The 229,183-nt window shown below is 43.0% G+C and overlaps 6 protein-coding genes, 1 long non-coding RNA gene and 1 other non-coding gene across 34 annotated transcripts; 6 read left to right on the top strand and 2 right to left on the bottom strand.

The window, feature by feature from the left end:
• The first annotated feature begins 3,394 nt into the window (after window positions 1–3,394).
• On the top strand, window positions 3,395–35,866 carry EHD3 (EH domain containing 3). 2 transcript variants are annotated; one of them, XM_069580333.1, is made up of 7 exons: window positions 3,395–4,658; window positions 17,243–17,419; window positions 21,260–21,357; window positions 29,193–29,605; window positions 30,304–30,468; window positions 33,667–34,219; window positions 35,487–35,866. In XM_069580333.1, exons 1-6 carry the CDS (start codon window positions 4,432–4,434, stop codon window positions 34,192–34,194), a joined length of 1,608 nt encoding a protein of 535 aa, XP_069436434.1. In that variant the 5' UTR covers window positions 3,395–4,431; the 3' UTR covers window positions 34,195–34,219; window positions 35,487–35,866. The 2 variants fall into 2 exon arrangements, with proteins under 2 accessions (XP_069436434.1, XP_069436433.1); XM_069580332.1 differs by having other exon boundaries at window positions 33,667–35,866.
• Window positions 35,867–87,978: 52,112 nt separating this feature from the next.
• SNRPG (small nuclear ribonucleoprotein polypeptide G) lies at window positions 87,979–96,084 on the top strand. The gene is made up of 4 exons (XM_069582938.2): window positions 87,979–88,119; window positions 90,855–90,877; window positions 91,562–91,686; window positions 95,293–96,084. The coding sequence occupies exons 1-4, from the start codon at window positions 88,088–88,090 to the stop codon at window positions 95,341–95,343; spliced, it is 231 nt and encodes a 76-aa protein (XP_069439039.1). The 5' UTR covers window positions 87,979–88,087; the 3' UTR covers window positions 95,344–96,084.
• Window positions 96,002–110,050, bottom strand: PCYOX1 (prenylcysteine oxidase 1). The gene is made up of 6 exons (XM_069582918.1): window positions 109,746–110,050; window positions 108,426–108,632; window positions 107,222–107,396; window positions 100,342–100,553; window positions 99,839–99,991; window positions 96,002–99,406 (listed from the first exon to the last, which is right to left on the bottom strand). The coding sequence occupies exons 1-6, from the start codon at window positions 109,864–109,866 to the stop codon at window positions 98,748–98,750; spliced, it is 1,527 nt and encodes a 508-aa protein (XP_069439019.1). The 5' UTR covers window positions 109,867–110,050; the 3' UTR covers window positions 96,002–98,747.
• An 18,740-nt stretch (window positions 110,051–128,790) lies between these two features.
• On the top strand, window positions 128,791–132,402 carry LOC138436779 (glutaredoxin-related protein 5, mitochondrial-like). The gene has a single exon (XM_069582937.1). It carries the CDS (start codon window positions 129,434–129,436, stop codon window positions 129,764–129,766), a length of 333 nt encoding a protein of 110 aa, XP_069439038.1. The 5' UTR covers window positions 128,791–129,433; the 3' UTR covers window positions 129,767–132,402.
• Window positions 132,403–141,461: 9,059 nt separating this feature from the next.
• On the bottom strand, window positions 141,462–146,297 carry LOC138436784 (uncharacterized). Its single transcript, XR_011255601.1, has 3 exons — window positions 145,940–146,297; window positions 145,708–145,827; window positions 141,462–144,082 (listed from the first exon to the last, which is right to left on the bottom strand). It is a non-coding gene; the product is annotated as an uncharacterized lncRNA (long non-coding RNA).
• On the top strand, window positions 146,069–146,139 carry TRNAG-CCC (transfer RNA glycine (anticodon CCC)). The gene has a single exon. It is a non-coding gene; the product is annotated as a tRNA-Gly (tRNA).
• Window positions 146,298–146,336: 39 nt separating the features above from the next.
• On the top strand, window positions 146,337–184,757 carry TIA1 (TIA1 cytotoxic granule associated RNA binding protein). 18 transcript variants are annotated; one of them, XR_011255574.1, is made up of 14 exons: window positions 146,354–146,702; window positions 157,185–157,281; window positions 159,917–160,015; window positions 161,990–162,044; window positions 162,215–162,247; window positions 163,506–163,593; window positions 166,750–166,825; window positions 173,008–173,116; window positions 173,498–173,593; window positions 173,693–173,777; window positions 174,159–174,282; window positions 175,103–175,248; window positions 181,317–181,459; window positions 181,564–184,757. XR_011255574.1 is itself a non-coding variant. In XM_069582924.1 (14 exons), the coding sequence occupies exons 6-14, from the start codon at window positions 162,972–162,974 to the stop codon at window positions 176,300–176,302; spliced, it is 858 nt and encodes a 285-aa protein (XP_069439025.1). In that variant the 5' UTR covers window positions 146,401–146,702; window positions 157,185–157,281; window positions 159,917–160,015; window positions 161,990–162,044; window positions 162,215–162,247; window positions 162,862–162,971; the 3' UTR covers window positions 176,303–178,792. The 18 variants fall into 18 exon arrangements, 8 of the variants coding, with proteins under 8 accessions (XP_069439021.1, XP_069439023.1, XP_069439022.1 ...); XR_011255577.1 differs by having other exon boundaries at window positions 173,008–173,248; window positions 181,564–183,631; XR_011255582.1 differs by lacking the exons at window positions 181,317–181,459; window positions 181,564–184,757 and adding exons at window positions 165,973–166,038; window positions 176,176–178,792 and having other exon boundaries at window positions 173,008–173,248.
• On the top strand, window positions 181,394–223,410 carry C3H2orf42 (chromosome 3 C2orf42 homolog). 9 transcript variants are annotated; one of them, XM_069582907.1, is made up of 11 exons: window positions 187,556–187,614; window positions 193,294–193,601; window positions 199,385–199,658; window positions 200,082–200,916; window positions 201,628–201,738; window positions 206,839–206,943; window positions 208,259–208,363; window positions 211,631–211,738; window positions 213,575–213,675; window positions 215,008–215,170; window positions 222,731–223,410. In XM_069582907.1, exons 4-11 carry the CDS (start codon window positions 200,094–200,096, stop codon window positions 222,937–222,939), a joined length of 1,725 nt encoding a protein of 574 aa, XP_069439008.1. In that variant the 5' UTR covers window positions 187,556–187,614; window positions 193,294–193,601; window positions 199,385–199,658; window positions 200,082–200,093; the 3' UTR covers window positions 222,940–223,410. The 9 variants fall into 9 exon arrangements, with proteins under 9 accessions (XP_069439015.1, XP_069439006.1, XP_069439007.1 ...); XM_069582909.1 differs by having other exon boundaries at window positions 187,568–187,614; window positions 193,294–193,383; XM_069582908.1 differs by having other exon boundaries at window positions 187,583–187,671.
• Window positions 223,411–229,183: the final 5,773 nt, after the last annotated feature.

The raw sequence follows: 229,183 nt of genomic DNA on the forward strand, positions 1-229,183 counted from the left end.
CACGTCCATCAAGTCAGTGATGTCATCCAACCATCTTATCCTCTGTCGTCCCCTTCTCCTCCTGCCTTCAATCTTTCCCAGCATCGAAGTCTTTTCAAGTAAGTCAGTTCTTCATGTCAGGTGGCCAAAGTATTGGAGGTCCAGTTAAAGCATCAGTCCCTTCAGTGAATATTCAGGACTGATTTCAATTGACTGGTTGGATCTCCTTGCAATCCAAGAGACTCTCAAGAGTCTTCTCCAACACCACCAATCAAAAGCATCAGTTCTTCTGAGCTCAGCTTTCTTTATGGTCCAACTGTCACATCCATACATGACTACTGGAAAAACCATAGCTTTGACTAGAGGGACCTTTGTCGGCAAAGTAATGTCTCTGCTTTTTAATGCTGTCTAGGTTGGTCTTAGCTTTTCTTCCAAGAAGCAAGTGTCTTTTAATTTCATGGCTGCAATCACCATGTGCAGTGATTTTGGTGTCTTATTGAAGGAATTCTTCTTGACTTTATAAATGCATTCTCTACTGCAACTTCTGTATATATCAGGTTTCCATTTGCCGGCTATTTTACTGGGTCCGTCTTCTCTTGGTCTATCTCTATGCTAAAACCTCAGCACCTTAACCACTGCAACTTGATAATGACACCTACTAGGGCAAGTTCCCTCCTCTAACTGTTGCTATTGCTGTTGTTGCTGTGTTCCTCCTTTTTCTCCCCTCCTCCTCCTTCTACCCTCACACTTGCCTCTCTTCATTCTTCTTCTGGAATACCTTAGTTATTCTTGGACTATTTACTGTCTTATATACATTTTAGAATCATCTTGTTAATTTCCATGGAAAACCCTGTTCAAATTTTAATTTAAATTCTATCAATTATTGAATCTAGCAATTATACTGTAAAGAATTCACATCTTTCTTACACGAAATCTTTTCATAATTGAACATAGTACATCTCTCCCATTTATTTAGAATTTCTTTCATGTCTTCCCATTGATTTTTATCATTTTTCATTTAACAGTCTTGCACATATTTTGTCAGATTTATCTATAGGGTATTTTTTTCATAGCTTTTTAAAAAAGCTCTCCTTTGTAGCTCTTTATTGCTAGTATATAGACATGCTGCATAATTACTTGGTTCTTTTTTAAAAAGATATATTTCCCAACTCTTCGGGCTTCCCAGGTAGTGCTAGTGGTAAAGAGCCCGCCAATGCAAGAGACATAAGAGATGCAGGTTCAATCCCTGGGTCAGGAAGATCACTTGGAGGTGGGCACAGCAATCCACTCCAATATTCTTGCCTGGAAAATCCTATGGATATAGGAGCCTGGCGGGCTAAAGTCCGTAGCATCCCAAAGACCTTCATCAACTCTTTACCACCAAGAGCTGGAGTAACATGTATCAATGTGTACTGAGTAAATTAGGTATTCAGGCTGATGTTGAGTTTTACACAATATCATGGCTGTACTAGTTACTAAAATATTGAAATATTTTCAATAAAGGACCCCCCTGACTTCCCTCCTGGCACCCTGGCCATCCTGGCCTCTCTCCATGGACAGACCCAGACCTCCCCATCACCCAAACACTACTAATGTGGTTTAACATCTTATATTTATAGGACAGTCTTGTAGTCTCTTTTTATAAAAGGAATTTTGGAGTCTTCTGCTAATTTTTTCTATTGGATTTTTTTCTTATTACGACAGGCATTAATTGTATATTTTGAATGCTCTTTGTGGGTTTTATTATTGTAATATACTTTCACTCTTTTTTGTATCTCTACCCAAAATGGGCGGGGGGCCTTAGGCCCTGCTTCACTGGAAAGATAGACGAGTGTTCTGATTGCTCCATTCCTATGCCATCTGAGTTGTTAAGAATTTTGAAAGTTGCCTTGTACGCTCACATGCCAGTGCTAAAGTAACACCAAGGGTGAAATATTCATCTGCGTGGTTTCTCAATCAAGGTGCACAGAGCTCAGAAAGAGGAGATCAGCTCTGGCGACCTGAACTGTAACCAAGGAGATGCAAGCCAGCACCCACCTCTGAGGATCCCCACCCGAATCCCTGCACCTCGCCTCGCTCCTCCCCTTGGAGTTCCCACAGGCACCTTGAGCACATTTCAGACTTTAAATGCCAAGCCTGCTCTCTTCCTGACTCCAAACTGGTGGAACAGTGTCTCCAACCACCTTGCCCCCAACAGTAGGAAACTCAGAATTATCCTAGACTCTGACTTACCCATAGTACTGCTTACCAAGATCTGTCAATTCTATGCCATTAAAAAAAAAATCCTAAATATAATCTTTTCTTCATCCCAATTACTCCAACTCCTGAATTTTTGAATAGTTTCCGAATTAGTCTTTTGGCCTCCAGCCTCTCTTGTTTCTCCAGTCCCTCCCCTGCACCACTACCCACATTAACAGTCCCACCTGGCCCATGAGCCTACTCTGTTTCCTCATCTGTGAAGAGGAGTATGTGGAAGCCATCTGCCCTGGCAGCAGGGAGTGTTTTATCACTGGTGCAAATATAAATCAGATCGACTTTGAGTTGGTTTTATTATTGTGTTTAAATTCCCTGCAGACAATGCACCCTTTTTTGCCTACACCTGCCTGGCCAGCTGTTCTCATCCACTTCTCCTTGGCATGAAACTGGAGACGTGATCTGCCCTATAGAGCTGCTGTGTGCTATGCTTAGTCATTTAGTCATGTCAGCTCCTTTGTCCATGGGGATTCTCCAGGCAAAAATACTGGAGTGGGTCGCCATGCCCTCCTCCAGGGGATCTTCCCAACGCAGGGATCGAACCCAGGTCTCCTGCATTGCAGGTGGATTCTTTACCGTCTGAGCCACCAGGGAAGCTATGAAGGTTAAATGAAACAATACCTGAAGGGAACTTAGCCCAGGCCCCTTCACATGGTGAGCATTTGGTCCATGTTAACCATGATTAATAATAACGTTATTATTGATTCCTTATTCCTTCTGTGATTCCTGTTTCTGTAAAACCTTTTCTGCCTGACCTCAGTCACTCCCTCCCATCCTCCTGAATTCCATACTCTTGGTAGCAAACTGTTGACTCTGCCTTCACCCACCAAGTTCTTCCATGTTCCCCTACCTTTGCAAGTGCCCTTTACTCAGCCTGGAATGTCCCCCTTCTTCTCTATGGGTTCATCATTTAAGATCCAGCTCATAGTCAGGCTTTCTGTGACACCTTTCTCAAATTATCCAGACAAAAAGGATGTGGATGCCTCCTCCCACTATGCACCCAGGCCTTCTGTTCCTATCTCCTCTTAAAACCCGGCCTGGCTGGAGTTCCTGGAAGAGAGAGACTCTATGTGCTTATTTTGGTGATCAAATTTGTAACCACAGTCACCAAAATCGTGCTGTAATACTGGCTTAATATTTGTGGACGTTTTGCTTATTTTGTTCGATTTTATTGGAAGGAATGAACAAATGAATGAATGAGAATAGTTTAACTTCACCTAGACCAAGCAAAAAGTTTGGGTGGTGATAGTGTTGGTCATTTGGGGCGGGCTAATATTGGACTCTTCCTTCCATGCGCCAAGAAAAATATTACCTAACAATAGAGAACCTGTCATCCTAAGGAACTGAACCCAGTAAAGGGAAGCCTATATTTAAGAGCAGGGAGAGTGTGAAGCAGGTCAACTCTGTCTTCGCAGCTGTCCCTGAGAGGGCGCTGTTCCCAAATTAAACCTCCAGAGGCCGGGAATGAAATACCAGAGCGTTCCCACAGAACTCAGCATCCCTCCCTTCCCATGCAGCGAGCGGTCGCGGGTCTCCAGTGGGGCCACTGCCCACAAACATGGCGGCGCCCTGCTCAGCTTCTCCCCGCCGGGGCCGCAGGGCAGCGCCAGCCTTGCCAGTACTCGGGGACTTCCTCCGCTAGCCGGCTTCCTGCACGGCTGGCATTTAAACCCGCGCCTGGGGCTGCGGGCTGCGGCTGCAGCTGCAGATGCTGAGCTGTCCGCGGGCTGGGCAGCGCCGCCGCCTCCTCAGAGCCTCCGGGGCGGGCGGGAGCAGATTCGAAGCATCCCTTAACTGCACTCGAGCCAAAGTGGGAGAGAGCTGGGGGAGACCGGGGGACCCGGCATCTGACATTTTAATTGCAGGTTTGACTTTTTTCCCAAGATCGCAGCTCTCCCGCCCAACCCAGATATTTTTCCTCTCTCCGGCCTTGGTTGCTGGATGAAGCCGGGGCTGGGCTTGGTCCCAGGAGCAGGGGAAGAGCGCGTTCGCTGTCCCACGCCGTCGACCCGGGGACCCCCGAGCCCTGCGTCCTGGCCATGGTGCGGCTGAGCCCGGCGCTCCGGTGAGGCTGCGGCGCGGTTGGGAGCCCAGCGGGCCCTCCCTGTGGGACACCTTCCCCAAGGACCCGGGGTCGCAGACTCCAAGCCCTCCTGCTGGGACTGCGCACCGGGGGCGAGCAGGCGAGCGGTGGCCGCGATGTTCAGCTGGCTGCGCTCCGACGACCGCCGGAGGAAGGACCCCGAGGTCTTCCAGACCGTGAGCGATGGGCTCAAGAAACTGTACAGGACCAAGCTGCTGCCCCTGGAAGAGCACTATCGCTTCCACGAGTTTCACTCTCCTGCCCTGGAGGATGCCGATTTCGACAACAAGCCCATGGTGCTGCTGGTGGGCCAGTACTCCACCGGGAAGACCACCTTCATCAGGTGAGCCAGCCAGGGTACCCCAGCAGCCCACCCAGCTGCCCAGCGCTAGACCCTCTGCTCACTCCCGATGTCCCTCCTGGGGACAAGAGATAAGTCTTCACTTGAAATCTCTGAAGAAATCCCTGTATGGGGGTTGTCCAAAACTTACCCTATAATTTCATTGGATGGTCCCTTGCTCCATCCTACCTAGCACCTCTCCACTGCACTCAGCCCATGAAGTGTAAAGTTCAGAGCCATCCCTATGCTACCCATTTTATGGATGGTGAAACTGAAACCCACGAGGCACAAGTGAGATGTATCCTGGTCACAAGAATACCTTAGGCTGGTGGGGGTGTCTGACACCATCTCCTTGTAGGGACATGTGCTTGATGGTCAGGACCAATTCCCTTGCCTTATAAAAGCTTCAGTCACTCACATGGGGGCTTTACAGTTGCAGCTGAGGAGGTGGGCCAGGGAGCCCACTTGTCCTTCTTTCATCAATTTCCTTTTCCAATCAGAGCTCTTTACAAATATCTCTCTGTGACTGGAGACAGTGTCTAGAGGCAGAATGCTATTTTGTTTCCTGTTGATCTTCGCGGCTCAGTAATCATATTAAAGTCTTTTGGAGGTGGACAGAATATTGGCCACGGTCTCATCCAGCTCCTTGACTTGGCAGGCAAGATAACTGAGGCGTAGAGAGGTTAAATGAATTGTCCAAACCATATAACAGGATGGGAGGCTGACCTGGGATGCGGTCCTAGATGCATGGGAGGAGATGGTTGGCTCAATGCCTATAACTTTGAGGGTGAGTCATCCATCCCCTTGAATTACAGAATCCTCGGGCTGTAGGGATCCTCAGGAAGTCAGCTGGCCACCCGGCCTTCACGCTTATTGTCCACCAGAGCGATAAGGACCTTTCGTATCTTTAGAAGACAGGCTTCTCTCCAGCCCTCAGGCCACATAGCCTTCAAGGCCAGGCCATCTTCCTTGGTCTCATTCACACATTCACAGGCCTGAAAGCTGTTGAGGGTGCTCTGTGTTGAGTGGCCCTCTATGTTGAGAGTCAGGCTCATAGAAAGTGGTGATGGATTCAGTTCCCCTCTGCCCCTGCAGAGTCAATGGTGCTCATCTCCTATGGAAGGTTTCAAAGCAGGGACGCTCTTGTTTCCATTCATTGACCTGCAACATGCAAAGCACTGTGCTTTGTTTGGTGAGGAGAGCAGAAAAGTTCACAGTCTAGTTCCTGATTTTCTAGATTCAAATCTTCCCTAGTGCTAAGCTTTTAACACAAGCCTTCTGGGAGCAGGGCACACACCATATTAACATGACATGTCTGAACGGGACATCAGCTGAGTTTTTCCTTGTGGGGTGGACAGCCTTGGAGTCACTCAGCTTGAGAGGCTGAGTGATTTCTAAAGTTGGGTACCCAGGGGGATTGTTGGCTTTTGGAGGTCTTATATTGTTAGGACCCTTGCAAAGGGTCCTACCTGCAAGGACCCTTGCAAAGAATCTAATTCATTGCTTCTTAACTTTTCAAAAAGTCTGTGAACCCATCTTTACAAAAAAGTCCCTACATCCCAAATTTACATATAATTTTGGGAGTCCAAGCCTTGGACCTTAGGGCAAAAACCCCTGATCTAATCCATCTCCCTCTTTTGGTTAAATGCCCATTGCAGCCAAAGATACTTCAGAGCCTCCTGGTTCTGTGCTTTGTAACATGCATCTCCCACCTGGCCCCGTGGGAAGCACAGGCCATTTACAGATGGCTCCTGCCCATCACGTGGCCTTCCCCAGCCCTCTGGCCACACCTTGGTTATAATTCTTTGTAGGTTGTTTAGAACATCTCCTTCCTGTGGCACCAGCACTTACTGCCTAGCTCCCTGGGTCCTTGCTTGGGGGTCTCTGCTACAGGAGCTCCCAGTAGACATTTGCAGAATGGGAGGGGAGGTGGGGAGAAGCCAACATCCCCGAGGGCAAGATCCCAGAACAGCAGACGTGTTTAAGTGCCTCTTGTCTGAGACACTCTCCTGGCTTTGCCTGAGTCATGCTGGCTGTTAACTGGGTCTAAGAAGGTGGCAGAGCCGAATTGCTATAGATTACTCCTTATCTGAGGGAGACAGGAAGGCTGGGAGAGGCAGAGCCCTCCTCTTTCTTATCCGCTGAGTACAAGCGTTCACCCTCCCCACTCATGTCAGTAACTGAATTTAGCTTGTGCATCAAAAGCTGTCTCCCTTTGAGAGAGAGGATCCCAGCAGGGGAGGAGGGGTGGCAGCACAGGGAAGGCCTCCAAAACCAAATTACATATTTTCCTTTCTTCTCATTAAATCCACTGAACAGTAATTTTAAAAAAAAAAAAAATTGGAAAATGCAGACAAGAGTAAATTTGAGGAAGATGAAAAAATGCCCCATCATCATCCTACAACTCAGGGGAAACCATTTTAAATATTTTATATATAGTTCAGTTCAGTTCAGTTGCTCAGTCGTGTCCAACTCTTTGCAACCCCATGGACTGCAGCACGCCTGGCTTCCCTGTCCATCACCAACTCCTGGAGCTTACTCAAACTCATGTCCATTGCCCTGCCAATGCAGGAGACATAAGAGACTCGGGTTCGATCCCTGGGTAGGGAAGATCCCCTGGAGGAGGACATAGCAACCCACTCCACTATTCTTGACTGGGAAATCCCCATGGACAGAGGAGCCTGGTGGGCTACAGTCCCTGGGGTGGCAAAGAGTCAGATACAATTGAAGCAATTTAGCACATATATATGATGTATGTATATAATGTATGTATATGTGTATATAATACATATTATGTCTTTCCAGTATTTTCAGCTATTTTATAACACAGTTGAAATCATGCCATAATGTAATTTTGTATGTGGATTTATTTCACTTATAGCATGAACATTTCCCGAGTAAATTTTTAAATCTCTGTAAGCATTATTTTTAAGAGCTGCATGATATCTCACTGTATGTATATGCAGTTATTCAATTAACCAATCTACTTCTTTTGAACATTTGAAGTTGTTTCTAATTTTATTTTGTGCTATTATTGTAGGATCAATCTGACTGTCTCTGTGCGTAATACTTTTCCACATATTAGGCTGTTTTCTCAGAGATTCCCAGAAGTGAAATCACTAGGCCAAAGGTTGTAGAGAGTTTTGGTTTGTTTGTTTAATTTTTTCTGACTTCTTAATCTTGGTAGTAAGAGTCACATTTTTAAGTTGCTTTTCAAAAGAGCCAGTTGATACCACACCCCCTCCCCAAAGCAAAGAAGGTTCCACTTGGGGCAGCTAGGAGCACCTGGGTGCAGAATCCAGCCTGCCTTCACAGCTGCAGCCTCTCCCTTCCTCGCTTCTTGCCTTAAGTGCGGCCATTCACATCTTGTATTCCAGCCTGAACCTAAGAGGGGCCCTTCCCTTGGGAATAAAGACTTGCCTCTTCATCCCCTGGCCCTTGGCCTTCTGTCTCCTGTGTCCATCTCCTTTCAGTTACATTTCCTTGCCTCAGGGTCTATTTCTTGTCTCAGGAAGAACATGCAGAAAAGGACATTCTTCTAATAACTAATTAATGTGCTATGATCTCTGCCTGAAACAACTTCACTGGCCTAAGGCCCAGCAACCCAGGGTAATAAAATAAACAATAAATTGGCCGGGTGGCTGCTTCCTCCAACACAGGCTGCCTCTTCCTAGTACAGTAGCTCTGTGTCCTTCTGGCCTGGCAGCCTCTCCTCCTGCCTCTGCTGTTTTTCTCTCTTCATTCTTCCTCCCTCTGGCCTGCAATCTCAAGTCCCTCCTCCTTTGCACCGTTTGGCCCCCTGGTCACAGAGATGAATGGCTGGCTGCCCCAGGGGCTATAAGGTCCAGGATCCCAAGGCCTCAGAGAGGGCCTCACTGGCCTGTGGCCACGCTGTAGTAGAGGGCCTAGGACTTTGGGTGTGGGGCTTGGGGCTGCTGGAGCTGAGTGGCCTGGGTCTCCATAGGGAGAGCTCAGCTGGTCTTGAGCATCTCCCGGCCCTTCTATAGCATGACTGAGCCTCTACAGTATAAACGGGCACATGGTGGGGAGGGGGCCGGGTGCCTACTCAGCTGGTCCTTTTGACCTCCCCCTTTTTCAGGGGGCTCTTTGCATCCTCCTGTAAAGGTGACTCAGCATTTGCCTGTGGTTGTACCCTGTCTCACCACCTCTCTGGCTTCTCTGCTGCCTAGGCCTCACAGCAGCATCACCCCCAGAAAGGATGATTCTCTAATAAGCTGAAGGACTAGTGAAGGGGCCCCTTTCCATTCCAGTAGAGCCACTGTCCTCTGCCAGGCCATCCCGCTAGCCACAGCCCCGGCCGCTCCTCACTCCTGTCACCCACCTGAGGTCCATGGACATCCTTTTCCTGTCAGGGCTCTGATCTGCTAGTCCATAAGTGGGACTAGGTGGACATCTGCCTGCCTCTTACAAGGCCTGAGTGTTACTCAAGGGAGCAGAGGGCAGAGCATTGGTCTACCTCCTGATGTCTGGCTTAAGATCTGTCTTGAGAGTCTGGCACAAGCTGGAACCAAGATTGCTGGGAGAAATATCAATAACCTCAGATATGCAGATGACACCACCCTTATGGCAGAAAGTGAAGAGGAACTAAAGAGCTTCTTGATGAAAGTGATAGAGGAGAGTGAAAAAGTTGGTTTAAAACTCAACATTCAAAAAATGAAGATCATGGCATCCGGTCCCATCACTTCATGGCAAATAGATGGGGAAACAATGGAAATAGTGACAGGCTTTATTTTCTTGGGCTCCAAAATCACTGCAGGTGGTGACTGCAGGCATGAAATTAAAAGATGCTTGCTCCTTGGAAGAAAAGCTATGACCAACCTAGACAGCATATTAAAAAGCAGAGACATCACTTTGCCAACAAAGATCCATCTAGTCAAAGCTATGGTTTTTCCATGTATGGATGTGAGAGTTGGACTATAAAGAAAGCTGAGAGCTGAAGAATTGATGCCTTTTAACTATGGTGTTGGAGAAGACTCTTAAGAGTCCATTGGACTGCAAGGAGGTCAAACAAGTCAATCCTAAAGGAAACCAGTCCTGAATATTCATTGGAAGGACTGCTGCTGAAGCTGAAGCTCCAAACTTTGTGAAGAACTCACTCATTGGAAAAGACCCTGATACTGGGAAAGACTGAAGGCAGGAGGAGAAGGGGATGACAGAGGATGAGATGGTTGGATGGCATCACCAACTTGATGGACGTGAGTTCTAGTGAGCTCCGGGAGTTGGTGATGGACAGGGAAGCCTGGCATGCTGCAGTCCATGGGGTTGCAAAGAGTCGGACACGACTGAGTGACTGAACGGGACTGAACTGAGAGTCAGGTGTGGAGGTCATCAGGGAGAAACAGGACTGGGAGAAGGACCTCTGGGGAAGGGCTCATCCCACTCCCACTGACAGGAGAATGCAGCCATAGGAAGAACATGGGAAGCTCAGCAGAACCCAGGCTCCACCCATTCCAGCCAGGAGAACTTGTTAGGAAGGATCTAAGCTTTCTGAACCTCAGTGTCCTTATCAGTAACATGTGAATAATGGCAACTACCTCATAGGGTTATTTAGGCCAGCCTGTGTCAGGGGCGGTTAGGCAAGGCAAGGCTAGTAGAAGGTCTGGCTACTGGTCTGGCTACTGGTCTCCTTTGCACTTGGGTCACTTTGTCCCCTGGTAGAGGTTTCTGTGTGCCAGGGACAGTGGTGACCACTCCATAAAGCAAAGAGCTGACTCAGACCTCAACTCAGCCATTGAGTCACCCATCTCTTACCTCGCTTTGTGTCCTTGGGGTGATTTACAGTCTCCCTGAAACCCTGTGAGGCCAACCAGACAAGTAGTATTGTCTTGACCCCATTTTAAAGCTGAAGTACACGAGGTTTAGAGAGACCAAAGATAGAGACATATAATGCAAACAGGGCTCCTTGGTGGCTCAGATGATAAAGAATCTGCCTGTAATGCAGGAGACCTGGGTTTTATCCCTGGGTCAGGAAGATCCCCTGGAGAAGGGAATAGCAACCCACTCCGATAATCTTGCCTGGAGAATTCCATAGAAAGGGGAGCCTGGTGGACTACGGTCCATGGGGTCAAAAAGAGTTGGACACAACTGAGCAACTAACACTAACTAACCTAACCCAAATACCTGTACCACCGGCAGAAAGTGATGTGTGCCTTTAGTGTCAACCTCAAGATATGCAAATTAAGAGCTATGTGGATTTTCACAAAGGTGCGAGGACCCTGGGTTTGGAGTCCATCCAGGTAGAAATGCACTGGGTACTTACAGACACGTGTTTTCTCTAATTATTATCTGTGCCAATGTGAGCCCATGTCTGGTGTAGCCATTGCTTTTCCAAAACTCATGTGTGTCTTTGCAAAACCTTCACTCTGCCCCCCGAGCTAGTAAGAAACCCAGGATTAGCCCCACTTTATAAAAACTGGGGAAACTGAGGCAGTGGGCTCTGGAGGGACTTGTCCAAGGTCATATCTGCAGTGAAGCAGCCACCCATCAAGGCACATTCCCTAACTGAGCTGAGGCATCGGGTCCAGCCCAGCCACGGCCTCGGGCAACATTGCTGGCGGCCCCTGTCCCTCTGTCCCCCACCCTGGGTGCTGTCCCAACCGCAGGGAGGGTTGGCCCCACTGTTGCAGAAGCAGAGGCCCCAGAAGCAGACTAGGTTGATTCTTGGCTACACCTCACCCTGAGTGCTCAGGTGCCAGTAAAACAAGCCACATGCTTAGATTGCCAGGCAAGCAGGATGCTGAAAACTGAGGGAGATGATGTTAGGAAACAGTTTGCTTAGGAAAAATAGTCCTCATGGGGAAAACTGGAATTGCATTTGTCTTCCTTATATCCGTTTTATTTCTTTTACATTGGATGGCAAGTCAGGGAGACACCCAAACCTTCTCTGCTCTTTGGGCCTCTGAATATTTGTATTTGGCCCTGAATAGGGGCAGTCTCCATCTCCATTTGCTCACCTGCAAAACTGAAAGAACTCAGCCATCCTGCAGCACTTCCAGGACCGATTGAGTGGAATAATTCAGGGAAGGGGCACAGAAGAGCACCTGGCTCACAGTGGGTGCTCTGCCCACCAGCCCCTCCTTGTTCTCAGGCTTCCCCATCTCCGCTGCTCCCACTCAGGCCTGAATTAACTTTTCTTTTTTTACCCTGCCATCGGAATGTGTTTGCCTGGCAACAGAGGCGATCTGTATCTCTCCCCACAGAGAAAGCAGCTATGAGAGCCCTCAATAGGATTTCCTTTCTGGACACAGTGCTGGCCTTGTTAAGGGGGCCCTCGGGGCTGCAGGTCATACCCAGATGTCCCTGAGAATTTACCCAGCCCCGGGTTCTCTGCTTGGCTTGACTGTGTCCCTAGATTTGCTTTGGAACTCACTGAACTCTGTGTTTCTCCAGACCCATGTGTGGTCAGCAAATCCAAGGTCATGTGGTTTTAGCCGAAGGGCTCTTGCTGGGCCACTTGAGGCTCTGGAAACATCCCAGGAAGTGGCCCTGGCTATGCTGGGGAGCATCACCCTTTGTTCCTCCCCATGGAGCTTACCAGGCTCCTCTGTCCATGGGATTCTCTAGGCAAGAATACTGGAGTGGGTTCCCCTTTCCTTCTCCAGGGGATCTTCCTGAACTAGGAATCAAGCCTGGGTTCTCCTGCATTGCAGACAGATTATTTACCATCTGATCTTGCAACAAATAGTTTGATCTTTGGGATGGTGATCTAGGTGCTAGGTACTGGTTTATGCGCTTACGGTCTATAACTGATTTAACCCTCAGAACATCGGGTGAGATGGATTTACCTATGAGGCCCATTTGATGGTAAGGGTTATAGTGCTCACATCAGAGGAAACATGAGATGAAACGAGATAATTCATGGACAGTCTGGAACACGGTCTGGCACAAGTGCTTAATAAATCAGAACAATGACCTCCCATTATAGAGGAAAGTACCAAGGTTCACAGAACCGAGGTTCTGAAGGTTAGAGAAACCAGGTCTGCTGGCCCCAGGCCCTGAGGCTCCCTGCCTCTCCCCTGAGGCTCTGAAGGAGAAGATGTGCTTGAGAAAGAGGAAACCCTGTCCACGGGCCGATGGGGTGATACATTCTCATCACAACCCAGCTCTCAGAATGGGCCTCTGATGGGAGGAAATCCTGTCTTCACACCCAGCTGTTGGAGGGAGATGAGGGGCTTCACCGACCTAAAACTGCCGGTGTAGGTGGGTGACCCCCAGACAGCATCTCCTCCATGGCAGCTCACCTGCTAACTCCTTGGGGAGCGAGCCCCGTGGCAACTGAACTTCCCTGGAAGCACAGAGTAAACTAACAGCTCAGAACACAATGAGATGCCCATGAGCTGGAAGAAACTCCAGCCAGTTTCCCTGGCTGCCGCCTGCTGGGCAGAGGGTGGGCACGGGGCAGGGGGTGGGTGGTGGTGGCAGAGAGCATTTCCTTAGGGTAGAGACAGTTGAAGAGCAAAGGATTTGGTGTTAGACTGATAAGGGTTTGGGTTCCTGCTCCACTATTAGCTCTTTAAGGTGGAGTAAGCCCGATAACCTTTCAAAGCCTTGAGTTCTTCAATACAGCTGTCCCTCGTTCCTTGGTGTTCATGGAGCACTGGTTTCAGGACCCCACCTCCCTTGCAGATGCTCAAGCCCCTGCAAGTATAAAATGGCACAGCACAGCAGACCCTCTGGATCCATGGGGTCCACATTCAACAGTTGGTTGTGTTCTCAGATGTGGAAGGCTCAGATACAGAGACCCCAATTGAACCTACTAGGGCTGCTAGAAGGAGCTACCTTCTTGAAGTGATGAGGGTGATGTCTGCCATGGACATGCTATTGTCGGTGGGGCTATCTGCATAATGACAGTGTCCAGAGCAGGCTGTCAACCCCGGCTGCAATTTGAATTGACTAGGGAGTTCCTGAAAAAGACCAGTGGTCAGGGCCCCATCATGGACCAGCAGGTCAGAACCCCTGGGCTGGACCCAGCATTGTTAGCTGGAGCTCCACGGGCAGTGGCTGAGGCCTACTGGCCCAATAGTTCCCAGGCTCCCTTCCTGGCCAGCAGTCTCTGACTTGCCATCTCTTCTCCTAAGGGCTCTTTGACTTTTCCCTCTGGGCATGAACATGGCCCCTTAAGGTTTAGGGGGAGGGACTTGGCACACGCTGAGGGCTCACCCAAGGGTCTCTGTTTGTTGGGCAACCCACCCCTTAGCTTCTTGTCCGTCATGGCCCCTGGGACACTCCTCTGGCCAGTCCCAGCCCAGGGCAGCACTGGACTCCTCTGCCCGCAGTCCTGCTGCTGCTAAGTCACCTCAGTCGTGTCCGACTCTGTGCGACCCCATAGGCGGCAGCCCACCAGGCTCATCCGTCCCTGGAATTCTCCAGACAAGAACACTGGAGTGGGTTGCCATTTCCTTCTCCAATGCATGAAAGTGAAAAGTGAAAGTGAAGTCGCTCAGTCGTGTCCGACTCTTAGCAACCTCATGGACTGCAGCCTACCAGGCTCCTGCACCCATGGGATTTTCCAGGCAAGAGTACTGGAGTGGGGTGCCATTGCCTTCTCCGGCCCACAGTCCAGCCTTAAGCAATTTGGGCTCAAAGCTGTTCTGAGCTCCTGCCAAAGAGTCCGGTTTTCCTTCCAATTTGTTCTCTTCATTCTCTGGCTCACCATGGGCTCCAAAGGGGGCTGTGGAGAGGGGTGGTGGCCTCAGGGTCTCAATGCTCAGGCCTCAATTCAGTTCAGTTCAGTTCAGTCGCTCAGTCGTGTCTGACTCTTTGCGACCCCATGAATCGCAGCACGCCAGGCCTCCCTGTCCATCACCAACTCCCGGAGTTCACTCAGACTCACGTCCATCGAGTTGGTGATGCCATCCAGCCATCACATCCTCGGTCGTCCCCTTCTCCTCCTGCCCCCAATCCCTCCCAGCATCAGAGTTTTTCCAATGAGTCAACTCTTCGCATGAGGTGGCCAAAGTACTGGAGCTTCAGCTTTAGCATCATTCCTTCCAAGGAAATCCCAGGGTTGATCTCCTTCAGAATGGACTGGTTGGATCTCCTTGCAGTCCAAGGGACTCTCAAGAGTCTTCTCCAATACCACAGTTCAAACGCACCAATTCTTCGCCACTCAGCCTTCTTCATGGTCCAACTCTCACATCCATACATGACCACAGGAAAAACCATAGCCTTGACTAGACGGACCTTAGTCAGCAAAGTAATGTCTCTGCTTTTGAATATACTATCTAGGTTGGTCATAACTTTTCTTCCAAGGAGTAAGTGTCTTTTAATTTCATGGCTGCAGTCACCATCGGCAGTGATTTTGGAGCCCCAAAAAATAAAGTCTGACACTGTTTCTACTGTTTCCCCATCTATTTGCCATGAAGTGATGGGACTAGATGCCATGATCTTCATTTTCTGAATGTTGAGCTTTAACCCAACTTTTTCACTCTCTTCTTTCACTTTCATCAAGAGGCTTTTACGTTCCTCTTCACTTTCTGCCATAAGGGTGGTGTCATCTGCATATCTGAGGTTACTGATATTTCTCCCGGCAATCTTGATTCCAGTCCAGCATTTCTTCCAGTCCAGCATTTCTCATAATGTACTCTGCATAGAAGTTAAATAAGCAGGGTGACAATATACAGCCTTGACTTACTCCTTTTCCTATTTGGAACCAGTCTGTTGTTCCATGTCCAGTTCTAACTGTTGCTTCTTGACCTGCATACAGATTTCTCAAGAGGCAGGTCAGGTGGTCTGGTATTTCCATCTCTTTCAGGATTTTCCACATTTTATTGTGATCCACACAGTCAAAGGCTTTGGCATAGTCAATAAAGCAGAAATAGATGTTTTTCTGGAACTCTCTTGCTTTTTCCATGATCCAGCAGATGCTGGCAGTTTGATCTCTGGTTCCTCTGCCTTTTCTAAAACCAGCTTGAACATCAGGGAGTTCACGGTTCACGTATTGCTGAAGCCTGGCTTGGAGAATTTTGAGCATTACTTTACTAGCATGTGAGATGAATGCAATTGTGCGGTAGTTTGAGCATTCTTTTGCATTGCCTTTCTTTGGGATTGGAATAAAAACTAACATTTTCCAGTCCTGTGGCCACTGCTGAGTTTTCCAAATTTGCTGGCATATTGAGTGCAGCACTTTCACAGCATCATCTTTCAGGATTTGAAGTAGCTCAACTGGAATTCCATTACCACCACTAGCTTTGCTCGTAGTGATGCTTTCTAAGGCCCACTTGACTTCACATTCCAAGGTGTCTGGCTCTCGATTAGTGATCACATCATCATGATTATCTGGGTTGTGAAGATCTTTTTTGTACAGTTCTTCTGTGTATTCTTGCCACCTCTTCTTAATATCTTCTGCTTCTGTTAGGTCCATACCATTTCTGTCCTTTATTGAGCCCATCTTTGCAAGAAATGTCTTTGCAGTCAAAGATGGAGAAGCTCTATACAGTCAATAAAAACAAGACCAGAAGCTAACTGTGGCTCAGATCATGAACTCCTTATTACCAAATTCAGACTCAAATTGAAGAAAGTAGGGAAAACTGCTAGACCATTCAGGTATGACCTAAATCAAATCTGTTATGATTATACAGTGGAAGTGAGGAATAGATTTAAGGGCCTAGATCTGATAGATAGAGTGCCTGATGAACTATGGAATGAGGTTCGTGACATTGTACAGGAGACAGGGATTAAGACCATCCCCATGGAAAAGAAATGCAAAAAAGCAAAATGGCTATCTGGGGAGGCCTTACAAATAGCTGTGAAAAAAAGAGAGGTGAAAAGCAAAGGAGAAAAGGGAAGATATAAGCATCTGAATGCAGAGTTCCAAAGAATAGCAAGAAGAGATAAGAAAACCTTCTTCAGCGATCAGTGCAAAGAAATAGAGGAAAACAACAGAATGGAAAGACTAGAGATCTCTTCAAGAAAATTAGAGATACCAAGGGAACGTTTCATGCAAAGATGGGCTTGATAGAGGACAGAAATGCTCAGGCCTGAAAAAGAGCAAAGAAAAACACATATACCCTGGGGCCACAGCCTAGTGGCTGTGCTAGAGGGTGGGACTGAAAGTCTAGGGTGGGATGGGGATCCTCTTCCTAGTGTGCCCCTCACACGCTTTCTATCATGTATGAGCTATCTTTACATTAAATGACTGCCTAAACAGATCAATAACCACCTATGGCCAGCCAGCAGAGCCTCGGGGTGGTCTAATTCTAACCACATCTGTATACAGGTACTTTGGCAGACTCCCATTAGCTGTGAAGTCCACAATATTCTGTGTAGGAATCAGTTTTAAGCCATGCTTTGTTTCTGAGCCAAACCTTGCTTGTCCCACCCACCCCTCCACATCATGGAGGTGAAAAGAAAAGGACCAAGGACAGATTTGATATTTTAAGTTCAACTGAAATCCCACTTCCTCCCAAAGGTCTTCGGATTCCGCATCCATGAAAATCTCTCCCTTCTGTGAAATATCCTTGATTGCCCCTCCACCGTGACTCACCCCAGCATCTACCTTGCTGTGGGCAGGCGGTGCTGATCTGCCCACAGCATCCCTGCATAATGACTGTGCTCCCTTCCACCAGGTATCTCCTGGAACAGGATTTCCCGGGTATGAGGATTGGGCCTGAGCCGACTACTGACTCCTTCATTTCGGTGATGCAAGGCGAGGTGGAGGGCATCATCCCTGGGAACGCCCTGGTGGTGGATCCTAAGAAACCTTTCAGGAAACTGAACGCCTTTGGCAATGCCTTCTTGAACAGGTGGGTACAGAGGGAACTCACGCATCCTGGGTGCTCTCTTTTCTCCTTGGAGTATGAAAGGGCAAGACCCTGTATCTTTTCCAAACCTGGAATCTCTCTTGATTGTCCCTTTCTTAGTGGGAATGAAACCACCATTGATTAGGGATATGGAAGCTGCTAACACTGGCCTGATTTCTCCTAATCAAGTTGGGGGAGGGATCCAACTAGTTAAATCCCATCTCTAATCCACACCTCCCTCCAGGAAAAGCAGAGAGGGCTGCCCTCTGTAGTTCCCAGCTTTTGCCTATCCTTTTGCCTGGCTGGAAGGGCTTTTCAGCCAGCTAGGAGGAGGCAGAGGAAGGTTCCTCCTGTGTTGGACATTTTTTTTACTTGATGGCAGGGACCCTGGACTTAAGGTAGAAGCCCTGGCTTGGATCACTGTGCCTCCTACTAAACTCACTATGTGACCTTGGACAAGTCCCCTCCCCTGAGACAAGTCAGCCTGTAAACGCCAGGGTCACTGGGTCAATTTGAGTGGAAGAAGCTCTAGTGGCTGCTCTTCAAGCTGACCCGGGCCTTTCTGTTACTCTGCTTACCTAGAGTGCAGGCTAATTCCCTGATCAGGCTTAAAATGTAGGTCCGCACCACAATTTTGCGTGCATATTGCATTAAAAAAAAATTTTAAGCTACTTTCTATAATTGAAGGCATTTTGAGTAAAGGTAAAGACTATGGGCGTTGGGTTAAGAACCCATCCAATAGCACCATGCTCTTAGGTAGATTACCTAACTGGTCTGTGTCTGACTTTTCCCATCTGTAAAATAGGATGAGAGTAAATGTCCTCCTCCAAGGCAAGAGGACTTTGTGAGAAAGTTGGCATTTGACACAGATATTCAATGATGAGTGAAGTCACATGCAAAGGGTTAAAAAAAAAGGACATTTCAGGAAGAGAAAACTGAAAAAAAATATGTATATATATATATGTGTGTGTGTGTGTGTGTGTGTGTGTGTATAGGCAGAGAGGATTCAAAGAACGTGGCTCAATGCAGGAACACTGTAACTTCTCTGCTGGAGCCTCCACAGCTGAATGACAGATGTATACATGAACTGTTCTCTGGGGACCGGCCAGGCACGTCCCCTGGGAGGAAAAACAAGGAGCAGGGCAGGGCAGGGCAGGGAGTTGAGGAGGCCCTTCCGTGTACCACCAGCTTCACTGCAGCCACGTACAGGATGGCTATACCCCAGGTGCCTGCTTCCTGTCCTTGTACTGCCCAGGGGTCCTATTCTCCCCCCGACATCTCCCTTCCCCTTCTCTGGGGGGTGTCCCAAGCCTTTTCCAGGCACCTCAGCCTCCTCTTGCAGTGGATGACCTTGCTTCCCGTTCTAGAGAAGATGGAATCCCGTATCCCTGGGTTCCCTGCCGTTGGTTTGGTTCCAGTCTGTCCATAAGTGGAGCCTGTTAGCATCAGTGCCCCCCCCCCACCCCCGCCACGCAGCCCAGGGATCTGCACCCTCTTTTACCCTCAGGTCTGCCGCTTCCCCACCCCCGCCAAGAACCCCCACCCCCAGCCATCTTCCAGGGACGGCTCTGTCAGTTACTCCTCTTCCTGACAGCTCCGCCCTCCCTTGGCTCCTTTACCGCAGGGAGCTATCTTCTTGAGAACCCTGCAGCAGGCCCTACTACCCCCTCGCTTTCCTTCCACAGCGTCTGGGCTTCACCTCCGCACTCCTTCCTGCCCCCCACCCTGTGGAACACAGCTTCCTCGTCACAGCTGCCCATGTGAACATTGTCCGTGACCTCTCTGTGATAAGCCGTGAGCACGTTCGGTCCCCACCCCACCTCATCTCTCAACCACCATCCCCTCTCAGCTCCTTGGCCTCCTCCTGTCTCCCTGGCAGACCCTCTCCAGTCTCCCCCAGCCCCCTTTTGCTCTGGCCCCTGTGACCTGGTGTCCCCCTCGGCTTCTGCCCTGCTCACTCCATGCACCTGGCCTGGGTGATGCTCACCTAGAGCCCTGGCCCCAAACACCAGCCCCATCTACATGACCTCCTGGTCACCAAGTGACAGCAACCCTGCTCAAACTGCTTTCAGCAAAATGTGGAATTTATTGAGGAATGCTGGAGCGTGCCTTAGAACCTATGGACAAGAATCTGGCTGGGCCCAAGGCATAGAGGGAACCATGGGCTTTAATAGGACAGGGGCCGCGCCATGGACTGTCTAGCACAGTGCCAGAAACACAGCACGTGCTTCGTAAATATTTACCAAATGGATCTGGAGAAGCTGACAACCACCGTATCAGATTGTATCACTCTTTTGCTTAGAACGTTCCAATGGATTTTTACCACCCTCAGTATAAAATCCACATTTCTTAACATGGCTTTCAAGGCCCTTATAATCTGGCCCCTACCTCCCTGTCCGGCCACGTCTCTAGCTGCTCCAGCCATCTGGTTCTCATCTCAGTGATAGTGTCCCCTGGCCTGGTGCCTACACACACACGTACGTGCACACACACACACACACACGCTCCCCTCGCCCCTCTTATTTCCGTGTGGCATCTCCACCTGCTTCTGTTAGTTTCCTAGGACTGCCAGAACAAATTACCATGAACTAGGTGGCTTTAAAATAAATATTGACTCATAGTTCTGGAGGCTAGAAGTTCAAAATCAAGGTGTTGGCAGGGTCATGCCCCGTCTGAAGCCCAGAGGGGAGAATCTTTCCTTGCTTCTTCTAGCTTCTGGTTACTCCAGGCATTTTGTTTGTATCAGAATAATTCCAATCTCTGACTCCATCTTTACATGGCCATCTCCCTGTGCGTATCTGTATCTTCACTTAGCTACACACATACACACACACACACGCTCACACACACATACACCCTGGCTTCCTGCCTGCACCCCTGTCCTCCCAGCAAAGCTGGTCACCTTTTGAGGTCTTACTTCAGGTTCTGTCTCCCCTGTGTGGCTTCCTGGACTCTTTCCCATGCATCCCTGGCCTCCTCACCTGACCTGCATTTCTGCAGCCACCTCACTGGAGAGCAGAGGTTCCCTTCCCTGTCTGTTCCCAAGACAGTGGGACTGTGAACTGGAACTGCGATGGTCAGACACCTTGTCGGCTTCCACCAAAAATGGCATTTAAGAGAGAAGGCTTGAAGCAAGAAGGATCCAGCTTAGGTTTACCAGTTTATATTTGGAGACTTTGGTATGTAACGCTGGAAATGTTTCCTTGCTTAAGGCTTGAGAAGGAAATGGCAACCTACCCCAGTATTCTTGCTTGGGAAATCCCATGGAGAGAGGAACCTGGCGGACTACAGTCCATAGGGCCACACAGAGTCGGACATGACTGAAGCGACTTAGCGTGCATGCACGCTATGCTAATAGCAATATTTGGTATTTGGACAGCCTCTTAAAAGCCCACATAAGCATTCCTGCGTGGTGTGGCCCATTCTTCAAGTCCAGTTGTAGTGTCTCCTCCTCCAGGAAGCCTTCCTTCCACCTTGGATCTCCTGAGTCCTTCATTTGACCTCTTGGGGGTGCTGGTCCCATGGTACCTATGTCCTTCTGCACACCTCCACTATTCTACCAGACTGTGCTCCTGGTGGGGCAGGGTTCAAGCACTGGACATCCTGGTGTCCCTGCCAGCAGGGGCTCACAGACATAGTCCTACAGCTGCCTTAGGATGCCCCCGAGAGCTTCCTCCAAGTACAGATCCTGGGTCCACTATGGGGGTTGGTCTAACTTGGGCTGGGAGTCTGCATTGGAACCTCTGCCCAGGGCAGGAGAGGTTGGTATGGGGCCAAAAGGAGGGTGCCTGAGAGGCAAGGGCAGAATGGCGGCTCACCACGGGTCTCTTCCCACCTATGCAGGTTTGTGTGTGCCCAGCTGCCCAACCCCGTGCTGGAGAGCATCAGCGTCATTGACACACCAGGCATCCTCTCTGGAGAGAAGCAGAGGATCAGCAGAGGTAAGCGAGGCACCTGGTAGGCTTGGCCCTGGCTCTGTGTTATATTCTTTTCAGAATGTTTTCCGGCTTCTATACCAGGATAGAGATTCCTGGGGCCTTGCTGTCTCCTGATGAGTCAGCACCGCCTCGTGTGCTATGTGGGGTGGTCCTAGGCAGGGGCTAGTACCAGAGCTCAGGTCCATTGTCACTCAGGAGCAGCTGGCCTCAGGCTTCTCATCTGTGAAATGGACATATCAGTGTCTGCCTTACTCGCCTCATTGGGTTTCTTCCTGGGCCAAACCCTGGCTTGTTCTAAAGGTCCTGCTGTCCCTGTCCCGGGAGCTGGCAGCTCTGCAGGGAGGCAAGTGCGGGCAGAGGACTTCAGCCAATAGCATGAGGATGACAGTGTGCTTTGGGGTGTGAGAGCAGGGAGCTGGGTACTTGAAAATGCTCATTCCAGCAGATGTGGGTGACTGCTCATTGAGGGAGGTCCCTGGTATGGGGTATCAGGAGCCTGAACTCAAGAGCCAGACCACCAGCGTTCTGAGCCTGCCTCTAACACTTCCTGGCAGGGTGACCTGGAGGGTTTCTTTCCTTCAGCCGCCTCATCTGTAGAGTAGAGGACATAAGTCTATCTACCTTTCTAGGGTTGTTTGAGGATTAAAAGAAATAACACAAGTGAAAAACCTCCTGTCTGGCTCATAGCAAGTGCCCGGTAAAAATGAGTTCTTACCAGTCATCACCACCACCAGCATCATCGGGTTTCTCCTAGCTCTAAAATACTAGATGGATACTGCAAAAGTCTTAAAGCTACAGCTTAGGATCATGCTCCCCCAGCCTCACCAGCCACACCAGACTGTGTGCCCCAGACGGCCCCCTACCGTTTCTGTGCTGATGCTGTATTTCTGGTAAGAAAAGCTGATGAAGCCATGCCCACCCCAGTCCTGGAGCTGGGAGCTGGGCAGGACCCAAACTAGCACTCTGAAGGCAGCTTCTGGGAAGGGAAGGCTTTGCACAGGCAAGAGTTCTCTGGGCAACCTTCGGTGATGACCCACCTTCCTTCCACACATGCCTGGGGTGAGGTGCATGTATGGTGGTGCAGGGGAGAGGCGGACATAGAACCAATGGCCTGGCGGGGAGGGACATCTCACCCCCTCCCTCTGGTCTACCTGCCCTTTGGAAGCACTCTGTTCAGGGCCCCAGTGGGGTGCAGGGAGCAACTTGGACAGCTGCCTTGCTTCTATTTGTTTCCCTAATTATTCCCTTCCTCCTGACCAGTCCCTACCATCACCCCTTAAGTCTTCCTCTAGGCTCATCCTGAGTTTAGGCCTAAAGGGGATTTACACAAATAGCCTGTGTCTCCTCGAAGAAGAGAGAAGACGAAGTTCTCCCCCTGAACTCCCCAAGCATTGGGTTCCTACAAGTACAGCCTGACCGGGGGTCCAGAGAGGATTCTAGCCTTTGGGTTTCCAAGGGTACTGGACTGGGAGTTTACAGCATTGGGTTTTTGAACTGTGGGTCTCAGTAGGTCACATTTTCCCCTGAGTCTTAATGTCCCTGTGAGTAGCAAAGGGTAATGATACCCATCACTTGACCTCATGATGTCCACAGACAGTAATGGAAACTTGAACATCAGCTCTGGAATGGAACATCAGAACTGGAGCTCACAGTGAGCTCCCTTCTTTCGTCTTTATCTGACACCCAGGGCCTCCCTATCAATAGGGCAGCAGCAGGACAATCTAGCAATACAATGGCCTTCCTTGCAGTTGTGCAGTGCACTGCCTATACAACTGTACATGGCAGCCCTGCTTCTAGAGATGCCTGCCTTCCTCAGCTTCTGTTACATTCTGTTCTTTTCCTATTCCTCTTTCTCCTGACTTTATCTTTGGACTTCAATGGCTTCTCTACAGTAAACTGGGGGCTCAGTTTTCCTGCTTGCCCTTCCTATCCCCTTCCCACCCCATGCCAACTGCCACCAGGTCTCGCCCCACTTCTGGGAGAAGTGATAGCCCAGTGTGTGTCTCTGCAGACCTGTTTGATCTCTGCCCTCCTGAGCCTAGATTATAAATGCAGCTGCTGGCAAAGTAGCCTGGGATAAAAACAAGAGCTGAGAGCTGAGCTGCCAGTCCTGCATCATCAGCCTGGGGCAGGGCTAACCTCAGCACTCCACAGAGACCAGGAAAATAGAGGGTGGGTATTGGATACCCTCAGATATCAGGGGCACCCCAGATAAGGAAAGTTTCTAGTATGAAGACCTCCCCCCCTCATCCTTCACAATCAGCCATAGAATTAGGTAGTTCAGTGTTTACCTGTATACATATAACCCTCTATCTATATACATCACACCTCCCTCCACACACCCACCATGCACACACACAGGTGCATGCACAGAACCAAACACTCTTCTGTGGCCTTTCGCCTGGGCTCTCAGAACTCTGGGTTTGGCCACAGTACAGATTTGGTGCTTCTTGCCTTCCTGCAGCCCAGGGTCAGGATAGTCCATGGATAGCCCAGCAGGTGCACACCAGACTAAGGTGGTAAGTCAAGCCTGAAATCCAGCCATATTCCGCTCACTGAGCCTCATGCCAGGTTCAAGGCTGTGTCTCACCAGGGAAACAGGGCATCGTCATCACATTTACACTGAGCCTCTTCTGGGCCGAGGCCTGGTGTGCCACCTCTCCCAGAGACCCCTCCCAAGCCTCAGACTTCACAGGTGGAGCACTCAGGCGCCAGGCGAGAGCTGGGTCAAGTGTGGTCCTTGTTCAGGGTGTGGCCCCTCTGCCCAGATCTGAGGGTGTCTTGTGTGCCTTGTGGGAGAGCCGGAAGCAGGGACGTCCGGGAACCTGAGCCCGGGAAGTCCTGGCCCACACTTGTCTCTGGAGGCAGATGCTTTGGGGTGGGCGGGAGAGGGGCAGGGAGGCAGTTGCTGGAAGTGACAGGATGTGTCCAGCCCGGGACTCATTGCTGGGAAGAAGCGAGGATGCAGCGGAAGAGGAAGGCTCCGGAAGCCTGAGTGTCCTCACACTTGGGAACCACATTTCCTGTCCACCTCCCAGCTAGAAACCCCCACAGGCCCCACCTTAGAAAAGCAACCCCACAGTGCACTGCACACATCACTCCAGCAGACCCCATCCTGTGCAGGTGAGCTCAGCAGGGCTGGAGCAGGAAAACACTTGCCCAGGTCACACAGCTGGGATGGGAACTCTGGTCTCCTGCTTCCCTGTCGAGTAGCTTCTCAGCACATTAGCGTGGCCTGCCTGCCCACGAGGAGCTCAGAGAAGAGGAATGGGGCATGCTGTCACCTGGAGACCAGGGAGCACGCTCTCCTCTGCAACTTTCCCCTGGGGACCCCGGAGTGTCAGGGCCAATCCTCACAGTCTCCCATCCCTGGCCTGTTCCTGGCGCCCTCACTTAGGGGCCTCCAGGCCCCCGGACCACATTCTGTACATACACACCTGTAGGGTTGTCACATGCCAGGGTGGAGTAGCAGAGTCCCGAGTCCCTTCAAAAGGGTGCACAGACACCATGTGGCCACCTGGGAGGCCTGGGACAAGGCTGTTCGACTGCTTTTCAAGGTGACTTCTGGGAGGCATGTAGTGTGGCCTTTGTCATCTTAACTGGTCCCACACTTTGCAAACTGATACCTTCTAATTTCTCTTTCTCTAAGATGTCTTTAAATCTTGACAGATTCTGGAACAGGACCTTTTATGTACCCACCTCAAATAAGCTCAGCGCCTGGAGCTCCAGCCTTGCGGGGCTCTGAGCCGAGAAGGGAACACAGAGGGGAGTGAGGATCTGGGTCCTAGCCCCAAGTTTACCCCCAGCTGGCTGTGTGAGCTGGGGCGAGCCCCTTCGCCTCTCTGTTCCGTCTCCTTCCCTGTTAGATGTGTCTGCCTGTTTACCTCCTGGCACACGGAGAGTTATGGGAGTCAAATGAGACTGTGTGGCTGAAAATACCAAGAAACATGCTGCCTTGTCAGCACCCTTGCTCTGCCTCTCAGGCTGTGAAGGAAGCTGGCTGATGACTAAGGAGTTGCTGCACTTATTGTTGTTTGTCTCATTGATTTCCTCCTGCCTGGAATTACTTAGAAATGCTTTCCTTCCAGTACCCTGGAGCCTGGGGTGGGGGGCGGGCCTGCAGGCTACCCATGTTCTGCTCCAGGGGCCTGCTCACCCACTCTCCCAGAGAAGGCAGACTTGCTACCTGTAATTCCAGGACGGCCAGCTTCACTATCAGTCTTCCAGAGCTTGAATCTCCCACCACCCACCAGTCCACATTTCATGAACGCTTAGCTACTGCAAGGACTTGAGAGCTCTGTTGTGGGTCTCTGAGCCGTTCCCAGAACCAGCAAGGGAAAGGGGGCTCGTCACCCCAGATGTCGCAGCAGAGCCTCCAGACTGAGTCTGGGCCCTCCCCATGGCTCTCTTGTAACCATGGTTCTACCATTAATCCCCCACCAGTCAGTCATTTTTATCCCCATTTTACAGCCGAAAAACTGAGGTTCAGACTTGCCTAAATCCACACAGAAACTAAATGGGAGAGCAGCCCATTCCCCTTTCCTGAATAGGTCTACCCCGTGCTTTTCTGATGCTCCCATTCCTGGATCTGCATAATCTCAGTCTACAAAACCAATTAGATACCCAGCCTGGAGCCCGCGAGGCTCTATAGCCAGGATCAGGGAGGCTGAGCTTCAGAGAGAGCCCGCAGAGTCATTGCTTGACTCTCATTTCCTCACAGCCACACCTGGGGAGGAAGCTTTCTCAGCATCCCCCTGCTGGTAATTTGATAGCCAGCCCTGCCAGAGCAAGCAGAATTTGCAAAAGTGGAAGGATGAAGAGGAGGCCTCCGTGCATCTGAAATCCTAGAAAGGGTTCCCAGAAGCCATCTGCCTACCCTCAGGCAGGAGCAGCCTTCATATGGGCACCCAGAACATCTAAGACAGCAGCCCCCAGCCTTCCTTCCCCCAGATTAACAAGCAAAGAGACCAAGGACCAGAGAAGGAAGGCTTCTTGCCCCAAGACACACAGCAAGTTGATAGCTGAGCAGAAACTAGAGGTGGGCGTGTCCAGACCAGTGCTCCTCAGATGACCCCTTCAGAGCACACCCAAGTCATGGGCACTCAGGCTTGAAAGAAGCTCCGCACAGAGGGGCAGAGCCATAGGAGCAGCCAGGGTCACAGGCAGTCTCACCTGCGTCCTCGTTGTTGAATGGATCCTCACAGCCAGCCTCTGGCAGGGTGTGGTGGGTTCTGTAAGGTAAAGGAACTAGAGAAGGCAAGGTTCGGAAAAAGGAGGAGACCAGCACTTGATCGGAACAGACCACCTTTAATGAGGCGAGCAGGGGCAGCAGTCAGATTAGTGAGCTCCTGCGCTAAGTCAAGAAGAGAGTAGGTATATAAAGAAAACACAGATGCAGAGATACATCGTTTTGAGGGGTCTGTTTTTCCTCATGATTATTTTTGATTAGTTAGCTTTCAGCAACTGGTACGAGGAATTCCTGAGACTGGCCAGAGACTGGGATTAGCTGGGAACTGAACGTAATCAATCTTAATGTCCATTCCTTTCTTTGGGGGAGAAAGTTCTTTATTCTGTATAGAATGGTGGGGAGGATCTGGAGGGAGTTTTAACTCCAGGCTATTTTGAGCCATGTAGCTTTCCTTCAGGTTCCAATTCAGAGACCAGGAAACTGAGGCCCAGGGATGGCTTATTCACTGTCCCTGGGATGTAAAAGGCAGAACAGGTCTCACATTTCAGTTCTGAGCAGCACATGCTGATAGAGCACCTACTGTGTGCAGGGGACCATGCTGAGCACAGGGAAGCAGAGGAGGATGAGCAGGCCCTGCCCCGCCAGCTCCCAATGCAACGGGGGGACAATGCATCCTGATGTTTCCCTGGGTCAGCCAAGAGGCCGGCACCTGCCTGAAGGGCACCTGACCCAGCTGTAGGGACAGGCACGGCCCTGTTCTGGCAGCACTGACTGGGGTCGTCCCTTTCTTGCCCCTCCCCACACGGGGTCCGGTCAGGCTTCTGAGATTTGCCCCACTCCCTCCAGGTCTTTGCAGCAGAGCCTCCTTGTGCAAGGCTACCGTCATTGTGGACTGGCGAGGGCTCAGAGGCCAGGAGCCTCTTCCCTGTAGCTTCACTGGCCCCTTCAATCTCCCTAGCCCATGGAGGGGTGGCTAGAGAGCTGGGCTTAGAGCCAGAAGACCTGCGTTCTGGTCCTGAGCCCTGGGCAGGCTTAGCGGCTTGCTTTGAGCCATGTCATCAAGTGTCCAGGACTAGCTGCTCTGACTGCCCAGCTGATGGTGAGCAGTTGCCACCAGCGGCCACATGAGGTGTGCTGAGCAGTGAGGGCTGAAATCTGCCTCACAGGAGGGAGGGACATAGGGAAAAGGCAGCCTGCTCTTCACAGCTGCCCTCCCCATAGCCAGCACCACCATAGCCAAAACTTTTCTGGCTAGATTTGGGAGCAGGCCTCAGCAGAAGGGCAGAGGCCGCTGAGCCCCACTGCCCTCCCCAGCCACGGCGGAGGGCAAGCTTGCTGGTTCCAGGCACTGCAGCAGCAAAGTCGCAACCTATTTTCCAGGTTCTTGGGGCACTGGGGCCCGGAAGTCAGTTTGCCTTGATTTTCTGAGACCTCTGCCCCACTTCCTATCTATGGCTCTGAGGGGCTGCCTTCTGGAGGTGAGGTGAGAGCCGCCCCCTACCTGGCTGTGCTGAAGAAGATTAAATATAGCCAGAGCCAGCCCTTGGAAGGGATGGGGGAGGGAGTGAGTGCAAGCTGCAGGCCTCCCTGGAGCAGGCGGGCATGGACCTTGGGGCTCAGTGGAGCTGCGAGTCCAGCCTGGGCACAAGAAGGGGAGAGGGAGGCAGGGGGCTCAAAGGTGCAGGACCACTGCCTGCAGGACTGTGTGGGGTGCCCAGGGCCCCATAGCCAGGTCTAGTCCTAAATACCCCCTCCCCAACACACACACACATACACATACACCAGCAATTGACTCTCCCCTCATCTCTGAGTCTCTCCTCTGGAAAGTGGGACTGTGCCTGCCTCACAGGGTGGTGTGGGGGTGAATTGAGGTCGTGATGTGAACTGAATCGAAGTCTGAGGCTCTAACAGTCTCTCCAGGGGATTCTGCTGAACTCACGCTGAGGACCTTGTTACAGGCGAGCAGAGCTGCTTGCCTCTCACTCGGTTGCAAGGCAGTTGCCGAATGACTCTCCCTGGTCTCTAATCTTCCTCTGTGAGGCAGGGCGGGAACTGCTGGATTTTTCCTTTTGGCTCAGTCTCCCACTCAATGGTGGCAAAGAGCTCTGGGACCCCAAGGTCTCTGCATGTAAAACCCTGTGGTGTTGGGAGCCAGGGTCTTTGAGCCCACCCAGAACCTAAGGAAGGGCTCCTACCGCCCTGCCAGCGGTGTGGCAGTGGGGAGCGACAGAAGGCCCAACACTTCCACCTTTATCCCAGCACTGCTGCTCCTGGGCTGTGTGCCCTCGAGCAAGTCACTTCTTTACCTCTCTGAGCCTCACATCCCCATCTATTGCCCTTTGTATGGAAGAGGAGACTGAGAGGTGAAGCTGCTTCCTCTCTAGCTGCTAGGTGAGCTGAGCATCTCTGGTCCTTAAAAATCTATTAACTAGATACTATTCATATGCCCATTTATAGATGGAGAAACTGACTCAGAGACAGTCAGTAACTGGGCCAGAGTTTCAAGGCCAAATAGTGAAATGATGGAGGAGCCAGAGTTGAACCCAGATCTGACTCCCGAGACCATGTTATTTCCACTGCACCGCCGCCTCACCCCAAATCCCTACCCTTCACCCCAAAGGCCCCACCCCCTGACTCTGCTCTGCCACAGGGTACGACTTTGCTGCTGTCCTCGAGTGGTTCGCCGAGCGGGTGGACCGCATCATCCTGCTCTTTGACGCCCACAAGCTGGACATCTCCGATGAGTTCTCAGAAGTCATCAAAGCCCTCAAGAACCACGAGGACAAGATGCGAGTGGTGCTGAACAAGGCCGACCAGATCGAGACGCAGCAGCTGATGCGAGTGTACGGGGCCCTCATGTGGTCCCTGGGGAAGATCGTCAACACGCCCGAGGTGATCCGGGTCTACATCGGCTCCTTCTGGTCCCACCCGCTTCTCATCCCAGACAACCGGAAGCTCTTTGAGGCCGAGGAGCAGGACCTGTTCAGAGACATCCAGAGTCTGCCCCGAAACGCTGCCCTGCGCAAGCTGAATGACCTCATCAAGAGAGCCAGGCTGGCCAAGGTGAGGCTGCCTCTAGGAGAGGGACAGCATGGGCAGGGCCGGTGGTTTGGGGTTGAGGTCAGCTGCAAGGGGAGAGGGCTACTGCCTGCAGCCCTGAGCTACTGTCTGCCCATGTGAGGATGTCCGGTAGTCACTGCCTTGTGAGCATCAGCCATGCCACTCGGAGGGGGTGGGGCTGGGTAGTGTGGTGCTTACGATGACATGCCCTGGCATCAGATGGCCAGATTGGAGTCAACTCCATAGTTTACAGTGTGATCCCAACCTCAGCAAGGCCCTTAGTTGCTCTGTGCCTGCTCCCACATTTGTGCAATGAAAGGGTTAGAAGATAACATAGAATAAAGATGGCAAAGCCCTCATCACAGTGCCTGGCATCCTCACAAGTGCTTTGTTCGTGTCAGCTGTTGTTACTGTCTTCCTCATCAACATCATCACCAGAATTACCATCCCTATTAGTCTTGACCTTAACCTCCTCACAAACTCCCCTTCCCCCAAGATCTAGTGAAACAGCTCAGTGCTGTAAGCAATGGAAGAGAAAGAGGATGGAGACAAATTATTTCAGAAGTAGGAGCAGGAGGAAGAGTTTGTAGAAAAGATGGGGTGAGAGGTGCCCTGGAGGGAAGGCAAGAACTTGATCTTGATGGTAAAGGAAAGAACTAGAGGTCCTAATCTGAAGGCTTCTCCTTGCCCCTGTCATTCAGGTTCACGCCTACATCATCAGCTCTCTGAAGAAGGAGATGCCCTCCATGTTCGGAAAGGACAACAAGAAGAAGGAGCTGGTGAACAATCTGGCTGAGATTTATGCCCAGATTGAGCGGGAGCACCAGATCTCACCTGGGGACTTCCCCAACCTGAAGAGGATGCAGGTAACCAGGGTCTGGGGGCTCCAGGAAAGGGACGAGCTGGCTGAGCATCTCAAACTGGGAGTAGACCACCCTAGAATGTTCTGGGGAAACTCAGCCCAGAATCAACAGGCAGGCAGGTAGCCCTGGGTATGCCCTTCCTGCTGGGCTGACACTGGCCCAACAGGTGCCAGGCCTGGGCCCTGGGAGAAACATGGAGCCCTGGTGCTCGCAGTGGGCAGTGGTGTTAGAGGGGGCTCTGATACCTCCAGCTTATGACCTTCTCCTGTCCTGGTCACCACCGGTTTGGAATCCCCACCACATCATGTGAGACAGGACAAGTTGCCTGACAAACATGCTCTTGGCCCTTCATTGCTTAAGTTTACTGCTGAGATCTGCCTTGGCAGTGATTTGAATATACGCCACCGAGAAGCAGAAGTCTGCACAGGAGTTTGTCATCTTTGGGTTGCACCATGGGCGCCTCTCTTGGGCCAGGGTCAGCCACACATAGTTTCTTATGTCCCCAAAAATAACCCTCTGGGGGAGGCATTTCATCCCCCTTTCACAGGTGAGCAAACTGAGGTTTACAAATGTAATTAACCTGCCTGTGGTTTTAGTAATGTTTACATAGGCTGCAAATAGAAACCCCAGGAGCTGTCCAAGGTCTAAGCAAAAACCTACCACACCCTGCTAACTGGATCCTCTCTAACCTTCTGTCTCTTGTCTACACGTTGAGGGTACAAAACACCACTTTATATGGATATTGTGAGCAGAAATCAGGTTAATGTTTGTAAGGCAGTTAGCATGGCCTGGTACAGACTATGCTGTTTAAATGCAGCAGCAAGTTAGGTGAGATTTCACCAGTAGAGGAGGCAGGGAGATGACCACAAGGAACCTACCTCTACATGATTTTTGCAACTTTCCATGATTCTGTAATTATTTAAAAAGGAAATGTTTTCAAGAATTAGGGGATTAGGAAAAATAGCAGATGTAGTAGTAATATTGTTTTCGCTCTTGTTGCTCAGAGGGTTTTAGAACATTAGTGTAGTCCCAAACGTATGCGTTTTTGCTTTCCTATCTAGGAAAAGAAAAACAGAGACATCCAGAGTGTGCAATTGTTCATATATCCATTCATTCCTATAACTATCCACATCGAGCCAGTCACTTGTTTCAGAATTGTTTTCACATAATTTGGGCTTCAACTTTCAGTTTCTCTTTCTGTTAAGAATTTCATGCTGTTGCTGCTAAGTCACTTCAGTCGTGTCGGACTCTGTGTGACCCCATAGACGGCAGCCCACCAGGTTCCCCGTCCCTGGGATTCTCCAGACAAGAACACTGGAGTGGGTTGCCATTTCCTTCTCCAATGCATGAAAGTGAAAAGTGAAAGGGAAGTCGCTTAGTCGTATCCGACTCTTCGCCACCCCATGGACTGCAGCCCACCAGGCTCCTCCGTCCATGGGATTTTCCAGGCAAGAGTACTGGAGTGGGGTGCCATCGCCTTCTCTGAAGAATTTCATGATCTGTAAGCAAATTTTGGGGAAGATGACATTTGAAAGGGATCATATGACTTTTTAATGTGAGGAATTCTTTTGCAACACAGATGGTTTCACCTTCTCGCTTGTTTGCCCATCTGATGTCAGGTTCTATTAGGGATACTGGTTCAGCATGTAAATAACTGTACTGTGGGGACATATATGTGGGCTGATGGGAGTACTCATTTTGACCCCTGGAAGACACTGGGACCCCTAGTTGGGAGCCCACAAAACACACCTTGACATGGACAGGCTGGGAGAGGCAGGAACCAGAGAGGTTGTGCCCAAGGGCAGGAGAAAGGGCTTGTCTGCTCCACCCTCCACATCCCTCCCAGCCCCACCCTGGAATGGAGGTGAGGATGCCCAGGCTCACACTTGGTCTTGAAATATAGCCGTGGGTGTTTTCTAAATTCTTCTGTAGTGTGCTTGTCCTGAGACTGTCCCCTGTAAACTGGCCTCCTCCCAGTGTCCTGAGATTGCTGTGGCCAGAGCCAGGGTGGGAGCTGGAAACTCTCATCTTGTTGTTATAGCGGCCAAGGAGAATCTGGGGATATTTGAGACCTGGGACCTTTAAAAATGGCAAAGACATGCAAAGCAAAACACATTTCTTTTACCACGTAGTGTGGTGGTCATGGGAAGGCAAGGAAGGGAGCTTTTATAAAACCTGCCTACCTGCTCCTGTCTGCTGAGTCAGAACCCTCAGGGAAAAGCTGATCATTGAAAAATTTCTCCAGATAATCCCTCAGGCATCCTGATTAAGAACTACTGGCTTGGGAATGACCTTTGGCTTCTACTGTGATTTATTTCTCATTGCCTGTACCTCCCTTTTTCCTTCCTGAATGGTGATAAAATGTGATTCCCCACTCTCAGAAGGTCATGAGGAAGAGAATGAGCTCATGTAGTGGAGTGTGTTTTCAAGTGTAACCCTTATTGAAGTAGGGACCCACATGACTCAGTCTCAGAGGGATGGAGCATTCAAGAGCCACTCACTGTTCAATCAATAGCCAAAAGGAACTTAGAAATTTAATGACTGTTGTCCCTTGGTATGCACATGGCATTGGTTCCAGGAACCTCCACAAATACCAAAATCCATGGATGCTCAAGTTCATTATAATATAAAATGATGTAATATCCATAAAAGCAGAGCCCTCAGATATGGAGGCCTATTTGCTTCCTAGAGCACTAAAGGAATCCAAACAGATCAAGGTGAAGTGAAAGTGAAAGTCACTCAGTCATGTCCGACTGTTTGCAACCCCATGGACTATACAGTCCATGGAATTCTCCAGGCCAGAATACTGGAATTGGTAGCCTTTCCCTTCTCCAGGGGATCTTCCCAACCCAGGGATCGAACCCAGGTCTTCAATTGCAGGCAGATTTGTTACCAGCTGAGCCACCAGGGAAGCCCAAGAATACTGGAGTGGGTAGCCTATCCCTTCTCCAGCAGATCCTCCCAACCCATGAATCAAACTGGGGTCTCCTGCATTACAGGCAGATTCTTTTCCAACTGAGCTATCAGGAAAGCCCCAAACAGATCAAACCAGTTGTTAAATCTCTTTCTTCTCCAACCCCTGCCATTAGCCTCTCTCCTGAAAAATCCACCAAGAGTCAATGTATCTTTTGTCTCTTTCTCTCATATCTTTTCTGGGCCCACTGTCTTCTGTCCTCACCTTTTTTCTCTCTCTCTTCCCAGGACCAGCTACAAGCCCAGGACTTTAGCAAATTCCAGCCCCTGAAAAGCAAGCTGCTGGAGGTGGTGGATGACATGCTGGCTCATGACATTGCCCAGCTCATGGTGCTGGTGCGCCAGGAGGAGACCCAGCGGCCCGCCCAGATAGTGAAGGGCGGAGCATTCGAGGGCACCCTCCACGGCCCCTTCGGGCACGGCTACGGGGAGGGGGCCGGGGAGGGCATCGATGATGCCGAGTGGGTGGTGGCCAGGGACAAGCCCATGTATGATGAGATCTTCTACACCCTGTCACCGGTGGATGGCAAGATCACAGGTGCCAATGCCAAGAAGGAGATGGTGCGCTCCAAGCTGCCCAATAGCGTGCTGGGCAAGATCTGGAAGCTGGCCGACATCGACAAGGATGGCATGCTGGATGATGAGGAGTTTGCACTGGCCAACCACCTCATCAAGGTCAAGCTGGAGGGGCATGAGCTGCCCAACGAGCTGCCCGCCCACCTTGTACCCCCCTCCAAAAGGAAGGCCACCGAGTGATGGGAGGCGAGGAGGTCCAGAGCAGGCAGGTGTTAGAGGAGATGGGAGAGGCGATCTCTCTCTCACACACACACACATACACACACACACACGCACACACACACACACACACACACACAGATGTTGAGACCGGCACTGCAGATAGGAGGGAACAAGGATCGCCAGGTTTCCAGGATACATCTCCAAGTGCTCAGAATTGGCTGAAGCACAGAAGCACCCAGAGTCCCAGGAGTCACGCCTCAGTCTCCATCCCTCTTTCCCTCCCTGGTCCCACTGCCCGGAGACCCACCTTCTCCTGTGGAGGCCGTTCACTTGGCCACAGATGGCCCACCCACCTCCAGATTCCCCAGACCCAGAGCAGATGGAAAAGGTTTTTCACTTAATAGACAATCCACTTTTTTCTATGCTTTATCCCCACCTCTTTGACTTGCTAACATGAAATCTGCTCTGGGGCCAGGAGATGGGAGGGGAGGGGGCCTCTGTAGGGAGGGGAGTGAAGGGGGAAGCGTCCTCAGGGAACCAGGCCCCAGACTTGAAGAGATGTAGCCACAGCCATGAGCCCTCTTTCCCATGCTGAGGCTCTGACTGCCTCGGCAGACCTGGCTTAAAACTTGCTTGCGCTTCCTCTCAAAGAATCCCGGAACCAGAGGGAGAAGGGAAAAACTTGGCAGGAAAGAAAGTGAAGAAATTGTCCTGTCATCTGTTGCTCTCGTAGCCAGTCAATGGCGGTTTTATCCCACAGACTTTGTGAGATTCCTGTTTTTCCCACCTGGCCTCTGTGTGGGTGCTTGTACTTGACACATTTATCCATCCCTTTTGAGCGCCAGGAGCTGCATCCAGCGCTTCATATATCTTATTCCAAGTTGTCCTTAACCACTCTCCAAGGAAGTCTGTGTTAGCCCCTCCCATTTGAGCCTGAGACTCAGTAGAGTTCAGGTGACCCTCCCAGGTCACACAGCTCACATGTGATGGAGCTAGGGCCACAGACTCTGCCCTCTGCTGTGATGATATACAGGATCCCTGTGTTTCTGGCTAATGACAAACTGTGAAGAGTTAGCTGAGCACGCAGGCCCCTCACGGGCTCCCAGAGAAGGCTGGCAAGGGAGAAGGGCCCGCCAGCATTTGGTGGGCCGTCAGTCTGACCATCTGTCACAACACAGAAGCAAACCGTGCCTTCTGGCGATGCGCCCCATGTTCCCAACCTCACAGAAGCCCAGCAGCAGCAGCAGGAATGTGAGCTGGCCTGTTGGGTGCTGTTTGCCTCTGACTCTGCTCCGCCTCCCACCCCGCAGCCTGAATCATCCCAGCTCAAATGCAGCCTCCAACTCTTCTCAAGTGGGACCTCCTGCTGACTGTCGAGAAGGCCAGTTCGAGAGGTCTGAGGCCATGTTCTCTGCAGGACCCACGACTCTGCAGTGTCTGGCAAATCCCCACCATTCCTGATGCCCTACAGCCGCCCTTACAGTCTCTCCCTCGGCTTGCTTTGTGGCCACTGAAGCAGTCCCTTTGTACGCTATACTCCTACTGTGATGGAAAGCAAAAACAAGTATAAGTTATTTTGTATCTATGTTCAGACTATATAGAGAATATTCTCTGTATCTACTATGTGCTTACTACTGCAGTACACTTGTCATTAGTATTCATGTTAATATAGCACATTTATCCTTTGGTATCTGCTTGGCCATAGAGCATGATTCCGTGGGAGGCTGACGGAGAGGAGTTGGGTTCTTAACTCGGGCATCTCTGGCAGAGGATCGGGGCCACCCATAGCCAGCGTCCGCAGGTAGCGTCCCATTGGCCTGGTACTTCTCCAGGCCCACTGACTACCCAGGCTCTCCCAGTGGAACCACCCTGCCACTCTGGAGGGAAGATGGTCCCCAACTCTTGGGCTTCCTTATGCATCCACACATTTCTCTTTCTCATGAAATGAAGACCAAAGGAAAACCAAGGAACAGAGGTCCAGCCTCCTCTAATTCAGGTGCCAAGCCCAGCAGAGGACCATTTCTCAGCTCTATGCCTTTATTTCAACTGAAGAGGAATGGGAAGGACAGCAGAGTGAGGGGAGGTTTCTGTCTGTATTTTAGGTGGAGAGGGGTGTCTGTTGGTCCCCTCACCCCACCTTTGGAAACACACATGTGCCACTTTCCTGCCCTTCCTTTCCCTGAGTCTCTCCCCTCCCTTCTTCAAGGCTCCACCCCGGAGAGATCTGGCAGGCATGGGAATTCCATGTTGACACTTCTCCCATCTCCTGAGAAAGAGGAAATGGTGTTTGAGCCTTCCCCCCAGAGATGAGGGGACAGATGGGGAACACTTTCTCTGGGGCTGTCCCTCTGCCCCTGCTGCCTGGACCTATTGACCTCTCGCAGTCTCTGGGGGCTTGGGGAACTCTCCTGCCTCAGCCTGGAGAACATTTAAAGTGGAGGGCAGAGACTTGTCATGGCAGTCTCACCGGCAGGAAGCCCTAGAGGCCCCACCGGCCTGGCCTGCCATTCCCCACACTCAGTCTGGACCACAGAAATGCTCAGATGGGAAGAGCCACACCCTATACCCCGTCCCCAGAAAGCCTGTCCTGGCACCTGAGTGCTCAGTCTTGTACGGGGAACACTACTGCCATAGCAGGGCCTGGCCTCAGTCTGCAGAGTGGTGAGAGGTTGCCCTGCATCACCCCATTCCCATCAGTCTCCTCTGTTCCAGGAGCAGACATTTGTTTACGTGTTAGCTGATTAGCAGAGCCATGTTGGGGGAACAGACTTATTTTCCCTGTGAGATGCTAACTAGCCTCTGTACAGATTCAGTCTTACTCTCTAATTTGTCCATCCATCCATGCCTTTATCCATCCCTTTTTCTGTTCAGAAGACACTGAGAATCTCCTGCAGAAAAGACCCCAAGATGAGATTCAGACATCCATTGAGCCGTTCAAAAATACTGAATACATGCCATCTGTGTGTGGGGGCGGACAGTTCTAGGTGGATCAAATCAAATCAAGTTCCAGCTCTCAGAGAGCTCACAGCCTAGATGGGGAAGTGAGACACTTATACAAATATCGATAATACAATGAGGGACTATGACAGGTGCTGGGATGAGGGTGGGCAGTCAAAGTGGGGGCTAATGAGAGTCAAAAATGGCCTCCAGTAGTGGGGGAGGGTGGAAGGCGGTCAGAGAAAGCTGAGGGTGAGCGTGGAGCTCTTGAGCTGAACCCCAAACCTCCTGGGGTCTGCCTCTCGGGCCCATCGTCTCCCTTCTCTAATCCAAGGAAGACAGGGTTTTTCTACAAAAATAAACACATAGCATTCCCAGCCCACAAAATCATGACAGACTCAGAAAAATTGATGTATTTGAGGAAAAGCATGATGAGAATTTTGCCCCTGGGGACTGTGCTGGTTTTCCACGGGCCATTTCAAGTAAAAATTTTATCAGTATCTTTAAAGTTGAAATTTTCAGTGCTCGGAGGGACAAAAAAAACGATAATAGGGAACGTCAGCAATCCTAGTTGGACCATGAGGGAAACAGGAGGAAGTAAGGACACAGCTCTCCCCATCTCCCTGTGGAGGTAATCAGTGCTCCCCACACTGTGGTTCTTGGGCCCTCTAGGCACAGGAAGGACCGAACTTTCTACCCCTTTAAAGTTAGGCTTTGGCTGCCAGCTTATGATGGTTGGCAACATGACCCTTCTGGGTAGAAACAAGCATGCCGTTTGCCACATTCTGCTTCTCTTGCCTGGCCAGGAATGCATGTGGGAGCCTTGGTGAGCCCAGGTCCCTGGGTCTCTCTAAAATCCCTTACCAGTCTGCACTGGACAGGTGGCATGAGCAAGATACAAACTCTAGTCATTTAATTTTAAGCCACTGACAGTCATGGGCTATTTCTCATCCAGCATTACCTAAACTATCACAGCCAAAATGCCTGCTAAGTTCTTTCCATAGTTCAGTCCACTGAGTAAGTGTAAAGGTAAGTCTTCTAGGAGACTGAGATTCTGCTTTCTCAAGAACCAAGGTCACCTGAAGCTGAAGGCATAGGTGATTGGCACCAAGTCCTTTAGTGTCTGAGGCATTTGCTGTAATGTTCCAGCCCCAGTCCTTCAATGTCACTTTTTAGGCTGAAGAACTTTGCACTAATGGAGGCAAATACTCATAGGACCTGTCTTCTTTCTGTGATTAGATACACACTGAGGATTGACTGGGTGTTTGTCTGCCTTGAGTTAGACAGAGAATGCACAGGTTGGAAAGAGAAGAACTACAATTCCTAGACTCCCTTGCAACCAGGTTCACATCCTTAAAATCACATCCTTGTGATTTTAAGTCCTGCCAACCAGATATACTCAAGGGAGAGCTTGCTGAAGTGGATCATGCCAGAGGATGACCCAGGAGCTAAGACAGAAGCTTCCTGACTTTACAGCTTCCTTTTTGTGCCCAAGAAGCTAGAAGACTTGCTTGTGATGTCAGATGAAACAGTGGCCTGCAATAGTGACAGGAATATAAATGATCATATGCCACCTAACTGGGTGCCTGAGCACTGCTGAGATGTGCAGAGAGGACCAGGCTGCAGCAGGGGAGGCTTCCTGGAGGGGTGCGTGTGTGTGTCACTCAGCTTGAAAGGGTTAGAAATTTCGGTCCTTCCGTACCTAGCGTACCCAAGAACCGCAGTGTGTGTGTGCATGCGTGTGTGTGCGTGCATGTGTGTGTGTGTGTGTGCGTGTGTGTGTGAGTGTGTGAGTGTGTGTGGGAGGATACCCTGAAGTGGTTCTTGCTGGATAAATGAGCAAGAGAGGGGATGATAGGGCTTTCTAGAAAGAATTATGACTGGGGAATTTTCAAAGTAATAATCTCTTTCTAAGAATCTAGGGGGTATGAATGTATGCACTCAGAACACTAAAGACTATAAAATAAGGAAATGTTTAAAAAAAAAATAGCAGTTCTAGCTCCTCCCATAGAATTTCATGGGTAGAGTTCCCCCCTCTCCCCCGCCGCCAGGGAAGCGTACATGCATGTCAGCTTGTAGCACATTGTTACCCAAAGAAGACACAGGAAGTGCAGGGCCTGGGACCACCTGAAGTCCAGCATCAAAATTAACCATGTGGCCTCTCTGTGCCCCCATTCATCTTCCCCCTAAGTAGGAGTCATTGTAATTATTTGGAGATATCATGAGAACACAAAGAAAGTTCACCAGTAACATGCACACTGTATATGTAAGCTTTGTTGTTATGTGCTGGAAGAGGCCCAGTTCATGTCTCACGGAAGAGGCGAGACTCCTATGCACAAGGGGGAAGGAAAGCAACCAAGCCTGAAAAGGCACAGAGAGAAAGGAGAATGGACAAGAGGTGTGGAGGAGCTGGGAAGCACAAGGCTTGCAGTGCTTGAATACCTGAAAGGTGCCCTGGGCCTGGAGACTACCTGTAGGGACCCATAGGCCCTAGACCACTGTGGCCCCTGCCACTGGCATAAATGCAGAGCCCTGCATCCCTGCCTGGACTCCTGGCCACACAGTCTGGTGCTGACAGAGGGCTGTGAACAGTCATGGTGCACTCACTGGTGGGCTGAAGGGGCAGCATGACAGCCTGGCTCCAACACAGACCACCCATGGATGCCATAGGTCAGAGAGGTCAGAGCAGATCCTCCAGGGTATTGAACACACCACCCAAATGTCAAATGTTTATCTTCATTCACAAAGTCCCAGAATCACAGCACTGGGTAAGATGAAGTCTCCTTTCCTGCCAGCCAGTGTTTTTTTAAATGGCATCTCTTAATGTTGGTTTGAGACAAGGAGCTAAGAGAGTAAGAAATACCAGGTTAGAGTAGAGAGGAGATGACCCTCATTGTTTCCCAACCCCACTGTGGGATGGGCCCAGGATTTGGTTCACCTTCGAGAGAATCTCAGACACACTGGTGTAATGATGCTGCGGGTGAAATCTGACTTTAGTCCAGGGCTCCTTTTTCACAGCCCACTTCCTCTCTTCTCTTTCTCCTGCTCTCCTTCCCACTCCATCCAGGTTGCCAGAGGACCACTGCTTCCCATCTGGTCATTCTGCCCTCTCCAACACACACACACACACACACCCTTACTCCCAACAGCTGGGTCTGTTCCCTCTCTCAGGGCTGGGTCCATGGGGACCACTGGCTGATTGGAGGAACCGAGAGTCTGCACCTGTGACCATGGGGCCAGATGCTGTGGCTGTGACTCTGGTCACAGGCATGAATCCAGCAGCATGGCCCAGTGGGAGAGGGCCTGTCAGTCCAGCAAAGAAGAAGGCGGGAGATTCAGGGTTGGGTGGGTATTGGGACACAGATGCTCCTATGGAGGCTTCCCCTCTGGATCTCATCTGCTTCCTAAATGCCTCTACAGCTTTCTCAACAGCACACAGTAATTCCCCTCATTTCAAAAAGTTCTACCCCTCAGGAACAGGCCATGGCATGAAAATAGAGAACTGTAAAGAAGTCAGAGGGTGCTTCTTGCCCCAAGAAGAGTAACTGTCCAAGCCCCAGAGCAGATGTAGCTTGTCCTCTTGATCTCCTGGCACATCCAAGGGCCACAGGAAGTGAGGCCTGAGATAATAGCAGCCCTGACCTCTGCAGTGACATTTCCTGGAACTTCTTGAGATGAAGAGAAAACAAGCAAACTGACTCCAAGCTGCCGTGCTTGGTCAGACGTCACTCCCCAGCCCTGGGGATTGACTGAACATCTGGTTTGGAATCCAGGTCTCATGGTCTGTGTACAAGCAAGCCCGCTCCAGGCACCAAGGATTTCAATCAGGCTGCCTCAACTGGATAAGGACAAAAATCTGCAAGCCAGGCTTTTCTAAGACCAAGTTCAAACACTCCCCCAAGCAAGTGACTCTTCCACCTCCACAGCAGCCCCACCTGCATATCCCTAGGGCTTTGGCATCTCTGTCCTCAGCCGCCTCCTCACAGCATTGTCATTTGCATCCTTGTTGATTCTCACCATCCAGGCAATCAACTCCTCCCCAGGGCCTGGAAGGCTTAAGCTAAGCACAGGGCAGGGGTTGCCTTGCTATATCACCTGGATTGTCTCAAGTGCTTATGTCCCCAGCTGCAGGGCTGCCAGCTGCCAGCCCTTAACTTCAAGACATCTCCAGAAATTGTCCTTGGTGGCAGTGATCTGCCTCCCACGATGCCACCCCCTCTTCCCATGGACAGCCACACCAGTGAAGGTCAGTGAGGGGCTATAACAGCCTGGCCCCACCTGCAACAGTTCTGAAGGGCCCTCTCACTTTAGAACTCCACACGGGCTCAGCCCGCCCCTCGTGACCACATCGCAGCCCAACACCTTCCTCAGCCTCCTCCTGTATCTTTCCCTTCCCCTTTCCAAGAGCATCCTCCAATAAACCTGCTGCGTACTAAACTTGAGCTTCCCTGGTGGCTCAGTGGTAAAGAATCCGCCTGGCAATGCAGGAGATGGGTGTTTGATCCCCGCATCGGGAAGATCCCCTGGAGAAAGAAATGGCAACCCACTCCAGTATTCTTGCCTGGGAAATCTCATGAACAGAGAAGCCTGACAGGCTACAGTCCATGGGGTTGCAGAGTCAGACACAACTTAGCAACTAACCAATAACAACAATGCTAAACTCAATCCCAGGGATGGATACTTCCCAGGGAAGCCAGCCTGCCATAAAAGAAAGGGTCTGGCATAGAGAAGTTGCTCGATAAATACTGGTTGGCACAATTGAACAGTCAATGGTTCAGTGATAAATCCAATCAGAGATTGGTCTCATGGGGACTAGTGAGTTGACCAGGCAAATAGAAGAGTCAGCCTTCCCAGAAAATAAGTGCCATGTGGCACCAAACCTACTTGGCACACCACGGTGAATTACTGGGAGAAGCTAGCACCATGGAATGCAGGGAAAAAGGTGAAATGGTTCCAGAGTTACACCTCAGGCAGCTCAGCCAAAGGGTTGTTTATTAGTGATGAGGAGAAGGGCCATAGGACTCTCCTTAGTATAATGAAATCATTTTTTCCAAATCACTCTCAATCTGTAATTTCTTCTTTTCTTACTAAAAGCATGTCTCTCAGAGAGAGATGGGGATCCACAGATGATGGAGAGAGCATACTTTCCAAAAGGAAGCATTAGAGGGAAGGACACTTCCTTAGGAGCTGGTTGGTGAAGATGCTGTCCTTAAGCAGAAGTCTAGAACCACTGCATAGAAACTTTTCCACATTAGCTGTGAAAGCCCTAGTGATAAGGATGAGATTGCAATTTTTAACTGCAGACTTGTAGGGTATAATAGAAGATCAGTGGATGAAAAAGAACCGGGGCAACAAAAGAATATCTGATGGGGATCAGCATCTGCAGAGCTGGTTTCCACATCCCAGTGGCCACGGACAAGTAGCAGCTGCCTGGAACACCGATGGGAGGACCCAAGGTAACTTCTGTGACCAGTCTACTATGGCTTTGCGGTCACAGAAAGGGGGAACAGTAGGACATCCCTCCTAAACTGTCACCAGTGCCTCAGTGAAGAGGCATCAAATTTAGCACCAGGGCCACTTTATATATTATGTGTAGTTTTTTAAATAAATAACATTCCCAGGGGGCACTAGTGGTAAAGAACCTGCCTGCCAATGCAGGAGATGTGAGAGATGTAGCTTCAATCCCTGGGTCAGGAAGATTCCCCTGGAGGAGGGCATGGCTACACGCTCCAGTATTCTTGCCTGGAGAATCTCATGGACAGAGAAGCCTGGCAGGCTACAGTCGATAGGGCCGCACAGAGTCAGACATGACCAAAGCAACTTAACACATATGCATATGCTAGACATAGTTAATAGCTTAATGAATTATGTTGATCTTATTCCATAGTCTCAATCATTTTATCATCTTGGAAAAGTCTTGAGAAAAAAGGAACCTTTTCAGGTACTTTCAAGCAACAGGGTGACCTCCAGTGAATTGCTGTGTGAAGACCATGTTGGTCAGAGAGGACAGGCTGGATAAGCAGCACCCCTTGTAGGACATGCCTCCATAAGGCCAGTTCCTGACTGTGTCTGGCCTAGGCCACAGAAGCACAGGTCCTGGAGCTGAATGGGACCTTGGAAACCATCGTGTCCAGCCAGTCTCAGACAGGCATCTGCGGAGCTCTGGATCTTTACAACTATCCATCAACACCCGCATGTCTCGACCAATCCTTTCTGGATGTGCTATCTTTCACAGTCACAATATCATTTTCATAACACTTGCCCAATCGACATATACCCAGAACTGCATCTGTGGGATAATGTGGGAGCAAAATATGCTTGTGGAATATGTGGGAGCAAAATATGCTTGTCAGAACCCATAGAAGGTTCAACACTGAGAGCGAGCCCTAAGGTTAACTGTGGGCTTTGAGTGATATGATGCGTCTGTGTGTGTTCATCCACTGTCACAAGCATGCCACTCCAGTGGGGCTGTTGAGAGTTGGGGAGGTTGTGCGTGTGTGGGGCTGGGGGGTGTATGGAAACTCTCTATATCTTCTGCTCAGTTTTGCCATGAACCTAAAACTGCTCTAAAAATAAAGCCAATTAATGAAAAAGATTGCTGGGAGAAATATCAACAACCTCAGATATGCAGATGACACCACCCTTATGGCAGAAAGTGAAGAGGAACTCAAAAGCCTCTTGATGAAAGTGAAAGAGGAGAGTGAAAAAGTTGGCTTAAAGCTCAACATTCAGAAAACGAAGATCATGGCATCTGGTCCCATCACTTCATGGGAAATAGATGGGGAAACAGTGGAAACAGTGTCAGGCTTTATTTTGGGGGGGCTCCAAAATCACTGCAAATGGTGACTGTAACCATGAAATTAAAAGACGCTTACTCCTTGGAAGAAAAGTTATGACCAACCTAGATAGTATATTCAAAAGCAGAGACATTACTTTATTAACAAAGGTCCATCTAGTCAAGGCTGTGGTTTTTCCAGTGGTCATGTATGGATGTGAGAGTTGGACTGTGAAGAAAGCTGAGCCCCGAAGAATTGATGCTTTTGAACTGTGGTGTTGGAGAAGACTCTTGAGAGTCCCTTGGACTGCAAGGAGATCCAACCAGTCCATCCTAAAGGAGATCAGCCCTGGGTGTTCTTTGGAAGGACTGATGCTAAAGCTGAAACTCCAGTACTTTGGCCACCTCATGCGAAGAGTTGACTCATTGGAAAAGACTCTGATGCTGGAAGGGATTGGGGGCAGGAGGAGAAGGGGACGACAGAGGATGAGATGGCTGGATGGCATCACGGACTCAATGTACATGAGTTTGAGTGAACTCCAGGAGTTGGTGATGGACAGGGAGGCCTGGTGTGCTGCAGTTCATGGGGTCGCAAAGAGTCGGACACTACTGAGCCACTGAACTGAATGAAAAAGAAAGAAATCAGATCCCTCTCTGCCCACATGGTACTCTGTAGCTGAATGTCACAGTGAAGGAAGTGCTGCCTGGCATGAACTCTGGGGTCTGGGTTATCTGGTTCCCTTCCCATCTCACTGAGACAATAGTCAATGATTGCTAGGTGTTAAGAAGGGTTGAGTTTTGAGCTGAGGGATCCGGGCTCTAGAGAAGAAAGATTTAAATAGATGCTTATTTTATGTACACACTGCTATATTTTAAATGGATAACCATCAAAGAACTACTCTAAAGCACTTGGAACTCTGCTTAATGTTACATGGAATCCTGGACAGGAAGGGAGTTTAGGAGAAAATGAATACACGTATATGTATGGCTGAGTCCCTTTGCTGTGCACCTAAAACTATTATAACATTGTTAATCTGCTATACTCCAATACAAAAAAAGTATATAAAAAAAAAATAGGTGCTCATTTAATTAGCTGTCTGCAAAGCTGCAGCTTACCTTGGGAGCACTTGGTCCCCTGGTCTGCATACCTCCTTTCCAGCCCCTCCCATTTCAGTTCTACCATTCAGGGCCTGCCTTTCCAGCATGACCAAGTTTTGAAACCATCATGTCCCATCATTTCTCTCCGTGTTGGTCTCATTTGATCCAGGAATGGGGAAAAAAAAAAAAAAGACTCAAGATGACTTATTGTTGAGAGAAAAGGAGATAAGTCACAAGAAGGAAAAGAATTTTTTTTTTCCTTACAGCTCAGGAAATGCAACTCTCTAGATAAGTTTCTTAAAATGCACTCTTTCATTTTCTTCTAATACAAAAGCAAAATTTCCCTTGAAAACTAAATGTATCATTCATGTATCTCAAACCAGAGTCTTTTTTTTTTAATAAAAAAAAGCAGATTGAGGGGTGTGGGGAATATGATCGATTTCAACCCACGCCCTCTCTCTGTGAGCATTAATCAAACAAGGATGAAGAGTAAGGCAATCCTTCCAATGCTCTTCCCCTGACTTCCTCCCTCTGCTCGAAAAGATTTCATACAAAGTTATTTCAGTTATTGTAGGTTTTGGCCCTAATTCAACAATTTTTCCAAATGTTAGCAGTATTACTATGTCTACAGGGCTTCACCATTTGTGTGTGTAAGAGAAAGAGAGCAGCTGAGAATCTTTGTGTGTGTGTGTGTGTGTGTATGTGTGTGTTGATGTTTGTGTTTGTCCTGTTTCTCCAGTGATACAACAGTTTTGAAGGGTACCTGAGAACAACTTTGCAAAACAGAACCTTCCTATCCTGTTTAAGAAATTCCAGTTTTGGAAAGGCACCACTGAAAAGTGCTTCCAGCTGAGCCATTTGAAGATGCAGGACAGTGTGAACCTATTACAAACCAGTCAGCTCACGCAGCCACCAAGGCCATTACCAGCAACTCTGCAGCCCATCACCTGTGCAGGCTGTTCTTTGAGCCACATCCGTCAGATGTAAGGCTCTGCATCCTTTCCTCCCCATGCCACCTGCCAACACTCTCCCGTAGAAGGCAACACCGCAATATATCCATCCTGCTTTGTTACTGCCTTCCTCTCTTTTCAGCCCTGGTCACAAGTCCTCAACCATCTCTCCCTTTCCTCACTTGATGCACCCACAAATTCAGCACCTAATAACATAAGTCTGAGCTATTTGTTAAGGGTCTCAAGTGTCTTTATTTTGTCTGTCGAGCAGCTCTAAGCTATCGTGAGCAGGCTTGCATTTCCTATTCTTGTTGCTTTCTCCCAAACTGCCTGGACTATTCAGGGACAACAAGCTGGTATTTGGAGCTGGACAGAGTGGCAGAGGCCCAGTGAGTGGATCCCTTGAGGGCTGCCATCCGAGAAGCCTCCAGCCTTGCATGGACTCAGATGAGACTTGACTGTTACTTGCCCCAGGTTGATATCCATGAAGTGTCAGGACTGGGATTAGCCATGGGAAGGGTGGCTGTTCTTAGGTATATTCTTGTTTTCTTCCCCTCTCTAACTGGAGAATTTTCAAGAGAGATACAACTTTGTCTACTTTTTATATCCCCCCAAAAAAATGCTTTCTGAAGAAATGAAGGAATATTTTTCATGAAAGGAGCCAAGGGCTCAAACTCCTTAGGGAAACATTTAGAATATAGAAACCGGAGATTGTTTACACATAGCTCCACTACGGACCAGGAGAGTAGACAAATTATTCTCCAAAGTCCTTTCGGGACTTGTGACACTGGTCACTAAAACAGCTTAGTCAGGCTGCTGACCTTGTTCAGGTCTGAAATGTCTCGTGGCCCATCTGACCCATAGCTGTTGACATTGTACTGTCACGGTCTTGCTCCCTTCTACACCTTAATTGCAGTGGAAAGAATAAGAAGCCTCTGATGCGTGAAAAGCCTTTCATCAGATAGCAGCATTTTTTTTTTCTACATTAACAATGCTCTTAGGACTGGACAAGCTAGTCCTTGTCTGTCCCCACCAAGGTTCTGGCTGGTGACTAGGAATTTGATTCCCTGCTTGAGAGGAAGAAGGGCACAAGGTCAGGTGAGGAGAGCTCCTTCTCACCCCAATGTAAGGACAAGAATTCTTCTCCCAAGACAAGGACGGGATGTTTCCCTCAAATGCTTGAATTCTTGCCTAAGGCATATCCAGATTTACTTCCATGCCTTTGGGTAGAAATATCCCATTCCCACGTTGGACTTCAGATAACAGCTAACTCCAAATACACGCACACCAAGAGTAGCCAGCTCTTATGAAAATCTACTAAAGAGGATACCTCTCTCTCTGGAGCACAGACTCTCCGGTCCATGCCGTCCCTACTCAGTTGGCCGAATAGATCGTGTCACCTACCTAACTCTTTCAGGCATCTTGCAGATCAGCGAGAGCACAGGACCAAGACCTGAGCCTGGAGGGGCATCCCAGGCAGGCAGAGGGAGCAGGGGGTACAGTCGTTCCCTAGACCTGAGACAGGGCAGCAGCAGCTTCAGAACAGGAAGGAGAAGACAGGATCTCAGAACCCAGCGGCACTAAATGCAACGGAAAAGCTACCAAACACAAAGACTGGTGAAGTTGGATAGGGGAGGTTCAGGAGTCACCCAGAAGGGGGTGGGGACATAGGGAGATGTTGGGGAGGTTTAGCAATCTACAAACAAAGAAGAATGGAATAGGAGCTCAAAGGGAAGCAGAGGACTTCCCTGGTGGTACAATGGATAGGAATCTGCCTGCCAAAGCAGGGGACTGGGGTTCGAGCCACATGAGCAGGTCAACTAAGCCCAACTAAGCTACTAAAGCCCGTGTGCCCTAGAGCCTGTGCTCCGCAACAAGAGAAGCCGCTGCAATGAGAAGCCTGCACACTGCAATGAGGAATAGCCCCCACTTACAGCAACTAGAGAAAGCCCTCGCACAGCAAAGAAGACCCGGTGCAACCAAAAGTTAAAAAATAAAAGTTTAAATATATATATATATAAAGGAAGTTGAATTGTTTCACAAAGAGGATACATGTGCACAGGTTAGGAAGGAGTCAATGGTGGGGGGAAAATCTTTGGTGACCTACCATCCTGATTTGCCCTTAACTTGACAATTTCCTGGGATATGAGACTTTCAGCATTAAAACTAGCGAAGTCCCAAGCAAACCAGAAAGAGATGGTTATCCTACAAAATTCAGATGGGTCAGTATGGGGACGCAGAGAGAATTACAGGATCCTGGGAGAGGTAGAAAGACTGACCTGGAAAGGAAGGCTTTCTCTACATCAATGTTTATTCCACTGGGAAGTATCTCGGTACACAAAGAACACTTGGGTACATTCTCAATTTCTCGGTTAGCCTGGCTCAGGGCTGAAGGCTTAGTGTCTTCTGCTATTCCCCACTGAAGCTCTTGGTTAACTTGTTCCAGCTATCTTGAACCTTCTGGTCACTGACCTTTTAGCTTTCTGCCCTCCAACTCAAAGTCAAGCTTTCACTGTTAGTCTTCGGCCCCTGATGCATAAAGCTCCTTACAGCCAAGGTCCCAGGCCCGGCCTCTGCTTTGGATCACATTTTTACAACGTGCTGCCTGGGCAGCAAGATCTCAGACCTGTACCATGTGATAGGGGTGGACTTGCTAGAACTTCCACCAACCTTCTCTCACTCCCATCTGGCCACAGCCCTGCAGAGCCCACATTCTCACCTCCCCCAGCCTCCCCCAGCCTGGGTCCAATTCTTTTAACAGTGGTTTCACAGGAGCAGGATTTAGGCACACAATTCCTTATTAGTGCATCTTTTCTTAGAATTTAGGAAATTCTCCAAGGCTGACACATCTCTCCCCTTTATATTTGTCAGGAGTTAGACACAAACAGGGTATCCTGAAAAAAAAACAGAACTAAAATAGCTTCTGGCTCTGCTATTACTCGAGAGACTCTGGGTAAGGAATTTCAGTTTTCCAAGCCTCTATTTCTTCATCTGTAAAATGGGTCTACAATGCCTATAACTTAGAAGCCTAATTCACTTCAGTTCAGTTCAGTTGCTCAGTCATGTCTGACTCTTTGTGACCCCATGGACTGCAGCACGCCAGGCTTCCCTGTCCATCACCAACTCCCAGAGCTTACTCAAACTCATGTCCATTGAATCAGTGCTGCCATCCAACCATCTCTTCCTCTGTCATCCCCTTCTCCTCCTGCCTTCAATCTTTCCTAGCATCAGGGTCTTTTCCAATGAGTCAGTTCTTTGCATCAGGTGGCCAAAGTATTGGAGTTTCAGCTTCAGCATCAGACCTTCCAATGAACATCCAGGACTGATTTCCTTCAGGACTGACTGGTTTGATCTCCTTGCAATCCACGGGACTCTCAATTCACTCAGAAGGGATATACAAAAATAGTTTGCCAATTCTTGTTCCAGCTATTTACACTGTAAATAAGCTAGCAGCTCCAGAGGTAACAATGAGCTGGAAAGACATCTGGAAAGCCAGCAATAAATAACTGTTGAGTGAATGAATAAATGAATGGGTATGGGATTTTAATGTGCTCAGACCTGGGGAGAACCTAAAAATCGGTCAGTGCTAACCAAGTATGAAACTGGAGGGGGCAGTCCCAAGTTCACGGAGGTGGAATTTGAAGAGACATGAAGACAGACAAGCTGGCCAGACACCAGACCCAAACACAAGCCACAGAGGAGGCCTCGCAGCAGAGGGATCTGCCTTTGCTGTGAGAAGCCTCCTTAATTTGGGGCCCAGCACGGCTCAACTGCATGATCCACTATCCCAGCATCACGTACACAGAGACCGCTGGAGATAGAAGAGGTTTATCTCAAATGTATGCCAGTAGAGCACACAGGTGCACGACGACAGAGCGCCAGTCGATGGTGAACTGGTAAACACGCCACTTTCAATGGATGCCATTTAAAAATCGGCTAAAAACAAAACCTTCACCAGCCTGACAAATACCGATAAAGAAACCGGCTCAGAGAGAAGAAAAGCCTGCCTATTTGTGACAGCCCAACAGCCGGGACCTAGATCTTCCAGATGCAAGCATTACATCATCCAGACCACAGAGGGAGAAGAGAGTCTGTGGACAAGGCCAGTTCTAGCACAAAGCTTCTGCCTGTGACCCTCAGCTTGAGCTGAGCTTCAGACCACTTCCAGCACTGGCCTTGTCCTGGTGCAGATTCCCAGATTAAAGCGCAATCAGGAACATGCAAGGAGCCAACATGAGGCTGTGATGGCCACAGAAAATGACGCACAGAGAGACTAGCTGTCTTAGTCTGCTTGGGCTGCCAGAATAGACTATGTGGTCTAACCAACAGAAATGTATCTCCTCACAGTCCTGGAGGCTGCAAGCCTAAGGTCAAAGGCATGTTCATTTCCTCTGAGGCTCCTCTCTGCTTGTCTTCTCCATGTGTCTTCAAGTGGTCTTTCCTCAGTGTGTGCCTATGTCCTGATTGTCTCTTTTTATAAGGACATTGGTCATATTGGATTAGGGCCCATCCTAATGGTGTCATTTAATGGTAATTACCTCCTTGAAACCATATCTCCAACTACAGTCACACTCTGAGGTCCTGGATGTTAGGACTTCCTGTGAATTTAGGGGGTAGGGGACACAGTTCAACCCATGACACTGGCTTTGGTAGAAATCAATAATCCTTCAACATTTGAATGAGATCAGTCCTCTCTGGCATTGTGTATACTAGATGTAATCAAAAGAGCTTCCGGGAACCGAACAAGGGGGCTCGACGTGTAACACTCCAGCAAAGCTCTGATAATCAACCTCCCCACTTTCAGACACAATTTTTTCATTCTAGAATTATTGTTTTTAATTGAACCTACTGTGCCTGTGCCTGTGTATTTCAGGCACATTTGATGGGCAAAGTCAACCTGGCCTGGGCCCGCAGATAACTCAGTCTATTGAAAACAATTCTCTGGTTCCACCCTTTACTACTTATGTGACTCAGACCAGGTTACTTACCCTCAGTGAGGCTCATCTCATCTGGGAGATGAAGAAAATAACACCCATAATTAGAGACGATAATAAGGTATAGAGAGGGTCTATCGCAACATGTGAAATTCATGTGTCCTCAATCAACATAAGCCTTCTACTTCAAGTCCTACTACTTAGCCTTCCACACAAAATAATCCACACTGAGGAATTAAACTTTTCAAACTTGAAAAGTGACATATTTGTTTTTGCCTAAATTTGGTGCTTCCCATCCCAGGGCAAGACAAAACAGGACCATAACTTATTAGTGGAGACAATGAACATGTTATCAATAGAAAGGCACATTCTGAGATAATGAAGGTCCTGCTTCCCAGGGTCCAGCTCATCCCTCCCGCTTCCAACACGGAGTGGGTGGGGAGGTGGGGGCGGGGGGCATCAAGGAGGGACTGGCACCATCTTGGACCATAAATCACTTCCAAATGGTTCCTGGAAGGCACAGACCCCCAGAGCTCTACCTTCCATGCAGCTAAAGAATTTCCTGCCAAAACGGATAAGAATTTCCTGTTTTGCTTTTCATTATTACTTTAAATAATCATATTCAGAGTCTTGGAGGACTGCAAGCAGCAGGGGCTGGGAGGGCCTCATCAACATCTTTTCTAGATTAACTCTGGACGGTTGCAGCCACTTGAGAAATATCAAGCTGAGAAAAATGAACGAAACTGAATGACAGAGAAGGACAGCTGATGCATGGGGTCCCCTTTGTTTGGCTCTGGTCATTCTTTGTGCCTTTGACCACCACTCCTGATCAGGCAGGAGGGTCCACACTGATTCTCCCCTTTAAGTTCAGAGGGAGCCCCTACAAGCCCTCAAGTTTACCACCCTTCCTTACCAAAAAGGCCCAAGTGTCCTTAAAAGCATGAACCTCTGGGGAAGCTCCAGGCAACTCATAAACTTATCACACCTGCCCTGTAGGGTGTCTGCTCCTGCCCAGAAAATGCAGGCTGCACAGCCCCAGGTCTAGGGAGCTGAGACCTGTGCTAGGTTCCTTCCTGGGTAGTCTTGCTTGCATTCATCCCATTCCCCTTGCTGCGCCCACCCTACAATAAAGCCTCAGGCCTTAGGGCCTCATCATCTCCAGCCCCAAGGACAGGAGTGGCCTCTGTCCACCCCCACCATTCCCAATGCTATTCCTTTCCCTGCTTCTCTGGAACTGCTGGTACCGTCCACACAGCTCTCATACATTCACAAACCCGCTCAGAAATGTCAAGGCCAAGCAAACAAGGTGAACGCCCCTTCTCCTGGCACTCAAAGTCCTGCGAGATCTGGTCTCAGGTTTCTCTCTTATTATTCCTCCCTTCATGCACCTACACTTCAGCCAAGCTAGGCAGTTACCCATGAAGTTCACATTTCTTGTCCTTTCCTGCACCCCTGCTTCTGACCCCACCACCCCTTCTAGATCCAGCATGCTCCAACCCCTGCCTCTCAGAGTGCAGCCTCTTCCACAGGTCTCCCCATCAGGCCACTTCAGGCCAGTGCTCCCCTCCCCACTGCCCCACACAGCTCTCTGCATTGTTTTGTCATAATGTAAAGACCTTATGGCTGGTAGGACTGCTGCCAAGTATCCCCATTCTCCCTTTCTGGGCATTTGGTGGGCGACCTTGCGACTTGCTTTGGCCAACAAATGTAGATGAAAGTGACCCATGATCTTTTGGGTAAAATCTTGAAAAGCTGGTGGGTACCTGCTACATTTTCCTCCCCAGGAAACAAGTGTCAAGGAGAGGCTTGCATCAGCCCAAGACCTTGCTGACCTGCTGTGATCATACAGTGGGAGTGAGAAAGTCCCTTGCTTCTTAAGCCACTGAGATTGGGAGATTGTTTGTTATCACAGCAAAAACTAGTTTATCCTGACTGCAATTATATCAGGTCTAAGAGACCATCTAGTCCAAGGACTGCTTTATAAACAAGGAAACTAAGGCTTCAAGGAAGTGGAAGGACTTGCCCAAGGTCACATCATCAAGCAGTGACTCAAGTCTAGCGCCAACTTCCCCTAACATCCAGTCCAGTGCTGTTCCCACGACCCCAGCCTGCAGGATCCTAATAGCAGGAATCCGGGGATCTTGGCCCCTGCCCTCCTCTACTTAGCTGTGTGATCCTGAGTAAGTCGTCCTTCTCACAGACCTGTTTCCCCACTTCTAGAATGAGAATATAGGACAAAAGCCCCTTCTAGGAGTCTTGCTATGTACCCCTCTGTGTTCACAATGGTACCCTGCATCTGTGGAGGATCATCCAATCATGCCATGGGCTTATCCCCTCTCTCCTGGGGAGTAACCAGGCCTCCCGCAGGTGGGGCATAGGTCAGACTGTGTGCACCAGCTCATTCTTGAATTACCCTTCCCATAGTTCCTCATCCAGCTGCCCTCAGGTATGAGTTTATGCTTGACTCTCATCTATCAGGCCCTGCCTTTAGCTGGAAGTCATTCAGATAACACTCACTGTTGTTAATTAACCCCATTTAAGCTCTTGGCCTTTGACAATACAGTTGATGAAAGATATGAGCTTGTCTATTCATGTATATTTGCTCCTTTTGGTTTTTTCTCAGCACACCCCAGTTCTTGCGAATACTGTCAGCCTTTAAATAGGTCATCCGGTTTATAATGCTCTTAATTCCTTTTCTTTGTCTCTTGATCTGCTTGACATGAAAAGGACCAATTCTTTGGAAGGTAAGACAATTACGAACATTTGCAAACATGGCAGACCATCTCATACTCTTGGACGTGGTGTCAAAAGTTGCGGGAGCCTGGCAGCTATCAGCCACATACCTGACATTCTTATGGGATTGGTCAACCCAGGGCAGGAAGGGTCTCAGAGCAGGCTGACCTCTTCCTCATACTGGTGGCAGAGAGGGCAGGTCATGCCCTGGTGCAGTCCTTCCAGAGCAAACATTTTACCACAGAAGTTAAGTTGTTCACAAGGACACAGGCAGTCTTGGGCCTCCTCTTTCTGCCTTGGCCACCTCTGTGAGGTACATTAGGGCAAATGACCAACGAGCAGCCAGAGGCAGGGACCCTGCAGCCACCTGGAGTCTTCCAGTAAAACTTCCTTTCACCTAACCTCAGGCTAGTTAACAAACAAGACCCAAAATGGGAAGGAACCCAGAAAGTTTCATTTAACCTGCCCATGAGAAGCATACTTCAACTGCATCTGTATTTTAAATATTCTAGTAGCCACATTAGTAAAAAGCAACAGGTTAAATTAATTTTAATACATTTTTATTTACCCCAATATATCCAAAAATTATCATTTCAGTGTGTAGTCAATATAATTATTATTAATGATAAAGTTTACACATCAGTGGAGAAATAACTCCAGAAAGAATGAAGGGATGGAGCCAAAGCAAAAACAATACCCAGCTGTGGATGTGACTGGTGATAGAAGCAAGGTCCAATGCTGTAAAGAGCAATATTGCATAGGAACCTGGAATGTCAGGTCCATGAATCAAGGCAAATTGGAAGCGGTCAAACAAGAGATGCCAAGAGTGAAAGTTGACATTCTAGGAATCAGCGAACTAAAATGGACTGGAATGGGTGAATTTAACTCAGATGACCATTATATCTACTACTGTGGGCAGGAATCCCTCAGAAGAAATGGAGTAGCCATCATGGTCAACAAAAGTGTCTGAAATGCAGTACTTGGATGCAATCTCAAAAACGACAGAATGATCTCTGTTCGTTTCCAAGGCAAACCATTCAATATCACAGTAATCCAAGTCTATGCCCAACCAGTAACACTGAAGAAGCTGAAGTTGAGTGGTTTTATGAAGATGTACAAGACCTTTTAGAACTAACACCCAAAAAAGATATCCTTTTCATTATAGGGGACTGGAATGCAAAAGTAGGAAGTCAAGAAACACCTGGAGTAACAGGCAAATTTGGCCTTGGAATGCGAAATGAAGCAGGGCAAAGACAAACAGAGTTTTGCCAAGAAAATGCACTGGTCATAGAAAACACCCTCTTCCAACAACACAAGAGAAGACTCTACACATGGACATCACCAGATGGTCAATACCAAAATCAGATTGAGTATATTCTTTGCAGCCAAAGATGGAGAAGCTCTATACAGTCAACAAAAACAAGACCAGGAGCTGACTGTGGCTCATATCATGAACTCCTTATTACCAAATTCAGACTCAAATTGAAGAAAGCAGGGAAAACCACTAGACCATTCTGGTATGACCTCAATCAGATCCCTTATGATTATACAGTGGAAGTGAGAAATAGATTTAAGGGCCTAGATCTGATAGATAGAGTGCCTGCTGAACTATGGAATGAGGTTCGTGACATTGTACGGGAGACAGGGATCAAGACCATCCCCATGGAAAAGAAATGCAAAAAAGCAAAATGGCTGTCTAGGAAGGCCTTACAAATAGCCCTGAAAAGAAGAAAGGCGATAAACAAAGGAGAAAAGGAAAGATATAAGCATCTGAATGCAGAGTTCCAAAGAATAGCAAGAAGAGATAAGAAAGCCTTCTTCAGCAATCAATGCAAAGAAATAGAGGAAAACAACAGAATGGAAAAGACTAGAGATCTCTTCAAGAAAATTAGAGATACCAAGGAAACATTCCATGCAAAGATGGGCTCAATAAAGGACAGAAATGGTATGGACCAAACAGAAGCAGAAGATATTAAGAAGAGGTAGCAAGAATACACAGAAGAAATGTACAAAAAAGATCTTCATGACCCAGATAATCACGATGGTGTGATCACTCATCTAGAGCCAGACATCCTGGAATGTGAAGTCAAGTGGGCCTTAGAAAGCATCACTATGAACAAAGCTAGTGGAGGAGATGGAATTCCAGTGGAGCTGTTTCAAATCCTAAAAGATGATGCTGTGAAAGTGCTGCACTCAATATGCCAGCAAATTTGGAAAACTCAGCAGTGGCCACAGGACTGGAAAAGGTCAGTTTTCATTCCAATCCCAAAGAAAGGCAATGCCAAGGAATGCTCAAACTACCGCACAATTGCACTCATCTCACATGCTAGTAAAGTAATGCTCAAAATTCTCCAAGCCAGGCTTCAGCAATATATGAATCGTGAACTTCCAGATGTTCAAGCTGGTTTTAGAAAAGGCAGAGGAACCAGAGATCAAATGGCCAACATCTGCTGGATCATGGAAAAAGCAAGAGAGTTCCAGAAAAACATCTATTTCTGCTTTATTGACTATGCCAAAGCCTTCGACTGTGTGGATCACAATAAACTGTGGAAAATTCTGAAAGAGATGGGAATACCAGACCACCTGACCTGCCTCTTGAGAAATCTGTATGCAGGTCAGGAAGCAACAGTTAGAACTGGACATGGAACAACAGACTGGTTCCAAATAGGAAAAGGAGTACGTCAAGGCTGTATATTGTCACCCTGCTTATTTAACTTCTATGCAGAGTACATCATGAGAAACGCTGGACTGGAAGAAATGCTGGACTGGAATCAAGATTGCTGAGAGAAATATCAATAACCTCAGATATGCAGATGACACCACCCTTATGGCAGAAAGTGAAAAGGAACTCAAAAACCTCTTGATGAAAGTGAAAGAGGAGAGTGAAAAAGTTGGCTTAAAGCTCAACATTCAGAAAACGAAGATCATGGCATCTGATCCCATCACTTCATGGGAAATAGATGGGGAAACAGTGGAAACAGTGTCAGACTTTATTTTGGGAGGGCTCCAAAATCACTGCCGATGGTGACTGCAGCCATGAAATTAAAAGATGCTTACTCCTTGGAAGAAAAGTTATGACCAACCTAGATAGCAAATTCAAAAGCAGAGACATTACTTTGCCAACTAAAGTCCGTCTAATCAAGGCTATGGTTTTTCCTGTGGTCATGTACGGATGCGAGAGTCGGACTGTGAAGAAAGTTGAGCACCGAAGAATTGATGCTTTTGAACTGCGGTATTGGAGAAGACTCTTGAGAGTCCCTTGGACTACAAGGAGATTCAACCAGTCCATTCTGAAGGAGATCAGCCCTGGGGTTTCTCTGGAAGGAATGATGCTAAAGCTGAAGCTCCAGTACTTTGGCCACCTCATGCGAAGAGTTGACTCATTGGAAAAGACTCTGATGCTGGGAGGGATTGGAGGCAGGAAGAGAAGGGGACGACAGAGGATAAGATGGCTGGATGGCATCACTGACTCAATGGACGTGAGTCTGAGTGAACTCCGGGAGATGGTGATGGACAGGGAGGCCTGGCGTGCTGTAATTCATGGGGTCACAAAGAGTCGGACACGACTGAGCGACTGAACTGAACTTACATTCTTTGGAATAGTCTTCAAAATCCAAGTGTGTTTTACACTTACAGCCTACCCCGTTTGAAACCAGTCACAGTTCAACTGTTAGTAGCTGTTTGTGTCTAGTGGCCTCTGATTAAGAGTACAGATCTAGGTAAGCCTCTTATCACTAGAGATGAGGAGCCTGAGGCTCTGAGATGAGAAATGAATGACATCAACAGACAGATTAAAGCCCTGGTGTTTGCAACACCCATTTAGTGTGCTACTAAAATATCCCAAACTAGAATAAAACAAAAATACCCCTCAGTGGCAAATAAGGCGTTAGTTTATACAGACTCCAAACAAAATATTAAGGGTACATTGGCAGATTACAAGAAGTCATGTGACTTTCAAGTTCAAGCAAGCTAGGCATTGAGGGAATTTCTTCCTGCTCTCTGAGTGGCGTAGGTATCTGTGCTACAGTTAAAGCCAAGCAAAGGCAGCTGCCCCACAAAACAGACAGCTGCTCCTTCTAGGCAAAAGGAATCCTGGAGGGCTGCCACTCAGCCAGCTGGCTGAGCCTACACTAGCTGCCACTGAATCCATTCACCTGCAGCAAGATGTTAAACAAAATATTGGTGGTAGAGAGAAAAGAGCTTGTTCTGGAATCAAGTTGACCCAAATTCCAGTCTCTGACCACCTCTATGAGCTTCTGCATTTTTCTCTCTATAATGAGGAAAATGCTGATAATATTTTAAAAGGATGGCTGCTGGGGAAACTGAACAGCCTGGCCCCACTAGTCAGTCCTGGGCCCACAGTCAGGCCTCAGTACCCTTTAGCTTTCCTTCCCTGGTGGCCCAGAGGCTGGTTCCTTACAGCAAATCAATGCCATTCACCTAACTGCTTTTGGGAAAGGGGTTCTCTGGCATAAGGGCCCCTCTTGGTCAGGGTCATTTAGCCAGCTATGGATGTGAGAGTTGGACTGTGAAGAGGGCTGAGCGCTGAAGAATTGATGCTTTTGAACTGTGGTGTTGGAGAAGACTCTTGAGAGTCCCTTGGACTACAAGGAGATCCAATCAGTCCATTCTGAAGGAGATCAACCCTGGGATTTCTTTGGAAGGAATGATGCTAAAGCTGAAACTCCAGTACTTTGTCCACCTCATGCGAAGAGTTGACTCATTGGAAAAGACTCTGATGCTGGGAGGGATTGGGGGCAGGAGAAGGGGACGACAGAGGATGAGATGGCTGGATGGCATCACTGACTCAATGGACGTGATTCTGAGTGAACTCCAGGAGGTGGTGATGGACAGGGAGGCCTGGTGTGCTGCGATTCATGGGGTCACAAAGAGTCGGACACAACTGAGCGACTGAAATGAACTGAACTGAACTGAACTGAAAGTACTTCTAACTGGACCTATCTCTGTGTCTTAACAGATGTCTCTGGAGCATCTTTCTAGGTCCAACCATGACGTGCATGGAGTGTTGCCCTCCTAGAGTCACAGGTGGTCCTCCTGGCAATATTGTTACCTTGGGTTAGAGAGAAAATCAAGCTGGGATGTCACAGCCCTTTGTTATCCATGCCTTCTGGGGGCCAGTTTCAGAGGAAGCCAACCCCAGGAGGGAACCCCAGGACAAATGTTTGGGAGAGGAGCACCTCAGTGGGGGCGTCAGTTAGTGCCCAGGTTGGATATGGGAGTGCCTCTCTCTCTCCCCCTGCTGTATTTCTAATTCTAACATCAAGTAAAAATAGAATTTCCTGTTGATCTGATAAGAAATTCCTGTTTTCCCAAGGAGCAGGGCAGACTATATCGGGGGCATGGACAGCAAGGTTTACCAACTACTTCCGAGATGGATGACTACAGAAAGGAGCGGCCCAGTGGGCCCTGGTTCACATTTATTTATTTTTAAAATGTAAAGACAGCTCATACAAAGAAGAATCACAGGGTATGATTAATGAGTTCCTACATACATTGAAGACCTTGGCTGGCTTTGGAAAAGTTCTTTCTGCTGGTTCCCTGGAGCCTGGGTATTTTTAGTTGCCAGATGCAATTTGGTCCAGATTCTCAGGCTGAGATGCTGAACATCACACATGGAATGTGGAGTATCAGGGTGGCAACCTGCCCAGGGTATGTGGATACCAGGCCCCAGCCTTTGCCCTAAGCCCCTAGTCACCCCAACTTGCGCTCTGCTCCTGGGGGAGTCCAGAGCCTATGGCTCAGCTGTCGCCACTGCACTTCCTTCTGCATAAACAGTTCAAAGGGTTTGTCCCTAGTGGACATTTGAGGCTTTGGGGTCTCCTAGCATCCACTTCCCATTCCTTCTGTTAATGGCTCACCCATTTCCACTTGAAGAATCACCTCTTCTCCCCAGCTTGCAGCCTTGATGGAACTGTCAGTCAAGGATTCTTGCCCTCCCCTGCTCAAGTGGCCCATCAATCAGACCCTCTCCTGGGGTTTGGAACCTTGAGTAGAGTGATGCAAAGACAGAAGAATGTCCATTACCCATTGACCCCAGCAGTCAGCCTCTGACCCCTGGACCCTAGGACCCTGTCTGGCACCCGCCCTTTAGAACCTGACTGTTCATTCCTTCTGGGGTTCCCAGGTGGCACAGAGGTAAAAAGAGATGCAGGTTTGATCCCCAAGTCAGGAAGATCCCCTCAAGGAGGGCATGACAACGCACTCCAGTATTCTTGCCTGGGGAATTTCAGGATAGAGGAGCCTGGCGGACTACAGTCAATGGGGTCACAAAGAATCGGACACAACTGAGTGACTAAGCACAGCACACACACACTCATTCCTCCAATTCTGTGGGCTCCCCAGGTGCCTTCTGAAGACCCATTTTCTGATACTTATAAGTAAATCACTGCAACAAACACACCAGAGTACTGACGGTGAGTCAGAGTTGCCACCTTGCGTGTCTCCTAACAGAGAAGTACTAGTCATAGCACAGATGTGTGATCCTGGACTGATGTAAAAGCACGCCCACACCAGACAGCTCCTCAGCCATTTAACCGCTCCATGAGCAAGGCGAGCAGCCATCACAGCACCTTTTGAGAAATGAGGAGGCGGACTTTCAGGGACCCACCCAGAATCTACACAGCCCGGGGACGGAAGAGCCATCACGTAAATGCTTGTCTGTCTCCTGCCCCCAACCTAGGATGTTCTCTGCCAGACTGTACTCTTGCCCAGCCTCTTGAGATGAAGTGGAGCCATTTCGCCGGGTTGGGGGCTGTTTGCTCTTTAACCTCTTCTGCCTATTGATGCCAACGTCTTGGCTTACCAGTAACTAAAACTGGGAAACTAACCCCTGAGATATATTTCCCAAAGTCTGACGTGCATCCAAGCAGAGCACCCATAAAAACACATCAAAGTCATCTTTAAAACGTCATCGGGATCACGTGTGCATGTTCCTATTGACTCTTCACAACAGCCAAAACGTGGAACACTCCAAATGTCCATGAATGGATGAAAGTGAAAAGTGAAAATTGCTCAGTTGTGTTCGACTCTTTGCAACCCCATGAGCTATACAGTCCATGGAATTCTCCAGGCTAAAATACTGGAGTGGGTAGCCATTCCTTCTCCAGGGGATCTTCCAAACCCAGGGATCAAACCCAGGTCTCCCACATTGCAGGTGGATTCTTTATCAGCTGAGCCACAAGGAAAGCCCACACACTTTGGTATATCCATACAATGGAGCATTATTTTACCATTTAAAAAATAAAGTACTAATGTACTCTAGTGGATGAACCATGAAAATATACTAAATGAAAGAAACCAGGCACAAAAGGTTGCATGTTATATGATTCCACATATATGTAATACTCAGAACAGACAAACTCAGAGAGAGAGAAGATTGTTGCCAAGTGCTGGAGGAGAGGGAAGGATGGGAAGAAACTGCTTAACGAGCACAGGGTTTTAATTTAAATAATAGAAAATTTTGGAACTAGATAAAGGTGGTGGTTGCACAACATTATGAATGTTCTAAATGCCCTGATTACTCACTCTAAAATGGTTAGTTTACGTTTTGTGAGTTTTATCTCAATAAATCGTATAAATACTTCAGTAGATAAAATGACAATAAAACAGATTTGAGCAAAACAAGAATATTGGGAGCCATCCTTTCTTTTAATTCCTAAAAGATGTTTACTCCTTGGAAGGAAAGTTATGACCAACCTAGATAACATATTCAAAAACAGAGACATTAGTTTGCCGACTAAAGTCCATCTAGTCAAGGCTATGGTTTTTCCAGTGGTCATGTATGGATGTGAGAGTTGGACTGTGAAGAAAGCTGAGCACCAAAGAATTGATGCTTTTGAACTGTGGTATTGGAGAAGACTCTTGAGAGTCCCTTGGACTACAAGGAGATCCAACCAGTCCATTCTGAAGATCAGCCCTGGGATTTCTTTGGAAGGACTGATGCTAAAGCTGAAACTCCAGTACTTTGGCCACCTCATGCAAAGAGTTGACTCATTGGAAAAGACTCTGATGCTGGAAGGGATTGGGGGCAGGAAGAGAAGGGGACAACAGAGAATGAGATGGCTGGATGGCATCACTGACTCAATGGACGTGAGTTTGAGTAAACTCCGGGAGTTGGTGATGGACAGGGAGGCCTGGCGTGCTGCAATTCATGGGGTCACAAAGAGTCGGACACAACTGAGCGACTGAACTGAACTGAACTGAATCTCCCTGACTCCTTTCTCTTCCTCAGTCATTCCTCACACCATGTTTTCCTCACAACGTTTGCTCTCTCAACAACGCCCAGCAACACTCCAGTGACTTGAGATGAAGACTCAGCTGAGTGTTCAAAGTCTTCCAACCTCGACATCTGAACTTCCAGCATCCCCTCGACTTTAGCCAGACTGCTCTCCCCTCTGTCACTGGTCACTGACGTATCTGAGCTCTTCCTGAGCCCAGCTCCCCTAAGAGATGATGTCTATGAACCTTCATCCTCTATAAAAGTGGGTGCTGACTATGATCTGATGATGACAATGAAGATGATACAGTTAAACCGCTGCTGCTGCTACTAACAATAGCTTCTCATCTGCCCCAGCTCTCCTAGGCATTTTAGAGTGGGGTGAGGATTTGTTGCTGTTGTTTAATCACTTCTGTCTGCTCTTCATGACCCCACAGACTGCAGCCTGCCAGGCTCCTCTGTCCATGCAAATTCCCAGACAAGAATACTGGAGTGGGTTGCCATTTCCTTCTCCAGGGGATCTTCCAGGACCAGGAGTCGAACCCACATCCAGAAGGATTCTTTACTACTGAGCCACCAGGGAAGTCCAGGGTGAAGATGGTTCCCATCAAATTGAGATGCTTCTCCTGAGCTGCTTTTGTGTGGGGCGGGCTCTAGTGTTAAGTGTTGTGGTGACTATTTCTTGCCTTTTTTCCTTCTGCAGTAGATACAGTACAGCTTTCTCTCACTCTGCATTTCTACCACGATAACCTCTACTCCCTTTTGTTTTACATTTCCCCTTAACCTCTCCCCTGGTTGATACATAGAATTTGGTATTTGTATGACCTATTGAGCCTGGACAATGGGGCATTGAAGCCAAGATACCAGGACAATCACCATCTATCAAGAACCTTCCTATGTGGTGGTGCAGTGTGTTAACAGGCCAAGAGGCCCTAAGAAGAAGATAAAACAAGATCTCTGAGAACAAACATCTTGGATTTGTGGGCAAAGTGCCATGGATGGGCTGGCTTCCCCTCTCTGTTGTTGCGTGGAGGATGTAGCTGAATTAGATCAGGGGAGGGGCTGGATGCAGCCAGTCGTGGTGGTGGTGGTGGTGTGGTGGTGCGTAGTCATCATGTTCGACTGTTTGAGACCCCGTGGACTTGTACCCACCAGCCTTCTCTGTCCATGGGGTGTTTCATGCAAGAATACTGGAGTGGGTGGCCACTCCAGGGGATCTTCCTAACCTAGGGATCAAACCCACATTTCATGATCTCCTGCATTTGCAGGTAGATTCTTTACCACTGCACCACCTGGGAAGCCCAAAATGTTGGCATGGGGGCATCACTACTGGGAGTATGTAATCATTCGTTTGAGGTTTTAGCTGGTTGAACGGCTATATGTGTGTCTGTTTCCTCCCGATTGATAGCTTTTGTCAAATGTACACCTTTGCACAAGGCTGTGAGCTGCCTAGCCTGGGGTCAACAGGCATCTTGGAATCAAGGAGCACTAAGATTCTGAGAGCTGAATTTCAGGGACAACATGGCCATCAAAAGAAGAAAAGGTATTCCAGGAACACTTCATATTCTCTCTCTTGTGTAGTATTGATAATAATTATAGCTAGAAAGAGATCCACATTAGAGGTGAGGAAACAGACTCAGAATTTTAGCCAAGCCACATACCTAGTGCCTGTGGAAGGTGAACTGAATCCCAAGGTCTCTGCTCTCCCCTCCACTCTAATATCAGTTCCCCTCTTCTCTACTTATTCATTCCTTAGAGCTCTTCTGAAAATGATCTGGCCTAAGATTAGCTGCCTCACATGTAGGATCTCTTTTCGGGACTCCTACAGTAAACACAGTACAAGTGAATTGTGTTACTTACTTGAATATTTATTTTATAATCTTCTAATCTATTCTCACCTGAGTCTCCTGATGAGTTAGCAAGGAAGAGGGCAGGGCACAATCTTTAAAAGAATGACGCAGACAGGACAGGACAGAAACTGGTTAGAACCAACCAGCCTCAAGCTGGCAGAGATTTGACTTCCAGTAGATCTGGAACCTCAGTATATGCTCACTGTAATACATTAGCATCTAAATGGTACACCTACAGGCACCACGATTCTGAAGTAAAACGCCAAGCAGTGAGCCACGATGCAATTCCTAGAAATCCCTGCCCCTTCCCCAAAATAATCCTTCCGCTCATCAGCCCCTGAAACTACCCAGCCCATAGAAACTACCCAGCCAAGATTCCATGGCTGCTCTTTCTGAGACAGACCACACTCTCTGTCTGTGGACTGCATCTTGCCCTCAATAAACCTGCTCCCACTTTATTCCGGCTTTTTCTTGAATTCTTTCCCACAGGAAGTTAAGGACCCTCACTTGGCAGCCGATCCCAGGGACTCACCCAATGCCTCTCAAACCCTGTGTATTTCTACAACACTATATTTTGTATTTATTTCAAGCATGTGTATCTGTATCCTTGATAAAAGCACAGATTTCTTGAGAGAGGACAACTGCTCTGCTCCCTCCTGCCCAGCCCTGCCCAGAAAAATACTAAATAAGTGGAAAATGACCACTCTGCCCTGGGACTGGAAAATTTAAATGGTCCTTAAAGATTGTTCTCATCCAGGACCAGACCACTCTAGAAACTCCTCAGTGATCACATGAGCAAATGAAGAATGAAATATATTGTTTCAACTGACTTCACTACCTCTAGTCCCTTTTGCCCTTAGATGGCAATCTGTCATTTCTTCCAGGAGAAAAGAGGGTTATTCTTTACAGGGTTTTGCCTCTCGAAATTCCAGAGTTGGCAGTCACCACTACCGAAATTAGTTTAGGGGACATACTGACTCTGCTTTTAAAAGCAATGGAGGTTCACAACCCCTTATCCTAAACTCTCAGAACCAGGTGTGTTTTAGAATTCATAATTCTTCAGATTTCAGGAAGATGATGTGGTGCCTATACAGTATACCCTGTAATGACCCCAGCAGGCTCCAAAGCAGCACCTCATTAAAAGTGAAAGTGAATTGCTCAGTTGTGTCCGACTGTTTGGGATCCCACAGACTGTGGTCTGCCTGGCTCCTCTGTCCATGGAATTCTCCAGGCAAGGGTACTAGAATGGGTTGCCACTTCCTTCTCCAGGGGATCTTCTTACCCAGAGATCGAACCCGGGTCTTCTGCATTGCAGGAAGATTCTTTACCGGCTGAGCCACCAGGGAAGCCCAGAACCTCATTAGCATTTCTAAATAAAGCATCCCACATCAGGAGAGGTTTTGCTTCCAAATGAGTTTTGACACCAAACACACAATTTTCAGAGCTTTTCAATTTCAGAATCATATGCAGACCTCTCATAGATAATAATCATTCAGTGTTTATTACATGACAGACATCCTGCTAAATGCCTACTATTAGTTACTTCATATAATCCACCAACAGCACTAAGAGGTAGGTTCTCATTTTACTTCCATTTCACAGATGAGGAAACTGAAATGTAAAGAGGTTAGCGACATGCCCAAAAATCACACAGAGAGCCTGGGAGGAGAGCTCCATGAGTAGTTAAAGGCACCACCACCCATTCCCTCTTCTCTGTAGTCCCCTCTGGAGGTGAGTAGGATGATGGACCTAGCGGAAGCAAATGATTCCCATGGGTCCCAGGCTACTGGCCTGGGCAGATTTCACCCACAGGCCTGGAGAAGCAGAGCCTCAGATCTTGAAAGCAAAAGACAAGAGGAAATCAGCCACCTTCCTGAACTAACTAAACCCCAGCCTTGACCATGACTGAGACAAGCAAGACATGAGCATCACCTGGCCAGGAGGGTCCTCAGAGCACAGGTTAAGAGCAGGAGGTCTGAGTTCAGCTCGTGGGGGTCAAATCCCATAACTAGCTGGGGGATGCTGGGCAAACTTCCTTCCTTGTTAAGTTTCAGTTTCCTCTTTTGTTTGATAAGATTTCGTGATGCTTCTTCACAAGACTGTTTGGAAGATTAAATGAAACAATTCACGGAAACAGAATGCCTGACACTGAGTGGGTCCTCAACACTGGCTTTAAATACAACCTGAAATAGAAGAAAATAGGATCACAAACTGAGATAACCCAAGAGGAAAGGCATGGATTCTCTGATCGTTCAGTGCAAGTGCCCCATCTGAATCATTTTGCTGCTAAAAACACCCTCGTTTCACAGTCCTTCACCACTCAGCCACACTAGACTGAGGGTTTGAGATGGCAAGAGCAATGCCATGGGGGCCTCCAGAAGTCAAGCATATCCAGAACCGGCCAAGTAGACTTGGTGTGGCTGTTTTACATGGGCTCAGGTGAAAGGTCGGGGTTATGGTGGCCTGAGCTGAAGCACAGCAGCTCCAGCAAGGACCTTGACCTGCAGTCTCTGAGCAGGCTCAAAGACAAATGGATCGGTCACTACCCCTGTCAGCTCATTCTTCACAAACATCCTGGAAGTGGCCGTGATCGCCCATGGTTTTCCTCTGTACCCCTGAGACTATCTGAAATAATGCTCAGTCCTCACTGATAAACAGTTTGCCCTTCCCCCACCAAACACGGGCCATCAGAAATGGCCACCTGGGGCAGCAAAACCAGTCGGCCTTTCACCTAGCCCCTGAGGCTCCAAGATTTGTCTAAAAGGGAAAGTGTTAGTCACTCAGTCATGTCTGACTCTTCGCAACCCCAAGGACTGTAGCCCACCAGGCTCCTCTGTCCATGGAATTCTCCAGGCAAGATATGGGAGTGGGTAGCCCTTTCCTCCTCCAGGGGATCCTCCTGACTCAGCGATCGAACCTGAGTCTCCTCCACTGCAGGCAGATTGTTTACCACCTGAGCCACCAGGGAAACCCAAGATTTGCCTGAGGTGAAGCTAACAAAGCCACACTTCACAGGATCTTTCAGAGCCAACCCTGACATCACCTCAGGGCCGGCCATCTCGCGCATGGAGACTTCACGCCTGAGAAGCCTTCGGCTCACCCACAAACTCACAGCCAGGCACAGGCAGCAGGCAAAGTTCCAGGAAGGCGGGGCATTTGACCACACACCGCTGTGTCCCCAGGGAAGACGGCATTTGGCAAAGGAAACAGGTGCTTAACAAATGTGTGCTGAGTGAATAAAGAAAAGGACACGCACCTCTGGGACGGTGCAGCGTGCGGCTCAGCTTCCCCCCGGGGGTGACTCTGCCTGGTCCTCCCCATCCTGGCCTCAGCTCCTCCTGGCCGGCCTGGGAGCTCATCTGAGCACAAGGCCCCACACCTGAGGCTGGAGGAGTCTGCCCCCACTGGCTGCTCTGACAGTGCTGTCGGGTGGGGCCTGTCAAGCCCCTCTTTAAATCTCACAATGTCTCTCTCGTTCCACAGACACACCTGCCATTAGGAGCGTTCCAGACCAGAGCTCAGCTGCTCCAAAAAGCAATAATTAAATCAGCAGACTGTGACGTCTGCTTTGGGTTCCTTTCACACCTGTCTGTTAGCTGGATTACTGGCTAAAACAAAGTCTTGACTGGGCCCAGACTGGTGGGCATCCGATACAAATATCCAGAAAGCCTGGGGCCAGTGGGGAAGGAGGCTGTGGCCACGTGCGGGCCAGCTTCTAAGACCCACACAGCAACTCACTGACATTTCTGGGGGGCTGCCCTGTGGCCCAGGGGAGCTGCAGGCGGGGTTGGAATGAAGGAAGAGGATCGCAGTGGGTTATGGATATGGGCCGGGAATATCGCTCCCTTCTTGAGTATTTACTGAGTTCCCCTGAGCTGCAGGGCTGCACCGGCTTCTCTCTCTCTCGGTTTCTTCGTCAAGTGGCCCAGACTTCAGCAGTTTCTCAGGCTGACAAAAGCAGTGTGTGTGCCCGAGAGAGACATTCCGGAAAAACCTGTTGACTGGGCAGGGGCAGAAATGGGTGACAGCCCAGGTTAGAGGCTCTGCTGCTGAGTTCCCCTCCCTTCCTTGCACAGCTCAGTGACCCACCCTGGACAGTGTCCTGGGTTTGGGGCAACAGGCTCAGGGGAGCGAGTAGAAGAAGCCTCTGGGCTCCCAGGGGCTATGGAATTGGGGGTCAGCTTATCGTTTTCCTCTCTCAGGACCCCATGGCCTTCTGTAAATGACACTGTTGACTGAAAAAAGATGCACAGCTTGAGAGTGGGTGAGTTGTTTTATCTGGGGCAAAATGAGGACTGCAGCCCAGAAGGCAGCACTTCAGATAGCTCTGAGATGGCTCCAAAGAGGCAGTGGAGGAATATCAGTATATGAGATTTTGGTGACGGAGGAGTTCAGTGCAATCAAGCACTTACTTTACAAGAGCCTTTCTCCTAGTCACGAGGATCTGATGTCATCCTGAAGGGATTTAGTGGTTTTCTAGATATGAGATCATGCAAGGATCGGGATCATAACATTAGTTCCTGAAAATATGCACCTATCTAAAGACCTGTCCCACCAGGTTCCCTGGAGCAGAGAGTGCCTCACTCCACCATGAACTCCCTCACGGGGTGCTGAAGATCAACAGCTGCAGCAGCACGGGGTTCGGGGTTCGGGTTCCACATAGGCAGAAGGCGAAAGCGCTTGTTGTCCAGTCACTGGCAGCGCTCTTAGCAAGAGCCAATTTGTGGTTGACAGTGCCCCCTTGTGGTCATAAATTAGACCATACTTGGGAAGGAACTTCGTGACCGTTTTGTCCCGCGTTGCCAGGAAGGCTCCTTCCCAGCTCCGAAGATTTTAACAGATGGGACAGTCAATGTGCTATTATTGGACTAGGTCTTAATTGTCAAAAATCTCTCTGGACACCTGTCTTCTAGTTATGGTCCAGGAAAGTATTCCCTCTCATTGCATCTTCCCCTCTCTAGAGTTAGACAGTTACGATCATTGATCACATCAGTTCAGTTCAGTTGCTCAGTCATGTCCGACTCTGCGACCCCATGGACGGCAGCGCACCGGGCACATACCAAGCTGTATATTTGATCAACTGTGTCAAGTCTAATCATTATTTTCATTGCAGGCTCAGTCAGACACTTGGTAACACAAGAAACAATAATCTTGTAAAATAGGCAAAATACATATAATATCGCTAATAACATTCATGGAATTATAAGTAAATATTTCAACCATGAGCCTCCCATGCCAAAGCAGTTTTTAAAAGGTCGTCAAGACTAGGGAATGGATCACTTAAGGCAGAAATCTGATTTTTTCATATGGCTCATCAAATGTGTTACATTTTAAGTAAAAGTCGTTCAGTCGTGTCCTACTCTTTGCAACCCCATGGACTTTGGCCCGCCAGGCTCCTCTGTCCATAGAATTCTCCAGGCCAGAATACTGGAGTGGGTTGCCGTTACCTTCTCCAGGGGATCTTCCCAACCCAGGGATTGAACCATGTCTCCCACATTACAGGCGGATTCTTTACTGTCTGAGCCAAGATTCATCAGGTATGAAAACAGCATTTTGTTTGAATTATAGTACAAGTACCTCCCTGAGATGCTGAAATGTGTTAAGGAACTTGCAGTTTTGTAGCACCGCCTTTCCCATCATAGAGGTCTCAGAATTCGATAGGCTAATAGCCCAGTTACTACCATCTAAATGCCTCAGAGGTTAAAGCGTCTTCCTGGAATGCGGGAGACCTGGGTTCGATCCCTGGGTTGGAAAGATCCCCTGGAGAAGGAAATGGCAACCCACTCCAGTACTCTTGCCTGGAGAATCCCATGGATGGAGGAGCCTAGTAGGCTACAGTCCATGGGATCGCAAAGAGTCAGACAGGACTGAACAACTTCACTTTCACTTTCAAAGCTTATGAAAGTTGTTAAGGCTTTGATATGGCCAATTACATCTCCAGTTGCACTGAAGGAACAACAACAACAAAAAAAAAAAAAAAAACCTGCTAAATGGTCTTACTGGCAGAGTACAGGTGTCTTTTAACTCATCAAGCTCACATCAATGTTAAGATCGTCTCGAGTTACCTCTAACTTGTAACGTATACGACCTTGAGTACATGGGAATACCAGGCTACACCTTCCTATCCATCCAGTTAGAAACCAAGCCGTATACGAGTACCACAGATCCACTGAGTTCCTTACCGCTTGCTCTAAGGGTGACAGTAGGCATAGTTCATAAGGCACTCAGCCTGGGTCATTCTTGGTGCGATTTAATTGCTGCTAACACAGAGGAACTTTTAAACTTAAATGACCATAGGCCTGATGTTAACCATATAGATCCATCCCATAATTGTGGGAGTTTTCCTTTCAGTAAACGAGAGGTTGTAGGTTTTTTTGATTGAGACTCAGGTCGTTGCTCTGATTGAGTGTCCCTAAGAGAAAACTTAAATCTATGGCCAGAGTCAGAGCAGGTATTATTAACTGGCCAGGTGAGAGAATCCCTTCTAGTAATATCTTGAATAGATAGAACAGAACTAAATTCTCTTCTAAAATAAATTTCCTGGGGGGGTGGGTATTCAATCAGAGTCCTGGAGGGGAGAAATCCACCAAGGTAACCCAGAAGTACTAGACACAGGTAATTGGCCACAACCCAACAATTGGATTGAGTTTTAAACTAGCATGGAATCATGTCCATGATAGAAAATGTTTGACTGATACTCAGAGGTCCAAGAAATCAAGAAAGCATTATAAATGATCACACGAATCCGGTCCAGCATCTTAGGCAAGCTGTCACTCACGATGTCGTCTTCTCACCCTAGTGTAGTGCACTTTCCTCTGTTTGAGCATCATTTTAAGGTGAGATTGAGGTCAGCACTCCTCTCTATGGACCAGTCTGGTGTAGGGGCCTTTGGAAGTGGGAATTAATCCAAGAGTCACTTTCCCTTCAATTTCACTGTGCATGAGCTGGGGAAGAGTATCTGATTAAAAGGTCCTTCCATCCAGGTTGGAGACCGTTCCTTAAATCATGTCTTTTTCCTGCACAGAGGCAGATGGCAAATGCCCTTGTTGTTCATTCATTGGCAACGCTCTTGGCAAGTGCCAATTTGTAGTAGACAACACACAACCTGGAATTTCGGACACTCCCAGCTGGTTGTCCAGGAAAAAGGGAAAAAAAAAAAAAACCACAGATGGCCCACTGAGCTCTGCCCCATTCCAAGTCCCATAAACACAAATGATCAAAAATACTTGGGGCCCTGGAAAGGATGCCTTCTGCACCAGGGCCCAAGGGTGAGGCCACAGGCTCTGAGACAGGCAAGAGCAGCATGCAGAAGGGGAAGTAGAGGCATGGTCACCTCCCATGGGAGCCTGGGGGTCTCTCATCTGGGGGCCTCTGGGGAGGCAAGCTGGGAGCAGAAGCATCTCTGGAGCTCAGAAAGGCCTAGAAGAAAATGAGCGAGAAGGCCAGCTGATTCTCACTTAGAAAGAAGTCCAGCAAAGGTCTGTCATGGTTTTCCTTGTAGCTCAAAGTTGTAATGAAATAAAAAGCAGGAAGGCCTGTCATTATCATCAAGGGGGTTTTCTAAAGGGGAACTTCTACCTGGGACCATGGAAGGGGCTCCACTGAATGATCAGCTGCAGCTGCCACCTGGGCACATTGAGTTTTTGTGCCACAAGGCTGGAAAGCAAGGAGTGGACTCACTGCCCTGGCAGGGTTGACTGATATGGTCACAGGAGGCGCACAGGCAGCTGTGGCCCAGTGGGAGCCAGGACGGACAGGTAAGGGCACCAGGCCATTTCCTCAGGTGCCCCTTGGTACTCTGTGCCCCAACCTTGACAGTAAATGAAAAATGAAGTAGTCATGGTCTTTGAAGAGCACTGATGAGACTCAGACATCTCAGGGATAAGGATCTCTCTGGGTCACACCACCAGGGAAGCTGCTGAGACCAGCAGAAGGGCTGACTGAGGGCATGAGCAACTAGGAGGGAGATGTGGGCGTTAGACGTAGCCATGAGATCAGCTGGGGTTTGTCTCATTTCCTCATGGAAGTGTCCCCCAGGGAAAGAGACCACCAGAATTCCAGAGGATCTGCTTCCAGAACTTACAAGTGGGTCTGAGTGGTACAAACCTGGACCATTGAAGCTGCTGTGATGAGCAGCCCAGATGCCCCTTTAGGGCTAAAGAACTTATTCCCTCAGCTGCTACAAGCGCTACCAGCTGAGAACCCCCTTCAGCATCGCCTGGTGGTAGAGGGTTGCCTCACCCCAAATCACACCCTCTCCCTGGGACAACTTGCACCCAATTTGACTTGATTCCGGAGGATAAAAGCCTGTACCATCACCACCACTCAGGATGACTCTGAAGGTCTGAGCTCCCCACGGGGTTGGCGCCGTTGACAAGGGCTCTGTTACCACTGCACCTGCCCCCACTTTCCCCTCAGCCCAGTCCTAACCCTTCCTTCCGCAGATGTCCATCCCAAGAGCACCCCCTAATCAACCTTCCACTCTGCATGCTGGTCCCGCCTCCATCTGGTATACTGGCATACAGCCAAGCACCCCAGCACATGTCTGGTAAAATAAATACACCTCCTGAAGTTTGTTCACTCCGTATGCATTACTGACTGATACTAAAAACTTAAATAATATTATTAGAGCAAATTGAAATGATCCCCTCCTCCATATACACCAACCTCAGGGGGAAGCCCTGCAGTCACCTCCAGAAAGCCCTCGGGGGTTCTGAAAACCAATAGTTTAGGTCCTCGCTCAAGGCAGAAGGGAATCCCACAGGGACACTGGCCCAATGCCAGAATGTCCGCATCTGACCTGGCTTCTGTAACGGTGAGCTGAGGCGTCCGCTTGCTCCTCTCACTGCCTCACCCTCATCCATCTGAACTACCCGGCCTCCTCCCCAGGTGGTGTAAGAGAGCAAGTGAGATCTTCAAATATTGTATTTGGAAGGACATTTTAAACAGTAAAGGGCTACGCAAAAATAAGAGAGTATCATTTAGCAGATGGCCCATGAACTGTATTCACTCACAGCATGCATGGTTGATTCTGGACATTCATTCCCTGCTGCTGCTAAGTCGCTTCAGTCATGTCCAACTCTATGCGACCCCAGAGACGGCAGCCCACCAGGCTCCCCCATCCCTGGGATTCTCCAGGCAAGAACACTGAAGTAGGTTGCCATTTCCTTCTCCAATGCATGAAAGTGAAGTCGCTCAGTCGTGTCCAACTCTTAGCGGTCCCATGGACTGCAGCCCACCAGGCTCCTCCTTCCATGGGATTTTCCAGGCAAGAGCACTGGAGTGGGGTGCCATTGCCTTCTCCAATTCATCCCCAAGTGCTGGATTAAACAAGACATCAGTATGACCTGCCCCTAATACATCCACCATCTCAAATAAAATAACAAATGTGAGTGCGTTGAATATCATCCTAGTGTGTATAGGTTTGCTAAACTGTGGGTGGGTGGGGGGCTGCTACGAAGGGTGGACTGGAAGCAGAAGGGAAGACACTGAGTTCCACGCCTTCTCTGCTTACCAACACAGAAAGTCAAAGTGCCAGCCACTCGGTTGTGTCCGGCTCTTTGTGATCTCACGGACTGTAGACACCAGGCTCCACTGTCCATGGATTTCTCCAGGCAAGAATGCTGGCGTGGGTTGCCCTTCCCTTCTCCAGCAGATCTTCCCACCCCAGGGACTGAACCAGGGTCTTCTGCATTGCAGACAGATATTTTTTACCATCCGAGCCGCCAGGGAAGCTCCCTACTGACTTGATGGCTTTGGGCAAATCGCCTAAATTTGCCTCCGTGAAACGGGACTGGCGGCCCAGGCTTTATTGCCCTTGTGTGCTCAGTCGCGTCAGCCATGTCCAACTCTTCGCACAGCTTACAGCGGCCTGTGGACTGTGGCCCACCAGGCTCCTCTGTCCATGGGGATTCTCCAGGCAAGAATATTGCAGTGAGTTGCCATGTGATGGCCCAAGCTTCACCGTCCTTACAGAGTTTTAACTTTATTTTTCTTCTTTTGGAAAGTCAGTGAAAATATGTGTTTGGAAGCATTTGGGATAAATTGAGGCCAAAAGACAAAGTCCTTACCTCTTGTAAGCAGAGAAGTTAAACTGAACCCAAGGCCTTGACTCCCAAGTTCAACCTCTTTCCACACTGGGTCAGATCTTAGGACTAAAAATAACAATGCTGCTGCTGCTGCTGCTGCTGCTGCTGCTGCTGCTGCTAAGTCGCTTCAGTCGTGTCCGACTCCGTGCGACCCCATAGCCGGCAGCCCACCAGGCTCCCCCATCCCTGGGATTCTCCAGGCAAGAACACTGGAGTGGGTTGTCATTTCCTTCTCCAATGTATGAAAGTGAAAAGTGAAAGTGAAGTCGCTCGGTCGCGTCCAACTCTTAGCGACCCCATGGACTGCAGCCTACCAGGCTTCTCCATCCATGGGATTTTCCAGGCAAGAGTACTAGAGTGGGGTGCCATTGCCTTAGGAACGGCAATTACCACTGTGATCACCACCGACTTTAAAATAACCTCAGGCCACTTGGCACATCTGTGTTCATTAGATGGCCCCCTGGTGGCTCAGAGGTTAAAGCGTCTGCTTGCAATGTGGGAGACCTGGGTTCGATCCCTGGATCGGAAAGATCCCCTGGAGAAGGAAAAGGCAACCCACTCCAGTCACTCCACTCCACTGAGTGACTTCACTTTCTTTCTTTTCTTTCCTGAGTTGAGGGAGCACAGCCTAGTGAGAGTACCAAGGTCTCTATTTCAGGCCCCGCTCACCACCCACCTGTGCTGCCAGGTACCCTTAGGCAGGGCACAACATTGGCAGCCCCAGTGGTTATCACCCAAGTTTTGAGTTGTTTGGCACCAGAGTGGCTGTGTGCTCAACCTTTCTCTATTTTGAAGGCTGTCCCCTCGCAGAGCAGTGAAATCAGTGAGCCGAGAGAGACATGCCAACCTGACAGGCATGGTGTCACCCTTCATCCCTGCCTTTCCTAGGACAGCACAAGGCAAAGGAGGGTGGCCTGGAAGCAGAGGGAGGTGAGGAGGGGATGGAGAGCCCAGCAGGTGGTCGGGACTTCATCGTGGGAAGCTCTCAGCTTACAGATGCCAGCAGGGCATTGTCAAACTTCCCTTAGGGAGGGAACATAGGGGCACGGGAGTTTTGAATGCTCCCTGCATTTCGAAAGGGCGTCTCCATTCCTGTTGTGAACTTTCCCCCACAGCCGGGAGGTCTGGCCGCCCACAAGGCAGCCTAGAAGCCCATTACGCCACTGGGAAGAGGAGCCAAGACTCTGGGGTGAGACGGGAGGTGCCTGGTTTGCTTCCAAACTTCCCTGCATACAAGCCCAGTGGCCTCCCTTGCCCTTTCTCTCTCCACGTATCACACACCCCTTCATTCTGGGTGTGGACCAACAGCATCCTGCCTTGGCAGAGAGAACCCAAGCAAGACCTGTGACACACAGGTTTCCATCCACTGCCAGCCTCAGATGGAATAACTCAACAGCTGGCGAATGTCACGTAGTAATTTGTTGATGAAGGCAATCAGCAGGGATGCCACCCTGTGTGTTTCTAGGTCAGAATGAGTTTCTGGATCGGTGGGGGGGTTCGGGGGAGAGGTCAAGGTGTTACCTGAGAACACAGAGTTTCAAGTCAGCTTACCTGAATTCAAGTTCTGACTCAGCTACTCACCCATCCTACTCAAGAATTAAGTAAGCTAATCTCTTGAAGTCTATTTCCTTATCTAGAAAATGGGATTAATGCTCACGTCATAGAGTCCCTGTGAATTAAAAACAAAAGTATTTGTGACGTACAAAAGGCTGCACTGAGGGGGGATGGGGTGAAAGTGAAGAACATGATATTTGGGGTTAAAGAGCTCTGTGCTGGATCGCAGTTTCACTGTTCACTCAGGCTGGACCTTGGGCAGGCACTGAATTTTTTTTTTTTTCTGATGTAGACTTTATTTTTCAGAGCAGTCTTAGGTTCACAGCAGAGCTGAGCAGGAATTATGGAGACTTCATGTCCCCCATGTCCCTAAGTCCAGAGCCTTGCCATCATCACCACCCTTCCCAACGATGATACACTTGTTAGAAATGAGCCTACATTGTTACCCAAAGTCATTATCACTCAAAGTCTATAGTTTGCATCAAGTTTCACTCTTGGTGGTATGCCTTCAACCACTGTCTAATGACACATATGCCCCAGTGCCGTATCACACAGAACAGTTTCACTGCCCTCAAAATCTCTGCACTCTGACTCTTCATCTCTCCCTCCTTCCAGCCCTGGCGACCATTGGTCTTTTTACTGTCTCCATAGTTTTGCCTTTTTCAGAATGTCATGTAGTTGGATTCATATCCCATGAAATCTTTTCAGGTAGACTTCCTAGTAATATGCATTTAAGTTTCCTCCATATCTTTTCATGGCCTGATAGCTCACTTATATTTAGCACTGAATAGTAATCCATTGTCTGGATGTGTGTGTGTGTGTGTGTGTGTGTGTGCGTGCATGTGATCAGTTGTGTCTGACTCTTTGTGACCCCAAGGACTGTAGCCCGCCAGGCTCTTCTGTCCATGGAATTTTCCAGGCAAGAATACTAGAGTGGGTTGCCATTTCCTTCTCCAGGGGATCTTCCCAACCCAGGGATCAAAGTCACATCTCCTATGTCTGCTACGTTGGCAGGCAGATTCTTTACAACTGAGCCACCTGGGAAACCATGTCAAGATGCACCATACTTCATTTATCCACCCGTCTACTGAAGGACATCTTGATTGCTTCCAAGTTTGGGCAATTATGAATAAAGCTGCTATCAACCTCCATGTGCCGGTTTTTGTGTGGAAATATGTTCCCAATTCATCTGGGTAAATACCAAAAACCACAACTGTGGGTCATGTGGTTGCTATAACTTTTCTGAGCCTCATCTTCGTGACATTTGATTGAGCTACTGCACATGAAACAGTTTGCACAGCGCCCAGCACATAGGCAGGACTCAACCAGTGGGAGCTTTGTTTGTTACTCTGCTCAACTGTCAGTGAAAACACTAATGCCTGGATGTGAATCCAAGCACTGTCTGAGGGGGATGACATACGGGTGCGCCATTGTCATGGATCGTCTCTCTAGAGTCCAAGAGGGCACAGAGCAACACGAGATGCTGGAAGGCTACTGGACTGAGGACCACCCCCACTGAAGAGGGATGTGGCGGCCTCCTGCACTGTGGGAAGACAGGAGAGAAACCTTCTGTCCTACAGGAACGTCTGTCCAAGTTCAGCACATCGAGGTATTGGGGGATCACACAACCTTAGAGGTCGGCTGTCCTCCACTGTCTCCTTCCCAAGTTCACTCTTCAGACAGCTTCTCACCCGTTCCTCCACCTGGCTCATCCAAAGCGAAGCCCTGCCAGCAGCCAGAAGTGCAAATGTGATGAAAACAAGGACCTTTTTGTTTTCCCTTTTCACCTACTTCCTGTGTGCTCACTTCATTGTTCCCAGAATTTACCAGGTCAGAATTACCAGGAACTCTCACTCATGCAGGCTTTTTCTTTTGTTTTTGCTTCTCTTACCGCAGGGTCTTCCTGGAGTCTAGACTTAAGCCAACAGTGCTTCTTTAGAAGCCACGTCTTTGGTATTTCTGGGGAGAGGCTGAGTAAGGGGATGGGATTGAATGACGAAATGAGGCTCTGTGTGTGGCGTGTGGTTTTCAGAAAGCAACTATGCTGTAGAAAGGACTAAAGATGTTCTCCAAGCCTCCAGCCCTGGGCTATGTTATGTGGAAACAGCAATGGTGATTATGCTTTGTCTGGGCTTCCTTCTCTGAACTGCTATGGAATGATTAAGTAATCTGAGTCAGAACTGGATCCGAGCCTTCTAGGAGCTGGAAAGCTGGAGTTTTAGCCAATGATGCTTATATAAAGTAAGTCAGTGCAGGAGGCTGCCATATGAGAGCAAGCCTGCTGTGGATACCACTCTAGTGATATCACCTGAGCACATCCAATATGTCACCTTCAAAACAAGGATGTCAAATGCGACGACTTTTTGATCTCTTCTTAGACCCATTTTTTAAGACTTTTCCAAATGACCTTAGCACCAGCCAGTAGAAGTTATTGCTATGATGGACATGTTCACTAAAGCTACACGGTCCAGTAGTGGCAGCCGATAGCCCTGTGTGGCCACTGAACATTTGAAATGTTCCTCTTGTGGGCAAACAACATTTTTTATTGAATTTAATTTTAATTACTTTAAGTTTAAGTAGCCATAATGGGCTGGTGGCTACCATATTAGTCAACACAGGTCCAGCAACCTGTATTCTGTTTCTTTTAAACTACATATTCTGTCAATTCTACTTAAAAATGGTATCATAAATTTGTCCCCTTCTTCTCTGCCGGGAGCCAGCACGATGAGTCCTGCCCATGGCAAAGGTCATGAGATTAAGGGGTCCAATAGGCAAAGGCAGGTCGGGCCTTAAGGGAGCCTTGCTGAATTTTCTCGAACATCTACTCCCAAAACCAGAGTCTGCCTGCCTTATTGTACTGTGCTTTCCACTCTTCTGACATAACAGGGGGCTATCCCCAACCACCTTTCTGTGGAAAAAGTTAACTTAGAGCTCCAATTGACAGTCTCCTGAATATAAAAGGAGTGTTTCAGTTCAAATCCCTTTGATGGCTCTCTAACTTGCCCAACAGGTTTAACTACACTTGTGATTGTTTACGGCCCCCCAATGGCGAGAGGCACGAAGCTTAAAGCATCTTAAAGATACAGAGCCCTTTTCTAAAAAGCTAAAAATTATATTGGTGATGGGTTTCACTGTTGAGTCAATGACTGCTGCCAGGCCTCCATATTCTTTATCTTTTAGGCACCTGAAGGATATTAATCAATGTAATTGGGATATAGAAAAAGGAATATAGTAGTTTTTGATGTTAGCAACACTAGACTTTTGAGTTAATTAATTTTCTCTTTGTTATAAATCACTGTACTCCTCTTTCTTTGTTATAAATTGTTGTATCCTTGCTATGTAAGAATGTAACTTTATTTAGTGCTTTCTGAGAGTGGTACCAGACTTTGGGAAGAACAACACTCTTAAGGCAAATAAGTTTTCTGGTTGACAGACCCTTATCAGAAAAGGGCCGTAAAATGCTAATAGGCCTTCTGGCCAGAAGATGATGTAAATCACCTAAGACTTGTGTATACAGCTAGGTATGCAGAGAGAAAGCCTGGTCTTGATAAGAGTCAGGGCTGCTGACGCTGCATAACTTTGTATTATCCATTGATCTCTATGTACAACCAAAAGTATAAAAAGCTTTCCCAGACAATAAAGGATGGACCAGTCACTGGAAAGACTGGTTTCCCCCGTGTGGTCTTTTCTTCTTCTCTTCTTTTCTGGCTGAATTCCCATCTGGGGCGTGGAGGCTCACCATGTATACTTACTTGCCCTGGCTTCTAAGACCCACGCGAGAGGGAGCCCAAGGCAGGGCCTAGCACTTCTCCTTTCAGATTTCCACCCTATGCTGAACCGTCACCATCCCCTCCTCCCTGGTTTCTTTTTTTTCCTACTTTCACTCTCTATGATTCTTTTGGAACAGTGAAGGGTGAGCTTCTTAAAACATAAAATTTATCAAGATACCCCTCCACTCAAAACCATTCAACAACTTCCCCTTTGCAATAAAACTGAAAACCCCCCATGAGGTTTGGACACCCTGCTCCCCTTTGTGGCCCAATACTAGGCTCCAGGAAGCCACCTTTTCCAGCTCAGGTCCTTCGCACAAACTTTTCCTTTGTTCTGGAGTTGGGCTGTCCCATACAATGGCTGTAGCCACATGTGACTTTTTTTTTAACATTTCTTTACTTGACTGAGCCAGGTCTTAGCTGCAGTACACAGGAACTTAGTTGCAGCAGGTGAACACTTATTTGCAGCATGTGGGATCTAGTTCCCTGACCAGGGATTGAATCCAGGCTCCCTGCATTGGGAGCACAGAGTCTTAACCACTGGACCACTAGGGAAGTCCCTATATGTGACTTTTTTTATACATATACTTAAATAATTGAAATTAAATAAAATTGAAAATTCAGTTTCTCAGTCCCACAAGGCACATTCAAGGGCTCAGTAATCACATGCGATTCACTGGTACCATACTGGACAACACAGATACAGAATATTCCTCTCATCACAGAAGTTCTGGGACCTTCTTCCCTACACTGGAGCTTGGCTAATTCCTACCCACCTTTCAAGTCTCAGCTGAAATGCCACATTCTCAGAGAGGCCTTTTCTAATCCTCCGATCAAAATTAAGAGTCCCTGCTTTCTTTTGTATAGAGCCTGCAACTTTCCTTTTTACTTTCCTTACAACTTTCCTAACTTTCCTTACAACTGTTTCAAAGTTGTAGTGACCTGTGTGGTTGTTTAATGTATGTGTCTATTAAAATCTAGAATAATGTCTTATTGGTTTTCCAGTCAATCCTTGGGCCCTACCTCAGTACCTGAGTAGCAGCTCATTCACATTGTGTAGGTAAATGAAATAATGAATAAACGTATAGATGGATAGAGTGGCTGCATATTACTCATCTTTCAAAGCACCAGGGGGACTTCCCTGCTGGTCCAGTGGTTGAGACTTTGCCTTCCAATGGGCAGGGTGCAGATCTGATCCCTGGTCAGAGAGCTAAGATCCCATAAGCCTTGCGGCCAAAAAAACAAAACATAAAGCAGAAGCAATGTTGCAACAAATTCAGTAAAGACTTTAAAAATGGTCCACATCAAAAAAAAAAAAAAACAAAAACAAAAACAAAAAACAAAGCACTAGGTAAAGAGCCAGAGCTTAGGAACCACATGGTCCCGGAATGAAACACTGACTTTCATCCTTACTATAGCCTGTCAGCTAACCTTTCCAAGCCACCCTCTATCCACACATAGGAGGGAATGCCGTTGCCCATCTCGGAGCATTGACATGAGCACAGAGTGGGCTAGATGGAGGCCTTGGCCCAGAGTCAAGAGTTGTGTGGATATACATTCCTTCTTTTTTATCACTTCCCCTGGGTCCTTCCAGCCCTCTCTGGGGTCTTCTCCCCTCTCACACTGCATGTCTGGCGTTGATCTCTAAGTTTCTCATTCCTTGGTCCCATTCTCTCTAAGAGAACTTTGGCTCTCTTTAAGCTGCCACAACTCAAAGGATCAAACCAAAAGACTTCAACAAAGAGAGCCCACCTCACTCAGGCCCTTCTTCACTGCCCTCCCTGTCTCTGATTGTAAAAACCAGTCTGACTTTCAACACACCCCAGACTCATAAAGGCACACACCAGTCTGGGAAGGCTCTCAGAATAGCAGGTACACAAGCATGTGGCCTGGAGTGGGTCCACTCTAGTACTAGGTGTTCTTGGTCAATTTGTATCTATGAACCACCTACATCAGTAGCAACTAATTGTTTAAAACTCAGATTCCTGGGTCCCCACTCCTGACCCATTTAATCAAATCTCTTTTGAGGGGGGCCAGTTCATCCTAAAGGAGATCAGTCCTGGGTGTTCATTGGAAGGACTGATGTTGAAGCTGAAACTCCAATACTTTGGCCACCTGATGCAAAGAGCTGATTCATTTGAAAAGACCCTGATGCTGGGAAAGATTGAGGGCAGGAGGAGAAGGGCATGACAGGAGATAAGATGGTTGGATGGCATCACCGACTCAATGGACATGGGTTTGGGTGAACTCTGGGAGTTGGTGATGGACAGGGAGGCCTGGCGTGCTGCAGTTCATGGGGTCACAAAGAGTCGGACACGGCTGAGCGACTGAACTGAACTGAACTGGAAGCTGCATTTTCAATAGCCAGCTCAGGTGAGTCTATTGCTCTAGATTAAGTCTTCTTAATGTATAATATTATCCCATCAAGCTCTGGTAAGTTTCTTCTATAAGTCACTCACTGATCCTCCCTTTAATTTGTACACAATTTTATTTTTATATCAAAACATTATTATCAAATACCTACCAAGTGAGTTATTAAGTGAAGTATTATATATATATATATGTGCATGTGTGTGAGTATATATATACCCATGTAAGCTCAGTTGCTCAGTCATGTCCCACTCTTTGCAACCCCATGAACTGTAGTCCACCAGGCTCCTCTGTCCATGGGATTCTCCAGGCAAGAGTAGTGGAGTGAGTTGCCATTTCCTTCTCCAGGGGATCTTCCCAACCCAGGGATCAAAGCCACATCTCCTATGGCTCTTCCGTTAGCAAGAGAGTTCTTTACTGCTGAGCCACCTGGGAAACCCTATATATATATATAAATATATATATATATATATATATATATATATGTATGTATGTATATATATATGTATGTATGTATATATATATATATATATATACACACACACACATACACACACACACACGTGTATATATAGGGCTTCCCTGATAGCTTAGTTGGTAAAGAATCCACCTGCAAAGAAGGAGGCCCCAGTTCGATTCCTATGTTGGAAAGATCCACTGGAGAAGGGATAGGCTACCCACTCCAGTACTCTTGGGCTCCCCTTGTGATACAATATATACACAAAATCCCTCTAAAATTTGCTTTACAATATCATAATCAGGTTGGTTTTACATGTGACAGTATAAAGGGCAGCTGGAGGCAAAGGCATTTAGCCAGCTCTACACTGCACTCAGCTATCATCAGTCCTTCTTACTGGCTTTGCCTCCTTCAGTCAGAACTGCCCAGTCCTCAGATACCTGCTTTCTCCAAGTACAGAGTTTCTCCACTTACCACTTTCCCCAGGGCCCATGCTGGAAAAGCACAGCCGGCAGTCCCAGGTGGGGGTTTCTCTGATGCTCAGAAATAACAGTCAGGAGCATCCCCAGCCCCTATATTCTTGACTCTTCCCCGTCCTACACAAGAAATCATGGTGCATAGCAGCAGCCCAGAGCCATCTAAAGATCTCCCTGGAAGAGCTGTAGGTTCAGGAATGCTTCCTGCATGTTGTTCCCAGTTCTGCGTCAGGCTCCAGGCTGGGCTGTCACACAGGGGACCTTAGACTCTCACCACGGCACCAGCTTGCACACAGGCTTGACTCCTGGGTCATTCGTGCAGGTGAGAGAGCAGACGGTGGGAGCTGACTCAACTTAGCCTCCCACAGGGACCCCTCCCCACAATCCCTCACGGGACATCATTCCCTGGGCAGCTCCTCCTGTGCCTTTCTTCCTATTTTTCCTCCACCTTATCACATTTCTGTTAACTTGCACAGAAACAGCAAGATCCTGCTGGTTTGCAATTGCAGGACACATTTAATTTTTTTTTTTTACTTGTTGGATTTGGTTTTATTCCAATGTTATCCAAGTATCACTGCTTTGGTAATCATTGTTTTAAGAGTTCATTTTTCTGAGATTTTTTGAATATTCTTCTATGAAGATCATTTATGTATGGGCTCTCCAGGTGGCGCTAGTGGTAAAGAACCAGGCTGGCGGGCTGCAGTCCATAGAGTGGCAAAGAGACACAGCTGATGTGACTCAGCACGCACCCATGCATTTATGTATAGTGAAGTGCAGAGCTCTTGAGAGCACCGTCCCATCCTGTGAATTTGACAGATGTCTGATCCACAGCCCATTCAACAAACAACGTTTTCATTGCTCCAGAAAGATCCCTTGTGCCCTTTCCCAGCCAGTCCCCACCCTCCAGAGGAGAGTGCAGAGGAATGCACTAAGTTTTAAGATCTCCTTCCTGGTTTGTTCCTGTAGGTAAAAGTATTCCATACACTTTAATTCTGTACAATTTTTTTACTATGGAAAAAAATACAATGGCTGTTACTTGTCATTAGGTTTCTTTTTGGATTTCTTTTTTTGTATAACATAAAGTTATACTCAATTACTTTCTGCAACATATAAATAAATGACAAGTATTAATAAATAATAATTAATCAACAAAAAAGAAATAGGGGAAGGCCAGCTGGGGGAAAAGCAGAGAAGAAAAGCAGGAGGTGGAGCCAGTGAAGGACTCTCGGATACCGTCACTGTCCTGGCTGAAGCCCTTGGCAAAGGTTATTCTCCCTTCATCCCATTGAAGCAATGCGTCTTAGGCTGTTTTCCTTTTCCTTCCAAAGGAAACGGCCTCGAGAGAGGCTCTTGGGAAGCTCCTGCACATGTCTCTGGTGGCCTCTCTTCCCAGGGCTCACAGCCTGTCCCCCTGTTCTGCCACCCACAATACCTTGGGCTCACACCCACCTGAGCACCCACTATCCTCAGCAACGCTCAACCGCGGCTCCAATGCCCCCAGCTCATGCTGCAGCGCAAAAGTCCTAACTGGAGCCCTGGGTACAGCTGGATCAAGTTAATCACAAAACAAGACATACGTGGGAATAGCCAAGAGGTCCCACTGAACAGCCAAGAGGTCCCACTGAAAGCACAGGCAAGAAGCCGTTCATCCCAACAGTTGTGACTGAGCCCAAACTCCTCTCTAAATTCATGCTGGGAGTATGAAGACATCCTGTCCAACATGTCTGCAAAAACAACCCTTGTTATGCCCATCTCAACCCTGTTTATGATGGTAAAACCTCTTGGGAGCAAGCCAAATGTCAACATTGGGGGATTCATTAAATAAACCATGTTGCCATCCATATAATAGGAAACTACATACCCACTAAAAATAACATTGAGGAAGAATATTAATAGACATAGAAGCTGAATGAGTATACTGCTAAGATTTAAAGGAGTCTCACAAACAGTGTTAACAGTTGTTCTGAGTGTTAGGATTATACGGGTAATCATCACATTCTTCTGCTGATTTGTCAGTACTTTGTTCAAATCCTGAAGGATGATGCTGTGAAAGTGCTGCACTCAATAGGCCAGCAAATTTGGAAAACTCAGCAGTGGCCACAGGACTGGAAAAGGTCTGTTTTCATTCCAATCCCAAAGAAAGGGAATGCCAAAGAATGCTCAAACTACCTCACAGTTGCACTCATCTCACATGCTAGTAAAGTAATGCTCAAGATTCTCCAAGCCAGGCTTCAGCAATATATGAACCATGAACTTCCAGATGTTCAAGCTGGTTTTAGAAAAGGCATGGGAACCAGAGATCAAATTGCCAACATCCGCTGGATCATGGAAAAAGCAAGAGAGTTCTAGAAAAACATTTATTTCTGCTTTATTGACAATGCCAAAGCCTTTGACTGTGTGGATCACAATAAACTGTGGAAAATTCTGAGATGGGAATACCAGACCACCTCACCTGCCTCTTGAGAAACCTATATGCAGGTCAGGAAGCAACAGTTAGAACTGGACATAGAACAACAGACTGGTTCCAAATAGGAAAAGGAGTACGTCAAGACTGTATATTGTCACCCTGCTTATTTAACTTCTATGCAGAGTACATCATGAGAAACACTGGGCTGGAAGAAGCACAAGCTGGAATCAAGATTAGCAGGAGAAATATCAATAACCTCAGATATGCAGATGACACCACCCTTATGGCAGAAAGTGAAGAGGAACTCAAAAGTCTCTTGGTGAAAGTGAGAGTGAAAAAGTTGGCTTAAAGCTCAACATTCAGAAAACGAAGATCATGGCATCTGGTCCCATCACTTCATGGGAAATAGATGGGGAAACAGTGGAAACAGTGTCAGACTTTATTTTTTTGGGCTCCAAAATCACTGCAGATGGTGATTGCGGCCATGTAGAAATTAAAAGACGCTTACTCCTTGGAAGGAAAGTTATGACCAACCTAGACAGCGTATTCAAAAGCAGAGACATGACTTTTCCAACAAAGGTCTGTCTAGTCAAGGTTATGGTTTTTCCAGTGGTCATGTATGGATGTGAGAGTTGGACTGTGAAGAAAGCTGAGCGCCGAAGAATTGATGCTTTTGAACTGTGGTGTTGGAGAAGACTCTTGAGATTCCCTTGGAATGCAAGGAGATCCAACCAGTCCATTCTGAAGGAGATCAGTCCTGAGTGTTCTTTGGAAGGACTGATGCTAAAGCTGAAACTCCAGTACTTTGGCCACCTGATGCAAAGAGTTGACTCATTGGAAAAGACTCTGATGCTGGGAAGGATTGGGGGCAGGAGAAGGGGACGACAGAGGATGAGATGGCTGGATGGCATCACCAACTCGATGGACATGACTTTGGGTGAACTCCGGGAGATGGTGATGGACAGGGAGGCCTGGTGTGCTGCAGTTTATGGGGTCACAAAGAGTAGAACACCACTGAGCGACTGAACTGAACTGAACTGTGCAATGATTGTGCTGTGTGCTGTGCTTAGTTGTTCAATCATGTCCGACTCTTTGCAACTACATGGACTGTGTCCAGGCTCCTCTGTCCATGGGGATGCTCCAGGTAAGAATACTGGAGTGGGTTGCCATGTCCTCCTCCAGGGGATGTTCCCAACCCAGGGACTATGAATATTAATTTTATTTATTAAAGATACACAGCTTTATACTGTTAAATATGAAGGAACAAAGCATAGACAGGAAGTGTAGAAATGCTACAAGAGCAATTTTACTTAAACACTAACAGCGAGAAGTAGAAAAGACATACAGTTATGACCCCTCTAGAGAAAATGCAAGGACTAGGATTTTGAGTACCAAGAGAACACAAAATATATGATGAGTTTAAGTCTTTATTATTATTTGTATTTAAATAGAGTTATTTCTGAACATTAGAAATGAATCTTGTAGAACCATCCCCTACTGAAAACCACCAATGCTTTTTGATTTTGGCCTAAATCTTCTATAATCCCAATTGTATTTGATTCATAAATGTGGATGTATCTATCTCTAGTAACTAAACAAGGAACAAGTTGGAGACCAATTGTTACACTACACTCTCGTCTTGAAAATCAGTGCCTCAAATTAGAGTTCATTTGCCTGCTGTACTTCATGTTGTATATAGAGGGTCTGCTGCTGCTGCTAAGTCGCTTCAGTTGTGTCTGACTCTGTGTGACCCCATAGACGGTAGCCCACCAGGCTCCCCCGACCCTGGGATTCTCCAGGCAAGAACACTGGAGTGGGTTGCCATTTGCTTCTCCAATGCGTGAAAGTGAAAGTGAAGTCGCTCAGTCGTGTCCGACTCTTAGCAACCCCATGGACTGCTGCACACCAGGCCTCCCTATCCATCACCAACTCCCAGAGTTCACCCAAAGTCATGTCCATCGAGTTGGTGATGCCATCCAGCCATCTCATCCTCTGTCATCCCCTTCTCCTCCTGCCTTCAATCTTGCCCAGAATCAGGGTCTTTTCAAATGAGTCAGTTCTTCACATCAGGTAGCCAAATTATTGGAGTTTCAGCTTCACCATCAGTCCTTCCAATGAATATTCAGGATTCATATCCTTTGGGATGGACTGGTTGGAGCTCCTTGCAGTCCAAGGGACTCTCAAGAGTCTTCTCCAATACCACAGTTCAAAAGCATCAACTCTTCGGCGCTCAGCTTTCCTTATAGTCCAATCTCACATCCATACGTTACTACTGGAAAAACCATAGCTTTGACTAGAGGGACGTTTGTTGGGCTTCCCTTGCGGCCCAGCTGGTAAAGCACAACACAGGGAAGGACAATAATGGAGGTATTGGCTCACACTGGCCAAAGAAATATTAAGGGCCCACTCCTCTTAAAGCTTATTTTCATTTAGTACATATGAATAGGAGAAATGTTGCAATTCACAAACACAAGGGATTGACTAGCACCCTTCAGAAGCTAGAGGCGCTCGCCAATTTTACAGAAGAAAGATGCAGTGCTAAGTCTCTTCAGTCGTGTCGAACTCTTTGCGGTCGTATGGACTGTAGCCCGCCAGGCTCCTCTGTCCATGGGCTTCTCCAAGCAAGAACACTGGAGTGGGTTACCATGCCTTTCTCCAGGGGATCTTCCCGACCTAGGGATTGAACCGGCGTCTCTTTCGTCTCCTACAGGCGCAGGCAAATTCTTTACCACTAGCGCCACCTGGCGGAGAAGGCAATGGCAACCCACTCCAGTACTCTTGCCTGGAAAATCCCATGGAGGAGCCTGGTAGGCTGCAGTCCATGGGGTCGCGAAGAGTCGGACAGGACTGAGCGACTTCACTTTCATTGGAGAAGGAAATGGCAACACACTCCAGTGTTCTTGCCTGGAGAATCCCAGGGATGGAGGAGCCTGGTGGACTGCTGTATATGAGGTCGCACAGAGTCGGACACGACTGAAGCGACTTAGCAGCAGCAGAGGCAGCAGCGCCATCTGGAAAGCCCACAGAAGGGAATGAAGGGGGATTTATGAAGGTCCTCCGTCCTAGCCAATCACTAGCTACACAACCGGAAGCTTGGGACTGATCGACAAACGCAGGCTTTCCCTAAGTATCGCGAGGTAAAGCGGGAAAGTGACCGACCATCGATTGGTTAACGGGATCAGTGACGTCAGACGCAAAGCCCCGGGCCTGCCGCTGGAGCGTGAGGGCCACTCGAATTCCGTTTGGAGGCTTCTTTGATCTCTCACAGTAGACATCATGAGCAAAGCTCACCCTCCCGAGTTGAAGAAGTAAGTATGCGTGGGGCCCGCGCCCAAATGGCCGCTTCCTTGTGTGCCTCGAGTTCCTTAGTTCCCCAGGAGTGTGCCTGGCGTGCGTATTCTGGGCCGCGGACGCCGAGATCCAGGCCAGTGTGGCGCGCTTCGGGGCCTGAGACCCCCGCAAAAGTAATATTTCGGCCGGGTGGATACGGATACCAAAGCCAACAAGGCGCCACCATCTGCTGACTTCCCGTGCCCGAGCTCTGTCTCCCGGACCCTTTCCCTCGTTACTTGAAGGTCTCGAATGCCACACTTTGTTGAGCATCTTGAGTAGCAGCATGTGTTCGATAAGGTGGCTGGAGAGTGATTCTATAAAGGAACCAGGGAAATGGGTGTTTGATAGTATCTGAGGAATCAAAAGCCACCTTAATCTTAGACAGTATTTGTAGCTGTTTCTTTGAACTTTAACGTAGAAATTATATTCCTTTTTCTTGATTTCTTGTTCGTAGGTTAAATTTGTCGTGTGATATCTACTCTGTTAACAGAGCTGTGTGAGAATATTCATGTTTCTAATTAGAGAAGGTTTTAGGTTGTGTGTGGGGGAATGCGGTTGAACCCAGTAAAATCGACTCCAAGTAGGTTATTCCTACTGTAGATGACACCCAATTTAAGTTTTAGCGTCCTGAATCACTCTTGGCTGAACTTAGCAAGTTCCATGTTTCCTGAGTAACTTCTCTGTCGTCTTTGTACTATGTAATGCCAGAATTCTGCATTTATTAGTTGGCTAGCAGCAAGGGTGGAAAATTGATCCAGGAGTCAGTTTCTGAGGCAGCCCACCTGGTCTGCCTTGTGTACAGTTAATTTATGCTTGCCCCATAAAGTCAGACTTAAGGGAAAGTTCATATTTAATGATTTTGTATTTAAATGCACATTTGTATTGAAGCCATATTTTGTGCAAAATCTCCGTGTATATTTTAGTCTGTTAATTAAGACAATTATGAAGCCATTTGCCTGACATTAAGAAAAAGAAAGATTGCAGTTAGTGAGCTGGTGAAATCTTAAAATGTCTTCTGAATTCATCATGAACTGGTGAAATTATTTAACAAAGGACCATTCTCTACTTGAAGACTTCCTTTTGATTAAGACATTATTTGAGAATTTCAGAGGCTGAAACTGGTTTTAACACCTTTCTCTGCTTATCTAGATTTTATGAGTTGTGAAATCCTGTCAGGTTGACCTCCACAATGGTTGTTAGCATTTTTCTTCCTTTACATTTCTCACAGATACCATCTTTAATAAGTGTATACCCTTCTCCTAGTTTAGTATGACTCGGTGGTTCTTAACTGCAGGAATGGGAGTCTGGTTCTGCCAGAATCTAGTAGGTAGAGGCCAGGGTTGCTGCCAAATGTTCTACAGCGCACTGGACATCACTCAACAACAGAATTATCCGGCCCCAAGTGTCAGTATGCTGAGGTGGAGATACCCTGGCCCAACCAGATTCTTCCTAGTGCTCTTAAAAATGGATGACAGAGTAGTCTCTCTGTTTTTTTTCCTTCCAGTTTTCTTGAGATATAATTGACATACAGCACTGTGTAAGTTTAAGATGTATCGCATGATGATTTAACTTACACACGCCACAGCTGTCTTGCCCGCAGCTGATTCTGCTGCAGTAACTTAACTGCTGTCTACATAGCAGAGTGCAGACTTCTTAACCCAGCATTTAGGGCCCTCCATCTGAAATCCAGGCACCAGATTCTACACACATTAATAGTTGAATACTGTGTTCTCCAGCCAAACTGACCATTTGATTTTATCAGACTTTTTCACTGCTGTGTGACTTACAAAATTTCATTTAAACTTTCTGAGCTTCAGTTGCCCGTCTATTAAATGGTGGTAATTATTATTAATTTATATGTTATGTAATTTATGGGCTTGCCAGGTGGCGCTAGTGGTAAAGAACCTGCCTGCCAGTGCAGAAGACATAAGAGAGTTGAGTTCGATACCCGAGTTGGAAAGATCCCCTGGAGGAGAGCATAGCAACCCACTCCAGTATTCTTGTCTGATTTATCTTTGAATTCTCCCATGATATACATTAAAATTGAATGAAGAGTCACATTTTTTAGCCTGTAACTGGAAGAGGTAAAAACTGGTTTGACTACATGTATTCATATTATTCTATGCTGATGATATGGAATTTTATTGTTTAATTCAAATTATTTAACTTCAAAATACGTATTTTGCCAAAGTGAACTTCTGTGTTGAAGAATATCCTGAACACTTAAGATTGATGTTTAACACTAAATAAACAACACTACTTATTGTCTCAAATACAGAATAAAATACCTGTTGGATTGGGTATGGTTTGATTACCTTCTGGTTTCTTCACAACTTTGTTTGGTTTTGGAAATAACCAAAAATATAACCGAATCTTTGTTTTTCTGTTAAGCCTGTAAATCCTGTTGTTGAAAATTAGGTCAGTATTAAACAACAAGAATGTTACTGTAGTTCACGTCAATATAGAGACTCAATTTAATGTACATTAATATGTTCTAAACTCATTCCATTCTTTATTATCTTCCCCTTCACAAGTTACATTGCTCAGTTAGTATAAGTACTAGCTGAGGTAGCCCATCATTCTCATCCTTTACAGCAGTGCAGAGCTTTTAATTTTTTAAACTTCATTATTCCTGTTACATAAATTTAGCAGATTATATTGACAATATCTAAAATTAGTTATATAATCTTTACCCCTTTTGCTTTTTCAGATTTATGGACAAGAAGTTATCATGTAAGTCTTTTTGGTTTTTTATTTTCAGGGTGTTTTTTGAATATTAAATTAGTTTTTACATCTGCTTTGGTTGTATATTTTATTATTATTATTAATGTTTTGAGAAACTTTATAAAAATTCAAAGCACACAGATCTCTAATTCACATCCATTAAGCAAGCAGGTTTATCAGAATTCTAACTAGACAGCTTTATTTTCTTAATTTCTGATATTTAGTAAGTTTCACAATATTTCAGACTTTTATTTCATATAAGCCTTCTCACTTTGATAAAAATTACAGGATTTTATATTTTATATTTGAAAACCTAACGTTTTTTCCTTTAAACAAAGAACAGATAAGGAATAAAAATCTGACCTGCACAGAACTCGAAGTTTGTAGGGGTTAAGACCATGGCTTTAGAAACAAGCAGCCTTCAGTTTGAATTCCAGTGTTACCCTACAGTAACTGTGTAATCTTGAATCAGTTACTTAAAAATATAATAATTCAGTTGCTTCATAAAAAGTCAAGATGATTCTACTTTATAGGATTCTTGGAAGCTTAAATGTGGAGGTAAATGTAAAATGTTTAGCCCAGTGCTTGGCATATAGTAAAGATATATCAGGGTTTTCTCTCACTTTATTTTTAATGAAGTTTAGTTGATAGTTAATGGTCAGCTTTATTAAATTCCTTTTTCCTTTTACATAGTGAAATTAAATGGTGGCAGACATGTCCAAGGAATATTGCGGGGATTTGATCCCTTTATGAATCTTGTGATAGATGAATGTGTGGAGATGGCAACTAGTGGGCAACAGAACAATATTGGAATGGTGGTAAGTACAAATACAAGATCTCTCTTAGAGATTTAATTTTTCTTTTGGATTAAGCATTAGCATCCCTTCTATCCAGCCCTTGGATTAAACTGAAGTTAGGCAAATTATAGGCAAGATTAGATATTCCAACCCCCTTTTAGTTTAACTTATGGAGGTTATTCAACTGTGGTAATACCCCAGTTACCTGTAGGTTAGATCTGAATCTTACACAGAATCCACTGAGGTCCTTGGACTTGAAATAGCTGTTGGAATTATTTTTGTGCTTTATTCTATAATGAGGCCCATACTGTTCCTTCATCAGAGCCATAGTGAAGTCACTTAGTCATGTCCAACTCTGCGACCCCACGGACTGTAGCCTGCCAGTCTCCTCCATCCATGGGATTTTCCAGGCAGGATTACTGGAGTGGGTTGCCATTTCCTTCTCCAGGGAATCTTCCTGACCCAGGGATTGAACCTCTAGGTCTCCTGCACTGCAGGCAGATGCTTTACCATCTGAGCCACCAGGGAAGCCCCTTCATTAGAGCAGTAGTATAGAGGGTTTTCAAGTTCCCCAGGTGATTCTAATGTAAGCCGAAGATTAACTGTTGATCCAGAGCTTTTACAGTTAATTCTTCAATGAAGAGTTTTTGTTTTTGTTTTAAGCAAACAAATAAAAATTATGCTGAGTTCACCTCAAAGCAATTGAAACTATATCTAAGGGTGCTATTTGTGTTTGTGTATGCTGTTACAAGATCTTGTGTAATTTTAATGTGTGCTGAGGATTACTACTTATCAAACTTCAATGTTTATGCATTCCCAGAAGGTTAATTACCCTTTCCAAGGCTTGTGTTATTGCTTGTTTCAAGTATATTTCCATTATTGCATTTTGAAAAGCAAATCAGACAGGGTTTGAAAAACAACTTGGAGTCCCTAGATATGAGTCTCCCTGGCCTCTTGCACACATTTCATGTAGATGGACCTTCTTGTCAGGTACAGTCCCCTTGAGATTCTGTTGAAAATGAATACAAGTCTGGCAAATCATTAGCATTTTCTTATAAAAGAGAGTTTTAAAAATACCCCAAGATTTCCCTCTAGCCCTTCCTTTTACAGATTAGGAAATCTTCATTCTGATAGAGGGTAGATTAGGGTTTTGGTTCATATATCAAAAGATTCACAAAAAAAGAATTAAAAAGGGAATTGACATTTAAAGTTCTAATTTGAGGAAATAACTTTTGAGAATGTGTGGCACTTTTCAGAATTTTTATTAGTGAAAGTATTGGTGTTATTCTTATAATTTTCCCCCTTATTTTGATAGGGTTAATTTTCCTTACGTGGAAACTGGTCCAACTTACTGTGATAGACAGTCTGTTCTTCCATCTCTGATGCATGTTCTGTGACTAAAATGTAGGTGCTAATTCTTATGGCTGAGTTAACACTTTGAACATGAAATAAGGATAATATATCAATTTTCTTTAATTAAAAAACAGCCTAAAGAAAATGCAAGAATGGTTTTTCTAAGGGAAAGGAGGGAAACTAGTTACTATTTTTTCAATCCACTGGCTCAGACTCTGCTCCCAATGAGTGGGGCCCAGGCTAAATCCCTGGTCAGGGAGCTAGATCCCAAAAGTCACAACTAAGACCTGGTGCAACCAAATAAATTTAAAAAAAAATTTTTTTTTTAAGAAATTACTTAATACAGGATCTGTCAGGTGGATAATTACCTAATGATGTCTCAATTAGCCTCTACTGAAATATAACCAGAGTAGTCAGTAGCCTCACCTCTGTCTTATTTCCTTAAGATTCCACTCCAAGGTTCCCCTAAGAAAATACTAAAAATTGTGTAGTTTTTGTTGCTATGTGTTTCAGGAGTTCTTACTGGCTTTGTGCGTCTGTAGCTCCAATTTAGGTTTGTATTCTTTATTAGGCAGTTACGCCCCTTCATGAAAAGGCCTGGGCAACACTTTGCCAAAACTTAGTACTCAAGCCCAATCCAAGGAGCAGTATGGAATTCTGGACCATGGTTCCAGTTTGATCTGGAATATGGGGCATCCAACACAGTGGGAAAAGAGGAAGAGCCCTGAGAAGCAGAGGTGTTCACGACGAGCCTTAATTCCTGTGTCTTATGTGAGAAGGCAAAGAAGTATGTGATACATTTTAGAAAACGTTGAGGAAAGTGGCAGTTTTATTTTTATATTTTAATGATGCCAAAAAGAAAAGGCCCATAGATCTGAAAATCTTAATTATCTGAAATAACTTCTCTTCACCGCCCACCACTTCTGGGGAAAGTGTCACAAATGGACAGGTTCAGAAGGAACTAGGAAGAACGCTACTTGGTTTTTAAGTTTTGATTGGTGAGAAGTCATGCTCATCTTCTGTTGCAAATAAGCCAACAGTTTAAAACTCTTGAACACTAGGAGTCATGTTGTTCAGGTGTCTTCATTTCTTTTCCTAATTTGTTGAGTGAGAGTCTGTAGCTTCTTCCAGTCTCCATTGTCATTTTCAGTGCAGCTCTATAATTCTTTGCCACTTTCTCACCATAATCATTGCTGTTTGTCTCTGCCAGGCTCCCCAACACTTTCCCACCTGTCATGGTCCTTCCCAGCCTGTCACCTGCAGTAATCAGATGCAGGTCATCTGGTTACTTAATTGAGCCTTTCCTGAGCCTGCCACTGCTTTAGGCACTGAGTAGGTGCACCAAGCAAGTCCTTGCCCTCACAGAAATGACACTAGAGTGAGGAAGACAGTATATAACAGTGTGTGTAATAAATAAAGCAAGTAGAATGAGAGGAGAAAGGAACAAGGTATAGCTATTTTTATGCCAGCTGCCTCCCAGCATAGCTCCACTTTGAATCTGACTCAGCAAAAGTCACTCAGTTGTGTCTGACTCTTTGTGACCCCATGAACTATACAGTCCATGGAATTCTCCAGGCCAGAATACTGGAGTGGGTAGACATTCCCTTCTCCAGGGGATCTTCCCAACCCAGGGGTGGTCTCCCACATTGTAGGCGGATTTACCAGCTGAGCCACCAAGGACGTCCATGAATACTGGAGTGGGTAGCTTATCCATTCTCCTGCAGATCTTCCTGACCCAGGAATGGAAGGAAGCAGGGTCTTCTGCATTGCAGGTGGATTCTTTACCAGCTGAGCTACTAACAAAGCCCGGAATCTCACTCAGGATGCCTCCATCCTATCCTTTCACTTGTCTGGCTCTATTGAACTGATTTGTGGTTGCATTGCCTACAGTCCACAGGGCTCCTTATTTTCACAGTCCCATTCCAGTTTGACTTTTCTATCCCATTTTACCAGCCATTTCACCTATGCTTCATGAGTATCCTGACTTACCTTATTTCATAGAAGATCCCCAGGAGTAGAAAATGGCAACTCGCTTCAGTATTCTTGCCTGGAAAATCTAATGGACAGAGGAACCTGGTGGGTTATAATCCATAGGGTCGCAGAGAGTCGGTCACAACTGAGCATCTGAGCACTCACACACATTGACTAGGGGGAAAAAAAGCCTCACAAACTGACATTTAATAAAACCATTGATGAGTTGATGAAAATTCTTTAAATCATCATCGATACATCTATTGAACGAATTGTGTTCTTTTCAAATTCATTTTTTCTTAGGTAATACGAGGAAATAGTATCATCATGTTAGAAGCCTTGGAACGAGTATGAACAATGGCTGTGTTCACCAGAGAAATCAACGCTTCCATGTGTCCCCTCTCCACATATTATTACCAGAAAAATTGGGTTGTGTACATTTTCTTAACTTTTTTGTTAAATAAACTTTTGTAATAGCCAGAAATGCTTTCTTAGCTGTTCTCAACTTAGAATATCTGCTCTTACTCTGATTTTTTTCTGTCATGACCTGTTATTGGTTGAGACTGATTAGTTCAGGTTTTTAATGCATTAAAATAGAAAAATCTTATTAAATATGAAACATTGGCAAGATGCCCTCTTCCCATATCTTTTACTACTGAACAAAGTTAAAGAAGCTGCAAACCTGAATGGGTTTCTTCTAAAACATTAACTGGAATTTTCAAAGTTATTGCAATAACTTGGACAGACTCTGACTTTTTCACATACATCTACATTCCAAGTACAGTTTCACTCAAACAACATGGGTTAAACTGTGCAGGTCCACTTATATACTGGTTTTTTCCAGTAGTAAAAATACTACAATACTACACCATCCATGGTTGAATCCACGGATTCCAAACGGAACAGAGGAACTGCATATGCAGAGAGCTGACTGCTCAGACGGTCAGCATCCATAACCCCCCCAGTGTTTTAAGGGTCAACCATATAGTACAACAGAAGTAAAACACAAAAATAATGATGTCATTGTTTTATTTTGAACATAAGTGGGAAAAAATTTTGAATACAAGAATAGAAATACAATTCCAGAGGAAAACATTCCAGTGCATTGTGGTTCTTTGTGGGGTAGAAGATGGTGATAATGCTGCCCATAATATACTCACCTAGTTTGTAAATTTTACGGTGCAAACTCCAGTAAGAGAATATCACAGACATGGATCATAAACCTAACTTTTAAAAAATCTATGAAACAAATGCTTAAATTTATTTTTGTGATCTAATAGAAAGCCTACAAATCATGAATCACTTTAAAACTAGAGAGTGGGGTATACACAGTATGTGAGGTACTTACAAACAAGTATGCAAAATGGTATTCCCTATTTATAGGAAATGTTTACAGAAAAAATATAGCTAGAAGGATCAAACTAGAGTTGATGTGAAGGCCATACATTTTTATTTTTCCATTCTCCCCTTTAAACCTTCCCTAACATTGCAACCACATAAAGTTGAATTTTAGAACTGGTAGAATTTCTAAGTGTGGCTCCTAACCGGCAGCATCACGTAGGACCATAACAGAAATGCAATCTTTCGTATGCTACCCCACACCTAATGCAACATTCTAGGGGTGAGGCCAGCCATGTTTTAACAAGCCTTCCAGTAACACTGGAGCAGGACTTGCATAATCTTTTCCAGTCTCTTCTGTAAAAATTTCACTTGAGTAGCCTCCTGGGATAGTGGGCCCTGACAGGGCCTTCTTCCAATTAAATCTTGAATTCTGTTAGTTGCATTAAAATTAATATGCTTACTATATGGATAACCTTTTTGCTCTTTAACAACTTCAGATGCCTCACTGGAAAACAATCAGAGTTGGGGTTTGATATAACAGCAGTATTTAAAACTGGTGTTCTAAAAATATTTGCCATTGCAAAACAAGTCTACAGATGTTAGAGATTATTCCACTAGAATTCACCCACTTTTAGCATATACACAACAGTGCTATACTCTATGTACTGTCTTTAAAACCACAAAAGGAAAAAAGGAATGCCTCTTAACATACTTAAGAATAAAAATAGTAAAAAGCTAACTCTGACAAACTATAAATTTAATTCCTGCCTCTACATCAAATATCTTGGCAGTTTTATCAACATATTCACAATTGTAGAGAATAAATCACTCTAAGAATCAATGTTCTTTTTGCTAAAAGGAGCAACTGCTATAATCCGGAGGAGGACTTTTTTAAAAAGACAATATATGTTAACTTGGTTGCAGTTCAGTTACTTTTAGAATTCACAAGTTTTTACTTGTTTTGTCCTTTCCAGTGACTATAAGAACACTCATGATCTTTGTACAGGTGGAGAATCGGGTCTCTTGGCTACATCCTGGAATCATTCAGGAAGCAGTCCTACAGGTGATTGCAATGTATAGCTGAAACACCACCTCAAAACAAGGTTTCAACAACCTATTTCTCAATCAAAATGCTACAGTACCTTCAGAAGCATTTAACAGTTTGAACACAAACTGGATCTCATTAAGTGTGGGGTCACTGAATATATTCTAGTGCCAGAGGCTCTAGAGTCATCTAAGTCGCCTCTGCTGTGAGACTGTCGATGCTTCCTACTACCAAGACTACTAGAGTTCTCACTGAGAGAAATCCTTTGCAACGTGGATTTGCTTTGATAATGGACTGGGTTTCTCGGGACTTTAAGGCACTAAAAACCCTTTGAAAACATCATAAACCCCCCCATCAGTGACTCTAAACCCCAGTTGTCCGACTCTTTGCGGCCCTGTGGACTATAGCCCACCAGGCTCCTCCGTCCATGGGATTCTCCAGGCAAGAATACTGGAGTGGGTTGCCATGTCCTTCTCCAGGGGATCTTCCCGACCCCGGGATCAAACCCAGGTCTCCCGCAGTGCAGGCAGATGCTTTAACCTCTGAGCCACCAGGGAGGCAGTTGTACATTAGGAACTCTAAGAAGCTACAAAAAGCTGAGGTCCTATCCTCAGTCCATTAAACTAATCTCTGTTGTGGGGCTTTATCACCATTTTTCAAAGCTCCTCAGGTGACGGTTTGATAATAGAAGACAAATTTAAGAAATTTCTTAAATCAATAGCCTATACTTGCTTTTCATTTTACTTGAGATTTTTGTGTGACATCCTTATACTACGCTAAGACTCCTGAACTTCACCCCTAATGAAATAGAGACAGAAGCAATCAAAAGAACATTCTGAAAGTCAAGGCTTCAAGCATGGGCATATGTCCTTTGCAAAATGTAAGTTACTAGAGCCAGGCATAAGATACCAGTTCCCATGGTAAATTTTACCTGAATGAAGATCACATCCAACTGTGAAACGCAGATGAACTAGTCCTGAACTAAAAGGTAAGTCTTCCTGAAGGGCTCAGCTTAAAATGCTTTAAAGTTTTGTTCAAAATCCAGGGCCCATCCCAGACCTATTAAATCAGAACCTCCAGAGGAGCTAAGAGAATTCATATGTCTAACAAACTCCAGGTGATTCTTATGATCAGACAAGTTTGGGAAATGCTGCTGAGGGATATTCAAGAGTTGACTTTTGAAGATGCGATAGCTTTACCTTCATGCTTAATTAGAACCTTGCGTTTCTCATGACTCACTGGGATTATTTTGTTAAATGATAATGGTGAAATATCTGATTCAAAATCATCTCTGTTCAGACTATGTTCTTTTTTTTTTTGCCAGTGATATTCCATTTGGAACCAGGAGGGGGATAAAGGAGAGAGTGGTATTTCATAGTTCCGTTTTAAGTCTCTCATATAAGTCCTCTTGGTCAATCATGTGTGTGTTCCCATTCCAGCGGTGATAGGCGAGGAGAGCAGCATTGTAGCCTGCAATGGCACTCATTTCCATGGCACTTGCTGCAAACTCTATGCCGTTGAGGTAATAAAGTCGATCATGGAGTATGATGGAGGGGCATTTCTCTGGAGGCGTATAATGAGGGTATGCAAGCCATGACTGCTTCACAGCATAATCGTAGGACACAAAGAGCTTTAAAATTTGTTCTTTAGTAAGTGGTGCTGCAGAAAAGATCTTCCAGACACGTGCTATATCTGCTTTTGGCTGAGGATTACTGTCTTCTTCTACAGGGGACACAAGCCCAATGCTGTTAATGAATAAATCTGGATTATCAGTGGTTAAGACTGTACCAAGATGAAACTCATTTAAGGCTCTAGAGCTAAAGACAGTGGAATTCAACTCCCCTTTAATTAAAGTTGTCACTAAAGGTTCGTAGTGTTGATGGAATTCCTCAATTGGAGGATCAAAGTTGAGAAAATTTATATTGGACATTTTCCGATTCAATGGAGTGGCCACCAGGACGATGTCATAGAAGTCTGAATGAGTCTCAGATCCAGTTTGGTAGACCACTTCATACACCTTTGAGGGATTTCCTAGAGGAAATAAGCATTTTTTTTAAGTGTTTCTACCATACTATATGTTATACCTTCTAAAAATAATTCTATACCTTAATAGTTTCTCCATAATTCTAAGGACTTAAACAAGTTTTATCCCTTAAGATAACTGACCCCTGCATTTGTATTACACTGAGGCCAGTTTTCTACTTGGAATGGAAATAAAACCTGTCAACAGGTACAAAATATGAAATGTTTACTTTTGAGGATGAAATTCTTTTTTAAATCCAAAAAGTCATGCCACTGTGCTTGAGCACATGTGTATCTATTTCCACATGACACACAACACCTAACCTCCAATTTAAAATTTCATTTGGAACTGAGTGAGAGATGGAGAAACAGGTTTTTCTCCCTGAGCAATTATTTTCTGCAGGGGAAATTAGGAACAATAAAATAGGACTTCAAGCTTACCTGTCTGCTTGGTCCTTGTTTTCTCCTCTATGGACATTACTAAACCTGATACAAGATTGCTTCTGGAAGCCTGAAGGAGCCTTGAGCAAACAAGTTTATTGCCACCTTTTACTGCCCAAAGGCCAGGATCAGTACCGGACATTGACACTGCCCCTGTCGGCGGCGGGACAAAACGTGTTAATTCTGACTCTGTAAGGGGCCCTCTACCCACTCTCCCCTCCCGAGTAGCTGCATCTGGCTCCAACTCTAGACATTGCCAAATGACCCTCAGAGCAAAGTTTCCCCCAGGTGAGGACCATTCAACTAATAAAATCCAAAGACTCTGTTCTCATAAAAATGCTCATCTACACATGCACAATTTTGCCAACATTTTCATTGTGTCTGAGGTTTCACAAAGGAAGGTAGTCATCTCCAAATCATGGCCTAAAGTAAGGAGCCACCAAAGCATCAGGTAAACCACACTGTCAACTAATGTCTGTTAACTATTCCAAGCCCTGACTTACCTACAAAGCCATTGATGTTTGTGGTTTGGCCATAATTTACCCTCATGACAGGAGTAATAATTTCATCAAGGAACTTCTCAGAGAAGCCTGCTTTCTGCAAGGTTTCAAGAAGTGACCGGTTAAATAATCCAAGATAGTCGTCCCCTCCTAGGGAATGCAGTAACTTTTCTACGCTACTGAAGGCATAGTCATGAGACTGGTAGCGGTAGATCCTTTTGAATAGAAGAGAAATGGCCATTAAACACCAGATAGTGGAGAGGGTACATACAAAGAAGGAAAAGAGCATCCTGTTTCCTTCGGACGAGTCCATACCAATCCTGTGAGATGCGTCTTCCCCAGGTATCCCAGAGGCTCCTGGCCTCCCTTTCCCTCTATCTCCTCTGGAGGAAGTCCACTATCCTTTGAATTCACTCTTCTGCATGAATATGGTCACTGGCATCACCTTTCAAAAAAGTGGGTATGTCTTGTTCTCATTCATCTTCCAGCACACTTAGACATGTCTAAAATTAAACTTTACCTTTCCACTAGGCTTGATCCTCTCCTCCTGCCCCCAATTCCAACCAAAACAATGGGTTACTCCTAACATTCTACACATCATCCTCAGTTCATTTAGTTTTAAATTTAAACATTTCATTTCTCCTTTCTCCTTCACCCATTTAAGAAGGGAAGCTTATCAATCTTCCTAACATCTCTCCTGTTATTTCTCATCTCCCTGATCTTAAGTGAAGATCTTATATTCAAACTGCTGCTGCTACTAAGTCGCTTCGGTCGTGTAGACTCTGTGCGACCCCATAGACGGCAGCCCACCAGGCTCCCCAGTCCCTGGGATTCTCCAGGCAAGAACACTGGAGCGGGTTGCCATTTCCTTCTCCAATGCATGAAAGTGAAATCGCTCAGTCGTGCCCAATTCCTAGCGACCCCATGGACTGCAGCCTATGAGGCTCCTCCGTCCATGGGATTTGCCAGGCAAGAGTACTGCAGTGGGTTGCCATTGCCTTCTCCATTTATATTCAAACTACTAACATGAATAACTAATTTATCTGCCTCTAGTTTCTTTTTATATAATTTTTTTATATTTGTTTGTGTTAGCATATGGAGCATCAGTTTGAGCCAGACACTGTTCTAGATGCTGAGGATACAGAGGTCAATACAACACAGAAAGAAAAACTGCTGCCATAACAGAGCTTTTGTTTTAGATGGGACAACAGGCAATAAAATAAACACAAGCAACTTACATAACAGTTTGTGCTAAACTGCTTCAGTTGTATATGACTCTTTGGGATCCTATGGCCTGTAATCTTTCAGGCTCCTCTGTTGGTGGGATTCTCCAGGCAAGAGTAATGGAGTGGGTTGCTGTGCCCTACTCCAGGGGATCTTCCTGGCCCAGGGATCGAACCCGTGTCTCTTACATCTCCTGTACTGGCAGACAGGTTCTTTTATCAAGGAGAAAAGTAAACCAAAAGATTGGAAACACTTGGAGCTGGCAGAGAAGCAGAGAGATCCAGGAGAGCAGGAGGAGGCACAGACAGAAAAAAGTAGTGGAGGTGGGATGAAGGACTTCCAAAATGGAGTAAGGACCTTACAAAAATCTGCCCCTACATAAAAGCAATGAGAACACTGGCAAACACTGTCAACATCAACTTTTTTGGAACTCTGGAAATAAACCAAACACTTGCTAAAATCCCAGGAATATTTAGATGGCTGACTGTAAGAACAAATGAGCCTTGTGGTATTTGAACTGTCCCTAAGCTCATTCCCATCTTGCTAGCAACAAGGCTGCCTTCAAAATCAGCAGCCTTGCAACCACAATACCTGTGAAACCAGCAAGCTGGCAGCCACAGAGGCAATAAGACACGTTTAGAGCATCCCCAAATTCCCATTGTCAGAGAAGCGCCACTATTTGCCTTATCGTGACTTGTTCTTTTTTGATTAAAAATTTTAAAGGATATAGTCCATTTACAAAATTGGGAAAGGAGTTCATCAAAGCTGTAACTGTCACCCTGTTTATTTAACTTATATACACAGTACATCATGTGAAATGCTGGGCTGGATGAAGTTAAAGCTGGAATCAAGACTGCCAGGAGAAATATCAGTGACCTCAGATATGCAGAAGATACCACCTTAATGGCAGAAAGTGAAGAGGAACTAAAGAGCCTCTAGAGGAAGGTGAAAGAGAGAGTGAAAAAGCTGGCCTAAAACATTCAAAAAACTAAGATCATGGCATCCAGTGCCATCACATGGCAAATTGATGGGGAAACAATGGAAACAGTGACAGACTATTATTCTGGGCTGCAAAATCACTGCAGATGGTGACTGCAGCCATAAAACTACAACATGCTCTCTCCTTGGAAGAAAAGCTATGACAAACTTAGCATATTAAAAAGCAAAGACACCACTTTGCCAACAAAGGTCCACAGAGTCAAATCTAAGGTTTTTCTGGTAGTCACGTACGGATGGGAGGGTTGGACCATAAAGAAGACGGAGCGCCAAAGAACTGATGCTTTCGAACTGTGGTGCTGGAGAAGACTCCTGAGAGTCCTTTGGACTTCAAGGAGATCCAACCAGTCTAGAAAAAGGAAATCAAGCCGGAGTATTCTTTGGAAGGATTGATGCTGAAGCTCAAATACTTTGGCCACCTGATGTGAAGAGCTGACTCAGTGGAAAAGACCCTGATGCTGGGAAAGACTGAAGGCAGGAGGAGAAGCAGACGACAGAGGATGAGATGGCTGGGTGGCATTATTGACTCAATGGACATGAGTTTGAGCAAACTCCTGGAGACAGTGAAGGATGGGGAAGCCTAGCGTGCTGCAGTCCATGGGTTGCAAAGAGTTGGACATGACTGAGCAACTGGACAATTCCACGTACAATTACAAAATATTGGCTACATTCCCCATGTTGCACAATGCATCCTGCAGCCTATCTTACACCCAATACTTTATACTTTCTATGCCCCCACCCCAACATTGTCCTTCCCCTCTCACCACTGGTAACCACTAGTTTGTTCTCTGTATTTGCTCTCTGTATGTGTGAGTCTGCTTCTTTTCTGTTATAGCCACTAGTTTGCTGTATTTTTTAGACTGTTTATGTGTGCATGCTCAGTCGTGTCCAACTCTTTGAGACCCTATGGACTATAACCCATCAGGCTCTCCTGTATTCCAGCAAGAATACTGGAATGGGTTGCCATCTCTTTCTCCAGGGAATCTTTCTGAACCAGGGAGCGAAACTGTGTCTCCTGCATTGGCAGGAGGATTCTTTACCAGTGGGAAACCTTTTCTTTTCAGATTAGGGCTTGTCTTTTTTTACCTCACTCTATACACTGAGCACATCTGTCAAAAACTTTTGTTGCCTGAGTTTGTGATACCAAGTGGGACTAACAAGAGGCTTATCAGAAGATTTTAAGAAGAAATACTGGAGAATGAAAAACTCCAATTCGTTTCCAGGGACTTAGAAGGCCATGCCCATGTACAAGACTGTCACATGCCCAGGAGAGACCTGAGAAGGCCCTCGTCTGTCACCTTCGGCTGACCTTGAGGCTTTGAGCAAGCCAGAAGTAAAGGCTAGAACTATAAATCACCTGCCAGAGCACTGCAAGCAATCCTCACACACATACACTTGAGTAGTCAAACATGACAAAGAATACTGACTTCACAGAATTAGTTCCAGAATCACTAACAAACAAGCAGCAACAGTAACAAACCCCGGGGTGCACGGATTTCTGATGTCCAGAGTTACTATTCAATATTATTTTAAACATCCAGTTTACAACAAAAATCAACAGAAATCCTCCCTAAGAAAACCCAGACATTGGACCTGCCAGACAAAGACTTTAAATCAGCAACTATAAATATGCTCAAAGAAGTAAAAGAAGCCATATCTAAAGAAGTAAAGCACGTATGAAAACAACATAGATAGGGACTTCCCTGGTGGTCCAGTGGTTAATACTCTGGGTTCCCAACGTAGGGGACACAGGTTCGATCCCTGGTTGTGGAACTAAGATCCTGCATGCCACACATCTTGGCCACAAACAAAGAAATGTAGATTAGAACAAACATAGACTGCTAATAAAGAGAAATAAATAATAGAAAATAAAAATAAACCGTGGAGTTGAAAACAGTAGATAAAATTTAAAATGAGATGTAAGGGAAATGTAAGGGAAGTCACGGTTCCTGACTCCTCTTTGGCAACCTCTGTGGCTCCTAATCCTGGTTTTTGTGACACAGGTGCTACTACAAGCATTTAACAACTGGATTGAGGGCGAGAGGAAAAGGGGTGACAGAGGATGCGATGGTTCAGTGGCATCACTGACTCAACAGACATGAGTCTGAGCAAACTCTGGGTAATAGTGAAGGACAGGGAAGCCCAGCATGCAGCAGTTCATGGTGTTGCAAATAGTCGGAAATGACTTAGTGACTGAACAACAACAACAGCATTAAACAGAAAGCAGACTGATTACATCCCTGGAACTGAGTCGAGACTCCCTGCTGAGGGCAAGGAAAAAGATTCCTGGGGAAGAGAAAACATGCAGGCAGAAGCTGTTTCGTAAGACCAGCAGTATTTCACTATTTAGCAACTGGCACATGATGGCTCAATACTTGCCCTTTGTCCAACAGGGTATGATGGATATGATAAAATTATCAAAATAAGATCTGCATGTTCCTATAGAAAGGAACAGAAATGTGTGGCCCTTTAAACAACATAACAGCACTCTATAATCAAGTATCAAAGATACATGGCAGGGCAGTGGGAGAGGGCGTAATTCCATGCTTTGGATTGTTTTATAAATCAAAAATAGTATAATATTCAGGGAACTATATGCAATGTATGTGTATGTGCTTAGTCACAGCTGTGTCTGACTCTTTGTGACCCCATGGACTGTAGCCTGCCAGGCTCCTCTGCCCATGGGATTCTCCAGGCAAGAATACTAGAGGTTGTCATTTCCTTCCACCCAGGAAGATAGATTCTTTACTATCTAAGCCACCAGGAAACCCCACTATATGCAAAATCTTGTGATAAGTCATAATGGAAAAGAATATTAGAAAAGAATGTATATATGTATTAATAAATCATTTCGCTGTACAGCAGAAATTAACACAACATTGTAAATCACTATACTTCAATTAAGTAATTTTTTTTAAATTCAGAGGATAACTGGTTTACAATGTTGTGTTGGTTTCTGCTGTACAACAACATGAATCAGCTGTAAGTATATATACATATATCCCATCCCTTTTGAACCTCCCTCCCACCCCCTTATCCCACCCTTCACATTTTAAAAAAATAGATAATCTATGTATCCCCTCCTCGGGCCTTTTTCACAGTTCTGTAGTACACTAAATTCACTTCAAAAGTGATTTCTTAATTTCTCAAAGGGCAATTCTCTACATGTCAAGAAAACTGATTCACGCAGGCGAGGCTGTATCTCAGGCGATGTGAACTTGCCTTTCCTGTTGAGGATGCAGCGACATGCCACCTTTCTCTAAAAAGTGACTAGCTCTACACAAACTCTATACGTTTTCCTAGTGAACTGCTTGTCTCTCTGCTAGTATATATATTCTTTAAGGGCAGGGGTATGTTCTAGGTTCTACCTCTTCAAGACTGAGACTACTGCCTGGCACATACTAAGCACTCAATATTTGGTGAATGAATAAACGAATGAATGACTACTTTAGAACAACCTGCACTATAGCTGACCTTTCCAGTAACTGGAAAGATGTTCAGGGAATTAACCTCAGAATGATGCTTAAAAAGAAAGAAATCTCCAACTACTACAAGTTACAAAAACTAGAATATATATTTATCTTATTCAACTCTTACAAGCTGAATTTCTCCGAGATCTAAAACTGTAAACCAGCATAAAAGTTAGCACATGCCAACAACCTTAAAAAAAAAAAGTTTATATCATACTTGTATATGTACAGTTGAGTCCCTTCGCTGTCTACCTGAAACTATCACAACATTGTTAAACGGCTATACCCCAATACAAAATAAAATATTTTTTTTTAATAAGCTATAGTTTTCCAAGTCAGAATGGTTTTCCTTTTAATATTCTCTTGGCTGAGCCGTATAGCATGTGGCATCCTAGTTCCCCAACCAGGGATCAAATGTGCGCCCCCCGCATTGGAAGTGTGGAGTCTTAACCACTAGTCCACCAGGGAAGGCTCTAGACTGGCTATTTTATGTTATTTTGCTTACTTACCAAAAGAACTTTTTGAAAATACAAAAAAAAAAGAGAAGGAAAAGAGGCACCTATATTCTCACTATGCAGGACAGTGTGGGAATGTAATACCTTAATTTAAATTCTTGGGGCACAGAACTGATATGCTATTTCAGGCTGCTGGCTCACTGAAACATCATGTCACAGTTAAATAAAGCTCATTTAAGTTTTCCACAAGCTCTTGTACGTATCACCTCATCCATCTACATACAACACTAAAACAGTTCAGAGATTAAGAGGGAAGACTCTGGAGCCAGACTGCCTGGGTCAGAACTCCAGCTCCACCAGTTACTAGGCAGGTGGACTTGCATGCCTAAAGCCTCTCCATGCCTCCACCTTCCAGTAACCTACAAAAAGCAGCTAGTAACAGTACCCACCTCAGAGAGCTGTTGGAAGACATCAAGGAGTTAGTATGTGTAGAGTATTTAAAAGTGTCTGACACCATTAAATAAGTATTTGCAAAATATGTTTTCAGAACCAAAAATAAATGACCCTTTCACGTTCCAAGTGGATAAAAGCCCTGCATATCATATACAAAACATTTTTCCTAACGACCTTACAAATAAAATAGGCTTTGTGGTTAGGTAGAGAACTGTTCCAAAAAACTGTAATTCCTACAGATTATTTAATAAAAGGTCTTAGGTTAAATGGAAGAGAAAAAATTACCTCATAAACTTGTCTAATATATCCTCTACCCACATGTGCATTCGGAGGGACTGAAATCCATAGTGCCAAATTAGTTTAATCATGTTAATTATAAACCAGCTGCTCTCCTCATATACCAGAGTCTCTCCATTATACACCCCCACTAGGCCACTAGGGCTCTGAACAGCAGAGAGACCTGCAAAAACAAAGAAAGGGTAACTAAGTCAATGGTTTCTGTACTGATCAAATGAGGGAAGGTAATCTGAAGCTATGGGGGACACTCTAAAATGAGTGAATCTGGGCTTCCCCCAGTTCTCAGGAAACATGTTAACAGAGCTCTATCTTTAGAACAGTGTGTGATATTCTAGACATCAGTTCAGTTCAGTTCAGTTCATCACACTGTCCAAAAGCAGATTTCCTTAAAGATAGGTTGGATGATCATGCAGCTATATCAAAATTAGAAACTGGCTATATTTAGTCTCAAAAGACTAAAAAAGGCAAAAGAAAAAGCCAAAGGACAGCTGAATTCATCTTAAAATCAGAAATGTCAGACATGACTTTTGCAGCATAAATTGCTCCTGGCACACACTTGCCCTTGTGGAGCGAAGAGGCCCTGGAAGCATCCACAGGAAATGTGGAAAGCAGCTAAGGAAAATAGGATTTCCATTCCTGTGCAAGTCCTATTCTGTGTAACTCAATACTTCTCCTAACTGGAAGGAGGCCAAAATTACACAATATTCCCAGAGGAGGGCCTGCAGAGGCCCCCCAGGCTTCCCCCACAACCTGTCCAATGCCTCTGCTGGTCAGATGTCCCAAGTTCCAGGCACATGTTTGCCCCTACAGCTGAGTGACCTTAAGTCAGACACCTCAACTCTCTGGGCCTCATTTCCACAGCTGTAAAATGAGCATGCTAGGTTTTGCTAACTCAAACCACTCTTTGATTCTTTAACACAAATCCAGAATATATAAGAATCAACAGCAGCAACCATCCCCAACCCACGCCCCATGGCTGTAATTCCAGATAACTGAAGATATACTGTAGTGTCCCATTACAGCAGAGCAGCTCCTAAGGCAGTGCCAATTTGCTCGTAGGAAAGTGAGGAAAGCAGTTTAACCAGCTTCACTGTAAAAGACAATTAATAAGGCAGAAAAGTTTAAGTTCCCTATCTGATAACAATATCCATGCACTTTGAAGTCTGCTTTGCTCTCAGACCAAATTACATACCCAGATCCTTGACAAAACGCTTCATGTGCAGATTTAAAGGATGGATGACAGAACCTCCTGACTCAAATTCTTGCCCCTGCACATTGAAGGTGGCCAGACGGCCTCCCACCTTTCCTTTTTCGAACACGTCAATCTTCACATCTTTCCCAAATTTCTGCCGCAGATAATAGGCTGCTGAAGTGCCACCAATTCCAGCTCCGATAACCGCTATGGTGGGGATAAAAAGGAACAGGGTTTTTTCTCTTACCAGCTTCGCATGTTTGTTTTATAAAGGCCGTAAATCAACAACCGACATTACCTAAAGCAGTTATCGACAATTTAGGGAAGCATGGGGAGGTGGAGGCAAGGGACAGTTGCAGTGAAGACAGAAGGAACTCTAAATCTGGACAGACACTGCCCCCAGACAACAGTAGAAGAAGACTGTTACATTTTTTTTCCCCCAGCCAGATGCCCCAAGCCTCTCACAGTTCGTTGCGGAGGCACCAAGTGGCCCGCACACTCTCCTTTGTGCCCAATGCAAGGGAACAGAGGAGGTGGGGCCTTTACAGCACGCATTTTAAATAAAGTGGCCGCCATTTTTGCCTAATTTGTTCTGTCCCGTTAATAGCTTAATGATCCCAAAGAAAATGGGTTAAAAAGGAATAAAAATAAACAACAACAAAAAGAGGCAAAACAAAATAAACAGGGAGCAAACTACCAAAACGAATCAAACTAAAAGAGTGATTGTTTCCGCTGGGTAGTTGTCCTAGGTAAAGTACTTGTGCAAGCCGGAGGCCTCTGCAAGCCGGCCGACTTCAACAAAGCAGACGGCGGAGAGGTACCCCAGCAGCCCATCACCGGAAGCACACGAGGTCAGCCTGTTTGCGCTGCTAGGTGTGCTGTGCCGGCGTGTGCCTCTCATCTGCAGAGCGGAACTGGCCAGCCGCTCCCTGAGCAGCCAGAGGACCGGCCTCCGAACAAGTGTAGCAAGGGAAGGCCGTGGGAGGGGCCTTTGCTTCCTTGGGGCCCCAGGCCCCAGAGACAGGGGCTGCAGGGACACCGGGCGCCCGCCTACGGACTGATCTGGGTCGCCCCCACCTCCACTGCCCATTTCTCAAGTGGGCATGTCTCCACGCCAGAGAAAGGGCGTTCCCTGGGGCACTGAAAGCGGTTCGGAGGCGCGAACCGGGAAGAGCACCACATTCGCAGCGGGCTGGTTCCCCGCGACCCAGCGGGCGCCCGGCCTGCAGCAGCTGGTAGTGACCTCCCGGCGCGGGGCGCACTCCCGGCGCGGGGCGCACTCTCGCCACCTCCGCAGCGCGCCGCCTCTTCCTCGCCTACCGATCTTCTCCGGCGGGGCCCGCGGCTCGGCGCTCCCAGGGTACCACCAGCTGCACAGCAGCAACAGCCCCAGCCACAGCCGCAGAGTCGAGCATGCGAGCCCAGGAGCTGCGGGTTCCATGGCTCTCCAAGCGCTGCGGTCGCACTGGAGCGCCAGGCTGCCACCCGCATTTGAGTCTGCGCTCTCCGTCCGCCCCGCCCCCTGGCTGGCCTCACCCCTCCAAGCCCCGCCCAGGTCCGCTCCCACCCTACCCCGACTCCTCAGCGCAGGCCCCTGACACCCCAGGGCCACACTTCCCTCCTGGAGTTCCCAACCGGATGGTCTGGGTACTCCAAGCCGGCCCTGCCCCATCCCCCGAAACTCACCCTGCTTCAGGGAGATACCAAAGGCCCCAGAGGAGGCTCACCCCAGCTTTTAATTTCTTCAGCTGTGCCCTCTTCTGTCCGTACAATCGCTCTCGCTCAAACAATGGGCACAGCTAATCGCTGCCAAAAACAGAGCAGTGGTGCAAGAAATACCTGACTGAGTGATTACTAGGTTCGGAATTGCTGGATATGGGATGGATGCGTAAATGATACTAACAGTGACAATGACGGTCGCTCAGTCATGTCCGACTCTGCGACTGCATGGGCTGTAGCCTGCCAGGCTCCTCTGTCCATGGGATTCTGCAGGCAAGAATACTGGAGTTCGTTGCCATTCCCTTCTCCAGGCGATCTTAAAAGGAAAAACGGGGGAGCCCAGGGATAGGATAAAGTGAAAGAAGTGGAAACATTGTGCCAGACATGAATAAAAATAATGTATTGACCTCATATAATAGAACATTATGCAAGCATTAAAAACACTGTAGGATTTATATCGTCCTAGTATTAGGTGAGAAAAGCTGCTAACTGAGTGATGGGTATTATATGATTCCATTTCTGTAATTAAAATACCCCTCCCAGCCAAAAAAAAAAAAAGGAAAAGAAAAGAAAAAAACTTGTACATGACCACGAAGAATAGTATGGATGGAAGGAAAACAAGTTGGATAAAAAGAAAGGTTAAACTTGGAGAAAGGAAGTAGAAAATCCACTACAAAAAAAGGATTCATTTATTGGACATTTATTGAGTTCCTTCCAAGTGGCAGGCTGTGTTCCAGGTATTTGAGAGAAACCAGTGAACAAAATAGTGTTTTTAAAAAATATTAATTATAATGACACAGACATTCTAGTGGAAGGAGACCGATGACAACTAGAATAAACATGCAAATGATGTCGTGTGGGGAAAGAGAAATGGGGAACGGCTTGCAATTTTAAATTGAGTGGTCAGACAAGGCTTCATTGAGCAGAATGGCATTTGATCAAAAGTAAATGGCTACCCACTCCAGGACTCTTGCCTGGAGAATTCCATGGACAGAGGAGCCTGATGGGCTACAGTCCATGGGGTCACAAAATGTCAGAAACAACTGAGTGACTAATACTTGCAGTAAGTGAGAAAGTGAGCTAAGGAAAGAAAGACCTTTCTAAGCAAGGGAAAAGCCTGGCGTGTTTGTGGAACAGCCAGTGGAACACAGTACAAACAGAAACGGAGGCGTTAATGGAACAAGATGCAAGTCACACAAGAACTAAACACTTCCTTGTAAGAATGAGCCTGGCTTCCCTTAAAGTGCCTATTTGAGAAAAACTCAAGGCTGCCAAAAAAATTTAGTATTGGTTCCAGGTAACAAATGAAGATAGAGAGCTCCTATCTTCTAGTCTTAGTGGAAGGACAGGAGACTAAATTTGATAAGGAACAGTTAACGAAAGCAAAGTGATTTCACTTGCCTAATGGCTGCTTCTCAATTTTTGTAATCTTTCACTTCCCTAACTCTACCAGGCCCATGCTAATTCCCCAACTTCCATCCCCTCATTCTCCTTTTAAAACATGAGATCATCTATGTACAAATCAAAGTTGATTTCTACAATTCACACTGGACTTTTCCCTATTGCAATAGTATACTATTGATTAAAATTTAAATACTGATAAGTGTCTGAGTTTGTATTCATACTGCACTTCTCCCCAGTGAAATAGTATATTACTGATGGCAATAAAAATGTAACTAGTATATGGCTTTGTTCGTCTTTGACTCAAATTGATAACACTACCACATCTCCAGGTATTTTTCTTCACTGAAATTAACTCGAAGAAATTCATTTTCATATGTCCTTACTTCCACACATCTCATTTCTTTCTTATTCTAAATAGTATAAACGATATTTATTGCCTTAGGTAAGATAAGGAAATTCAGAGGCAATATGAGAAAAGATAAACGTTTGATTACATAAAACATAAAGATTTTCAGATGGCAAGAAATAGAATTTTAAAAGTTAAAAAAAATACATGAGAATTAATATTTGCCTCTAAAATGACAGACAAGATGGTAGTTTATATCACATACAAAGGGTTCCATACTCAATATAAATACAGACTAAGTACATAGTTAAGTAAATCAAAAAAGAGAAAGCAAGTGTCATTGGTCAAAAAAGACATGTTCAACTCCAGTAGTAGTTTAGAAGAATGCAACTGCAAATAAGGAGAAACCAACTTTCATCAATCATATTAGGAAAAGTTAATAAAAATAACACCTAAATGCAGAAAAAACAAGGCAGAATAGATATAGATCCCAGGTACTATGTTTGTTGGAGTGTGAGTGACAAAACCTTTTAAAAACAATCATTTATTATGATACATATAAAGATAACATTTAATTCATAAATCCCATGTTTGGAAATCTATTCAAAAGAAATTAAAGAATCAGTCATAAGGATATATCTTTTCACTTTCATGCATTGGAGAAGGAAATGGCAACCCATTCCAATATTCTTGCCTGGAGAATCCCAGGGACGGAGGAGCTTAGTGGGCTGCCGTCTATGGGGTTGCACAGAGTCGGACACGACTGAAGCGACTTAAATTAGCATGCTCACTGCAACATTGCTTGAGGGCCAGGATCGGGTGGTAGGGAGGAGGAACAGGCATAAATACTATCAGACATAAGGGAGAGATTCACTGCAACACAAAAATTAGGGGGAATTTTTAATAATAATTTTATTTATTTGTTCTATTTATTTTTGGCTACGTTGAGTCTTCATTGCTGCACGGACTTTTCTCTAGTTGCTGCGAGTGAGGGCTACTTTCTAGTGGCGGTGTGTGAGCTTCCCACTGTAGTCACTTCTCTTGCTGTAGAGTGACTCGGGCTATAGAGCATGGGCTCAGCAGTTGTGGCACACAGGCTCAGTTGCTCTGTGGCATGTGGGATGTTCACAGACCAGGGATGGAACCAGTGTCTCTGCACTGGCAGCTGGATTCTTTACCACTGAGCTACCAGGGAATGTCCAAAAACTGGGGGACATTTAACACCACACTCACATCAATGGACAGATCTCCAGACAGAAAATCAGTATGGAAACACTGGTCTTAAACAACATGGTAAACCAGTTGGATTTTATAATTATATTTAAAAAATTGTATTCAGAACAGCAGAATACACATTCAAGTGCGCTTGCAACATTCTCCAGGATAGATCACATAATAGGCCATAAAATAAAAGTTTACAACTTTGAATCATATCAAACATCTTTACCAATTACAACACTATGAGACTAGAAATCAACTACAAGGAGGAAACGTGCAGAAAATACAATACAAACACATGGAAGCAAAATAATACGCTACTGAACAAACAATGGATCACTACAGAAATCAAAGAGGAAATAAAAAAATACCTGAAGACACATGATAAAACAAAAATGCAATGACTCAAAAGCTATGGGATGTAAAAAAGTAGTTGTAAGAGATAATTATATAGCAACAGAAGCCTACCTCAAGAAACAAGAAAAATCTCTAATAAACAACCTATACTTACATCTAAGGAAACTAATAAAAGAACAAATAAATCTAAGGTTAGTAGAAGGAAAGAATTAAAAAAACTCAGAGAAGAACTAACTAAGTAGAAACTAAAAAAAAGAAAATACTAGTGAAACAAACATCTGGTTCATTGAAAAGAGAAAACAAAATTGACAAACCTTTAGCCAGACTTATCAAGAAAAAAAAGAGAGAGGGACCAAATAAATAAAGTCAGAAATGAAAAAGGTGAAGAAATGAAAAGGGTGAGGATACAACTAATGCCATACAAATACAAAGGATCATGAGAATGGCTGAGTGCTAAACCACTTCAGTCATGTCCAACTCTTTGTGACACTATGGACTGTAGCCCACCAGGCTCCTCTGCCCATATGATTCTCCAGGCAAGAATACTGGAGTGGGTTGCCACGCCCTCCTCTAGGGGATAGTCTCCACCCAGGGATTGAACCCACATCTCTTATGTCTCCTGCCTTGGCAGGCGGGTTCTTTACCACTAGTGCCACCTGGGAAGCCTTCAAAAGAGAGTACTAGGAACAGTTCTATGCCAGTTAAGCGGCAACCTAGAAGAAACTGACAAATTCCTAGGAATGTGTAATATCCCAAGACTGAATCAGGAGGAAATAGAAAATATGAAAAACAGAAAATATACACAAACCAATTATCAGTAATGAACCTGAAACAGTAATAGAAAAACTCCCAACAAATAAAAGTCCAGGGCCAGGTAACTTCACAAGTGAATTCTACCAAACATTTAGAGAACAATTAACACCTCACTTTTAAAAATTTTTTAACTTTTAAAAAACTATCCTAAAAAATTGCAGAGGAAGGAGTGCTTCCAAATACATGTCAAGACCAGTATCACTCTGAAAACAAAACACACAAAGATACCACACCAAAGAGTATAGGCCAATATCACTTATGAACACAGAGGCAAAAATGCTCAAGAAAATATGACCAAACTGAATTCAACAATTACATTAAAAATATCATACAGCGTGATCAAGAATTTATCCCAGGGATGCAAGGATGGCTCAGTATTCAAAAATTAATCTATATGACACACCATGTTAACAAATTGAAGAATAAAAATCATATGATCATCTTGAAAGATACAGGAAAATTTTTTACAATATCCAACATGCATTTAGAATTAAAAATCCCAACAAACTGTGTACAGAGAAAATAAAATTCAACACAATAAGGGCCATATATGACAAGCCCACAGTTAATATCACACTCAACAATGAACAGCTGAAAGCATGAACAGCTGCGATCAGGAACAAGGAAATTGCTCTTGCCACTTTTATCCAACATATTAGTGGAAGTTACCCCAATCAGACAAGTAAAAGAGATAAAAAGAATCCAAACTGGATAGGAAGATGTAAAATTATCACTATTAGATAACACAACACCATATACATAGAAAATCCTACAGGAACTACTAAAGAGTATGAATTTAATACAGAGACATATGTTGAACTTCTATTACTAACAACAAATTATTAAAAGAAATTAAGGGGAAATCCCACTTACAAGCACATTAAAAAGAATAAAATACCTAAAAATAAGTATAAATAAGGAGGTAAGAGACCTGCACTCAGAAAATTATATGAAACTGATGAAAAAAATTACAGACAACATGAACAGATGAAAAGATATACCATGCTAATGAACGGAACAATTTCATATTGTTAAAACGACTGTTACTACCCAAGACAATCTATAGAATCAATACATTGCCTATCAAACTACCAATAGCATTTTTCACAGAACTGGGACATAATTTTTTAAATTTATATGGAAACACAAAACATCCTGAATAGCAAAAAAAATATCTTAAGAAAGAACAGAATTTTAGGTGTCATGCACCTTGACTTCAGATTACACTACAAGGCCACATTAATGAAAACAGTATAGTAATGACATACACACACAAAAAAATACATAGCTCAATGGAACAGAATGGAGAGTCCAGAAATGAACCCACCCACATGGACTATTAAATGATGACAAAGGAGGCTAGAATACACAATGGGGGAGAGACAACGTCTTCAATAAATGACGACAAGAAAACTGAACAGTGACATGCAAAAAATCAAACTGGTCTACTCTCTCACTCCATACACAAAAATAAGTACAAAATGAATTAAAGACATAAATGTTAAGACCTGAACCATAAAACTTCCAGAAGAAATCATAGGTAGTAAGTCTTTAATATCTGTCTTCACAATATTTTTTATATGTCTTCTCAAGCAAGGGAAACAAAAGCAAAAATAAACAAATGGGACTACCTTGAAGTTAGAACTTTTGTACAGTGAAGCAAACTGTCAACAAAACAAAAATGCTACCTACTGAATCAGAGAAAATAGTTGCAAATGCTATATCCAACAAGGGGTTAATATCCAAAATATATAAAGAACATATATAACTCAACATTGAAAAAATAATGTCTGTTCAGAGCCTCTGCCCTACTGGAAAATGGGCAGAGGCTCTGAACAGACATTTTTCCAAGGAAGGCATACAGATGGCCAACGGGCACATGAAAAGGGGTCAACTCTGCTAATCATTAAAGAAACAAATCAAAACCACCATGCAATCACCTTACACCTGTCAGAACGGCTATTTTTAAAAAGACAACAAATAAGTGTTGGCAATAACAGGCATGGAAAAAAGGAAAAAACAGAAATCGTCTGGAACTATTGGTATGTGCTAAGTTGCTTCAATTGTGTCCGACTCTGCAACCCTATGGACTGTAGCCCACCAGGTTCCTCTGTCCATGGGATTCTCCAGGCAAGAATACTGGAGTGGGTTGCCATTTCCTGCTTCAGGAAATCTTCTCAACCCAGGGATGGAACCCACTTCTCTTACCCCTCCTGAATTGGCAGGAAGGTTCTTCAGCACAAGCGCCACCTGAGAAGCCTGGTACTGTTGGTAGGAATGTCAATTGGTATAGTCACTGTGGAAAACTGTATGGAGAGTCCTCAAAAAATTAAAATAGAATTGCCAAAGAATCCAGCAATTTCATTATTGGTTATTTATCGCCCCAAAATGAAGACATTAATTAGAAAATATGTATGCACTGCTAAGTTCATTGCATCGTTATTTATAACAGCCAAGATATGCAAGCAAGCAAAGATTAAAAAGATATGGTATATATACATTCACACAATAGAATATTATTCAGGTCAGAGTTTAAGTCTGATAAGTACCAGTTAAAGAAAACAGAAGAGTTTCACTTAGACTAATCCCTGCTTCCCAATTTTTGTAATCTTACATTTCCCTGACTCTACTAGGCCCCTGTTCATCTCCCTCCCTATTTCCTCATTCTCCTTTTAAATCAAAATATCACCCCTAAAAAAAAAATATCACCCCTGTACAAGTCAAACCTCATTTGTACAATTCACATTGGACTTTTCCCTAGAGCAACAGCATATTGCTGACTAAAATTTAAACATTAACTTGAGTCTGGCATTGTTTATCAATGACAGCCCTCAAGTCAATAATTCCAACACTGCTCCATAGGCTTTTTGGTTTTGGTTTGATTTTTGTTTTGTTTTTGTCTTTGAAACTACCTTGAAAGAATTTCATTTTACAACTTCTAATTTCCACACATCTGATTTTCTTCTTATTCTAAATAGTCCAAATGACATTTATTCTGTCTTAGGAATAAAAGGAAATTCTGAGGCAATATGAGAACATATTTGATTACATAAAACATAAACATTTTCAGATGGCAAGAGATAAAATTTTAAAAGTTAAAAAATGCACGAGAATGAATATTTGCCATCAAAATGGCAGGTGAGGGAATCCCCTGGTGGTCCAGTGGTTAAGAATCTGCCTTGCAATGCAGGTGGTGCAGGTTTGATCCCTGGTTGGGTAACTAAGATCCCACATGCCATGAGCTTCTAAAGGCCCATGCGCCACAACTACTGAGCCTACACACTCCAGAGCCCATGTGCCACAACTAGAGAGTCGACATGCCACAGCTACTGAAGCGTGTGCTCTCTGGAGCCCGTGCTCCACAACTAGAGAATCCGTGTGCCCAATGCGAGACCTCACATGATGCAATGAGTGTCGTGCATACCACACCGAAGAACCGACACGGGCAAATGAATGAATATTTTTAAGTGACAGATGAGATTGCAGTTTATATCACAAACATACAAAGAGCTCTCCAAATGGATAAGAAGGGTTAAACAACTCAATATAAATACAGACTAAATACATGAGTAGGGAAATCACAGAAGAAAGAGCAAGTACCACTGAGCGGAAAAAAAAACAAACCCACACATGAATGGATGATAACTCCAATAGCACTTTAGACAAAAGCAAATTCAAACAAGAGATACTAGTTTCATCATTTATATTGGCAAAAATTAATGATAAGAACATCTTAATACAAGAAAAACTGAGGTGGACTGGGTGGGGTTTTCAGATACTAACTATTGGTGTTATGGATGACTATAACTTTTTAAAGACAATTATTTAGTAAGATATATATATAGAGAGATACCATTTAATTCAGAAATCTCATGTTCAGTAATTTATTCAACAGAATTTAAAGAATAAGTCTTAAGGATATATGTTCAAGGATTCTTAATGCAACACTGATTTGGAAGATATATAATTCAAACAGATATAAAGGGGGAAATTGACCAAAACACAGAAATATTGGAGACTTTAACACCACATTCACATCAATGGACAGATCTTCCAGACAAAAAACTGATAAGGAAACACTGGTGTTAAATGACACAGCAGATCAGTCGGACTTAATAAATAAAAAAAAGAAAATTGCATCCAACAACAGAACATGCATTCTTTTCAAGTGCAAGACAGGTAAATGGTAGGTCACAAAATAAGTCTCAGTAAAATGTAAAAGATTGAAATCATGTCAAATGCCTTTTACAACCACAACACCATGAGACTAGAAATCAACAACAATGGAGAAATATGCCAAAAAAACCCCACAATACACACATGTGGAGGCTAAACAATATGCTACTCAAAGACTAAAGAAATCAAAGAGGAAATAAAAAAAACCCTGAAGACAAATGAAAAAACAAAAACACAATGACCCAAAAGCTATGGGATGCAGCAAAAGCAATTTAAGAGGTAAGTTTACAGCAATAGAAATCCACCTCAAGAAACAAGAAAAACCTCTAATAAACAACCTAACCTTACACCTAAGGGGACTTCTGAAACAACAAACAAATTCAAAGTCAGTAGAAGGAAAGAATCATAAATTTACAGAGCAGAATTAATTAAAAAGAAACTAAGAAACAATAAAAAATACTAGTAAAACTAAGAGCTGGTTCATTGAAAAGATAAAACAAAACTGACAAACTTTTAGTCAGATTCATCAACAGAAAGAAGAGAAAGGGATCAAATAAATAAAGTCAGAAATGCAAAAGGAGAGGATATAACCAATACCACGGAAATGTAGATGATCATCTGAAAGCAGTATTAACAACTATAGGCCAATTAAACAGACAACCTAGAAGAAACTGACAAATTCCTAGGAATGTGCAATACTCTAGGACTAAATTAGGAAGAAATAGAAAATATGAGCAAACAAATTACCAGCAATGAAATTGAATCAGTAATAGAAAAACTCCCAACAAACAAAAGCCCAGGACTACACAGTTTCACAGGTGAATTCTACCAAACAGAGAACAGTTAACACAGCCTTCTCAAACTACTCCAAAAAATTGTGGAGGAAAGAATGAATCCACTTTTATTCTGCAAGGCCAAGAGATAAGAAGCCAGAGAAAGCTATCATAAAAAAAGAAAATTACATACAAAACAAAAAGAAAGAAAATTATAAGCAAAAAAAGAAATTAAAATTATAAGAAAATTATAATTATAAAATTAAAATTATATCACTGATGAACATAAAAATGTTCAATGAAATATTAGCAAACCAAATTTCAACAATATATTAAAAGGACCATACATCTTGATCAAGTGGGCTTTATCTCAGGGATAGAAGCAAGGTTTAATATCTGATAATCAATTATCTATAAGCATCTGAATGCAGAGTTCCAGAGAATAGCAAGAAGAGAAAAGAAAGCCTTGTTCAGCGATCAATGCAAAGAAATAGAGGAAAAGAACAGAATGGGAAAGACTAGAGATCTCTTCAAGAAAATTAGACGGAGAAGGCAATGGCCCCCACTCCAGTATTCTTGCTTGGAAAATCCCATGGATGGAGAGAGATTGGTGGGCTGCAGTCCATGGGATCGCGAAGTTGGACACAACTTAGCAACTTCACTTTCACTTTTCACTCTCATGCCTTGGAGAAGGAAATGGCAACCCACTCCGGTGTTCTTGCCTGGAGAATCCCAGGGACAGAAGAGCCTGGTAGGCTGCCATCTCTGGGGTCGCACAGAGTCAGACACGACTGAAGTGACTTAGCAGCAGCAGCAGCTTGGTTCTCAAGATGTAGCACGCAGCAGATTCACCCAGAGGGCTCACAAAAACCCACCCCCAGAGTTTTAGATCCAGTAGGTCTAGGGTGGGGCCTGAGGACTTGTGTGCGTCCAATAAGTTCTCAGGTTTTCTGGAGACCAGACTTTGAGAACCACTGGCTTAGGGAAAGCAGACAGACTGTCATTGAGATGGGAAGTCAGAGGTACAGGTGGAATCAGAAACAGCAGTTCAGGTACAGGCAGGTGGGTGGGGTGGGGTGGGGATGGGGGCACTCGTGGGGAGGTCACACTCGGGCCATGCGATCTCAGCCGCCCTCCTCCTGGGGAGGCCTGAGAACAGTGGAAAGGAACACTGGGCTGAGCACCCATGAAGCTTGGTTCCTGATGCTGGCGCTGCCGTGGACTGCTTCGTGAGGGTAAAAGGAGGAGGGGACCGTGGGGGCACCGTCAGGTCACCTGCGGACACAGCCCCCCATAGAGAGCGCCAAGGCCACGTTTGTTTCAGCAGGAAGTCTGGTTGACAGATGCGTTTCCCTGCTGGACCGTGAGTTCTAATTCAGTCTGTCAATCCAGGTGCTTTTAACTTTGATTCCTTAGGGCCTAAAGCTACTGGAGAAACAGTAAGGCCTTAGTAAGTGGTGGACAGAGTAATTTTCAGGAGGACTTAAGACAGATGAAAAAGCAAGCAAGCCCTCTGGCTCGCTCAGTGCCAGCCTGGCATGCCCGTTGGGTGCCTGCTGGTGCTGGTTCAGAAGAGCATGTCGAAAGTGGACATCTGACCTCCTGAGAAAAATGAGAAGTATCCTTAGCACACCCTCATTGATGGAGCACTAGAGAACTCTGACCTCGTTTCACAAGGAATCTCTGTGATGACCTCACTCTAGACCGTGGTGACAGTGGTCAGGACTCCCCAGGGCCGGGGTGCAAGCCTGGAGGGCTGCAGGGACATGAAGACATGAGGCTGGGCCAGCATTTCCCTGCTGCTTAGGGGCTTTCCCTGGCTTTCCCTGGCTTTCCCTGACTGCAAGACAATGTTGTCCTCACACCGGGCCAGCCGCTCTACCTGGCTGTGCTGGGAGACACACTGCATTTGAGTTTTTGCTTTAAAAAAAAAAAAAAAAAAAAACCTTTGTAGGTGAGACATGTACTGAAGTAATAGTTTAAGTCAGCATTTACCTATCCCCACACCCCGCAGAGACTGTCCTCTGAGCCCCTCTGGAGATGGGTTTGTAGAACACAGTCTGGTTTCCTTCCATCCCTAGATCCTGAGCAGGGACCGCCTGCCCTTACTGACCCCAGAAGAAAGAGTCTGAAATGTGACTTTCAGCTTCATGGTCCCCCAAATGAGAATGGAACCCAAATCAGAAGCGCCTGTTTCTCAGAATCCCTGCTCCTTGTTGTGGTTTATTTCCAATACCAGCTTCAGGATTTATCATCCACAGTTGGAATGTGTCAGTCACGTAAAAATGGGAAGTTACTATTTTGGGTCTGTTGTATCTTATTTGTTAAATAAAACATTATTATGGAAGAAAAAAAAAAAGAAAGAAAATTAGAGATACCAAGGGAACATTTCATGCAAAGATGGGCTCAATAAAGGACAGAAATGGTCTGGACCTAACAGAAGCAGAAGATATTAAGAAGAGGTGGCAAGACTACACAGAAGAACTGTACAAAAAAGATCTTCATGACCCAAATAATCACGATGGTGTGATCACTCACCTAGGGCCTGGCATCCTGGAATGTAAAGTCAAGTGGGCCTTAGAAAGCATTACTACGAACAAAGCTAGTGGAGGTGATGAAATTCCAGTTGAGCTGTTTCAAATCCTGAAAGATGATGTTGTGAAAGTGCTGCACTCAGTATGCCAGCAAATTTGGAAAACTCAGCAGTGGCCACAGGACTGGAAAAGGTCAGTTTTCATTCCAATCCCAAAGAAAGGCAATGCAAAAGAATGCTCAAACTACCACACAGTTGCACTCATCTCACATGCTAGTAAAGGCTCAAAATTCTCCAAGCCAGGCTTCAGCAATACATGAACCGTGAACTTCCAGATGTTCAAGCTGGTTTTAGAAAAGGCAGAGGAACCAGAGATCAAATTGCCAACATCCGCTGGATCATGGAAAAAGCAAGAGAGTTCCAGAAAAACATCTATTTCTGCTTTATTGACTATGCCAAAGCCTTTGACTGTGTGGATCACAATAAACTGTGGAAAATTCTGAAAGAGATGGGAATACCAGACCACCTCACCTGCCTCTTGAGAAATCTGTATGCAGGTCAGGAAGCAACAGTTAGAACTGGACATGGAACAACAGACTGGTTCCAAATAGGAAAAGGAGTACGTCAAGGCTGTATATTGTCACCCTGCTTATTTAACTTCTATGCAGAGAACATCATGAGAAACGCTGGACTGGAAGAAACACAAGCTGGAATCAAGATTGCCAGGAGAAATATCAATAACCTCAGATATGCAGATAACACCACCCTTATGGCAGAAAGTGAAGAGGAACTCAAAAGCCTCTTGATGAAAGTGAAAGAGGAGAGTGAAAAAGTTGGCTTAAAGCTCAACATTCAGAAAACGAAGATCATGGCATCCGGTCCCATCACTTCATGGGAAATAGATGGGGAAACAGTGGAAACAGTGTCAGACTTTATTTTGGGGGGCTCCAAAATCACTGCAGATGGTAACTGCAGCCATGAAATTAAAAGACACTTACTCCTTGGAAGAAAAGTCATGACCAACCTAGATAGTATATTCAAAACCAGAGATATTACTTTGCTGACTAAGGTCCATCTAGTCAAGGCTATGGTTTTTCCTGTGGTCATGTATGGATGTGAGAGTTGGACTGTGAAGAAGGCTGAGGGCCAAAGAATTGATGCTTTTGAACTGTGGTGTTGGAGAAGACTCTTGAGAGTCCCTTGGAGTGCAAGGAGATCCAACCAGTCCATTCTGAAGGAGCTCAGTCCTGGGCGTTCTTTGGAAGGAATGATGCTAAAGCTGAAACTCCAGTACTTTGGCCACCTCATGCAAAGAGTTGACTCACTGGAAAAGACTCCAATGCTGGGAGGGATTGGAGGCAGGAGGAGAAGGGGACGACAGAGGATGAGATGGCTGGGTGGCATCACTGACTTGATGGACGTGAGTCTGAGTGAACCCCGGGAGTTGGTGATGGACAGGGAGGCCTGGCGTGCTGCGATTCATGGGGTTGCAAAGAGTCGGACACGACTGAGCGACTGAACTGAACTGAACTGAATCAATCATAGGGTATACCACGTTAATTAAAAAAATAGAAATAATATGATAATTTTATAGATGGAGAAATATCTTTTGACAAAATTGAACATTTGTTTATGATTAAATCTCTCAACAATGCATGCTTAGAGGAAACATACATCAACATAATAAAGGCCATATATGACAAACCCATAGTTAACATCATAGTCAATGATAAAAAGCTGAAAGTATTTCCTCTAAGATCAAGAATAAGACAAGAATGAACACTCTTGCCACACTTATTGAGAGTAATATTGGGACTCCTAGCCACAGCAATTAGTAAGAAAGAGAAATAAAATAAATACAAATTGGAAATGAAGAAGTAAAATTGTCAGTTAGCAAATGACATGATACCACACACTGATCATCCTAGAGACAATACCAGAAAACTACTAGAACTCATCAAAGAATTCAGTAAAGTTGCAGGATCCAAAATTAATATACAGAAATATGTTGCATTTCTAAGACCTAACAACAAACCACTAGAAAGGGAAGTTAAGAAAACAATCCCATTACAGTTTCATAAAAAAGAATAAGATATCTAAGAATAAACCTAAATAAGAGGGTAAAAGACCTGTACTTGGAAAATTATAAGACAATGAAGAAAGAAATTGAAAATGACACAAACAGATGGAAAGACATATTATGTTCATTGGTTGGAAGATTTCATACTGTTTAAATGACATACTACCCATGGCAATTTATGAATTCACAGTAATCCATATCAAAGCGTCAGTGTCATTTTTCACAAAACTAAAACAAATAATTTAAAAATCTGGATGGAAACACAAATGACTCCAAAGAGACAAACCAGTCTAGAGAAAGAAGAATAGAGCTACAGGTATCATGCTCCTTGCTACAGAATCACAGTAATGAAAACAGTATGGTACTGGCACACAAAAAAAACAGACACATAGATCAATGGAACAAAATAGAGAACCCAGAAATGAACCCACACTTATACGGGCAATTAATCTATGACAAAGGAAGCAAGTATACACAATAGGGGGAAAACAGCCTCTTCAATAAATGGTTTTGGGAAAACTGGACAGCTACATGCAAAAAAATCAAATGCAACTACTCTCTAATACCATGCACAAAAATAAATTCAGAATGGATTAAAGACTAAATGTAAGACTTGAACCCTAAACCCTAAACCAGAGGAAAACATAAGCAGTAAGTTCTTTGACATCAGTCTTAGCAGTATTTTTTTGGATATGTCTCCTCAGGCAAGGGAAATAAAGGCAAATATAAACAAATAAGACTATATCAAGTTACAAACTTTTGCATGTGAAAGAAAGTATCGATAAAACAAAAAGGTCATCAACTGAATGAGATAACATATTTGCAAATGATATATTCAATAAGAGGTTAATATCCAAAATATACAAAGAACATAGACAACTCAACATTAAAAAAAAATTCATAATGGGTAGGGGCTCTGAACAGACATTTTTCCTAAGAAGACATACAGATGACCAACAAGTACATGAAGAGGGTCAACTTTACCAACCATTTGAAAATGCAAATCAAAACCACAATGAAATATCTCCTCACACCTGTCAGATGACTATTATAAAAAAGACAACAAATCACAAATGTTGGCATGGATGTAAAGAAATAAGAATCCTTGTACAGTATCAGGGAGAATGTAAATTGATGCAGCCACTGTGGAAAACACTACAGAAACTCCTCACAAAATTAAAACAGAACTACTATCCAATTCTAGATATTAACTAAAGAAAATTAAAATACTAATTAGAAAACTTGCATGAACCCCTATGATCATTACAGTATTATTTATAGTAGCCAAGATACAGAAGCAACCTAAATGTCTATCAATAGATGAATGGATAAAGAAGATGCGGTATAAATAATGGAATATTTCTCACCCACAAAAAAGGATGAAATCTTGTCATCTGCAACAATATAGAGGGACCTCGAAGATACTATGCAATGTGATATAAGCCAGACAGACAAAAACAAATATTGTATGATTTGACTTATATGTGGAATCTAAAAACAAAACAAAACAAGGAATTCCCTGGTGATCCAGTGGTTAGGATACCACAGTCTCACTGCTGAGGACCTGGGTTCAATCCCTAGTCAGGGAACTAACACCCCACAAGTCATGCAGCAGCCTAAATAAATAAATAAATATAATTAAAAAAAATAAAAGCCAAAACAAATGAACAAGCATAATAGTATCATAGAAACAGACAGTTAGCAAGTGGTTGTCATTGGGGAGGGACCGGGGAGAGGAAAGAAATAGGTGAGGGCGAGTAAGAAGGTATACACTTCCAGTTGCGAAATAAATGAGTAACAGACATGAAACACACAGTGTGGCGATTACAGTCAAACTATGTGGTATCTTTGTACGTTGACATATGACCAGAATTATTGTGGTGACTACTTTTTAATGCCTGGAAATATTGAATCACTGTTATACAGCAGGACCCAACAGTGTTGGTATTGTACTGGTATTGTATCTAATAGTAACAGTATTACAGGTAAATTGCATTTCAAAACAAACAAATTCTTAGAAAAAGAGATCAGAGATCAGAGGTGGATACGGAGAGGGAATAGTGGATGCAGTCAGTAGTTAAGTATGAACATCCAGTTACAAAATAAATAAGTAGTAGGAATATAATGTGCTACATGATAAATATAATTAACACTGCTCTATGTTATATATGAAAGTTGTTAAGAGGATAGATTCTGAGTTCTGGACACAAGGAAATACATATATTCTTCTGTTTCTTTAACTTTGTATCTATATGAGATGATGGATGTTTCATAAATTTACTATGATCATTACCTCATAGTGTATGTAAGTCAAATCACTATGTTGTATACCTTAAATTTACACAGTGCTCTAAGTCAATTGTATCTTTAAGAAAAAAGTGAAAAAAAATGCAAACAAGACATGAGCATAGTTACTAACAGCTCAAAGCTGCATCTTTGGGATGACCCTGGTGCCCTTTTTAGTGCTTGAGAAAACACAAAGCTGCCAAAAGAAATTACTGTTTGTGGGAACTTCCCTGGTAATCTAGCGGTTAAGGATCTGCCTTGCAATGCAGGGGATATCGGTTCAATCCCCGGTCAGGGAACTCAGATCCCACATGCCCTAGGACCAACTAAGCCAGTGCACTACAACTACTGAGCCCATGCACTGTAACTGGTGAGTCCATGTGCCTCAACAAAAGATCCTTCATAATGCAATGACCATCCCACATGCCACAACCAAGACCCCACACAGCCAAATAAATACATATATTTTTAAAAAAGAAATGAGTGTTTGTTCTGTTGGGACCTAACAAACGTCATGCTAGGCTTCAGGGACTAAGGTAGGACTCACGGGAAAAGCTGAGTCATTGCCCAGTGAGGTCATCCCCGCGGATGCCAGGACTTGTCTAATCAGCATACTCCCCGTACCCTGGTTTGAGTTTATCAGGACGTAAAAGACATCCGCCTGCAGCCAATAGCCAATTAGTAAATACTAGGAAACCCCTGCAGCCAATAAAGATTAGCCAATTAGTAAATACTAGGAAACTCCTGCAGCCAATCAGCCCTTGCCAACGCTCTGTTCTAAAACCTATAAATACTGCTGTAAATCTGGGCTTGGGGCTCCTTGCTCCACTCCACTGTGTTGGATGTGGCGGGAGCCCTAGCTCAAGCTAGAAATAAAACCCCTTCATGCTTTTGCATTGCTGTGGACGTCTTATTCTCTCAGTTTTGGGGACTCGGATTCTGGCCATAACAGTTCCAGCAAACACATTGAGTATGTGCATGCCTGCTGTCGCTAAGTCATAGCTGACTATTTGCAACCCCATGGACTGTAGCTCAACCAGCTCCTCTGTCTGTGGGATTCTCCAGGCAAGAATATTGGAGTGGGTTGCCACTTCCTCCTCCAGGGGGTCTTCCTGACCCAGGGATCAAACCCGCATCTCCTGCGTTGATAGGCAGATTCTTTATCACTGAGCAACCTGAGAGATAGAGCCCCTATCTTCTAGCCTCTTAGGAATGGTATGAGTCTAACTACGATAAGCAAAAGTTAAGGAAACCCTGTGAGTTTCACTTGAATTAATCCTTGCTTCTCATTTTCCAAAGCTTTACTTCCTTGACTCTACTGAGCTCCTAATCATTCCACTCCCTATATCCTCTGTGCCTTTCTAAAAGAGCAGATCATCTCTGAACAAACTGAAGTGAAGTGAAAGTCGCTCAGTTGTGTCCAACTCTTTGCAACCCCATGGACTATACAGTCCATGAAATTCTCCAGGCCAGAATGCTAGAGTGGGTAGCCTTTCCCTCCTCCAGGGGATCTTCCCAACCCAAGTGTCAAACCCAGGTCTCCTGCATTGCAGGAGGATTCTTTACCAGCTGAGCCACAGTGGAAGCTCAAGAATACAGGAATAGGGCACAACCTGAGCTATCAGGGAAGCCCCTGTACAAACTGAAATTGATTTCAATTCACATTGGAATTTCTGTATTGCAATAGTATATTACTGATATAAATTTAAACTTAGTGTCCACATTGTATTCAAACTGAACCTTCCCCTATTGTGATAGTATATTATTGACTACAATTTAAATAATATTGTCCAACTTTTTTTCATCTTTGACAACACTGATACTTATAACTCTGCCAAAGCTCCACGTTTCTTTCTTTCAAACCATCTTGAAGAAATTCATTTTCTACCTTCTCATTTCCCCATAGCTCATTTCTTTCTTATTCTAAGTAGTCTAAATGATTACTTACTCTGTCTTAGACAACGTGTTGCAGCCTGGCGGGGCATAGACCAGGACCTGCCCCATGACTGGAGGGTGCGGCAAACTGTGCCCTCCTGATTGTCCTAGCAAGCATGCTGAAGGGACATTTTTGGGGCGGGACATGCTCTCTGCTCCACTTCACTGCCTACCCCTGTATCCGTCCTCAGGGAAACAAAACAAGATATTCCTGATCAACAGCAGAGCCTTCGCTAATCAAACTCCCCAGTATAGCCATTCCCTAATGATCTCACGTGACTTCTGTTAATAAAAGAGTGGGCTGAAAGGAGCCATTCTGTCTTCCTGCCATGGAGAGCAGGAAGGCTCTGACGCCCCGATCGCCAGATTATATGTGTCTGTCCTTTCCGTGCGCTTGCCCCTGTTTCAGGTCTTTCTCACCCGCTGTGCTGGATGCAGCAACAAAACAGAAAATTCAGAAGCAATATGAAAAGATAAACACATTTGATTGCATAAAACTGAAACATTCTCAGATAGCTAGAGATAGAATTTTTAAAGTTTTTAAAAAGATATGAGAAAAAAATCTGTCACTAATGTGACAGGCAAGATTGTAGTTTATATCAGAAATATACACAGAGCTCTACATATGGATAGAAAGAGGTAAACAACTCAATGTAAATACACTAGGTATATAAAAGGCAAATCAAAAAAGAGAAAGCAAGTACCATTGGTCAAAAAAACACACATGAAGAGATGCTAAACTGCAGCAGCAGTTTGAAAGTGAAAGTCACTCATTCACGACCGACTCTTTGTGACCCCATGGACTATATAGTCCATGGCATTCTCCAGGCCAGAATACTGGAGAAGGTAGCCTTTCCCTTCTCCAGGGGGATCTTCCCAAGCCAGGAATCGAAGCCAGGTCTCCCACATTGCAGGCAGATTCTTTACCAGCTGAGCCACAAGGGAAGCCCAAGGGAAGTAGTACTTTAGATGAATGCAAATTCAAACAGGGAGATACAAGTTTTAATTGATCATATTAGCAAAAATTAAGACTAAAAACAATTTAATGCAGAAGAAAGTGAGATGAAGTAGTTGATGATCTCAGGAACTTTGTTCATGTGGATGTGAATGAATAAAACCTTTTAAAAACATTAGTTATTAAGATATGTAGAGAGAGATACCACATATTTCAAAAATCCCAAATTTTTGAAAAATTTCCAAATAGGAAATCTATTCTATAGAAATAAAAGGAATGAGGGAGAGCTATTCGGAGCCGGTCCAATGAGGGCCTCCGGGGGGCGGGCCGAGTCGCCGCGGGCCGGGCCCGGGAAGGCTCCGGCTGGCTAGCCCAGGTCGCCGGCGGTCAAGAGCTGCGGCCAACGTGCTGGGATGAGCGGCTCCCTGGGCCGGGCGGCGGCGGCGGCGGCGACGGCTCTGCTCCGCTGGGGGCGCGGCGTAGGCGGCGGCCTCCGGGGCCCGGGCGTGCGGGCGGCAGGCTTGGGCGGCAGCGGCTCGTCGGAGCACTTGGACGCGTTGATGAAGACGGACAAGGTGGTGGTCTTCCTCAAGGGGACGCCGGAGCAGCCCCAGTGCGGCTTCAGCAACGCCGTGGTGCAGATCCTGCGGCTGCACGGCGTCCGCGACTACGCGGCCTACAACGTGCTGGACGACCCCCAGCTCCGGCAAGAACTCTTGGTTTTGGCGGGTGGAAATGAGGAGTGAAGGCAGCTTAACATTACCAGAAGAGTTGAGATCACACATGTCTATATATAGCGTTCTGCCCTCCTGAGAGCGGGGAACATGTCTTTTGTGACTCCCGGAGCACTGTGTGTGTTGCTTATGCAAAGCGAACTTTCAGTGAGTGTCTCAATGAAAACTGCTTCTTTTCTTTATCATTTTATCATAAACTCGTAAAAACATTATGGACACTGGAATTTCTGCCTATTCAGATTACTCTTATATTCTTCATGTAAAGAGCAGTGTCTGTTGAATGAATAACCATCATCCTTTGTTGAATGGTTCTTAAGCATTTGAAAATACACTCAGCCTCGCCAGTGTCCAGGACTTTAAGGATAGTAAAGCTATGATGTTAGCAAGAAGTCAGATCAGGAGTGTGCGTACGTGTCTATGGAGGGCGGGTTGTATGCTGCAGACAGGGAGATAACGTGTGCCCACCCTCTGGAGGAGAAACTCTCAGTACCCGGGCAGGTTGAAGGTGAACCGACCTGAAGACCCATCTGTTTCATGCTCGAGTATTTAGTCTACAGCAGGGATCGACAAGCTTCCTTTGTGAAGAGCCAGAGTGTAAATACTTCAGGCTTTGGGCGCCCAGTGGTCTCTGTTGGCGCCTGTTCAGCTCTGCCGTTACAGTGTACTGCAGTCAGGGACGACGCCTAGATGAAGGGGAGCGGCGGAGTTCCAATAAAACTTTACTTATAAAAACAAGGAATTGGAGCGGACTTGGCCTGAAGGCTGTGGTTTGCCTCCCCTTGGGCTGGAGAGACCGTCCCCTGCCTGTGAACTCAGAGACTCCTGTAAGGATGTGCAACTTCTTTGTAGTAATGAAAAGTGGGCAAGAAAGGGTCTTGGTCTTTTAGCAGCAGAGTGAAGAAAGCAACTGTGTCATGTGATGGGAAACTAAGCTATGGTTAAAAAATTAATTAGATCTAGGTGTATTTAATCTGACTGAATCTCAGAAAAGACAATGTTTAGCCCAAAAGGTGGCTCAGTGGTAAAGAATCCACCTGCCAATGCAGGAGACTTGGGGTCAGTCCCTGGGTTGGGAAGATCCCCTGGAGAAGGAAATGGTAACCTGCACCAGTATTCTTGCCTGGGAAATCTCATGACAGAGGAGGCTGGCAGGCTACGGTCCATGGGGTCAAAAAAGAGTCAGACTTGACTTAGTGACTAAACAACAACCAGTTACAAAAAGGTAATTGTGACTTAATTGTGTGTATATAAATGTTCAAAATGTGAAGCAGTCCCATGGATTGCAGATCTGTGTGTCATGCAGGTGGGGCTCACAGGTAGACAGGAGTAACCGATGCCAGCCCCCGGCCAGAGGCCACCTCTGGTGGTCAAGAACCTGGCCTTTGGACTCCCAGGCACCGGGACGCAAATCTGGCTCCACCATATGCTAGCTCTGTGACATTGGTCAAGTTATTTAACCTCAGAGCCCTTATTTCTTCATCTGTAGAATAAGGACAGTTGTACATACCTCTGTGAAGGTGAAATGAGATTAGATGTGTGAACAATGTAAGAGTATGAAGCTCAGGAACCCGTAGCTCAGGAAATGGTGTTTTTATTGCTGCATGGCCTGCTTCATTGGTGTTTTCCCCGCATTCTTTCCCTCTGTTTTCCCCGCTGCATATACTGTCAGAAGAGCGTCACTGTGAGTGGGGTAGATGAAACTGACGTGGAGAGAGTAGCCACCGTGCACCTGGCACAGTGGGAGCAAAATTTCTTTCACCAATTTTAACTTATTTAATCTTCATAATAAATCTGTGAGGCAGAGTTATTCCCATTTTACAGAAAAGGAAACGAAGGCTAAGAGATGCGATTTACCTGAGGCTATATTTACAAGCCAGCCAGCCAGGCTGACCCCTGAACCAAAGCCTTGTTACCTCTTGTGTGCCCGTTCAGTCGTGTCTGACTCTTTGTGACCCCGTGGACTATAGCCCACCAGACGCCTCTGTCCATGGAATCTCCCAGGCAAGAACGCTGGAGCGGGTCGCCAGTCCCTCCCCCAGGTTCCTTCTTGGCCCTGTGGTTTACTTTTCTTCTCTTGAAGCTCTGCTATTTTTGATGCTTTGAGCTCACATTATCTCAAGCAGTCCTACCTGCTTAAGTCCTTAAGTACTCCCAAGTTGGGGGATATGGAGAACTACATGACTCCAGAGGAGGTGACGTAACCTCTCCAAGGAGTAGAGTCCCCTAATTGGCAGAGTTGGAATTAACCTGCGTCAGACTCTGAAGCTCGTGTCCTGAAAATCTGCCGAGAAAAAGGAAAACTGTGATCACGGTGCTCTTATGGTTGATTGTCCAAAGCAGGAATGACATCCAGTGTTCTGAAATGTCAAGAATTTTAGAAGCACCTTTTGAAAGTTCTGGAAGGGAATTTTCTAGAACATTTCCTCCCCTCTGACTTGATACTTTGGAATATTAAAATTTTTGGTGGAGCAGTGGGTGTATGTAGAACTGATTTTGTAAGAGACTCCCAAGTCCCAGTCCTGGTTTTACCTGTTATGTATCTTTGCATTCAGCATTTTCTGTCACAAACAGAATCACATTTTATCATCTATAAAGTATGGTTATCATTAATATCCAAAAAAAAGAAATAAAAGAGCTAGTTACAAGGATATATATACTAGGATGCTTATTGCAACATTATTTGTAGTATGGGGGGGGGAAACAGGTGTAAAATAATAACAGACCTAAGGAAGAAATTGACTGAAATGCAATAATAGTAGTGATGTTAACATCCCACTCACCAGGACTTCCCTCATGGTCCAGTGGTTAAGACTCCCACTGCTGAGGGCCCAGGTTTAATACCTGGCTGGGGAACTAAGATCCCGTAAGTCAAGCAGCACAGCCAAAAAACTAAATAAATAAAATGACAAGAAATAATAACTGTTTGTGAGGATGCAGAAGAAAGGAAACCCTTGTACACTGTAGGTGGGTATGTAACCTGGTGTAGCCCCTGTGGTAAACCGTTTGAATAGTAAAAAAAAAAAACCCACCAGCTGTGCAACACGGCCCAAAACAACAAAAAAAAATTACAACAGAACTACTATACAATTCAACTGCTTCACTTCTGAGTATTTACCAGAAAAAAAAAATCCAAAAAGATATGTACACCTTCATGCTCACTGCAGGATTATTTACAAATAGCCACGGTATGGACCCATCTTAAGTGCCCATCAATAGATGAATGGATTTAGAAGAAATACTGTATGATTACACATATGTGTGGAATCTAAAAAACAAAACCAATGAATAAACATAACAAAACAGAAACAGAGTTGTAGATACAGAGAATGACCAGGTAGTTAGTTGTCAGAAGTGGAGTTCATGGGCAGGAGTGAAATAGATGAGTGAGATTAAGAGGTACAAAAACAATAATAATAATAATAACAGTGGACCTTGAATGTATGTCAATGAATGCTATTTATGGTCATTTATTCAATTTGCCATTGAATAAATTGTGGCATATTCTATGAACTCTTTGCAGCTGCCTCTCAGTACTCTGCAGGTATCCCAATGAGTTCTCATACTGAGATCTTACTGTTTGTTTGTTTTTAAATATTTACTTATTTGGCTGTACCGGGTCTTCATTGCTGCATGCAGGAACTTTTAGCTGCAGCCTGTGAACTCAGTTGCAGCATGTAGCATCTAGTTCCCTGACCAGGCATCGAGCCCAGGACCACTGCATTGGGAGCACAAAGTCTTAGCCACTGACCCACCAGGGAAGCCCCAAATCATATCAAATGATGACCTGAAAATTTTATTCTTGGAGACTTAAGGGGCACTGGTACGTTTCTTAGGCAGGGACATAGTGGGATCTGAGTGGGGTGCTCAGGGAAACATAGTTGGCCATGTTTTTGTTTAATCTGGCTTAATTGAAAAACAAGTAGATACATGGTCTGAACAAACAGCTAGTGAAATGAAAGGTTGAATTATTCTGCTCTGAAGAAAAGGGACATTTGCTCCTTCTGGCCACAAGGTGTCCTCAGGCAACTGAGAACCTAGTGGAAGCGTCTGAAGATCAATCCTTCCAACGTGGACCAGTCTCACAGGGAATCCCAGCACAACCATTAAGGAAATGCTGCTCATCCTGAGACGCACGATGTAAAGATTGATCATCTAGTGCCCTGAGCACCCAAAGCAGTTTTAAACTACCAGAGGGAAAAACAGAGACATGTCAAAAAGTCAAAAATCCAAGGCTAACTCTTTGGGGAGCTTAAACTCAGAAACAGTACACATCTGATCCACCACACTCTTCTCAGAAAATTGTTCAAATCGTATCTGAGTTAGGGTACCAAATTAATAATAGGAAATTGTCCCTCGAAAGCCTAACAGCTCGCTGACAGGCACCTATGGGAACCCCAGTAGGGCGTATGCACAACACTTATGGATAGGGAAGTCTGGTGTACCACAGTCCATGGGGTCGTAGAGTCAGACACGACTGAGCAACTGAACTGAACTATGGATAAAATACTTGCAAATGCTTATTTATTTGGGAACTGAAGGATGTTGTGCCTCCAAAATGACTAAGATGGGGCTCTTCTCACCTTTCCAGGCTGGCTTTGCACATGCAGTTACATAATGCCCGCTTGATCAACATCTTTTCAGAATTCAGACCCTAAGGGAACAAGTTCTTCTGGAAGGAACTCGCTTTTCTCTCCCTAAGCCTTGTTTCTACCAGGGCTCTCAGGAAGGCTTACCTTACTCCTATCTAAACCATCTGCAATTCCTGAGACTAAGAAGAAAAAAATGGAAAAAAGATCTTTTAAAACTCACGCAAATAAAATTAACTACTCCAACTGTTGAGGCTTCCCAGATGGCACAGTGGTGAAGAACCTGCCTGCCAAGGCAGGAGACAAAAGAGATGTGGGTTTGATCCCTGGGTCAGAAAGATCTCCTGAAGGAGGGCATGGCAACCCAGTTCAGTATTCTTGCCTGGAGAATCCCATGGACAGAGGAGCCTGGCAGGGTTGCACAGAATCAGACACGATTAAAGCAATTTAGCATGCAAGCACTCCAATTGCTATTTACAAACTAGTGAGTTTATACTGTAAAACCTGATTCATGACTAGATTTGAAAATTAAGCCATGAAGTCTCTGGTTGTGTCTGTCTATATACGTGTGCGTGCTCAGTCACGTCTGACTCTGCGATACTGGAGTGGGTTGTCATTTCCTCCTCCAGGAAAGGATCAAATCCGTGTCTCCTGTGGCTCCTGCATTGGCAGGTGGATTTTTCCACCACTGAGCCACCTGGGAAGTCCTGTATGTGTGTAAGTTATAGATATGATATACCTTTACTGTGAATGACTTTACCAAAATTAACTTGTAAATTAACTGCATTTAATTGGCTTAAAGAAAATTAAACTCTTACGTAAATACTCAGAAACAGAAAAGAAATTAACTCAAATGAATTTTAGGTTCATATGATTTGAAAAATACTCAAAAACAGTTTTCAGTTCAGTTCAGCTCAGTTCAGTCGCTCAGTCGTGTCCAACTCTTTGCGACCCCATGAATTGCAGCACGCCAGGCCTCCCTGTCCATCACCAACTTCACTAACTCCCGGAGTTTACCCAGGCTCATGTCCATCGAGTCGGTGATGCTATCCAGCCATCTCATCCTCTATCATCCCCTTCTCCTGCTGCCCCCAATCCCTCCCAGCATCAGAGTCTTTTCCAATGAGTCAACTCTTTGCATGAGGTGGCCAAAGTATTGGAGTTTCAGCTTTAGCATCAATCCTTCCAATGAACACCTAGGACTGATCTTCTTTAGGATGGACTGGTTGGATCTCCTTGCAGTCCAAGGGACTCTCAAGAGTCTCCTCCAACACCACAGTTCAAAAGCATCAATTCTTCGGCACTCAGCTTTCTTCACAGTCCAACTCTCACATCCATACATGACCACCTTGACTAGACAGACCTTAGTCGGCAAAGTAATGTCTCTGCTTTTGAATATGCTATCTAGGTTGGTCATAATTTTCCTTCCAAGGAGTAAGCATCTTTTAATTTCACGGCTGCAATCACCATCTGCAGTGATTTTGGAGCCCAAAAAAATAACGTCTGACACTGTTTCCACTGTTTCCCTATCTATTTCCCACGAAGTGATGGGCATTACTAGAAGTCAAATAAGGTCTTATTATATGTTAAAAAAAAATTACCAAGAAAAATAACTTGACTTGATGAAACCAAGATTCTTTCATCAATTGTATTGTAATTAGATCTTTAACCACCCCTTTTAAAGTCTTTTGTCATTTAACAGACAGCTACTGTTGCTCTCTGATGCTTTGGAAAAAGATGCTTCATCTTCAAGAGTATTCATAGTAAGGACCTTTTGACAAGTACAGGTTTCTAATAACTTTCAAATCATACCACTAATCTGAACAAAAATTAAAGAATTCTAATGGAAAACTGATGATGGTTTCATAAACCCTTAACAGACAATCAAGATCACCAAGAATTAGCTACAACAGGACTGAATGAACTGATGAATATGGTTATAATTTTTATGACTTTTTGTCTGAAATATTATTGGCTTTCAATATTTCTTTTCCAGTTTGAAGGAAATCTTTCCCCTTAAGCTAATAACGACTTATAGCAACTTGGTGTTAGTCACTCAGTCATGTCCAACTCTTTGCAACCCTATGGACTGTCCATAGGCTCCTCTGTCCATGGAATTCTCCAGGCAAAAACAGTGGAGTGGGTAGCCATTCCCTTCTCCAGGGGAACTTCCTCACCCAGGGATCAAACCCAGTTCTTCTGCATTGCAGGCAGATTATGTCTGAGGCACCAGGTAATTCTGTCGGATTACCATCTGAGGCACCAGGGAAACTTGTACCTTTTTAAGCAGAATTTAAATATTTATCCTTTCTCCATAACTGCTCATTCCAGAATTTGGAAACTCTTGGTGAATATTCTTATTTTTAGGCAATATAGTTATTTGAGAAGTTTAATAAGAATTTGTCTTCCTTATAACAGTGCATAATTGGAAACACTGGTAATATTACTTTGGCTTTTATTTGAATGTCGTATTACAGGGTATTTATAGAATCAAATACGACCAAACAGCTTAGAAGAACTAACGTGAACTTTGAGAGATCTGTATGCAGGTCAGAAAGCAACAGTGAGAACTGGACATGGAACAACAGGCTGGTTCCAAATAGGAAAAGGAGTACGTCAAGGCTGTATATTGTCACCCTGCTTATTTAACTTCTATGCAGAGTACATCATGAGAAACGCTGGACTGGAAGAAACACAAGCTGGAATCAAGATTGACAGGAGAAATATCAATAACCTCAGATATGCAGATGACACCACCCTTATGGCAGAAAGTGAAGAGGAACTCAAAAGCCTCTTGATGAAAGTGAAAGAGGAGAGTGAAAAAGTTGGCTTCAAGCTCAACATTCAGAAAAGGAAGATCATGGCATCCGGTCCCATCACTCCATGGGAAATAGATGGGGAAACAGTGGAAACAGTGTCAGACTTTATTTTGGGGGGCTCCAAAATCACTGCAGATGGTAACTGCAGCCATGAAATTAAGACGCTTACTCCTTGGAAGGAAAGTTATGACTAGATGGCATATTAAAAAGCAGAGACATTACTTTGCGAACAAAGGTCTGTCTAGTCAAGGCTATGATTTTTCCAGTGGTCCTGTATGGATTTGAGAGTTGGACTGTGAAGAAAGCCGAGCGCCGAAGAATTGACGCTTTTGAACTGTGGTGTTGGAGAAGACTCCTGAGAGTTCCTTGGACTGCAAGGAGATCCAACCAGTCCATCCTAAAGGAGATCAGTCCTGGGTGTTCTTTGGAAGGAATGATGCTAAAGCTGAAACTCCAATACTTTGGCCACCTCATGCAAAGAGTTGACTCATTGGAAAAGACTCTGATGCTGGGAGGGATTAGGGGCAGGAAGAGAGGGGGACGACAGAGGATGAGATGGCTGGATGGCATCACTGACTTGGTGGACGAGAGTCTGAGTGAACTCCGGGAGTTGGTGATGGACAGGGAGGCCTGGCATACTGCGATTCATGGGGTCGCAAAGAGTCGGACACGACTGAGCAACTGAACTGAACTATGACACCATAAAGCCCCTTGGAAAACAACCTGGTACTCTGCTTGCAGGGTTCTCAGCAGCCTTACTAGGTAAATAAAGAAGTCCACCTCCTGGCTGGTAAAGGAATCTCCAGATATTCTGGAGACCTCTACAAGCAATCTATAGATACCTCACAGTCAGAATCTAATAGCAAGCCCTTGAGGTGGCTTTCCCACCCTTGAGAATCCTTTTAAATGTTCAGCTTGAGATTCTTTATGAAAACTTCCAGCAAAGCCAATTTAAAGAGCCTATAGAATCAACTGCTGCTGCTAAGTCGCTTCAGTCGTGTCTGACTCTGCAACACTATGGATTGTAGCTTGCCAGGCTCCTCTGTCCATGGGATTCTCCAAGCAAGAATACTGGAATGAACTGCCATGCCCTCCTCCAGGGGATCTTCCTGACCCAGGGATCGAAGCCACATCTCTTATGTCTCCTGCATTGGCAGGCAGTTTCTTTATCACTAGTGCCTTATGTAAATAATCAAGACAAATTTATTGAAACCAGGCTTATTTTGCAAACAAATTAGTCTTAATTTGGCTATATTTGGTGGAAATGAGGATAATTTTATTTTTCCAGATATCTATTTTTTAAATTATTTTAATTGGAGGCTAATTACTTTACAATATTGTAGTGGTTTTTGCCATACATTGACATGAATCAGCCATGGGTGTATATGTGTTCCCCATCCTGAAGCCCCCTCCCACCTTCCTCTCCATCTCATTCCTCAGGGTCATCCCAGTGCACCAGTCCCGAGCATCTGTCTCACGCATGGAACATGGGCTGGAGATCTGTTTCACATATACACGTTTCAATGCTATTCTCTCAAATCAGGAAATGAGGATAATTTTAGAGAGAAAAAAAATTATGTTTCAACAATATAACTTTGTGGATATTAAATTCTAGTGTTCAATTTTTTTTTTTAATTTACTGCCTAACATTCATTTCCTGAATGGCTTCTCATTACTATGCTATACTATTGTTAACTTTAAAATTTTCAAGGGCATTCTAAGTTTCTTTCTGAAGCTTATCACAGTAATCTATCTTTGGGTGAAGATCAAGTACCCCATGCATGACCTGCAGTCAGGCAGATTATGCATACTAGGAAAGGCATTATTTAAAGGATTATCTCCAACCTAGATGGAAGATCCTCACCAGGTATTCTTATCTAACTCATATACAGTAAAACTGAAGGAAATGGACTTTTGGATTCTTATTTCCCACTTCAAAAGGGTCCTGCACTGGGCTGGTATATAGAGAGACCTGCTGACTTCAACTCATTTTAATATACTGTTCACATAGAAGGGAAATGACACCCACATTAGGACAAGAAGACAATATCAGAGGTAGACAGCTATCCTAAGATGCTGGACCTGACTTGTATGATCATTTATAGTTTTTTACTGATTTCTTGGACTTTTGTATGAACCAACTTTTTTCTATCATGAACACAAATCCTATGTAGTTTTAAATTAATTCAATTGTTTTACAATCAATAGCCTATGTCCAACTTTTCCAAGTGTACCGTGGTGGACTTCTCTCCAAGGCTCTAATTGGATGACGCTTAGAAATTTTATTTTAGAAGAAAGATACTCTAGGACTGTATAAGCTACTGCTGATATCACTAAGTGGGACTCTCTTACCCAGCCAGTTAATGACATTTGTCTGGAGTATGGCCATAATACTCTTTTTCACTAGATGCTAAGTATATTAGTTAGCTCCTACTAAGATCCAGTGAACTCATGGAACAAATTTATGGCCTTGGCTCTCCCCAGGCTGGTTAGAAAGATGCCCTGTTAGTTTTACTCATGCTCAACATCACATAGAGGTAGCCTTTGAAACTGCCCGTCAATCTGCCTTTAAAGTGAACACACAGGCATCAGTCTTCCAAGGGTATGATCACTTAGTCAACAATATTTATTCCTTCATTTGAAACAGATGTCATTATTCACAGAGACGTTAACAAAACTCACCCAGAAGCCTTAAATGATAGTAACCAAGCCATTAGCTTGCTTAATTCAGAAGTTTCCATGAGAAAATCCCACGGCCCTTGATATTTTAACTGCTTCCCAAGAGGCTTCTAATATAACCCATATTGTGACACAAATGAAGACTCCAATTTCCATTCTGAATGACCTTCTTTCGAGTTTAGGGGAGATGTGAGGAAAATGGTTTGGTTTAGGAAGGAAGAGGTCATATCTTTACTAACAGTATTGTTACTCTTTTTAACATATTTATTTATTTGGCTGCACCAGGTCTTAGTTGCAGCACAGGGCATTTTCAATTTTCATGTCTTAGTTGCAACATGAAGGATGTAATTCCCTGACTAGGGATCGAACCCAGGCCCCCTGCATAGGGAGCACAGAGGTTTAGCCACTGGACCACAGAGAAGTCCCTGGCATTGTTATTCTTGATGGTAATTTTGATTACAGTTTGTGTGACTTATAAAGTGATGGCTTCCTGCATTTCATGCTGTGTATCACCAACTTCTACTAAGACAGTAACATCTAAACTGCTTGAAATTATTGATCACATCTACAGTTCCTTATAAAATAATGAACATTCACAATGTATATACAATGTAAAATTGGCTTAAGTTCTATTGGACAATTTGGATTGACTGTCAGTCCTTGCCAGACATTCTACCAATATGTACATGCATATGTGCTAATTCACTTCAGTCCTGTCCAACTCTTCTTAGACACTATGGACTATACCCCACCAGGCTTCTGTGTCCATGGGATTCTCCAGGCAATAATACTGGAGTGGGTTGCCATGTCCTCCTCCAGGGGCTCTTCCCAACCCAGGGGATGAACCCAAGTCTCCTGTGGCTCCTGCACTGCAGGCAGATTCTTTACCACTCAGCCACAGAGGAAGCCCCTCTATTAGTACTGCTGCTGCTGCTAAGTCGCTTCAGTAGTGTCCGACTCTGTGCAACCCCATAGACGGCAACCCACCAGGCTCCGCCGTCCCTGGGATTCTCCAGGCAAGAACACTGGAGTGGTTTGCCATTTCCCTCTCCAATGCATGAAAGTGAAAAGTGAAAGTGAAGTCACTCAGTCGCAACCCCATGGACTGCAGCCCACCAGGCTCCTCCGTCCATGGATTTTCCAGGCAAGAGTACTGGAGTGGGTACAATCCCCCCTAAACGGAAAGAAAGAGCAGGCTTTTAGAACCAGGAATGGAGGGATATGATGGACCTAGAGCAGGTAAGCAACCATTCTGGGTGGCATCAAGGGACCAAATATTTGATTACCAAATGCCTTCTATCAAAAGATTAAGGATCAAAAGAGGGAGTTGATGAAATAAAATCATTTTTAAGGCACGATAAAAAAAAATTTAAACATAAAACTCTCTCTGCTCACTTAGGCCACTACTTCTCTTTAGTGTGCACTGTGCTTCTGTAATTATGTGTTAACCAGATTTCCGTAAAAGACACAGGAATTCCTGCTTGATGGTAAAGAGCAATTATTTCTGGCACCAGAAGAGTAATTCCTTAGGATATAACGTGAGGGATTGAGCATGGGGGTGTTTTATTTCTTTTCCTTCTCAACTGAAGAGGGTTTTCATTTCTAGCTCAAATGTTCTTCTTATTTTATTATTATTATTATTATTATTGGGGTGCACCATATACCATGCAAGATTTTAGTTCCCCAACCAAGGATTGAACACGGTCCTGGGCAATGAAAGCACTGAGTCCTAACCACTGGACACAGGGAATTCCCACATTTCTTTCTTAATCCTTAATCTGCATCTGTATATGCAGATTTGGACGATGCAAACTGTCATCATTTGTTTTGTCTTCAAAATGTATATAACTGTGCATTCTTTTTTTTTTTTAAGTGCTAACATTCCAGCAACAGCACAAGGTGAGCTGTTGCTGAAGCCATAGGAGGAGGACTATGGGCAAGGCATGAGGAATGTTCCCTCATTCTAGGAGGATGGGGACAGCTCTGGCTGCCCCAGAGTGGGATGTGTGCGGGTCTTTGGCCAGGCCACAGTCTACATAGGAAAACAATCAGTCACAAAGTTATGGGAATGCCACACAAGCTTGGCTATCAGCCCGGGCACCACAAAGGAGCCCAGGGCAGGTCCTCTGCACACTCGTTGTTAAAAACTCTGCAAGGTGAGGCTGTAACATGAGTTTATTACAAAAGAGTTGTACTTACAAAAATCTGTACACACAGGTGAAAAACTCTCAAAATTCTCATCTATGTATCACAAGTTGCTAAGCCAAAATATTAAAAACAGGGTTAAATTATAAACTTCTTAATACTTTTCAAAAGGATTAATTTTTTAAAACACATATGCTACTTTCTTCAGCAAATCCCACAGAGAGACTAAGCAGCCCAGCCCTCCTTAAGCCCCAGAGGCCTTGCACCATGAATAGGCCTGGCCAGGAGACACTGTCCAGAGTCAGGGCAGGAGAGCCAAGCCCACAGTGCAGAACAGAATGCTGAAACACACACAAAAGAAGGAAGATGTCTTTAGCTAAAGCCTTGGCATTAAATGAAAGAGGCAAACAGGATGGAAACATGCAGTCCTACCAGCCAGGTTGGGGAAGAGTTAGGAAACAGGCAACCTTTCAGGCTGACTTCAAGAGCAGTGGGAACCAGGCCTGGGCACATACCTTGATGGTAGAAAGTTGTGTTTCAACCAGTTGGGTGTGCCTACTAGGCCTGGCAGGGAGCGCATACAAGAAAGAAACAGGGAAGGGTAGGTGGGCCATCCTGGCCACAACCAGCTCATCAAGTAACTAATGTGGATGTAGTGCAAAAAAAAAACCACCACTAAGTACTATGGGCATGCTCCCTGCTTGCCTTAATGGTCACATGGCCACACTGGGCCAAAGGCTGGACCTTGTCCTTATCCTGAATGCCTGTGTCCTCAATCACAGAGAGTCCCAAAAAAGACTTTTCCCAGGGTGTGTGGGACAGGAAAGCAGAGCCCTGTCTCCTTACATGTTAGTTGAGAGCTCCTGGGTCTGGGTATCAAGGTGCAGCATTGTGCTTCTCTTTGTAGTCTGTGTCCCCTGTTGGCACCAGCAGGTGAGAATGGGGGACAGAGGAATATCTGGACCTCTCACCTCATAGCAGAGCACCCAGCCTGAGCCCCACCTTAACATATCCCAATAGCCCTTCCACACTGGCGAGATATCCAAGAAAACCCACAGGGTGGCCTGCTGAATAGTATGTGATACACAGTTTCATGGAGGAGCATGGGTCCTGATGTTCCTAGGGTACAGCTCCATGGTTCTCAGGTGGGCACCAGGCCTGGAGGGCCATAGAGAGTCACCAAGGCAATGTGGTTGTTCTGCCTGACCTCAGAGACCATCTGTTTAAGGCCAAAGCAGAACGTGGAGCCAAATGGGTTGGAATTGTTTGGGCAGGAGGACCTGTGCAAGACAACAGGTTTTGTTTGTTTTTTTTTTTCCCTACAGAAGCTCCTGAATGTTGTCCCACTTGCTGTAGGTCATGTGTGTTTCTGTCTGACCCTCTGTGTTTTCTCTCTTTACAGTTAGTGGAATCTTGACTTCACTGTAGTGATACATATTAAAATTATAATGTTTAGGGTAACTGGTGTGTAGGACAAATCTCTTCATTTTGTGTGTATTCCCATTAAAGCAGATGTTCATTCTGAGAGTGAAGTAGTTAAAAAGCAGTCATGGAACTTCCCTGGTGGTTCAGTACCTAAGAATTCACCTTCCAAAGCAGGACATGGGTTCCATCCCTGGTGGGATCCCACATAGCCCAGGGCAACTAAGCCCATGTCCTCTAGAGCCTGTGCTTCACAACAAAACAGTTCACAAGCTGTAAGGAAGACTCAGCACAGCCAAAAAGAAAAAGTAGTCATTACACTTGGATGGAATTTGCTTGTGCGGCGAAGGAGAAAGAATCTTCATCTTGTCTTCTGACTTGTAGAAGACCTTGTGTGGAGAGTCAAGCGTGCTAAGAACATCTTGGCAGGAATCGCCAAAATATACTAAGATTTCAAATACCTGCATCTGGGCCATCTGGTATAAGTTGGGTCCACAACCTGTGGCAAGTAGGCAAAGTTGTAAACCTGAGGATCCACTTTCATATCAAAGATTATCTACACTCTCAGCATACATGTTGCCCAGGAAACATCTCAGGGGCATCATGGGAGCCTTGGTATCCTGTAGGCTGTTTCCACTGTACAAGTACATTCATCTCACAGTTGCTCTGTAGGGTACCTGGAGAGAAGCCAGAACATGGGCAAAATTGGGCTTATACTTGGGAAACTTGGTGCATGAATCTAGCTGAAAAGAGAAAGACAGTTCTCTGAGGTTGAGCTGAAAAAGCTGTGCAGTGGAGTTGTCCACTCCAGGATGGGTTGCACCGAAGACTGGTCAATCTGCTCAATTAAAATGCACACCACAATAGTTTAACTGTACTTTAGTCAAGGGATACATCTGAATCACCTTAAGTCTCTGACTGAAAGCTTCAAACAGTAGTTTGATCCTCTGCTAAGTCAGGTTAAGGATGAGGTCATGCTTAAAAGAGGAGACCAGTGCCAATACCTATTGCTCTTTTCCCAGAGAGCACTCAGGCACCACCTCCAGATCCACCATTGATTGTGCCTGCCAGGCCGGAGTGGCTTCCTAAGGCAGTACACAAGGGCTGGAGCTCCCCCACCAGCAGCAGCATGGGGCAGCCCTGTGCACTAACTGCTAATGGGCAGAAAATGCTCAGAGTTTGCTGAAAGACTGTCTCCTAGGTTATAATCCTCTTGATTATAAACTGGCTTGAATAAAATTCTCTATTTCTTTTTTTAAAGTTACTTATTTATTTAATATCTTGCTGCAGCAGGTCTTAATTGCCATTTGCAGGAGATATATATATATACACACACATAATTTTTAGTTGTGGCCTGTGGCCTCTTTAGTTGTAGCATTTGAATTCTTAGTTGTGGCACATGGGATCCAGTTCCCTGATGAGGGAACAGAGTCTTAACCACTGGACCACCAAGGAGGTTCCTCTATTTCTTTCCTAGATTAACCATTAATCATTTTTTTGTGGACAATGTGAAATGTTCAGAACAGGCAAATCTATAGAAAGGGAAGATTAGTGGATTGGGGAGGAGGAGTGAGATGGGGTATTGGGAGTGACTTCTAATTGGTAAGGGTTTCCTTTGTGGGGGGTGAATGTTTTAAAATTGATTATAGAGTGGCTGCATACCTCTGTAAATATATTAAAAAACCATTGGATTATACACTTTTTTTCCTTTGACTGTCCGTATACAGTAACTCAGTTTCCAGATCAGGGATTGAACCCAGGCCATGGCAGTAAAAAAAAGCCCAGAACCCTAACTTTAGGCCACAGGAAATTCCTCAATTATACATTTTAAAAATTTGTATTGTTCACCCTTAAAATATTATTATTTGATGTCTTTGAATAAAATCCCAAGAATGTACCACAGATTCTAAATTTAATTTTAAAAATGATTATCTAAAAGTGCTGCAGTCTAAATGAACTACTTCAAAGAAAACATCACATTTTGGGGCATGTACATTTCCCAATGTTTAAAATTTTTTTTACATAATTTAAAATGCAATACAAAATGCATAATGAGTATACTGACGTACATTTTTCTGCCTCCCTGGAAGAGGATAAAAATTTGTATATCTTCTTATTCCTTCAGTTTTAGAATTCTTGGATTGATCTGTATTAAATAACTGTTTCTTAAATATTTTCCAGTGTACATTGATTATACCAAGGAAATTCAAATATAAAGAAAAATTCCTCAAAGATCTGGATATATTCCTGGCTCAAAAATTTGGTTAACACCAAGAAGACAAATTCTTAATGAAACTCTTACCTTTTTTTTTTCCGGCTTCGCCGCGTGACTTGGAGAATACTTAACCAGGAATTAAACCTGATTTTGGCAGTGAAAGCATGGAGTCCTAAATACTGGACTGCTAGGAAATTCCCGGAAACTCTTTTAAGTTAAAAAAAAAAAATTTTTTTTTTAAGTGAGATTTTTCCATACAGAAAAAGTAGGAACATCCATTCAACCGTACCAAAATGAAAGAAAAGAAATCATCTTTTACCTGAAAAGTAACAGATTATATAGACTCTCGGTAAACTCTTATTTTTAAATGACTAAATCTTCCTCACTTGGGAACGAACGTCCGCGTGTACTTGGTTCTAAGGTATTTCAACGGCAAAGATTCTCGTCAGCGCCGCTGGTGTAGTGGTATCATGCAAGATTCCCATTCTTGCGACCCGGGTTCGATTCCCGGGCGGCGCACGCTGTTTTTGTCCCCGCTTTGCGTAGTTTTTAGAGTCTTTCTTCTTCTAGAAACACAACTTTTCATTTCCATGAAGATTTATATCTTACTATATATCACTGCTGACACATTCGAATCTGAAGGTGGAATTCAAAAATGTTTACTCAGGTCATTAAACAGTTAACCTTTACGCCTGCGCAGTCTGAGACAACCCCCTGGCGTCGTTGGAAGCACGGCTGCGCAACAAGTGAATATAAGGACTGAGGTGTAGCCTGGCGGCCAGGAGGTTGAAAGTGCAAAATTCTTCTGCGCCTGCGCGGCCCGGGTCACTTCCCTGGCTGCTCCAAGGCTCCCGGCTCGCCGCCATCTTGTTTTGGGTCTTCATTGTTCGCGCTGGGCCCGGCAGTTTAGTGTAATTGCCGCCGAAGAAGGAGGCGGGGTAACCTCCGGTCAGCCGAGAAACCCGGCTATCCCGCAGCCATAGCCGGTCAAAAGATTTGTGAGGTAGTAAAGGGTAGGGAGCTGGACCTGGAGGCGCCGCCGCGACAGCAGCAGCCATGGAGGACGAAATGCCTAAGACTCTGTGAGTCTGGGGCAGCGATGAGGGGGGCGGGATGGTGATCGTCCCGGAGCGAGCCTTCGGCTCTGCGCCGCTCCCCAGCCTATTGTTCCCCGTGGACGCCGTGCTATCAAGGTTATTCTCAGGCGCTCACCTGGATGTCTAGGGACCGAGACCCAGGCAGTGAGGACGAAATGGAAGATGGGGCTCAGCCTCTAAATTAGTCCATACACCGTAACTGCCCCTACAGCGTGGCCTTTGGCCTCGTCCCGGGCCTTCGGCCTGCAGAAAAGACTTTCATTCAAACCTCTTTTCAGAACTCGGCCAGCCTTTTTGTCCCATGCTTTCTTTCTCTCCCGTATCCCCTCCCCGCTTCTCGATTAACCTATTCTGATTTTTACAGCCGTCTCGCTTTCATTTTACTTTGATTTTCTCCAGATACTCTTCCTTTCATTTTCTTTTCATTGATAAGAATTTTTGTCTTGAAAATCCTTGTACTCATTTTCATGGGTGTGAACTTTATTCTCGCAGTTGCCAACTGGGAAAAAGTCAATTGTTTTTTCTTAAACTTCTCTTTGGCTCTTTTTCTGTGGCAACCCCCCATCCCCGATCAAAAAGCCCCAAATCGGACCCCCTAAGGATTTTGAAACTGCTTTTTAAAAATGGAACTCTCGCCCGGAGATATATATCAACTGAGGGGAAGTGGATTTAATGCTCTTTTATCTTCGCTTGCTACTTTTTTGATTGATATGTCGTTGAAGGAGCGGGGAGTTTTTAATAAAGCAACAATTGATAAGTACCTTAACTAAAATGTTAAGTCACCTCTGTGAATTTTTGTAGTGTTAAGTGGTCTTAGTTTGGGATCATTTCTTTGTAGCGTAGCTTTCCCCCCGCCCCAGGCATTCTCCTTTGTTTTTCGAAGTACTATCCGACGAGGTGATCCTGCCTTTGTTGCTTTTCTCGAAAATAAGAAAAAGCCCAATCAATTTTTGCCGTAGCTTTCTTATTTTTATTTTTAGAATACTGGCAATTTGAGAACCCTCTGCATTAAAAAAAATACACTCTTGGGTTTCTTTTTGCAACTCTGATATTATAGTTGTTATGAAATACAATGTAGTCGATTATTTTTTTAGCGCCAAAAAATAGTTTTGTAATCTTTGGGAAATATAGTCACTCTTCTTAATAAATACGTACAATTTTTTTTGCTAGTTTCATGTTAGTGACCTTTAGTGTCTTTTTACTAGGATGCAGCAATTAGCACATGACTTTTGTTTTTTGAAAGATTGTATCTGTAGATGAATACTCCCTAAAAAAAAAAATCATTAACCCCATAGAGTTTATGGAACCCTTTTTTCCCTTTTGCCTCTTCACTACAAGTATGATATCCAACAGCATGCTAGATTAAGAAACTGCCTGTCTTTTTATATTATAATGTCTTCAAGGTTCTTATTTCAAAATTTTTAATTTCAGAAACTGCCAAAAATAATCTGAGAACTTAATCTTTTTAGTATGTTGATTTTGGAATATCAAATAATGAAGACAACTTCAGCTTTCCCAGGCCAGTCTACAAAAGCATGCAGTCCTAGTCTGGGGACAGAGGACCAGCCATTGTGGGAGAATTAATGAAGGAACTTTTATTCATTGTTCACTGTTAAGCCTTTCATGTGCTTGTTTAATCCTCATCAGAATTCTGCAGTAAATGTGTCCATTTTGCATTTGAGGAAAAGCTAAGATTAGAATTTAAGTAAATCATCCGAAGTCATGTACCTTTTTGTTCATCAGCCTGCCACTTTGCTGTCCTCAACTTTGACTCGCGTTTATGACTGAATTTGCCTTTATACTACCAGAACACCGCATCCAAGAATCTTTTCCCCAAGTTGTCCATACTTTAACATTTCCTAATATCTCCTTTGCTTCTACCTTTCTCAACCAAAGCTCCCATTCTTCCAGTCAAACCAATCCTGATTAAATATTAGAGTAGGTGCTCATCCCTAAGTTTTGCCAGCAGCATTTTTACTTTGAATACAAAATGTTTGTGTGAATAACCTTGGGAGTCAGAGACTCTTAATATGTTCTTAGCAATGTCTGATCCATGGTAAGTGATCAATAAAATTGTTTTAAAAACGGGTACAGTTTCAAGCAGTGAATCAAGCTTTTACTCATTCTTGAGGGTAAGGTAGTCTGAATTTCAGTATTGCCTGTGTACCTAAATGGCTCAGAGGAAATATCTTCATTTGCCCCAAATGCATGTTCAGCACTGCCTCTTTAGAGACCGCCAGGATTGTTTTTGTCAGCATTACTCTGGAAATGGTACAGTTTACCCTTGAACAACGCAAGGGTTAGGAACTGTAGCCCTTGAGCAATCAAAAATCCATGCATAACTTTTACAGTCGGGCCTCTGCATCTGTGGATTCAACCAATTGTGGATTGTGTAGTACATATTTAGTGAAAAAAATACATGTACATGAATGGATCCATACAGTTCAAACCCATGTTGTTCAAGGGTCAACCATATTGTGAGAAGTGATTTGATTCGGGATAACGTTTTGAAAATAATAAAGCTACAGGAATTGCCAGTGGTTTGATGTTGAATGTGAGAGTGAAGTCGACAATAACTTTAATTTGCAAATGTGTAATTATCAGTCATCTAGAATGTTAGTTTGTTGTAAAATAAAATTAAAAATGAGAACTGCCTTGAGAGCTTGGATGTCTCAGTAAGTCTTCTGGGCATGTTTGCGTGTGCTCAGTTGTGTCCAACTCTGACCTCATGGATTGTAGCTCGCCAGGCTCCTCTGTCCGTGGGATTGTCCAGGCAAGCATACTGGAGTGAAGTTGTCTCCCATCTCCCTCATCTTTTGCGTTGCATACTGACTCTTTACCTCTGTGCCACCTGGGAAGTCTTTTCTTCAGACTGATTTGTTTACAATTGGCCCTTTGTATCCGCTGATGTGAAACCCTTGATATGATAAGCCAAGGTAAGAGACTTGAGCGTCCATGGGTTTTGGTATCCATGGGAAGAGGCAGGTCCAAGAACCAATCCCTTCAGAGTAACAAGGGATGGATAACTGCATATGGTCTGATATCCAAGTGAAGGAGATGCCAGCCAATAAAATTAGAGGGTTTCTGCTATCATGCAGCAGTCTTTTGTGAAGAAGAGACAGTTGTTATAAGGTTATGATACTGGCATATAATATTTATATTATGTACTACGTGGCTCTTACCAAGTTCCATCCTCAACTTCAGTGGAGCTTGCTAGATTGTTCATGGAGAGATTAAATACTATCCGGCAAGAGCAGAATCATCTCCCCAACACATGAGAAAAGAACAGACACTGGCCTGTACCCATTTTATCCTCCTCTGCCTGTCCAGCCCATCATGGCAGCAAAAGGTGTCCCTCCTCCCATCAGAAGCAAACCCCAGGTAAAGGACTTAAATGTAAAGGAAACCAGAATATTGTCTTGAGCTGCAGACACTTTGGGGCTTCGCAGGCAGCTCAGATGGTAAAGAATCTACCTGCAATGCAGGAAACCTGGGTTTGGTCCCAGGGTCAGGAAGATCCCCCAGAGAAGGAGATGGCAGCCCACTCCAGTATTCTTACCTGGAGAATCCCACGGACAGAGAAGCCTGGCAGGCTACAGTCCATGGGGTCGCAAAGAGTCAGACACGACTGAGCGACTAATACATACATATGTACTGTGTACAATAAGTGTTTACTGTTGTACATAATTCCTTTTTAATTGAGATATAATTGATACACCATATTATATAAGTTACTAGTGTACAATTTTGAAGGTTATACTCCATTTATAGTTATAAAATATATTGCTATTTTAATATAAAATGTTGACTATATTCCCTGTGGTGTACAATATATCCTTGTCATAATTTCATAATTAGTAAGAGACATACACCTTTACCCCTGAACTAGAGTAACTCCAGCAAAATGGATTAATTTTCCAACACATTGCAAATGTTCAAAAATAATTCTAAGAGAATACAGTTGCCTCTTGTAAATTTTTCTTTTTTTATTGGAGTATAATTGCTTTACAGTGTTGTATTAGTTTCTGCTGTACAGCTGAGTGAATCAGCTACAGTTATCTCTTAAACAAATATTTATAGAACACCTAAGAGTATTCCAGGCAGAGTTCTAATAGTAGATATGAATGAAAATATGTCTCTACTCTTACAAAATTTATCATTAGATTAAAACCTATTTATTCATGTTTTTCACTTAAATTTTCAGAGGCCTCATATCAAATTCTACATTTTTATACAATGATTGTGGCTCAAAACAAACCCAATACAGCATTCTGCCTTGCAGATTTTTCTTTGTAAGTTAAATTTTCTAGAGCTGTACTAATAAATACTTAAAATGTTTTAGATTCCAGTGTTATAACTATTTGAACTTAATATCACCTTAAAATAATGTATATGTTAAATTGACATGAAGTCCTATCCCAGAGCTGTCAAGTTTTCACTGGCATTGATGACTGTTTCCATTGAAACGTCTCAGGTAACTTTTTATTTTGAAAAATTTAAAACCTATGGAAATGTAGCAAAAATAGTGCATTTAAGACATAGATAGATACCTTTCATGTGGAATTACCTGTTGCTAATAGCCACATTTGCTGAACCATTTGAGAAAACATCAATACACTTAGGGCTTAAATAAATCTAAAAATTGGGGCATTCTCTTATATAACCACAATATAATTTTCATACTAAGGAAACTACATTGATAGAGTGTTTTTAACCAATACATAGTTCATATTTTATCCAGTTGCCCAAGGAGAACATTTACTTTCCAGTTTTGTATGAGATTGGTGCATGATCTCAGAGGTGATGTTATAAATATAAACATGAGATGCTTCAATCTAGGCTGTTAACAAGTTCATAGAACACCTAGAAAAGGATATTTTAATGTTTTTGAATAAAAAGCATCTTGAAAAACTATAACTACATAAATGTAAGAAATTTACATTTTGATTTAGTAGTCTATTCAACATGGTGACAAGAAATCTTGGTTTTTAGCTGCTGCAGAATCAATTTTGGTATCCATTAGAATTTCTTTAAATGCATTGCTGCAAAAAAAATTTAAGCATGAAAGGAATTTGTTTTAAAAAATATATATATATACTGTGGCCATACTCTTGTCTGTGAAGTGTTTCTCTGTGAATAAATCCACTTGTTACCTGTCACTTTGTCTCACTGAGTTCTTTCTGCAGTGAGACATCAAGAACCTGAGCTTCATTAGGTCCTTGAACCAGGCCCACTTGGAGGTTAGAGCTGGGAAATGAATGAGATACACATGACCAAGAGTTTCACTGATAGTTCCAATTCTAGTCTGATGCTACGGAGTTCATTCTGTTCTTTCCCCTCTCTGTATTCGTAACTCCATTCTCCCAACTGTGAAGAACTTGGCTTCTATTGCCAGTATATATATTACCAGTATATGTACTTATTTGCTCAGTCTTAGAATTTCAAAAAGTAGCTTCAGAATTGTTCAATCATGCTGCTTAAAATATATATATATATATATATATATATTTATAGAGAGAGAGAGGACACTTTCAGAATTTGGAGGAAGTTTATGGAACCTGGCTTAGAAAATGTTCAGGAAAGAGAGACAACTGTCAGGCCCACAGTCCTAGTCAAGCTACAGACCATCCCAGAAAGGATACTCCTACCACATACAGTGAGGGCCTGATATTACAACTTCAGCTTCCACTGGACATGGGACTCTGCTGCTGTTTGCCACCAAAGTGGATTCGCTTCAGTTTCTGCTTCTAACCCCTGTCTTTGTCTTCTGTGTTCAGGGCTGATATCTCTAACATGACCTCAGTTCATTTCATTCACTCAGTCATGTCTGACTCTTTGCGACCCCATGAATTGCAGCATGCCAGGCCTCCCTGTCTATCACCAACTCCTGGAGTTTACTCAAACTCATGTCCATCAAGTCGGTGATGCCATCCAGCCACCTCATCCTCTGTCGTCCCCTTCTGCCCCCAGTCCCTCCCAGCATCAGGGTCTTTTCCAGTGAGTCAACTCTTCGTATGAGGTGGCCAAAGTATTGGACTAGCCCAGACCATATGCATGGTAGACTATGTAACCATATTTAGCCTTTCATCTTTTGAAAAGGAGTCAGGCTTTGCCATAGGGTGAAGATTTCTCTAAATGTAGGAAGATGTTTGGCAGCCTTGAAAGAAAAAAACCTTACATATGTAACTTAATCTGTGCTGTTAATAGGAAATCCTTTGCTTAAGAAACAGTAATATGTGACAAAGTATGGGATAACTAAAGAAACTTCTTTTATAAAACTGAGACTTACATATGTTAACTTAAGGTTTATTGGTGTCAAAGGTTGAGAGCAAGTTGTTTGTATAACTTGCTCTGAAGAGACTTAATGAACAGTTGTGTGAAGTTAATTGATAAAGGCTCCAGGAATTTACATTATATAGCAGGCCACATTAAATACAAAAGCTGTACAGACCTTAATGCTTTTTATAGTAGCTTTTATTATTAGCTATCTTCAAACTAGGAAAATCACTTAGAAATTTTGAGTTTCTGAGAAAAAATTTGATAAATTTTTTTCTGAGAAAAATCTTGAAGTTTTGCAGAGTAAATGACAGACTCCAGGTTCCCTACATACTGTCAGTTTATCACTGGATTACCTAGCTTTAGCAAAGTAGATGTTAGAATTAAATTTTCAGAAGAGCCATTTTTTCCTTTAGACATATGCAGTCCTTAGGGTTTCTTATAGGCACATGAGTTGGGTAAAAATAGACAGTGAAGAGTTAAAGAGATGGTTCAGAGTTTTCACTTGACCTTTACCGTTCCCTTAATGTTAAGATCTTACATAACCATAGTATGATTATCAAAACTAAGAAGTTAATAGATTGGTACAATACTATTAACTGCAAGTTTTATTACTGTTTTCCCCAGTTTTTCCACTAATGTCCTTTTTCATTTCCAACATCTAATCCAAAATACATTGTGTTTAGTTGTCATGTGTCTTTCCTTTCCTGTAATATGTGAGGAGATATCTTTCATTGTGGCACTTATGAAGGGTACTGTTCCTCCTCTGTATCCTTTCAGTTCAGTCGCTCAGTCGTGTCCAACTCTGCAACCCCATGGACTGCATGCAGCACGCCAGGCTTCCCTGTCCATCACCAACTCCTAGAGCTTACTCAAAACTCATGTCCATTGAGTCAGTGGTGCCATCCAACCGTCTCATCCTCTGTTGGCCCCTTTTCCTCCTGCCTTCAATCTTTCCCAGCATCAGGGTCTTTTCTAGCAAGTCAGTTCTTCACATCAGGTGGCCAAAGTATTGGAGTTTCAGCTTCAGCATCAGTCCTCCCAATGAATATTCACGACTGATGGCCTTTAGGATGAACTGGTTGGATCTCCTTGCAGTCCAAGGGACTTTCAAGTCTTCTCCGACACCATAGTTCAAAAGCATCAATTCTTCAGTGCTCAGCTTTCTTTATAGTCCAAGTCTCACATCTATATATGACTACTGGAAAACCATAGCTTTGACTAGACGGACCTTTGTTGGCAAAGTAATATCTCTGCTTTTTATTATGCTGTCTAGGTTGATCATAGCTTTCCTTCCAAGGAGCAAGCGTCTTTTAATTTCACGGCTGCAGTCACCGTCTGCAGTGATTTTGGAGCCCAAAATAATAGTCTGTCACTGTTTCCATTGTTTTCCTATTTGCCTTGAAGTGATTGGACCGTATGCCGTGATCTTATCTCCACTGTATAGTGACTACATTTTTTCTCAACATACCCTGTCAGAATTGAGTCACTGAGAGTTGCCCACACTCAAGGAGAGGGAAGTTAAGGTTCACTTCATAGAGGGAGGTGTATCAAAGAATTCTTAGCTGTAACATTATTACTAAGGTGTTTTAATGATGATTTCCCTCATTTCTGGTACATTTATTAATTAGAATTCTGTAAGAAAAAGCGATTTCTCACCCCCTCCCTAATCTAGGATTCAGTCAAAGATTATTAATGGTAAATATTGTTGTCAGTGTCTTTTAAGTCCCTCTTAATCAAAAGTAATCTTTTTTTTTAAGGACGGTAATCTTTAAGATATCAAATAAGGCACCTTATATAATATCCCAGATCTGAATTTGTATAATTGTTTTATATGCTCAATATCCTGTAAACTTAGATCTGAATTTAAGCTTAGCTAAATTCAAGTTAGATCTTTCTGACTTGAATATTTCATACATGATACTGTATAATTCGTATTGTATACACAATGTCTCATTGTTCGTTCATAACATGATTTAAAGTTTGATCACCAGGTCAAAGTGGCCTAGAGATCTCACTTTTTTCTTTTATTTTTTATTGAAGGATAATTGCTTTACAGAATTCTGTTGTTTTCTATCAAACCTCAACATGAATCAGCCACAGGTATACCTATATCCCCTGCCTTTTGAACCTCCCTCCCATCCCCCCATCCCACCCCTCTAGGTTGATACAGAGCCCCTGTTTGAGTTTCCTGGGCCATACAGCAAATTCCCGTTGGCTATCTATTTTACATATGGTAATATGTTTCCATGTTACTCTTTCCATACATCTTACACTCCTCCCCTCCCCATGTCCATAAGTCTATTCTCTATGTCTCCATTGCTGCCCTGTAAATAAATAAAATTTTTCTATATTCCGTATATGTGCATTAGAACACGATATTTATCTTTCTCACTCACTTCACTCTGTGTAATAGGTTCTAGGTTCATCCACCTCATCAGAACGGACTCAGATGAGTTCCTTTTTATGGCTGAGTAATATTCCATTGTGTATATGTACCACAGCTTCCTTATCCATTCATCTGTCGATGGACATCTAGGTTGCTTCCATGTTCCAGCTATTGCAAATAGTGCTGCAATGAACAGTGGGATACATGTGTCTTTTTCAACCCTGGGTTCCTCAGGGTATATCCCTAGCAGTGGGATTGCTGGGTCATATGGTGGTTTTATTCCTAGTGTTTTTTTTTTTAAGGAATCTCCATACCATCTTCCATAGTAGCTGTATCAATTTACATTCCCACCAGCAGTGCAAAAGTGTTCCCTTTTCTCCACACCCTCTCCAGCATTTATTGTTTGTAGACTTTTTGATGATGGCCATTCTGACCGGTGTAGAGTTCTCACTTTTAAGGTGAGTTTTCCCTTTGTGTTTGTTAAGTAATCTATGTGACATCTTAGGCACCCTGCACATATCTATTTTCTTACCAGCCTTTCACCTAAGTTTACATCTATTGATGGTTCATGACTGAATCAATGATTTCAGTAGGGTTTGCACATCATTAATTTAATGCTGTCTGTCTGCAATTATTGTCTAGCATTTTTCTGTAAAGGAATTGTTCATTGTTCTTAAGACTCGGCACTTCTCTCTTTGCCATTTTAGTTTACAATTATTGTCTAGCATTTTTCTGTAAAGGAATTGTTCATTGTTCTTAAGACTTGGCACTTCTCTCTTTGCCATTTTAGCCTATTCCTATGCCTTCATAGTAAGCATTCAATAGTCTGTTGAATGGGTAAATAGAAGGAAGGAATTGAATCCACACTTTCTGGTACATATAGGTGTTTTATTTTTCTGGGGAGAGGGTCCGTACCTTTCATCACATTCCCTGAAGGATTCTTAGCAGAAGAATTAAAACATCTACAGTTGTTGGCAGACTACATTCTCTGATTTCAGAAGTAATTAAACTAACATACCTGGAGGTAATCTCATTTCAAAATCCCATTTTGAATATTTATAAACCCTTTAAATAAGGATCATCCTCCTCCCTCCTAAAAAAGTAAGGTTAATCCCAGTCATGTTGTCTTGTAATACATTATTTACAGTAATTTTTGTTAGTCACCAACTTACATTATCTGTTAAAAGTCTCCTAGAATCTTTCTACTCCCTTTCTGCTTCCACTGATCGGTGATATTTATTAAAAGGCTTCCCTTTCTTTTGTGAGCATGTATAACAGTTGATAGTGATTGATTCATCTTTCAAAAATATGTTTACTGTCTAAACCAAAGTATACCTCAATTGGACACTTTTAGGACAATCATGTGAATTAAACATTGAGGAAATTTTATTTAATGTTCTCAGTAATACTGTAGAAAGAGAATAATTGCAGAGTTTTCTAGGATTGATTGTATGAACTGTTCTACATGTCAAATGATTCATTTGAGGGATTTTAGGCATATCTTCCTAAGGTAAGCCTAGAAACTTAAATAGAAGCAACAGGTTTTATTTGTGCAACCTTCACTAAACACAGATACTTACTAGTTTCCCTCTGCTAACTGTCTAGTATATTTGTAAGTAACATATATTACATCTGTTTTGTAAGAGATTTTGAAGTTTTCAAACTTTTATAAGTTCCTCAATAGTGTAGTACACAGCAAAGATCTGCCTATTCCCCCAATTTATTGTTCAGTATTCAACTTTAGGAACTGATTTAAAAGAAGCAAAATTTTAAGTGGTGAATTGTTTTTCTTTGTGTTTCAGATATGTTGGTAACCTTTCCAGAGATGTCACAGAAGCTCTAATTCTCCAGCTCTTTAGCCAGATTGGACCGTGTAAAAACTGCAAAATGATTATGGATGTAAGGGTATTTTACTTAGTTAACTTTCTTCTTCTTTTTTTTTTAGTACATTCTTTAAATCCATTACTTCCAGGATCTCCTAAGTTGGTTTATACAGTGTAAATTCATAAAGGTTTAAGTCCATTTTGGCCACCAAGTTTGTTTTACTCTGTAAAGAGAGACTAGATCTAATCATTTCCAAAACAGATGAGAACTATATGTGGGGCTCTTGTTTTAAAATGTATTGAGGCATCAGAATTGTTTTGTTATGTGGTGTCAGTTGATTGGCAAATATAGAAATTCAATTATTAATTAAAATGGGAATTAGGCAAAAGAAATAATAGACTTTGATACTGTGAAGATGTTTTAAACTTTATTTTTAAAGGTCACAATTCAAGTTTTTCTTTGATTGTGGCAGTGCCTATTCATCAGACCTTACTGTATAGAAAAAACATCAATTCACTCATGTAATTGGTATTAATCCTGAGTCATAATATGTGTAAAAAGGCAGCTTCAAATTCTCTTGATGAGAAAAACAGTACTAAAGAGAAATCCTTTTATCCCATGGTCTTTCCTGCATTTAAACTTTAAGTTTTTGTTTCTCCAGGAAAGAAAGTCATTATGTATCAGTATCTACTACTTTCTCTTCTATTATATTCCAGTTTAAAACTTTTTTTAACTTTGTATTTTTAAGTAATTATTTAGCCAGTTGGCTTTGGTCTTGTATTTTAAAATGTCGAAACTTCTCCTAATGTGGCAGAGTCACCTACACATAATACAGATGGATTCAACAGATGTTTTTATTCTTTACACTCTTCTAAAATGTTCTGTTAATCATATTTAATATCTGTATGCCTTTGGATAATGAATAAAAGATTCCCGTACCCATAGAGAAAGATAAGAGGGAGATTTAAAGGGAAATGATGGAGAATTTAAAACCAGTCTTTCCTTCATCTGGGTCTCCTTCCTTATCTTAGTAGTAGCATTTATGAAATACTTACTGCCTATCGTTTTCATACTGATGCCTCATCAGAAATACTCAACAGAAACATTACAAAGCAAATGTTATTCCTGTTTAATATATACAGAAATGAGGCAAAGCAAGGATGTAAATCCAGATTGATCTGTTCTCTCCATTGATCTATAGGCTGCTATTCTCTGTCTAGGTCTTTCTCAATTTTCTGGTAAAGACCGCTAGCACAGTGTTAGTGACTGCTGCACCTACAGAAAAAGACTAGCTAGGGGAGCCTCTGCCACTTTGTATAAATTGGACTTTCGTCACTCAAAGACTTAGGTTGACTACTCTTTCTCCTGCTTCTTATCATTATTTTATTATTATTAAAGTCTAAATTCCAGTCTGTTCACACTGTTGGACTGATGTTCATATTTATTAATTTTATACTCCATAGAGGATGAATTGGAGAAGGAATACTCCAGTGTCCTTGCTTGAGAAATCCCATGGACAGAGGAGTCTGGCAGGCTACAATCCATGGGGTCACAAAGAATTTGACATGACTGAGTGACTAAGACTTTAGAGTACAAAGGCTGATAATGCATATGCTTAGAATTTTTTTTAATCTAAAAAGTATAGTTTTTATTTTTCTGGACACAAGTGAAATGAACATTCTTATTTATTTGATTGCCATACTCTTAGATGTAAGCCACTTTTTTAACCACTTTTCTGATTCTGATGCCTGTCAACATGGATCTTGGTAGTAAAACTCCCATTAAGAATAGCATTAGTTTGAATTACACAATTTTAAAAACACTTACATATTCTCTAATGCTTTTAAAAATAAATAATGGATAGTTTCAATGTCATCAATTTGGTGGTTGCCTCTTTACTCTAAAATTCTTTGAAATCATTGTCAGGGACACTTTTTTTAAACTGTTAATTGCACATGAAATAAAATGGCATATTTCTTTATTTTATTATTATTCTAGTCTTTTGAATTAGTTTCTCATTTTAATAATTCTGCTTGGGCGATTATGGAAAGAATTTTAAAATGGGCTATGAAGCCATTTGGTGTTTTACACCAGGAGGTGTGAAAATATTGGGTATTTTTTTCTACTTCCTTATAAGAAAACATCCAGGCTTTGCCTGTCATCAGGCTTCAACCACTTCGAACACCAACAGAAGAGAGGAGAGAATTTCTTTCTGGTTGCACTGCACGGTGGCTTGCATGATCTTAGTTCGCCAATCAGGGATTGAACTGGTGCCCCCTGTAGTGGGCTCACGGAGTCCTAACTACTGAACCACCGGGGAATTCCCAAGAATGCTTTTTAAAGGCCTTCTAAGCAGGCAGAAATTTTGAATGTCAGAAAGTCCACGTTCTAAAACCTATTCTAAACCTTTACTTATCTGAAAATGTCTTCAGTTTTTAGTAATAGGTTTAAGAAGGTTAATTAGAACATTTAATCATTAATAAAAGATTAAATTACATATAGTAGTATAATACAAGCTGTTGAAGAAGATAGCTTTCTGTAAAAAGAGTTATTTTTTGTTGTTGTTTAGTGTCTTATCTTAAACATTCACTTGTAGAACAGCCCCTCATGCTCCATGGCCTGATACTGAGCTGTATAAAACTTTTTATAGTTTTAAAGTAAGGAGAGTATATAAGGCATAAAACTGACTTTTGTGTCTCTTCTTCAACAGACAGCTGGAAATGATCCATATTGTTTTGTGGAGTTTTATGAGCATCGTCATGCAGCTGCAGCGCTAGCTGCTATGAATGGGCGGAAGATAATGGGTAAGGTAAGCTATCGTAATTAAAGAAGGTGACATGCACTGGAAAATTCTAAGCTGTAAAAGGTTTTATTTCCATTTTAGAAGCATTGTATTTGTTTTACAGAAAACAATCACAGTTAATATGAAAAAGATTGGGTAAAGCTTTTAGAGTATGTATGTTTATGTTAGTATTCTTCTTGTGCCTTGCACATGGTAAATACTGCAGTAACTGTTGAATTACCAGGCTTTATTGAAACATAGGAATGCTGACTACTAATGGGGAAGAATAAAAGAAAAAAAAAATTATTGGTACTTTAGGTAAGTTCTGTTCAGTTCAGCTCAGTCGCTCAGTCGTGTCTGACTCTTTGCGACCCCATGAATCACAGCACTCCAGGCCTCCCTGTCCCATCACCAACTCCCAGAGTTTACCCAAACTCATGTCCATCGAGTTGGTGATGCCATCCAGCCATCTCATCCTCTGTCATCCCCTTCTCCTGCTGCCCCCAATCCCTCCCAGCATCAGGGTCTTTTCCAATGAGTCAACTCTTCGCATGAGGTAGCCAAAGTATTGGAGTTTCAGCTTCAGCATCAGTCCTTTCAAAGAACACCCAGAACTGATCTCCTTTAGGATGGACTGGTTGGATCTCCTTGCAGTCCAAGGAACTCTCAGGAGTCTTTTCTAACACCACAGTTCAAAAGTGTCAATTCTTCGGCACTCGGCTTTCTTCACAGTCCAACTCTCAAATCCATGCAGGACCACTGGAAAAGTCATAGCCTTGACTAGACAGACCTTTGTTCGCAAAGTAATGTCTCTGCTTTTTAGTATGCCATCTAGTCATAACTTTCCTTCCAAGGAGTAAGCGTCTTTTAATTTCTGCATGGCTGCAATCAACCATCTGCAGTGATTTTGGAGCCCAAAAAAATAAAGTCTGACACTGTTTCCACTCTTTCCCCATCTATTTCCCATGAAATGATGCAACCAGATGCCATGATCTTCGTTTTCTGAATGTTGAGCTTTAAGCCAACTTTTTCACTCTCCTCTTTCACTTTCATCAAGAGGCTCTTTAGCTCCTCTTCACATTCTGCCATAAGGGCAGTGTCATGTGCATATCTGAGGTGATTGATATTTCTCCTGGCAATCTTGACTCCAGCTTGTGTTTCTTCCAGCCCAGCGTTTCTCATGATGTACTCTGCATAGAAGTTAAATGAGCAGGGTGACAATATACAGCCTTGACATACTCCTTTCCGTATTTGGAACCAGTCTGTTGTTCCCTGTCCATTTCTAACTGTTGCTTCCTGACCTGCATATAGGTTTCTCAAGAGGCAAGTTAGGTGGTCTGGTATTCCCATCTCTTTCAGAATTTTCCACAGTTTATTGTGATCCACACAGTCAAAGGCTTTGGCATAGTCAATAAAGCATAAATAGATGTTTTCTGGAATTCTCTTGCTTTTTCATGATCCAGCAGATGTTGGCAATTTGATCTCTGGTTCCTCTGCCTTTTCTAAAACCAGCTTGAACATCTGGAAGTTCACAGTTCACGTATTGCTGGAAGCCTGGCTTGGAGAATTTTGAGTATTACTTTACTCAAAAGTAAAGTGTGAGATAAGTGCAATTAGGCAGGTTAGTTGAATGTTAATAGAGAAGTTATGTATGGTTAGGCTTTGTTAATATTTGCAGAAGTGTACATTAAAAAATAAGTATTGAAGGGAAAAATGAAATAATTCTGATATTATGTCCTTTCTACATTTTTCCTAATGTTAAAATGCCTTTTCTTAAAAAAAAAAATTGGCAATGATAACAGATGGTAATGACTTTTTTAATGTCCTTACTTAATGAAACAAAGTTGTTAATTCTTTTTTAAAAAGTATTGAAATTTTGACCAGAAAATTTTGAATGCTTCTTGTCAGACATATAGCTTTGTATTCATAGATGCAAATCTTGTAACACCTGATTATGACCTTTATTTTTATGAAATATAAATGTAGAAAAAATTTTTTTAGGAAGTCAAAGTGAATTGGGCAACAACTCCCAGCAGTCAAAAGAAAGACACAAGCAGTAAGTATATTTTATACTCTTTGAACTTTTGTGTTTATTGTACATAGTAGTTTTCTTGTAAAGCATATAAACATCATGCATTTGCAGTAATGTTTTGATCGTTATCCTAAGATATGATTGACTGTGTTTGTGTTAATAAATTTAAGAACAAATCTAATCTTTGTCATCAGGTAGTACCGTTGTCAGCACACAGCGTTCACAAGGTAATTGTATCTTCTTAAACATAAAATGAAATCTCTTGAAAGGGTATTTATTCACTAACCACCTGAAGTTTTTTTTGTTTGATGTTGGGGGGAGCGGGGAGGGGAGGGATCGTGTTTCTATTTGTCTCTCTGGCAATATTTTTCCCCCTTTTTCCCAGTATTGACCAAGTGTGGCTTGTCCACTTCTTGGGTGCTATTTCAAGTTCTCTGATTCCCCGCCTTGGTAGCCCCTGATGCCTTAGAAATACTTCACCACTGAAGGGCAAGATACCCTGTTTCCTTGAGGTCAAGTTCTGTGATTCATACCCAGATCTTATTGCTTGAGTTTCACTTGAAACTGTGTCTCCCAAATGGCAACCTAATATGTTGCTTAAGGCCTGCCAAGTAGGGGTAACTTTTCTTTCCAGATATACTTTGTCAGAATTGATATGTATGTCCATTTAAAGTGTTGATCCAACTATTTTGTATATTTAAAGTGTTTCTTTTTTTTTTTTTTTTTGAGCATTGTCTTTTTAAGAAAACTTCATATATGGGATCATTATTTCTCTCCAGTGCTTTTTTAATGACTCTGATATAAAGTGAAGGGATTACTGTTTTCATTCTGTTGCCTTCAGTCTTAGTTCACTTGCACATGGATTCACATAAACTGAATGGTGTAATGTCTGGGCAACCAAAACTGTTGGCTTTTGAGAAAACTCAAATACTTTAACATCAAACTGTTGCAATGCAAGGTATTTCTTTGATTGTTCTTCACAAAATACGGTTAAACCAAGTATATCTCATAGCTAGCTTCAGTAAACTGTCTTAACTGAGGCAAATCTAGCCTAATAACTCATAATACCACTATTTTAATTTGTTTAGATTTAATGTAGTGGTAAACTGAATGAATGTGAATAATTACTATTAGAATGGTAAATAAGTCATTTATTTATATATATATATATATATATATTTGCAAAACTTGTTATATATTACTAGTTTATTTTGGCCAGTATAATAATTGGTTATAAGTAGAAATGTAACTATCAGTCTCCCATTAGATATATCATAGGAGAATCTTTCCTGTATTGTCATCTTGATTCATTATTCATTATATTTAAAACTGATAGAATTTGTCTAGATGTAGGATAGTGTTTTACTTATACTTTATTGTAATACATAAATTATTTTAAGAATACTTTATTAAATAGATCTTAGCATTTTTTTAAATTCTAAAATTGTATTTTTCTTTTCAATTCCCCTTCCTTTCCCCTATAAGATCATTTCCATGTCTTTGTTGGTGATCTCAGTCCAGAAATTACAACTGAAGATATAAAAGCTGCTTTTGCGCCATTTGGAAGAATATCGTAAGTAACAGAAGATAAATTTAAAAATGCTTTTAATTAAAAACAATCTTATATAGAAGTAATTTGAAAATCTGTTGTGAATTTTTTTGGACATTAATTTTGACACCTGAATGTAATGTATTAATATTCACTTGAATAAATGTATTGTTTAGAGCCTATTCAAGCAGTTAACAGCCAAAGATTATTTTCCCTTGATAAATCTTTGGTCTTCAATTATCTTAATTTTTTTTTTCAATTAGCATTAGCTTTTAAGAGACGAATGTGCTGTCCTGCATCCTGTTTCTTGTATGAGTGTCTTGCTAGCCTGGTCATAATCTAGTGAACTTGTGCTGTGATTAAGGAGTTTAAACCCTTTGGCACTTCTATGATACCATGCATTTTCTGTTAATATATTTTAACAAAAAGAAACCTTAATAGTTTAAAAAGCAGTTATTAAATGTTAATTCCAGGATATCTGTCCTTTTGTTGTTATTGTTGCTATTAACAACAATAATAATGCCTCTTAGTATTTTGTGAAGCACTGTATTGCTTCCATTGTTATTAATTGTACAGTTTAGGCCTGTTATAAATAGCTCACTTGAGTATTTATCATAAAAGAACTTTAATATTTTGAAAAGCATGCCTATAATAGAGTAAGAATAAGTTGATTATTGCACTTTCTTAGAAGTAATTGTTGAATCTAGAAAACAAAGTTTTTAGAGTTTCTGGTTGCTTTATTATTGGTGTTCCAGCTAGAAGAGTAGAAAAAAGGAAATGCTAGCTTTGATTTAGTTTGATGGACAGACCAACAGCAGAGAATGAGAAGGAGACTGGAAAGTAAATGCTGGTGGTATTGATGTTAAATTTGGGAATTTTCATTTGAAGAGTTTCAATTCACTGGTAGGAGGATGAAAATGGATAGTGACCAAAGAATGATCACAAGTAAGGGGCCAACTTTAAAGGCAGTCACAAGATTAGAGTTTATAGGTAGGCTCTTCTTTTAGGTGACATTTTTCTTGATCTCTTAGAACTGACTTTAGGGAAATAAAGTTCTAATTTCTTGATTGTTCTTTTTAGTCTGTTTTAGGGTTTTGATGATGGTTAGCTGGCTTTCGGATATCTAGATTGGACAGTCTTAACCTTTGACCTCTTAAAGGCGCTATAAATTTCTGTATGCAAAATTTTGTGCTTGTTTTCATTTTGGTGTATAGTATCTTTGTAAATTTTTTCCACTTTCAGCGTAGTCACAGGACTGTAAAGGATTAAAGAACTCTGATCTGTATCTTTGCTACTTCTTCCTTAGAGAATTCTTTCAGATAATATAAGAATCAAGGCTAACATTTCCTAAAACTTAACTTTAAGAAGAAAAGGCTTTTCTAACATTTTAACAGATTAAATGCTATATTATTAAATATTTAGATTTTGATTGAAGTCGCTTTTCTGAAAGCGTGAATATTTAGTTTGGGGTTAAGATAAAGATTGTTTAACAATTGGCGAGTGTAAGTTAAATGACATCCAAATTTTAGTAATTTCATTACGTTTTAATCAAGAATCAATAATTTCTTTTTGTTAAATATGTTGGTATCATAATTGTAGTCTGTAAATTTTCTTAGAGTCTACTATGATTACTGATGTATATATGATTTTTTCTTGATAAGACCTTTAAGTTTTATAATTTTCAGTTGAGATAATGTCTAAGCTTTAGGTTATTCTAAGAGTTAGTGTTTCTAAATTTGAAGGAACCATTTTCAGTTGGTAGCATCACTTCTTGATTTTTCTTTTTAATTAAAGGAGATACATTGATAAATACATATATTGAGAGATTCTCATGATAGTCAGGTATTGTCTGTAGATTCTGCAACAGTGCTTGATTTAAAGAAGTTGTGTAGTAAATGTTGGCCTATTAAAATATTTGGTATAAAATTACAGCACTTTCTTTCCCTAATTTATACAGCTTAAATTTTTCCTGTTCCTTGAGTTTAGGGTAGTCTAACAGATTTTGCTGTAGAAAGAGTCAGCTACAAATTAAATGCATGTGTACCATAAGTATTTTTACATATTGAGAAGTGACTTGCATTAGTTTTCCTCTTTCACCATCACCTCTTTGTCATTTTGACCCTAAGCACTTAATAAATCACTCCTAAATTTATCAAAATATGCTTATGTATACTTTAATATAAAATTATATTGCATGGCTTTCTGACTTGGGTTTTTGTTGTGAAAGTGCCTGTTTTGTTCATGTGTCCTGAGAGAACAAGCATTGTGACATACCTGGCTAACTTAAAAGCAGATTGCCTGCGAAGCACAATTTGAGTCCAATTTTTTGAGGTATGGAGTTTTAGCTATCATGGCTGGGTTTTTCACTCAATCTCAAATAATAGGGCTCTGGTTATTTTGCAGAGTATCTCTGAAGAATGGACAGAATTGCCCTGGCTAACTACAAGCTACGGTTCACAGTGGATAAATGTTGGCGTGCTTTTTTACTTTCTGACTTTTTAAAATTTTGCTTTTATATCTTGTAGTTTCCAATCAATCTTATTGCTATTTTAGAATTTAGTATAAAATCTTATATAGAATAAGACTAAAGTGTGTGTCTAGTATTTTTCTTCAGTAGTTTAACATTTCTGAAAATGTCAAGTTCTCAAAATTTACCCATAGTTCAGAAGGGGGGTGTGAACTGATCTGAGAAAATGAAAAAAATTAATTGAGTTAGGGAATATACAACTTTTTCATTCTTTTAGTTTCCAGTTTTCTATTTTAATTTTTTAATGATTAGGTAGTATATAAGGTAGTATATAGTGTAAAATAGCAAATTATAAATTGCATGGTTAAAGAAAGCCATTCATTTAGTGTGCCAGTGAACCCTATAAATTAAGTAATTTATGTGAATAGCTGCTTTTACCATGCTTAATATTTAAAAATGTAAAAATTTTTTGAAGTGGGAGGCAGTTTCTGTAAAATGTATACATATATATTTAAGAAGTTTTTGATTTGCATGTTTATAAAATTAAGCCTCATTTGCTAATACATGATAAACTTTATAGAATAAAAGGTAAATTTGTATTAAAGGTTCATTTTAATGAAGATGAAACATGAAAATGAATTGTGTATGAAATTCTCACTTGATACCCAGAGGAGAGTTTGCAAACCTAAACTTCTGATTGTTTCTGATTTCAGAGATGCCCGAGTGGTAAAAGACATGGCGACAGGAAAGTCTAAGGGATATGGCTTTGTCTCCTTTTTCAACAAATGGGTGAGCTCAATAAAAAGTGCATGTGCAATATAAGAAAGAACAAAAATGTTCGTTTCATTTCAGTTATTAGTCATTTCTGTCATCTACCATTTGTTCATATCACTGATAATTAGTACTCTTACTAGAGGATACCTTCTTTCTCCTGTTCGATTATTTAGTCAACATTTATTTAGCACCTTGGGCTTCCCTGGTGGCTCAGATGGTAAAGAATCCCTCTGCAATGCAGGAGACTGGGGTTCGATCCTTGGGTCAGGAAGACCCCCTGGAGAAGGGAGTGGCCACTCACTCAGGTATTGCCTGGAGAATCCCATGAACAAAGGGGTCTGGCAGGCTACAGTCCATGGGCTTGTAAAGAGCTGGACACAACTGAGCAACTAAGCACATGTATTTAGCACCTGATGCATGCAAAGTACTGAGGAAATGTTTTCAGAATATAAAAAGTAGAGGTGTTTAAATCATCATCCAAAGATAGGATAGATATTGAGTATCTCATATATATTTGATTTGTTTTCTCCCTGTTTTATATTCCCATGTTAATGTAAAAGTAGCTAATAAAATGTTCCAGTGGATCAGAATTTTTCTAAAAAGAGTATATTAATGTATTTGAAAATGTCTCATCATTTCCTTCATTCAGTAAACACTATTGAACATGAATTTGCATAGGCTTGCAGTTTCTGAGTTTTGCAGAGAAAAGGAAGGATAGCATTGTTTAGAGGTTATAGAGAAGGAAAGGCTTATGTTTATGACAGCTGTATAAAATCTTTGGTATGTTCTCCATACAATGCAATACTGTGCTGTTTACAAAAGGAAAATGAATGAGGAACCTCTGTAAGTACTGGTTATGGAAGGATTTCCATGGGATATTGTCAGGTAAAAAAACTTTGTGTAAAAAATAAGAGAGTATATTATATGTGTATGCATGGCAGGGGGCAGGGTGGGGGTGATTTCTTTTCCCCCTGCATCCCCCCTGCAGAGATTAACAAGACACTTGTAAGGTTTCCTGTTTGTGGGCTAGGTAATGAGAGGCACATGGGCAGGAGGGCAAGACACTTCTAGCTGTATTGTACTATGTGAAGTTTGAACCTTGTAAATATATTACTAATTCAAGTAAATAGGTTTTTTAGTGTGATAACTCAAGATTCCAAACAATTAAATGCAGAGATATCACACTTCTAAAAATATAGGGGTGGATGGTAGCAGAATTTATATGCATTAATCCTGGATTATACACTCAGGTTTCATTAACCTTTAATTTTATTGTATTGCCTCTATGTTACGATTGTTTGCCAGTGATAAGTGCAAAAATACTGTTATTTTTTGGGCAAGAGTGCCTTAGAATGAGCCATTAAAATTTTTGATACTATGAAATGTATTTTAGAAAGGATTTTCTTTAGTAAAGGGAATATTTGAAATAGATATCATTTCTTGATAACTTCAGGTGAAACTTATCAGCATCATTTATTGTACCAGTTCCTTCTGAGTTTTTAAAAACATCTGTTTGCAGTTATGCCAACTAGTGTCAAACTGTCCTATATTTTCTAGTTCCTGTGTCTGCTCATATTGAAACTAATGTCTGGTTATTCCTCCCTATCCAGATATTCACTATAACAGCCAGCTTGCAGCCATTTTACTTTTCCAGAATTGACTTTTCAAATAAAAAATCAGCCCTAAAAATGTTAACATGGCCTTTTTCTTTTTAAATTAATGTCTGTGCTGGGTCTTTATTGGTGCAAGAGGGCTTTCTGTAGTTGTGGAGAGTGGGGGGGCACAACTCTTTGTTGCGGGCCCTCGAGCACACATATTTCAGTATTTGTGGCACACGGGCTTAGTTGCTCTGCAGCATGTGAAGTCTTCCTGGACCAGGGATCGAACCCATGTCCTCTACATTGGCAGGTGGATTCTTACCCACTGCACCACCTGGGAAGTCCTTAACATGGCTTTTAAGTTAAGGCAAAAGAAGGTAAAATGCACTGTAATTGTGTGTCAGCTGTTCGCATAGTGGCATCGTATCTTTCAATCAGATTCTAACTATCATCTTCCTTTCATGAAGTGAAAGTGTCTTCTCAGAAGCAGGTATTAATCTAAGAGGTCAGGAAAAATCCGTATATTAGAAGAAAAATTGCAAATGGTAAAGCATATTGAGAGGTGAAGATGTAAAAGCTGTCATGTATGGTCCCATCTACTAGGTGTAAAAGGAGATGAAAAAATAAAAACTATGAGACTGTAACTAGTTCTTAAAGCTTTACTGTTAATCCCAGCATAATATTTAGGGAAGGTAGAAGAATACCTCATGCAATGAATTGACAGTCACATTTACTTTAAAGGGTTGATAAATAGGTTGTCAATGTTTTGTAATACTTGGTGATAGAGGTTGAGCTCTTTGGGTGGAGTAAAAACTCATTTTTTTGCATTTGGGATTATGGAATATATTCCCCTGCTATATGTCACTATTTAATGCAGAGTTAGTATGAAAGTCAGATATAGCAGAGGATGTCCATGTGTGACCTCTGTAGTCACCAGACGTGGATTATAATCCTGACAATCATCACAGTTTGATCTTCCCAAATTTATATTTTAGTTTTTATAAATTTGTGCTATGTGCTTGGCAGGCATTCTCTGGTGTTGCAAAGTGCTACAGCGCTGATTGCAGTTGCCCCTGGCTCCCTTGCCTCTCCTGTGTTGTGTGTCCTAGGCAAACTCCAGTACTGGTTGAACATACCTCCCTGCCTACTCTGAAGTAACTGAGTGTTGCTAGAGAGAAACTGAGTCAGCTGGTTTCACTTCTAATTTAGCAGTTACACATAGATAAACACATGGCTCTGTCTTTGTAAACCTGTGTTTCTCTAGTAAAATTGATTTCCTGTTCTTTGAAAAACTATTTTCATGCTCCCTCATTTTTCCTCAGATATTCCTCACTCTTTTTCTCCATCATCACCCTGAGCTTCAAATGAGAAAGTAAAAGCTATCATACAGAAATGCCCTCAGCTTTCTACCACCAAACCTACATTAAATACTCTCACCTTCTCCCTCCTTTCTGCTGTTGCAGTGGAAGAAGTCTTTCCTCCACTGTAGTTGTATATGAGCATGTGATTATATTTGTTTTCTAGGGCTGCTGTATCACAGTAGCTGAGTGAGTTAGAACAAGAAAAAGATTCTCTACGTTCTAGAGGATAGAAGTCTGGAATCAGGTTGTCATCATGGCCATGCTCCATCTGAGGACGCTGGAAGTGTCCTTCCTGCCCTCGTTAGTTTCTGGTGGTAACTGGCAGTCCTCGGCATCCTTGACTTGCAGCTGCATTGCTCCAGTCTCTACCTTTGTCTTCACACACGACCCTCTTTCCTCTGTATGTGTCCTTGTTAACTTCTCATCTTCTTACAACAGCCCTTCTTTAAAAGGGCTCACCCTAACTTGTATTACCACATCTTAACTAATACACCTGCAAAGACCCTATTTCAAATGCAAATGAGGTCACTTTCACAGTTACGAGGCTGGATAGATAGGACTTCATATAAATTTAAGTGACACAGTTCATCCAACAACAGATAGTTGTTAAACATCTTACAGAGTTCAGACTGGTTAGTGTGGAAAGCAATATTTGTTTCTTCAAGAATCATTTCCTTTTTACGTGTCTTAAGAACACTTTTAGCCTTAAATTTACCTGTTGTTTTGTGCTAGGTTAAGCGCACATTCGACCAAAGCTGAACCCCACTTCCTTTTCAGTCTACTCTTAAGTTGGCTTTATTCTTACTCTACACCAAGCCTACTCTTTTCAGGTTCACCTATTGATTTCTGCTTGCTTGGCTCTCTGACAGTACATTGTTGTGGGTTTCTTCCTTCATCACCAGCTATTCCTTCTTGGTCACCTTAGCTCGCGATTTCTCCTTTATCCAGTTCTCACATTTTGCTGTTTTTCAGGGCTCTATCGTAGGACGCTTTCTTTTCTCTCCAGTCTTTCTTCGTGGCTCTGAACCTTCTATCTGCAGCTCCATTTACTTCACACTTAACTAACAAATTATCTTCGTTTAGCTGTCTTACACATATCTGAAACTTAATGTGTCTTAAATAATCGTTTCTTCCTCAAACTTGTTCCTCCGCTGCCTCCCAGGCTTCTCATTTCCGTCAGCACTAGCACCGTCCTCCCTGCTGCCCAAGCAGGAGCCTAGGAGTTGGCTTTGATTCCTGCCCTTTTAGTTACTGTGCCCACGGCCCCCCCACCCCCATTCTGTTGACTCTTCCTTTAGGTTCCATCACTGCTACTGTATTAGTCCTGGTCACCAACATTCTTTTTTAATCTGAATATTACATTAGTCTTATAAAGTGTCTTTTTACTGTCTTATCTCCCCAAACTGTTCTCCTTAAAACATAAGGATGGCCTTCTTAAGACATAAATTGGATCATGATAATCTCTTACTTAAAATAATCAGTTTTTTCTTCTCACACTTTTCCTTTTGGCACACTAGAGTCCAGTGATACTAGTTGTGTTTCACATGCTTCTTTTAGATGTGTGCCAAACTCTTGCCTGCCCTAACATACTTGCAGTGGTTTTCCCTCTACCAGGAACACTCTGGGTTTTTGACTTTTCTAGCTCCTTTTCCTCAGCTTAAAAGTCATTTCTAAGAGACCTTCCCTAATTGTGCTGCCCTAAGGTAGATTCTTCTTTTTTCAATATAAATTTATTTGTTTTAATTGGAGGCTAATTACTTTACAGTATCGTATTGGTTTTGCCATACATCAACATGAATCCGCCACAGGTGTACACGTGTTCCCCATCCTGAACCCCCCTCCCTCCTCCCGCCCCGTCTGGGTCGTCCCAGTGCACCAGCCCCAAGCATCCTGTATCATACATCAAACCTGGACTGGTGATTCGTTTCATATATGATATTATACATGTTTCAATGCCATTCTCGCATATCATCCCACCCTCTCCCTCTCCCCCAGAGTCCAAAAGACTGTTCTATACATCTGTGTCTCTTTTCCTGTCTCGCATACAGGGTTATTGTTACCATCTTTCTCAATTACCTATATATGCGTTAGTATACTGTATTGGTGTTTTTCTTTCTGGCTTACTTCACTCTGTATAATTGGCTCCAGTTTCATCCACCTCATTAGAACTGATTCAAATGTATTCTTTTTAATGGCTGAGTAATACTCCATTGTGTATATGTACCACAGCTTTCTTATCCATTCCTCTGCTGATGGACATCTAGGTTGCTTCCGTGTCCTGGCTATTATAAACAGTGCTGCGATGAACACTGGGGTATACGTGTCTCTTTCAATTCTGGTTTCCTCGGTGTGTATGCCCAGCAGTGGGATTGCTGGGTCATAAGGCAGTTCTATTTGTAGTTTTTTAAGGAATCTCCACACTGTTCTCCATAGTGGCTGTACTAGTTCGCATTCCCACCAACAGTGTAAGTGGGTTCCCTAAGGTAGATTCTTATCCCTGTATCTCAGCATGGCATATTCTTGCTCTCAGCCTTTTGTTTCTGTCATGGCACTTACCATAACTAATAATTACTTTATTTGTCCCCTCCAAAACGTGGAAGCTCCCTGGCAGCAGAGACCGTGTCTGCCTCTTTGACTGTATTCCCAGCACTTGACGTTAACTGCTGTCTAGAACATGATGACTGCTCAGTATTTACTTGTAAGATGAATGAGTAATCAAATGCTGTTGTTGAAAGCTTGTTGGATTGTATAAAGTGAGATTTTCATCCATAATAGTCTGGGTTGTTGGGTGAACTTGACAATGGCTACCTCACAGGGGCTTTTGGGCTCGAGTCTTTCAGGTGATTAAAATTCCCACAGGACTTCCCTGGTGGTCCAGTGGCTGAGAATCTGAGCTCCCAGTGCAGGGGGCCCAGGTTCGATCCCTGGTCAGGGAGCTGGATCCCACATGCTACAACTAAGACCCAGAGCAGCCAGATAAATAAGTAAAATTTTAAAAATAAAATAAAATTCCCAAAAGCCCTTATGAGGTAAAAGAAAGACAATTTAAAAGCACCATTGTAAAATAAATAAAAGCACCATTGTATTTTAGGAAAGCTGTCATATATTGTGTATATCATAAAGTATTCCATTAAGAAAACATTTGTGGAAAGCAACCATGAGTTTTCTCTTTTGCAAACAGTTGTTTAACTTCAACTAACAGTGGCTTCTTTGTCATTTCTAATGTTGTGTGGAACAGGATGCTGAAAACGCCATTCAACAGATGGGTGGCCAGTGGCTTGGTGGAAGACAAATCAGAACTAACTGGGCAACCCGAAAGCCTCCAGCTCCAAAGAGTACATATGAGTGTAGGTGTATTGGAGAAGAAAAGGAAATGTGGAATTTTGGAGGAAAAACACTAGATTTTAAATGTTAGAGCTGTTCCCGGAGACTTATTGCAGAAATAGATGAGAAGCAAATCAAGACTACTGTTCAAAAATGTACTTAGTTTTCATTTTTGTAATTATAAATATTAAGTAATATCTCTAATGTCAAGTCTCCTATTAATTAGAGAATACTGAGTAATATTTAGACATTCTTCAGGGAGGTTTAATCCTCAATCAAATTGTAATATGTATTAAACAAGCATTTTGATCAAGATAAATATTACCATTACAGTAGTATAGTTAATATTGCTTTCCTCTTTCTGAACATTTTATGAACTAAAAATATTAAACTTTTCTCCCCAGCAAACACCAAACAGCTATCATATGATGAGGTCGTAAATCAGTCTAGTCCAAGCAACTGTACTGTGTACTGTGGAGGCGTCACTTCCGGGCTAACAGGTATGGGGACTTTACCTATGTGGCATCTTAAGGTTAATTTTAAAGTACTTGATATTTGTAAGATTTTAATGCGATATGGTTTTGGATTTTGTCTAACAGAACAACTAATGCGTCAGACTTTTTCACCATTTGGACAAATAATGGAAATTCGAGTCTTTCCAGATAAAGGATATTCTTTTGTTCGGTAGGTGTGGTTTTTAAAAAAACTTTTACAACTCCAGATCATTTTTGAACTTATAACTTAGTGGTTTTCTTTAAAATTTACTTTGGTTATGAAGAAATAGAAATTTCTCTAGCTTTTATTAAATTTGCCACAATAACTCCTTCCTTCTAATACAAAGGCAAATCATTTTCTATTAAGAGAATTTTCTCCAAAAAATGAAAACGTAGGCCATTTTATTCTCTTATATTAACTTCCTGTTTTACCTCAGGCCCAGTTTGATTTTTTCAAATGTTTTATTTATAAGTACCTTAAACAATTTATATTGTAATTCTTAATATTATTATAATTGTATTATCATTGTAATTGTAATATCATTGTAATTCTTAATATTATTTTCAATAGGTTCAATTCCCATGAAAGTGCAGCACATGCAATTGTTTCTGTTAATGGAACTACCATTGAAGGCCATGTTGTAAAATGCTACTGGGGCAAAGAAACTCTTGATATGATAAATCCTGTGCAACAGGTGAGAGGGTTCTTGACTTTGCAAAGTAATGGCTGGACTAATAGGTATTTTTAAATGAAATTGTTAATGTTTCTAGCTACAGTGATGGCATATAGGGGCTCTTCCTACATGTATATTATAGTTCCAGAGTGATGGTTCATGGATGCCGTGGTGAAATGGTGAATGTGACTGCCTCAACTGACTCATGCTCACACCACATTGGATTTTTAAATGTTCTAACAAACCTAACAGTATTAAATTTTTTTCTAATTCTTAGTAGACTTACATACTATTTGGAGAACTCACAAGCATGTTTGAATTCAGTTGAAACAAAAGCTATAAATATATTTAGGACCTTGGCGTTTTCTTCCAGATTTTGCCACCTTTGTTTTTCCAGGCAGCTCTAGTAGTTCAAACTTGATCCCACAAACATGTCTATGAGGAAATAGTAAATGAAACATCAAGATAGGATTGAGAAAATCCTAAACTATATAACTTTCTTAAGTAAACTGAATATATATAGTCTTCATATCTTCCTTATCTAAAGGAAACAGTCATGGATAATTTACAAAACACTTAAATGTTCTCTTGAGTTGAATGTTTATTTCTAGGGCATTACCTGCTGGCTCAAAGAATATGGCATTTAGAGCATCACTGTAGAGTTGAAGCAGTATGACCTTGCTGCTTTTTAGCATTGACAACTTACTCTTGCTTATCCTTTAGTTTTCATTGTAATGATGACCCTATGTGTTATGGTTATGTATTTGTGGTATATAAGGACTGTATATGCACCTATAATTTCAAATAATACTAAATTATCTGTTATAACTTTGCTTAATAGCAGAATCAAATTGGATATCCACAAGCTTATGGCCAGTGGGGCCAGTGGTATGGGAATGCACAACAAATTGGCCAGTATATGCCTAATGGTTGGCAAGTACCTGCATATGGAATGTATGGCCAGCCGTGGAACCAGCAAGGATTTAAGTAAGCACACTTGTTCTTTTCCTTTATTATTAACCTTTGAAAATGTCAAGAACTTAAGAAGAGATTTTAAGTAATTAGCAGGTAATGTGGCCTTCTATCTAAAGCATAGCATTTTAGAGAGTTTTTTACTTTATAGTTTTAAGTGTATATCTTTTAAAAATTGTCTGCAAATGTGTTGCTTTGATTTATAACCAGCATTATAAGCACTTTGGTAATGCTTGAATGATTCAACAAGTATTTAAGTAAGAAAATAGTAACTTAATAGTTGTTAAGGTTTTTATGTGACTAATGGTCACTAGTCTTTCTTGGATACAGTTATTTTGATCCTAGTTGCTTTTATTCATTAGGCTTTTTTCCTGTGCAAAAGGGTTTATTCGTACATTGTTACACAAAAGCTTCTTTATACATCCTGAATTATGCAGTTTTACTTAAATTTCTGAAAAAACACTTTGCAGTTTTTATTTAAAATGAATCTTGTTATGTTGAAATATTTATAAGCTTACATATACTAATAAATATTTTAATTTCTTCTTTGAGTAATATAAATGCAAGTCCGTATTATACCAGATGATCAAGATTCTTTCAGACAGTGGCTTGTTCAATGTATGTCAAACCCCAGGAGAACAGTTCTGAGATTAGAGATGAGTTTTTCTGAGTTCAAAGGGAATAAATGTTTATAGATAAAGGGTATTTTCTTAGCTGTAGTTAAACTAACAGAGTTAAACTGTACAAATTAAAGCTACATGGATGCTTATTTTTAAAAGAAAAACCTTTTGCCTTTGCTTTCTCTGACTTAAACAATTATTCTTATATTTGGGCTTAAGGAAAAGGATATTTCCCACATATGTGTAATTTCTTCTTGGCATTACATTTTATTTTAATCAGTGGATTTCCCTTCCCCTCTGCTTCTTTCACATTCTCCACCAGTCAGACACAGTCTTCTCCACCATGGATGGGACCAAATTATGGAGTGCAGCCACCTCCAGGACAGAATGGCAGCATGATGCCTAATCAGCCTGCAGGGTATCGAGTGGCAGGGTATGAAACCCAGTGAAAAAGGACTCCAGAATCTAAAGTCAGGGGCTTAAGGCTACAGGGAGTAGTAAAGCCGTTGTTTACTTACAGATTTATCAAATCAGTCAGTGCAAATGCCAGATACAGTGTATTTATTTAAAAGATTCATTTTTCAATCATGAAATTACTTATCATCCACATTGTTTTAAAAAGAAACAAGATGCTGGATGTCTGCCAATTTTTGCCTTCATTACCTTTTTTAATAAAGATTCTCAGATCCTTGTTTCAAATACAAATGCAGGGATTGCTGCCACTTTTTTTAAAATTGAGGCAGAAAATTGCACAATGTTGAACTTTTTTCCACTGAAGTAGTGTGCAGTTCTAGTTTGCATTCCTGATATGATTTAAAACATGTAATATAAAGATGTAAAAAAAAAAAAGAAAAACCAAAACTGTGCAGAGTCTAGAAGTTCTTTGTAATCTTCAGCTAATGCACAATTCTGTTTTAGGGTTTTTTTTGAAATAGACATTGTTTGAGCTGTCCCATCGCCACGGTTTCCCTCTGCCGTTTTTAAATATAAATTATTAGTTTACATCATTTTTGTATCTACATTTTTTTCACAAATTTGTCTTGCCTTATTAAAGTTCTGTAAAATACACTTAAATGGAAAAAAAATGATGTTCATTTAGATTGAAAACTTTTCTCAGATGGATTGATAATTGTATTCATCTTGTGTTTTATATGAGAAGGTGCCTCAAGAATTCCCTGTTGAGTCTGTTTAAAAGGGTTTTTATCTTCCATGATAAACTTTGCTGTGTACCAGGAATTATAAAAACAAAAACTTGTTACTAAAGAAAATCTCTGAAATGTGATAAGTTCTTGTGAATCCATGTTAATTTCATATGTCAACTTCTATATTTACATGTATTATTTCATTATGTAAAATGTTTTAGCAATTTAATATTTTGCACAGCTACCACACTTTGTATGTCATTTCCTCCTTAAAGGCATCATGCAGAGTCGACAGGAGATTTATAAAGTTTTGTTTGCATGTGAATATGAAATACACACTTTGGTAGTCTTTGAATACAAAGTCATCAGCTCTTGTTTTTCCAGAATTTTGAGACACAAAGTTGTATGTAAAAGAATATATTAATTTGCCATATTCTAGTTATATTTACTCAAAAAGAGTAAATCAGCTTGATTTTAATATGTACAAATGATAGCTGTGAAACTGTAGAATATCCTTAGGTCAGGCATGGGGGTTCCTTGTGAACTCCAAAATTAGCCTGAATGACCAGCCGGGCAAAGCATTTTTTAAATGTTCAGAGGCCAAAAGATAAACAAACAAACAAACAAAAAACCCTTGAAATCCTACCTCCTTAGACAGCCTTTGAAGAGGAGAAGCCTCAGTGCAATCATTACTTTGATTCTTTTGGTACCTGTTTTCCTGGAGTTCCCAGTTTTATTTTGGGTTGGCTCTAAGCATTAAGAAGTTTAATCTTTGATGGCATTGTTCTAGTTTTGAAATTTCTAATACGTTTCAGAGTCTCTTAGAACAATAGTGGGAGATTTTGTTTTATTTTGTTTTCAATAAAAGTCACAAACTCTCCTGTTTGACTCACAAAGGAAAAGGATCCCCACTATACCTATTCGGATGCTTGGTTGTTCTTTTTCAGACCAGAGAGCTCCCGGTATTTTGTTTAGGAACAGAAAAGGCCCGTGGAATCTTAAGAGATTCCTGGCCTGTATTCTCCAGGTAGCAGCATAGGAGCCTGAACTGGTCTCTAAGCCAATACTCCAGTAAACCAGAGCCCAGGAAAGACAGCTCATAAATGTATAATTCTCTGGGGCTCAATTCTATGCAGTTGTAAACACTTGGAAATTTTATTTCCTTGTTAACTTCTACAGATCAGGGCATGCAACCAAAAGCAGCTTAAATGAAATACTCAAAAAATGAAATAATAGGATGCTGTTTTTAGATTCTTCTGGTTTATGTTCCTGTTTTAGGACCCTCATTGTTTTTCTCATATTCAAAAAAATTTTATGTCCTATACATCTGTGGACTGCAGGGTAAATTATTTGGGCATAAATAATCTAAACAAAAGTGTAGTTTTCCTTTCATTTTGACTATATCAAGTAATAACACTTTTTATTAGCCAATATTTTTTTAATGCACAATTCTAAAATGTACAGACTACTTTTTGAGAAGAAAGTAGTATTACTCAAAGGGTTACTACTGAACAAATTTGCAATTCAGGAACATTGCTAACTTTGCTTTAAATCTTATCCTCAGTGTTAAATCATTTTAAAAATTAACAGTCTAAAAATCATACTGGTATTAGTATCTGGTAAGGAAATTACAGTTTTTAAAATGAATTCATTCTCTGCAATATGCATTCAGATTTTACTTTAAAATACATCTGGTACTGTAAAGAACCTGAAGTGGTTCACACTTAAGGGGTTCATTAATCCAGTATTCTTTGCCCTGACTGTTTGGATATTAAAGTTCCTTTATGTTTTCTATAACCTTTGGGATCTTCTTGCAGTGATTATTGTGTGTGAGATTTTTTTTTTCCTTTTTGGTCTAGCCATATTGTTATATTCACTCAGGTATTTGTTACATTTCTTTTTAATCTTATTCCAGAAACCATGCTTTGCATTGGGATACCGCAAAGAATTGCTGTAGAAAACTTATTATATGAAATCAGGATCTCATTTTCCCTGTTGATATTCTCTCCCTGTGGAAAATGAGATTCACATTCTAGTTTTATTCTTGTTTTGTTTCTGTGCTTGCTCAACTTCCTTTTGTTTGTGTGTTAAGAGTTCTATTACTTTGGAAAAGGCGGTTGATAAGGACTAGTTTGCATAAAGAATTAGAATTGAGTTTACTAAGAGATACAGGGTGCTCTTGAAGTTACAGTTGAATTGGAAAAATAAACTGTGTTTGTAGGAAATAAAGAGCAAACCCTTTCAATGAAAGAGTGATGATTTCTAAACACAAAATCTTTTTTGTGTACAGGATTATTGCATTTTTTCCAGTGACTACATTTTGACTGTTTAGAACTTGAAGAACATACCTCTAAAACAACAAATTTTAATTTAAGAACCTTGAGTAAAATATATATGAATGAGTCTCAGTTGAGTAGTACTTTACCCTATGGTCTCTGAAGTTGGAGGCTGAAGTTATTCTAATAGTAATTCACCTAAAAAAGGACAAAGTAGATTTTTGACTCAGGGTTAATATGCTTAAATGAGTTACTGCACAGAATGTAGGAGTTAAGCAGATTTACATACTAGATAAATGAGATGCCTAGCTTAATCTGTTTTCAGCTCTAGAAGACCAATAACCATACTTAAACATGCAAGATTTAGAGGCTCCTACTGTGGAAATACTAAGCTGCTCTTGAGTGAAAAGACAGATGCTAATATTTGAAGGTCGTCACTGACTCAGTGGACATGAGTTTGAGCAAGCTCCGGGAGGTGGTGAAGGACAGGGAACCCTGGCATGCTGTAGTCCATGGGGTCGCAAAGAGTTGGACACAACTGAGCAACAAAACCAAAAAGTAACTGGCCACCAGTCCTCTTAGAGTGGAGTGTGTTGACCAGTAAGCCCTGCCCATGTACACAAACCTTCCAAACAGGTTTTTAGTGCTTCACTTTTCAATGAAGTGAGCCAAAGGTCACCAGAAATTGAGAAAAACTTTGACTGCAAAAGGTAGAGCTAAATAGCAACTCTCAAGAATCCGAAAACTTATACTGTATTCAAGAAATTAGAACAGAATCCTAATAAAATGTCAAAATAAGAAATGAGAATAAATTCAGTGGGAGTATTAAAAGACAAGGAGATGTTCTAGAACAGAAATCAAAAGTAGAAAAAATAAATACGGATCAATTCAGGAGGTTTATAATATAAAATCAATAAGTGTTCCAAGAAGAAAACAGAAAATAGGGGAGTGGGTGGAATTAATTAAATAAAGGAAAATTTCCCTAATGATTTTTTGAGTTTTAAGATTGAAGAAAGGCTAATGTTGAGTTTGCACAATAAATAGGAAAGATTCATATGAAGCCATACCACTATAAAATTTTAGGATGCCAGGCCTATAAGGGGCCCATCCTAAAATTTACCAGATAGAAAAAGGGTTGAGAAAAATACCCAATGACAACAATGAACCTAGGAATCAGTGGGGCACTGTCTTCAGAAGTGTAAATGAATTATGGTCATGGGTCACAACAGAATAAAGACTAGATTATGTAAGTTCACAGAAGACTGATTCTCAGGGATAAACTGGATAAATTCCATCAGAACAAGAATAAGTCAGGAAAAAAAATATGATGTAGTACCTAGAAACAGGATCAAACAGGAGTGAGATAATAGGAAGTTTTAGGATTACAGTTGTGAAGAGACCTGGCAGCCAATCCAGATTGACGGTCAGCAGGCCAGACTTGAGGCTTTCTAGAGGTCGGGCTATGTATTGTGAGAAGCTTCACAGAACTATGGAGAATGTGAGAAGACTTAAATACTGGAAAATCAGGCAAATGGGAAGAGACAAGCCAGGGAAAACACTGTGTAAGAAAAGAAGCATTCCCTGAGCCAGGTGCATGCACCAAGCTAATATTTCTTGCTTTCCTGAATTATATTCATAAATATTTGTACTATTCCACTGCTTTGGTTTTCTTTGGCAACTCCAATTATATGTTGGATTTCCTTTGCCAATTATATGTTGGATTTCCTCATCAGTTTCTATCATTTGTTCTTAATTATTTTTTATCTTTTCGTTTGCCTTTTTTTTTTTTTTTGGCACCGTGACGTACGGTATCTTAGTTCCCTGACCAAAGATCAAAGCCGCGTCCCCTGCTTTGGAAGCGTGGAGTCTTAACCATTGGACCGCCAGGGAAGTCCCTGCATTTCTCATCTCTAATCTCTGTTCTTTAATGTGCTTCCTGTGGTATCCCGACTCAGCTGTGTTCCTTTTAATGTAACCTTCATTTCTGGGGGAAAAAAATTTTTTTTTCTGTTTCCTAAATTCTACCAATTTCTGTTTCACTTTAGGGACAGCTCTTCCCTGAATTCTTGTATTTCTTAGCTGCATTTGCTTCATTAGATTTTTAAAATTTACATTGGAATGTCAGTGTATTATTTTCAACTGCTTTATGGGAACATTTTCTTGTGAGTTTTCTCCGGGGAAACTCTGGGTAAGTTTTGCTGTCTTTCTTATTTTTAATTACAGTATCTTGGTACAAATGCTGTGCTTACACCTATCTGTTTATTCATATTTGAAATGGTTGTTTTTTTCTAGACCAAGTACCAGCAGGAGGATGAAGGGGAAAGACCCTGTCAGGGTTTCTTACCTCCCTTTTCTGTGGCTACAATGAATTGTCTCCTTAAAAGTGTAGCCATGGTTCCTCTCTGGGATGAGGCCCTGTTCAGAAGTTCTGTGCCAGCTGAGCACCCTTGATTCCTTCATGTGCTCCATTAGGTGACAAAACTCTTGTCTTCAAGGAGATCCCCTAACTTGCTTTCTGAAAGACATCTCCCCTGGATCCTTTAGGCACTTAATACATCTTCCCTCCCTGCCTCTTCCAGTACTCACATACTAGTTCAGTCCTTCCGACAGCTGGCTCCACTCACGGTTTGGCTCTCAGACTGAATATTTGCAAATGATTTCTGAGGTCTGCCACTACTGGCCCCTCCTCACTCCCTGTCCTTCCCCCACAGCACTCAGTTGGCCTCCCATCCAGTACCACGCTTCTTCTCAATGTGGAATGTGTTGAGTTTTCTCTGTATCCCTGGCTTCACTTAAGATACTGCTTGTGGGAGTTGGTGGTCATAGGTTTTCCTTATTGCTCCCTGTGGTTTCCAGGAGAAGGGTAAAGATCCAGGTACCAGACTGCTAACCTTTCTGTCAGAATCAGAAGCCCAAAGGAATCTTTTATAGATGTAGATCTGATCATGACTCTTCCCTTCTTGAAAGTCTTTGCTTCAGATTATATTTAGGATGTAATCTAAAATGGGAAAAGACCATGATGCTGGGAAAGATTGAGGACAGGAGGAGAAGAGGGCAACAGGATGAGATGGTTGGATGGCATCATTGACTCAGTGGACATGAGTTTAAACAAACCTGGGAGATGGTGACAAACAGGGAAGCCTGTCATGCAGCAGTCCATGGGGTCACAGAGTCTGACATGACTGAGAAACTGAAAAACAATGACCAAAATCTTTACTTTTTTTTTTTTTAGACCAAAATCTTTAATACGGCCTGCAGTTGTCTTCTAAAGTAGTCTGTGTTTATCCAACTTCACTGCAAGCCACTTTATATATCAGAATCCCATCAGGAGACAGAGGGAAATTTTAGTGTAAATAGTGAAAAATGGTTAGCCCGTAGAAGGAGTCCAAAAATTGCAAGTGCAAAAAAAAAAAAAGCTACTACTTCTGAGCAGAGTGGACAGTGCAGAAGCTAAGGGTTTAGGAGGGCACTTGAAATTTCTAACCTCTTCAAAGTGGGCTTGATTATTGCAGGAACCTGCAGCCTGGTAAGAAACATGCCAGAAGGTGTGGGCCAGACCTGTCCTTAGAAGCTGCCTACCGTTGGCCAGAGTTGATCTTTAGAAATGGTCCACCAGGTGAGGGAGCTAGGGTTGCCAGATTTAGCAAGTGAAAGCACAGTCCCAAATATTATATGAAACAAACTAAAAAAGTTATATGATGTTTAACTGGAATCCATGTTTAACTGGGTGTCCTGTATTTTATGTCAGCCTTTGAGGGTGTTACAGGCTGGTGCATCCAAAGCTGCCATAGAAGCAGCTGCAAGTGAGGAAAAGTGTAGCCTGAGGGTGCAGCAGGGGCAGGTCCAGAGAACCACTGAGGGGAACACCCCTGGGTCTTCTGTACACTGATGCATTGGATTGTACACTGAATACAAAGATTGAACCAGAACCCATAAGGAACATTCCTTCCTGTCATTGCCTTGCATGTTCCTCTGGTTCCCTGTTGGCAGAGCCTAATACTGAGCCAGCTGGCACAGGTGAAATGCTTCACAAAGCAAGGCATAGCAGAGGGGGTTGGGGATCAGGACTCCCATTGCAGAACCCTGCCGTGTGAATGCCTTTTGTCTGTCTGCTGTTTGTCTTCAGCTCTCCACTTAAATGTCTCTTCCTCTAAAACTTCTTCCTTTCTCTACCTACAATCTAAATCAGGAGCCTCTCAAGTCATCTTATAGTTTTCCTTTAGAGCATTTGTCATAATTTTAAATTATGTATTTATGTGATTATATCTTTAAAATCTGTGTTCCCCATTAGAAGCTGGTGACTGTTTTCTTCAGTGCTGTATATATACCCTGTAGGTAGTAAATCATTTAATTAATTTAATTATCTCAGTCTCATTTTAAACAAATGGCTTTCTGCTGTGTGCTGATAAAATACTGGGTATGAGGTGATAAGAGCTAAAACTAAAGGACCAAACCAGGGCCAGTTTTATGAGATCTGCCTTCCAAAATATGGGGTGTAGGCACGTAAGACATTCAGGTAGAAATATCCAGTCGATAATGATGTAGAATTTGGAAGGGAGATCCAGGCTGGAAAAGAGAAGGGACTTATCAACATTTAGGTGGTAGTTCAACCCAAGGAGTGGCAGTCACCCAGAAAGACAGTAGAGTGAGAAGAGGATTGAGGGCAGAACTCTTAGGTCTGTCTGTATGGAAGTGGCAGAGACAGCTAAGCTTGGAAAGGAGAAAGGAAGAGCTGCCTGACGTGGGAGAAATACTGAAGGCCCATAATGTTGCAGAGATGAGGAAGGAAACAACTCAAGGAAATAGTAGTCAAGGGTCAAGTGTGGCAGAGGGGGAAAATGTTCACTGGATTTAGCAATAAAGAAGTAATTGGTGACTTTGAAAACTAACACTTGCAGTGAAATAGTAGGAACAAAATGTGGATGCAGTGGGTTAGGGAGTGGGAGGTGGGGATGTTTAACTAGTGCAGACTGCCTTCCTGATTTAGTGGGCTGTAGAGAGAAGGAAGCAGAAAGGAAGGAGCAGATGGGTTTAAGAAAGCAATATTTTTTTTAACATCTCAAAACAATAAGTTATGAATAAATCACAAAGGTAAGTAAATGATCACCAAAAACAAAACCTCTACTGTTCACCCATTTGGAAATACACAACAAAAAAATACCTCTGTTTTATATTAAAAACTAGAACAGCAGTTCAAGAATGTGTTTGTGTGCATGTGTGTACTGTTTCTCTAGGATACTTAGAATTGAGAGATGGATTAAAGAATTTAAAGTGTAAAAATTGTATGATATATATTGTCAGATTGCCCTCTTAAAAGCTGTATCATTTTACACTCCAACCAAAAATGTCTGAAAGCACCCATTTGCCCCACTTTTACAAATGCTGATTGTTATTAAGCTTTCATTTTTGCCAATCTGAGACATGTAAAATGATCTCTTCTATTTCCCTGATTGCAAGTAAAGTTAGTGATTTTTTTCCCATGGTAATTGGTTGTTTGTGTTTCTTTTCTGTGACTTTTCTGTTTATGTCCTTTGTCCGTTTGACCTCCAAGGACTTTTAGACATAGTGATTGCATATTGAATAATAAATAGCTACAGGAGCCCATGCACCTAAAGCCTGTGCTCCACTGCGAGAGAAGCCACCGCAGTGAGAAGCCTGTGCACTACAATTAGAAGCCCCCACTCACCACAACTGGAGAAGTGCCCTCGGAGCAATGAGACCCAGTACAGCCAGAAAAAATGTTTTGTTTTGTTTTGTTTTGTTTTGTTTTAAGAAATATGATCATAGTATCTTATGTTAAGTGACAAAAGCAAGTTGCAGGTAAAAGATAACGTTTATCTTTGAAAGTAATAGAGGAAGTTTTGAAAACAATACTTTTGAACTAGACATCTTTCTTAACTAAGTATAACTAGAGTGAAAGCCAGTTTCATGCAAATGGAGAAACTAGAAACATTCTTAAAGTCAAGAGGACAAGATTATCTATTATTACCTTATTAATTTATTATTTCCAGGACTTACCTGGTTGTCCAATGGTTAAGAATCCACCTTCTTTGATCCCTGATCAGGGCACTAAGATCCTACATGCCTAGGGGCAACTAAACCCACATGCTGCAACTGCTGAGTCCGTCCATTCTAGAGCCTGTGTTCCCCAAGGGAAGCCCACACGCTGCAATGAAAACCCAGGAGAGCCAAAGAAGAAAGAAAAATAAAAATCCCAAACCTATGGCAATTAGAAAAATACTATAAAAACAATGAGAGAATTAAGTGGGAAAAAAAAAATATTAGCATACTGAAATAAAGAAGGCCCTTATTTGTATAAAGCCCTTATTTGAAGAAGGAATTGAAGAACCCAGCATGCCTGGATTGGAAGAAAGAAACCTCTTTTAGAATGAGGTTGTTTGGAACATACATATAATGTGTATCAGCTGAAAACCCACAGATCTCTTAGGATGCATTTGGGCAATTCCATTGGAAAAAAATTTAAACGCTCTCTTTACAACAGAGTCTCTTAATTGTGACGCTATTAACATTTTGGTCCAGATAATTCTTTGTTGTAAGGGATGTCCTGTGCATTGGAGGATCTTTAACACCTGTGGCATCTACTAGATGTGTAAGCAGTGCTCCCAACTGAGAACAATGGCTTTGTGTAATCACTTGGCACTAATATAAACACAACCAGACGTTGAGACCCCACTGTATTATTAGGTGATCATTTAGATGATCCAGGATATACTTTAAAAAATTTTTTCGGCTGCACAGGCTCTTCATTGTATAGTGTGGACTTTCTCTAGGTGTGTGTGGGGGCTTCTCTCTTGTGGCACATGGGCTCTAGGGCGAGTGGGTTCAGTAGTTGCAGTGCCGGGGCTTAGTCCCTCCATGATATGTGGGATCTTAGTTTCCTAATTAGAGATTTAACCCACCTCCCCTGTATATAGGAAGGCAGATTCTTAGCCACTGGATGGCCAGGGAAGTCCCGATCCAGGATATTCTGATGATCATTTTAAAACTTGAAATGGAAAGACAAAATTGGAAAATAATTCGTGGAAAAGAAAAAATGTTCCCTTCTCCCCCTACTTCCAGATTAGGAAACAACATAGCAAATCTTAATCACAGAAGGGACCCCTTCTCTTATTAATAGTTAAGACTAAGGTTCTGCCAGCGAAAGAATGTCACTCACCATCTGGCTCTGTAAGGATTAAGTCATTAGCCACTGCAGTCACTGACCTTCAACATACCTTGAAGGGAGTTCAGGGTGGAGATCAGAAACAAGGCACTCTGTGCTCTGGAAAAATTGGGAGAATAGGACTTCATATGGATATTCAGATTTTATGAACCTAGTTTCCTGCATCTTTCCATAATTAGCAAAACACTAAAATCATTAACTAAGATACCTGTGCTTTGTCACCAGAAGCACCCCTCTACCAACGTGTGCTTGATGCACGTACCCCTTCTCAAAAATCATAGATGTGCTAACCTCCCCCCCAACCTCTTCACATCACTTCCTCAGAGTTGAGAGACTGTCTCATTGACTACAGTCCTCAGTATGTCCCTGAATATAACAAACACAGCTCTCACCTTTTTATTTATTCATATTATTTCATTTGACAGTTCTCAGGTGACCAATCCACAGTGCAATGATTAATAAGTAGCAGGATGAAGGCTAAAGGTGCAGGAAATCTCATTCCGGGGTTTTCCAGTACATACAAGCCTCACCCTTAACACATTTGTACTCAGCAGCTATTGTCAACAAAGAGTATGTAGATTTATTCTGCAATTCCATGGACCAAAACTAGGTCATGCCGGAACTCAATTAACTCAATTCCAATCCCTCCTAAGGGAAAACGTTCAAGTAATACGTCGGATTATAATTAAGGGAGAAAAGGTAACTTGATACACACAAGTGATAGAAACAGCGAATACTTTGGTGGACAACACTCCCTTGACAAAACACTAAATCGCAGAGGACGTTGCTAAAAATATAGAAAATCTGACTTTTGCATCAATGACGGATGGAATTCTACTCAGAAACGGGACTCACTCAGGCCTGAACTAGCCATGACCAGCCCTAGAATTGGCTGTGCCTTCCAGTACCAGCAGAGTTGTCCAGAGCACGTTTGCCATAGCAAAAAAAAAAAAAACAAACATGTGGTACAACCGCCTGGTAGGAGCAGGTTCCACCACCTGATTCCGCAGCAGTTGTCCGCTGCCTCTAGGTCGAGTAAACTACAACTCCCGTCAGACAACGCGAACTGAGGCGGGGCGGCTCTGACCAATAACGACTGTCGTTACAGCGAACAGTTTGGCCGCGTTTGTAAAAGGCCGCGGCAGGCGAAGAGAGAGGAGGTGAGGGCGGTCATCAGCGTGGGAGCCCGGGGCCGCAGGGTGGGGGGCGCAGGGCAGGTAAGGGGACTGTGTTGACCGAAGGCGTGGGTGGCAGTGGGACAAGGGCGTACAGCTCGGAATCCCGGCGGATAGCGTTTCCCAAGAGCAGGGTGCTGGCCGAGTGATGCTTCTACTCGGGCCTACTTAAGACCGGAAGTGAGCGGTCGCACGGAGAGGATGCCGGGAAGTAGGTTCCCGGGTGATGCGTCTGGGGGCGGGCTGCGTCCTGGAAGCCAGGTGGAAGGTGCGGGATGTGCCGGCCGGGTGACAGGGGATCTTGGCCTTTCTCCGGTGTTCCGAGGCAGCGCAGGGCAAACGGAGGCAGCCTGGACCTGAAGTTGAGAGTTCTGGCTCTAGTCTTGCCCCTTCCTCTCTTGTCTGGTTGGACAAAAGAATCCAGCAGATTCCAAACTCACCTTAGATTCTATTTAGAGGCTGGCCGAGGAACAGGAATCAAATCCCTGCTTTCTCTAAGCCACTGGTAAAATAATACCAGTTTCAAAGGATCATGGTGAGCATTACAGGAGTAAATGCATGGGAAGGGCTTACTTGTACTCAATAAATGTTAGCAAGTTTTATGTTTTATTCATGGTGCTCGTTCACTTACTCTGCTTCACAAGAATTAAACAGCATTCAGCGAACTGAATGTAGCTCTACAGCCAAATGGCACATGAGTGAAAGCCCACCACCACAGGGAGTGTTCGTGGGGTAGCTCTTCCAGCCCCAGTTCCTGTACACCATTCGAGGAGGCTGTTTAGAAAACTTGCCCAGAAAAGGAGACCCTTAAGGCAGAGCTCAAATACAGATTCTTTATGAATCTGCATTCCTTCTCAGGTGGGACTCAGCCAACACTCAAATTCGGACTTGAACCCAAGATCCCTGACTTAGGAGGAAATGGGAACTCACTATGTTGATCTTTTAACTGAAACCGTTCAACTAGTGTCAGGACTTAGTGAAGCTCAGAGAGTTAAGTGTGAGGCAAAGTGGCGGGTAAAGAATGAGTTTATTAGCATAGGAGGCTTTTGAGATATACAAGCAAGCCAGCAAGGGAGCACAACCCTGAGAACTATTCAATAGGGCTGCATTTTTTATAATCAAAGGAGAAGTGGGGAGGAGAGAAGACCACCTTCCCCATTCTTGGACCTGCATCAGGGCTTACATCATTAGTTCCTACTTCGACCCTCTCTGGCCTAATTGGGACTGTCCTGGTGCTAATTAAGTCATTTGTATATTAGCAAAATGCTAGTAAATTATACTAAAATATAGTGGGATTTCTAAACTAATTCTCCTCCTCTATCCGTGTCATTTACAAATTGTGTTACTTGTTCATGTATGCTTTCTCTAAGAAGTAATACTCGTGTTCAGTTGCTAAGTCGTGTCTGACTCTGTGACCGCTTGGACTGTAGCCTGCCAGGCTCCTCTGTTCATGGGGTTTTCCAGGCAAGAATACTGAATGAGTTGCCATTTCCTCGTCCAGGGGATCTTCCTGACCCAGGGGTCAAACCCTCATCTCCTGCATCTCTTATGTTGGCAGGCGGATTCTTTACCACTAAGCCATCTGGGAATCCCAAGTGATACTAGTACAAGTTTAAAATTCAAATTTTACAAAACAGTGATATGTGCATATCCCTCCCTCTTTCCATTTCCCGAGTCCCCCAGTCACTTCTTCTGAGGCAATATGTGATATAGATGTGTGTCTTCCCTGTTTCCTTTTTTTTTCTCTTTTAAACCAGGAGTATCACGTTAAACACAAAGTTTTATACCTTTTTTTTTAACTCCACAGTGTATCTTGATATTTGTTCCTTATCAATACATATAGAACTGATACTTTTTAATGACTCTGTAGTAGTATATTTTATAGTTACACGATGATTTGTTTAGTTAGCTCTTAGACTGCTGCTGTTCCCGTGCAGTTATGGACAACCTTGCATGGACTACCCCTGTGCATGTTTCGTGTTCATGTGAGACTTGAACTCATGGAATCTTAAAAGTGGAATTGTTATGTCAAAGGGTGTTTTAAGTTTTATTTTATTTACATCCCTTTGAAGACGATATTGCAGTTTACACTCCTACCAACAATGCAGAGTGTGTTTCTCCACATCCTCCTGTGATAACATCTTTTTGTCACTTTGCTGAAGTCTTGTTTTAATTTGCTTCTTGCTTATTGCAAGGTTGAGTTTTGGACATTTAAAACTTTTTTATTTTTAATCCCCTGGTTGTCTGGTGGTTAGGACACTGTTCTGCCACTTCTGAGGACCTGGATTCAATCCTTGGTTGGGGAACTGATCTCACAAGCCATACCACCAGAAAAAATTTTTTTTCTTTTTTTTTTAATAAGCTGTCTTTCCATGCCCTTTACTCATTTTTTCTAGTGGGATTGCTTCTTTTTTTATTGATTTACAAAAACTCTTATTTTAGGAAATTAGCCCTTTGTTATTTGCATTTCAAATATTTCTTTTTCCCCATTAAATATAATTTTTACTTTATCTTGGACTATAGTTGATTTACAGTACTGTGTGAGTTTCAGGTGCACAGCAAAGTGATTCTGTACACCCACACACACATATGTATATACGCATACATATATCCACTCTTTCAGATTCTTGTCCCATCCAGGTAATTAGAGAGTATTGAGTTAGAGTTCCCTGTGCTATACAGTAGGTCCTTGTTGATTTTCAGTTTTATCCTTTTGTTTTTAGTGGCAGATTTATTGAAATATAAATCATATAACATAAAATTCACTCTTTTAAAATGTTACATTTGGTGATTTTAGTATATTCACAGAGTAATGCAACCTTCCATCACCCCATAAAGAAACGTCACACTTAATAGCAGTCACTTGTAATCCCCCCCATTCCCCTTAGAGCTTAGCAACCACTCGTGTCTCTATGCATTTGTTGATTCTGTATATTTCGTTTAAATGGAATCATACAATGTATGGCTTCTTATGTCTGGTTTCTTTCATGTAGCATAGTATGTCAAGGTTCATTCATCCATGCCATAGCATGTTTCAGAACTGCATTCCCTTTTATGGCCAAATAATATTCCATTGTATGGATATATCACATTTTGTTTACCCATTCATCAGTTGATGGACATTTGGATTGATTCTACTTTCTGGCTTTTATGAATACTACTACAATGAGCATTATGTACAAAACCACCAATTTTCTAAAATGGTTGCAGCATTTTATAATATTATCAACAATGTATGAAGGTTCCAATTTTTCTTTATCATTATTATTATTGTCTGTATTTTTTTAGTCATCTTGGTGAAATGGCATCTCGTTTTGATTTGCATTTCCTTAATAGCATGGTTTTGAACATCTTTTCATGTGTTTATTGGCTATTTGTATATCTTCTTGGGAGAAATATCCATTCATATCGTTGGCTCATTTTAAAATTGGGTTATTTGTCTTTTTACTGTTAACTTATAAATGTTGTTATATATTCAGGATATAAGTCCTTTATCATATATATTACTTGCAAACATGATCTCCCATTCTGTGGGTTATCTTTTTACTTTCTTGATGCACAGTTGTTCTTAATTTTGATTAAGATGAATTTTTCTATTTGTTTCTTTTGTCACTCAGGCTGTTGGTGTCATATCTAAGATACAATTTCCTATTCCAGGGTCACAAAGATATATGCCTGTATTTCTTCCTAAGAGTTTTATAGTTTTAGCTCTTACATTTATGTCTACAATCCACTTTGGGTTAATTTTTATATACAGTGTGAAACAGGGATCCAACTTCATTCCTTTGCAGGTGGCTATGTATTGTCCCAGCACCATTTGTTGGTGGGACTGTCCTTTATCCACTAATGGATCTTGGCATCCTTGTTGAATATCAACTGACCATAAATGAGAGAGTTTACTTTTGAATTCGCAATACTATTTCACTGGTTTCTATATCTATCTGTATGTCTATTGTCACATTGTCGTTCCCCCCCAATTTTATTGAGATGTAATTGACATATAACATTGTGTAAGTTTAAAGTGTAACACACTTACATTGCAAAATGATTACTGCTATAGCATTACCTAATGCTTCCATCACTTCACATAATTACCATTTCTTTTTTAAAAATCATTTATTCTTTTTGGAATAAAGATTTCAAAGCCCTTTATCTTCATTACTGCACCCAGGCTTTCTCTAGTTGCAGTGAGCAGGGGCTACTCTCTAGCTGTGCTGTGTGGGCTGCTCATTCTGGTTGCTTGTCTTCTTGCAAAGCAAGGGCTTTAGGGTGCACAGCCTGTGGCTCACAGGCTCTAGAATGTGGGCTCAGTAGTTGTGGCACACCGGCTTAGTTGCCCCACAGTGTGTGAAATCTTCTGGACTAGGGATTGAACCCATGTCCCCTGCATTTGCAAGGTGGATTCTTAACCACTGTAACTGTGTTGTACATTAGATTCCCAGAACTTATTCATCTTACAACTGAAAGTTTGTACCCTTTCACTAACATCTCCTGGTTTCTCCAATGCCCTAGGCCCCTGGCAACTAGCATTCCATTCTACTTCTGTGAGTTATAGTTTTTTTAGGTTCTACATGTAAGTGATGTAATACAGTATTTGTTCCTTCTCTATCCACATTGTCTTAATTTGCTGTGTAGTAAATTTTGAAATCAGGAAGTGAGAGACCTTCTACTTTGTTCTTTCTCAAGATTTTCTGGCTCTTCCAAGTCCCTTGCATCTCCGTATGAATTTTAGGATCATCTTGTCAATTTCTGCAGAAAAAGGTATCTAGGATTTTAATAGGAATACATTACACTGGATCTGTAGATCAGTTTGAAGAGTAGTGCCATCTTAATAAGATCAACTCTTCTGGTTCATGAACATGAAAAGATGCCTTTCCGTTTTCTAGGTCTTTAATTTCTTTCAATTATGTTTTGTAGTTTTCACTATACAAGCCTTCCACTGCTTTGGTTGTTTAGTTTGTTTTCATCTTTGAACTTAGTCTAAGGTACTTTTTTCCATAAAGAAAAATACCATTTTCACGTAATCAAATGAGTCATAATTTTAAACTGGGTCAAATATTTGAATAGTTATTTCCCCAAAGAGATAGACATATGACTAAATAAGCATGCGAAATGTTACCAACATCATTATTCACTAGGGAAATGCAGTAAAAACCCCAGTGAGGTACCACTTCACACCCATTATAATCTAACGGCCATAACCAAGGGGACAATAACACGTGCTGGCCAGGAAGTAGAGAAAGTTTGTGAGAATGTATAATGCTGCTGGTGCAATGTAAAATGGCACAGTCACTTTGGAAAACACTTTGGCAGTTTCTTAAAACGTTACACTTAAACTTACCCTGAAGTGTTAGTCGCTCAGTCGTGTCTGACTCTTTGTGACCCCACGAACTGTAGCCTGCCAGGCTTCTCTGTCCGTGGGATTCTCCAGGCAAAAATACTGGAATGGATTGCCATTCCTTTCTCCAGATGAACTTCCTGACCCAGGGATCAAACCCTGTTCTTCTACACTGCACGCAGATTCTTTACCATTTGAGCTACAGGGAAGTCTGACTACTCCTATTTATCAGTGTTTTTTTTTTTTTTTTCCTTTAACTTCTTTATTGAGGTAAATTTAAAATTACCCTACCACTCAGTAACTCTAATTCTCGGTTTCTACCCAAGAGAAATGAAGACAGTTGTCTACACAGAGACTTGCATGTTAATGTGCTCGACAGTATTGTTCATGATAACCCTGAAGTGGAAATGATCCAAGTATGTATAAGGTGATCAACGGATAAACAAAATGATATAGCCATACAGTGGAATGCCATTCAGCAGTGTAAAGGAATGAAGTACTGATACATGCTACAATATGGTAGAACCTTGAAAACATGTTGAGTGAAAGAAGCCAGACATAAAAGGCCGCATATTGTATGATCCCATCTATATGAAGTGTCCAGGAAAGGTAAATCTATAGAGACGGAAAGCAGGTTAGTGATTACCTAAGGGTGGGCGTGGTGATTGACTCCAGAAGACAAGAGGGCTCTTTTATGGGGTGATAGAAGTGTTCTAAAATTTAATTGTCGTGATGGATACCCAACTCTATAAACAGTATTATTGAATTTTACACTTAAATGGGTTTATGTTACGGTATGTAAAATATACCTCAATAAAGAAGTTAAAAAAAAAAAACACTGATAAATAGGAAAAATTAATCATTTCTAGATTTAATGTTTACTATTTTCTGGATTCTGGGTATTGTGTCATGTAGGCCATCTTCAATCTGATATCTTTAACAAATATTTTAAGAAAAAATTGCCTCCTCTTTTTGTTCTAGTGTATTGATGGTTCCATTTTTTTGTGTTTGAATATTTTATCTGCTTGGAATGTATTTGAGTATAGAAAGTGAGATAGGATGAATAAGACAATAATAACATTTTTAGAAGTCAAACTTCTGTCTCCCAATAAAATTTTATTCTGTACCCAATAAATTAAGAAAACTAGAAACAATGTTCAAAATCTTTTCTACTGAAATACTTGCACCTATATACTAAAGCCAGTGTTTAAGATGTTAATTGCAACATTGTCTAGAACTAAAACTCATTGATAGAGATGGGTCAACTGTGGTAAAATATTAAGAATGCAAACTTGAGGACACTGAGTATAATGTAACTCAGTTTTTCTAAAACCAAAATCCCACATGTGTACATATATATATTTATTCATAAACACAGAAAATAGTCTGATGGATATATGCCAGCCTGTTAACTGTATTTACTCTTGAAAAGTGAGGATTTGTGGGGTGGAAGGGCAAGTGGGGGTAGTGAAAGTAGGGCATAAAAGGGTCATTAGTCCTTTAGTCTGCTTTTGCAAGATCATAGACTTAAATGATTTATTTACAAAATAAACTATAACTGGCAAATAGATCCTCCCTTAATGAGCAAAGTTCTGTTTTCTCACTTAAATATTAATATGAAATCATCATCAGTGTAATTTTAAAATTGATTTATATATAAAGCAATCTGAAGCTCAGAATTTAAAAGATTTGGTCATAGAGATAATCAGCTTTGGAACAACATTCTTTCCTAAGAACCCACGTTTGACTGATTGAGAATACCTACCAAAAAAGTGTATTGACCTCAGAAGGAAATGCTGTGTAAACAGGCTAATGTCTCTAGGTGTTTTTAAAGGGGTGATTTTGCCCCCCAGGAGGACATTTAGCAATATCTGGAGACATTTTTGTTTTTTTATAACTTGGGGAGGACATGTTGACTGCTACTGGCATCTAGTGGTGGAGACCCGGGATGCTACTAAACATCCTATGACACATAGGATAGCCCCCCATAATAGTTGTTGTTCTTGTTCAGTTGCTCAGTTGTGTCTGACTCTTTGTAACCCCCACAAACTGCAGCATGCCAGCCTTCCCTGTCCTTCATTATCTCCCGGAATTTGCTCAAACTCATGTCCATCGAGTAGGTGATGCCACCCAACCATCTCATCCTTTGTCATCCACTTTTCCTCCTGCTCTCAGTCTTTCCCAGCATCAGGGTCTTTTCCAGTGAATCAGCTCTTCACATCAGGTGGCCAAAGTATTATAGCTTCAGCTTCAGTATCAATCCTTCCAATGAGTATTCAGGGTTGATTTCCTTTAGGATTGACTGATTTGATCTCCTTGCTGTTGAAGGGACTCTCAAGAGTCTTCTGCATCACAGTTAGAAAGCATCAATTCTTAGGCACTCAGCCTTCTTTCTGGTCCAATTCTCACATCTGTACATGATGGAAAGACTATAGCTTTGACTGTATGGACCTTTGTCGGCAAAGTAATATCTCTGCTTTTTAATATGCTGTCTAGGTTGGTCATAGCTTTTCTTTTGAGGAGCAAGCATCTTTTAATTTCATGGCTTCACTCACCGTATGCAGTGATTTTGGAGCCCAAGAAAATAAAAGTCTGTCACTGTTTCCATTGTTTCCCCATCTATTTGCCATGAAGTGATGAGACCAGATGCCATGATCTTGGTTTTTTGAATGTTGAGTTTTAAGCCAGCTTTTTCACTCTCCTCTATCACTTTCATCAAGAGGGTCTTTAGTTCCTCTTTGCTTTCTGCCATAATGGTGGTGTCATCTGCGTATCTGAGGTTACTGATATTTTCCCCCGGCGGTCTTGATTCCAGCTTGTGCTTCATCCAGCCCGGCATTTCGCATGATGTACTCTCCATGTAAGTTAAATAAGCAGGGGACAACCTTGACGTACTCCTTTCCCAATTTTGAACCAGTCTGTTTTTCCATGTCCAGTTCTAACTGTTGCTTCTTGACCTCCATACAGGTTTCTCAGATGCAGATAAAGTGGTCTGGTATTCACATCTCTTTGAGAATTTTCCACAGTTTGTTGTGATCCAGACAAAGACTTTAGGGTGGTCAATGAAGCAAAAGTAGATGTTTTTCTGGAATTTCTGTGCTTTTTCTATGATCCAGCAGATGTTGGCTATTTGATATCTGGTTCCTCTGCCTTTTCTAAACCCAGCTTGTACATCTGGAAGTTCTCAATTCACATACTGTTGAAGCCTAGCTTGAAGGATTTTGAGTATTACCTTGCTAGCATGTGAAATGAATGCAATTGTGCAATAGTGTGAACATTCTTTGGCTTTGCCCTTCTTTGGGACTGGAATGAAAACTGACCTTTTCCAGTCTTGTGGCCACTGCTGAGTTTTCCAAATTTGCTGGCATATCGAGTGTAGCACTCTAACAGCATCATTTTTTAGATTTTGAAATACCTCAACTGGAATTCCATCACCTTCACTAGCTTTGTTCTTAGCAATACTTCCTAAGGCCTACTTGACTTCACACTCTAGGATGTCTGGCTCTAGGTGAGTAATCACACCATTGTGGTTGTCCAGGTCATTAAGACCTTTTTTGGTATAGTTCTGTGTAGTCTTGCTACCTCTTCTTAATATCTTCTGCTTCTGTTAGGTCCATACTGTTTCTGTCCTTTATTGTGCCCATCTTTGCATGAAATGTTCCCTTTTTCTTGAAGAGATCTCTAGTCTTTCCCATTCTATTGTTTTCCTCTATTTCTTTGCATTGTTCACTTAAGATGGCTTTCTTACCTCTCTTTGGTATTCTTTGGAACTCTGCATTCAGATTCCTTTAGCTTGTCTTCTTTTCTCAGCTATTTGAAAGGCCTCTTCAGACAACCACTTTGCATTTCTTTTTCTTGGGGATGGTTTTGGTTACCACTTCCTGTGCAATGTGATGAACCTCCATCCATAATTCTTCAGGCACTCAGTCAGATCTAATCCCTTGAATCTATTTCTCACTTCAACTGTATAATCATTAGGGGTTTGATTTAAGTCATACCTGAATGGCCTAGTGGTTTTCCCTACTTTCTTCAATTTAAGTCTGAATTTTCCAATAAGGAGTTCATAATATGAGCCACAGTCAGCTCCTGGCCTTGTTTTTGCTGACTGTATAAAAATTCTCCATCTTTGGCCACAAAGAATATAATCAGTCTGATTTTGGTATTGACCATCTGGTGATGTCCATGTGTAGAGTTGTCTTTTGTGTTGTTGGAAGAGTGTGTTTGCTATGACCAGTGCATTCTCTCAGGAAAACTCTGTTAGCCTTTGCCCTGCTTAACTTGCCTGTTACTCCAGGTATCTCTTGACTTCCTACTTTTGCATTACATTCCCCTATTATGAAAAGGACATCTTTTTTTTGGTGTTAGTTCTAGAAGGTCTTGTAGGTCTTCATAGAACTGGTCAACTCCAGCTTCTTTGGCATTAGTGGTTGGGGCATAGACCTGGATTACTGTGATATTGAATGGTTTGCCTTGGAACAAACCGAGATCATTCTCTCATTTTTGAGATTGCACCCAAGTACTGCATTTTGAACTCTTTTGTTGACTATGAGATTTCTTCTAAGACATTCTTGCCCACAGTAGTAGATATAGTGGTCACCTGAATTAAATTCGCCCATTCCCGTCCATTTTAGTTCAGACTCCTAAAATGTCTGTGTTCCCTCTTGCCATCTCCTGTTTGACCACATCCAATTTACCTTAATTCGTGGACCTAACATTCCAGATTCCTATGCCACCTTGTTCTTTACAGCATCGGACTTTACTTCCACTACCAAGTACAGCTACATCTGGGTGTCATCTCCACTTCAGCTCAACTTCTTCATTCCTTCTGGAGCTATTTATCTGCTCTTCTCCAGTAGCACATTGAACACCTACCGACCTGGGGGCTTCATCTTTCAGCATTACATCTTTTTGCCTTTTCACACTGCTCACAGGGTTCTCAAGGCAAGAATGCTGAAGTGGTTTGGCATTCTCTTCTCCAGTGGACCACGTTTTGTCAGAACTCTCCACCATGACCCATCTATCTTGAGTGGCCCTACACAGCATGACTTACACAAAGCTGTGATCCATGTGATCAGTTTGGTTAGTTTTCTGTGATTATGGTTTTCATTCTGTCTGCCTTCTGATGGATGAGGATAAGAGGTTTGTGCAAGCTTCCTGATAGGAAGGATTGGCTGTGGGGAAAATAGTCTTGCTCTGGTGGGTAAGGCCATGCTCAGTAAGTCTTTAATCTAAATTTCTGCTGATGGGTGGGGCCGTTTTCCCTCCCTGTAGTATCCAGCCCTAAATGTGTGTGATGCCAAGGTGGAGAAACCCTGTTATCAATCATATTTCACAAAACTTCATTCACTCAGCAGATATTACATGGGGGATTAGTTCTTAGCACCAAAATGTAGGCATTCCTAGACTTTTATTTGTACTTTTCAATTTGTTAATCAGTGGACTAGAGAAGATGTGGAGGGAGAGTCTTTTATCAAGACCATTCTTTGGGAACTTCCCTGGTGGTCCAGTAGTTAAGAATCCACCTGCTGATGCAGGGGATATCGGTTCAATCCCTGGTCTGGGAAGATTTCATATGCTGCAGGACAAGTAAGCAAATAAGCCCATGTACTGCAACTCGAGAAAGCCCTCACACAGCAACACTCAGCACACCTGGAAAAAAAAAAAAGACTGTTCTTTAGGGTCAGAGAGCAAAAGCAAAGCTCACACCTTACTTCAAAATCATAGGCAGATTTACCTTTTTAAAAAGCATTAAAAATATTGAACTTTAGTTAATATGCATGCTGCTGATACCTGCAGCTTACTTTGAAATGCATCAAAATATGAAAGGGATTGATAGATGAAGAAAGGGATATGTAATAAACAAATATAGTAAAAGGTTAATTTTAGAATCTAGTGGGTGGGTATATGAAGGTTGACTGTATAATTCTATTTTTTTATATGTTTAAAAATGTTCATAATGTTGGGGGGAAATCAGAGATTCACATTCAGCAGACACTGGGTTAGTGGCAACCACACTGCTGATTTTGATAGGTGGCCTCAGGCAAGTTACTTAACTTTTTGATTTTCATCTGAAAAGCCATTGTTGTTTGGCTCAAATGAGACACTAATATGGAGAAATTCAAATAAAATAATGAACGTAAAAGCATGTTGAAAAGCATAAAGTGCTCTAAAAATGCAGTGCATTACTATTAGGAAGGCTGAGTGTTCGACTATTTATATACCTGGCTCTAGGTGTTTTTGAAAGCTCCCTGTATAATGACATTAGCACTGTTTTACCGTCTTGTGATTGGAAGTATAAAACAACCATGATAATTTCTATCAAATATTTCTCAAATATTTGTGAAAGACTTTCCTTTTCTAAAAGGAAAGAGTCACTCTTTGTATAACTTTAATAGTTTTTTCCTGTTTTACTTACAGGCTGCTATGGTCTCCACTTAGGGCAGTGGGAATCTTTGTGGAACGTTGGGCATGAGCTTCGCCATTGGCTGGCCGAGGAGTAGGAGGCAGAATGTCTCCATTGTTACACCACAGAGTTCAAACTTCAGAAGACTTGAGTTAAACAGTGTTTTTTACTCTGCAAATTGTTGCGTCTTCACTTGTCTTCTATGATCATCACAAACTAATGAAACACCTTTTAGGTCTTATGAATTCAGGTTATACTGTTTTCTGGATACTCTGGCAGTTGATACAGGTAAGATTGGTCTGAGTTTTGTGGGGAATGGTGGAAGAGAAAGAACTCATCTTTCCCATTCTCCAGTCGCTCAAGTCAAACATCTGTGCATGTTGAAATCAGGTTAACTGGGGAATTCCTTGGCAGTCCAGTGGTTAGGACTCTGTGCTTCCACTGCCATTGATCCCTTGGTGTGGTCAAAAAAAGATTAGATTAACCTAGCTTGTTGTATAAAACAAGACTGACTCTTGAGAAATATTTCATAAAGTTTCCTGCACTTTTATTTTATTTGAGGGTTTAAATGGATGTTTTCTTTGAGAATATAGTTTGAAAATAGTGGATAGCTTTTCACTTTACTTTCTGTACTAGATATTGTAAGTGATTTTAACTGTGTGTGTGTTTGTATGTGTATACTCAGGCTGATGCGCTTATTGTCTTTTCTAGAACCTGTGAAAAATGGAACCAAGCTCTCTAAGGACCAAAGTTCCAGCTTTCCTGTCTGATTTGGGGAAGGCCACACTGAGGGGGATCAGAAAGTGTCCCCGATGTGGCACATACAATGGGACCCGGGGACTGAGCTGTAAGAACAAAACCTGTGGAACCATTTTCCGGTACGGCGCCCGGAAGCAGCCTAGTGTTGAAGCTGTCAAAATCATCACGGGCTCTGATCTGCAAGTCTACTCAGTGCGGCAAAGAGACCGGGGCCCCGATTACCGATGCTTTGTGGAGCTGGGTGTTTCAGAGACGACCATCCAGACGGTGGATGGGACCATCATCACTCAGCTGAGCTCTGGCCGGTGTTATGTGCCCTCATGCCTGAAAGCTGCCACCCAGGGCGTTGTGGAGAACCAGTGCCAGCACATCAAGCTGGCAGTGAACTGCCAGGCAGAGGCCACCCCTCTGACTCTAAAGAGCTCGGTCCTGAATGCCATGCAGGCCTCCCCAGAAACCAAGCAAACCATCTGGCAGTTGGCCACGGAACCCACAGGTCCCCTTGTACAGAGGATTACTAAAAACATTTTGGTGGTGAAATGCAAAGCAAGCCAGAAGCATAGTTTGGGGTATTTACATACATCCTTTGTGCAGAAAATCGGTGCCAAAAGCTTGCCTGAACGCCGTTTCTTCTGCTCCTGCCAGACTCTAAAGTCACACAAGTCAAATGCGTCCAAGGATGAGGCGGTCCAGAGATGCATTCATTTCTTTGCTTGCATCTGTGCCTTTGCCAGTGACGAGACATTGGCTCAGGAATTCTCAGACTTCCTAAACTTTGATTCCAGCGGTAGGTGGTGTGGTTGACACATTTACTCTGTTTTTCTAAAACAGCAATGAAAGAGTCCCACTGATGGCATTTGGAGGTTGTCCTAGCAACCTTCAGAAGCAGCTGCTAGATAAATCCAAAGAAAAGCATTCCTTCTTTTAATTCCAGTCAGCACACTTGCATGAAGGTTGGTTGGTTGGTTGGTTGAAATTAACAATCAAGAAACTTGGGCATTTTCACTGACACAATAAATCAAGCAAAGTTAGCTTTGCTTTGATTTTTTACTTTTCTACAGGTGCCCTATGTTAGTAAAAACAAAGAACAAACAAAAAGTACCTTCTATTTTGTCTCGCTTGTTTCTTATCTTTGAAGATGGTACTAGTACTTTGCTAGTACTTTGCTAAAAAAATCTTTTAAAGTTTCTACAAGACTTACGTTGTTTTTAACATTTTCATCTTGTGCTTTTATTTTCATTTCTAAATGATCTTCAGCTGGCAGCAGCTCCCAAACTTTTTGTTTTACATTTCTCTGTAGAGCCTTTTATCATATTAATGGCCCATGAGTAAGAACGTATGTTTGGGGAGTTCTTTAACAGAACTGATTTTAAAGCAGGCAGTCATGCTATAATTTGTTTTGGGGATTTAGATTTTTTAGAAATTAATTTTTCTCTAGGTTGGGACCCATAGTTATTCATAGATAGTATTAATAATTCAGAAATTTGTTTTATTTTAGGTCTAAAGGAGGTTATTGTGCCCCAGTTAGGTTGCCATTCAGAATCACCAGTATCAGCTTGTGAGTCTACCGCCTCTAAGCCAAAGAAGAGGAAAAAGGAGGAAGTATCTGGTGAGAAGCGGTTTTGTTTGTTTGTTGGTGGTGTGACCTTTAGATATTGTTTTACTGTTTTATATGTTTCACTGAATCTCAGCAAATACAAGAGGTAATGTTGTTGTTGTTGTCTGAAAAAGTTTTACCCTTATTGATAATTCTTTGTCAAGCTAAGGGTTGGTTCTGTTGGCCAAGTATAAGATCCACTCAAACTCTGCTTGTATTATTGATATGTTTGTTCATCCCTGAATCATTTTCAGACTAGTTTTACACCTTAATCTGCCTTAGGATAGACTTACGAAGTTTTCATTGATAGGTGTTTGTTTAAAAATTTGTGATAGTGTTTAATTATATTTTCCATGATAATTTAGAAATATAGTTTGTTTTCTGCATTTTCAGCAGGTGGCATTATATGTGTATTTTTTTTCTTTTTTAATTCAAATATATCAGTGTCAGTTAAGGACTCATATAAATCAATGTGAAAATGCTAAAGTATCACAGTTGATAAGTGTTAAAAGACCTAGACTCTGAATGAAAGGAAAATATTACCTGGCCTGCACATGTGGACCAAACTCTAGGCTCACTAGTGAAGAGAGAAATGCAAATGTTTTATAAATACAGAATTAAAACAAGATACTTTTGGATGCCAAGTTAGCAAAGTTTTTTTTTTTTTTACGTGGAGGCCACAGGCAAATTGGCCTCTTCAGCGTGGCTAATGTCATGTAAGTTGCTTTACTCATTTGTAAAAGTAGTTTGCAGTATTTGTTAAGAACCTTGAAAAATGTTTCTATAGATAGAGGGCGTATTGCTGGAGGCGGGTCAAGCGGTTGTGCATAGTTTAGGTGCTAGAAAGTTGGAGAAAGATGGAGAGACGGCGACTTGGTTATTTCTGTGTTTTTGAGAGAGAATTCTGGCAGCAATATAGAGTAGAGATTCTGGTTAAATGTTTACTTATAAGTCTTTCCCCAGAAAACTTGAAATTAAAAAAAAAATGTATACCCTATAACTCAGTAATTCTACTTTTAAATACTCTTTTTTAAAGGAAATAATCCTTGATATAGGAAAAACATTTGTCCAGAGATGCTCATTGGGTATTTGTTTATAGTAATGAAAAATTAGAAGCAACTAAGGGCCAACCACTGGGGATAGTTAAACAAACCACTTGATAGAATGCCAGGCAGCCATTAAAAATGACTGTAAGGAGTTTGTAGAAATGTTAGATCACTCAGGTAGCCAGATAAAGTACAGAATACTCAATTCAATTTGAATTTCATACAAACAGTGAATAATTTGGGGGGTATAAGTATTTCCCATGTAATCTTTGGAACACATTTACAATAAAAAATTGTTGGAAATTAAAAACAATTTTTTTTGCTAAATCTGGTAATCCTGGTGTAATTGGTGTTGTTGTTGTTCGACTCTTTGAGACCCCATGGACTGCAGCTTGCCAGGCCTCCTTGTCCATCACCTTCTCTTGGAGTTTCCCCAATTTCATGTCCATTGAATTGGTGATGCCATCCAGCCTTCTCATCATCTGTCGCCCTCTTCTACTTCTGCCTTCAATCTTTCTCAGCATTAGGGTCTTTTCCAATGAGTCCACTGTTCATGTCAGGTGGCCAAAGTATTAGAGCTTCAGCTTCAGCATCTGTCCTTCCAGTGAGTATTTAGGGTTGATTTCCTTTAGGATGGACTGGTTTGATCTTCTTGTTGTCTAAGGGACTCTCAAGAGTCCCCGCTGTTTTGAAAGCATCAATTCTTCAGCACTCAGCCTTCTTTCTGGTCCAACTCTCACATCTGTACATGACTACTGGAAAGACCATAGCTTTGACTATGTGGACCTTTGTCAGCAAAGTGATGTCTTTGCTTTTTAATACACTGTCTAAGTTTGTCATAGCTTTCCTTCCAAGAAGCAGTCGTCTTCTAAGTTCATGGCTGCAGTCACCATCCACAGTAATTTTGGAGCCCAAGAAGAGGAAATCTGTCACTGCTTCTACTGTTTCCCCTATTTGCAATGAAGTGATGGGACCAGATGCCCTGATCTTCATTTTTCCAAAACTGAGTTTTAAGCCGGCTTTTTCACTCTCCTCTTCCACCCTCATCAAGAGGCTCTTTAGTTCCTCTTCACTTTCTGCCATTGGGGTGGTATCATCTGTATATGTGAGGTTGTTGATATTTCTCCTAGCAGTCTTGTTTCCAGTTTGCAACTCATCCAGCCCTGCATTTTGCATGATGTGCTCTGCATATAAGTTAAGCAAACACAGTGACAATATACAGCCTGTTGTACTCCTTTCTCAATTTTGAACCATTCAGTTGTTCCATGTAAGGTTCTAACTGTTGCTGTTGACTCACATACAGGTTTTTCAGGAGGCAGGTAAGGTGGTCTGGTATACCCATCTCTTTAAGGGCTTTCCACAGTTTGTTATGATCTACATAGTCAAAGGCTTTAGTGTAGTCAGTGAAGCAGAAGAAGATGTTTTTCTAGAATTCCCTAACTTTCTCTATGATCCAGCGAATGTTGGCAATTTAATCTCTGGTTCCTCTGCCTTGTCTAAATCCAGCTTGTACATCTGGAAGTTCTCGATTCAAGTACTGCTGAAGCCTAGTTTGAAGGATTTTGAGCATAACCTTACTAGCATGGAAAGTAAGTGCAATTGTCTGGTAGCTTGAACATTCTTTAGTACTGCCCTTATTTGGCATTGGGATGAAAATTGACCTTTTCCAGTCCTGTGGCTACTGCTGAGTTTTCCAAATTTGCTGACAAAAGTGCAACACTTTAATCGCATCATCTTTCAGGATTTTAAATAGCTGTGCTAAAATTCTATGACCTCCTCTAGTTTTATTGGCAGCAGTGCTTCCTAAGGCCCACTTGACTGCACAGTCTGGGATGTCTGGCTCTAGGTGAGTGACCACACCATCATGGTTATCTGGGTCAATAAAATCTTTTTTATACAGTTGTTCTGTGTATTCTTGCCATCTTTTCTTGATCTCTTCTGCTTCTATTAGGTCCATACCATTTTTGTCCTTTGTTGTGCCCATCTTTACAGGAAATGTTCCTTTGTAATCTCCAATTTTCTTGAAGAGATCTCAAGTCTTTTCCTATTCTGTTGTTTTCCTCTATTTCTTTACATTGTTCATTGAAGAAGGCCTTCTTGCTTCTCTGTGTGTTTCCCTGATAGCTCAGCTGGTAAAGAATAGCCTGCAATGCAGGAGACCCTGGTTTGATTCCTGGGTCAGGAAGATCTGCTGGAGAAGGGAAAGGCTACCCACTGTATAGTCTATGGGGTCACAAAGAGTCGGACTCAACTGAGTGACTTTCACTTTCACTTTTTGTTTCTCCTTGCTGTTCTCTGGAACTCTGCATTCAGTTGGGTATACCTTTCCCTTTCTCCCTTGCTTTTCACTTCTCTTCTTTCCTCAGCTATTTGTAAGGCCTCCTCAGAAAACCACTTTGCCTTTTTGCATTTCTTTTCCTTGCGGATGGTTTTGGTCCATGCCTCCTGTTCAGTATTACAAACTTCCGTCCATAGTTCTTCAGGCACACTGTTTACCAGAACTAATCTCTTGAATCTATTCATCACCTCTACTGTATAATTACAGGAAATTTGATTTGGGTTGTACCTGAATGGCCTAGTGGTTTTCTCTGCTCTTTCTAGTTTAAGCCTGAATTTTGCTATAAGGAGCTGATGATTTGAGCCACATTCAGCTCCAGGTCTTGTTTTTGCTGACTGTATAGAGCTTCTCCAATCTGATTTCAGTATTGACCATCTGGTGATGTCCATGTGTAAAATCATCTCTGTGTTGTAGGAAAGGGTGTTTGCTGTGGCCAGTGCATTCTCTTAGCAGAATTCTGTTAGCCTTTGCCTTGCTTCATTTTGTACTCCCAAGGCCAAACTTGCCTATTACTCCAGGTATCTCTTGACCTCCTGCTTTTGCATTCCAATCCCCTATGATGACTAGGACATTGGGGTTTTTGGTGTTAGTTCTAGAAGGTCTTACAAGTCTTCATAGAACTGGTCAACTTTAGCTTCTTCAGTGTCAGTGGTTGTGGTATAGACTTGGATTACTGTGATATTAAATGGTTTGCCTTGGAGATGAACCAAGATCATTCTGTCATTTGTGGGACTGCACCCAAGTACTGCATTTCAGAGTTTCGTTGATTATGAGGGCTACTGCATTTCTTCTATGGGATTCTTGCCCACAGTAGTAGATATAATGGTCATCTGAATTAAATTTACCCATTCCCATCCATTTTAATTCACTGATTCCTAAAATGTCGACATTCAACACTCTTGCCATCTTCTGTTTGACCACATCCAATTTACCTTGATTCATGGACCTAAAATTTTAGGTTCCTGTGCAATACTGTTCTTTACAGCATCAGACTTACTTCCATCACCAGTCACATCCACAACTGAGCATCATTTCTCCTTTGGCCCAGCTGCTTCATTCTTTCTGGAGCTATTAGTGATTGCCCTCCACTTTTCCCCAGTAGCACAGGGGACACTTTCTGAGCTCAGGGGCAGCGGGGAGTGAGGGGGATGGAGCTCACCTTTCATTGTCTTATCTTTTTGCCTTTTTGTGCAGTTCACGGGGTCCTCACAGCAAGAATACTGGAATGGTTTGCCATTCCCTCCTCCAGTGGAACACATTTTGTCAGAACTCTCCACTGTGACCCATTGGTCTTCGGTGGCCCTGCACAGCTTGGCTCTTATCTTCATTGAGTTACGCAAGCCCCTTCACCACGGCAAGGCAGTGATTCATGAAGGTGGATGTAGTCACAGGTCCTTAAAATCACAAAACCAGCAAAATAAACTCTTTATAAAAAAGAAAATGGACGCTGCTTCACCAGAAACTTGATTGTGATTGTCTGAGACATAGAACAAAGGGTGAATTTCTTTTCTTCCTTTCGCTTCTAGTCCCCTCACCAACTTCCTGTAAAGAGTGTAAGACACTTTAAATGTTATATATAAGGGCTAATGCTAATCCCTTTTAGAAATTGAAGCTAAGCTAATGTAGAAATTAGCATAGGCTTTTTATATGTTTTAGACCAGAAATTAATGTTGAATTGATTTATACTCTGCAGACGTCTCGTTAAACACTATGGTGTTTGTGGTTTAGGTGCACAGACGAACAGTTCCCTGCTACCTCCAGATGCAGTGAGCAGTAATCTAAGGAAAAGTGGCCTGAAAAAGCCTGTGGTTGCTTCTTCATTAAAAAGGCAGGGTAAGTGTCCCTTCCCCAGAATAGGGTAAAGAGGTGGAAAATTATCCTAAATAAGCCCAGAGCAATATAATCACGTGAAATGTTGCATGTTGTCCCCCTAGAGAAACAATAGCAGGCACCGAGGCCAAGATCTGTGCTATCCCTCCCACTGCCTCAAACAGGCTCACAACCAAATTGTCTTTTAAATAACAAATGCAACAAAAATTACTGACATGCTTTAGCATCATGGATTTTGTAGAATATTTTATTTCTGTTGCTCATTACCCACATGTAGTTGGTATGGGTGGTTCAAAACTGAAGAAGAAACATATTTTACAGTTATACAATGATAAATAGTTGTTAAGAAACACAAAATCAGTGAAATTTGAAAACACTGAAAGGCAGTAACAGGAATATCATTCTGAATTTTTGAGACAGAATGACTTGATTTGAACATAACTTATAAATTTATATATATATATATCACTTTTCTGTGCAGAAGAGTTAAGCCTGTATGTTTGGGGATCAACATCTTCTTAACTCTCATATAATTTGGCTGGGTGATTAAAAATTAGACATCACCTCTATGCTTACACTCTGGTTTTGAAGACAAGGCCAATAAATACATAAGTAGCAGATGGTGCATGTGTGTGTGCATGCTAAATTACTTCAGTCATGTCAGCAAATAGTACAAGACCAAATCTTAATTAACTAACTAGTTAAGAACTTACACATTCCAAGAACAAATGTTTGTAGAAGGTCAGGAAGTAAATAAATTAAAAGTATCACTTTGATATAAAGAAAAAAGAAAATAGCTTTTAATCCAGCTTATCATTAGGTGCTTTTACTTATGAGAATTTTAATTTTAAATGGATAGTAGTTTTGGCATCTTTATGTCTTTATAAAAGGGGATAAATGTCTTCATGTGTCATGAAGAAGTAAGAAATAAGGAGAAGAAATAAGAAATAGAACGGTAGGTCAGTATATAGACATACTCATCAGGAATCTGGTCAATTAATGGCTCTAAATCAACCATTTTTCAGTTTTCAGTTTGATGTTGAAAGGCTGCAAACTTTCTGTGGTTAATAATCTTAAACCCATTAGTCTCTTAGAGCTTTCTATTTCGTTTTTTTTCTTTCTCTAGATGGATTTTTAAAAAGAAAATCCTGCAGTATTCCATTTCACTTAATTTACCTACTGTCATTGATTTTCGACTTGTTGCTCTTTTATATAGTATAAATTCCTTAGCTTTTTCATAGTTCAGTTAACTGTTAACTTAAATTCTGTAAGAAAAGATAAAAATTAATGAAGAGTTTTTTTTTTTTTTTTCCCCTAGCCTGTGGTCAGCTGTTAGATGAGGCACAAGTGACCTTATCCTTCCAAGACTGGCTGGCCAGTGTCACAGAACGCATCCATCAAACCATGCACTATCAGTTTGATGGTAAGCACTGGTCATCTAACTGCGCTGTTGCTGAAAGTCAGAGAAATTAAAGTGATTGTGTATAGCTCTACTCTGTCTTGAAAAAAAAGTAATTGGGCTTCAGTCTAGAGGGCACTGGACCACAAGACGGTAGAAATCGAAATGAAATAAAGGAATAATCACATAATTAAAATGCAGGACCAACAAAATTGAATTTAGTGATGGAAAAGAAAAACCACAGCAAATAATAAGTAAAAGTAGACAGCCTTGGTCTTAGGGTATGCGTGGGTGTGTATTTGATAAGGGAGATAACAAGCCTTACTTAGAAGGTCATTCTAAATCCTCAAACTTAATGGGAGGATTAAGCATGGGAGGAAAAATGTTTGGAAAAAATCTAAACATGTGAGACGAAGATAGTTATATAAAATTACATGGATATGCTAAGGGCTTCCCTTAGATGGTAAAGATGGTAAAGAATCTGCCTGCAATGCAGGAGACCTGGGTTCGATCCCTGGATTGGGAAGATCCTCTAGAGGAGGGCATAGCAACCCACTCCAGTATTCTTGCCTGGAAAATCCTCATGGTCAGAGAAGCCTGTTGGGCTACAGTCCATGGGGTCGAAAAGAGTCAGACATGACTGAGCAACTAAGCACAGCATATAGCACAGATATGCTAAGGAAGATTGGAGAACACAAGCTGGACTCGGGTTGATCATGATAGCCTCCTAGAACCTCAGCAATTTCAGAAGTGGACCATCTACCAGGCCTGCCCATTGCCTAAAAAGCATCCTTGATGGATGGTTTTCAGGTTTTGTGCAGTGGTGAGCAGCTCACTCCTTTCTGAGGCGGTTCATAACATTGTTGGACAGTGAGAGCTGTGAGGAAGGTCGTCCTCATGCTAAAGGGAAATGTTTGCTAATAATACTTCCTGTTGGTTTTAGTCTGCGCTCCAGCCACATGGAGTAATTTTCTGTTCCCGTTTTCAAGTAACAGTCCCTCCTACTGCATATACCCACTAGCCTGCATGACAGGTCTTCTCTTTTCCAAGTGATACATCTCAGGTCTTCAAACACTCCTCATGGCATTATTTATAAACCTCACAACATTTTATGTTCTTTGCTGAATATGTTGAAGTTTATGAATATCATTTTAAAGACAAAGCACCCAAAGGGAATAGTAGCCCAACAGCAGACACTCAGTAGGAGGAGATGAGGTGAAGGATTAGAGCAGTTGTGGCTTCATGGTGAAGAAAGGAACAAGAATGGAGGTGTTGAAATACAGGCTTAGTTTTATATACCTTGGTTCAGAATAAATAAAATTTATTCAGAAATAAAATTTTAGAAGTTACTTTTAGAAAAACAAAATAGACTAGGGAAGTTTAGGGATTTCCCTAGTGGTCTAGTGGCTAAGACTACACAATCCCAGTGCAGGGGGGCCTGGGTTTGATCCCTGGTCAGGGAACTAGATCCCACATGTTGCAACTAAAGATTTTGCATGTTGCAAAGATAGAAGATCATTAAAAAAAAAAAAAAAAGCTAGGGAAGGTTAAAAAGAGAGTCTGTTTTTCTTTTCTTTTAAAATTTCATTTATTTATATATTGTTTGAAATAATATAATAAATACCTACTAACCCACCTCCCAAAACATAAAATAGAACATTGACAATAATGTAAGCTGTGAACTATGGCTCTTTTTCATCCCATTCCTTATACCACCCTCTCTCACCATCTCTATTACCACCACCTTTGTCAAAGTCACCATCAGCTCCCTCCAGCACTGTGATTCTGTGTCTTTTACAAGGGTTTTTTAAAATTAATTTATAAACCTAAACCCTAGCATCCCATCAGCTGAGTTCTGGTGAGTTAGCACTTTTAGAATCGTAATGATCTTTGCATGTAGCCTGTAATCTAATTTCAAGATGAAAGACTTTAAAATTCCTTTCTTTAAATAAATTTATATTAAAAATTAAATAAATTTATATTAAAAAAGATTGGCTAGAAACCATAAAAAAATAAAATAAAATAAAATTCCTTTCTTCAGCAACTTCTCTAAACTGCCTATATGGGAATTCCCTGGTGGTCCAGTGGTTAGGACTTCACATTTTCACTGCTGAGGGCGAAGGTTCAATCCCTGGTTGGGGAAGTAAGATCCTGCAAGTCATGCCACATGGCTAAAAATAAAATCAACTGTATATATATTAATATTCAAAAGTATGTTAGTCACTCAGTCATGTCCAACTTTTTGTGACCCTGTGGACTGTAGCCCAGCAGGCTCCTCTGTCCATGGAATTCTCCAGGTAAGAGTACTGAAGTGACAGCCATTCCCTCCTCCAGGGGATCTTCCCAACCCAGGGATTGAACCCAGGTCTCCCGAGTTGTAGGCAGATTCTTTACCATCTGAGCCACCAGGGAAGCCCCTATATTAATATTATAGTGGCTCAAAAGCAATGACAGTTTTGTTATTAACATTCCACATTCAATTAAGCAGGTAAAATCAATTGAAAGGATGTAAAATCTTAATATGAAATTCCAGAAAACCTTTTATTTTTCTTGGTTTGATCTTTATTTCAAAAAAGGTATCTGAACTGTCCTTAAGAACTGCTCTTTAAGTTGCATCCAGGGAGGTGGAAGTTACCTATTAATCCACTTGGTTCTGGATGTTTTTGCTCTGTTGGAGCTTGACCCTTGGGCAGAGTTAGTAAGAAAAACTGAATTTTTTCAACCTCTCCCCTGAACAGTCTTTCTGTTGACATTTTGTTAAACTAGTGTTTTGCAAGTTTTTTAAAGAAGTTTGTGAAGTATTTTCAGACAGTTTTCCTACCTTCAGATCAGAGAGAAGACTGATGCTTATTGGATAAAGTGTCCTAACTTTGCAGTCTCTGGCATTCATAGTTCTGGCCACCTGAGCATGAATGCAAGCAGCAAGTGCCTGGGAGAGTGAGCAGGAGTGAATCAAGTTTACCTTCTCATCTCAGCCTCAATGTTATCTCATTTCATGTCCTCTTTAAAGGGAAAAGTCTGTGCTGTGGTGGTGTTTACAAAATTGAGGACTAGAAAAGTTATTTTTGGTAGATGACAAGAATCCGTTATAATTGCAAGGGATCAGGAGGAGGGCAAGTGACAGTGCTAGACTCATAAAGGTGCATCAAAGCTTGTTTTTGCCTCTCTATAAAGAAATCTCGGTAGTATTTTTAGTTATTACTGCTCATCAGTTCCATTTCCTCCACTTTTCCCTCCACACTAGAAAGCCCACGTGTATTTCTTTAAATGAGTTCTTCTTATTTCCTGTAGGCAAACCAGAGCCACTGGTTTTCCACATTCCTCAGTCCTTTTTTGATGCCCTGCAACAGAGAATATCCATCGGCAGCGCGAAGAAACGGCTTCCCAACTCTACCACAGGTACGAGATGTTTCTTTAGGAAAAGCCGTAGATGTCTGGACCTTACAGAATTATGTTTGGGAAAAACTGTGCAGGATTTTCAGGATTAGGTCTTCTAGTTACATGCTCAGAGCATGAAGCCTTAACCCATCAGCTCTTAGAATAATGATCATACACTTCAAAGGCCTCATGCTTATTCTAGTAAGAGTTGACAGAAAGATTCAGAAAGCACAACTTGATAAAAGAACCACCAATGAAGGGCAATGATGGTGCCCACCAAAAAACTGGGTATTTTCTAGATATGAGCCAGTTTCAACAAAAGCATTGCAAGCTCCAGTTGTTATTTGGGCTGGCTTCTTGGAAGCATATTACAGTATGTGTCAAACACTAAAACTTGTTTTTCACGATTCCTGAGTTTTGATGGAGGGAGATTTTCTTTTTGGAGTGATTCTCAGGGTTGGTACATTTTACCATTACAATATTCTGGTACTTATTTCTTGATTTTATATAATGTCTTTCTACTAGAGATCTCAAGATACTTATTAGGTAGTATAGGAAAATGAGGGAGGAAAAAGGAGGAAGAAAAGATTGCTCAAGGGCAAATAGCCCAAGAGTGTTTATAGCTGGAAATCAGAGCTATTTCTTCAGTAAATTGATATTTGATGATATAATAGGGACTGAAATTTAATTCTGGAGAATTCCATGCATAGAGCAGCCTGGCAGGCTACAGTCCACGGGATCACAGAATTGGACACGACTGAGCAACTAACACTTTCACTTTCACTTTAAATGGTACATAACTGTGAATCACTCCATTTAGGGCCATAACAATCTCCCATCTTTACACCTTATGTCTCTAACGTTTGAGACAATGTTGATTCTTCCCGTTTACACTTGAGATCTAATATATTAATTTTAACCCATCCCTTAGATGTTTTTAGGCCCTTCAGTGGAACTCCTTTACAATCAGGAGGCAGGGTAACAGATTGACAACCACATGAGCAAAGTTTAAACTCCATGTAATTATTTTAAGGACTCTGATTTGACCTCTGATATATCTAAAGTTGTAAGAAGCTGTTTTATAATGGAGTCTTGTGTCTGTAGTTTTATGAAACAAAGGAAGAAGTTTCTTAAGATGCCCAAAATTAGTATCTCAAGGAAGCATCAGAGACTTCATATAGCAAAAATCCATATCATATGGTTCACCACATTTTGCCAAAACCCTGTTTATAGATTTGCTTCTAGAATTCCTTTTTTAGGGATTTCCCTGGTGGTCCAGTGATTAGGACTCAGTGCTTTCAGTGCCAGGGCCTGCGTTTGATCCCTGGTCAGGTAACTAAGAGCCTGCAAGCCATGCAGTACAGCCAAAAAAGAAAAAAATAGGATTTTTTTAAATTTTTGGCTGTGCTGGCTCTTCCTTGCTGTTTGTGGGCTTTTCTCTAGTTGTACAGAGCGGGGTCTACTCTCTAGTTACATTGTACAGGCTTCTCACAGCAGTGGCTTCCCTTGTTGCTGACCATGGGCTCTAGAGCGCTCGGGCTCCAGTAGTTGCAGCTCCCAGGCTCTAGAGCATACGCTCAGTAGTTGTGGCACACGGGCTTAGTTGCTCCAGAGCATGTGGGATCTTCTGGGACCAGGGCTTGAACCCATGTCTTCTGCATTAGCAGGCAGATTCTTTACCACTGAGCCGCCACCAGGAAAGCCCAGGATTTCTGTTTTAGAGGGCAAGATTCTATAAGGCATGAATATCACTTCATTGAACACTCTAGAAACTAAAATGACAAATTCAGTGAAAGAGCACAGGTAATGCTATTATTTTTCAGTAGTCTAATTTTGTCCACTTTTTTTACCTTAAAGCTTTTGTTCGCAAAGATGCCTTGCCACTGGGAACCTTTTCCAAGTATACCTGGCATATCACGAATATCCTGCAGGTTAAACAAATCTTAGATACCCCGGAGGTAAGAGCTGATTTCTACAACACTGGGAGGGCAGAGTGGGAAAGAGAAAGAAGCAAGTGCAGGAAGCACCAGCTCGTTGAGTTGAGGACACTATGGAGAATTCCTTTTGTTCATCCTAAGAGATTATTTAGGAACATTCGTGACTTTATGGTTCCAACTCTGATTTTAATAGGTATTCACCGCAACTTGAGGTTGTATTCTTTTTTAAATTGGGGCATCCTGTTTTCTTTGCCTTTGGGATGAGAAAACAAGGATGCTATTTCTTGTAAATTAAATAATGCTCCCCTACTATCTGTGGTGAGCCCTAGATTAACTGGCAGGCACCTGGGAAGTATATGTATAATTTGAGATGATATGCTACTTGTGAAGTCAGTAGGTCCAGCACAATTTAGTGTCCCTCTCCAAACTGCAGTTGAGTTCTCATTAGAGAAATGATTCTTAGTTTGTGTTCCTTTTTACAGGGACAGTATTAGACAATTTTAAACATTTTTTTCAACCAGATCCTAAAAACTTGAGGATTTTCCCTTTCTATGATAATGAAATATTGTGGAAAACTCAACATCATGTGATTTCATACATTAAGATTAGCTTGATTGCAAGGCATTATTATGTTCAGAAAAATAATAAATTGCTATCTGTAGAACTTACCTGTGAACACTAGGGAAGACTTATGTTAGCCCTAAAGACAATGGAGGATTCTTTAAATGCAGGATGTCACAGAAAGAAACACATGATGTGCAGGGAGGCACCGAAACAACCCAGAGTAAAGTCACGTTGCTGAGCTTCTGTCTGTTGCACATCACTTACCTATGTCACCCCATTCCAGCTCACAGCCATGACTTGGTATGGACTGTGTTTTGCAGATGAGAAACAGGCTGTGGGAAGCTCAGCCTGGTGTTTAGTGGCAAAGATAAAACTCAGTTCAGGCTTTGTCTGACTCAGTGCCAAGGATGGTGGAAGCACACAAGACATGAGCTATAGGTGTTGTCAGTAGAGTTTTTAGGAGAAGACTGCTGCCAGCAGAGCAGTGAGGAAGGAGTAAAATGACTTTAGAGCAGATCTGTGCCGGTAGCAGTTATGTAGCCATGAAGGTATTAGGGGTTCAGTTCACTAGGGTTTGGCAGGAGTTCAAATTAAAGTTCTAGAAAAAAAGGGAAAGCCATGAACAATATATGGGAGAAAAGGCAGAATTGTTGAAAAAATTTACTTGAAAATACAAGGAAAAGTTTTGAGTGCACTTGAAAGCATGAATAAAACCTACTGTCATCCAGTGTTTGTCTACTTGTGAAGGTTTTCCTTTCTCACCTTTCTTGGTATTATCTCCATATCCAGATGCCTTTGGAAATCACTCGGAGTTTTATCCAGAACCGAGATGGGACCTATGAGCTGTTTAAATGTCCTAAAGTAGAAGTAGAGAGCATAGCAGAAACCTACGGTCGTATAGAAAAGCAACCAGTGCTGCGACCCTTGGAACTAAAAACTTTTCTCAAAGTTGGTAAGTAAGTTGGTGGTTTCAATAGCACACCTTCCTCTGAAGGTCACCTGTGTGTACTATGCTGTCCTGGACTTTGGGTCTTGACCTTAAGCAAAAAAGACACATTCATACATTTTATAAAGGCAGTCATGGGATAAGGTGTTTTGTTTCATTTGAGCCACTACTTTTAAAATAAAATTAGGGACTTCCCTGGTGGTACAGGGGTTAAGAATCTGCCTTCTAATGCAGCAGACATGGGTTCAATCCCTGGTCTAGAAACTCAGATCCCACATGTTATGGGGCAACCTACATGCTCCAGAGCCTGCCTATTACAAAGAAGAGCCTGTATGTTGCAACTAAGACCCAATGCAGCCAAATAAATAAATGTTTAAAAAATAATAATAAATAAAATAAAATAAAATTAGAGAAGTAATACCTATTCATTATATAGAAATCATAGATTTCACTATAGAGCATAAAGAAAAATAAAAACCACCGATAATCCCACCCACCATGCTTCCCAAGTGGCACTAGTGGTAAAGAACCTGCCTGCCAATGCAGGAGACATAAGAGAGAAGACGGGAAGATCTCCTGGAGGAGGAAATGGCAACCCACTCCAGTATTCTTGTCTGGAAAATCCTGTGGGCGGAGGAGCCTGGCAGGCTGCAGGAAAAGCCCACCAGGGTCCTCTGTCCATGGGGTCATAAAGAGTTAGACATGACTGAAGTGACTTAGCACACAGCACGATCCCACCCACCATAGATGACATCACCATTAAGATTTTGGTGTACACTCTTTTTTTTTTCCTATGCATAGAAAGAGTTTCTGAAACATGGTATCATATCTAAATAGCTTTTTCCACTTAAAAGTATGTCATGAACAACTTTCCATGTCTGTCTTCAACATTATTTTAGACTTTTTTATTATTATAAAACATATATAATATAAAACTTAACATTTTAACCATTTTTAAGCATAAAATTTTTCTGCCATAAAGTGCTTTGGCATTGTTATGCAACCATCACTACCATTCATCCCCCAAAGTTTTTCCTCTTCCTCAACTGAAACTGTCCCCATTAAATACTAATCTGCATTCCTGCCTCCCCCAACCCTAGTTACCATTCCACTTTCTGTCTGTATGAATTTGACTACTTTAATTAGAATCATACAATTTTTGCCCTTTTGTTACTGGTTTATTTCATGTACCATAATGACGTCAATGTTCATCCACGTTGTAGCATATGTCAAATTTTCTTTCTAAGGCTGAGAAATGTTTCATTATATGTATAGCCTACACTTTGTGTATCCATTCATCTGTCTGGATACTTGGATTGCTTGATCTTTTGGCTGTTGTGAAAATGACAGTTTTAAACAGCAGCATAAAATTCATTCGTTGAGTTATCTCACTCTCACCAACCCTGAGTTTAACTTATATCAAACTCTTTGCTGTTATAAACAATGCTTCCTTTTATATTTAACTTCCTTTTAGAAAAACCTTTTATGGCCTTAATTATTTCCCAACTTATTTAGGATATTTTGGGGGATAAATTCTTAAAAGTTAAATTGGAGGACTTCCCCGGTGACACAGTGGAAAAGAACCCGCCTGCCAATCAAACCTGACACAGGTTCGATTCCTGGTCTGGGAAGATTCCACATGCCTCGGAGCAACTAAGACTGGACTGGGTGCCACAACTACTGAGGCCGCACTCCAGAGCCTGAGCTGTGCAACAGGAGAAGCCACAACAATGAGAAGCCCGAGCACCACAACCAGAGAGTGGCCCCCAGTCACCACAACTAGAGAAAGCCCTGGCACAGCAACAAAGATCCAGCGCAACTAGAAATAAATAAAAGTATTTAAAACAAGAAAAGTGAAATTGGAGAGTCAGCGTTTATTTACATTTTTAGGACTTTTGATTTTTTTTGTCACACTGCTCTCCAGAAAGATGGTGCTAATTCTACAGTTTACTCCTGCCAACCATGTATGAAAGAGTTTCTCTTTTTTAATCTTTGTTGATCTGATAGGCAAAAAATATCCTATCATTCTTTTAATTTACATTACCCTCAAATATTAATGAGAATAAGTTTTTCAGTTAGTCATTTGTATTTGATGAATTGCTTTTGCTTCGTCTATTTTTTTTAACTGAGGTATTTTAATAGTAATGACACCTGCAACAAAATGCACTTAATGAGCTCTGTGCTGGCTGTTATTTTAAGTGCTTTACACAGATTAATTCATTTAATGCTCATCGGCCTACTCGGGGGTAGATACTGTGATCCCCATTTACAGATGGATAAACCGAGGTGAAGATAGGTACAGTTACCTGCCCAGAGTTACACAGCTGGTGAAGTGGTAGAGCTGATCTTCAACCCCAGGCAGTCAGAGCCTTCACCCCTGGCCATCCAGTACTCACTCACCTGTCTTTCCACTAACTGGGCTATAGGCACTTTCAGGGCAATGAACTATGTCATGGAGAAATTTAGAATTTGTAATTATTTTGTCAAACTGCTGTGAAATATATTTTTGGCTGCTCTTGTGAGTAAGATGTTTATCATGTGTCTGACTTGTTACTGCCAGTGTATGGGAAGCTCTTGATTTTGGTATGCATGCACGCTAAGTCACTTCAGTCGTGTCTGACTCTTTGCAACCCCAGAGACTGTGTAACCTGCCAGGCTCCTCTGTCCATGGGATTCTCCAGGCAAGAATACTGGAGTGGGTTGCCATGCCCTTCTACAGATTTTGGTATAATTACTATCAAATTGCTGTCCTTAATGAGTTCCTATTAGTGATGATAGTTGTTTACCCAGTTGGTTTCTGGGAAATTAATTATATCACTTGAAAAATGATGACAAATTTGTTTCCTATCAAATGTTTCTACCATTGTCTTTATCTTGTTAAATTACCTACAACTTCAAGAGCAACAATGAATAATAGTAAAGCTAGCAGCTGGGATTTTCATTTTATTATAGTAAAATTGTTGTTTTTACTATAGTAAAACTCCCCCAGCATAGCATTTTCCAACTGTCTTGAAGAAGAGATAGTGATAAATATTCTCTGAAAAAAGTGTTCCATGATCTGATAAGTTTGAAAAATGCTATATACTGTATTTCTTTGATTTGAAGACCCTTGAATGTAAGATGTTCAGTCAACTTTGTAATAACTTTTTTAGTTGGAAAAGAAATGTTGCCACATGAAAACTTCCCTAGTTCTAAGATACACTGAGATCTCAGAAAACGTTACAGTTGGAGTAGGGAGGCAGTAGTGAGTAGTGTCTTACAATATAATGTATCTCTCTTAGTAACTCATCCTATAAATTTGCATATTAAAAAGATCTTGAAATAAAGATTTGTATTGAACTTTATGTAACTTAAATTTTCCCCAATTTATTTGACCAGTGGACTCTTTTCAGGGGAATGCCATTAGTATTTCATATAGAATACATTTCTGGAAAAAGCTACTCCTTGGAAGAAAAGTTATAACCCACCTAGATAGCATATTCAAAAGCAGAGACATTACTTTGCTGACTAAGGTCCGTCTAGTCAAGGCTATGGTTTTTCCTGTGGTCATGTATGGATGTGAGAGTTGGACTGTGAAGAAGGCTGAGTGCCGAACAATTGATGCTTTTGAACTGTGGTGTTGGAGAAGACTCTTGAGACTCCCTTGGACTGCAGGGAGATCCAACCAGTCCATTCTGAAGGAGATCAGCCCTGGGATTTCTTTGGAAGGAGTGATGCTAAAGCTGAAACTCCAGTACTTTGGCCACCTCATGCGAAGAGTTGACTCATTGGAAAAGACTCTGATGCTGGGAGGGATTGGGGGCAGGAGGAGAAGGGGACGACCGAGGATGAGATGGCTGGATGGCATCACTGACTCGATGGACATGAGTCTGAGTGAACTCCAGGAGTTACTGATGGACAGGGAGGCCTGGCGTGCTGCGATTCATGGGGTCACAAAGAGTCGGACACGACTAAGCGACTGAACTGAACTGAACTGATTAATAATTTCAGGTGAAATTTTTTATTTCATAGCATATCATATTCTTAAAGTTATTTTTATTCAGAGCTATAATTTATTTTTAATATAGTTTTTTTTTATATTTCTATTTATTCATTTATTTTTTGGCCTTGCCACACAGCTTGCAGGAGTTCACCAACCAGGAATTGAACCTGGGCCATAGCAGTGAAAGTGCTGAATCCTAACCACTAGACCACCAGGCAGCTCCCTAGAATTGAATTTTTTTTAATATCTTTTTACCATCTTTTGAGAAACCTCTAAAGACCCAAGTGCAATGAAATTTAAGTACAGTTGATGTCCAATATGAATTTTAGGAATCAATTTCTAATACTGAAATAATCTTACATTTCTGGAATAAATCCTATGTGGTCTTTTTTCTTTTAATATATATGTAGATTCTAATTGCTAATACTTTACTTAGGATTTTTTATTATCTATTCATAAGTATTCAGTTCAGTTTAGTCGCTCAGTCATTTCTGACTCTTTGCGACCCCATGAATCATAGCACACCAGGCCTCCCTGTCCACCACCGACTCCCGGAGTCCACCCAAACCCATGTCCATTGAGTCAGTGATGCCATCCAACCGTCTCATCCTCTGTTGTCCCCTTCTCCTCTTGCCTTCAATCTTTCCCAGCATCAGGGTCTTTTCAAATGAGTCAGCTCTTCGCATCAGGTGGCCAAAGTATTGGAGTTTCAGCTTCAACATCAGTCCTTCCAATGAACACCCAGGACTGATCTCCTTTAGGATGGACTGGTTGGATCTCTTTGCAGTCCAAGGGACTCTCAAGAGTCTTCTCCAACACCACAGTTCAAAAGCATCAATTCTGCGCTCAGCCTTCTTTATAGTCCAACTCTCACATCCATACATGACCACTGGAAAAACCATAGCCTTGACTAGATGGACCTTTGTTGGCAAAGTAATGTCTCTGCTTTTTAATATGCTGTCTAGGTTGGTCATAACTTTCCTTCCAAGGAGTAAGCATCTTTTAATTTCATGGCTGCAATCACCATCTGCAGTGATTTTGGAGCCCAGAAAAATAAATTCAGCCACTGTTTCCCCGTCTATTTCCCATGAAGTGATGGGACCAGATGCCATAATCTTAGTTTTCTGAATGTTGAGCTTTAAGCCAACATTTTCACTCTCCTCTTTCACTTTCATCAAGAGGGTTATTAATTGCCTACAATTTCTTTTTTGGAGGCTATCTTTTTTGGGTCTTGGTAATAGTTATATAGAAAATGATTTGTATGTTTTGAACTATTTTCCACTTTTGTCTGTTAAACTTTCCAAACTCTTTAAAAACTTTTTCTAACATTTTCTTGGAACTTTTTAATTTTTATACCTTTTGGAATTATCAGTTAATTTTTAAAATTCATGTTTGATAATAGGAACATTTAAGGTTATTATTACTATCTAGATAGTCTATAATCATAGTTTACTTTCTGTGTTCCCAGTACTTTGTATTTAAATTTTCTATTTGGTTGAGGCTTTTGATTTCTATATTCTTAAGTCTCCATTCCTACTTTTATTACTTTGAGTTCCGAAGATGTACCTTTTCAAATTTTTAAAGGAATTTAAAAATATTTTCTCACTAACCTAATGTACGATATGAATTTGTGCTAGCAAATGTGTTATTTATCCAATATAAAATTTTGTATAGCTTTAAGATTTATAAAACTTAGATAGAGTTGTAATACAATTTCCTACTACAGTTTTGTTTCTCTAAATGCCTTCTGAGATTGCAAAAGCCTTTAAGTATTGCAATGCAATGTTTTTCGGTACATTAGAGTTATTGACAGATGTCAATGTAAATATATTAGTCCATTTGGACTGCTATAACAGAATACTGTAAATACTGTAAATACTGGGTGACTTAGACAACAGAGATTTCTTTCTCACAGTTCTGCAGGGTGGGAAGTCCAAGATTCCTACAGATTCGATGTCTGATGAGGGCCTGCATCCTGGTTCAAAGATAGCCATCAGCAGCCTTCTCTCTGTGTCCTCACATTTCAGAAAGGGCATTTCTGGGGTCTTAAGTAAGGGCATTCATCTCACTCATCAGGGCTCTTCCCTCATGACCTAATCACCTCCCAAAGGCCCCACCTCCAAGTACTGTCACCCTGGGGATTAGGTTTTCAATTTATGAATTTGGGAAGGATACAATAATATTAGGCAGAAATTTTAGAGAATATAGATTCAGACTATAGCAACAGTTCATCAGTTTAAAAATAACATTTGCCCTTAATTTGTCTTTATTCAGTATTACAACAGTGACACCAGCTTTTGTTTTACATTTTTCTGATGATTGCCATCCTTTTAACTTTTTTGTGACACTTTGTTCTTGTTGAATCTATCAGTATTATATTTATTTTTTCTGATTTTAATATATCCCCTTTACTATAATTAATATAGTTGTTCTGCTGTCTTCTTGGTTTTTTATTATTATTATTATTTTTGGCTGTGCTGGGTCTTCTTTGTGGTGCAGGCTTTTCTCTAGTTGCAGCAAGCAGGGGCTACTCTCCAGTTGCCCTGTGCAGACTTCTCATAGCAACGGCTTCTCTTGTTGCAGAACATGGGCACTAGAGTGCACAGGCATCAGTAGCTGCGGCTCCCTGGCTTAGAGCACAGGCTCAATAGTTATGGCTCATGGGCTTTGTTGGTCCTCAGCACGTGGGATCTCCCCAGATCAGGGACTGAACCTGTGTTTCCAGCATTGACAGGCAGAATCTTTATACCATTGAGCCACCAGGAAAGCCCCCTGTCTTTTTGTTTTTTTCTGTTTTTTGCTAAATGGACTATGCTTTCTATGTTTATTGTCTCCGTGTTTTAGAGGTGATACCATATGCTTATTTTTAATTCTGCTAGTACTTTATATTTATTCAAGAGCATTCTTTAACCTGAGTTTTTCACATTTAAACCTTTAATATTCTGGAGTTTCTCTTCATGTAAGTTATGAAGTAAGATTCTGTCATCTTTTAGTTTCTTCCAGATAATTATGTAGTTGATGCACCCCATTTGTTATAAGAAGCACTTACTTATATTTCTTACACTAATTGAAAATACCATTTTGGCCTTATCTTAAATTCTTCTTTTTGTATCCATTTTGGATCTTTCTGTTTTGTTCTTTTCGTCTGTCAAGATATATGCCAGTACAACACTCTTGTGGTTATTATGGATTTGTAATATATTTTAGAACCATTTGGATTTTAATTCTGTTTCTTTCTGGTTTCCTTGAAACTTGACCTTTTCTTGCTAGTCTGCCTTTTCATCTCATCCAGCTGTCTTTTCCTCTTAGCCTGGCCTCTCCTTATGATTCCTTTGGCCCTATTTTCCTAAAGGCTTGGTCTTACTTTATTTGAGAATACCAGACAGTTCCCTGAAATTTTGTTTTGGATAGATAGAGCAGTAATCACTTTTCCCTTGTCTTGATTCTTCTTGTTGCCCGCCCCCCACCTTTTTTCCTTCTCATATAGTTTTTTTTTTTTTTACTTCTTTTTCCTTTTAAAATTTGTGAAAATTTATTTCAAAATTGTACTAATCAATTCTTTTTTTTTTCTTTTTTATCTTCAGGCAACACTTCCCCAGATCAAAAGGAGCCAACACCTTTCATCATCGAGTGGATCCCAGATATTCTTCCCCAATCCAAGATTGGTGAGCTTCGAATCAAGTTTGAGTATGGGCACCACCGCAATGGGCACGTAGCAGAGTACCAAGACCAGCGGCCCCCCTTGGATCAGCCCTTGGAACTGGCCCCTCTGACCACCATCACTTTCCCTTGAAGCAAAACAAGAGTCTTTTGCTGCTAAATTTGCACATCCCCACCCTTTGACAACTTTAAATACTAGTTAGACACTTAGATGGCTCTGTTCCTTAGTGAACTACTCTTAGCTAAGATACAGTTTCTCAGTGCATTCAAGTGAATTCTTTTGAAGAAAAACTCTTCTTGTAAATAGCCCTTTTGGTGCTGCTGTGTATAGTCTTCATTTAACTTGGATGATATTCCTGGGAAGTTTTTAAAGAAACAGAAAACCAGCTCACTTACCTTCCTGAAGGACTCACCTTTAGAGTTTGTTTCAACCTTTTTCTAATGCTCTAAGAAGTCAGCAGCACTCCACCTTATACTAACATGTTGAAAAATTAATAATACCTTGGTTAAGGCAAAATGTTGAAGATCATCCTGACAGAGTTCCAATCATATCCTTTTATTTTCTTCTCAAATAAAGCACAGTGTCACTAGTTTTTATAAATTATATCTTGTGTTGGCCTAATTATAAAAGTATAAACCTTTTGGGAGATTTAGGTGATAGTGAACTTGGAAAAAGAGATTCAGGTGTCAAGGCAATATTGATTGACATTTCAAACTAACGCTTGTAATTGCTCGTTCACTTTTCCCTCTTTACTCTCCAAAAAGCTTAACAGGTGGTAAAATTCAGTTTATATTTTTTAATTCATTGATCACAGAATGGAGATACTGAAAGTCACAGAATAGAAGCCTGCCTTTAAGGAGAAAAGAAGAGAATGGAACATTTCCTATTTGCCTGTTACATCCCAGGCATTTTCATTTATAATCTCACTTAATCTTTTTTCTCATTTAGTCCTCATCATTATTTGAATTTAGCCACCACTCCTTCTTTTATAAAGTTAAACAGTCTCTCTGAGATTAAGTATTTTACTGGAAATAGCATTAAAAATGTTTCATTTTATTCCAAAGTGCATGTTCTTTCCACTTTATCATATTGCTTTATAATATAAATTATTAATAATTCATTATCTTTGGAAGACAAGAAAAGTGTATAGGTAGGCATTTTTGATCACACATAACAAAAAGCCAACTCTAACCAGCTCAGGCAAAAACAGGAATGAATGACTGGTTCATGGACACTAAAATAGGGCTAGACAACTATCCTCGGGTGGAGCAGGGGTGTGGTTAGGCCTCAGAACCCCTGCAGCCAGGGTCCATCTGACCCATCTCTACCTCTCTTGAGGCTTCATTACCATCAACGCAATGCAGCTCCTTCTGGTAGGATATTTGATTCCTAACACATCCTGGACAGCAAAGAGATCAAATCATTCAACCCTAAAGGAAATCAGTCCTGAATACTCATTGGGAGTACTGATGCTGAAGCTGGAGCTCCAATACTTTGGCCCCCTGATGTGAAGAGCCAACTCACTGGAAAAAGACTTTGATGCTGGGAAAGACTGAAGGCAAAAGGAGAAAGGGAACAACAGAGGATTAGATGTTAAGATAACATCACTGAGTCAATGGGCATGAATTTCAGCAAACTCCAAGAGATGGTAAAAGACAGGGGAGCCTGGTGTGCTGCAGCCCATGGGGTCACAAAGGGTCGGAAAAGACTTAGTGACTGAACAACAACAATAAATGCACGTGAAACTATGGCTTTCACTTCCGCTCTGGAGCAGGACTGACTGCTCTGCTCAACTCGAAAGTACAAAGTCCAAAATCCCCAAAGAAAGGTCTGATGGACCTAATTGAGGTGGGAGACCGGTCTGTAAGCATTTTTGGTAAAAGAAGGACCTGTGCCCCTACATGAAGGAAATGGGTAGGCAAATTAAGGGTTGTTTGTCCTCTACAATTGAGGGGCTGGCTTGTGTGGCAAGTTCTCAAGTGCTTCAGACAATGGGGAAGATCGTTGAGGAGAACCCAGAGGTCCAGGGAGAATTAGACTTTGTGCTGGGCTCTAAAGGAGAGGAAAAGGGGAATTCCCTGGTGTTCCATGCTTCCATTGCAGGGGACATGGGTTTGATTTCTGGTCAGGGAACTAAGATCCCACAAACCCTGCCACGTGGACAAAATAAAAAAGGATAGGAAAGGCTTGGATAAGTATAGAGAAGAGGAGACATTAAAACTAAGTAAGGCAGAGTGCCTGCCTGAAAAGTAAAAATACCCAAGGAAACAGTGGCTGGCCTATTCTAAGTCCTTCAGTCTTTGAGGACATCAGTGACAGTTTTTTGATCAAGCTAAACCTGTGAGTGACAGGCAAATCCTGGCTCAGTCTAGCAGTACTTGACTCTAATCTTGGGGGCCATTAGAACCACATGGGCCATAAAATACATAGCTGGGGCAAATAATTTACCCAAAGAGGCTCCCCCTCCAGTGCTGCGGTATTCACCCAGGACCCCCCTGGCCCATCAACACAGTCCATCAAAATCTGGCATGGGTTCAGAGTTACATTGACACCCTCTCTACCAGGTTGAGCACAGTCCTAAGAGTACCAGTAGGGGTGCTGCACCACTCCCAGCATCCAAATACCTTTGGGACACCATCAGCAGTGACCTCATTTCAGACCTGCCCCTCACTACAAGAGTAGAGTGGGCCTAGATACTCCCATCAGTCCAGTGCTCTTCAAACCCTGCACCCACCCATACACACTCCCACCTGTACCATCTGCTGCACACCTCCTCCATTGATTGTTGGTCTCTCCCAACTCTGAGGGCTGCCCATCTGCTGCCTTTCCATGCTGCAGTCACTGTTTGTATTCTGGAGTGGGCAGTGCAGAATCTTCCCATGTCCACACAGCCTCCTGCCTACTGCACAGACTGACCATCCTCAGACTGAGTGTATACTGATGGGCATCTTAACTCCCTTCAGGCAACACAGCCAAGCCCCTAACACAGTGGGCATGGTGAGAACTACTTGCTACTCCTACACCCAGGACACTTTGGTTCACATCTGCCTCTACCAAAATTGCTAGCATCTCAACAGCTTGCTACTATTCAGAGGCATGAGAGGCCACTCAGAGACCTTCAGAAAATCTGACTCTAAGAACCACCCACCTAAGGGAAGTTCTGTAGGCCTGCCACCTGGCTCTCTCAAGGTACCAGAGGTCATCAGTTCTGTGACTTTCTGGGAAGTCTTCTCTCACTGATTCCTGTTCTGTCTGGTCAGCCAATCATTTCCCTTTCCCTCCAGCCCACATGTGCATACACAGGCACCCACAGCAGCCCCCATGCCAGGCCACTTACAGAGTGCAACCTGTATATGTCATCCCAGAGGAACTCCTCTATCACTTCCTGGTCTCCTATGTCAGAAACAGGCCAAGATTTGCCCTCCACTGGAATTCAGGAAACTCCTGCTTTATCCACTGAAGGGGAAGGAATGAATGGGCAGGGGCTGCCCTCCTCCAGCCATTTGAATGAATGGACTCTCTCAGCCAAAAGTCACAGACAACACAGAAAAGTCAGTCACAGAGAACAGCCCTGTGTCTATTTTGTTGGTGAATTTCCCAAGATGAACCTACTTAACTCAACATAGTCCCTTTGTTTTTTTTTAATCTTACAGATTCTGATTTCCTACTTTTCTCCTGGCCCATCTCTTGATAGTTCCTGACATTCCTTATTTGATCCTCTTTTAAAACCTCCTTACAGGGAGTTCCCTGGTAGTCTAGTGGTTCAGAGTCCAGGCTTTCACTGCTGTGGCGCAGGTTCAATCCCTGGTCAGGAAACTCAGATTCCACAAGTCATGTGACCCAGGTAAACAAAAAAACAAAATCTCCTATCTGCCTGCCCTCCCACATCCAGGCTCCCTTCACATCTTTCTACCATCCCACCTATCTCAACAAGAAAGGGCAGGAGGAGGACATGTTTACACTAGTGCTTTAATGTGCACAGAAATCACCCACGGATATAGTCAGACCATATATTCAGAAATTCCAGGGTGAGGTCCAAGAGTCTGCAATTTTATCATCCAGCTGGATGATGCAAGTTGCTGGACTGAAGCAATGCTGCTAGAGTGCAGGTTGCATTTCGAATTGCAGGATCTAATACCAGCGCTGGTGCAGACCCTCACCTTTCATTGCTAACGGGAGAGGGCAGTGCTTCTGGTTAGTAACAAGCATATAGCTATGTGGTTCATGGCACATATTAGTGGGAGCTGTTTTATGGCACACTACTGCAAAGCTGATCCTATGGATGAAGCCTTGCTCCTGGGAACTAGTCACCATCTGACGGTTATAGAAATACAAAGCCGGTCCGCCACCATCTATTTTCCATGTAATTTTTCACCCTCTCCCCAGACTACCATCTTTAGGGTTCAGTTTAACCGCTGGGTTCAAACCCCTTACTCTGTTACCCGTTTATGAGCCGTGTAACCTTAGGCAAGTTTTTAAATCTCTGAGCCGGTTTCCTCCTGTGGATGATATGCATAGTAAATGAGACAGTCTGTTAAACGTTCATTAAATACCATTACCCTTAACCTATTGTTCTGTTTCTCCTCTATCGTGTTTTTCTAACTTGGTTTTGGTGCTTTTCGTCCAAGAGCTTTTGTACTTAAAACCATCGCCCTACAGCGAGTTCACAACCTGATTAAAGCAAAAGGCAGGCCAGAAGTAAACACGAAAAGGGATATTGCTATTCCTTTCCTTCATATATTTTCCTTTGCTTTTTTCCCCCCAAGTTTTCTATAACCAACAATGTAACTGACATTGTTAAGCTCGAGAAAAGGCACGGTTATAACCTTAAAAGAAAGGGGAATAAGCTACCACACTGTACTGATAAAAACACCAAAAGAAAGACGCTCCGGCGCCGAGGGCGGAGGCTGGTCACGCGGCCACCGCCCCCTCGGCTCCGCAAGCTGACGTCAGTCACGTTCTCCTCTCGCCGGCTCCGCCGCTTCCGGCCACCGTGGGGCTTTTCTTCCACCAGGCGGCGCCGCAGGACGTTCTGTTGTCGACGTCTCTTGCGCAGCCGCGTCAAAGCCTCGGACACGTCACCACCTTCGCGTCTTTTCTGGAGAGCGCGGGAAGGCGCGAGCTGGAGGACGGTGACGTCACCGGGGTTCCCCGCGTGGCTCTCGGGGGCCGGGGCGGAGCCGGGGACGTGGCGCGCGCCGGGTGGGGGCCGTGGGTGGCGCCGGGCACAGGTCCTGCCGGGGCTGACCGGGCCGCGCCCGCCGACGCTGCCTCGTGACCCCACTGTGGGGCCGGGCCGGCTGCCCGAGCTGCGGCAAAGGTGCTGAGGAGGCGGGCTCGGAGGGGAGGGGTGGTGGCGGCCCGGCGTGGATCTCTCCCGAGGTCTTTAGCCGGCCAGGCCGCCCAGGCGTCACCCTAACCTTCACATCCTATGTAAGGCCGGGCACCGACTTCCTGTTATCCTCGCGCTGTTGGGGCCCATCCTGGACTCTGGCCGGCTGGTCCGCCGGGGCGGCGGGGCACGTGGGGCCTGACTGCACCCAGAGCTGCCGCGCCAGACCTCGGGCCCCTCCCCGCCCAAGCCTCGCCCTGGCTGTCCTGCCTGGTGTGGAAGGAGAAGAGTGTGTGGCCTCTGGCTGGCCTGTCTGCCCTGAGCGAGTCGTTCAGATCTCCTTTTCAAAACACGGTCCACTCCCCAGACTCACTAGTCTGTGCCTAGCAGCCTAGTAGTAGTCGGCCAGTCAAAATGTAAAAAGTTGTTTTTCCACTTTTTCCCGCCGGCCTAGAGTCACCCTAACCCTTAGAGCCACGTTGCAGGGCCGTTCATCCCTGCGTAGTTCTTAAAATGCTTTGTGTGGTTCTAATGGAGAGAAACTTCCCTTTTCCTAGCATGAGCTCCACAGCCTGCCCAGTGAGTGGCTGTAGAAGAAAAGGTGCAGAGGGCTCATCCATTAGCTGATGAGTTGAATATGGGGCCTGATGAGAATTCACGGAAGGGTGGTTAGGGGAATTTTCTCTGGGCCCCAGCACCTGTGATACTGCGAGGCCACAGGATTTCCTGCTGGGAGCCTTGTCTAGGGCACACTGCCTTGTGGCACTGTGCAGTTGTCTTTCTGTTCTAGCTGCTCCTTCCTAGAATTTTTCATCTCATGTTACAGTGCTATGGATATTTCCTGGGATGGCATGAGTGAGCCACGGGGACAAGCCACTCACCAGTAGCGTATAGGAAGCTGGTCTAACAGAGTAAACAATGTAGGACTATCTCCTGGAAGGAAGAAAACGAATGTATCCTGGAGTGCTTATGTAGCAGGGACTGTATTTGCCTTTTTACACAAGTTAGTTCATTAGATTCCCACAGCTGGTCTTGTGAGCTAGG

The sequence above is a fragment of the Ovis canadensis genome, chromosome 3 (genome assembly GCF_042477335.2).
Source record: "Ovis canadensis isolate MfBH-ARS-UI-01 breed Bighorn chromosome 3, ARS-UI_OviCan_v2, whole genome shotgun sequence".
Taxonomy (NCBI): domain Eukaryota; kingdom Metazoa; phylum Chordata; class Mammalia; order Artiodactyla; family Bovidae; genus Ovis; species Ovis canadensis.

Bases quoted from the DNA above. Each gene is read 5' to 3' on its own strand.
- EHD3 (XM_069580332.1), top strand. From the start codon at position 4,432: ATGTTCAGCTGGCTGCGCTCCGACGACCGCCGGAGGAAGGACCCCGAG. The intron at 4,659-17,242 runs GTGAGCCAGCCA...CCCTTCCACCAG, and splicing joins GGGAAGACCACCTTCATCAG to GTATCTCCTGGAACAGGATT. The intron at 29,606-30,303 runs GTGAGGCTGCCT...CCTGTCATTCAG, and splicing joins AGAGAGCCAGGCTGGCCAAG to GTTCACGCCTACATCATCAG.
- SNRPG (XM_069582938.2), top strand. From the start codon at position 88,088: ATGAGCAAAGCTCACCCTCCCGAGTTGAAGAA. The intron at 88,120-90,854 runs GTAAGTATGCGT...TTGCTTTTTCAG, and splicing joins CACCCTCCCGAGTTGAAGAA to ATTTATGGACAAGAAGTTAT. The intron at 91,687-95,292 runs GTAAGTACAAAT...ATTTTTTCTTAG, and splicing joins AGAACAATATTGGAATGGTG to GTAATACGAGGAAATAGTAT.
- PCYOX1 (XM_069582918.1), bottom strand. From the start codon at position 109,866: ATGGAACCCGCAGCTCCTGGGCTCGCATGCTCGACTCTGCGGCTGTGG. The intron at 107,397-108,425 runs GTATGTAATTTG...TTGTTTTTGCAG, and splicing joins GCGTTTTGTCAAGGATCTGG to GTCTCTCTGCTGTTCAGAGC. The intron at 99,992-100,341 runs GTAAGTCAGGGC...CGCCGCCGACAG, and splicing joins AAACATCAATGGCTTTGTAG to GGGCAGTGTCAATGTCCGGT.
- LOC138436779 (XM_069582937.1), top strand. From the start codon at position 129,434: ATGAGCGGCTCCCTGGGCCGGGCGGCGGCGGCGGCGGCGACGGCTCTG.
- TIA1 (XM_069582920.1), top strand. From the start codon at position 146,677: ATGGAGGACGAAATGCCTAAGACTCT. The intron at 163,594-166,749 runs GTAAGTAACAGA...TTCTGATTTCAG, and splicing joins GCGCCATTTGGAAGAATATC to AGATGCCCGAGTGGTAAAAG. The intron at 173,594-173,692 runs GTATGGGGACTT...TTTGTCTAACAG, and splicing joins CGTCACTTCCGGGCTAACAG to AACAACTAATGCGTCAGACT.
- C3H2orf42 (XM_069582914.1), top strand. From the start codon at position 200,094: ATGGAACCAAGCTCTCTAAGGACCAAAGTTCCAGCTTTCCTGTCTGAT. The intron at 201,739-206,838 runs GTGAGAAGCGGT...TTTGTGGTTTAG, and splicing joins GAAAAAGGAGGAAGTATCTG to GTGCACAGACGAACAGTTCC. The intron at 213,676-215,007 runs GTAAGAGCTGAT...CTCCATATCCAG, and splicing joins AAATCTTAGATACCCCGGAG to ATGCCTTTGGAAATCACTCG.